The 288,358-nt window shown below is 39.7% G+C and overlaps 5 protein-coding genes across 10 annotated transcripts; 3 read left to right on the forward strand and 2 right to left on the reverse strand.

Moving 5' to 3' along the window:
- Window positions 1-12,577: 12,577 nt before the first annotated feature.
- Window positions 12,578-124,154, forward strand: ANO3 (anoctamin 3). Of its 3 annotated transcripts, none has more exons than XM_058806914.1 (27): window positions 12,578-12,813; window positions 52,062-52,274; window positions 53,165-53,236; window positions 60,550-60,686; window positions 71,872-72,024; window positions 73,693-73,793; window positions 77,443-77,487; window positions 82,714-82,845; window positions 84,154-84,260; window positions 85,678-85,733; window positions 89,138-89,259; window positions 90,413-90,547; window positions 94,770-94,866; window positions 95,738-95,798; window positions 107,022-107,104; window positions 108,019-108,159; window positions 108,501-108,665; window positions 109,685-109,721; window positions 111,749-111,860; window positions 113,429-113,486; window positions 114,937-115,034; window positions 116,497-116,642; window positions 116,750-116,902; window positions 117,537-117,684; window positions 118,868-118,948; window positions 119,804-119,909; window positions 120,685-124,154. In XM_058806914.1, exons 1-27 carry the CDS (start codon window positions 12,636-12,638, stop codon window positions 120,865-120,867), a joined length of 3,120 nt encoding a protein of 1,039 aa, XP_058662897.1. In that variant the 5' UTR covers window positions 12,578-12,635; the 3' UTR covers window positions 120,868-124,154. The 3 variants fall into 3 exon arrangements, with proteins under 3 accessions (XP_058662897.1, XP_058662899.1, XP_058662898.1); XM_058806916.1 differs by lacking the exon at window positions 12,578-12,813 and adding an exon at window positions 33,802-33,903; XM_058806915.1 differs by lacking the exon at window positions 12,578-12,813 and adding an exon at window positions 35,266-35,338.
- A 5,961-nt stretch (window positions 124,155-130,115) lies between these two features.
- Window positions 130,116-145,703, reverse strand: SLC5A12 (solute carrier family 5 member 12). Its single transcript, XM_058807176.1, has 15 exons — window positions 145,272-145,703; window positions 143,194-143,259; window positions 142,077-142,128; window positions 140,750-140,817; window positions 139,617-139,771; window positions 138,264-138,404; window positions 136,725-136,854; window positions 136,302-136,390; window positions 135,332-135,444; window positions 134,193-134,260; window positions 133,752-133,838; window positions 132,971-133,149; window positions 132,647-132,750; window positions 132,278-132,399; window positions 130,116-131,107 (listed from the first exon to the last, which is right to left on the reverse strand). Exons 1-15 carry the CDS (start codon window positions 145,626-145,628, stop codon window positions 130,949-130,951), a joined length of 1,890 nt encoding a protein of 629 aa, XP_058663159.1. The 5' UTR covers window positions 145,629-145,703; the 3' UTR covers window positions 130,116-130,948.
- Window positions 145,704-196,800: 51,097 nt separating this feature from the next.
- On the forward strand, window positions 196,801-202,337 carry FIBIN (fin bud initiation factor homolog). Its single transcript, XM_058807240.1, has one exon. It carries the CDS (start codon window positions 196,892-196,894, stop codon window positions 197,516-197,518), a length of 627 nt encoding a protein of 208 aa, XP_058663223.1. The 5' UTR covers window positions 196,801-196,891; the 3' UTR covers window positions 197,519-202,337.
- A 4,124-nt stretch (window positions 202,338-206,461) lies between these two features.
- Window positions 206,462-228,747, forward strand: BBOX1 (gamma-butyrobetaine hydroxylase 1). 4 transcript variants are annotated; one of them, XM_058806425.1, is made up of 9 exons: window positions 206,462-206,688; window positions 208,346-208,460; window positions 215,881-216,079; window positions 219,453-219,558; window positions 220,449-220,645; window positions 221,343-221,509; window positions 222,649-222,735; window positions 227,183-227,289; window positions 228,540-228,747. In XM_058806425.1, exons 1-8 carry the CDS (start codon window positions 206,467-206,469, stop codon window positions 227,257-227,259), a joined length of 1,170 nt encoding a protein of 389 aa, XP_058662408.1. In that variant the 5' UTR covers window positions 206,462-206,466; the 3' UTR covers window positions 227,260-227,289; window positions 228,540-228,747. The 4 variants fall into 4 exon arrangements, with proteins under 4 accessions (XP_058662408.1, XP_058662409.1, XP_058662406.1 ...); XM_058806426.1 differs by lacking the exons at window positions 227,183-227,289; window positions 228,540-228,747 and adding an exon at window positions 223,633-224,149; XM_058806423.1 differs by lacking the exons at window positions 227,183-227,289; window positions 228,540-228,747 and having other exon boundaries at window positions 222,649-223,608.
- Window positions 228,100-284,761, reverse strand: LOC131558733 (bifunctional heparan sulfate N-deacetylase/N-sulfotransferase 4-like). Its single transcript, XM_058806723.1, is given in 14 exon segments — window positions 228,100-228,219; window positions 229,026-229,128; window positions 231,871-231,980; window positions 233,497-233,667; window positions 234,583-234,757; window positions 235,619-235,742; window positions 235,844-235,940; window positions 236,831-236,948; window positions 236,950-236,990; window positions 255,332-255,460; window positions 256,369-256,554; window positions 262,361-262,515; window positions 264,577-264,664; window positions 283,781-284,761. Coding segments are annotated over 14 exon segments (2,598 nt in total).
- Window positions 284,762-288,358: the final 3,597 nt, after the last annotated feature.

The raw sequence follows: 288,358 nt of genomic DNA on the forward strand, positions 1-288,358 counted from the left end.
GGCAGGCACATGCAGGAGCGGAGGGCAGGGGGCTCTGCCACCATTCAGCATTTTAGGGATAACTAAATGTGTGAACAGAGGATGCTCTGTGACATCCCCTGCTAACATCTGTGCACATCTGCATGCTGTGCATATGAACATAGATCTTGTCACCTCCTGCAAGAGCCCAGTGGTGGCAAAGATCTGGAAACACAAGTTAGTGGAAAAACATTTTAAAATGTTCTTTGGTTTCTTGTTTACGTGATGGAACAAGCAGGAGGAAGCTGCAAACAGGCAGCCCTTCATTCTGCTCCCCAAATTGTTGGGATGCTGCCAGCCCATTGCATTTCTTGTGGCTTGCCTTTGTGCTTGCTTCACTCTGTTTTCTAGCTGTTGTCATGAAGTAGGCACAGAAATCCATGAAAACCAGAACTTGCTGTTGCTAAAAAGATAAATGGTCAGAGTGAGAGGAAGGGGTGCCGCCTTTGACATCTGTGTTGGCAGCACATTTTATTTATTTATTCCTGGTGTCTGTAGGAGGGCTTGAAGTGCAGGACTGCTGAGACTGAGGTACCTCAGCAAAAGAGAGATTCATGGCAAAGATTCTGGGAGTCTGCTCTGACATTTTGCCTTTTAGGCGAGCTGTACCTCTGCCATGGACTCCTGAGCTGCAGCTTCCCCCTTCCTGACAAGCTGATTTTTCCTACAGACTTTCTGCAAGGGCATATAATGCAAATGGCTTTGAAATGAAAGGTGGTGGATATAGCTCTGATATTTGTAAGAATTCTTTACCCAGAGGGTGCTGAGGCCCTGGCACAGGCTGCCCAGAGAAGCTGTGGCTGCCCCTGGATCCTGAAAGTGTCCAAGGCCGGGCTGGATGGGGCTCTGAGCAGCCTGGGACGGTGGAAGGCGTTCCTAGCCATGGCAGGGGTGATTGCAACAAAGCTCTTCCAATTCAAACCCTTTTAGGATTGTAATTAAGGTGCTGCAGGCAGGAAAAAAGCTCATTCCAGGTGATTGGGGAGCAACAGACAGTTCTACCAATGCACAGAAACCAGGCACAGGCAGGGCAGAGGAAAGTTGTGACGGGGAGGGCTGAGCTGCTGTTAAGCGTGTAGGCCAGAATTATTCCAAATAATTATTATAGTTTCTATAATCACAAAACTCTCTTCAAAGCCCAATAGTAACACATTACCATGCATTTTTAATCTGGGGAGTGCTGTAACTTCTAGGAAAAAGCATAACTGTGACAATTTTCAGTAAGTGTTTCTTGATGAGGCTATACCTGAGTGATTTTACTTTCCCTGAATTATCTTGTCCAGGATAGGACATGGCTAAACATGTATAAAGGTGTGTATATTTTGTTTGTTAATAGAGTATTGTGTGACTGGTCTGCATTTTTGTTGATTTTTACTTAATAGGACATAGCTGTAATCAGAATTATTATGAAGAATAGCACTGATATTTGCTGCCCTCTAGCACATGTTGAATTTTCAGGTGATTGGAGGAGAAATTTTCTGTATTATCCTGTTTCAGTGTCTGAAGCCAGACCAATTTTTGAGACAGGAAGCTCAAGCTGTTTTTAGAAAGAGGGCACAGTGTACAGAGGAATGACAATATTTTGTTGAAATCAGAAATGACAGCATTTAAAATCTTGTATAGGTAAAAATTCCAGGGTGTTATGGCTTAGAGGGTGCAGTGGTGCTGGTAGGTTGACAGTCAGACTTGATCTTAAAGGACTTTTCCAACCTTGGTGATTCTAAAATTCAGTGTTCTGGAGTAAGGCCCTTGAGCTCAAGCCCTGAATTAAGCCTGAGTGTTAAAAACTGAAGCTAAGCAAAGCTCATGCATGTTGTTCTGGTTTGTACTTGATCAGGATTCAAAAGGCAGCAAGTGATACAGCACAAGGGAACAAGATAATTTTTGAAGCTGAGGATGTTGAAATTGGTTCAATTTCCTCTTCCAGTTATACAAGTGTTGGTGACTAACTTGGTGCTTTGAAAGGGTGGGAGTGGAGGCAGATGAAGAGAGATTTTTTTGCAAGATCAGGATCATCCTTTGCCCCATAGGAGTGGGCAGATGTCAGAGCTGAAGGATTCCTATCCTGATCATATTAAGTTATTGGACTTTTCATTATTAAATAATACTTTAGAAGAAAGACTTTGCAGCAACTGTTCTTTTTTTCTGCCTGCAGGGTTACATTTTTGCAAAATAACATTTTGCAGTGTTGTGATGAGAGCATTATGGATGCTGCCAACAGCAGAGAGAGCACAGGATGGTGAAACAGAAACAAATTCACCTGGGGTCAGCCCTGTGCCTTGTTGTGTGAACCACTCTCAGTTCCCTGTGTTCATCTTCCCTTTTGTGGTTGGAACAGAGAAGAAAAAATAATTCAGCATTCTTGATGGAAGATAATAAAAAAACCTCAAACAACATGAATAGAAGTATCCCTGCCCGCGGTTAGAAACATCCACTTAACTGACTTCCATGCAAAGGAAGTGTCCCCTCTGTTTGTGGGGCCTGGAAGAGGTGGTGATGCAGGTTTTGAATCTGCCCCTTTCCTCTCGGTGTGAGTGCTCTCTGCTGGTGCTCAGTGACTCTGGGCTCTGGCCAGCCGGTTGCTGGCACAAGGGGACCTGCAGGAAGTAGCACAGAGGAGCAGCATCCCTTGCCAAAGTCAGCTGCTGTAGCAGTTCATCCTCTGCCCATTCTGTCCTGTCTCCTGCAGGAGTTCCCTTTATTTTCGTGTTGGATATGTTATTTTCTCTGTAGTCTGGCTGCCACATCTCACTTTGTTGTCAAAACTGGTTTTTTTTTTTTTTTTTTCAAAAAACTGCCCATTTCAGGTGATTATTTATCCAGTAGAGAATGGCAAATTGCACAGTTTTGGTGTTTTTTACCTCTTGATTTGGCCACTTGTGCCAAGATCTTTGGTAGCTTCTGCTGCAGGAGGCCTGTGAGGATGGGCACACAAGGGTATCTGTACTCCTAGGAGGGGTGAGAGAGGAAACTCCTGTGCATAGTTCTTGTATGTCTCCTCTCTGCACTCCAATGAAACTCTTTGATTAAGTAAAGGTCTGTTCATGAAGAAAATCTGGTCTGAGTTGCTGCCAGCTGCAGAAGAACTTTCAGCTACAAGGGGATCAGGATTTTCCTCCCCTGGTTTTTCCTTTCCTGGTGTCACAGTTGCACAGCCTGTTAAAAATATTTCCCAGTAAACTTCTCTATTAATTCCTGGGAAAACCTGAATATACTTACTTTGGAGTGAAGGTGGCATGTCTGCAGTTTGATTTTGTCTTGTTTCTCAGATATTTAGGCTGGATTGAGGGTAGCATGTGTACTTTTGCACAGCATTGATGGTTTGCAGTGAGTTTTAGCTCAGCTCATAGCAGCAACAGCTACTGAACATCCTGAGTGCCTGTGCATGTAATTTGGGGAATTAGGCAGGGGGCTGTTACCCAGCAAAGCTGCCAAAGCTTCCCTGAGTTTATTGATATTTCACGGGGCCTTTATCTACACAAAATCACTATTTCTTGTCAGTAGGGCTACTGGTGGCAATAATGCCCTGCATATTTGGATCTAAATGAAGGGCTCTGATATCTTTGTCAGCAGCAACATAATCTGTGTGTTTGGTTAGTAGTTATAATAGTTATTTGTAGTCCTATTTGTAGGACTACAAGTGCTCAGTTTGTACAAGGATTATCGGAGTGTAACTGATGGCCATAGTAATAGTAATAATAATAATAATAATAACTATTACTATTACTATTACTATTATTATTAGAGTTAAGTGCTGGATGCAGAGCTGAGCAGGCTGACAACACCTCTGTAAGAAACTTCTTGTTGAATTTGTGTGGCCAGTATATTCTAAATAAAAATTTGTGACCTGGTGCTTTCAGGTCAGCCTGAGTAACTCCATGTTTAAAGAGGTTCAGAACAGAAAATCAACCCATGCACCTCCCCTTTTTGAGGTGGAAAGGTGGTAGGAGATAGAAGGAATGTCTGCAGCCATTGAAACTGCCTGCTTAATTGGTTTTGATCATATAAGCTCATGAAGTTCAATTGTGACCTTTTTTAAGCTTATTCCAAATGTAAAGGAGTTTCTGGCATCTGAAGCAAGTCCATGAAGTTGTAAAATCCCGGCCCTGTCAATGGAGATCTTCTGAACTGCCAATGAAGGAGCAGTATGCACCGTGTGAGATGAGACTATGAGCTGTTTAACTCCAAATGCAGGAGCAATGTGCACCCTGTAAAATGAGATTCTGAGCTGTTTGCTGCAGGCCATGTGCAGGTTCAGAGGGTCAGACATGGCCACAGCCTCTCCTGTTGTTTTTGGGCTCTCGTGTGTTGTGGTTGCTTGATCACGTGGATTTTGGTTTCAGTTCTTTTTCCATGGCTCTGGGTTTTGAGAACAGACCCATTTCAAGAAAAATCCAACAAGTTGTAAAGTTCACAAAGGCTGAGAGCAGTGATTGCTTTTAGACTGGAGTAATTGAAAGGACTGGGATTGTTTAATGTAAATATAGTGTGTCCAAGTTATGGGTAAAGGAAAGAGCAGAGCTTGGGTGTTGGTGGTTGGGTAAAAGAGCCACAAAGAAAACAGAGGCATGCAGGGTCATACCAGCCCTTAGTAACTTCCTTACTTAGACCAGCTGTTGCTAAACTACTCAGAATTTAGAGGCAAACAAAACCAAAGGAGGAGAAATGGTGCTCTTGTTTAAGTGAAGTCCAGGAATTAGTTGGATAAATAATGTGAGGAATGGAAGAGGCATTCCCTTCTGCTGGAGGTGCTGACCCTTTGCCAGCTGTGGCTCTGAATTTAAACTGGTGTTTTCCTTGTTTCTGTGGTTTTCACTGTAAGAAACTTTTCCTATCATCTTTCCACTCAGCAAATGTGGGCACCCTTTGTTTAAAGAGTGCCTGGGGATAGAGCAAAAATTTCAAGGACTTAATTTCAAATGTATAAGGCTGTCAAATACTGGTGGTGCTGAAAGGAGAGTGTCTCCTTTGTTTCACAGTACTGAAAATTTGCCTAGGGGCTCATAGGTGGCCATCCAAATAACATGCTAAGATTTTCAAAATCAGAAACTGCTCAATACTTGAGAAAATTTCTTTATCTTGAACTCATTCCTAAAAATGTTTTTGAAAATAGGACGAAATGCCAGAATGAAAGTACATTTTGCGTAGCTGTGGATTGGTAGAAGCTCAGGCTGCTGATGCAGAAATACAAAAGGCAAGGGAGACCTGAGGCAATGTGTGCTGAAGTCACAGAGAATGGTGTTACATAATGCACATGGATGCAGTTGCTCAAGGAACTGTGGGTGTGGAGGCCTGAAACCCTGGTTTGATTAAATCCCTGGCAGGATTTAATCAAACTTTTCAGATTCTGCAAATAAACAGCTCAACACCAGTTTGATGCTGCAGTCCCAGCACTTATGGCTGGTTTGGGTTTGGACCTCACAGAGCTGCGCCTCAAGGTCAATGGAAGACTGAAATATACTCAGTGAGGAGGTAAAAATCAGACTTTGGGAGGGTCCCTCTCCACTGTCTCCTGCATGTCCTTGGCTACCTGTTCCTCATGCAATAGGAAAGGTGTGCTGCTCACTTTGTTACTCTCTTGGTGCAACTGATTTTGTTTAAATACACACGAAAATACAAAGGGCTGGAATTTGGCCATATTTTTTCACAAAACTTGCCTCTTTTGTCATTGTTAATCTAATTCAAATTAAAATTTGATTAAAGAATGCATTAATTTGGTGAGGTGGATTTATCATACTTGCAGGAGTTTGGATATGTGATGATTGATGTTTACAATGCAAATAACATAAGTTTTTTAAGACATCTCACTTCTTTAGTATTTTTTCTGCGCACTAATCTTAAAATTTCTAGGGTACAATTAAACATAATGCACTTCTGCTCCAGAGAAAAGCACAACAGAGATAATGTGATACATCTCCTGTTACAGCTCTGCTTCTCTCATTAGAGTACAGATTGAAAAAAGAGATAAAAACATTGATGTTCTGGTGGAATACAGGCCCATTCCTACTTTCTTTTTACCCAGCTTGGATGTGTTCCTTTGCAATTGTCAGTTCTGTTCCTTGCTGGAACGTGTCATCGCCAGGGGGTGACATCACTACTGAGTTTGTGCAAGTCAGAAGCACTGACTTCACCTTCAGCACTTATTTCCCTGAGCTGTTCCCAGTGTGGAGCAGGCCCTGAGCAGTGCTGCCCAAATGAGCCAAAATGCACCACGGGGGCATGGCCGGTGTTTGGGTGGTGCTGATGAGCTTGACAGTGAAGCAAGGGATTACCACTGAAAACATCCTCTGGCCTTGATTTCTAGGTCTGCCAACAGAAACAGGAATGTAGTTTCCATTGGGCTTGGGGTTGTTTGGTTTCTTGTTTTGGTTGGTTTTTGGATGTATTTCTGCACAGGGTTGCCTTGCTCAGCAAGGACTCAGTTGACCGATTTAACCAAGACCCCATTAAAATGGATTTCACTCTGCCCTGGGTCACCTTGTCACTGGAGTTTAAGTTCAGGAGAAGCACAGAGGAAATATTTTGGGGTGTGACTGGAGTTTCAGAAGTGCAGGAAAAGCACAGTGTCGCAGACATCTTTTCATTAAAAATCCTTTCTTAGGATTTTTCCTCCTGAGAAGCTGAGAGGCCTCAGGAACAAAATGTAAACATTGATTATCTGCTGCTGTGGGATGCAACAGGTGCAACTGTGATTGGTCTCATGTGGTTGTTTCTAATTAATGGCCAGTCACAGCCCAGCTGGCTCAGACAGAGAGTCTGAGGCAGCTGCCTTTGTTAGCATTCTTTCTTTTCTATTCTTAGCTTAGCTAGCCTTCTGAGATGAAACTTTTTCTTCTATTCCTTTTAGTGTAGTTTAAATGCACTATATATCATAAAATAATAAATCAAGCCTTCTGAACATGAAGTCATTCTTATCTCTTCCCTCACCTGAAAACCCCTGTGAACACCATCACAGTACAGAGGAAATATTTGGAGTTTCAGAAGTGCAGGAGAAGCACAGAGGAAATATTTTGGTGTGTGCTTTGAGTACACCAGCCAGCACTGGTGTGTGCAGGACCAAGGACCAGATGAGCTGGGAAGGGACTGGAACCTCCTTGTTAGTGGCAGGAAACCTGCTATTATCAGTCAAAACCAAAATACAGGTGTCCAGAGAACAGGGAGGTAAAAGCAGCAGCACACTCATTAAAAAGCATCCACCCTCTGCTTGTTTCCTGCTTTTAAGTGTGGAAGTGTGAAGGTCCTTTCTCTTGTTTTCTCCAGTGTATTTTGCTAACTCAAGCAGATGCTAAATTATTTTTTCCTATATTTTGCTACACTTTACCTTCAGAAATTCCACCAAAAATCAAACACAAAAAGACCAAAGGAGAAGCTAAATACCAGCTTTCTTCAATTTCTGGAAGAAAATGTGCCTGTGTAATGAGTTTCCTTAAAGTGAAGGCAACTCTTATTTCCTTAGTATATATCTGCAATGGATGGAGAAGAGGATTACAGAGCTGTCTGTGGCTACAAGTGTCCAGAATGGAAAAAAAATGAACAGAATAAAACACAGAGATCCACCAAACTGAGAATTTGTCCCTTTTTAAATTTGGTTGAGGCATGAGGTTGTTTTGCTGGAGTTTTTACTTTTGCCTCAGTAAGGCAGTGAAATTATTCAGGAATAAGTGTTGTTCACAGCTGCACAGCACCAGCTCTCACAGTGCAGCTCGTTTACCTTAGGGAATGTGGAATTTAGATCATCAATAGATATTTGCAGCTCTGATTTCCTTCAAGACACTGGTTGTAGGTATTACTCTAGAGACAATGTTTAAAATATTTCAGTAGTGGGGATTTTAAAGATCAATTTCAGGAGGATGGAAAGCAAAATTGGTTGTAGGTATTGCTATAGAGACAACGTTTGAAGTATTTCATAGTGAGGATTTTAAAGATCAGTTTTGTTGTAGATATTCAATCTCTGTCTAAAGATTTGGGGTTTTAAGTACATAAGGTAGTAGCTACTTGAAGATTTAGTGGGAGATGTTCTGCAGCTAAAATCATCTTTTCATTTGTGTTCAGATAATGAGAGAAATATCCTTTTTTCTTGGCGCAAAAGAGCTATTAATAAGGCTAAATAGAATTGACCAGATTATGACTTAAATCTCAACTTCTGGTGTCTTGGCAATCCTCGGTTAAAGGGATCCAGCAGGCACCAGAGCACCTCAGAGCAGCCTTCGCCTGCCTCAGGAACAGGCAGTGTCAGTGTTTGGAACAATTCCCTTCATTTCTGTGGTTGTGCTGCAGGGCTGTGCAGGTTGGGCACAGCCAGGGTTTGTCCCAGGGTCCACCAGGCTGTCAGGGAGCCTCTCCGGGGGCTCTGGCACGGCAGGAGCCGCAGCAGTGCCCCTGCCCAGCCCGGTGCCCTCCCTGCCGCACCCGAGCCCTCCGGGCTGCTGGAGGAGCCGTCACGGCAATGGCCCTGCTGTGTCATCCCTTTGTTTTGTGTGAACCGCGGGCTGTGTCTGCTCACAATTCCCCTGACAAAGCGAGTGAAAATGCACTGAGATGGAATTGTCGCCAAGAAAGACTCAGCTCGCTGAGGCTCCTGCTATTATGGACTTGGGGTCAAGAAAAAAAGAAGTCCTTTGACATTCCAATTTTTATACTTTGTTCCATTCCACTGCTGAAACGCTGCTTTCACTTGAATGAAGGAGGTGAAAATCGAATGGGAACATTTCAGAAGGATGGAAAGCAAAACTGCTCTCCCCAGCCACTCTGGTCTGCTGCACACACGCTCTTCCCTCCAGATTTCAGCTCCTTTTGTGGTGAGAAAAAATGTTTGTGCTGTTAAATGCTGCCAGGTCAGGAAAACTGTTTCCCTTGCTGCTGCCCCGTGACTGTGCAGCCTTGTTGGAGCGTGGCTGGTGCTGGGATGGCAGCCAGCACTGAGGAACTCGGAGGGGCTCTGAGCTGCCTTTGTCTGGCTGCCCTCAATGTGCCACTGTTTGCCAGGATACTTGCCCACTCCATGCTAACTGGGGGGATAATTGCTCATGTCCAGTGTAAACAGGAAACAATATGCTTCATTTATCTTTGCTAGCCATCTAGTTCCCTTCTGTCAGCCTGCTAGGAATGGCTGGTAATTATTTCCTGCCAGAGAATATGGGGTGATAAGTTAACATTAGGGGCGTGGCATCTAAACCCAATCTCCTTTATTATTCAGGTGAAATCTCTGGTTTTCACCTGATTGAAAGGCTGAGAGAAGTGGTTTTTTTCCTCCTGTATTAGAGAAGGCTCTGGGGTGACCTAATTGCAGCCTCCCAGTACCTGAAGGAGCCTGCAGGAAAGGTGGGATGTTTTGAAGGGCATGAAGTGACAGAACAAGGGTGGGGAGCTTCCACCTGAGAGAGAACAGCTTTAGGTGAGATATAAGGGAGGAATTCTTTACTCAGAGGGTGCTGAGGCACTAGATCAGGTTGCCCAGAGAATTTGAGGATGTCCCATCAATGGAAGTGTTGAAGGCCAGGTTTGGATGGAGCTCTGAGCAACCTGATCTGGTGAAAGGACGTCGGTGCATGGCAGGGGTGTTGGAACTGGGTGATTTTTATGGCTCCCTTCCAACCCAGGCTATTCTAGGATTTTATGATTACTCCAAAGTAGATCACGTCCTATATCTACAGCTGTTCAGCTGGTTTTTCTAACTTGGAAACAAATAGTTACAGAAATTCATACTTTAAAAAGGCTTTTCTCAGTTCTTATGGGAGTTCTGCAACTGTGAAAAGGTAAAGTGTAATTTTTTTTTTTTTACACTCAGTAGTAATACAGCTCACTGTAAAAAAAAAATCTTAGTGTTACTACAGCAAATTCTTGATGGTTTAATAAACATTTTAAACCAGTCACTTGACTGATTATGGTTATAGTTGAAAAGTGTCTCATACTTAGTGAAAAATCATGGGTTTATTTTCTTCTCTTTTAACCCTTGAAGTTTAGGAGCAGTTTTCCTTTGCATTCTCACATTGGCTGTCAGCATGAGGGAGACTGTTTCCTCCAGTGTCACTGTGCTGGTGAGCACATCAACCTGTGACTCAAAACAACAACTGACTCAACAGCTACTGTGTGCAAACTGCTTTAATAGTGGTGAAAACTCAGACTGGCAAGTCAGAACAGCGCCAGTTTTTGTTTCCAAGGGGTGAGAAGCGCAGGACTGTGTGAGTTACCTGTGCAGTGTGACATTGCCCTGGTGTGAGGGGATGCAGGGGCACTGCCTGGTGCCTTTCCTGCTGCCCCATGACACCTCCTGTGTTTCCAAGGCTTGCCAAACTCCAGGTGTCCCTGCTGGAAGTTCAAGTGGTGCCTCAGGTGCTGAATGAGAGCATCTCCCCCCTGAGCAGCAGCAGAGCCTTGCACACCCTGCTTTGGGTTCCTGTCATGTGTACAAGTTCCCTGACACTCTTTATCCAGCTCTCCTCCTCCAGCTTTTGTGCTGGGTGGAGCTGAGCCCGTGGCAGGAACATTCCCTGTGCAGCCCAAGGTGGGGGGGATTTAATTTGCCTGCATTTCCTACTCAGGTTAATGGAAAAGGTATGTCAAAATTAGCTGGAAAAAATATTCCTACCTTTCTGTTTTTCTCCCTTTGTTCTTCTTCTATCTCTCTTCTCAATGAACACAGCATCAAATGAGTTTAAAGGTTTTCTGTGTTTAGTGGGATGAAGTCTGTGCTCTGATAAGTGATGTTGTGTTGTATTTACTCTTTTGACAAAAATGTTCCTTAATTTTCTATAGTTTGCCAGTAAAATTTTGTGGAGCTTTTTGAGAATATTTGGGTGAAATTTTCTCCTTTGCACCCACCCAGAGTAAAACACCCTTGGTTTAGCCCTGCGTCTGAGTGACCTGGGTGTGACACAGTCGCAGACTGCTCTTGACTGATTTACATATTCAGAGTTTAAACAGCAGCATGGTAATGGGAGAAAAAAAAATGCAGTCCCATTGACATTAATGTTACTGGAAGAAACACAAACCCTTCAGACAAAGGTTTGTACAGGAAGTGAAATTGCTTCCATGTCCAGGAAAAGTTACAAGAATCCAGCAAAAGCTAAGCTAAAGTTCTTGGGACACTGAATATTGAAGAAATTATCCAGCCTCTGGGCATTTGAGGTGCTCTGCCTTTAGAGGATTAAGCTGCTTCTTTTTTTACTGGTTTTACTACATTGGACTCATTTATGTAACACATCCATGTAAAATACATGTTTTAAATTTTTATGAGCAGGAAAGAGCAACTTAAGCTATGGATTTTTTGGAATAAATTTTTTTGAATAAACAGATAGGGCTGTTACCTCCTGTAAAATTTCTGAAAAACTTGGCAGCCAACATTTTCATTTGGGGAACTTTCTTTCAGAAGACAAAGCAAGATTAGTTCAGCCAGCATAAATTACACAAGTAGACTTTACATATTTAAGAGAGACTGGAATGGAGGGCTATTTTAAAAAAAGATGCAATGTTTTTTGTCTGATATTTTTGCCTTTTCCCTTTTTGGTGTAAGCCACGCTGGGTTTGCCTCCCAAAAACCACACTTGTTTTTCCTGTTATATAACCCTTTCTAAAGTTTTGTTTAGTGTTGTGACACTTGCATCAAGCTTTTCCTGCCCCTGATGTGCATTATTTGAAGGGAAATGAAAGCAAAACTGTCACATATTTCTGGTCTCCTTGGAAAGCTTCCCCTCTGACTGATTTTTACAGTCCCATTTCCATGTTTTTCTACTTATTAGTATTAGCCTTTTTACCTCAGTTGGGTTCCTAGCTGCAATCATGTCCCATTATCTCATAGAAATTCCCTTAACCTAAATATTTAAAGAAGTATCCCACTGGTAAACAGATGTATTCATTTCTTCAGAGTGCTCAGACTCTGCTGGCACAGGTTAGAAAGTGATTGATCATTTTCACGCCTTGAGTTGTGTTGAGATTTAGTTGCATTTAAGGAAACAAAAGTAATAATTATAAAGTTTGAAAGATTAAACCACTTTCCTTAATATTTGCTTAGAAAGACACATTTTTATGATCAAGGCTCTAAAATAATAAGCAGAGTAAGTGTGATGCATTTCTTACTCATTTTCAAGGAATTACAGAGCTTTTGGTAATTAATCCTCCTACTCACAAGCTATACAATGACTTGTGGCACAGGTGCCAGCATGGGCTGGGCTGGGATGCACTCACTCCCACTGGTGTTGGCCCCTCCCAGGAACAAAATCAGAGTTGGACTCTCAAAGTTAGGAAGTCCCCAATTAGCAGGCATACAAATGTCTCTGCTTACCCTTGCTGTGTTTCTGGCAGCTATTCATAACATGGTTCTCACTGCAAGGACAGAAGAAGTTTTTAATGTGGTTGTTTTCCATTTTCAGAAGTGAGCTGCAGTGTTTATCAGATGCTCCAGAGATGGAAGAACAGCTTAATGGAAATAGAGTTTAGAGTTTCTCTGTCATTGAATTAACACCACCAAAAAAAAAAGAACCTGAACTTTCTGCACTGTTACAGTCTGGTTTTTTGTGTTCTTTTCTTTATGATAGGAATTGGTTTTGGACTGCAAGTCTGAGCAAGCTGAACTAAAACTCACTTCTCCTTTTATTCAGGTTTTGTTTTTTTTAATTGGAATGTCTACTGAAGCTATCAAAATGTCAGCTGTTACAATTGAACTGGATAAGATTTCGTCAGATGAGACTGAGAGCAAAAGAGATTCCAAGCCAGACTTGAAGCAAGGCAAATCCAGTCAATCATGTGTTGATCATCATCATGGATTTCAACTTCACTGCTCACGTTCTGCACCAGCTGGTAAGGATACATTTCTATTATTTATTTCCTCAAATCTGTGTCTATTTATTCATGTGATGTGGCAATTAAACTTACAGTTGTAAGACCCAACAAGGAAAAATAGGAATTGATGCTGTCATGCAAGCATTATAGGAATTAACTTTTAGTTCAGCTAAAGGGCGGGAACAAATGATCGTTTAAAAAGAATCTGTGTCTCCTGAACTCTCTAGAACGTGGCAGGGGTATTCCAGGAGCCTGTAACCTTGGCATTACAGATGGATGAACTTTCCATGGGAGATGATACAACTTTTGTGTGAGTAATAGCAGCCTGAGCTGCTGCTCTGAGAGGAGACTTGGCCAAGTGTGTCTGTAAGCTGTGCTCTCTAGTGCCCAGCACTGTGGCTCCTTGACTGCTTTTTTCCTTTTTTTTTATTGTCATATGTAAAGAGGGAAATGCATTTTGCTTGTTTTTGTATTGGACAGGTGTTATGTACAGGTGTTATACTCACAAAAATGTCAATTTTATGAGCATTGTGAAACTTAAATTCTTCCAAAAATTTATAGACATGAAAAATACAGACTGTAGCTGCCTTGGATTATCTAATATAACCAAGGGGACACATCTGTAGTTAATTAATGGAATCTCAGTTAATTTATATTTATTATTTAATAATAAACACATCTTCTTTAGTATTGGATAGCTCTTCACATGGGAAACCCCTTCTGAGAATAGCTACTCTGATTTCTCTTTGACTATGTATGCATTATGGCTTTCACAACTCCCAAAGAGTAATTTTACTTTCATCATGTTTTCCCTTGCCCAGAACAAAACACAGACTTGGCAAGTGGAGAATATCTGAGTATTGACACTTGATATCCTGTAGTAGGACAACTGAAGTGCAGTGCAAGTCTGCACCTTTCAGATTGGGTGAAGTAGGTGAAGATATGAATCAAATAAATCAAAATTATATTTTCAACTTTGCAACACGTGTTTGGAACATTTTCTAGTTATAAATTCAGTTCTTACACATTAAAATGGTCAAATGGTTGGGATCTTTGCTTTGCAGGAAAAGCAGATGGTTTGTGCTTTCCCTAATAGAAATTTTCTAATTTCTCTTTCTCTAAAGCTTTCAGTAACTTTTGTAAAACAGAATTTTCATACTCGATGCACTTCTGAAATTTTCTGTTCCATGACAGCAGGGTTTGTATGGTCAGGAATTGTAAGGTCTGTCTGCTCCTCTGGGATCCTATTGCATAATTTTCAAAATACCTTTCCTACCCCTACAAGCGTCACTAAAGAACTTGTGTGTGTGCTGGGTGACTTGCTGAGCCATATTCCTTAAATGAAAAAGTAACCTTTTTCATCTTGTTGATAAAGAATTAAATGAACTTCCAGTACAAGCAACATAGTGTTGTTCAGAATTCTGCAAAGAAGGTAATAAATAAAGACACTTCCTCATTTGATTCTTCCATTCAGGAAAAAATAATATTTTCTTTTAAAAAGAATTTTTAAAGGAATTTTAAAGGATAAACAGTTGGAAACACTGGTTAATATTCCTGAAGCGGAATAACAAACATCTAATCAGAGTGCTAATAAACATCTCTGACAAATGTTTTGTCTGAGTATGGAGATTTTTTTGGATTATATTTTTGCATTGTGAGCAGAATCAAATGAATACTGATGCATTGTCTTAGTGTTTTGGGGTGTTATAAATGATCACTTGAAGGAAATTCCATCTCATTTTTTTACTTTGTAAAGTTTTCCTTGATATATTTATTTTACCTGTCTTTAGACAAGCCTTTTGTGGTTTCTAGTGTGGTGCTATGTTGGTTGAAGTCTGAATGGAGAAGTGTAAACAAGTCCCATTTGCCTTCCACATGTCTTTTCCTAAAAGTTACTAAAAGGAATTCTTTCCTAAAAAGAAGTTCTTAAAATGAACTTCTGCTTGCTCAGCCATGGCTATTGATAAAATTAAGGAGCTCTTGGTTATACTAAAATGATGGACCCTATTTCTTTCAGTAGACTATTTACCAACAATGCTGTTTGTCAGGCAGAAAAAAATTCAAACTATAGTGATTGACAGAAATTTTTCTCTTAGAATTAAGATTTGGGTTGGTGTGGTTTGTTTGTTTGCATTTGTTTCAAATGGTAATATAAAAACCTCCAGGGAATCGACATCCTACATCTGAGTGCTGCCCTGAGGTTTGGCTTCTCTGCCTCAGGGGACTGCATTTCCACAGCTGCAGCCTTGGGAATCTCTATATTTAGTGGCAATGCACTTTAGATTTTAAACTGGTTTTTTTTTGAAAATAATTTTTCAAGGACTCACGTAAAGTTGTTCATATCACCAGGAAATGCTATGAAAACATGAAGTACTCAGTGTTAACCTACAGAAAAGCAGTGACAGAGAACATCTCCTTGTCCTTCTGTTCAATTTGCTGTTCACAATATTGTTTCCTTTGAGAGGTTATAGTTTAAAATTTATTATGCAGTGTTTGTCATATAATTCTTTTGGTATATAAAGCAGAGGATTCAATATAGAGAGATTTCACTTAAAAAAGCTTTCCATGTAGTGCTGATGTGTTGCTACTTTTAAACATAAGACTTAGAAAAAGTGAACGCTGACAAAGTGGTACCCTGAAATACACTCTGATGTTCAGGAAATGTTGCTGTGACAGAAAAATATTAACCATATTTTTATTTTGTTTTATCTTCAATTCTGATGCAGGTACCAATCCAGAGGGGGGGGGTTTTTGGTGATCTGCACGTACATCAAAATACACTGCAGATTAATAACAGAAGAAGAAAAATAACTAAAGTATGGATAAGTTCTGAGTACAGAGTAAAGAATTTTTTTTTTCCATGTAGAGCCTTATTGAAATCTTTAGGTGAACAGATCAGAGACTTCCATGGTGTTTAGATTACCTGGAGTCTCTCTGGGTGGGAGCCTGAATGGAGCAGTGACACTTTAGACATGGCAGATAATGTGAGGTTGGGAGGGATTGACATCTTAGAGATGTTGAGCAATCTTTAAAAAATCAAGCCCATCTTGATTTCTAAGATATTTACTCTGCAAAGAAGAGTCTTTAATACAATATATAACATGAATGAAAGAGTCACAGCCACAACACTTTGTCTGTAATGGAAAACAGGCTGTTCCTAATATAGAAATACAGAACCATTTCTCTGTTGTACTGCTGAGAGTAGAATTTCCTCCAAAACCTGGTCTATTTGCTCTTCAGACTTCTCACAGCCAACAAAGCTTATCTGAATATTGCAGATGTAAATATTTGTGCAGATTTAAACCCTATTATCCCTGATATTTGCTTTTCCACTTCATCTCTTGTTAGTCTGGAAGAGACTGAAAACACTTGACCTAAATCTTCATTGGCCAAGTCAGAGTGCAGCACTTGAGCTGTCCTGAAATTAGAAATGCAGGAAACCACATGGGTTTGACTCTGTGACTTTTACTGGAATGGTACAAGGCTAGAAGAACACCTACTGGGTTTTGCCTTTAATGTGATTCTTTCACTGATGAGCTTTTTGGGGCATCTCCTATCGTGAATGCAAGTGAAGAGAAAGGGGGAGGAAGAGAATATTAGCTCATACAGGGATGGAGTAAAGATGTACCATGAGCTCCAACTGGAAGCTCTATCACTCTTTGGCACTGCCCTCTGTACTAGAATTTCATTAATAATACACAAAATGAGCCTATATCTAAAGAATAATTCAGAAGTAGCAGAGAGGCCTAACACACTGAGGCATTCACCTCTTCCCCAGGAGTCACGACTTGTGTCCTTACAGGGTGTGGATAAATGGAAACTAAACTGAGCACAAAAATTTAACTTTCCCCAGAGGCATAATTTATCTTCTTCATTTGCTTCATTTACATGTACTTCCTTCGTTTAATGGGCTATTTTCTTTCAGTGGAGAATGGGGCTTTCAGTGGAGAATGGGGCTTTCAGCAGACTCCAAGAAAAGGCACTAATGACTCGTAATAGTGGATTTTGTTTCCCAAATTATCTCAGTAGCAATAGAAGTATGTCTATGTAAAGGGTATGCTGACCTCGCAGATCAAACTTGCCTTGATGTGAAATGTGAGGTCAATAGCTGCAAAACAGATGAGTGCAGGTTTGGTAGCAACAGTGGAAAAATGGGAGCCAGAGTGAAGCCGGAGAACTCTTCCTGTAGCAAAGTGTGTCTTACACTTGCAAAGCCTGAATACAACAGTGAAATACTTGGTTTTATCTCTGTGCTTAAGTCCTTTTTACTTGAACAATGAGCATAAATTGATGAGCAGGTCTCCAGTGTGTTGGAAGATGCCAAATGACTCAGTGTAGATGGGGAGATCACTTAGGAATTTCAGGTTTCTTACAAGTTAAGTCTTGAGTTATGTGTCTATATGCAACTGTAACAATGTGTTTTTAAAAGCCGAGTCTGAAGCCTGTGAGCATCATAACTAGAATGGACTGATGGTCTTGAATCAAGAACTTTGGTAAGTAAAGGGGGCTCCTATGGTGATGCAGAATACAGTTGTATTTCATGTTTGAACACTGAATTAACTGTAAATGCTGATGGCTCTAGACAATATGCAGTCAGGAAACAAATGATGTCACTTAGTACACTGTATATAAGCTACTTCTTGCAGTGTTAGAGACCCCAAATATGGGTTGTTTCATTATTACACTACCAAAAATGGATAGAAACTCTGGCAAACTTTATAAACCCTTGTGATATTTGTACCAGCATTGTAATATTATCTATGTTAATCTGATTAAAAAACCCAAAATAATAAGCAAAGAAAAAAACCTTATTTTTATTTTTCTTCCTGAAAACACAAGTTTAGTAAAATTTAGAAAGGATGTCATGGGAGAGAGAGAGAATTATATGGAATTATCTGTGCAGGAGCTGAATGTTATAAATTGAAAGTTCTGAGTGGTACTGGAAGACTCGAGTGTCTTTTTCCAAAAGTATATGGTGAGAAAGGATTTGGCTGCTTATTAACCTCAGTCCTAAAGTGTGCTGTTTTGCTGGTAAAAGAAATTGGGAATGGTATCTTCAGGAATTATGTATCTATATATGCAAAAGTATTTGTAGTCATTTAGATCTCTCTCATTTTGTGCTCCTGCCTTTGTGGGGGAAGAGGGAGGGCACGTTGGAGTCACTCAGATCCAAATACATCTATTCCTTGTGGCAGGACAGCTATGTCAAAACTATCTGGCTGTATAGTTTTTGGAATAGGTAGCCTCAGGCTTCTGTTTTGAAGATTTGACTATTTAGGATTGTTATTTCTAAAATGCATATATTCTTTTGTGTATGAAAAGAAAACAGATAACACTTAAAAATAGCACTCTAAATTACATGGTGTATCATAAATCTTTTAAAAAAGCAATAGTCCTTGTTCTGCTGCTATACTTTCTTTATACTTTATACTTTTTGTGTTTTAATGCAACAGGCTTTCTGTAAACTCAGATTGTAGTCAGATGCCAATATTATTTTCTTAAGGTGCTGTTAATAAAAAAGGTAGTTAATTCTTTACCAAATTTGATTCAAAAGCACTTAATGATGTATGTTGAAGATGAACTGTTTGTCCTACCTGTTTACTGAAATACATGCTAATTTCTACAGTGCCTTCTTGAATATCTTGGAAAAACTTTTTTTTCTGAGACTTCCTTGTAGAAAATAAATTCTCTTGTTAGCAAAGTCTTCTTCTGGTAGGTACATTAACTCTTCTTTTCCTTCATTTGTTTTTCTCCCATTATTTTCCTGACCTAATAAGGAATAACAGGCCAGTGATAATGGGCACGGCGCTGGGACCATGAGTAGGAGGGTAAAACTGATTTTTGCTTTCTCTACCTAGGCATTGAGAAAGAACTAAATATAAGAAATTTATGAAATCACTAAATTGATTTGAGTCAGCCCGCATTTAAGATTATTCTCATCTTATTTTGGTACACCTTTGCCTTTTATATTCTAAAGGTTTTGATTTTGACACTCAAAGAACATCCAAAGAAAACACCCTTGTAGAAGTATTAGTTTACTCAATCCTTCCTTCACCCAAAAAACATTTTGCTGAACCTGACTAAGTGAACTAATGAATTATTTAACTGAGCCACCATCAAAAGCTCATGTTTCCATACTCTATGTTCCTCCTGCCTGATTCTCTTTTGCCCAAGGTCTGCATGGACCTTCCAGGATCCTGGCTAGGGGAAGCTCTGTTAGTGTGGCTTTAAAGAGAAAATTACTAATGAATAGATGTTCTTGCCCTGTCAGCTTTGGCAAGGCAAAATGCCTTTTTTATAAACTCGCTTTGACAGAATAAAGACTGGATTTAATAAAGCCAGTCTTTCAGAAAGGCAGTTCCTGGAGTGTATCAGTCAAAGTGCAATTATATTGACCTGTGTGCTTCTTAGAAATGTCTGTCTTGAAAAATCCATGAACTCTGTTTTATGGGAGAAAACTCTGGAAGTTTTCACCCATAAAATAAAAAACAAGGGAAATAGAATATGAATTTGCTAGGATGGTTGGCTTTCCTGCTCTTCAAGACTCTATAGAACACCTAGTATGAGTTGCCAATTGCTGCTGCTCACTTCAATTGACTAAAAGTTCTGCCAAAACTAGACAGAAATTGGAGTAATTCAATACTCCAGTTAGGAATAACGGAGACTCTATGTTTATGCACTCTTTTTATTTTTCTTAACAAAAACCTTTGGAGAACATAAATCTTCTCAATTAAGCTGAATGACATCTTATTATTTTTGAGAGTGATTTCACCTTGTCCTCTGGGTAATTTAACTAAATGACGCAACTAATGCTCAGGGGTTTCACCTTTTTTCTTCATTTCTGGAAGAATGCAGTTTGTACATAGTTTTCACACAGGATATGACTGGCCTCTTCACTTACCTCAGGAAGGAAATTGTGAGGGCCATTCAAACAAGTACAAATAGTTTTTCTTAATTTATTTATAGACATCTTGTCATCTTCAAAATTCACAGAGTTTAATACAACACAGTTTTGGCATGTTTTCTTTCTGTTAATAGTATTTGTTACAGTAGAATTAAATGTGGTGCCTATTACTTTTATTTTTATAAAATTTTGTTTTCTGCTGTTCTAATTTCCATATGCTTTCCTTCTGAACTCCTTTGCTGTGCTGGGAAAAGCAAAGCACAGATAATGGGGAGGTCTGGGAAGGAACTGTTATCTTCTTCTGCCCTTCATAACCCAAAGGAATTCCTATACTCAGGTCAAAATCACTTTTTTGATATCCTGTGGTGGCAACAATCAATATCCACTATTTCAGAGGGGAGGAAAACAGGAAAGCATCTTGGTCCCGTTTCCAGGTTTTCTATCTTCAAAGATATCCTACCACTTGTTCCAAATTAGCAGCACTGAAGCACTGCAAGGGTTATGGCTCTCGGCTTGGGGAAAATGCAGAGTTCAGTCACTTGAGGCAGATGCTCCCACACCACTGCCCTCACCTAGTTCCAGCCTGGGGTGAAGGGTGTGAAATGAATCTGAGAGGAAAAAAAGACTGTCTAGAACTGATCATCTTATGATTATCCCTCAAAACACTAATAATTAACACAAGGAATTTGGCTCATAATCTTGTTTTCCCATTTTGTTGCCAGTGTTGATCCCTTTCTTTCTGCATATCTCATTTTTTTTCAAAGTTTAACAAGGTCTGTTGCTCTCATTTTTCCTTGCAACAAGAAAATATTATCATCTTCCTTTTGTTTTACTCATTATAAAGCTCTTGAAACAATCTTTCTCTCTCCTCAACTTGCTAAATTTTTCCTGGCCTTTGCACAAAAGTGACTTGCCTCATCTGCCCATCAACATTTTTGGTTTAATCTCATTTGGGAATTTCACTTCACATTACATGGTGTTTGGTCTTTGTTTGTTTGGTGTTTGTTTCTTTGTGGTTTTGGTTGTTTTTGTTTGGTTTGGGGTTTTTAAAGTCAGTTTTCTCATTCCTTTCCACTTTTGAAGTGATAATTATTTGTAAGCATAATATATTTTAAACATGCATCTTTGGTTTCTTCCTTACAACCAGCAGTTTACCTTTTGGTTGCCTTCAGTACCTTAACATTAATTTCATTGCTTTTTTAGTACTCTGACTTATTTCTCATTTTGAAACTGCAACTTTTTCTTGTGGTGCCAAATAGACAAGTTTCCACAGAAACTATAAGGCTTTGTGCTAATTTGAGCTAGAAAACAAGGGACCTTAAGTTTCGACTTCCTTGTTTACTCTTCAGCCTTTCCCATTTGGCCCCTTTCATGGTGTTTCAAGGCTACCAATAAGCTCAATGTTTGTTACTATTTTCACAATTAAAAGAGGAAGAACATAATTGTGGAGGCACTGTATTGAGTTTGCAATCATCTGTCAATGTTTGTCATTTTGCAATTCCTTTTAGACCATCTTGATATCTTAAATGTTTAGGTCTTGTACTTCTTGCAGTAGGTACTGATAAATTACAAGCTGCCTTTTCACTGAACATATAATTTTGGTTACTAGAATCAGAGGCAGAGTAATTGACAGTGTTTAGGAGGGTGTACATGTGGTATTTTCAGGGTCCCCTGGACAAAGGGAGGAAAATGATGAATCTGACTCCATGTTCTTAGAAGGCTAATTTATTATTTTATGATATTATATAAAAGAATACTATACTAAAACTATACTAACAAATAGAGAAAGGATACTTACAGAAGGCTGAAGGATAATAATGAAAAACTTGTGACTTTCTCCTCAGAGTCTGACACAGCTTGACAGTGATTGGTCATTAAGTTAAAACAATTCACATGAAACCAATCAAACAACCACTTCTTGGATAAACCAACTCCAAACATTCCAAAGCAGCAAAACACAGGAGAAGCAAATGAGATAATACTGTTTTCCTTTTTCTCTGAGGCTTCTCAGCTTCCCAGGAGAAGAATCCTGGGCAAGGGAATTTTTCAGAAAATGTGACAGTGACACATACAAATATTTACAAGGGTTGCTTGTAAAATTTCTACTAATCAAAAACTCAGATGTGACCAGTATTGAGACTAGAGTTTACAGTATTTTCTTAACACAGAAATCGTAGTCTTACAGTTGCACTATAGATGAAGTCATAGAGGTGGTCCCTGTCTCAACTTTTGCTCCAAGTCTTACTTCTAAATAAAGCAAACGTTTTAATTTTTTCTTTTTGTTGTTGTTTAACCTCTGCAGGCAACTAAGCACCATGCAGCCATTCGCTCACTCCCCCACCAGTGGGATGGGGGAGAAAAGCCAGAGGATGCAAATGAGAAAATTCAAGGGTTGAGATAAAGACAATTTAATAAGCAAAGCAAAAGCAGTGAATGCAAGAAAAGCAAAAAAAGGAATTCATTCCCCGCTTCCCATGGGCAGGTGGTCAGCCATCTCTTGGAAATTAGGGCTGCATCAAATGTAATCATCACTCCAAATGTTCCCCATTTCTTCCTCTCCCTGCTTTATATACTGGGCGCCATGTGGTGTGGGATGTCTCTGGGTCATTTGGGGTGAGCTGCCCTCACTGTCTGCCATCCCAGCTCCTTGTGTGCCCCCAGCCTACTCTGCTGGGGCAGAGGGAGCAGCAGAAAAGTCATTTACACTCGTTGAGCACTGCTCAGCAGTAATGAAAACATCTCCATGTTATCAGTCCTCTTTTCAGAGCAAATCCAAAACACAGTTCCACAGTAAGCAACACACTTAGAAAACTGTAGTGAACTTACTCAGGAAGAATGTAGAATTTTGCCCTGGCTGAACTTGGCAGGTCCACGTGGAATTTTTAGGACAAAATCTGGAGAATGGTGGAAAAGCTACGGTCTGTTGATGGTGAGGAAACCCATCTCCAACACTGAAAACATGATCCAACATTTTCTTTAAAGCTATGATCCTGACAGGTACATGTGGACTCTGGAATCAATCACTAGAAATAGATTAGCATTGTGTTACTTAGATAATTAAATATATTCAGGTAATTTTTTCTGTTTGCTTTTTTAGTAGTTGGAATCCCTCTTTGAATTACTTTGTCAGAAATTACTGTGTTAACATGGTGGTCCTAAGAACTTTGCCTCTGTTCTTATCGTGCAATCTTTCTGCAGAACATAAAATTGATTGTTAGGCATAGCTTCATGGCAAATTTATTTTTGTCTTGTGCATTCTCCCATCAATAACCTTTCTGACTCCCTTTCTACTTAACTACCATGATGGGGGATTTGTGCCTGGATGTGTGACTGTACAGATCGATAGGTAAAATGTGCTTTGGGTTTTTTTGCATCCATGTTCACAGAATTATTGATTCACTTCTTTGTATGAATGTTGCAAGAAACAAAAGCTCAGCCTGTGCTTCCTTGAAATCTTTGGACTATGTGATATCCAAGCCAAGCAGAACCTAATAGAGGTGGGTTTTTCTGGGCTAATAAATGAACAAGTTCTAGACTTAGCAAGGTGAGTGCAGGCCACAGTTCTGGTATTCCTTCACTACATGGTGATTTAAGTCAGTGTTAAACTTGATGGTGGCTTATAAGGACATGGCAAAAGATAGAATCTTGTCTGCAATTCTTTGCTGGCTGAAATTTTTCTGGGGCTGAGGAGTTTGTTTTCTAAAAGGAGAAAGAAGTGCTTTATTAAGTAACTGATTTATTGCAATAATTGGTTTCCTGGTTCATGTAACTTGATTAAATAATCAATTGATAAAATGTTATCTTTTACCTTTTATGCTATCTTTTGTCTTTTGAATGTTGTCTTAGAGGCAAGAATGGTATTTTCAGGTGCCCAGTCATCAAGAGGGCTCAGTTCTATTGTTCAGAACAAGTTTCAATTTTGAAACTTGGCCTTTAGGTTACACTTAAGTATACAGCTCTAGAACTTTTCATATTCCATTTGTTACATGAAAGCAAATTCCACTGTTCTTTTCTGTGCAACAGTCTTCCTATATAAAAGCTATAATTCCACAAATATCTTTGCAACTAAATTGAACTGCACACAAGTGTGTCTCATGAAGCATTAGGCAGGTATTTTCAAAATTTTAATGGCATTTGAGAACTTCTGGTGGTGCATGATTGATTTTCTTGATTGAAAACTAAATTGTCTTTGGAAATATTTTCAGTGTCAGAAAAGCATTTTTCATTATTTTTACTAACACAAACTTTTTTTCCTGTCCAGTAAGGCACAAGGCAGTTAAAGCTTCTTCTTTTGCATTTAAGTTCTATGCCTTTAAGCTCTGTATTTACTTCATATAGGGTGAATTATGATGTATTTCTGCTTGCTGCTGTATAGTTTTGGTGTTTGGTTTTTTTTCTTAATAGAGTTCAATTTTTGAAAGAGGAGTTAGGTTGAAGGCTGTTAGTTTATTTACAGACTACCTTGAGATTGTTCTTTTGGCTTTCTCCCTTCTCTTGCTTTGGAAACATGAAAGTGGCATAAGAAAGGCTGGCTGAATGACACTCCAGCTAGTGCTGTAGTCCTTATCCCAGCAGAGACCTTGAGCAGATGTCACCAACTATTTTCAGGTTTCTGGAGTCAACGGGGTAGTATCCTAAAGGAACAAATGGTGGAACTAGTTGAAAAAGTGTCTTCCTCAAGATCTTCCTGGCCCAGATGCCAGAATGGAACAAAGAATTGTTCTTGCTGGAGTGTAGCTTGACTTGGCTTGATAGATGTCATATTTCAAAGAGCAGGCATGTCAACACTTGATGAAATGCTGTCTCTGCTTTTCAATAAACAGAAACTCCTCTGTGTTTAGCTCTTGAAGGGAAGAATTGAATACAATTAACAGTTTATATAATATGTTAACCCCATGTTAGCCTTTCAAACCTGAGGTTACAAACTGTCTAGAAAATTCCTCAGAAAAATTACATGCTTTCTTTCACAGCATGTAGAAGGCACAGATAATTTCATGAGGGCACTGTTTTCTTCTTGCCTGCTGGGAGCCTGAGCTTACAAACCAACTTTTGCTGTGTTGGGGACCTTGCCTGTCCAAGCCACTGTCCCAGTGTCACTTGGTGCTCCAGCAGCGCTGTGTCCCAAGGAGAAAGTCCTCTGCTGGGCTGGAACTTCCCTTCTGGGGACGTATGCTACCTCTTGGTGGCCTAAGAATACTAGGGGTGAAAAGATGGTTTGCTACAAACAATGCTGAAATGCATTTAAAACCTTCAATGGATTTTAGATGAGACTCAACATACGTGTGTTATGCAGCAGGGAATGACTGATGGTGGAATGGAAAGCATTAAAGGAATCCCCTGCCATCTGGTATTGTTGATAGTTTGCTGGCATGATGACTTTCAGATTCAAAGGCAACTTGTAACGTGTTGCCTTTGAAAAGATGTGTAAATATTTCTCTCTGCCATTATCATTAAAAGCTGTAAATATGTTTGGGAGGAAGAGTACAACTAAGATGAGTTATGTGCAGAGAAAAAAAATTGTCCAAATCTACTACAAAATAACCTGTAGCTGTTGTCTCCTAACAATTACATCTTTTACAGTTTTTTGCTGACAATACTTGGTGTCTAGTACTTGTTTAACACTATTTTACAAATGAGATCACAGGAACTTCAGTTTATATTATTACACTTTCAGCAAGTGCTGTTCTGAGTTAATAATAATGTCTGTAGTGTCTCTGGCTAAACCAAACATAGCTGTTTACACCACGGAGCAATGGCGTGTAAGAGATGGGGTTTCATAATCCATGGTGAAGATCTTCTGGTTTTGATTGTGTGAACCATTATGATGATTTTGCTAATTAATCCCAAATTAACAGGAAGATGTCTGCTTCAGATAGAAAACATATTTCTGAATTCCAGCTTTATGACCTTGCTGGCCTTTTGTCTCAATCTGCAGGTGCTCCTGGAGGCCTGGGGCTGGCATGGGGTGATGCTGCTCCCATGGGTCCCAGGTCTCTGGTCTTGAACTAGCAAGTGGGCTCCAGTTCACCTCAAAGCAGCTGAAAGATGACTGCTGCAGCTCCTTGGAGCCAGAGAGGGGAAAAGCTTTTTTGTGGTCTGACACTGGCCAGACACCAGGCACGACGGAAGCCGCTCGCTCACGCGCCCCTGCCACAGCTGGGCAGAGGAGAGAAAATTGAACAAAGGGCCCATGAGTTGAGATAAGGACCTGAAGAAAACACTCCAGGGGCAAAACAGGCTCCTCTTAGCGGTACAAAGTGAATTTATTACTAACAAAATCAGAGCGGGATAATGACAAAAACTCTTTATGTACCCTTCATTTATCTATTTATCTATTTATCTATTTATCTATTTATCTATTTATCTATTTATCTATTTATCTATTTATCTATTTATATATTTACATATGTATATATGTATATATGTATACATACATATTGATTCCCAACCTATTTTCTTAAGCATTTAGCTTCTTTTTCATGCTTTTTGATGTTTAATGTCCTATAGTTTCCACTCTTTTTTCTTACCCTTTGTAAACTACAGCCTGTGTATTTGGATCTTACTCAATTCTTCAGCCTTAAAAGATATAACTAGCTTGCATGTCATGAGTGCATAATCAACTTTTGCTTGTAACTACAATTGATATTCATGTAGCTTAATTTTAGTTTCCTCTCCAAATGTGTCTTTCTTTTAGTAGATACTCACAGGAAAAATGGCTTTGGAGAGATGCAAAGGAGGTTTTTGCGAAGATATTGCAGAAACTTGGAAATTGGAAGTTAACTTCCTTTCTAGATCTTCCAGCACCACATATGGTATCAATCCAGCCAAAATTTTTTCTGTGAGCAGGCTTACCCAGATCAACCCCAGCCCTACCAGTGGGCATCCTCTTGTCTGTTTGGCTGCTGGAGCCTTGGCCTCACAGAATGCTGACTCAACTCCTCAGCTGAGTGTAACTCACACTGAGCACGGCTCCTCGGGAAAATTTCTTCATGCCTTTGGCACGTACATATCAACACTTTGGCTTTAGCAAAGCAGCTGGGCGGGTCCTGGCCAAGAATTGAAGGGTGTAGAAGTTGCCATAGCTGTCTGTGACAGTGGCAGTGCTATGTCTTATACAGAGTAGACTAAACCTCTCGAATTCCAGGTGTCTCCTATCTACCAGATGTTTCTTTTCCTTCTCCTATAGAAGTTATTCTGGGAGCCACTGCTTTGTATAAATTATTAAATGTTTATCACAGCAATGATTTTCAGTCAGCTGGAATGACATGACATCAAATACCTTCCCTGTGGTCACATAAATATTCAATTGGAGTGAAATGGGCTTTGGGAGAGCAGAGATTTGAATTATTTCTTATACTTTCCAGAACCTTCACCATGAATCTTTGGTACTGGTAGAGGCAGTTCCATTAACAACCAAGGAAAAGGGGAGGAGAACCTAGGGCTGAATGCCCAGGTTTGGGTAGGGTGCAGACAGATAAATCCAAGGCCAGGAAGGCTCAGAAAGGAAACGTTTGAGGTTTTTTTTTTAAATTTTAATATACCTAACATCTTATCTCTCCCTTACCCCACTGATTGTTAAAACAGGGCCTTGTTGATCCCTAGAGGACAAAATTCATGGATAAAAACAGTATGCAGTTTTTAATTTGTTCTTTGCAGTTACTTGTAACTGGATTATTTTCTAGTTTCAACAGCTTCTGTTAAAACAAAAGGAAAAAAGCTGGAGTAGCTCCTGCCAGCCATTGCCTTCTGCAAGCAATAGTCTGCTTCCTAGCTATTGTAAAATCTACATCCAAATTATTGTTACACTACCTCTGTGGCATCTCTGCTGTTCTCTCTATCCAGGCCTGTAAGGGAGACTACATTAATGCACTTCATGGGTACTTCAAGTCTCTTACCTCTTCTGAGAATAAATCTATCTCTGTGCATAAGAGGCTCTAGGTGCCAGGCTGATACAGCTCCACAAGCACAGAGTTAGTGTGAGCAATCCCCTGGGAAGGAGGAAGAGCAGTACCTGTGAGCTGTTCAGTGAGCATTCAAATTTTTTTTATTTTTATCAGTTCATTCTTGAGTATTCTTACAGTGAAAGAAATACCCCATGGCATAAATAACTCAGATAAATAATTAACCGATTTATCTGAAATAAATACAAAGCTCTGCAGGCAGTTGCAGCATGATTTCTTTTCCTGATGCCTCTCCCAAAATCTGCTTCTCAAAGCATCAACATCAAACTGACAAGTGCCTCATATTCAAACAGTTATTGCACAGAGCTATCAGCGAGCATTTTCCTCCCACCATCCTTGAGCACTGTTTCACACATTTTATTTCTCCAGAACTGACAGAATGACAGAAATACAAGACAGAAAAAGGTTCAACCATCTAAGGCCACATTCCTTGTTTACCTCAGGTTCTCACCTGCTGCTCTGTTCTGCAAACACAGGCTCCTTTTTGCAGCATAAATGCTTTCCCCATCGTGTCTCCTTTCCTGCAGAACAGTTCCTCAGGATCAAGATGAAATAATATTGTTTATTGTAATTTTTAATATTTTAATACTATAAATAATATGTGTTATTCAATTTTTTCCTGCCAGACACCACCAGGGAAGAGGTCTGGGTACATAATACTTGTAGCAATAGGGATTATTGTCTTTTTTTGTATGTCTTTGTGTACATTCGTAACAGGACAGTCTGTTTACAGAGAGTATGATAGGTTTTTTCTTTAGAGATATGGAGAAAAAAAAGAAGTGACGGCAGAGCTACATAGGTTTTAAAGGAACAGTGAAAAACTTTAACACTGTGTAACTGTCAAGCTAGATTAGTTCTCTAAGGGTTATTCAGCCTTTGCAACATTTTGCTCTGAACATGAATATACTTTGTATGGTTTTATAAGTAAGTTTTCTTTTTTTTTCTCTCCTTGTGCATTGAATTTTTCCATGAGCCATCAGCAAATAGGAAATGGATTTATATCCATTATAAATAATAAGATCTAAGAGGTTCTCTACACAGAACTAGCTTGAAGGTGAGGAAAGACTTGGCTGTCAAAACTGCAGTAAGCAGCAATAGAGGGTTAATCTCTAAACCAAAGAACTGAATACCCAGGAGACCAGATCTTCTTAGAGACAAGACAAGAGATTTTTCCTAAATCTAGGAAGAAATGCCTAAATGGCAGATTTTTTTAAAAAACTGTAAATTTAGACTTTGCAGCTAAGGACTATGTCTTGTTTCTAAAAGTATCTAGTACTGTAATTCTTGAAGCTTCTTGTACTAAGAACATGATACTCAAGAAACAATGGGCACATTTGCAGAATAGGTCTACACTGTGAAAACAAATTAGATGAGGGATAGTTTCATCACTGACAGTGATTTTTAATACTCTAGCTGATTATTTTCTTCCTTACTTGAAAAATGAGGCTGTGATTCAGAAATATATTACAGCAGTTTGATAGCTGGTACTGCAGTTAGAGGAGAATAATCTTTCTTGCTGCTTGCTTCAGATAAAACACAAAATAAGAAAACTGAGCTGCGTAATAGAAGAGAAAAATATCACAATATAGAAGTTTTCCTACCTGAAAAATGTGGATAGGTACATAAATTGGATGCTGCTATTAAAATTCAGTTTTTCCTCTACACCTTTTAATGTTTCTTGACATTAGTATTTTCTTTATAATCTCTTTGCATTATGATATAAGGGTTTTTAGCAATGGACAATTCACTCATGTTTTCACTTCTATATAGGTATGTTGCAAGGATTCCAGTGTATACCAGGCATAAGAATGAGGAACTCTTTACAATTCTAGTTTAGTGTTTGACCCAAATATTTAACAACAAAATTGAGTTTCTTTGCTGAGGAAAATGAAATTTTACAAAAAATATGGACTGTAAAGTTTGTTTCTTTGGTTCTCTTTCATGTTGCCTTGATAAATCAATCTCATACTGCAAAAGTAACTCCATTCAGGGAGATGATCAGGATGCAAACACAAATGTATAAAAGTAAACTACAAGCTTTAAAGTAGGCATGCAATTGCAGTGAGCTGCAGAATTGAATCCCAAACACTTTATATCAGTCAGAAAACACAACTCCATGGATATAACAAAATTCTATCTATACCAGGAGAAAATGTCTCTTAAATTACCATAGAAATGAAATATTAAAATATGGAAATCAGTGAGATTTCAAGAGTTTCTGTCTTAGCAACACAAGGTAAAATCATTATCGATATGTTGTTCAGTTTTTTAATTAATCTACTACATACTTTAGCAAGTCTGCTTTTTAAACCTTCTCCATAGTGACTGACAGCTTCATGAGAGAATAATTGTGTTACTCTCTACGGCAAAATTCTCACTGTTTTCAGTAAGATCAAAAAATCTGAGAACAACATTACTGTAAATATTTGAACAAGATGATTTTTGCATTGCAGAACATTAAGTAGTATGGAACTGCTCTTCTTGAGAGGTGGACTCAACAATTCTGTAAACACTGATTTTTCATACTATTTAAATGTATTAGATAAAAATTGATAGCAAAATAAGTAAATTTGGGTGCTGCTGTAAATATTTAATGCTCTTATTCAAACATTTTATGCTAAAGAATCACCCTGTCTCAAAACCTTTCCTGCAAATTTATAAGAAACTGTACTCCACAAGAATTTTAGAAATTAATATGTTTGAGAAAGGACATTTAATATCATCTTCCTATTTTGTCCTTTGAAAACTGCATAAGCATATAGTCAACAAAATCTTTCACTGTCGATACGAAAAGAAACCCTTTCGGATTTATTTTAATTACAATTTGAAATTGTGTGTCTACTTCCTATTTTGAATTGATCTGGCTCCAACTCCCTTGAATTTTATTTTTATTACATCCTTTATTATAGCCCTTGCAGATCCAACCTCCTGTTCTGCAGCTTTACCATTGCCATCACCAGACTGGGTCAGACACAGCTTTGTCAAGGCATAATTTGAAAACCATCAAGGACAGGTATTTCACCTCTTTTTGGGTTACAAGCTCTGATGATGTATCACCAATGCTAAAAACTCGTTAGTAGGGCTCAGTCTGAGCCTCCCATGCCATGATGTGTGGCTTTTGTCACCAAGCAGATCATTTAGGACTATAAAGGGTTTATTACTGTATCCTTTGCAAGTGTTTCCCAGTAGTGGTAGGCTCCTGAAACTCCTTAGTTTATTTTTCATATTAAATTAGCCTAGTTTATTCAACTTCTCACAGTTTATTTACTGTAGATCCCTGACCTTCTTTGTAAGTTTTCTGTTTCGGCTGTTTAGGCTGTTTAGGCTTGTAAGTTTTCTGTGCTGTTTAGGTGGCCTGGAAAGGCCCAGGGATGGCCTTGAAGAGCCGACGCTTCAAAGGACGAGGAGAGACTTCTGATCTTGTCTTGGTCTCGGTGTTTATTAATTGTTTATCTAAAAGATTTTCTTTCAGCCCGACAGAGGTCTGCACAGCAAGCCAGCCATGGGCACACTCCACAAGCCCCCGGGCGGTCACTTATCTTTATACCCGAAGTTACGTGTACAATATTTATAATTTTTCCCCAATACCTTCTACCCTTATTAACCGGTGCACTTTTAGTAATAACCAATCCCAAAGTGCCACCATCACCACAGAAGATGGAGGCCAAGAAGAAGAAGAAGAAGAACAGGACACGCCCCAATTCCTCCATCTTACTTCTTTAGACCTCCCTGTACCAAAATCCTAAACCCTGTGTCTTACACTCTAATTAACTTATCCCTTCACCATTCACCCAGTGAATTCCTCCCAGTCCTCATACACGTGTCGTCTCCTGTGTAGGATCAAAATCCTGCCACCAGACACTTCTGGCAACATTCCAGGACTCCCGAGCCCCCCAAGGGTGGTCTCGGCCACTCTGCACCTCCATCCTGAGGTGCTGAGATCCCACACTTCTTGAGTAGCATTTTATGGATCTTTTCCAATTTTTTAACACCTTTCCTGAACTGAGTGGGCTTCAAGTGGGAAAGCTAGACACAAAATTGCAGGTACAGCTACAGTCAGGCCAAGTAAAGGGGATTAATGCCAATTTCATCTCCTGGCTCCATGTCTCCTAAGGTTTCTTTATTTATGATGCAAGTGCACAGCTGGCTGGTGTTCAAGGTAGTGCTTCCCATAAAGTTCAGGTCCTTTCTGCTAGATCTGCTGCTCAGCATGAATTATGTATGGGGATTTCTCAGGGGCAGGATTTTGCACTTGCTGAACCTCCTGAGTTTCTTTGGAGTAAGTTCCATTTTCTTTCTGGGCAATACTTAACAGTGGCTATAGTCAACTTTTGAGGTGGCTGTATTTCTTAAGGAAATATTTGGCATAAGACACAACACAGGTGAATTAGGCTTTAATTTAGGGTTCTGTTTCCTCTGACTTTCTGAAAAGCACTGTGAAAGTACAAAAATTAATTTAAAGCATCTCTTTCTCATAGCCCGTTCTTGTGGCAAAACAACTCAGTCCTCCTGTTCTCATAATTTCAAAGTTTTGCAGATCTCAAATAATACAGATTTTCATAAGGCTAGATGTATTATGATGAAGCAAGACCAAATCTTAGTCTTTGTCAGAAGATATAAGGAAATATCTCATGAAAAATGATGTCTATCACAGAGAATTAATCTCACTGTCAAAACTAAAAACCTAAAACTTAGTTAAAAAATTCAATGTGACCAACCTTAAGCTTTTAAGTCGTGATTTTGGTTCTGTTGATTGTCAAGGTAGAAGATTTTAATCTAGTTCTGTTTGATCCTGATCTCTCCATCTTTCATTGGTTTTAGAAATGATTTATTAAAGCTTACTAAGAGATAAATGTAAGACATAGCATAATAGAACTAAATATTTTATTAGACAGTGCTTATGAGGGTAGATTTTTATTTCAATGGCCTTCAAAGCCAATGTAGCCAATGCATATGAAGCCTAAGGATGTATGCATTTCTTACATATCTTAGCCATCAATTCTTAATTGTTCTGTTATCTGCACCCTAAAAAGATCTTCAAACTCTCCTTACTTACCAAAGAACTATGTTTCAAGATCCTCATATGATCATATTTTACAATTATTAAGTTAACTCAGTTGACACTGTGAAGGATTTAATTTAAAAATTAATTACCTTTGTAGAGGTAGTTTTTCTTCTCTTTTGCAGACCTTAGCTACAAATGCCTTATCTGTAGTTTGATGCATACATACCACCTACTGTTAGAAATAGAGCTTTATAATGTGTATAATTTATAATTTTCTAGTCTCAGCATGTAATCCAGTACAGGATTTCTGAGCACTGCCTTACCCTGGCTTCCTCTTCCCATCGTTTTGTGTGTTATGTCAGTGAAATCTATTTGAAATCTACTAGTGTCAGTGAAATCTGCTTGGATTCAGGAGTTCTGTAAGTCCTTGTGGAGGATTGTGGACCAGAAATTAGAAAGATGGCACTGAGTACCAGGCAGCTGACAGCCTCTTTTCCAAGACTGAGTATGATAATCTCTTTCTTCTTTAATTTTACTTGTGAGCCCCTCTCCTTCCCCTCAGCATTTTGTAATTACTATCATTGGAGAGCCAGCAATGGCCCTCTTTTATTTTGTGCTGCTAAGAGAAGGAGCACAATGCACACTGTTCTTCTACTTTGTAGGCAAGTCAAAAGGTGTTGGCCAAGGTTTCCCAAAGAATAGATCTGTCCTGGAACCTGGCAAAGGTTTAGACCCTTACAGTGCAAGAACTACCTTTGCTTGTTACAGGTTGCACATGTTTATTAAGTTTATAGGTTTTATTACACTCTCTTTTTGTTTTTTCTGGCTGACCTTCAGGGAATAGATTTGGTTTTAATCTCCATGAGTCCACTCTGATGTCTACGTTAAAACTTGAAAGTAAACAACAAAGATTTTATTCTACCTCTTTTTTTAGCTTGCTTTTAGTTTGCCAGAATTTGTTGATCAGCAAGTCAGCTGGCTGACTTACTCTGCCATGCAACATTTATAGTGCTGTATCTCAGCAGGAAAAAGCTGTTCTGAGGAGCTTTTCTAAAATTGCATGAGTGCAGAGGAATGCCTCATCTGTTACCTTCACTGTGCAGACTGCCACTGGAGACCAAAAAATGAGTAAGATCCATACTATAGCACTATAGCTTCTGCATCTTTTCCTAAACTAACAACAAACCTTCTGCAAATGGTGCAGAGCAGCCTGAAATGTGGTCAGCTATCCTGAGGAGGTAAGTTTATTTTTTCCCCTTATGGATGTGTCAGCTGCATGTTATGTAAGAGCAATATCTGTTGTACTCTAAAAAAAGTGCTGGGGAATACCTCACCAGTTAGGATGCAATTTTTGTCTGCCTTTCTACATGCATGGATGTATTGGTTTACATATGGTTGTTTAATATGTTTTCATAGTGGAAAACCATTCTTACACACACACTAAAAAGTGTGTATCCATCTTGTTTGCTTAACTACACCCATATAGACAAAGTAGTACAATTTATAGTACAGACTGTAGTATGGGGTAGCATTTATGTAATTTTTTTGGCACATTGTACATGACAAGCCCCAGTCAGCTATGGGGAAGTTCTGCCTTTACTGTCAGAGGAAATCTGACTGGACACAAATGGAGCCACAGACTTTGAAGGAATACTGTAGTAACCTGTGCTAGTTAGGTGATTGAATTGACTTCTAATGAGTAAATGATATTTGTACCCCTAAATGGAGAAGAGGATATAGATACTCCTAGATGCAGGCTACAATATTTGACTGAATTAATTTAGGAGGACCAAACCCTCCAGAATATTGTGGTAGAAAAAAAAAAATTGAAAAGAAATCCAAAGCATTCTACAGGGATTGAAGGATACTATCATAAAATTTATTCAGAATCCAGAGAGAAAAATGTGACCAGAGAGCAACAAGGAAAGAAATAAAACCCTTTTTAGTTTGAATCTTCTGTTGTCTAGAATGAGCTACTGGCACACACTGTAGAGAAAGGGGAGATTATGATACAAATAGGATAGAAATGGGCCACATCAGGCTTGAGTTTGTAATTTAGTATCTTGTAAAAAATTATCTGCAGTAAGGTTGAGACTCTAAGTTTTATAAAATACATAGAAATAAAAAAAGCTGTGATGCAACTTAGGGACGCAGTGTGAGGACGGGGATGGAAGCGATGTAACACCAGCTTAACTCACAACGTTGAGATTCAAACGCAGCCGTTACCGCGTAAAGCCGATGCAATTTTTACTTCGCTGCCCTTCACCTCAATAGGAACACCTGATGTTTTCTAAAAAGGGAGACCGAGGGCACAGCCAGGCAATAGGGATAACGGGGCTGCGGCCAGCGCTCCTCCTCAGCGGGGTGCGCACAGCCTTTCCCAGCGATTCCCGCCGGCACCATTCCCGGCCCGGGCTGCGGGCGGAGGCGCAGCCCCGGCTCCGCGCCCGCCCCTCGCCCCCCGGGCCCGGCGTGACCGCCTCCCCCGCGGCCGCTGCCGCCGCCATTCCCCGGGCCCTTCGTTCCCCCGGCCTCCGCTGCGCGCCGGGCCGGGCCGCGCCGCTGGGTGCCCGCCCCCCGCCGCCGCAGCCGGCGGGCTGGCAGCTGGGAGGCTGCGCTCCGCCGGCATGGTTCACCACTCGGGCTCCATCCAGTCCTTTCGGCAGCAGAAAGGTCAGTACGAGCCCTGCCGAGCGCACCCATCGGGAGGCCACCGCACCTGCCTGCCCTGCGGGGGAGGGGACGCGGGGAGGGCAGCCTCAGGGGGGGCAGCCTGAGGGATGCCAGCCTCAGGGGGGACAGTCTGAGTGATGCCAGCCACAGAGGGGGCAGCCTGAGGGATGCCAGCCTCAGGGGGACAGTCTGAGTGATGCCAGCCACAGAGGGGGCAGCCTCAGGGTGGGCAGTCTGAAGGATGTCAGCCTCAGGGGAGGGCATCTTCAGAGAGGGCAGCCTGAGGGGGGACGCGCAGGTCTGGCCGCGGAGTCCGTGCGGGATCGCCCGCGGGTGCCGGCGCGTTCTGTGTGTGTGCCCGCTCCCTGCCCGGGGTGCCGGCATGCGGCCGTGCCCGCTCCCTGCCCGGCGTGCCGGCATGCGGCCGTGCCCGCTCCCTGCCCGGCGTGCCTGCATGCGGCCGTGCCCGCTCCTGCTCTGGAGGCGCACCGGCGCTCTCGGAGGCTTTGCTGGGCGTCAATGCGGCTGCGGCGGGGCCGAGCCCGGAGCTGTCCGCGCCCCGGGGCTGGGGGCCGAAGGGCCCGGCCCGGCCCCGCCCAAGCGTTCCCAAGCGAAGGGCGGTGCTGCTTTGGTTCTCACCGTACAGGTGAGTCTAAAGATGCCTACATGCGTGATACGGACAGTCGTTCAGCCTCCAGAGTTCGCTGCGGTTGTTAGTAGGTTTGTTTTTAGGTTTTAGTCTTCGTGTCATCCTGTTACCCAAGTACAAAAGCAGAGGAAGAATATTAATTGTAATTGTGAGCAGGGATCTGGTGTTTTAGGTGCAGATACAACTTAGGTTCGGTCTGTGTATTGAGTTGGTTTTTTTTGTCTGGGATTTAATTGCCAAACAGAAGCTCTTTGCTGGTCAGCAAATATAAAGGTGAATTTCCGGTTTTGATTACCATCACCATAAAACCTGTATTGTGTACATGTTAGGAAAAAGGTAATTCTCTCAATGAACTTCTAAAATTTATTTCTTTATCACGGAACCAATATTTTTCTATATTTTGTGGATCAGATGAACCAAGATTTCTCTCACTTTGTTCTCTTTCAGTTATTGACAGACTTTTTTTTTTGTTGTTCTTATAGTGCAGTATGGTGTAAATTATGATAGGAAGTGGTATTCATTATACATAAATCATGAGGTCACTTATTGGATTTTGCCTCATTCAAGTTCTTCTCTTTGACTGGTTAGTTGAAAATAAATAATTCAAAGTGCTTTTTCCATTCTGATAATCACATAATAAATTTACTTCCTTGCAGTAGAGGTTTTGCATTTAATGCCAGTCTTGTGTGCAGTAATGAGTGGTGCTGTCTCAGATTGTAAAAACTCTAGTTTAGTCAGGCTCAAAGGTAATTGATTAGTATAAAAATGTATTTTTTCAACTGTCAAGTCAACATTTACAAAAGCATTAGAAGACTTGAAGCCACAGTGTTAGTTCTTTTTCATAAGACAGCATTTCTTACATTGCAGCAATGATTAGCAAGCTCCAGAATCGTTGTCAAGGCTCTTCAGAAAAAATGCAGCTGTTCTGTAATAATCTTTAAAAAACCCCAAACCCAACTTTCATTTGTCAGATTATACCCTTTGCTGACCCAGAGATGGGGCAGCTGAGAGGCATTTAAAAAATGTTTATTCCATTTTCAGTCTCACATGAAGGGTGAGAATACAGCTGTTATAATTGACACCATCACAATTAGAAGTGCAACTGTTTCCTAATTACAAGACATTTTAAGTGTTTCTTGGCCTGTCAGCTTTAGCCACTCCATGCTGTAGATGCCTTAAAGCCACTTATCTAAACTACCCCTTGTGGGTCCCACTACAGTGCATCTTTCATCTTTCAGTTCTATTTCTCCAAAGTATCCAGTCTTATTTGGCACGGCCATCCTTTGAAACTTGTTTTGTGTTCAATTTCTCTCTCAACAATGTCTGTCGACTTCAACTATGTTCAGGTTCTTTGACTTGTGATTTATGAAACTCTGTGTTTGCACAAGTCAAAAAACTTGGTAAAAACTAAGTGAGTTTTGGCAGTTACTTTTTGATAAGATTATTGTTCTCATCTCCTCATTCCCCCAAAATCCTGATTGAGGTACCTTGCCAGTCATCAGGCTTTGGAGATGAGATGATGCTTTTATGGAGCTGGGTAACCTGTACAGCATTGACTAACATGACCGTGGCTTTCCCAAAGTTCTCAAATGCAGTGTGCTTTGTACAAAATGTACCTGAGTTCAGCCTGCTTTTCTCAGCCTAAAGCTTTTAGGAATGGGGAAGGATAACATGAAAACTTGAGCAAAAGGCTATAGCAAAACTAAGCAAACATAAATGGTAATCAAGAATTCATCATCTTACCATGAGGTACTGAGAAGAAGCTGAGCATCTGGTACTCTGAAGTTCATGGACACTGATCTCAGCAGCAAAAAAAGTTGTCTTTTTCCTTTTCATTTAGTATTTTTTATCAGTCTTTATTTAAAATTTAATATTTTGCTTATTGTAATTTCTGGCTTATTGTTGCTGAGATTTTGGCTAAATGCATTGTTTGTTTTCCAGGTGCTCACTAAATTGTGCCCTAAATTCCCTTTCTTTACAGAATCGGGGGTAATCTTCCTGAAATGGCCAAATGCCCATCACAGCTGTGCCTTGTATGCTTCACTGCATTAAGACTAAGCTTCATTTTGGGGGGGGGGGGGCATTGAAAGGACATAATTTTTATGTGGATTCTCAGTCATATAGGAAAAATACACATCAGCAAGTCTCATAGATCCTGAAAACAAATAGAAGATAATTTTAAACTTTTCAGAAACAGAACTTACCTATTGCTAGGTAACATAATATTCAAACTCAATTGCTAAAGCGAACTAACTTTTAAAATGGGACACAGAATGTGGTAAAGAGCATTTTTTTTTCTTTTACTTACTCTGAGCACTTTGTTCTAGCTGAGAAGTGATTTCAGTACCAAAGCTGTTTTTACAAGGTTTGGAGGAAAAAGATTAAGTTCTCCAGTCTCGTGGGTATCTAGGAGCCTTCAACTGGAAGGAGAAAATAAAGAAAGAATGAAATTACATCGTGAGGATTTGTTACTGTTTAGAATTTAGGTATTGTTTTTCTTTGATTTAGCTTTCCCTTCTTGACAAAGTGAGGAGGTGTTCAGAGTAGGAGGCTGCTGCCATCTTTTTGTCTTGCTCTTTGTTCAAATTGTGTATGCAGAGTGAAACCCTCAGTTTCAAAACCTGCAGCAGAACTCAGTGTAGTGTTATAAAAAGACACAGAAAGGGTTGAAAAAAATAATCTCATTCTTCTTCACCCCCGCAATTCTTGTTCTTCTACTTGTATCCAAAGATAATGTCTGTGGAGAAGAGCAGTGTCCTAGAGGTAGACTAATCTGTGTCTCTACACAGCAGTGTGTTAGATCTGTTTAGCCATCTGTATAGTATTTTCTGGCTATTTTTAACCTCTGCTTTGGCGGAAACTGGTTTTTCTGAAATTATTTTCCTCAGTAATATTCTCAGATAAAAATCATATAAGTGATATAGACCTTGATATTTCTTACTTTTTCAAAAGGTGATGCAACCTATGGCCTCTGAGGAATTATGTCAGAGGAAAGGGAAAGAAATTTTTATTATTTACTGGTTTCTTCCCAACCATCCTTTACAAAAGAATAATGTTCTTCCTTAAAGATTAATATACAGGTAATATATACTGTACCTTACTGTATATACTTCTTTATATACAGGTTTGTTTAAAACTAGTAAGTAATTAATAGTTATTCATAAAGGAGAAATCAGTTAATGATGACAAGAGCAAAGATAATCTCTACTGTAATTTGTAGTTTCATAATTCCAGGGAAAGATAGCTAGTTAGGAATCATAATCTTTTACATGCAGGACATAAAAACATGCTGCAGCCTTAGGGCAGATTTTTGTGGATTCCATAATAGGTGTGGGACAGGTACCAAGCAATTGTTTGTTTTATTAGGGGACTTTACTGAAAACTTGAGTTCTTCAGAAGGAAAGGCAACATGATTTGCAGTGGGCTCTTGTAACAGATACCTGGTGGTAGAGTTTGAATAAATCTGTGTTTAAGGTGTAGGTCAAGGCAATTGCTATGCTTAAAATTTTAAATGTCTAGGACTTTTATCCAAATACGCAGACTACACTTTCCTGGATACTTTGCTGGGTGCTTTTACTGAATAGTGTTGTTTTTTTAATACCTCTATCAAAGCTTTTTAATGAAGGAGTTCAATGCTGGGAAGAAGAAAAGATGTTTTGTGCTTTAGAATGGAGTTGCTTTCATCTTGGTGTATGAGATTTAAGAACGTGGAGTGCAGATTGAAATCTGGTGGCTTCGCAGGTGTCTGGTCAAGGAGTTCAATGTTTCCTGGTTCAATGAGGCAGGAAGAAGTTAATCAATGTCAATACTCATTAAGTCTTTGAGGGCACTGATTTAGCCTCTCAAGGGATTTACCTTGGAGTAGCTTGAATTGAGACTCCTGAAGAAATCAGGGATCTTCATAGAAGATGTGTATTTAGACACATTCCAATTCTTATCTCTACCAAATATTTTGTTTCATTTTTTATATTGCCACTTGAAGTTGTAGTGTGATTTAGAGGGATTGAGGATGGAGAATCTTGAATAGCTCTGCCTTCACTGGGAGGCTTGTTGCTTCATTGGCTTTTTTGTTAAATCACTTGGAGCTACTTTGAGAAGCACTGTTGTTGTGGAGTAAAGCTTTCCCTTATGGTTCCTTTACTCAGATTTTAAGCTCTTAGTGATCTGCATTTTTTATAAAACAGCATGTGAAACTGACTTTCATTTCTTGTGAAATTTCAATGAGAATTTGTAAACATCACATTTTATATTTTATATATTATATTATAATTTTACATTTATATATTATATTATTACCAGAATTTTACATTTTATATATTGTATTATTACCAGAATTTTCAGTATTCAGGAACTTGGCCTTGTGATAAAGAATCCCATGGAGGCTTATCCAAGGATGTTTGGTGCTTCTGTGGCATAAGTAAACCTAGTGAACTTAATAATTTGAAGAGACTGCTGAAATTACTAGAAGATGGAATTCTGTCACACAAAAATTTACGATAGACTGCGACCCTTTGCCACTGTTGTTCAGAACAGAAAGGCCAAGTTTTCATGTCAGTGTGAATGAAGCAAGTTTTTGGCCTCAGCTCTTCAGTTTTCATTCCAAGGAGCACTAACACACACAGAAAATTTCAGTGCCATACTCATGTTGACTCTGAAAGCTGAGAGCAATGCAGCTATTAGTACAATCCCTTAAAACAATACTATATTTAAACAGTGTTACTTAAAATGTTTTCTCAGGGCACTGAAAAGTAAGGTCCAATGTTTAATAAGGCTATATTTGCTCTTACTTCTTTTGCCTGATACAACTACTCAGCCTAGGATCCACTCCATCTTCTTCACTCAAACACCTTTGAAGGGCCCATGTCTTTTTATTCCAGATTATACTGTTGTGGCTTGTAACTTGAAAAAATATAGAGGTTTTTGAAAACAGTCACTAAACATGACATATTAAACCTTATATTATGCAGATGTATGAGTGCTGTAGAAAAAAGTAACTTTTTTTTCACGGAATGGATATTTGAAATGAGAAACTAAAGGATATCAGAAAATTTTGGGATGTTGCATAACTCTCTCTAGCTAAAGAAGATGATGCTGCTGTGGTTAGATTAACTTCTTACAATCTGTTTTAAGTATAGCTTGATATAGTTGTATCTGTGGACAAACCTTGTACCTATTCCACAGCTTTTCAAAATTTCCTGAGTAAGGACCTGTGAAAATAGCAACCCTAGCCACCACTCATTTTCTTTAGAACTCTCATCAGTTATATTTCACTGGGTATACCACAAAGTTGCAAGTTCCTGATCTGCTTCCATATTTTGCTTTATTTATTCTGCTTTTGGTCATTTTTGAAATCTTCTAAATGAGTATAAATGAAACAGCCCTTTCACTTTGTATTCTGTTGTAGTAGCATTTTGAACATATCAGTTTTTGTTTCAAAATCAAGACTAGTCAGCATGTTTTATGATCAGAGGTATTTTGAAGTTCCAGTAACTGTGAGAAATTAAAACACTGTCTTAGCTAACAGTACCAAGAGCCTTGCATTACAGCTAATGCAGATGGCTAAGCAGTAACTGGGAAAGTAATGGAAAAAACCCCAGCCATCCATATTTTAGACATAGCATGATAGCAGAAAGTGGATGTGCTAAATTCACAAGTTTGCTGAGCAACATGAAGATTACTTGTTTTCTGCTTTGGCCTGTCTAAACTGAAGAGTGTGTTTGTGTTGTCTTGAGTCGAACGTGCAATCACATTTGCGGAAAGCATTGTATATATTATACATATATATGTATATATATTACTCAGATTACAAATCTTTACCACTCTTGTTCTGGAGCTAGGTCAGCTCTATATATTCTACAGATAAGTTACAGTAGATTATTTATTAGAGACAGGTGAACTCAAAACCAAGCTGCAGTGTACAGCAATATGTTTTAACAACTCTGAGCTACAATGAATGCAAATTCATCACTGTTTTCTCAGAAAGAGAGTCTGAGTCTGCCTCAATTTCGATTATCATTTGTCTCGTGAGGGCTTTTAGCCGGTGCAGTTACTTAAGGGAGGAATTGTTCATTTTTCTGACTGGTGAGGTCACAGTTTAATTCTCAGTATATTTGAGTATTTAAGTGAGGTTTTGAAGAAACAGAAACATTAGGTTTTCCCTTTGGGTCCTGTCTAATATTCATACATCAGGCAAATTGCCTTACTATTATGTAACTGTTTGCTCTGCTTAAAGGTAGGATCTTGTGAGTGGGAAAAAAGATACTGTGAAATCCTGCTGAGTTAAAATCCATCAGCAACTCAGGAGAAGGAAGTGTGCTTTGAAGAGTATCTGCAGAAATCCCTTTTGAGCAACAAATTGCCACTGTTCATAGGGTTTTCATTGATTTGATTAGTAACAGCATAGGACAAAGTGTTTGTTTGTTGCATCTTGTCTGTTGCTGTTACTGGATTCCTGTGTGGCACCCTGTCACACACATATTTTCTGAAAAATCCTTTCACTAGGATGTTTTCTCCTGAGAAGCTGGGAAGCTTCAGCTTCTCCATGTTTTACTACTTTGGAATGTGATTTGGAGAATTGTTTACCCAGCATGTGAATTGTTTTTACTTGATGACCAATGACAGCCAGCTGTGTCGAGGCTGTGAGCAGTCACAAGATTTTATTCATTCTTGTCCAGGCTTCTGATGCCTCCTTTCTCTTTCTTTAGTATAGTTTTTAGGAAATAATTTTCTTTTAATATAGTATAATATCATAAAATAATCAGCCTTCTCAAACATGGAGTCCAGATTGTCATCTCTTCCCTTGTCGGGGTTGCCTACAAATTCCACAGCACCCCAGCACAAGAAGGATGCACGAACGAAGGAATTCAGAGCTCGCTCAAATCTACATTGAAAAATTTTTAAGTACATCACAGTTGCACAAGAATTGTAGCCAGTCACGTATGCTCCAGAGAGCTCCTATGGTGATGGCAAGCTCTGGAGTTAAAATATGTTTGAGATGTCACATTCTATTCTCTGCCTGTCTGCTTCAGTAGAATTACTCTTGCTCAAAAATTTCCGTACTCCTTACTGTTTGTTTAGTAGCTTTATCAATAATATGCCTTTATAATCTAGATGATCTCTAACTTATGTAATATTTGTATTCTCTTATCTTTCTGGCTCATTAAACGAATGGAGTTAGTGCTTTTAATGAATTAGTTTTCCTGAAGCATTAGGGTTGTTTTGTTTTTTAGGTTTTGTTTGTTTATTTGTTTGGGTTTTGCTGTTGTTTGTTTTTGTTTGGTTTTTTTTTTTTTGGAGAAGTCTCTTTTTCATTATGGGCTATTTTGTTGTCTGGTTTAAAGGACAGGTGTCTGCTAAGGAAGGTGAGAACTCCCTTGGAATGGAAACCTTTCCCTCCAAACTATTATAACTTTGAAATTACAGGGTTTTCAAGCAAAGGTATGGGGAAAGGAATAACAGTTCTTTATTGCATATTTATGTGTAACAAGACAAACAACCCTGGCAGCAACACCAACCAGAACCCCAGGCAAACACCTTTTAGGATATTACTTTGAATTAAATATAATGTGTTGGTAGAGACTAAACAAAACTTTCTATTCTTTTGTAGTGTTGGAAGGGAGCATCTACAACTTTTTATTACTTTATATTGTAGGAAATCTCAAAATAAACCTGAGATTGACTTGTATTCAAGCTCAGTCATAAAAAAAAAAAATTTGAAATATGCATTCATAAATGCTTGTACTTTAATGGAAGGAGTTTCTTTAGAGAGAAAAATGATTTTTTAGTGTCATGGCGACAGTGATCTGTTTGTCAGTTTGACTGGGCGTTTTCCCTCTTGGTTGCAGCTTGTAGTTGTTTGTTCAGTTTTGGCATGTTGGTTCTGGAGTGTTGTCTTAGGGGTCTACTAGTGCCATCATCCAGTTCATGCATAGTCTATTAGACATTATAATTTCATACCTGTGGCCATCATAGGTATTTGCTATCAGTCTTTTCTGCCCAAGCAGAAGGAATTCAAATTTCTGGCAGCCTGGAATGGAAAGAAGGCAAAGCAAGGCACCAAGTAATGGATTAAACTGGTTTTTCAGTATTTTTCCCTTTAACAAGGGAAAAAATAGAGAAATGCTTTCAAAACAACTACCCCTTTAATTTTGAAAAGCATTTATACCAGTGCTAAGCTCTGACACTTTCAAATTTCCTTTTCAAATTTTTTGTTTAGAAGACTAATTCTGTGAGCATTAATATTAAAAAAGAAATTATAACAGCTGAATTTAAATCAGAAGCTTTGTCCAGAACATTTCATAGATTTCCTCAAGAATGTCCTCTGAGCATATACCTTCATGAAAAGTACATTTTGTTGGACTTTTAGTTTACTTTAGCCTCTTTTATCTTCATTAAGGTATTTTCCTCTATTTCTTTTCTCTCTCCATTTGAATTACACTGTTTTCCAGAGGTGAAGGGCTGGAGGGGAGAGGGGCAACACAATTTTCTTGCTGCTATTGTCATTATTTTTTACTGATTGTTAGGTGATTATTGAATACAGTTTCCACTAGAAATGTGTATTAATGTGGTTTTGGCTGTTTTGCTTTTATCAGGAAAACTAATCCATGATGTCAGGGGTTTAGGACAAAAATGGAGACAGAGGAGTTCTGTAACTTTGAATAAAGGGAGAGGCATCTAAGTTGCTCTCCTTTCCCTCTGTAATTTCTATTTTAAGGTGGTTGAGTTATGTTCAGAGTGGCCTGGATGTGCAGATAAGTTGTTTGTTAGACTCTGCTGGTAAAGTGCTGCTGCACCAGCTGCTTTTCCTGTTCCATGCCCTCTGGCGTCTGAACCATGTTTGTAACCCTCCATTGCCCAGCCTTCGGTATGTTGAGGTGTCCTGTACAGAGCTGGAAGGGGCTGGAAAATAAACTTTGGAAGTGTTATGAAGCAGACATTCTTTATCAGTGCAGGACATGTTAGAAGGCTGTCTCCTTCAATCCAATGTGTGTGACAAGACTTCACCACTAGGTATTTATCCATCATAATCATGCACATTCATTACAATGTGCTTCCTACCTAATACATAAACATCACTTTCCTACAACTGATTTGCATGCATCTTCCTCCTACTGGAGGTCCTTATATGGCCCTGGAGGGTCCTCTCAAGGTGGTTGTATTCACTGAATGCTTTGATATTACAGGCAACCTTTCCTTGAACTTTTTCTTTGGGCATGTGCTGTTGCTCCGTGTTACATAACTTTTCCCAAACCCCCCTGTAGTTCTCTTTATTTCTTCTCCCCTGGCTCCAGCTATGTTTATCATCCTGTGCACGTGCCTTTGCATCCTTTTATCTTTTTTGCGCAGAAATTTTGAAGCTCTGATCGGCAACTTCAGGGGGACTGAAAATTTATATTCTCCATGTTATTTACCAGGAGCACCCCAAAGCTGGATGCTGTTTGAGATGTGGCTGCAGGAGAGTCAACTAGAGAGGAGTAATCTCTTCCCTTGACCTCCTAGCTTCACACATGTCAAAGTAGCTCAAGAAAGAATCAGCTTTTGTTTCTGCAAGGGTTTCACTGCTGACACAACTGGGAGTCAACCTGTTGAGAAGTGCAGTGCCAGTTATTACAGCAAATAGCCAGTGCCACGAATTTCTAAATGAAATTGTTTTATTGGTTTCACCAGCAAAGTGAGGAGGCAGCTGTTCAAAAGAAGTATGCATGGCTTTGTCAGTTGGCGTGAACATGGATGGTTTTGCCGCTGGAGAGGTTTACAGTTTGTTCTGACAAGCAAAAACTTGTAAATACTGAATAGGCGACAGGTCATCATCAAACTTTGGTCTCAAGGCTCCAAATACCAAATGTCTGCTAATTTAGAATTCTGGCTGTTATTAGAAGATCTTACAGGCACAGATGACTTAAAGAAGGGCAGATCACCTGCTGTAGATGAGCTGTGCTGTTTTAATTTACTTTTAACCCAACACACTAAATTAATTGGGCCTAAAAAGCTGCCAGCAATAAAAGCACTATTATCAAGTCATGTGTCCTACTAGTAGCAAAACAAAGAGAATAAATCCTTACCCTTCCTAAAGCAACCTTTCAAAGGTTGGTCACTAGGCCCACACACTCTGCTTGGTGTTTAGGGTGGGCTTTTTAGTCAGGTTTTACTGTTCTGAGTTGTGCTTCAGGAAATTTTGAAAAAAGTTAATAGGTATATGAGTCTTCATGTTAAATGAAATGAGTTAATTGCAAATTACAATTTTTGCAGTCTCTTTAGTGCCAGCTGTTTTTAATATTATATTCACTTTTATTTTACATCCTTAAAAACTGAAAGTATTTACTTTTTCCCCCTTGTATGCATTAACATATATAGACATAGTTTTCAAATTCTGAAATGGAAGAAGTAATTTTAAAAAAGTCAATAATCACTTCCAGGAAAACTTTTTGTGGATTTAACTTAGACTCTGATTTTTGTGTTGAATATGTTTCCTTTGTATTTAATTCCACAGAATTTATTATAATGTTAATAATTTTATGGACTGTGCTCTGAGAAAGTGAGGCAAGTTTTGCAGTGCTAGAGAAAGTGTCTTTTAATTGCTGCCATAACTAGAAAAGTCAGATAAGCTTCTTAGCATGTAAGAACTATTTGCAAATCTGAAATGAATGCTGCAAATTTCAAATGTAAATTAATAAGTTGGTATGAGATTAACAACATCTGTTAAACACAATTCCCTGTCTTTTCTTTCAGATTATCTAATTGATTTAACTGAATTTTAATTAATCAGGGTCATCTTGGTATTTCATAACTCTTACTGAAGTGTTTGAATGTGCTTGATAGGTTCAGTAGGATGCTTCATTTGTAAAAGATGAGATCAATCTGAATGCATTTATGATGGGGGTGTGTGTTCAGTGAAGGGAATTGTCAGGAAAGACCTTTTGTCACTCCTAATTTCTTGTGTGAATATGCATGTATTAAGACATGTGTCCTGCAGGATGCATTGTACTGCAGCCTCTCATGAACCTGTTGCAAATTAAATCTTTTTCCACCAAAGATCAGAGATTGGTGGATGTTCCATGTTTTTATGAAAGGAGACACAGTGTATATTTTTAAAAGTGACAAAATAAAGGTTGAAATGTAGTTGCATCTAGTTATGAAACAGAGCGATAAGAATTATGTTCTATATGAGCAATTCTGTAACTTAATGAAGTTATAGAACGTTAATGAAATGCATTATGCATGCAAAAAAAAAATCTTCCAGTTATGTATTTCAATATATTCCAATATTGAAATCTTAGTCAGGTGCAGAGATGAACATAGAAGAGTTACTTAGTTCTGTACATTTTGCTTAATTGTGTTTGTTGAAAGGATATCATTTTCTCTTTAAATAATAAGCTTTGAAAGAGCACAGGTAACTTTTTTTTCAGGTATTTAACCTTTAGAGTTTTTAAGTACTTAAGTTATAATCTCAACTTTTTCCCTGTAATTTAGGAAAACTGTAAAATTACAGATTTTTTAAATAGCTTTGTACACCTCCACACCATTGAGCTGCCTACGTGGGCCTAATCTTCAAGTAGCTGAGTTGAGTTTGGTACAAAGGTCGCTGAAGGAGGTGAAAAAAAAGCTGTCTTTTTAACAAGCTTTCCATTGTATCCTGCTCCTTCCTCCACGCAGCCTTTGTCACATGCTGCCTCTCAGCAGTCACTTAAAGCTACCAGGAAACTGCACTGCAGTTCAAACACGAAAAAAATGCTCAGCTCTTCAGGATTGAGAGCTCTAAGGATGTGCAGAGGAGTTCTCAGGTGAGCAGTAGTTGTACAGCCACGAGCTGCCAAAATCAGTGTGACTTTCATACATGGCTATGGGCAACAAAATCGCATCTCACTTTGTTTGTGGGAGCAAATAAATGTGTGAGAACAAAACCTGGCTGTTCTAGGGCAAACTGGCAGCTGGGGTTAAGGAGCATCCTCTGTTCTTCTGGGCATCCTAACTCATCAGTTCTTCTGGGTCTCACATCAGCATCCCCTGTGCCTCTTCCTCAGCCTTGTCTGTAACCTCAGATGTGAAGTCATCCCAATCTGTGTCTCACCCAAACGCGTTTAGGAGAGAAATGGACCGTAGCTCTGCTTCTAGACTGTGTTACTTTGCTTTGATTTTGGTACTAGTTGACTTTATGGGGCAAAGGAATCAATTTTAAAGCTTCCATTTTAAAAAGCTTGGGAGTTATATTGGAGTTTCACAGTGAAAAGTAGACCAGTTAAATAAGGAAATTTCAAGATACTGGTCTTAGGATTCTGAGCTTGCTTCATCATGTGAAGCTTTAGAACAGTCTAAGTTTTTATCTTGGTCCAGATGGAGCTACAATCTATGTGATGGAACATAAACACAGTGTGTTTTGCTGTATTTGAAGGAATTGCTGTTCCTTGTTTTCTTCAAAGTCATTCCCACACAACAAAAGTAGTGTTGCTCATACTGAATAGAGGATACCAACATCTCTGGTTGAGAAAAACTGAAGATTTATATGGCTGAGGCTCCTTAGGATAGCTTGTTTGTTCAGTAAACATTTGTAACCATCTGGTGTGCTGTGTTTTTCAGTAATGAAATGACTGTGAAAAAAATATAAACTTTTAAATTAGTGAAATTAATAATTAGGAGAAATAAATATTTTAATGAGATACTTGATTGGTGTTGTCAGTAGTAATGCCAGAGGTTATGATCCCTTTCAGGCTTCAGATGCTTGAAACCGTATAGGGAGTGTTTTGAAAGTAGTAGTAAAATGCATGCACCTTTTTCTGCAGAAGTTTTTCAAGACTTAAAAATATAACTTAAGCATTCAAATAACCCTGTGACAGGGAAAAGAATATCCCCTGCAAAAAATATCTTCTGGCACAAATTCCATTTTTTATTCAGTTTTACTGCAGCACTTTCCCCATAGAAATACTGTAAGCCTTAGCCAGGTCATTATCCTGAGTACCTTCTGCCTACCTGCAATTCTCCACTGAAGTTTTGCTAGCATCAGGTTTTATATTTTTTGAATATAATCAACCTTACTGGAATTGAATAATAGGACCAAGGGCTTGGCAGTTGTTATAAACTAGGTCTGTCTCTGTAAATGAAATCTGGGGATAGGGTTGGAGGGGAGGGAGGTGGATTAGGGGTGTTTTTTCAGATCAAACTGGGAATATATAGAGCAGTATTGGTTGACTGAAAATGCAGTGACCAAAATAAGTGACTCTGTTTTCTGTCAGGAGATCAGTGCCTAAGTGTTGTTCAGGGCAAGGCCTCAAGCAGCACAGCACACATGATGTGTACCTCATTAGCTGGCCAAAAGCTGGTGTTATGATTTGGCTTCTATAGAAGCTACTTCTTTTTGATGCTAAGATTTGTGCTGGATTAAATGGGGGATAGTTACTGGGCTGCTCTTTATGAGGCTAGCACTGATCCAGCCTTGCTTACAGCATTGAGTTAACAATTAATAGGGACTAGCTGCCAAACTCTCCTCATGTAAAATAAGGAGCAAATGAAAGATCAGTTCTTTTCTTAACAGTACGAAAATTATCATCTGAGTTTGTATTTCACAGAATGAGGCATAGCAAAATTTTTCTTTATGTTTCTAGTGGCCAAAACCTGAAGGCCTCTGAGAGTTTGCTTTATTTAGAGTCTTTCTAGATTGGCATAATATTGAGCATGCAATTAAATTGTGCATACTCACTTTAAAACCAGAAAAGCTTCTCATATTCTAGCTCCATCTTTCCTGCCTGACCTATCAGAAAGCTGTGAGTAGTTCAGCTCTCTGTTGGCTCTACAGCTGTAGTACAGCTCTCTTTTCTGGCTTTGAGCCACGTAGAGATTTGCCTCTGTAACAGGAATCCCCAGCATCCCCTTGGAAAGAAGACTTTCCAAGGCAGAAGTGCTAAAAAAAAAAGGGCAGCATCTAATTAAACCATATATTATTTACCTTTTTTGCCTACATGAGGAATTTCTACACTCATGTTATAATTGTTCCCATGCTCATGCTAGCTGCCAGAGGAATATTATGTAGGAAAAGAAGGAATAAATGAAATTGTTGTAGAAAAACAAGTCTGTTGGGCTTTTTCTGCTAAGTGTATATATGTCTACTATTGCAGATGAAAAGATCCCTGAACAAGCAAGGACTTTCTAGCTGGAAACTATATCGTCTAGAAAACTGCTCTGTGGAAAAGAGAGGAAGGAATGAAAATAATTTCAGTAACTCAATTTAGTGATCCAATTCATTATGTCAGCCACATGTTATTCATGCTGGGTAAGCATTTCCATGCAGCAGCAAGTGCCATCAAAACTAGCATATCACAGAACTGGACTCTGGCACAGTAGCAGAGTATGAATTAACTTTTCCAAATTTTAAGGTAGTTCATACCAATAACATAAGAGCAAATCTGCTGTGAGATTACTTTGCTGTGATTCACTTTCTTCAAGCAGAAGCAGCATGATATTAAGGAATCCATTTGAAATGACACCGGGAAATATAGAGTAAGAGAGAGCAAAAGGGGAGATTTTCTTTTCAATTGAGGCATTATGTAATAAAATAATTGCATTCTGTTTTTTTATATGTATCACTTAAATTTGGGCTAAAATTGAATGTCAGTATGTGTTATTTGCATTATCACAAATTTCTTTGGTAACAGTGATTCATCTCGCCACACATAGTGACTCCAGAGTAGATGAAAGAACCATTTCTCTTTGGCAACTCTAATAATTATGCAGTGGGGTCCATACTTACAGGCAGCCTATCCCTGCTTAGGAAATTTATCACTGAAGCCATCCAGAACAATTACAAAGTGTATGTCTTTATATATTATTCTATATTACCCATTGCTGTGTCTAACTGCTGCAGATTTTTGTCTAATAAATGTCCATTTAGGAAGAACTATAACAGAGACTCTCTGGAAACCTTTCAGGTAGCACAAGACGTGTGGCATTGCTCTGCTATGAACAAGGCACTGTCAAGGCCCAGTGCCCAGTGTTCTCTGTTGGCACACAGCAGCCTTTTTATTAAGAGGCAGAGTTCTTTCTGCACATACTTATTTAAAGACTTATGCTATCTTCTGAGGCAACAGAAGCTTACCTGTTTATAAAGTAAATTGTTCTGTTGAGCAGAGAAACAGTACAGTGAAAGAAACTAGCTACACTAGTGGACTTTGGTTTTGCTCTGTGTTGAATTAACTTTTACAAGGATTGTGTGTGTCATTGCTCTGTATTGAATCAGGAGGTGTATAATACTGAGTTTTTCTTCCATGTAAACTTAGGAAAGCTACTTAATTTCTAGGTCTCTCAGAAACAACTCTAAAAGAGACAAATCATTGTCACAGCTGCTTTGTTCTAACTGACCCTGGAATAGTTGGGGTCTTTTTTGCTACATTTGTTTGTTGTTCTATGTCACAGACATATTTTATGAAAAATCCTTTCACTAGGATTTTTTCTCCTGAGAAGCTGGGAAGCTTCAGCTTCTCCATGTTTTGCTACTTTGGAATGTGATTTGGAGAATTGTTTACCCAGCATGTGAATTGTTTTTACTTGATGACCAATGATGGCCAGCTGTGTTGAGGCCGTGAGCAATCACAAGACTTTATTATTCATTCCATTCTAGCTTCTGGTGTATGCTTTCTCTTTCTTTAGTATAGTTCTAATATATCATTTTCTTTTAATATAATACAATATCATAAAATAATAAATCAGCCTTCTGAAACGTGGAGTCAAGATTCTAATCTCTTCCCTCATCCTGGGGACCCTCAAACACCACCGCAGTTCTACAGTATTTTTTCACAAAGGTTACCCAACAGATCAAAGGATTAAGAACATTAATTTATTTCCATAATGGTGAAGGGGAAATTTTTGTAGCTTTGAAAGGAAAATGTAAATAATTTACAGAATGGGATAGTATTAGCATCTGTATTTTAGTTCATTACATTGTTTTTTTAATAACTTCAAACCTTTTAGCACAGCATTTTTGTTTAGTTGAGGAGTGGCTTATTAAGTGGATTCATAATTAGCCATCTTTCTTTGTCATGGTCCAATATGCTAGAGCTTATTATGTTATTTTCCTTTTGGCTATTTCAGGTATGAATACAAGCAAGAGCGAGACAGTGAAAGAGCACCCATTAAAACCCTCTAGAAGATCTATGCCATGCCTTGCCCAGAGCCAAACACATCCTCAGAGCCTGAGCAAGCATTCATCATTTCTGCAGCCAAACCGTGTGCAGCCACAGCTCCAGCCCCAGCCTTTGAGTGCAGGGACGTCAGCAGCTGCAGTGGATGTCGTGTCAGAACGAGGTAGGACGTTTTTCCCTTTCAGGAGTTTGCTCCAGCTCTGATAAACTGATTTATTTAGATATCTATGGTTTGTTGAAGAAATGTTTTTGCAGAAAACACCTACACATATTACATTAACAGGTTCTTAAGTGAATCTTTATAATGTTTGAAGTGAGTTTTAAACTAATTTTTATTTTTGTCAATGATGACATTATTTCCTTCTCACTGGTAATAAGACAAGAAAGTCTTGCTCATTTATGCTGGAGAAAAGTAGGAAAGTTTTTGTAGTCTGTCCTAGAGGAGAAAGAAGGAATAAATATTAGGCTTCAGGCAAAAAATGTCTTTATATATGAACATGTAGAAGGAGATGCATTCATTCACAAACAGTAGAATCAGGGAAGAGCTGTATGGAAAGAATGAAAATGAATGGAGAAAATCCTTCCAAATTTTAGCTCGTGTGGGATAAGGAACTACTTTTATTTTAGGATTTCTAATTTAACAGATACACATGCCTTATCGGAGGAACTAGTATAGTTGGAATCCCAGTCACTGTGTGTCACCTGTTACCAACTCTTGCCATCCTCTATTGCCAGATGTGTGTGAAGTTTTGTAGAATAAATTAACTCATCTGGTAGTAGCTTTTGATAAGTCTGTCTTTATTGTTGATGGACACTAGGCATTAATTATTGTTCTTGTGAGTTATTTTATTGAGTTAAACTTCTCTTAGTAATAGAAAGTCTTCATTAAAGTGATCTTACTCTTTTTTCTATTGATAGAAAGTGCTCTTCAAAATTTCAGTCCAAAGTGTTTTATTTGAGTTACTGACGACTTTGAAAAGTGTTTTTTACAGTAAAGATTTTTTACGTAGAAAATACATGTCAATGCTGATACAGTTATTGCATTTATTTCAGCTAAAGTGGTGGAGACTTTGGAAAGCAACTTGCTTAAACTGTCTAATACAGAATATGGTGATCCATTTTCAGGTAAGTTGTTGTCTGAACTGAAACAATGAAAAATTACTGATTCTTTGAATAATCTCACAGTATTTAAGTGTGGAAAGGCCATACTTACCCTGAACTTCCATTTTTTTTGAAAGGGGAGACTAAGTGTGATTAAAGAAATGTGTCTGTCATAAATTTCCTGATACTGTCTCACCTTTTAGACTAAAAGCAGGGACTGAAGAGAGAGAAGTGTCATATATTGAATATATCCTTTTCCTATAACAATTCTTCATAAAATAATAATAATTTTGAACAAATGTACTTGAAATTCCTTTAAAGTTGCTATTATTCACTTGTTTTTCCTATATAGTCATGTCATTCACTATTATTGTGGCTGCAGTTCTTTTGTTGGGCTTTTTTTGATATTTTGTGTATTTGCTTTGGACATTTACATACAAAAAGTGTTAAAATTTGGGAAGCAAAAAAAAGGTAATGGAGATAATAGCCATAATTTTAATGCTTTGCTACTATTTTGATATTGTAATTAAGTCAGAGTAAGTAGGGAAAAAGTTATTCTTAGAATTATCTTGTAACTGCAAATTGAATCTGTAAATACACACATGGGTAGTAATTTACAAGTTCCAGGATGAGGTAGTTGCCATCTATTTTACCCATACAGACACAAAGATATTTCTGCACCTTGCACAACTACTAGGAAAGATATTTTTACTCACAGTTGATGAACATCAAACTAGAAATCAGATATTCATGCTGAATGAAAGATATCAAGATATCTGCTTTCAGAAAGCTAGGTCTGCTCACCTCTCACATAATTTGGCATTGAATTTTCTTGATCCCTAAAATATATGATAGATAAGAGGGCTCCTCAAGGTTTCCTGGGTAGGTAACTACTGGATATAGTGAAATTGATATTTCTTCAAAACCAGATATTCCAAAATCATGGCGCAGAACGAGAATTTGGCATGAAGATTATATAAGAAAATCAAGTCTTAGTAAGGTTCCAGTTAAAGCTGCTGCCCTTTCCTGGGGTAATTGGTTGGCAAGCATGGCTACTAGGAGATTTTACTGTTATAATTTCCTTCTTTTCTTTTTTTTTTTTTTTAATACCCTGCTCTATTTGTAATATCTTGCTCTATTTTATTATGTATGTGAATTGCTTACACATACACTTGCTGATATTATTGTGTATTTATATATGTCAGCAGTAATTCTTTCTCACAATAAACGTTGCTGGTTTTCAGTCCCATTACTTAGTTTTAACCTGAAAAGATACATGGAGGGCTCAGCAACTCAGGAGAAGATAGATTGATTCCTTTTACTTCAAAATTGTGTTAAATTTTGGTGTGCATGTTTCTTCTCTTCTGGCTACAGCTATGCTCGTGGAAGAAAAAGTATTTAAATAGTTGCCCTTTACTAACTTGATTTATGAATTTGCTCATGTTGAGTCAATCCCAAATTACATGAGTGAAATCTGTTAAGTTATTCACAGTTATAGAAGTTATAGAAATGTAACTGATTAGGTTAGTCAGTTATAAACAAGCAAGAAAACAGTATTAAAAACATTACTGCCAGAGGTCAGTAATAAGAATTGCCTTATTTTTATATTAGCACTATCTGTTAGATTCATGAAGAGAAATAAGGGACAGTTAAAAGGTGCATGTAACAAAATGGCCTGTATACCTTCAAAATACAGTTTGTTGATCCTTAATTATTGTGTTTATGTGGGTAAGAATTTGTCTCCAAGTCTAAAATTTTCAGTTTAATCCTGAGTCTGGATGTAGATAGGGAGGGGATGTAAAAAATAAACCTGAAAAAGGAATATTGCATCTTCAGCTTTGATCCCCAGATAGGTTAAAACAATGCTTTTGTAGGTACTCTGGCAGTTTCATGGAGTTTGAAAAGAAGGCTGTTTAATGGGTATCATCATCTTAGTGAATATTTTCAAACTGCTCCCCTGAGAACATGAAAGAAAGCGGAATTAAGTGAATGTGGTGAATTTTTAATTAGGCAGTGTTGTAGAAATGTAGGCCAAATGGCTTTCTCCTCTTCCTGAGCTGTTTGTAGACAAAATTATCTTGAGCGAAGATTAACTGGCATCAAATAAAGAACTTCAGTGGAAAGCTTCACTTTTATTTCAGTTGGCTATAGCTGAGGCTGTCAGACAAGCTTAGTTAATGATCTTAATAGATTTATGAAGTAAAAAGTCAATGTATTACACCTTTGTTAATTACACATAAATAAATGGGATAAACGGGATCAAGGACATTATGGATTTGTGTAATTTTTCCTCTGCCAGTTTTAGGTAGTCAGTAGTGTTTTTAGTTTGAGGAAGTGGTACATTCAATCCAAGTGATAAATATTGAGCTTCTCTAATGTATATCGTGAACTTTGAGGTTTCAGGCATAATGCAATGCCCCTCTTTCTGACTCACTCAATCCCCTCCCACTTCTGGTGGGAGACACAGAAGGTGGAGAGTACTGGGTTGAAATAAGAACAAAAGTAACATTCAGTAGCAAGTAAAACATCACAAACTAATTTATTCTTTTTTTAATTCTGTTTTTTTTCCCCCCTTAGATTAATTATGAGGATTTGTGCATAATAACTCATCTTTCTTAGCAGGACATGAAAGCTTTCCTAGATAATTAACAATTTTGCTGTGACAGATACCTTGTATTCTGAATTTATCATGAATCCAATTACTACAGAGTTTATATATAAAAACCAATGTATTTATATGCTATGCTGCAATACAGTGAACTGACAAATGAAAAGCTGGACCAAAATTAACAATCCAACAAAGAATCATAATAACTGAATGATAAAAACTACTTTTCAATGCTCAATTATTGAGGTGTTTGTAAGTCAATTTTGTGATGTTATGATAAATTGAAATGGGCATATAATATATATATAACCTGTGCAGTACATACCATGTTTATATAAAAAGAGGGACTGAAAGATCACAGAAGATATGATTCCAGGAAACCAGGTTCAGTTTCTGCTTCAAGAGAAATGTGGTGTTTCCATTATGCCTTCTAGAATAATTTTATCCTAAGTTTGTGGTCAGTGCCTACATAAATGAGGGTGTCACGTCTGTTGTGGTTGTGTAGTGAGGTGGCTGACAAGCTGCATGAGAACAGTTTGTCCTATACCCAGAGCTGTCACGCTCCCGTACTGGAGCTGGTTCATGCCTGGAGAGCTGGCAGTATGGATGAAGAAATTATGTAATCTGTTCAGTGCTCATGGGAACATAATAAGGATTAGTCTTTGGACTTAATATGCAGTCCAAAATATTGATGTGCTTTAGGCATTTAATCTGTCTCTAGCAGTTTTATGCACCATTTTAACTCATCTAAAGAGCAATAATATATGACTGACTCCCTTTTAAAAAAATTAGAAATATTCTGTGTAACAGTTACCACTGTCTGAAAGTTCCTAAAAAGTTGTACATTGAGGAAGGTCTTTGTCTGTTGTGTGTAGGCACAGGGTGTGTGGTGATTGGGAGTGGGGCTGTGGCTGATCCCCAGTTGTCTCCAGCTGTGCAGGACAGGTGAATGCTGTTGAAGGTGAGGAGCCAGGGGGTGCCCAGGGGTGCTGAGCAATCACACAGGGAGCAGAGGGCACACAGGGGCAGGGCATCAACATGAGTGGTATAAAAGGTTGGGCTGAAGAGCAACAAGCAGCAGGTGCTTGAAGCTTCCTTTGGTGTAGGTTGTGGCTCCAGAGTTTTTCTGGTAGTTATGGTTTTCCATATCTAAATATACATACACAGGTAGGTGAAAACATTTCTATGTTATCTGTATAAGATAGTGTTCCAGGTGCACAGCAAAATAAAATAAGACCTAAATCTATCACAATGTCATTTATCTAGGTGTCTAGTGATGTTCTTCTTCATGATTTTCCTAGGATTTAAATTAGGACAAAAGGGGATTATTTACTTGACCAATAATCTCTTTCTTACTAAAGCTTTGCAAAGCCTATCCTCAAATGTGTAAAGGCTCAAAGGATTGAGTAGAGTTGTTGTATCAAAGTTTATGAAACAGAAACTATTTAGAAATATTTATATTAATTTTTCTTTCCATCATTATGCCACTTTTCAATTGAAAAACATTTGCTACCAGACACTACTGGGTATATATAAAATATATCGCTGGATTGCAGGATACACAGAAATCAGAACAACTGCTTTTTATCTCCTGTGATAAAATTGAAATGCAGTTTTGGCCCTTCAGAAAAGTATGATAGTAAGAAAGGTAGCCAAGCAGTTAAGACCCAAAAAGATTCAAAATGTGAACTTAGTTATGTATTTCTAAACTAAATGCTTCTGCATTACTGTGTAAAGGATTTCCAGAAATGAAATTGTCTTCAATGTTTTATCATGTAAGTGACCTTATAGGGCAAATCTTACTGTCATGTGTTAAGTGTTGCCAAATTATGTGTCAGGAAGCGTTGATTAGTTTTTGTGATTGTTGGGGGTTTAAGTTTCTTTCCTTTTGCTCCTTTTTACTTATAAAATTGACTTATAGAATTTTTTCCCATAAATTGCTAGGACACATTAGCAACTGAGTACTTGGGAAAACCAAAGAAATGGCCAAGCCTCAGGGGAGGAGAGCATGTGTTTGCACTTGTCTTGTCCCAGAATTTCTCTCTGATGGGGGGAGATAGCGCAGGAGTTGGGCAGGTAAAGGACAGGGCTGGGGTGGCTGCTCGGGAGGCAATTGGCTGCTCCTGAGCCCAGCCCAGACCTGCTTCTGCTGCCCTGGGGTGAGCCTCTGATTGTGAGAACTGCCCCTGAACATGGTCTTTGAGATGTAAGACTTGGTAAAAAGATGGATGTTAAAGTCTTTCTGCTGTTAGTAGGTACTCTGGAAACTCACACAGAGAGGTCATGTAAAGGGTCACGCAGGTTGTGTTTGCGTCGGTGAGACCCTTGTCGCTGGGAAGCTGTGGTGGGTCTGTGTGAGCAGTGCAGCTTCAGGGCTGGCTTCTCTGAGAAGCTGCTGGAAGCTTCACCTGTGTCTGGTGGAGCCAATGGCAGCAGCTCCAAGGCAGGCCTGCTGCTTGGCAAGGCTGAGCTCATCAGTGGCTGTGGAAGTGCCTTTGGAGTAACAGATCTGAGAAGGGAGAAAAAAATACACAAGGGCAACTTCAGCTGGAACAGAGATTCTCTTGCAGCCCCTGGTGAAAACCATGGTGAGGCAGGCTGTGCCCCTGGAGCCTGTAGAGGTCCATGGTGGAGCAGGGACCAGCAGCTTACAGCCTCAAGAGGCTTGTTCAGAGCTAAATAATATTCCCCTTTTTACTGTATTCATAGCATTGCATAGTGGGAGAGTACTTTTATGTATAAAATAAGTCATCAACTGCTGAAAGATAGAATAGGAAGTATCTTTGGATTTTAGAAAACATTTCTTTATAAATTCACTTAATTTTAAAGGCTGTTTGGGGTTTTTGTTTTGCTAAAACAAATTTTGACTACATTTCAGGCAAAATAGCAGACGTCTCTAGGTGAAAGATTTTTTTTATAGAAGGGAGATGCTGCAATTTGAAATATGTGTCCTTGAAAGCATAAAAATGTTTAGCAGGTGAAATGCATTGAGCACAGAGGGAGAACTTATTCATAACTTCAAATTACTTAAATTTAAAAAGTTGCAAAAGTTTTGCAAATGTATTTTGTTTTTTAGTACTAGGTGTACTCATAATGTCTAATCCTCTAAAACTTCCCTCATTGAAATAGACTTTTTAATATAAGTATAGTCTTTCTTTCAGCTTAAATGACCTAGTTTAGGTTTCATAGGCCTGCCTCTTCATTTTACTGGCTCCTAAAACTAAGAGCTCAAACCTAGGCATAAGTCAAATATGCAGAGTTGCTAAGTACTGTTTCCTACCTGAAGCCTTCTTTTAACTATGTTCATTTTTGTTGAGCAGAGAGTAAGTTGTATATGAAGTTACATCATTGTTTAAAATAAATAAAACTCCTGAATTATGCACATTGACAATAAAAATGAGCTGGTTTGTACATTAAGAAATCCCACCACGGATTTACCATGGTTAATATCAGTATTAGAAATTATCAAGGGTACATTTTGTATAATCATTATGTAGAGACTAAATTGAGGAAAAAATAGCGCTCAGTAAATGTTCTGGTTTTAAATATTTTAATATGTGAAATGTTTAGGGTGCGTGAGATAATTGTGGTTGTTTTTCTTAATTTCTATAGTACTTAGTGTAGAGAATTTAACTGAACAACTTAATGAAAAATACTTAAATGTTTCAGATGAACATTTATGAATTTAAAATCCATGAAATTCAAGATCGTGGTTCCCACAGCAACCACGACTTTTTTCTTGGCTTCTATTTAGGGTTTCAAAATACTGAGCTAAATGCTGTTCCTAGTCCACCTGACTTTTCCCATGTTGATGTGAAAGCTGAGATGGGAACTTAGGATTTGTGGGTAAATTTTTTGTCTGAATATGTTTCTTTTTCCGATTTGGCCAAGATAAAATTGCGTGGCAATGATTATTCCGTCTTTTTAATCTTTAATATATTTTTTCAAATCTAGCCATATTCTAACATGAATTTAAACTTTACAGTCCAGCACTGCACAGGCATTGCCCTTCATTTTACTTCTTCTTGGTGTATAGGGCAAGAATTGCCATGATTTTTGATGGACAATATGGGTGATCTCTGAGGGAGGTACTCAGTTTCCTGCAGCTCTGTTATGGTACTCAGCTAAGTTTTCGTAAAAACTTCAGCTGAGCAATTAAAACCAAATCCAGTGAGAAAGCGAACATTTTCTCCATGAAGATCTCCTACCTCCTACCACCATCCTTGAACAAGGTACACCTATTAAAATGTGTTCTGAGGAACTTAGTGCAATATCTGACTGCAAATTTTCAAATGGAATATCTGCATGTGTGTAGGGGAACTGGCATTTCAGTTGTTTGTTTAGATTTAAAACATGAGATGTTCCTCTGGTCTGCAGGCTGTGCTGCCTGTTTGGTGAAACATCCTGAGCCTCAACAACTGTGACTCAAACAGTTGAATATTCATATTACTTTGTTTTTTAGAACTACTGTAAAGGACATTATGGACTTTTTTATTTGAAGGCTAATAAAAAAACCATTTCTCCTGGCCTTCTACTAAAAATAGCAGTCACATCCAATTTAAGATGAACATTGTAACATTTCACGTATAAAGCTTTAACAGGAAAATAAGTGCATTATTAAAATGTGTACACATAAAATGAATATTCAACTGTGGCTGTAATAATGCTGTTTGTTTCTATCCATTATAATCTAAAATGAGCCCATTGTTTTCTTCTGATTTTCCTTCAGATGTAGGCAAGGAAAAAGATACATACACAGATGATTCAGAACATGGGAATTATGATGCTCGTACAGATCAGTCATTGCTTATTCAAAATAAGCTCACCAGGCAGAAAACAGAACCTCGAACTAAATCTTCTTTAAAGGTAATGGACACAAAATTCTATTAAATTGTATCAGCTGTCAGAATGTGCTTAAATATTTTTAAAATGCGATTTCTAAAGCAACATATGTTGCAGCCTAAGTAAATAGGCGTCTCATGGTAAGAAATTTAGGTGGCTCCCAAATTGTTGAAAATGATGAAACTTGTAAAATAATTTTAGTTAATGGTTTTAAATAACTTTTAATTATTTTTTTTAATTAATCATAAGCAGTCTGCTAAGTCTTAAATCACTTTTAGTTAGCATTTAGCAAAATTGTCATGAGTTGCTATTATGGGAACACAACTGCATAAAATTACTGAAATTAGTTTTGTTAAACTGAAATTATTTTTGTTAAACTGAACTTGATATGCTTCAATGAAGAAAGCCTGGGAGAAGAAAGATGTATTGTTGAAATTGGATACAAGGGGTGCAGAATTTTTGGATCACAAGGTCATTTTGCAGAAACCAGAACATAAAGAAGAGACTAAGTATGTGAGCTGGAGGAAAGAGGTATTAAAAATATGGGCTAATTAGGATGTTCCAAGAGAACTAAATAAGCAATTGAGGATAGAATATTAATGAAAAAGAATGATGCAATTTAGAACTAATGAACACAAATTTCTTTGTTTGCTAAAAATGTATAAATAGGTTAAAAAGTTTTCTACAAATTTTTATTTGGAGGCTGGAATTTTGCCTTGCTTGCTAACATTAAGAAGACAGTGTTAGAGTATTTTATTCAGCCTGATGATTTTGGAAGGTGTTAGTAACAATATTATAGTTTGAGTGACAGAATCAGTGAATGGAATTCTCTGTACTAAAATCAAGCAAAATTATATAAAATCAAAGATTCTTATGTGTTTTATTGACTCACCTAAGAGGTAGTAGCCTTCTTTCAATAAATTTATATTGCACAGAATTCAGGATATAGGATTCTGAACATGGAGTGGAATTCATGTTGTCTGGAAGGTCTCAGAAATTCTGAGAGTGTAGAAAAAGTATGTTCATGTAGCAAATGGTCAGTCAAGTGTGATCTAGATAGAGTATAAGATCCTTCTTCTAAGCAGCATCAAAATGATATCTAGACCCATTAAAAGAGAGATAAAACTCACTTATGTGTAGGTGAGTGTAGGAGTGTTGTCAGAAACCTCAACTGGAAGGCAGTTGAGTTTTCAAGCACTGGAAAAGCCATCTCATCAGATAAATCTGGCATGCTATCTTGCTTAGTAATTGCATAATTATACTATTCATCACAATGCATTTTCTCCAGCACTTAATCCACTATAATGTCAAAGAATTATGATGGATTTTCTGTTCACAAAATGTGTATTTTTTTAGTCATACTTTCAAGTAGGAGACCCTTAATTCTCCTTTCCATTAAGCCTAACTGCTTGCATATATATGACAAATGACTTAACCTCAAGAAGTTCTGAATAATTTCTTCGTCACACTGTGGAAATAGTGAATTCTGCAGCACGGGGTTTTTTTTACTGTAACATCAGTAATCCTGTATTACAAATCTCTAGTAATGCTTGAATTACTGTAAGCTTCTCTGCTGCATTCACAGCACATGTGCTGTTCTCTTCAGGAGACCATTCCAGAGTTGTTTCATGGATGGTACCTGTGGCACTTTGTGGTTTTGGCATTGAATTCATTTTTTTCAAGTCCTACAACAGCTCTAATGCTTATCACACTCATCATCATTACTGCAGTATTCTGGAACACAGGTAGATGTGTCCTCATTTCATAGGATGCTTTTAGAAAGATCTTCTATAATAGTAGCTATGTAATAATTTTTAAATAGGCTTACAGGAAATTGTATTTACAGACTGGGAATCTGTGACATGACAATGAAACTTAAGAGATTATATATTAAATCCGTATGTCATATATGTAACCTTTTCTGGTTACATTTTAATCTAAACTGTTGCAATGAGAACTTCTTGTATCCAAAGATTTTCTTTGTCTGTTTCTGCAAAAGTGGCTGAACAAAGACAAATAATAATAGATGTTCTTGTTTGATTTTGTTGATTAAACAGACAAAGCCTTTTATGTCAATTGTGGCTGAAAAGGCAGAAAAGCAATGTGGAGTCTGTAGAATTTAGATCCTGTTACTGAGCACTAAATAGTTTTAATAATAGGTAAGGCTGCTGCCAAAACAATCTAGTAACAGATGCTGTACTGTCTGTCTACTAACAGGGATTTCACTGCGCTAAAGCAAAATACTTTTTTTTCTACTTCCATGTGAAATAGAGAATAATTACTAGTTGCATTTTTTCCAAGCCCTGCATTCAGGATGGCTATGAAGTTCATAATCAGCCAGTAAGCTAACTTTCTTTCAGAGTTTAAAGAGGAGCTTTATATTTGTATTAAGTTTAAACAAAAATACACTTTTTATATTACAGTCTTTGTATGTACCGAACTACTGAGCAAACTAGTTCAGAGTTCAAAAACAGTCTTCTCACAGTGCCTCTGGCTTTTAACTTTGACAAATTCTTTTATCACAACAACCACTCTGGAAACTTCCTTCTCCATTTAGAAGGAATGTTTCTGCAAATGAGGTGGTTTGGTTTAACCCTAGCTGGGTTAAATGCAAAATTTAAAACACAGCCCTGTACCAGTTACTGTGAAGTAAATGAACTCTAGCCCAGCAAAAAGCCACACCTGAAGCAACCAGGATTCTCCTTCCCTTCATCTTTGCCTGCTTCCACAGGAAAAAGGCAAGGGGAATTTAGATTAGTCTTAGAAAGGAATTTAGTCTTAGAAAAAAGTTTTGCCTTTGGATTATTATAGGAGTCTTTGTGGCAATTAGTTTAAAAAGCCTTGGGGAAATTTCTTCCCCAAATTGATATAAAACTAGCAAAAGAGGGCTTCTAATTCTTTCTGAGACTGCTGAAAACACAGAATACTGCAGTACAGCTTTACAGCTGGTAAGTACTCTCACATATTTGAAGTGTAAACTGATCTGTCACAATAAAAAGGTCTCCTCAGTCTGACCAGATAATGAGAATGTGAAACACTGCATTGACCAGGAGTACAAGGATAAAAACATATTCTTCTTCTCTACTTTTTAATGTTTCTAAAATTTTTGCTTGTTTTAGAAGTGTTGTTGTATTCTTGAGAGATTATGGGGGAAATTGCAAAAAAATTTATCTGCAATTACTACTTGGTGCCATTATCTTTCTCAGCAATAACTTGGCTGGATACTACAGCAGTAGTGAATGTGTCTTGCTGACATGATGAAACCCAATACACTTTTTTTTTTTCCAGAAATTGTTTAGTTTTCAGCTTACATGCGTGATACCTCCATAAATCTGATTCTTGTTATTACATTTTAAAGCTTTGAAAAATCAGAGAATTTTCTTAGAGCAACCAGATGCCACTGTATTCATCTACTGTTCTTGCTTGCATGATTATGAATTATAACTGATAGTTTCCTATAGTGTGGGTTGGTATATTTCAGAATCCACAGATTTCATACTGAAAAATTGTGAGTCGCTCAGACCCATGAAAAAGCTGTCATCATTATCCATCTCTGCCAGCTTCTCATCACCAGCTGCTCTTGAAATTGCACAGAAAGTACCACTTTATGTATGTGGTTCTGCCAAGGGGTCTCACAAGGAAAAATGAGGCCAACAAGTGTCTATTGAGCAAAAACGAGTAGTATCTGCTTTGCAAGGGAAATGTAGAAAATGAGAAGGCCCCTGGGTGAAAGGCTGATAGTTGAAATGCTCTAGTTTCCTTAGGAAAGGGAAGCAGGCTAAAACAGACTTTGAGTGGAAGGCAATGTTTTCCTAGAGAAGTGGCAAAATCAGTAGCAGCCAATTCTTTACCTATTGCTATTGCATGTATAGTAGCAAGATAAGAATATTTGAGAAATTGCTCTTCCATTTCCTTTCATTCACTAGATCACTGTTACTCTCTTTGATCCTGTAAATATTTTATCTAGGTAATGCATTTTGCTGTCTGGGAAGGTAAAGAAATAATTTTTGGAACAAGGTTTGCATTATTATCTCTTGGATTCAGGAACTATGAAGAAATGCTACCTATACAATGGCCCAATTTACTGCCTTTTTCTGGTAGTCCAAAAATGCAGTCTAATAACACGGAAGTGAATAAAGCCTAAAAGCAATGATAACAGATAAAATCCTTATCCCACAATGGAAGGATGTGGTAAAGTGCAACAAAAGTTGACTTCATGCTTGTGCTTTTAGTGCTTGGCTCTCATTTCCTGTGAGGTTTTATTAAAGAAAAAAAGCCAAAAAAGCTCAGAAAATATTTCAGGAAATTCGGGGTAAATGGCAAGTCATTTCAACTTATATACAAAGATGTTCGAAAAAAAATATGTAAAGAAGAATTTTCAGTGGTTATGTTAGTATGCTTCTTAAGACATCCCTATTAGACCTCAAGAGCAAATTAGAAGAGGTTTAATATAAAAAAGCCTCCTCCTGTCTCCAAACATCCTCCATTGCTGCTCCCTCATATGGTAATATTGAAAAGACTTCCTTTAAAAATTTTGCATATCACCTAACCCACTCCTTTCCTGAAGTCAGATATGTTTTTCATAATATATACAAATGCATTTTTCATGCTTACTCTACAAGTCTGAGTAGACTATAAATGGAAAAAAAAATCGTCTGTGAGGAAGCTGAAGTAATTGCTAAATTAGTAAATCCTAAAAGGTTAAAATGCAGTTTAATTAGGAAGGTCAGATATTTCTGGAAGTCTTTGTCTCCACAGAAAAAGCTTTGTTCTGCCCAGCAGTGTAATCTCACAGAAATGCAATAGTGTGGGTAATTATGGAAGCCTGTCATGTTGTCTTTGATGCCCAGTGTAGTTTGGATGTCTTTGCATATGCAAATATGTCCCAAATTTTCTTGGTTATTTGCACAAGAAGAACGCTAAAACAATATACATTTGAAATCATCAATCTGTTTTTGAAATTAAGTAATTGGAAGGATGATTCTAGTAAATCTGGTTATGGTTTATCCATTCCTACAAACACAAAATGATGAAGTCTAACTTAGATGTGTGCTTTGAAAATTTCACATAAAGCATGCCTTAGATTATTCTTAATCAGAGTATGTTTTTAGAATGTAAAAAATGGGTCTTGTACTATTTAAAAACACTTCACAGCTAATTCCAAGTAACTTAAGAAGTCTAAAACTTATTGAAGTCCCAGCTTTGATTTTTAAACATCCTGAAATAAAGCAAGCATTATTTAGGTATCCTACTTTTGTTCATGGGAATATCCACTGTAGTTAGAATCACAGATGTGTTTATTTCCAGAAAATACTTAAGGTGTAAGACGAACCATAAGCTGTGGATGTGGACACTCACCACTTAAATGGTGGCATCCTTTGGTGTGAGTATTACTGTAGATGTTAATGCCAAGATCATGGTAACAGAGTTTGGGAGAATTAGTAACCTAAACAAATGGGATGTTTTTCATTAATCTTCCATTAATCTTCCAACCTATTAGCATCATATGAAGATCAAGATCATCAATATATTATATTGGAAGAAAGTTTTCTTTTATTACAGAGAACCATTCTTCTCAGAGATAGAACAGAAAAGCTGTTCATGTAGATGTTTCAGTTTCAGGTAGTTGCCATGCTGAAGAAGTGAACAGATCAGACTTGACCTCTGTCAGAATTCCAGCCCTAGTTCTTCAAGTTGTTTCCATGGCTGCTTTTTCTTACTTCATTATATAAAAGCCCTGAATTAATCCATTATTATCTCTGAAAGTTGTCTTAAAAGCATGAAGAAGTACAGAAAACTGCTTTTCCTTGACATCCCTCTAGAAACCAGTATGGTTTTGCATTTTAAGTGTCTTTCTGCTCTTCTTACTGTGTTCCTAGCTGATTTTACTTACAAGTGTAGACAGCAATAGTGAATATGCATGTATACGTATCTGTGTGTTTGAGAGTGTATGTATATACATATATACACACTAATACACATAAATATATGTACATATATGATAATCCATACTGGCCTTTTTGGGCTCTAAGATACCATATGAATGTATAAAACATCTCTTTTTTTGTGCTTTTTGCAAAAAAACAAATTTGTCCTGAATTCAGAACAAGGAATAGCAAGCAGTTGTCCCAGAAATGAGCTGTGGACATCCTTGTGAGAGATCTTGTGGGTTTTTAAAGATTATATGGGTTTGAGGGCTGCTGGATGATGTTCTAGAAAGTTACTGAATACGTAGAAATCAGAGCTGACACTGGCTGAACTCTGAGCATGTGGTAGAGGGAAGTAATTAATTACAATTTCTTAGTTACATGCTCTATCCTAGTACCTTTAATGTATAAACAAATTAGAGCCTTTCATAGTGGTTTGAATGTACTTGTATTTTGCTGTTGCACAGTTCAAGCTGCAAATACTTGAACAAGTGAATGGGAATTTTCTTAAAATCCATTAAAATGTAAACACCTATTTTGTCAGGCCTTAAGCCTTGCTGTTATGTTATTTTTGGAGAGAGTTGTCAGTGGTGGACTGAAGGTGAAACAAATGGCTACAACATGTATGTTGAACCTATGTGTGGTTCTCATTAACATCTGAATTCACCTAAGTAGAGTATATTATTCACTATCTTAAACTTTTTACCAGTATAAGGTGGAAAACAAAGAAAATATACCACTAAATTAGGATACAGTGACTGTATGAATCTAAAATTTGCTCCTGTTTTGAGAATGGTTTCAACTGCCTCTTTAGAAATATTTGTTTCTGTGTTTGGGGTGAAAAAATGATAAAAGTTTAATTTACACATCAGAGCAGCAGTGAGACAAATGAAGTTGAAAGAGTTACAATTACTGTGAAATGTGCTACTTAAATTAACTGGGGAGAGAAAGATCCAGTAAAGCAGATGTTCCCACTTTGTGAAAAGGGCATTTCTAATTAATTAGAATCTGAAAAATAGTTTATTGAGAAATCCCTCCATGTTGGAGGGATGTCCCTCCAAGGAAGTTCTTTTTATACATTTGAATGAAAATACAAACTTTTTATTTTATAGCTTTGCTAAATATTTGCATTGTGCTTCCACCTTTTTTTTCTTTTTGATTGAGCCAAAACTCCTTTTTCTAGGCTAAATTGATTGATGTGTTTTGCCTTGTGTAAACTTCAGTTGAATGATAGTGGCACTATTTTGAATTTTACACTTTCAGACTTCAAAGCAGCTTGTCATGTGATTTGTTATACTAACCACAAACTATGAAGCAATCAAAAATCTTGATACATAATAAAACCAAGAAACTGCAGCATCTATGGTATCAAAGCCTCTGATGCAAGCCAGTGTATTATGATTCTGCATAATGGACAAGCTTGAGTCAAGTGGTGCCTCACAGTTGAAGTTCTTCTATTTAAAGACTTTGAAAGAACAAGGGTAGGTTAAATTGTTGAGTTTACTATCTGAACTATATTGCAATACTCTAAAAGGAGTTTTTCCAAACAAACAAGTTTTCATATGTGTGTAAATGTAAGAAAGCTTAACAGATGGATACTGTTTCAGAAAATCTGGAGGAGTAAGGTGATGGAGAGGATGAAGGAATTTTGATTAGTCCTTTTATACTCATTTTTCAGGTGAAACAGGAAATCTTAGAGATTAAGGTCTTTACACAAAATATTTCTTCTGATGCTTTTCTCCTTTTCTGATCCTTTTCTCTCTTTAAAAAGGTGAAAGAATGAATTAATGTATTGGTCTAAACCAGCAGATAAATAATAAATTATCTGTGCTTGAATGCCCACTGCACTAACAGCTGATTCCTTCTGCTAGGTATAGATAATATACTCTGACTTAGATGTTTAATTGAAATTACTGCTGCCTGTTGCCCTTTTGTGTTATGGAGCTCCTTCAGATCAACTGAAAAGACCCAACTAAATCATCCATACAAATCAACCATATAAATTCTTTTACTAGTACTTAATTACTTAAGTAATTTTTATATTACTGCTAATATAGGTGGTCAACATTGGTTTTTTTTGAATAGGACAAAAGTGAAACTAATGGTGCCAGTAGCATTAAAGTGAATCAGTCATGAAATCAGTGTTATGTAGGCCAGGTTCACTGCATGAATGTGGTAAGTGGCTTCACTATTGCACTTCTAAACCCCCTGTGGGGGGTGTTCTCTGAAAGTGGTCTGGTTTAAACTGGGATAGAAGATTTCTTTCTACTGTCTTCACTGCTCATTATGTCTTTAACATTGACCCCAAATAATTCTGTTTGATGTTAATGAATACGAGGTCATATTTGGATACTGTCATTAATCTGAGAAACAAAGCATGTTTTTCTAAGACTGAAGAAAATCAGATGTTTCAGAAATGAGGAAAGAAAGACTAGAAGTAATAACCTAAAGAAAGGCAGTAGAAATGTATTACAAAAGGTGGGTGTAATTTGCAGCATGTCTGTACAGAAATTGCATGAGCAGAAAGTGTTTTGGAGAAGTTCCAGATGTCCCCTTTGGGGGAGTTTTGGCCAGGCTTTTTGTATCTTATTGTGCCTGCTTCATTAACTGTAAAAGCAGCCCTGGTCTGGTTTTGTAAAATACTTGCGCAGGAATCCTTCAGTGTTCAAGAGTAGAGTCATTGTTCATGTCTTGAACCTGAAACAGTTTGTGTTTTAAAAACTTGCATATTCAAACTTGCACTTTTGAACCTTCAGTCTACTACCTCACCCTCAAACCTCTGGGTCTTATGGATTTAGATCATTAAATCTATAACATTATAAAAAATAATGGTTTTGCTACCATTCCCATTCAGAATTCTTAGAAGGGGTGGCAGACCCTATATTCACTAACACTAACAGTCTTGGTTGACACTCTTTGCTACCTTAATTTGGACTTCAGATATTATTTATCTGAATATGAAGAAAGATATTGAGGTGTTGGAGTGTGTTCCAAGAGGGATCCAGGGTGCTAGTCTTACATGGAGTGGTTGAGGCAGCTGGAAGTATTAGTCTGGAGAAAAGGAGGCTCAGGCTGGGTGTTACTGCTCTCTACAAGTACCTGAAAGGAGGTTTAGCCATGTGGGACTCAGTCTCTTTCAATAACAAGTGACAGGACAAGATAAAACATCCTCAAGTTAAATCAGGATGTGTTTAAATCTGCTGTTAGGGCAAATTTCTTCACTGGAAGGGTGGTCAAGCATTGGAACAAGGCTGCACAGGGAAGTGGAATCACCATCCCTGGAGGTACTTAAAAGGTGTATGATGTGACCCTTGGGGACATGGTGTAGTGTTGGGTTAATGCTTGGACTCAATGATCTTAGAGCTGAAATTGAAGCTTAATGTACTTAAATAATGTTCTCTGGTGCACTCCTTTGTAGCGGTAGATTGTCTGAGACAGACTGTTGTTGTTTTTTATTTTGGGAGTTAAAAAAGCAAAGACAGAGAAAGAATCTTGTTAGAATGCTTTAGGTTTTGCAGACTGAGGAGTTCTCAGAAGCACTAAATGTGTAGAAAGCTGGCAGTGAGAGATGTGGGTGTAAAAAAAACATTTCACATAGAAACAAGTGAGCTGGTATCCAATATATATAATGCTGATATCATGCACATGGTTCTAGTTTTGAATAGAGAATGTCCCTGTGGGGTATAACTGACTATTGTAAATTTCATATCCAAATAATCCCAATAGGATTAATTCCTAGGACCAGCATCATCCCATTGTTCAGAAGATGCAGCATTCATAAACATTTGGACCCATTTACGATGGGTGTAATGCATACTTCTTGAAACCAGCATTCTTCTGGATGGTTCATGTCTAAATAAGTGCTGCATTCTCCAGAGGATGATGATAGTTTCTCAGTTTTCCTTTTCAGATTTTAAAGTTTTCAGGACCTGGGGGTGCTGCTCAGCAGCTGACTGAATATGTGTGCCCAGTTGGCCAAGAAGGCCAATGGCACCTGGCCTGTATCAGAAATAGAGCAGGGCTGTAGTTGTCCCTCTGCTCTCTGCATGGGTGAGGGCACACATTGAGTATTGCATCCAGTTCTGGGCCCCTCATTGCAAGAGAGACATTGAGGTGCTGGAGTCAATTAATTAATTAAGTCCACTGTCCAGAGATAGGCAGTGGAGCTGGTGAGGGGTCCAGAGAGACTAAGGCTTACGAGGCACTCCTCGTAAGAGGAGTGGCACGCCTCATAAGGTGGGGATACAGGAGTTGTTCAGTCACAAGAGAAGCTTCGGAGGAGTCATCCTCTCTAAAGCTACCTGAAATGAGATTGTAGCAAGATGGAGATCAACCTCTTCTACCAGTCAACAGGACAAGAGGAAATGAGCTTAAATTGTACAAGGAGATACTCAGATGGGACATCAAGAGCAATTTTTTCACTGCATGAATGGTTAAGCATTGGAAGAGGCTGCCCTGGGAGGTGGCAGGGTCACCATCTGTGGAGGTGTTCAAGACATGACTGGATGAGGCACCTAGTTCTGTGATTTAGTCGTCACAAGGTGGTGTTTGGTTTGACTCAATGATCTTGGAGGTCCATCCTAACCTAATAATTCTATCATTCTGTAGTCTGTCACCAGTTGGTTTGGTCTCTGTTCTGAAGCATGCAAATCACAGAATGCAAAAATAGCTCTGCAGCAGCATGTAAAGCAGGGTTTTCCATATCAAGGTCAGGTAATTCCTTATGTTTGCAAGCATGGTGGGAAGGAACTAGTCAAGATTGAAACATGGCTAACATGGCATTGAAAAAGCACTTCAACTAGACTGTCCGTGCAAACATTCCGATCAATAACATTCTTTTTAAATTTTTTAGATTTATTTCTGCCTTGGAGAAAATATAGGTATGTTTGTTTTATAAAATTTGCACAGGTACAAAGCTGAGAAAATTGCTTTAATTGACTTATTTATTTTTTTCTTTTTAATTTCCAATTGAAAGTAGGGATAAACAAAAGTTCATATCAATACACACCACTCAAGAATTTTAAGGTTTTTGCTTAACTGAAATAACTGGAATATGGGCTCTGCAAAGCTATTTTATTTTGTTTTGTTCTAATTAATTTGAAATCCTGAGGAACTGATGCATATCACTTTTTTGTTCTTCTGAACTTCTTGCATATTCATCATCCTTTAGATATGTGGCTGTTTCCACGGTTTAGGAAGTGCTATGTTATATACAATTCACAATGGAGCTCTTCATCTTTATAGATGCCATATTTAGAGTATGTTTCTTTTATGTTTGCTAGAGTGATGCCATGGCATCATCAGGACTCTTCTTCAAAGATGGCAAAAAGCGCATTGATTACATCTTGGTCTACAAGAAATCAAGCCCACAGGTAGAGAAAAGAAGCACATTTGAGAAGAATTTGAGAGCAGAAGGGCTTATGTTAGAACGGGAGGTGAGTTCTGTAGCTTATGTGGCATAAAAAAAGCCCTTTATTGTACCATCCTACTTTACTGAACTGATAAAAGATTCCAGACAAAATTACAAGCCTTTCCAGGCAGTTCTCATCATCTGCTTAACTGTATTAAACTAATAAGAAGAATAGTTTGATAGTGTGTATTTTAAAATGATTTGGAGATACATGCTTGTACACAGAAGTGTCATGCAGTACAGGGGGAAAAGTTCCAGCTTCTCATGCTTGCAGAACAGAAGCAGCTTCAGTAACTCATGTTGTTGCTTTAATACATATCCTCTATGTCTTTCAGCAGAATGCCTGATGTTAAATGTCTCACTGTTTCTCAAGGGGTTAAGGTTGTCACTATTCTGGTTAATCTGTGGCTAGTAATAGTAGTATTAATAAAAAATGAAAGAAAATGAGCCAGGGAAACATTGCCTTGCATTTTTGCTGTCTCATGAATGACCTGCAGAACAGGTATATATTTACTCTATTCTGATGTAAGCTCCTATTGTTCATGTGTCTTTTGTCTTGATTTTTCATCTCAGTAGAATTGTAATACGTGTTCTGGGTTTAAGCAATGAGCTTGCAAGATATAGCTCACAATATAGCATGTTAAATATTCATAAATAGCTAGCCTGACTAAAATTTGGTTTTAAGACTTTTAAGAATTGTTACAGTATGGTAATAAAAATAGCTGATTTTGTTCCAGTTTTAATATATAGAGCTTTTGTCAGTTCAGAATTTCTGACATTCAGAAACAAATGGTTTTATAAGTTCTGAATTATTTTGTTTTCCGCAAGCATTGTATTTTATCCACAACTTTCAAGAAAGTAAAATATTTGAGGTAGTACTATGGAACTGTGATATGATTTATGGAACGGGTAGGTAAAATTGGCAACATTTTAAGTTTAACTGCATTTTCTTTTACCTTTACTTACCAAACCTTACAAAGTCAGGCTTTTGGAGGCTTTAATCGGACACAATTCAACTATCAAAATATCTAGTTATAGAATCTCAAGCAAATACATCTGGGAAGAGTGTGGGGAACTGAAGTGTTGACAAGAGAAGGTGAATATAGAAATCTGTAAGGCTGAAACTAATTTTTTTTTATGTATAAATAAATTAATGATGAAAAACATTTGTGTAGAGTACACATTGTAAATTAAACATCCCAGTTCATACACATTTAAAAATTCCCAGCAGGTAACTCAATTGCTCAACCATTCCCTTGAGTTACCATTTTTGCAACCTGGAGCCTTCTCTCATCTGTTCTCATGCCTCTAGCACTGACCACACTTCTCCTTTAATGGGAGACACAGAATGGTCTTCAATCTACTTATCTAAGGTGATTTTTTTGAGATTTAAAATTAATTCCATGTTAAATTTATTCCATGTAAAAAGGTGCTGCATAAAGTCTTTACTTAAGTTCATGACCACAGATCTTTCCCTACAGATGCCTTTTGTCCCACTTGTCTACACATGCTACAGAGTCTGTAAGCGAGAAAGGTTACCTATTTTCCTTTGTCTAGAAGAGCATTTATTTTCAGAGTTGCATGCCCAATTCAGGCCTAAAATCAGAATTTGACCCGGTAGAATGCTTCTGGAAGGGTGATTGCTGTAGGTTTAAATTATTAATATGTATTTGCATGTTACTGCTCTTTGCAGCCAGCTGTTACCAACAGTGATATCATGTTTGTGAAAATTCACTGTCCGTGGGAGACATTGTGCAAATATGCAGAAAGAATGAACATCAGGATGCCTTTCAGGTATTGTGGAAAATATTTTAAGAAACCTATGATTTAGTGCTTAATATTGAAAGTTCGTCACTTACTCAAGTCTTAAAGTGCAGTCTTTACTGCTCTGTAGCCAGGAGTGCTCATATTTATTTTAGTGATGGGATAGGGAGAGAGGAGAAACAAATAAGAAGTCCTGTTCTTTCCTCATTTTTACACAATACTATGTGTTACTTGTTTTCAAACTTGCCTTTTACATCAGATTGAGCATATGTCTTTTAGAAAACAGTAGTTCACGCATTGTTTTGGATGTTCTTGGCAGAGTTTCAGATATTCTTCATCTGAGCTTGAGTGTCCTCCATGATTTTAGGGTTTTTCTGGAGTCTTCTTGAAAGGCAGGTGAAATGACAGAAAGTGTCTTCCATGTCTCCAATATAATACATATTGTCACAATTTGAGTAAACTGAGGTCCAGTAACTTTCTTTAGGCAGAATAATGGCCTGAACTGACTTCCTTGTCTGAATGCAAAACAAGTTCTATCGTATTAACAAATTAATATTTGTTATTAATTTGTGGGACAGGTTAATATTTTCTGCCACAATACTTAAGTCTTTAAAGGAGAAAATGTGCCTTTTCAAATTGATTAATAATGCTCTTGGAGAAGAGCATATTGTGTGCATGAGTTCAAGTGGTAACCAGGTGCCAAAGTTGTGTGAGCCATGGAAAATGCCCTTGCCAAACGCTCAGTCTTTTATGCTGTGACACTGTGGTCTCCTGCATTGGTCCTAAGACAGAAACAGTCATTGTGAATCATCGTTGCTCAAATCTTGCTCCACATACCCACTTCTGTAGTGAATTTTCACTTCATCCCATTAAGCCTTCAAAGGCCTTTCCATAAAAAATGTTTTAGTAATAGTCATCTTCCGTATGTTTAAAAATATTATTATAGTGCTATTTGAGTTTATCTAGTTCAAAAAATACTTGCCAGTATATTAAGTATAGAAGTGTTTATATATGGGCATACAGACATAAATAATCAAAATTGCAATTAAAAATTATTTCTTCCTCCTTTTGATACCTTACTTCACAAAATTGTGTTTTAGCAATGGGTTTGAATTCTTCATAATTTTAGTTACTTCATAGATCTATAGTGCTCTCAGGACACAAAAGGCTGGCTTTTGCAATCCTGATTTATTTGGAAGACATTCTAAATCATGTTTGTTTGTTATATTATTAATGCTGTGTAAATATATTCTCTTAGTGTTTCCCCCAAAGGGTCTCTGTTGCTTTGGCTTCTTTTTATCCAATTAATTTCAGTAAACCAAAAGTAAATGAAATACTAAATTTTCCAATTTCACCTTTTTGGTAGTTTTGCTGTACAATGAAATACATACATTTGGGAAGATATTTTTCCACCTCTACCTCCATAATAGAACTGTGAGAAATAGTAAATTGGTCAACATTTTTGTTATCTTTAAAAAGATTTTAATAGGTATTTAAATGAAATTGCAGTCTAGAACTTGTGTGACTATTTTAGTATATTTCTTGAATTTCTTTACCTTTTCAAGCAGAAAACTCGACACAATTCTGTTGCAAACACAAGCTGGATGTAGCAGAATAGAGGAATGGTCTGCCCTGCTTTGCCAGCAGCCTTTCCAACGTGTCCCCTACAGGAGATGAGCAGTTTTTCATGATACCTTCCTTCTCTGTAGAAGGCTGTGCTTTAGAAACTTGCTGAGACACAGTTCAAGTCTTCATCTTTGTTCATATCTGCCCAGATGGCTTTTTCATGGATGCAGAAATATAAACCTGCACTCCTGTAACAACATCCTGTGACCACACATTTTATAATTTAATTACGTATTCTGTTAAGAACAATTGTGTTTGAAGTGTTGAACTTGCTTTTTTAAATGAAATTATTCCTACCTGGATGGTGTGTATTGTTTCTCTGAGGTAACCATTCAATGGACAAAGGAACCTCAAATGCTGCAATTCTCCCACAATTAGTGATTACTCAGTGAACTAGAGCATCTTCCTCCCAAAAAGTTTTAGGTCATCCTTAGGTAGATTTAAGTAAGCCTAAGGGGAAAAGAGAGTTGGACTTGATGATCTTTATGCATCCCTTCTTACTTGAGATATTCTGTAATTCTAAAAAGCAAATTATTTCTCATTTATCTGTTTCATCAGTGTTTTCTGACTGGTTCTAGTACAAAGTTAAAGATGACAGATAACCTTCCCTGCAATACTTTAATGCAGTATACCTATTTGTTCTTGCACAGTCTTGCAAAATTTTGACTTTTAGTTATGGTCACTAAAATATGCCATATGTCAATATCATATATGAATAACACATGAAGAATTCAATTCAAACTTTTTAGTTTCATTTTGCTCAACCCAGGAATCTAAACAAAATCAACAGAATTATTATCACACAGGTTACTTCTCTCTGTTTCTGAAAAGTAAAAATACATTTGAGATTCACCCGCACCCCAGAACTGTTTTAGCACGGTATTATACCAAAATGTGTTGACAGATATATAATATGTATCATATATGTAATATAGATGGAATCTCATTGTGTCAATTGCAGAATGAAATTTTTCTGAAATTTCAATAGACAGTGTGTAGTGATCATTACTGTCTTGTATATATGGCTGACTTTGCCATGCTGCTTTATTTGGAAGCATATGTACATGGTTTCAAACAGGGTTTGTGTAAGCATCAAAGCTAGGTCATGACTGAGTTATGATTTTTTAACTGTCATGGGTATTTTTGTTAAGTATATGGTCTGTCAGTAGAAATAAAACTATATCTGTTTCTAGAATTGAGGCAAAGCTTTAATTTTGTCTACAAGTATCTTGCAATTCATAATTATTATTGTTTGTAGTTAATAAGTTATTTGTAACAGCTGAACTCCATCTGGGCAAAACAGCTAAGGGTAATTAAGGGTTTTGTTAAAAAAAAAGTCTGAAAACCCTTTAATACCTTTCATTGCTTCATTTACAATGCTGCCTAGCAGTACCAAGTGTCAGGCTGCCAACAGTCTGCAGATTGGTAGGTACATAATTTTTAGGTGGCCACATATTTTCCAGGCAAGGAGTCTTTCACCCTCTTTTTAAGGTATTAATTTCAGTGGATCTTCAATGTAAGTAATGTAATTTTATGAATCTCACGTGCTGCCCAGGTGTGCAGTTGCAGATCTTCCTAACTCCTGAGGAATCTGCAATATCAAGGCTCTTTTTGTGGTTGAAATGTGGCGTGAAATTAAAGGAGGAGGCCAAACAAAAAGCCTGAAACTAGGTGTGGGATATATAAACTATGTAGCAAATATGTCTCCATTTGGTTTCAAAATAACTGTTCTGAGAAGACTCTACTGGGAATTTCTGGTCTTGTTTCTCTAATTGGCAAAGGGTGGGGAGAAAAGAACTGTTAAGTGGCTTATTGATCAGTAATCGTTTTTGTCAGTAGCTACAAATCTGTTATTTTAGAACAAACTTGAAAAATGTGAAACTATGTTATTGTAATGACTTCTTCTATTTCACTTGCCTTTTTAAAGTTTTTTCATGTTTTTGTCTATGAAAATGGATGTTTTAAAATGTATAACATTCTTTTGTAACATGTATGTCCCTTTCAACTATGTCCTACTTGATTAATCTCAGCTGATTTTTTGCTGTTCTTTCAGGAAAAAATGTTATTACACTGACTGGAGGAGCAAAACCATGGGCAGGTTGGTGGGTGATGTGTAGCTTCTAATTTTGTCAGATAGTGACCCTGCTAAAGAAAACCCATTCGCAGTTGTAAATTTATCCGTGACACTTGGAAAATTAGATTATTTTCCTGAAAACTCAAAATATGTCAGCTCAAAGTGCTAAAATATTCATCTGCAACAAGGTGCAGTTCTTTAAAGCTTTGCCAGTTGTCGTTTTAGAAATGTAAAAATGTTTATGCTAGGGAAACAAACAAAAAAGAGACCTTATCTTTGCAGTAAGGATTTAATACTGCATCTACCTCTGCCCTTATATCTGCTGACACCAAGGCATACCTCTTTAGCATGAAGGATGCTTTTGAGTGTGTGCCTCAGATTCTGGCAGTCAGCTACTTCCTTAGATATGCAAACATACTTTTTCTCCTGTCGTCGTGATCAGGAACAAATTAATGCTGCATGGTGAAGGCTGCTTTGAATTTTTGTTTGCTAGCTGAGAGAGTAACTTGCAAAACTCACTTTTAGCTAGCTGATGCTACTTGTGGTGTTTTTGTCAGCCAGAAGAAGGGTACAAGAGCCTGTAGGGGCAGGGGAAAGGAGCCTGGGAGTGCTAGGAAATGAGAATGGGGGACACTGAGCTGTAGTTACTCCCTATCCCTTTAGTCAGACATAATTATGTCTTGTAAATCCTAATCCCCAGCAGAAAAGATACCTGACAGTATTTCACATGAGGGAATTCTCCTGAAAGAGTTCCCCATCATAGGTTTTCTTGGGATGGATCTTGAGATCACTTTAGGTTCTCCTATTGTCACTTTAGATGGTAAAGCGCTCTCATTTCTCTGGAGCAATTTAGGGAGTCTCATGATAACAATTTCCAAGACGATCAGCTAACAACAGCAGAATGTTGAATGGTAAAGTGAGAAAACTTTAAACATATGAGCTGATAATATATGTTGAAGTAAACCAATTTATAACATAGATTTACAACTGCGTTTTGTCCTCTTCCCAGTTCGCATGCTTGCTCCATTTTAGCATGCGTTATGAAAAGTCTAAGTGAAATGCTTGCAATAAAAGGCAGAATCAACAAGCTTTACTTCAAAATTGTCTTGTTTTGTCTATAATCCATCTGGTGGGTCCCGGATATTACATAAATTTTGTTTTCCTTATTTAGAAGGACAAATGTCTGAAAGATGCAACTGAAATTGCACAGTACCTGCGAATTGAGTAATGAGTAATTTCCATGCCAGACTGATTTTGTATTGAGATAAATGCTTTTACTTGTGATTTACTTTGTGAGAATTTGGGTATAAATATTTTTATGTGTATATTTTCTGGCACTTTATAAAATTCAGTGCAAATAGGAATTGTGTGAAACAAAAATATAGAAAGAAGCTATATTTAAAGTTGAAAGCTGACTCTAAAATTGCTGACATACACATCACATGCATACTTCTACAACTGTCATTGTTACCTTGCATCTTGCAACTTTTCAAACTTTTCAAATTACTGCTTCCCTGTAGTTTATTTAATCTCTTGTTAAAATTTCTATGTTAAATAGAGTTTATATGAGCTACATGAAGAAGTATATTAAAATTCTTGTATACCAAAATATTAAGCTTATAAAGTTTCTATGATTTAAGACTACAAAGTATTCTAGTATAATTCTAGTATATTAGACCTGCTGTAGCCTGTACACTTCTTTAACTTTATTGACACGGTTATATGATAGATAGATATGTATCTATAAATGTTCTTTAAAAGATCTGCAAAAGATTATTAGGTGCATTAATGAAAGGACAAGAAAAATGTAATACTTAATTTCTTTTATGTGGTATCTAGGTGGTCTGTTTATTTACACACCTTTAAAAAGCCCTTAACATTGTATTTAATTCTAAGAAGCTTGTTTTCTGTCCATTGAATCACACTATAGAAATAAATCTGTCATATTCATTATGAGCAATATTTGGAAAGCCTTGCTCTTCTCAAAAGAAAGAAATATACCTATAAATAGGGTTGGTATCAAAAATTGTCTGAGCTCTCAGATTGAAGACTGAATAATCTAGTAAGACTGTCTTGTAATTGCCACATTGGACCTGCTGATTTTATGCTGGTAAAGGATGGCATCAAGGAAAAGAAAATGAAAATATAGTTGTCTTATATGCAGTTGCACTCTACCCACTGAAATGTTAAAATCACTTATTACTTCTAAAAATAGAGAACCAAAAATGACTTTGTTCAGCGCCTGACCTGCAGTTAGTTTGCTTTGCAAAAGGACTTAAAATCTTTGGGGTTTCAGTCTGCACACTGAAGTGAAATTGTTGATATCATTCCAGTAAACAAAGGTATGATAATTTTCTTTTTTTAGTGATGATTGTGTCTGTATGTTGAATCTGTCAACACTGACGTGTTTCCTATTACATGGAAACACACTGAGCCCAGGTAACTTGGTGGCACGTAGCTGGCACTTGTGGCCAGTCTCAAGAGACACAAACATCAAGCAAACTGCTTGGTGATTGTTGCTGTCAAAGCTGCCTAACGTGATTGGTGAAGCTGCTTAATTCTGGTATCTCATTCCATGAGTTTGATCAGATAATGCTAAAATTATCCATATACTGTGTTCCTTTGCATTGTAGTCTGTTGAGTAAACATAATCTGCAAGGATTTTTGGGTGAGCTTTTCTGCAAAAAAAGACTAACCAATCAAATAACTCAGATGTGTAAAACTGAGAATGAGAGTCGAGAAAAGCTGAAATTACAAGTGTCTTCATAAAATATTAAATTGGATAGCTAAGAATGAAATGCGCATGCATTTCAAGAGTGCTGTTCCTTGGTTTGAGGTGTTCCTGTAGCACCAGCTGGAGTGGTTTTGGTAAAAGCATACATGAAGCAGTATCTCATAACATTGCAGCACCATTCCACTGGGATATTTTTTATCTCCTTGCCTGAGCTACTGCCTTCCCCAGAGCAGTTCTCTCTGCTTTTACTGTAGCTAAATAGGCTACATTGAACAGATTAAGTCAGGAATCTGTTTAAACTGCTGCTTTAAACCTAGAAAGCCACTCTGAGTAAAAATGCTAATACTTAGTCCTATGATTTAGGCAAAAATTTTGTGTTTAAAGGCAAGCTCTATGAAAACTCAGTTTCTTCTTCAACAGTAAAATGACCTAAAAATGGCTCTCTTGTATCATCTTTATACATTTCTCAGTTGCAATATTCTATGCTATCTACCTATGCTATCTAATACTAAAGGCATTACATTTTTTCTCAGAAGAGAAACTGCAACTGTAATGGGGACACAAGCATTAATTTATTCCAATGCTGCTTTTCATGTTAAAAGAAGCAGTCATGAATTTTAAACAAGAGCTGTCTTTTTTAACATTATATTTATCAACTTTTTTTTAGATTTTTTTATGGGAGAAGTGATCAAGACTTCTCCCATAACCAATTTTAAAGCACGTTCATAATGAAAAAATCTGAAACTAGATGCATTGTTTTTCTTCCTGATGCATCTGTGTATTTTCCTCATTAAAAAAAAATTCTGGATTTCGACTAAGAAGCCAGCAAGTGTATAACAGAAAAAAGGGTTCAAGAGAATAAAGGGGAAACTGTGTTTATATAAACTGTATTAAGAGAGCTTCTGCTGGAACTAATAAAGATAATCAACTCACTAAGGTATTATTAAGGAGACACTTAAGGAATCCACCAGCCTCTGTACTGTGTTCTGTGTTCCAATATCATGAACATATTATGTTCTTTGGCTTACAGTGGTTGGTGTTGAACACAAGTGGTGTCCCTCAAGTGCAGTATCAGCTACAACACAGTGTGCACCAATAGCTTGCAATATATAGCAAGAAGAAAATTTTGAGAATTTTAAATGTAACTGTAAAATCCTTCTCTTACATTTGGCTGAAATTTCTATCTGATACTGTGTGAAATAGGGGTTTTCTGTTTTTGTTGATAATAAGAAGTACATTTTCATAAGGGTTACTTTGTTGCATGAGAGCAATTTACCACATCATCACTTATTAGTCTATACTAGGAACATTATGAAAATAGGTGCGTTCACATTATGAAATACTATTAACATTATGAAATGTAACTTTTTATTATGGGCATTATGAAATGTGTAGCTGTGCTGCTTCTTAGCACAGGCAATGAAGTATTCACCTCAAAGAAAAGAATTTGTTGCTTAGCTTTACACTTCTTGTGGATGTAAAATATGTATGCTTTATATATCATGCATACATATTCATTGAGTAGAACCCGAATTCCACCGAAAAAAATACTATTTGGGGAATGTTTTTCTCAAATTTAGGCTTTTTCTGAATCTCTGATGTGCTTATTGTGTCATGATATAGCACATTTAATTTGAGATCTACTCCTTAAATAACCATGTTGCATTGCAATTGAATATGAAAAGATATAGGTCAGCAAGGAGGACAAAATTGAATTTGCTCACTTAAAAAATTAACTGCACTTGACTGCATTTACACATGTATGAATGATGTCCTGAGACATCATTTGGGCAACGTGCAGTTAGAGAAAAAAAACATTTATGTTGCTAGTATGTAATTTAATTGAAGATACAGCATTAATGTTCTGTTTGTATTTTGTAGTATCCATTTTTAAGAATCTGGAGGAAGCCATATTTAGGAGTTTTCTTGTCTAAATACTGCATAACTATTTTAGTGTAACATGTCCTTTATTTTATTTGATATTTAGGTATACTGTTGTATATTTCATAAGGCAATATCAGCTCTTGGATTTTTAAGAAAATTTTGCAGGAATTGCAATCGGAAAACCATAATCAGATCCTTAGCACTCTCAAATATACTTAAAAAATTTATTAATTTTAATGTCCACGTTGCCAGGCAAGAGAGTGGGGAGGAGTTTAACTTGCTTTGTTCAGTGCAGCTGGTTATGTTCTTGGCTAAAGCATAAGCACCTACAGTTCTGCCAGATGAACTACTTTGGAAAATTAATTTCTGCACTCAATACCACAGTCCCATTTTGAGCCGTAAGCTCACTAATTTTAGGATGAGTTTTACTCAAGTAAAGTGTTCAAGATGGATTGCAAACGAATATTGTTCATTTTGCTTTTTGACTCTTTCTTTTCTTTTGTTTACTTAATGTGGAAGTTTCCTGCTTTCATTTAATTTCATTTCTAGTACGATGTCAATAAATATGCAGTGCTGGTGATAGAAATGACGAGGAAATGAGAGCGTGTGAATCTGACTTCTTCTTGTCTCAGTTTGCAGAGGAACATTAGAGAGCTGAAAAGCTGGTTGCCCAGAAATCCCATGAAGCTGGATAAGGAGGCCCTGCCTGATCTGGAGGAGACAGATTGCTACACAGCCCCCTTCAGCCGCGCGCGCATCCACCAGTGAGTGCTGGGGTGGGCAGGCAGCGCCGCGCACCACAAGGGTTTCTGTCCCTCACTTCTGAGCAAGGGCCAGAGAGGGAGCTGCTGACAGATGGTCACTGGCAGTACCAAGTATCATATTTGATTTTATTCTCTTCAAGTGAAAATCTGCTCTTTGCTACTTGCTATTTGATGGTCACTCAGTAACATCATCTGAAATTTGATGGAAAGATGAATGTTTCCATTTTAGTTTAGAAGATGTTTGGTTTTTTGTTCCCTTACATTACAAAATGCAAATACTTGCTCAAGTTTTCTGTGCTTATTATTTACTTTATGTAGGCAAAAACCAGTTGAGATTTGGAACACCAGAAGCAAGCTAAGACCAGTGATAATTTTCTTTTTCTTTCTTACCAGATCTGCATTTAAAAAGATCTATTGCCTCTGAAAATACAAATATATATACAGTGAAACTATGTGTTCAAATCAGCATGTTGATAATGCTATATTTAAAATGTGACATAAATTTTTTTCAGTACCTAAAAAGTTAGGTTTTAAAATTTTGTTTCTTAATTTTAAAGTTATTTTGTGATAACTGTTTTAGAAGATAAAAGTTAATTTAAAATAGAAGTGTGAATTAGGATAAACAGGATTTTTCCACTCAGTAAAGAACCTAAATGGTAGTGAACTGACTTTACCCCAGAAAAACAGAGTAATTTCATTATAGACTCAATTTTTTTTTTCCCAGTAATTTACCGTACTGCACTGGATCAATCCCCTGGTTCTGGTGTTTTTTTCTCAATCAGCTCAGCTGATGTAATGAATTGTAGTAGCAACTTTTGGCACAGCTGAGCAGGAAGAAGCCCCTGCATGTCAGATTTCCCGCATCCAGAATGGAGCCATCTGGCCAAGGCTGCTTTACTTGGCTCCATCCTGGGATCCTCTAAGGGAAAATGGTTGTGGAGTTGCTTTGCAAGTCTCCAGTGTGTGGATTTGGTTTTTTTTTAATAGTAATTTTGGTGGTTCCAGTGCACAGACAACTGTCAACTCATAAGTAATTTGAATTTAAGGCTACCACTGTTACTGAAGATCTTTATTTAATTAATTATATCCAGAACAGAAATTAACTAGATAGTAGGATATTTTTGGTTTAATTTGTGATAAGGATAACTTCATTGGACCTGCTGTAACAATGTATAACCTTATGTTTAAGGAATGTGAACCTCCACTAAATCATTGTAAAAAAAAAAAAACCAAACAAAAACACTTGAACAGCTATGTTTCAACGTGTGTGCATTGTTATGAATGTTAAGACATTCATTATTTTAATAGTTTTACGATAAACAACAAAGACAGCTTCTTCAGCAATTCCACAAGAAGTAGAATTGTGCATCATGTGCTACAGAGAACTAAGTATGAAGATGGAAAATCCAAAATGGGTGAGTATGCTACATTTTTTACCTAACCCAAAGCTATAAAATTGTTCATCTTTAATTGTCTGGAAAAATACCATTTGAATAAACTCAATTAATTTTTTTCCTATTCTTGAAATCTTTCCTTTCACACAGTAACAGAATTGAAACAATGTCCCATCATTTTGTACCTAAATATTTCAGTGAAAATTTGCAATATTTTTCACTTAATTACTCATTCATTAAAACAAAATGGAGATATTATTGTAATTTTACATTATTGAGAGCCACAGTAAGGGTTACATCTACCTCAGAAAGCTGAAAATGTTTTCAAGGACTGATCTTAGTATTCAGCTATTGTCCATCAGTTTCAGTCCAGTAGAATCAATGTGTGCCACACTTGATTTATTTAAGATGTCTGTATAGCTCAGAGACAGCTGATCTAAGACTGAATTTGCTTTATATCAACACTCATAATACAGAAGTCAAACTACCCATTTAGAAGGTCAAACTACCCATTTTCATTTTCAATGACCAGGGAATGTATGCATGATTTTCTATATTTTCTGCAGGAATTCAATTAAAGATTTAATATGCAGAGGCTTGGGTGATTCCAGTTACAGAAAACTCTTTCTTGAGTTTCTGAACAAAAATGGTAGTAAGAAAAACAGGTAGAATAAATGTTCATACCTAGCACCTTTGAAGTTGATGATGGGAAATTTCATTATAAGATTAGTTTAGTATAATTTGTATATTTTAAGAGACCAATCTGTGTTCCACCATATGTACCTGTTTCTTGGGGAAACTTTTGGCTACAGATTTGCTCTTAAAGGCTATTGAAACTTTTTTTTGTACCTATCAATGGTTATTTATTTTTTTCAAGTTTTGTAATGTGCTGTGCTAGTACAACAAATCTGGGCTTAGGAAGACTCTAGGAACTGATCCAAAATGCAGTAGTCAGTCTGGTACAAAGCACTGCTCTGATAGGAAATTTTCAGCTGGCTTATATTTAAAAATACCAGGGTTTAGCTGGTAGCTAAATAGATACCTAATAGCTTTTAACCCTGCAGGAGTTTCACTGCCTCAAGGATTGTCTATCCATACCACTCTATCAGATCATCTGGTCACCCATAAAATCTGAATTATATGCCCTGAGGAATACAGTGTGAATGTAACTATTTTCTCACAATCAATTTGGTACAAGCACTCAGCCCTGAGGGAAAGTTTTCAGGCTTTGGTGCTTTGGCAAGTTGCTCTTTAGTTTGACGGAGCCAGAAATCTGAAAGCACCAGCAGTACCTGCTGAAGTAGTTGGTGGGGTTATTGATTGTCATCTTCTGCAGCATTCTTATCATTTAACACTAAGTTACATTCTCCAAATGTGACTTGAAAAATGTGTATGAAAAATTTATATCAGAGCTAAAGCTTTTTTGTTTTTTTTTTAGGTATTAATAGGTTACTAAATAATGGCACATATGAAGCAGCATTTCCACCACATGAGGTAACCTGGTTAATTTGATTTTTAGTTTCATATTTAGATTAAAGCTTCCACTAGTGGTTTGGGATCCTACTTTAATTCTGTCCTGCAAACTTTTCATTTCATATTGTAATTTTTCGATGCTTTTTTTATTTATAGCTTTTACTTTGATATTGGCTTTTAAAATTTTCCAAATTTTGGATGATTTGGATATTATAATAACATCCTGGAACATTTTCTGGTTTGACTAGGATATTATAACTATTTTCTGGTTTTTATGAACTCTACATTTCCTGTTGAGTTCTTAAGGAGAGTATCAGTTGTTCCAAATTGTTCCAATTAGTTGTATTAAATTATTTTTACTTGCCACCTACAAAAGGATTTGTTTTTCTAATAGCTTGTCCACTTGATCACAGTTAGGGAGACTGCATAATTATTTCCTGTTTACTATTTTCAGAATACTTCTGGGTAATTTCTAATACACACTGAGACTGTTCTTTAGAGATGGTTCTCAAAAAGACTATTCAGGCTGTTGAAGGATCTGGATTTGGTTTTTATTGTTTTACTCATGTTTCCCTGTGAAGTGTCTGCAGATGTTCATTGGGGAAGTCTTCATAGTAAGAAAAAACCAGAGGAGTTGTGAATTCTCAGGATCTTTCCCCCTCAGGGAAATCCCCAGGGCTCTCCCCTGGAGAGACTTACCATAGAGTCTCTCTACACCTGGGCAGAGGGAAAGGACCTCCCCATGGAGTCTTGCACAACACTGATCCATCCCAGTTCCCATCCCCATTTGTCCCAACTTCCCCTGGTTTCTCCTTTCCCTGTTTCCTCAGTGGCTGGGCTACCCCTGTGACCAGCCCCTTCTTCCCTTGGCAGCACCCCCATAGGCGCCCCCTTAATAGCCTTGTGCAGAGAACCTGATTGGTCTTTTGTCCCTGGTTCCTCTTCGGTGTGCTAAAATGAACCTTGCTGGAACTGACCCTACAGAAGGCCCTCCTGCCTCTCTTGGCTGGGCCAGCTGTGGTGAGTGTGGGGTGTGGACTTGGCTGCCTTGCCTGAATGCGCCCCAAGCAGCTCTGCCACAGGAGATGCTCACTGGGCAATGAGATAGAGGTAGCACCAACCACCATCTAAACCCCACACTGCTACACTTGACAGTGCTTTTTCCTCTAGTTCAAAACTCTACTGAAGACTGGAAACCCACAAAATGAACTAAAAACCTGTGTTTGACTTAAGAGGGTTTTGAGAAAGCTCTCTTATGCTTAAAAGAAGAAGCAAATCACACGTTTCAGTCCTTGAAATGCTCTCAGGTGTCACAGACATATTTTCTCAAAAATCCTTTCGCTAGGATCTTTTCTCCTGAGAAGCTGGGAAGCTTCAGCTTCTCCATGTTTTGCTACTTTGGAATGTGATTTGGAGAATTGTTTACCCAGCATGTGAATTGTTTTTACTTGATGACCAGTAGCAACCAGCTTTGTTAAGGCTGTGAGCAATCACAAGATTTTATTATTCATTCCTGCCTTGGTAACCTTCTGAGGTCTCCTCTCTCTTTCTTTAGTATAGTTTTAATATATAATTTTCTTTTAATATCTTTAATAAAATAATAAAGCCTTCTGAAACATGGAGTCAAGATTCACATCTCTTCCCTTGTTGGGGTTGTCTGCAAATTCCACACTCATGAACATGGCGGTTGCAGCTCTGAACTCTGGGTGTTTCAGCTGAATATTGTGACTTGGTTTCATATTTCAAAGGCTTTACAAATGGCTGGGAGTATTTTTTAAATTATTAAATACTTTAGCTTTAATAATTAATTACTAGGAAGTCAGAGAAGGAGTATTTTAGATAATGTAACATCATTGTTAATGCTTCAGCTGTGCTTTACTGACTTCAGGGAAAAGCTGGCTCTACTACCATAAAAACCTGTGAAGCTTTCTCTGGCATCAAAGCTGTGCTGTCATATCCATTTTACGTGTTCCTTTGTTATGGCATAAGCTACTGTTTCCACATCTCAGTTAAAATTAGTGAAATCATAGTTTAAAGCCACTCTTACCTTAATTGCCCCTTGTCTGATGCTAAGGACTACTGGTGGAACACTCAATTTATTTTTTTTCCTTTTCCACATGAACAAATAAGAGTGAAAATTCAATCCCAGTGGGAATGCTGAGTTTACTCTTTTATGTATAACAGTGCAGAAAGAATCAGGAAAAAAAATTAAAACATGTAATTCTGGGTAATACTTTGCAGTTATTTATCCAGCCTGCTGTGAGAATAAGTTGATGTGCTCTTCCTGGGTGTTCCTAAATTCTGCAAAGGTCGCACTCAGTGTTGGCATCTTTGGTATGCTGCTGTCCTGACACTAAAGAGAAAGGAGTAGACTTGGACTTTTTGCTGTGTTTAGCTTTGGTTGTAACTCATTCTTAAGTCAGAGGGTCAGCAGATTGCAACAAGTTGATGATGTTCTTTGAACTTTGAGGAGTGCTCAAGATTTCAAATACCTGATGAAATCTAAATTGCTTAGTTACCTGCATCTGACAGGGTCAAGAATCTACCTGATCACTAACTGAGTTGGGTGCTGGAGAACTCTGCTCTCCTCACAAGAGAATTACTTGGCTCACTTGCAGTCAACAGCTGATGAAATATTTACTTTTCCACTGCTGAGTGATGGAAGTTTTTGGGGAAAAAGTTCAAGTAAGGTATATGTCCTGCTTCAGAATTGGATCAAAATTACAAATGCAAGACATTCTGCTCAAGATGATTCTAGCAGATGTGTGTGGTACCTTTTGACTGCCAAGCATGAGGCTGTTCTTTTAGTCTGTTAGGTGGTCTACAAATGTCAGACACGGCCTGGAAGGACACCTTTTGGATCAGACTGACTCTGTTTTGCTTTTAATGCCTTGAGAGTCCTATGTAGCTTCAAAATAATGCCAATTCTGTTTCCTTCATCTTAGAAAGTATGTACCACAGAAAGAATATACTTTTCTATACTTCAACAGTAGTGAAAGAAAGTGATAAAAAATGTCTGGGAGAAGAAAGCAGACATACTAGAAATGTTAAAAAATTTTATAGAAGAAATAAAAATATACCACAAGCATTTCTTGAAATATTTAAATAGGTAAAGCATACAAGTAGGATCTATTAGCGAAATAAAAACAGAGCTGAGTACTTCTTTAAAGTTGTATTAATATGTTTCAGTCATTAATTATTAGAGAAACTGACCATTTCAGAAGTGTATGTAACCCTGCCTCTTATGTCAGACTTGCCTTTCTTAGCTCCTGATGACATGTTCCAGATGTGCCCAGAATAAGAGACCTATTTATTAAATATAAGGAACATTTCTATTAAAATTATAATCAGAAATACCTAAGAAACGTATACATTTTCCATAGTGCCTAGTAATGTACTTACATGTCTTTGTGGTTTTTTTGCAGGGAAGCCACAAAAGCAGGCATCCCATCAAAACACACGGAGCACAGAATCACAGACACCTCTTGTATGAGCGCTGGGCACGGTGGGGAATGTGGTACAAATACCAACCTCTTGATTTAATCAGGTATGAGTACTTTGAAGATTTTCTCTGGTACAAAAAGCCTGGCAACAGTGTGCTAACTATATTCATAAATTCCTTGTGCTTTCCTATAACATTTATATATTCCCTATTATTAGGTAAGGCTGGAGTTCTTGAAGTTGCTTATTTTGGATGGTCTTTTGTAGGTTAATTTCAAATGAGTCTTCTTAAAGAACATGTAGTTCCAACTGCTCAAGATGTGCAGTGTGAAACTTAAAATACAAACCCATAATGTGGTCTGCTGATCAGAGACACTTGCCCCTTGTGAGAGCACCTTTGAAAGCGGACTCTTACCCACATGGACAGTCAGAGTTACCAGATGCAGAGGACTTAAAATGCAACCGAATTTTAACTTTTCCATGTGGATTTAAATAACTCTTATTTTACGTATTAGACTTAGTGTCATAGGTTACCAAATGTAAAATAGAGAAATACATATAATTTAAGTTAAATAATGATGATGTTTGGGTTTCACAGTTTCCCCCTCTGACATTGCATACCAGTAATTCATTTTCCTTGCTGTAAGTTTTTATTCCTGATCTGAGTCATAACTTGTTATTGGTGGAGCTAAGCATGTGCCATGGGGCAATTTTATGCTGTTTCATCCTTGATTGACTTTCTGATCACTGCTATTTCATCTGTTCTGGCAATTGAAACCCAAGTTTTGAAGAATTGAAGTTGTCTTCAGCTTGTGTTTTCAGAGCATTGTTTTCACTAATATAGTTGGAAATATGTGATATTATCTATGTATGATTATCTATCATAAATGATTTTAAATTGAATACTTAAGTCATACTAACTTACCTTATCCCTTTCCAGATTTTTTCTATCTGTGTACATGCATTTGTCTGTCTATCCTATGTTTAATAATGTTGCTCCTTGTCCATCTACTTAGTCATTGCAAGAACATCACAATTACAGAGGCACTGCAGCTATCTTGTTCTCATAAATCTGCAGTTAGTGTCACTAAAATATTATGCTAGCCTGAAAAAAAACTGTTTGGCAAAGTGATAATTTTACCAGAAACTTGTAATGATAGTTCCTTGTTAGAATTATTCTGCTACTGTGAAAGTAGAGATAGAGAGAAGTCATCAGAAAATTTAGTTTTAAACAATATATGTGTTTCCTTTTCATGTAGGCGATACTTTGGTGAAAAAATTGGACTGTATTTTGCCTGGCTGGGATGGTATACTGGAATGCTTATTCCTGCTGCCCTGGTTGGGCTCTTTGTTTTCCTCTATGGATTATTTACAATGGATTCCAGCCAAGTAAGGTAAAATTCTATTTAATAATATGTAACAGCCTGTTGCTAATTAAGAACAGTCTGGCACATCTTAGATTGATGTACCTTTAAATGTTTTGCAGTTATGGTAATAATGTAAGAATAACCAAAATAGAGTACTGGGGCTTTGAGTCAAGTATTTGCACATAGTACATTTGTTTTGCATCAAGTAAAATGTGTACTGCTGGCAGTGGCCATTCTTATCACTGCATTGCAGTGATTCCCACTAAGGAAAAACAGACCAGTCTGTAAGGACCAATGCTCATGTTGCTGATACTGCAGTAGTTGTTGATCTAATTAAGGCTAATGGGTGAAAAACCAGCCATATTCCCTCATTACCTCCATCTTCCTATAACTTCCAGAGTGTAGTACAGTTACTAAACTTCAAATTTGACCTATGTCTTTTTTTCCTTCTTCATTAATAGTGGCAAACTTGGACTCTAACAAAATTCTTATCTGTATCAATGTAACTTGCAGCCAGGAGACTCAGCTTCAGGGAGATTGCAACCACATAAAATGAACCAAGTTTCAAGTTTCTCACTTTTGTGATTTTGCTCTGGGAAGGGTTCTGTGTCAGTTTTGATATTGTGATGAGGGTGCTCAAGTGCTGACTGTACTTCTGGGAACTCTCTGAGGATCCACTGTACTGCAAAGTATTCCATTAGCTGTTATCAGACAGTATCAGTATCTGTTCTCACCATTGCAGCTGTTGCTCCAAGCAGTTTGGGTGCTTAGGCTGTATGTATACTTGGAGTCAGATTTCATAAAAAATACTGTTTGTCTGGCTTTGAGCAAGACCATATTCAAGTTTTATCTGAGGAGTTTTCTTTAACTTCTATTTCACAGTGAGTTATTATATTCTACAGTGCTCTAATGAACACTTTTTTTTAAGCTTGCTTTGTACAGCAAACTCCTTAGAAACTGTACTAATTCAAACCACATCAAATACAGTTAAATGCAATGAACTTAACAGCCAGGAAATTATGCTATCTTTAAGATACTGTATTATGATTGTTTTTCATCATAAATGCCTTCAAAATGCAGTGGTTGTAAAGTTGAGGATCAGCCTATTCTTAGAGCACAGGGACCACAGCTGTTGAACTGTCAGTCTTGTATTTGTCACATGTACAATGACACAGTACCAACAAAGGGGGAACAAGGGGCCATAATCTACTATTGTCAAGGTATAGCTTAGTATTTCTTCCTTGTGGAAGAGAAAGGTGTGTCATTGGCAACTCCCCGAGAGAAAGAACAAAATTTCTAATAATTTCATTCTTTCAAACTGTAAGCTATTACGTGTTTTTATACCATAGAATAATAGAATATCCTGGATTTGAAGGGATTCACAAGGATCATTGAAGTTCATCTCCTGGGGCTGCATAGGACTGCCCCAACAATCCCACCATGTGCCTGAGATCATTGTTTACATTCTTTTTTTAACTCTGCCAATCTTGGTACTGTGACCACTTTCCTGGGGAATCTGTTCCAGTTCCCAGCTGCCCTGTGATTGAAAAACCTTTTTCTAACATCTAACCTACAGCTCCTTTGACACAGCTTCATGTGTTTGCTCTGGTCCTGTCACTGGTCACCAGAAGGAGAGGAAGCTGTTAGATTCCAGCTGTTAGACTGCTGTGAGATCTCCCCTCAGTCTCCTATTTACCAGGCTGAATGAGCCAAGTGATTTCAGCTGCTCCTCATATGGCTTCCCCTCTAGGCCTTTCACCATCTTTGTGGCCCTCTTTGGAGACTGTCTTAAGAGCTTTCTATCTTTGTTGTATTGTGGCTCCCAAAACTGCACACCATATTCAAGGTGAGGCTGCGCCAGCACAGAATAGAACAGGCAATCACCTCCTGTGTGTCATATGCTTCTCCCAGGAAGACTTGCAGGTACGACTCATTTTTAACAGAAAAATGCAGCTATCTTCCTTGCTGAAGGTTGCAGGTGTTGTAAATGAGCACAGAGGTAGGCTGGCTTTTGAGGGTTTCTGTCCTCAGTTTTTTCCTTTGGCTGCTGTTTAGTAGCTGCAGAGAAAACACAGACAAAGAACATATGAGTGTGTTCCTGTGGGGCTGGTTCTATTGGGTCTCATCCTGAGGCACCTCAGTGTTGTGCTGTGCTACACAGAGTGCCAGTGTGCCCCAGGCCTCTGTGTGAAAAACAAGAGACTCAAAGTTAGGTAAACCCTCATATAAGCTCTGTATGCCTGCAAGGGTAGGTGAATATTAATTTATTTATTATAGCTATCATTAGCCAGTGTTAATTTCGCAATGCTGTCAGAGCATGGGTTATGGCAGAAGTCCTAACCAGGTGCTCTGTGGCAGCCCCACATCTATAATCTGGATGTGTTAATTCTGTGGAGAAGGTGCTACCTGCCTTTGGTTGTGTGAATGTGTGCAGTCCTTCTGGTCAGTCATGGCACGGCACTGTCCTGTCAGTGCATTGCTACAACTTTGTTAGTAAGAGCAGCTGTGAAATGTGTGACTCACGTTGATTATGCCTGGCTGATAAAATATATGTAGACGTTTTCTATATCACCTTGTGCACTTACGCATTTCTAAAGGCCACTGATAACAGATATTGTTGCCATGTCCTTGCCGGATTTTTTTTTACTTAGCCTGGAAGGTGTAAGTAAGGATTAGACAGGAACTTTGTACCTAGAGCAGACAGGTGTCATCCATTAGCAGGTAGATGGACTTGCACACCTGTTCTTATTCTTGCTGTAGTCTGAGATTGAGAGATTATTTACCTGGTGTTTCTGCATTCTTCTAAAGAAAATTCTAGATAAGCATCTGTAAGAGTATTAAAATCTATCATTTGATTTTAAGCACTTCAGCTGCCGCCATACACAAATGCAGTGTTCAACAGCAATCTGGCAGAAACAGAACTGGATATGTTATCTTAAAAAATGTAAACATAGGAAACCCAGTGGAAATTAGAAATTGAAACACAATTTTGGGGCATTATGGCAATGTCAGAACTGGCGCGTTGCCCCAGATTCAATATTTTCTGCTGATCACTGTTTCGTGTGAAACAGGTTTATTATGCCTGTTAAGAGGAATCCATCGCTGTTAGAATGTGTTGATTTAAGTATGATAAATTCCATCACAAAGCCCTACTTTTTATCTGTCTTATGTACTACAAAAATTGAATTTAAGAGATGATCAAATCAGTTTTGCAGAAGGATACTTTCTTCACTGATGTGCCTTCACCCCTCAGGTGCAGGAAGCTGCCATCAGCCCACCTCTAGTGGCTGCAAGCAGGAAACTATAATTTTCTTTTTTTTTTCCCAGATATCCAGCATAGTTTCAATAGAGAAGTAGTAAGCAAATACAGGAGTATGTACTGCCATAGAACCAAACCATGCCAGCCATAGGTTTTGTGCAGCAGTAATTTGAGGATGATGCAGAATGATGTCACACCTAAGAATTAGTTTGTCTTATGACTTGTCCAAGTGCCTGCCTCTGCTCCATGCTCAGGGTCTGCTAGCAGTTGGCTATATATATATATATATATACATATATATACACGTATGAAAACATTATATAAATATATACTACATGTAAGATATATATATATATGTATGTATCAGCCTATGTCAGGAGCCCATCTCAGCTCAGCACAGGGCCATGAGTCTTTGCCCTCTGTGTATAAGAAGATTGTCTCTGTAGCTCCTCTCTCTGGCTGCCATGGGCAAGTTGGAAATGGAGAAGAAGGAAGGGTACCACCAAAAGGGAGCAAATATCCCCCTCTCATACTGACTTTTGCCTCTTGTCATAGTGTCTTTCTTCTTTGCTCAATTACATACAAATGATGCCATTTGACTGAGATCAATGTAGATGTACCAGTGTTGTCTATCCTCTGAATGTTTGGTATCTTATAGTAACTTAGAAAAATAGGCTGTAAATGCATTTGAAGGGTATTGAGCAATTTTTTGTTTTTCTGTTTGAGATATTTGGGAGAGAATTTGCTAGTGTGAGAAGTGTAACATGATGCCTAGAAATGTTGTATGCTACTCTATGGCCCATAGTGTTCAGGTTCCTGATTTGGGATTAGAATTTCCAAGCCAAATATTCACTTTTAATTTATTTTATTTGCTCAGCTTTGTGGTGCACGCACTGTTGACAAACAGAGAATATAAATGGTGTAACTCAGAAAACCTTGTGAATGCTAGAAGTGTTTTTATAACCTTTATTTTCCTCTCTCATACTAAAGCAAAGAGATCTGTGAGGCAAATGAAACCATTATGTGCCCTATGTGTGAACGCAATTGCACACTACAAAAACTCAACGAAAGCTGCATATATGCCAAGGTAATTATTGTGTTATTGCAATCAGGATGATTGTGGTTGTAAAATAGCTGCCCTTGTTTCTGCCAAGTTTCCTAAAAATCATGTTGTTTCTCTACAGATGTTGTTTTCAGCCTTTGCAGTGCATCTTTCTAATAAGGGAGTGCTCTAAAGTGATCTGGGGTTTTTCTAAAATTCCTTTCTGTGAGAATTTCCTTATAAATAAATTAATATTGTTTTCATCAACTTATTAATTCCTCTGTGAGGACTTAATTATTAAACTTTTTGTAAGATTTTTCTTACTCTTCTCTGTAACTATCTTGTTACTCTGTTTCCTTTGCTTACTTTCTATTTGAATTTTTGCTCCTGCTTTGGTCTGTCAAACTAATGTGAAGATTTTATACAATTAAATATTTTGCTGCAAGAATCTATTCTTCAAACTTAAATAATCGCACCAGAAATTGCAAAATACCTAGGTAGAACAACAAAATGGAATCAAGAGACAGTAAGTATGTAGATGGAGAAAAGTGAAGAGGTTTTTTAGCTTATAAAAACCTTAAAATAGAAATGGTTGAGATTAAGTTTGACCTACCATATGACAAGAATTCTGGATGAAATTTTAGTCTGTCTGGACATGGACAAAACAGCTCAGTGTCTGTGAAACAAAATGACGGGTGATGCGTGAAATAATAGTCTGGAACAGCAGATTTCAAATTACACTGGCAGTCACAGTGTGACATTGACAAACCTTGGTAGAAGAAACATGCTAGTAGGACTAGTTACGAGAAAGCTTAGCTTTTGGTTTCTGATGCCAGTTATGTACTCTGGGACTATTTGGGGCAAAAGATGAGATGGCACGATTATGTTTTCCTGATGTGTTCATTTTTTTATTCAGGTTACACATTTGTTTGATAACGGAGGGACTGTCTTCTTTGCAATTTTCATGGCAATTTGGGGTAAGTACATTTTTTCCTGGTTTGTTTTTGTTTTGTTTGTTTGTTTGTTTTTGCTCACCTGACCTTTTTATATGATTACTTGACAAAGGAGATTATAGCTCTGGATAAAAGTTAAAGAAGGATTATTATTTTGTCCCATAAACTAATTTTTTTTTCATTTTCATTAACTTAGATTTCCATGCTAGTAATGGCTAACACCTTTTATGTAAATGTATGTATATAAACGCTTAATGTAATGATTTTCTTTAGGGTCTTAAATGTCTTTCAGCCTGAATTTTATATTATTTAGGACAAAGTCCTTTTAGAGGAAAACATGTGGGTTGTGTTACTGATCTTGCACCAATATCAAAAACACATCTTGTAGAGGATTCTTACGGAATAAATGAGAATGGTTTTATGGAAACTAATTAGAGGAAGGTATGGGAAATGTGTGAGGGTAAGTGCTTACTGCAGTTAAGGTGTTTCCATTGAAATTCTCAGTCTGAATCTCTTGGTATGTTCCCACTGCCATTGCACACATTGTGTTGTGCAGCACAAAGCCAAGCAGGGGTGCATCCACAGAGGACACTGCTGAGCAGGAGTTACAAAAACAGTCCTGACTCTCAGTGTAATAGTACCATAAAAGACAGATTTAATGGGCCCAGCATTAAATCCTCAGTAGAATTAGCTTTCACTGCAGCTAAGAGGATTTTGCTGCTGGGAAATAGGGAAGAGGACAGAACCAGAGATAATTGGTTCTACCAATGAACATGTTTGTCTGTGTAAACACTGAGAAAATAGCCCTCGTTCACATACACAGAGCTGTCTGCATTCAAGCCAGAGTTTCACAGTTTTGAATGAAATGGTAGACAACATCTTTATTTATGTAATGTGTATGAATAAGTATTAATGACTCTAACTTAAAGTAAGAACAAATGTCACAGATTTTGGAGGCTGGCATGGTAAAAGCAAGTAACAATGTACAAACAACAGCAAAACATCAAATAGTTACATGGAGAACAGAAGCACATCCTCATACGTGCAAAAATTATGATTGGGTTGTTAAAAATTAACTTGCTATAACTAACAGGCACACTTTGATTAATTTCCTCACTCATGCTTCTTCATTTACTGCTAATCTTGCTATTACTGTCTTCCAATTATTAATTATTACTTGGTAAAATTCCTAAAATACAGTGCATTTAATTATATAGTTAGCAGTGCAGACAACAGAGATAGCTTCTTAGCATCTCTTCATCTCTAAGTTCTCCTTCAAGAGAGCTCCTTCCATTTTCATCTGAGGCCAAGATTCAAGTGTGACGAGGAATTTGCTTGTATGACACTGCTTTACCACAGGGAAGATGGTATTATATGGGCTAAGGAATGTGAAAGCTGACCATTACATATTTCTTCATTTCAAGCATCAGACTGATATTCTCGTGTAATATAGGTGAATCTGTCTCAGGTTTTCAGTCTGCTACCAAACATGCTGCATGCTATGTGCTGCATACTATGTACTACCAAACATCCTGCATATGTTAGTAATCAGGTCCTGGCACTGATGGGACATAATGCTGTTTTTATGACTGAACTCAAAAAAAGACGCAAAAATGCATATATGGGCTGAAATCTTTGATATTTAAAATAAATACCTGTTTTGCTCATATTCGGTTTGACTGACATAGTTTCTCTCTGGGGTGTATGTGCATGTAATTTACTCACATATTGAATAAAACCTCATGGCATCATTCACAGACAGTGAGATAATTCCATTCCATCAGTGTGATCTACAGTCTCCACACTAATTAAAGTGTTTTAGCAGAGCATAATAACCAGGACATATCCCTCATGGGTAGTTTTCTCTGCACTTTATTTTGTTTATTCTGTGCCTTTACAATTGTTTCTTTTACATATTCTTTCTTTCTATTTAGACACGTCTGGTAATTGCAAGCAGATCAGCTATGCAATTATTTGCTTTATGTTGCCATAATTTTACTCTTTAGCTGGGCAGAACTGGACCATGCTTTTTGGGATACCTATATATGTAGGTATAGGATATATATATCCTTTCCTCTCTTGTTAAGTATTTCTTCTATCTAATCTGTTTAGGGCAAATTTGTTAAAGAATCTGCAAAGGAGGGCCCCTCCAGAAAGAAAAACCCACACGGCCCCTCCCCCCCCCCAAACTGGTTTGGGAAAAAATTCCTTGGAGAGAGGGGGAAAGAACCTGTTTATTTGACTGGCCCAGCACCCCTCCAGCACACAAAATGAACAATACCCAATGACACCGCTCTGAGAAAGATGACAAAATCAGAAAGTCTCCTTAGGGGTGGTTGCTCTGTTCTCAGTCCCTCCGGTGCTGGGGCAGCTGCTGCAGCCGAACCTTCGGTGTTCCCGGGTCCCAGTCTGGAGCAGGTTCGAGATGGTCACAGAAACAGTCCAGGAGAAACAGTCCAGGAAGGAGTGTGGACTGTTTAGCTAGAACTAGCTAATAAGCAGAAGCAAAAGCGAGAGCAGAAGCAAGAGCAGAAAAGCAAGCAAGCAAAGCAGCAAGCTGAAAGCAAGAAGTGAAAAACAGCCCTATGTACTGCCTGTCTCTGTGTCCCTGATAAGAGAAACCCAAGCAAAACTTCCACTCTTCAGAGCCAGTCTTAAAGGCACAGAACAGATGAATGGGGATACAAGCATCATAACGTCACCCCAGGACAACTGATATGTTTTAAATGATTTCTACAGATCTAGCCTGCAATTCAGACAACAGATCTGTTTGACAGAGGAATAGAAGCTTGTCATCTTTTTTCCCCTTGATAGTGATAGTAAATCAGTGTCATCTAGTCAAAGGTTAGATGTAGCTCATTTTACTCAGTAATTCCATTCTCCCCAGCAAACCTCAAGTAATCCAAATTAAATAATCCAAGTAAACCTAATCAATCTTGGCATATTCACTGAAGAAGGTACAGATGTAAATCTGAGAAAATAATGACCTGAGTAATTTTTCAGATAGAAATTATATTAGGATGGAATAGTTTCACTTCAGTAATGGCTGTAAGGTAACAATGGCCAGCATGTTCTGGAAAAAATGAAAGGGATGTAGATAACAGGCAGGAATATAATCTGAAGCAAGCATTGCAATGAGGGGTGGGATGGTGTGATGTCAGCAGTTGGAATGCCATCAGATGGGCACCCTGCATTGTCTTCCTCTGTCTTGTCTGCTGTGAGGCAGCTCTGCCTCTTCTCATATGGTTCAAGGGAGTTGTCTTAGTGAAGAACTGAGGGAATAACATAATAATTTCTTTTATATATGGCTTGAAAGATTTGAATCACTGTCTGCTGGGTACCTCATAGTTTAATTCAGCACTCCCTCACATGTAAGTCCAGTTAACAGCTTTCTGACATAGGGGAGACGAAGAGATTAATGCCCTGATGCACTATTTTTGAAGATAACTCATGTCCTTCTAGCAACACCCATTCAGCACTCCCATGGGTGGTCAGCTTTCAAAGCTGCTTCCTAATCTGATGTTCTGGCAGCTTTCAGCTCTTGCTTTTAAGCTGGAAAGGGCATATTGCCAAAATTTATTTTGATTTTATTTTCTATGAGAAAAAAGGTGTGTTTGGCCTCTCAATAATTGTTTAAATATTTAAAAATAAGGACCAGAAACATGATACAGATGTTTGGACTGTGATTGCACTTCAGTACGCATACTCACAGAGAAGACAAAAGCAGTCATGTTTTTAAACCTCTTAAAAATATTTTTACTTCTGAAAACAGATGCAGCTTCATCCCTAATTTTGTAACTGACATTGGATGACTAAAGAGTTTAGATTTTCTTCAGTTTGGGAGAGCTTTTTGAGCTATAGTTTTAAATTTGCCCACAATTCTTTGAACATGTTCACTGATACTAGATACTATTTTCCTGATGTTTCAGAGCTTAAAGAAAGAACTTGTAAGGAGGAGATACAGAGTTAAGAGACATATTGGTTAAGCTAAAATTTTTAAATAATAAATTAATGTCAGTTGAAAGCTAGTTTGGCTGGAGTCAATGATATCCTAATAATTCAGTAAGACGACAATTTAAGCAGCCCTGTGCAGAAATAAGGAACACTTATGCAAAACACTGTTGGGATTCATAAAATTAGAGGTTTTTGAGAAAGTGGTTAAAAAGGCAGGCTTCAGACAGCAGACTTGTGAACATTGCTAATACAGCGAAAAGTTTTCTAAGCAGTATAGCAGACGTGAGAAATAGCACAATAGACTTTTGTAATGTGTCTTCATAGGTTGCAACAAGGTTATTTAATGTATACCTTTAGAAGGTTAGTATGAATGAGTCTCTGTGCTTTGTCTCTCATGAACGAGCCATTGTGTTAGAAAATAAGTCTTTATTGTGTTAACTACTATTACATGTGTTTCATATGATTGGATAGAATTTTTGTCAATATGTTTTGCTCTGTGTGATTGGCTGAAACCTAGGCTAAGATAGCTTTATGCTATGATGTAATGTAACACCCCCTTTGCATTCCCTTTGGATCAGAGAGCTGTTAACATAATCTGTCTCCATTGTCCTAACAATGTGCTGAGACCGATGTGCTGAATAAATAGCTCATGTCACTGGTCCGGATTGCCCCGTCTCCGTTCGTGTCTGTATATAGCTGCCGCGGCAAACGCTTGTGCTGTTCCTTACCTGGGTCACTCCTTGTCTCAGCATAGGAAGTTTTCTGTGGGAAATAGGAATTTTCTGGGGGAAAATGACTCAGGCCTCTTTGTAGCACATATAAAATATCCAACCAGCCCAATTAATACAGATCCCAAAATGCTCCTGCAGAGATGCCAGCTATTACTTCTTCTTTGTTGTTTTTTTCTCTGAGAAAAAGAAGCAAAAATTAAGCAGTTGAACGGGAATAATAAATCTATAAAACCAGTGAGTGAGACTTTCAGCAAGGGTCTGAAACACTTTGCAAACTATAAGTAAACCAGCCTATCTGCAGAAACTGTCTGCCTTTGTAAATGAAAACAGACATCTCCATCCTTGAAGTCTGGAGGAATAAAGGGGATTTAGGAAAAATAAAAAAGCCGCTAAATGAGTTTTTAATCAAATACAAAGGTTTCAGGATTAATTACGGAATCACAACTATTTTTTAATTAAACAAAAACCAGTAATCATTCTTTGAATGCAATTATTTGTAAGCATTTAAGACAGCAGTTAAAATTGCAGCCTCTGAATTTCAGTTTCTATGTGTGCAAAGTTAAAAATTCAGTAATGCTTCATGCACCTGTTTAATTAGCAGAATAAATGCATTTCTTCAAGATTTTCCCTCAAATTTCATAAAACCTTTCTTCAAGATACTCAGTTTTTCTTGGAAATGAACGTGCTCTCCAACTCTCATTCCTTTTCAATTGATGTTAGCTAAAAATCAGGTGCCTTGTAATTATTAGCTAGATATTAACTATGATGGGAAACATGAAAGTCTGATGATCCTTCAGTTCTTAGTACAAACTGTACTTTCAGTCCTGTGTTAAAAGCTTGAAAGCTAATTAATGCAAAAAATTACTGTGCCTTTCTAATCTTTTCTTTTTCTGAAGACCTGATTCAGAATAGCAGAAAAGTGCAATGACAATTTTATGTTCCATTGTTTTCCCACGCATACTTAACTTGGTAATTAAACGCACAATGAGTAATTCCTTTGGAACTTTGTTTATAAGAAGTCATCTTTGGTCACAAAAATTTCTGAACTTTAATAAGTTGATGTGCTGTATATTTTACATCTAATTTATACACATCTGCTTTGAAGATCCGTTCCAGTGAAAATAGACAATACCTATTTTCACTAGGTTCTCCCACTCTGGAAGCGTTAATTAATTAAAGTATAAATAATTTGAAAGTACATGTTTTATTTTGGGTGAGCTTTAGTTTTAGTCTGTACTAGATAAGTTGTAAGTTCACATGTCTTATAAAGCCTCCGGTTCGATTTAAAAAAAGGTTTTATTTCAGCATTATAATTTTATTAAACCACTTGGATTTTAGTTAGATCCTTACCTTCATTGGCATCTTTTGGTGATGCAGTAGGAGGGTGGCTGGAATTATGATTTATCTTTGTTGTCTGCTGAATAGAGTTGAAATTTGGGGTAGGATTGTTCTGCTTCACCATGGGTGATGTGAGAATGATACTGATGGGGGAATAACATGGTGGGTTTGACTGAAGAGTTATCACTGGAAGCACTAAAGCCCCAGGGGTGGTATGGATGACTGTGGAATAACTTGGTGTCACTGTGGAAGGAGATGTAGCTCAGCACTTTGTTCACTTCAGAAAAGTCACCTGTTGTTCCAAATGTTGCTAAAGACATTCTGTGGATATTTGTAGCTGAGTTATTCCATTTTTTTGACACATTTGAAGAGAAGGTGGTGCTATCAGAGGGCCTCAGGGATCTGCTTTTTGCTCTGCTGATAATTTCTGTTCTTTTCACTACATTCTCTTTGACATTGGCAGCTGCTGGTAGAGCATGACTTGTGGTCAGAGGACTTACTGTGGTAGTCATATGAAGAACAAATCTCTGTGAAGTTAGTTGCACTGGAGACTGATGTTTTTTTGTAATGGAGCTATTTCCTTTACTTGTTTCTTTTACTTCTTCAGCCTCAGTATTGCTTCAGTTCCATTGCAGTCTTACAATGCAGAAGAATGAGAGTCATTCCACAGGAGAGTTGCAGGGTGTTGGGTTCAAAGTTTATTTTATAGAGAACCTGCAAGAAATTCACTTTTTAAAATAGTTTTATTTAACCAAACCAAGTTACTCACTGAAGACCCAAATAAGTTGGTAAAATAAGTTATGCAATAGAAATCTCACTGATTTATCACATGTTGATGCTGGAAACGTTATGTCCCTAAGTGTTAATGACATAAGAATCACCTAAATTAATATTGATGATCAATAAAATTGATCTCATCTTGATCAATATCAATTGCAATATTGATCTCAGTGTGCTGGTGGAGATGTTGTAGGATAGCTCACGTGGCTGGAATGTTGTCATGGAGGGCTACACACTGCTTAGGATAGACAGGACCAGGAAGAACATGGCGACAGAGTTGCCCTGTGTGAGGCAAGACTTGGAATGTATTCAGCTCTGACTTGGGGTAGGAGTAAGTCGAGAACTTATGAGTCAGAACAAAGGGGATTACTCATAAGGGTGACACTGTTGTGGGTGTTTGCTACAGGCCAGCTGATCAGGAATAAAAAGTGGATGAGGTTTTCTGTAGACAGCTTGAAGCAGCCTCAAAGTCACAGCACTGGTTCTTGTGAGGGACTTTACCTACCTTGACATCTGCTGGAGAAGCAACACAGCACAAACGGTCCAGGAGACTCCTGGAAAGCATTAATTACAACTTTCTGAAACAGGTAGTAGAGGATTCTCCAAGGAGGGGCATGTGCTTGACCTCATACTAAGAAACAGGGAAGTCTTGTTGGAAGTGTGAAGGTTGGGAGCCACCTTGGCTGCAGGGATCATGTGATTGTGGAGGTCAGTACTGGATAAAGAGGACACAAGGCAGCAAGTAAAATTGCAACCATGGTATTCAGGTGAGCTCACATTACCCTCTTTAGGGACCTCTTGGAAAAATCCCATGGGAATTGGCTCTGCAGGGAAGAGGGGTCTAAGAGGGCTGGTTGATGTTCAAGGACCACTTTCTCCAGGCTCAAGAATGATGAATTCCATTGATAAAGGAATCAGGCAAAGCAGTCAAAAGACCTGTGTGAATGAATGAAGAATACCTCTCAAACATGAGCAGGAAATACCAATACAGGAGATTGAAGCAGGGTCAGGTCACTTGGCATGCATATAGAGAGGTGATCAGAGGAAGTAGAATTGAAACAAGGAAGGCCAAGGCCCATCTGGAATTAAATCTGGACAAGGATGTGAAGGACAACAAGAAAGGCTTATACAAAGGCTTATCCATAACAAAAGGAAAACTAAGGATCACGTGGCCCATTACTAAGTGGAGGGAGGCCCTTGTAGCTGAAGACACAGAAGAGGCAGAGCTACTGAGCATCTTCTTTGCATTGGTCTTCCCTGACATGACCAGCCCCAGGAATCTCTGTCCCAGCTGCCCAGGGTAAAAGAAGGTCGGGTTCCTTGCTCAAGCACGACTGGGTGAGAGAACCCTTAGACAAACTTGACATCCACAAGTACATGGGCCTTGACAAGATGCATCCATGAGTGCTGAAAGAGTTGGCAGACACCAAAGCTAGGCTGTTTGCAAACGTCTTTGAGAGGTCTTGGTGATCAGGACAGGTTCCCAAATGCTGAAAGGAAGCAAATGTCATCCGAATCTTCAAGTGAAAGAAGGAGGACCCAGGAAACTGCTTAACAATCAGCCTCACCTCAATCCCAGAGAACTGCAATCATTGGCAGAGGGTCTGGCTGTAGGCCTGTCACTGCTGGTGTACCCCAAGGTTCAATACTGGTCCCAGTATTGTGTAACTTACTCATCAATGACTTGGACCAAGGTGCAGATGCCCCCTCAGCATGTTTGCTGATGACACTAAGATGGGAGAAATGGCCCCAGAGTGCTGTGCATCCCTTCAGAGGGACCTCAGCAGGCTGGAGAGATGGACAGAGAACTGTGTCAAATTCAACAGAGGGAAATGCAGGGTCTTGCACCTTGGGAGGAACAAGCCCATGCACCAGTACAGGCTGACCTGCTGGGCAGCAGCTGTGTGGAAAAGGAGCAGGGGGTCCTGGTGGATGATAAATTGTCCGTGGGCCAGCAGCATGCCCTGTGGGCAGTGAGGCCAGTGGGGTCCTGGGGTGCATTAGGGAGAACAGCAGGTTGAGGTGGGTGATCCTGCCCCTCTGCTCAGCCCTCGTGAGGCACATCTGGAGTGAGTGCCTGGTGAGGCACATCTGGAGCGCCTGCTGAGGCGCATCTGGAGCTCTGTGTCCTGCTCTGGCCTCCTCATGTCAAGAAAGACAAGGAGCTCCTGGAGTTGTTGAAAGGCTGAGGGAGCTGGGCCTGTTCATCCTTGAGGAGAGATGACAGAGGGGATCTCATCAATATATCTGGGTATCTGAAAGGGAGGGTGTTAAGAGTCTGCTTAGTGCCAAACAGTAGGACAAGATGCAATGAGCAGAAATTAATGCACAGTAATTTTCACCTGAATGTGAGGAAGGACTTCTCTCCTGCTTGCTCTGAAAGAGGCTGCTCAGAGAGGCTGTGGAGCCTCCCTCCTTGAAGATATTCAAGAACTGCCTGTTCTTGAATATCTCAGTCAGCATATGGCAGGCATGTGCCATATGCTCTTGGATGACCCTCCTTGAGCAGGGAGGTTAGATCAGATGATCCACTCCCTTCCAGTCTTACCCATTTCACATTTCATGATTCTGGAACAAAAGCTTCATTTCGTAAGAAAATGCCATGTTTCTATAAACAGACCTCATACTCAGAAGAGAATAAATCAAAACCACAATGATAATTCAAATCCATGTTGCTATGGAGTGAGGTCATGAAACATATATGGATGGTGTTCTCAAGGCAATGTTTTCTGGGCAGATAGCAATTCTAAGAGCATGCCAAAGATTTCTGCTGCCTTGTGAAGAATTAGAATTTTTACAATTAACGTGGAAAGTTGATGGATAATATTTTGTGGCCTTGAGCAGTGAGTGTCATGTGAACGCTGCCAGGAGCAAATTGAAAACTAAATCAGTCCAGAAGTTATGAATGAGGCTGAATTTGTGTGCAAAGTTGTTTTGCAGTACAAAACTGGAAACTGTGTATTAAGCATTAATTTTTCAAATGTTAGATGGAGAAGAATGAGAAAACCTCACCTTGAAGTCACATGATTGTGGTAGGTCTGCTGTTCAGCATATGTTTTTCAGTGAGGTTTTGGTGAGGCGTACTTTTTCTATTTATGAAGCAGATTGGGATGATCCACTTTTTAACTCCCACACATGAGCTCTCATATGACAGCACAGTAAATTCTATCATTAGTTATTCTTCAGCATCATTAATTATTTGGCTATCCATGTATGTGGGTATTTCACCACCTGAATGAAGGAGATTTATACCTGAAAAAAGTAGCTTATTTCTTTTGTCTGCAAGCCTTGCCTACTTTCTTATGCTTTTTCCTATGAGTGATTTTTTAGAGGGTTTGTGTTTTGTTGTTTTTCTTTTTTTTTAAATTTTATTTTAGATTTTTTGGTTTTGTTTCGGGCAGGGGCCAGAGAGAATAAGGGCTGGTTCTATTAACTTGTTCATTTGGGTTTTTTTATTGAGTGTGTATTATTCCCAGCTTAGGTTCTTTGTATGCAACACTGTTAGGAGCAATGTGAAGAGTATATATTATATAAATTATACATAATTATGTAGATATTGGTATAATATATAACTAATTATGATAACTAATTATGTATCAAGTATGTATAGAAACCCAAAAAGATATTAAGCATAGTACAGGAATATAGATAAAGGTAGGAATATGTTACCCTCCTGTTTATTTTGAGTTAGAAATCCTTCTTTTGAGCAGTTGGCTTTCTAGAAGGAAGCAAATTTTCCTACTTCCTATTTGAATTCATTGTTTTTCAAAGAACAGTTGGACAATTCTGTGTTTTGTCAGGAGTCACACCCTAAGCAAGGTTACCTCTCCTCAGTGGCAGACAACAGTGTTTTGGAAAGTTGGAGTTAATTATTAGGTGTAATTATCTTATCCAAACCCCTAAGTGTATGGAAAATCTGATTATGGTCTCATACCTAAGAATTATTAGAAATAACTCTCTAAAGAATTATTCTGGTAGCAAGACTGCTACAGTATAATACTGTATATACAGTATTATATACAGTATATATGCAGTTCTGGTATAGCTGGGAAAGAAGTGAGGTTCTTATTTGAACTGAATAGAAGGAGATAGCTCTTGGCTCCTTATTAATAGTGTATGTGTTTCCTTGTTTCTTCAAGAGAAGATTGTACGTGTTGAATAAAATGAAAAGCAAAATGATGAATTTAAAGGGATGACAGTGTCTCATGTTGTCAGGTGCCTATTTCTGTACAGCTACTGCAGACAGCAAAAATATGTTTCTTAGATAAACATTGTTAAGTACTGTTTTAAATTTAACAGGGATTATCCTGAAGCTACTTAGAGTTTTCAGATTCTATGAGGGAAACTGTCAGAAAGTGGCTAATGATATGTTACATTGCTGATTTTCTTAAGATGTGCATGGCCCTTTCCCCTCCTGTAGCTAAAGTACAGTTGTTTTCCACAGCAACAGTCTTTCTGGAGTTTTGGAAAAGACGGAGAGCTGTATTGACTTATGATTGGGACCTCATAGACTGGGAAGATGAAGAGGTAAGGAGAAATAGAAGTTTACATGTAAACCATGCTATCAGCATGGTTAAAGTCTCAGTATCAATCCATATTGTATGTTAGTCATCTGAGTTTGTCATTCAGATCATATTTGTATTTATAGCACTAGTTGCAGAATACAAAGGTATGCTTGAGATTGTACAAGGATACTTTGCTTTTTGCAACTAATGTTATAATTCCAAATATAATTGTACATTTATTAAAAATATCCTTGGAAAAACTGAGTGCAAATACTTCCTGTATTTGTATTTGTAATACTGTACAAATACAGAGGACAGTAGCTGCTTCTGATGTCAGTACAGATGCCTTTCAGTTCCATGGTTCTTGTTCTGGAAATTCTTGATCCTGCATAAAAATAAGACCAAGACAAGCAACAAGACAGAAACTAGATTTAGTATCCTTGGAGAGGCATAGCCTATCCTTGAACATTCTGTTATCGGCATCAGCAATAATAATTTATTTTATTCTATAAATTACTAGTCAGCATAGCTGTAGTTTACCTGTATTGGTGATTTAATTGCAGTTTAAGTCTATAGACTTCACTTGTTTTGCAGCTTTCTGTGGATGGGTAGATAGAAGCTGGTGGCTATTTTTAATAAATGCTCTCATAACACAAACGATACCATTCTAAGTGGCCCTAATTTATAGTTTTGTTACCAATTTTTGCAGACAATCCTAGTGTGTAAGTCAGCAATATGATTCTTTTTAACACCCTCACATAGTGGGGAAGGCTCCTGTGGTTTCTCTTCTTTGGATTTTCAAAAGAGCAAATTATTTAGGTATTTGAGTTGCAGCATTATGAAAAATGATCCTTATCAGTATAATGTTCTACATGCATGTCTGATCCTTGAAAGAAATTAGTAATACAACAAATGGAATCCACCTTGTCATTCCAGGAAGAGCTGCGTCCCCAGTTTGAAGCTAAATATTCCCAAGTGGAAAGAGTAAATCCCATCACAGGAAAACCCGAACCTTTTCAGCCTTTCCCTGATAAGCTCAGTCGACTGATGGTGTCTGTCTCAGGAATATTCTTCATGGTGATGTTTCATAATATTAGAACTGTTGTATTGTAATTCATCTTACTCTGATGTAAATAGTAACTCAGCATGAGTGCATTCATTAAGATTAGTGGATTTACGTAACATAGGCAAAACTGCTTGTCTGTCTTACTGCTTTGTTTCCCAAGATGGAGTATAATTATATTGGAAAAGAACAGTAAAGAAATGCTGTAACTCATCTTAGTTTTTTGTTCTCTCAAATTCTACTCTCCAAAACAAATATTAGTCTTTAAAACACTTGTTTTATTATTTCAGCGGATATAATTTCAGATGTGATTCCTTTTGTTCTAATACCTCTGCTCATAAATACATATCTGTAGATTTCACTGGTCCTTACTGCAGTGTTTGCAGTTGTGGTGTATCGACTGGTAGCCATGGAGCAATTTGCTTCTTTCAAGTGGTATTTCATCAAGAAGTATTGGCAGTTTGCAACATCTGGCACTGGAGTCTGTATCAATTTTATGATCATCATGTCACTCAATGTTGTAAGTCTTCTGTTCTTTTAAAACAACAATTAATTTAAAAGACTAATTTTTAAAAGCTTACTGAGTTACCCATGTGTTAGATATATACATGTTCATGCTTTTTCAGGTAGCAGTATCTGAAGCTAGTATTGCAGTGGATTTTTCTCCTCTGATACAATGTTTGTTAATGTTTTTATCTAAATCCTCCTTGATTTGTCACTGCACATCTTCGCTTGTGTCACCAAGTTACAAGGGTATAGATTGCTACTTTTTACATTTGTACTTTTTTAATATTAACCTTTTGCAGTAGATCTCTAATTTGAGATGTAGTTCTAATTTGAACTACATTATTTTCTTGACTGAGAATTTGGTTTCTGAGTTGTTTTTGATTAATGACTTCTTATTAAAATGCAGCTGTGATATCAGTGTTGCACAGTCCTGGAATCACTGTGATATGTGATTTTGGTATTAGTTTTTTTCTGTCATGTAACAGCACAGGTTTAATCATTTGCTCTTATAGCATTACACGAACAGAAACTCTGTTATTTCAGCTGCTTTATTATTCATCATCTTTTTGTCCCCATGCAAGTACAAACAGATAAAAAGGAATAATAACCCAGCAAACATTGGCTTTTAGTTCTCTTAAGGAATTGCACTCGCTGCAATAAGAAATACTTCTTCCGATCAGTTATTTATGTTATTATGTATGATCACTCCACATCATAAAATGTATATTCAAGTGAACAAGCAAAGCTATCCAAAATAACTTGCTATTTGTAGTGTACTGTCGGAAATGTATTTCGGAGTCGGCAACTGCCTGGGGCTAAATGACATTTAAAATAAAAACTTGAGATGGTCAATAGATAGAGAGAAAAGTTTTCGGTACAAGGCTGATATCCTCAGCAAAGGAAAACGGAACTATGTTACCTTGATGCCATAGAGCAAGAGAATACCATGCTTTGATGCTTGTTTTCAGAGTGGATTTGTCATCACTACAGCCAGGATGTCCTGTACTTACACCATTTCATTTCTTTTTTTAGGTGTATGAAAAAGTTGCCTATCTCCTGACAGATTTAGGTATGTAGGTCTTTACTAATGGTGTGGTTCTTGATGGCTGTGGCATATACCTTTATAGTATACTTCTTTATTTGACTTTAAAGAAGTGTTTTGAAAACTTGATCTGTGAAGTACATTTCTGGCATTTCCTTAAGCAAGTGAGAAATATCACAGAAAGAAAATACATTAGTATTTCAGTGAGGAAATAAAATAAAACTAATGAATTTGTTCTTCTACTTTTAATGTTTCGTGGTATACATTGAAAAATAGTAATCTTATTTTGAAGCAAAAGTCAAAACTTATTCTTTCTTAGCATGCTGAAGAGTTTTTTCTATTATCCCCAAGTTCTTGGTTTATTTTTTATTAAGTTTTAATTTGATCTTTCAGATGGAAAAAAATGGGTTAAGATAAAATTAAGTTGTCCCAGATAAAAATGTCGAGTCATGAATTTTATAGTAGCTCCAATTCGGTAGCATTAAAATTTTATATTGAAGCCTATAGTCATGATTCAATCACAGACATAAAGCTTTCTAGCTTATAGAAAACATGAAAACAAAGATAGAATTTAAGATCTCTGGCTGTGTCAATGTGTTACTATTTAGTGTTTCATTTTACATGCTCACTTTTACCTCATGTCAAAATATGCAAGTAATTTTGTCTTGGTTAAATGCCAGCTGGCTCTGGCTGCTTAAATTCCACAGCCCCCTCTTTTGGTTAAAGTATTAAACGAGGTGCTCAAAGGTTTATAGTGCTTCACTTAAGAAGCAGTAGAACAGGCTAGAAAAATTCAGAATTTATCACCAACTTACTTGAATTCTTAAAATATTTTAAAGTATTCTTTCATATCAAAAATATTTCTATTCCTTTTAAAGTATTTTGTATTGTTACAGGTCACAGAATGGGAAAGAAAATAATTGTTTAAGTGTTTAAGCAGTTTTTTCCCAAAATACATGAAAAAATTTTTTTCAAAAAAGATTTCTTGAATGAAATATAAAGGAGCATTAGGTGTTTCAGATAGGTCACTCATTCTTCTTGCTAAGTGTTTTACATCAGAAAAGCACACCCTTCTGGAGACAACTGTCTCTGTGTAAAGCTAGTAGTATCCTGTATATTTCTATCCAAATTTAGTCATCAGTAGACCAGGGTAGTTAAGTAGAACAAATTTTAACTGACAAATCCAGGAAGTTTTAACTTACAACTCATATGCTTTTACAACTCATGTGCTTTAAAATTTTTACCAATGTACTATATTCCAACTTTGATATGTCTATCAAAGATGGATTTTGTAAAAATTAATTTGTAAACATTATGACCAAATTCTAATTCAGACATAAATAATCTTAAGGAAAGATATCCAAGGCAGTGCAGACCCACACAGAGCACTTGTAGCCCTACTACACCTTTCTACATTTCTTTCCAAAAGAAGCCAAGAGAGAGCCTCTGTCCTTTCCTTGCTGAATTATAAACTGTTTGGCACTCCTCAAGCTTTATGAAAGGGAACTCCTAAGGATGAAGTAAAGGTTTTACAGAAGTATTTAGAGGGTGAGGAGCTTGGATGAGAAATCAGCTAGCTTTTAGGTGACTCTTTCACCTCTGCTCCCTGGGCAGCTCTACTGATTCCAAGTGCTTTCAAATTTTTGGGGGGGGTTGGGTTGTTTTGGGTTTTGTTTGTTTTGGGGTTTGGTTGGGTTTTGTGGGGATTTTTTGTGATGAGTTTTTTTCTTTGAATCAAGATATCTTTAATCTTAAGATAAAAAATTCACACTGGTTTCCAGTTTTTTTCATGGAAGTGAAACAGGTATCCTCCCATAGTATTTTGATTTATGCTGGGGGTTTATGATTATGACCAAGGGGTTCCTATCTTCTGCTTCCACACAGAAACAACGTAGTCTAAGCTGGGGCAATGAAAAGAAATCAATGGCACCATGATGGGGCACCATGATTTAAAACCATCACTTGTTTTGTTAATATTGATTGATTTGTGAGCAAACTTATGCATAACTCAATTTCATTTTTGTTTTTATAATGTATTTTGTGTCTTTCTGAAGAGCACCCTAGAACAGAATCTGAGTGGGAAAACAGCTTTGCCTTGAAAATGTTCCTCTTCCAGTTTGTCAACTTGAACAGCTCCATCTTCTACATCGCCTTTTTTCTTGGCAGGTAAGTTATGTTTGCCATACGCACTTAAAAGAAAACTTGCACAGAACTCAAAATTTTCAATAATTTTATAGATTTGAAGAAAATACAGGGACAGTATGAACTGTAAGGTTTAGGTATGAGTTGGTTTCTGGGCATAATTAAAACACTATTTCTAAATGTATGGAAGGGTTGGACCATTGTAATGTTTATTCATGAAACTGGAGAGTAAAAATTCTACTTTTTATTGGAATGTACATTACTTTCTTACTAAATAAGAAGGCAGAACTTTTGAAAATGCAGTAACTTCCTAGATGTGGATCTGTATTTAGCCCTGTGTTAATAGGCTTGATTAATATTTTCTTGTTTATTCTGCTTGAGTTACATTTCCAATAATGCATTTCTGTAAATATTAAATATTGTCTGGCAAAAGTTATACAAGAGCAGGAAGAAAAAATTCTGGCTCTAATTTTTATGTGTATCGCTAGGTTAGAGCATGAGATACAGCACAGATGTAACCTTGCTTCATTTTCAGTTCAATTTTGTAATGATCACACATACCATTCCTGCAGAACCTACAGAACATTTCAGGGTATCTTCTATAAAGTTTTACAGTATAATTTCAGTTCAGGATTGTATTACAGCGCCTGAGTGGGTCACAGCTGGTGAGAGAGAGACGGTGAATCTTGTATCTTGATCAGAAGGCTGATTTATTAAGATATTATATATAGTACATTATTACTATACTAATAGAATATAGAGAGAGGTTTGCAGAGCAGCTAGGCTAGGCTAAGAATAGATAGCAAGGAATCTACAACAAAGCTGTGGCCAAGGACTCAGTCCCCTGGCTTGCACTTTGTGATTGGCCCTTAATTATAAACATAGAACATGAGCCAATCAGGAAACTCCTGTTACATTCCACAGCATCTGATAATAATTGTTTACCTGGTCTTCTGAGGCCTCTGGCCTCCAGAAGACACAGAAATCCGAAAGAAAGGATTTCTGTGAAGAAATGTCTGCGATAGGATTGTTTGGAAAAAAACTAACAAAAACAAAAAGCAAAGAAACACAAAAAGCCTAGTAAAGACTGTTGGTGAGAATCTGTTTGCTGCATTCAGTGGGGTATTCACCATACAATACCAAAATTTCCGTGTGTATTGCTCTCTCCTGTACCTAACAGAACCAGGCATGGGTTTCTTTCTCTCTTTTATAACTTTCATTGAGGTCATCAAGAGCTGGGATTTGCTTTACAAATCAAGTGTACACTTCATATGGGCAAGCAGATCCCTGTGCTGCAGTTAATTCCCATTAGTTGTAGTGGCTGGCTTGACTTCTTAGAAGTAGATTAGAGTTTGAATAGCTAACATCTAAAATCTCTGAAGCTAGGATTTTTATTCAGGACATAATAAAAGTTTAGGATTGTTTGCAAAATGATAGTCTTTGCATTCTGAAACTTCCATATCCTACACCAGATTTAAGCCTGTGTGATTTATTCTGTTGGTATTTCCTGAATTCAGTGGATGTTGTGAAACAACTACTGATACAGGGTGTTTCTGGAATGTCCACTGAGAAACAGAAATCTTATTTTCCAGATTTGCAGGCCGCCCAGGAAAGTACAACAAGCTTTTTAACAGATGGAGGCTGGAAGAGGTAAACAATCTTGTTTTCTGCTCCTGTGATATTTCCATGAGTAAAAAGGCGGTGGCTGAAGCCCAGTTTAAAGTATTTATTATTCCAAGCGCAGCAAATATTAAACTCTAGTTTATAGCAAAGGATAGGATCCAGGAGATGGATTTTTCCTTCTGTGTTCTCCAGTGTGCTGAGTGACTGTGCCTGAGGCACACGAGTTCTTTCTGTCTGTCTTAGGGAAAAGCCATCAATAATAGACCCTTACCTCACATGCACTGTGACTCCTGTGAGATTGGAATCTCCTGGTATTTGGGATTTTTGGATAGAGGACATAAATGTAAAGCCATCAGCTTTTTAATCAACTTGCTTAATTTCTCTCAGCACAGAAAAAAAAATGGATCTATTGGAATGGGCCCAGAGATGGGGCCACAAAACGAATCAGAGGGCTGGAGCAGCTCTCCTATGAAGGCAGGCTGAGTTGGAGATACTCAGCTTGGAGCAGAGAATGCTCCAAGGAGACATTACTACTGCCTTTCAGTACTTAAAGGTGCTTCAAGGAAAGAAGGTGACAAATTTTTAGTAGGGGCTGTTGAGACAGGGCAAGGATTAATGATTTTAAACTAAGAGAGGCTAGGTTTAGACTAGGTGTAAGGAAAGGTTTTTAAAATATGATGATGAAGATGATGATGAAACACTGGGACAGGTTATCTAGAGGGGTGATGGATGTCTTATCCCTGAAAACATTCAAAGTCAAGTTGGATGGGACTCCTTTAGTTGAAAATGGCCACACTTACTGCAGAAGTTTGGACTAGATCACCTTAAGGGATCCTTTCCAACCCAAAATAATCTATAATTTTATAGAGTTCTAGAGGAAGATGAATAGTATTTTCAAAATTTAACTAGACTGTTAGAATTGCAACTTACCAGCATGCTTAAGTTTCTTCTTTTCTCTGAAAATCAAACTACTTCTACTGCAGCTTGGTAGCCAAAGAGTAAAATATTATAACTTTGTAGTCAATTAATTGAAAAATAGTTCTGTAATTACTTAACATTTTAACATGGCAGTACACACACAAGGATAGATATATATATAGATAACATACCAGTACCAGAAATTCTGCTAATGAAGTCTTTCTTTAGAATTAGATTATTGCAGATGAAATATTGCTCCATTTTTTTGAAATGAGTAAGTACTTATTGGTCTAAGTGAAACAGTCTCTATCATTTATCATAAATCTAGCACACATACCTTTAAATTAGCCAATATGATCTAATATCTAACAATATGTCTGAAGGTTGTTCAGCTGAAGTCTGTTAATTTTTATTTTATTAACATTTCTTTTAATATTTCTGCAGATGGCAAATAATGTTTTTAAACACACATACTTAATATTTTTTATTTACACTCTGAACAAATAAAAATAAATTAATTCTCTGATTTTAGCTGTTGATCTCTTCCACTTTATTTCAGTGTCATCCTAGTGGCTGCTTGATAGATCTGTGCTTACAAATGGGAGTTATTATGGTTTTAAAACAAATGTGGAACAACTTCATGGAACTAGGCTATCCGTAAGTTCAGATGCTAAAGTTCATTTTAAAAACAGTAAATCCATGTTAGCCTGATTCAGTGCTGGGGAGAAGCGGTTTTATGTTTGGAGAATGTTTTCACTCATTCCACCTCAGATATTGTCACTTTATTCCGAAGGAAAGCATTGTCTTCCACTCTGAGATAAAGATTCTCAGGGTATATTAAGCATCTCAGTTGTTTATTAGGATTTCATTTTCCATAATACAGAGATGTTCAGCCTCTGAAATGACTAATGAGCTAGGAGTCTTACACTTCTCTTGAAACGGTAAGAATATGTTTGCTGTATAATATTGATCATCAAATATTGATCAAATTAAAGTCTCAACCTTGAAAATATGTTAGAAAGGATTTTGCTCACAACATGAAATTTGCAATTGTTCTGCACATAAGGGACAGTGTACTGTATGTTGTGGAATGAGGATTTTTGAAATTAAGAAACCTACTTTAACTGCCAGGCTTCCTGTCTTCTCAGCCAAGCAGGATGTTAACCTTGTCTAAAATTTATTTTAGAACATGCTTATGTTCTGTTACGGAAATAAATGTTTTGTTTTGACAAAACCATTGTTTGCAACATAGGCAACTGTTTATCTTTCAAACAAACAAAAACTGCTCTTTCAGTAATGAGAGGGATCAAGAGCCAAACACTAAATTAGCTTGAGAGAAAAAAGAGCAGCCTTTTTATGAAAACACTTACAAGAAAGTTATTTCCCATCCTTAGTCTCTCTTCCATATTATCTAGAAACAAATAGAATCTTTTAGTTAGCCCATGTGTCAGTACTAGATAATATTTTTCATTTAAATAACATTTTAATTCATGAGCCTACTATCTCCATAATATTTATGACTACTTTGTGAAAAGATTTGCATAGCTTTATGAAGAATAGTCTTAAATATTTCCACATACAGCAACACCTCTTTAAATGCTTTTTCCTGCTTTATAAAGATAAGTATTCTATAGAACATCCAGACTTTTACGTTTGTTCAAAAATATATGTATTCTACTATTCAGTGTGTTTTACTATGGTATTTTTACTGGGTTCCACTGACGTGGTTTGTCTTTTACAGGATTGAAATAAAGCATTATTTATTTTTTAGTGCTCTTGCTATGCATGATTTTTTAATTTTTTTTTTATTTAGTCATTCAGGTAAATCCTACCAAAATAAAAGAAGTCCATGCGAGCATGTTCCATATTCTGAAAAGCTTATTTATACAATGCAAAACATGCTACATTAAAGACAATTAAAATAATAATGCGGAATTATGAGATCTTCTTTAAGTTCTTTGCATTATATCTAAGAGGATATTGTAAAATTTTCTATAAAGTATTTAAGTAATCATTCAGATGCTGTTCAAAACAGGGCTGTTTATTTCAGAACAGTACAAGAACATATTTTAGATCTGTGAGCAGATACAGTCATTAATACTCTCTTTATCTAATAAAGTTTATTACAGAATTGGTGGTCACGACGCAAAATGAAGAGAAGAGGGCAATCAATGGAGAATAAAATTTCTCTACCTCAATGGGAAAAAGACTGGAATCTGCAACCTATGAATCTCCATGGTTTAATGGACGAATATTTAGAGATGGGTGAGCAAATCTGGGAGGTGTTGGTTTTCTTCAGAAGGTAGAACTATGTTGCACGTTATAAGATTTTTTTGAATTTCCAATTTCTAACCACAGAAATGCCTGTCTAGTTTTACAGTTTGGGTTTACCACCATCTTTGTGGCTGCCTTCCCCCTGGCACCTCTCCTAGCACTGCTCAACAACATCATAGAAATCAGATTAGATGCATACAAGTTTGTCACTCAGTGGCGAAGACCCATGCCTGCAAGAGCAACAGATATAGGTGAGAAAACCCAGTGACTGCCACTGCCATCTCTTTGGGTTTTCCTCTTGAGAACAGCTCCACCCCTGAAGTATTTCATGTGTCAGGATGGTGACATAACCAACAGATTTCAGTGACAGCTTTCCTTTTTGGCAACAAAGAAATAGTTGGTTGATTTGCATAGAGGATTCCTCAAGTTTGTTTCCCATTTACAATAAGGAATTGTTATAATTTGAATATTGGAAACAGGCTAAAATTATTTCAGGCTTCTGATTTGTGGAACTCTAGGTCTAAAATAAATTGAATTTAGAAGTTAAATAAAAGGACTGAATTAACTTTTAACTTAAAATTGAATTAAATAAGAAATCTCTTTCCGGAACTTCCTATTTGGCCTTCATAACAACTTGTTATGGCTTTGTTGCTTGGCTTATCTTCTCAGCAGGGTGTGCCCTGTTTTAAGATTTCATTTGGGTGGCATGGGTGGTGGCTGCAATGTGGGGACATGGCTTCATCTAATTAGTTTTTCTGTCTCATAACTCATTCTCTACAAGAAAGGAAAACTGAATGACTAATAATGACTTTATTATCACTGATATGACTCAATATGACTATAAAAAAAACCTGACTATTTTGTTGAAATTTCTCTTGTTTCTAGGTATTTGGTATGGAATTCTGGAAGGAATTGGAGTTCTGGCTGTCATCACCAATGCCTTTGTTATTGCCATTACTTCTGATTACATTCCACGTTTTGTCTATGCATACAAATATGGTCCCTGTACAGATCAAGGGTACAGACAAGAAAAGTAATTAGGATATTCTTTATATATACATGTATTTTTGAGTGGAACACAATTTACTGCTGTATTTCTATGATAACATATATCAGATATATTTCTTTACACCTGTGCAAACCTTCCCAGATCTAAAGAGTAAGTCCAAAGAGTTTGCAGAGTAGCTCTGTATAGAAGTGGAAAACCATCTCTTCCCTCCTGAATGCAAACAAAAAAGTCTGTACATTGTATCAGTTCTCAGATCTTTTCTAGATAAGCTTTTCCTCTTCTCTGCAGTAGGTCTATGCTGTCTTCTCCAGTGCATTCCCAAATACGCATATATGCTCCCAAAAATAGTGATTTACTCTTCCTGAGCTGTCACAGGAAAAGAGAGTTTAAGGGTAAACATAGTGAGATGGGATAGGAAGAAAAGAGACACTATCAGAAAAATGTTAGTGCTTGATGCACCCTACCCGTTTAAGAGAGAACTGTGTAGTTCTTTTGTCAGTAGTGGTTTGAGGTATTACAGCAAACCAGAAGATCCAGGATTGTAAAAGGATTCCTCATGCATCTCTTCTTATATCTTCTTTGACTTTCAAATGCGCTTTAGTTGTTACAAGATAGATTTAAAGAAGACAGGATATCTTTCATGTCTGTGTGCTTTTCAAGCAACAGCAAAAATTCACTCCAACAGTCATAAATCAATATATTTATATAATTTCTGTAATTAATAGTAATACATTTTTGCCTTTAATGTAAGTGTTTGGTATATATACACTGTTCATGTTACTGTTGATGAAAACTCATAAAACCTGTTATTTTTTGTATATGCTGCATTATTGGTGGCCAAGTCTGCAAGGGTGTTAAATTATTCTGCTCTCTGTCTTTCTATCCATCTTTCAAAGATCAGTAATTTTAGAAAACAGTTAAAAGCATTGTAGCAACAATTTTTGTTTATATCTCCCAGCAGGTAAGAAGCAAAACCATAAGAAGTGCTGAAAATAGACGTAAACAGTGCTATAGCTGAAACAGTTGTTAGTCCTTTTTTTCCAGTAAAATTTGCTTCTCTGCATGAATTTCAGAATTGCTTTTGTCCTGATAAGCAAGTAAAGTATTATGCTCACAGTATCTGATAGCAGAATATGTTTACATACAGGATGTTTATTGTATAACCACTTTATGAAGAAAGTGCTGCCCATATGGCTTTTTCTTTCAGATGCTTAAAAGGATATGTCAACAGCAGCTTGTCAGTATTTGATTTGAGTGAACTTGGGATGGGATACTCAGGATATTGTCGGTACGTTTCCTTGCTCTCACTTTTTGCAATACAGGCATGGACATTAATGCAGACAGTAAATTAACAGTGCTGAAATTGCTGGCATTCCTTTTTTGCCCTTAAAAGCATTGGAGTTCATGTTTGTTCAACATGGAGTCCTTGGGTACAAAGAGTGTGTGGTAAGATACACTGCTAACATACTGGAAATTTGTGTTTTAAGTTTTTGTAGGACTCCTGCAAGCCATTATCTTTCATGTCTCTATGAATTATTTAATATAATTGTTTTACCAGCTGCCAAGAAGGGTAAAAATCCTCATTTCAATTTTGTTAAGCATTCTCAAGTCAATAAATTTAAAATACACAATTAAAATTTTTGTTACCTCTCTAAACCAGATTGAGATTACAATTCTTGCAAACAATTATGCAAGATGAATATAAGAAATACAGCATAAAAATTAAATAGGACATGAGCACACTTCTGTTTTCTGACTTAGGTTTGCAGTAAGCATTAGCTTAAATTAGGATCATATTTCATTTATGCAAACTTTGTCTGGAGACTCTCAAAGGCTTGTAAGCAAAGACAAGAACCAATTTAGAATCAATACACTTAACACTCCAGCTTTTTAACAATAAAAGAAACTGTTTGCTCTGGATTTTTAGAAGCAAAAAGTACTGTCTCATAAACAGCTTTATTTAACAGCCTGTATTCTGGACAGCTCTCCCTTTCAGTTTAACTCCTCTTGCAGTCTGCTTTCACTTCAGTTTCTCTCCTTTTAGCCAGATCTGGGATGAACCAGAGAGCCCTTGGCCATGTCAAAAGTTTTAGTTGCTCAAGAGAGCACAGAGTAACTCACTGGTTTTCTCTTTGCTCTGCAGGTACAGAGACTACAGAGCCCCACCATGGAGTTCGACTCCGTATGAATTCACTTTGCAGTTTTGGCATGTCCTGGCAGCACGGCTGGCCTTCATCATAGTATTTGAGGTTAGTTGTGGAAGGGAGCAAGCCCTTTCTACCTTTTATAGGTCTGAGTTGATTCTTTATAGTTGTCCTATAAGTAAATTGTCATTTTAATCAATTGTTTGTTCATTACAGTCAAGACAGAGGAAAAAAAATTGTGTTCCCCAAACTGTTGACTATCAGCTACTTCAAACAGAACTGACAGAGCATGCACTTGCTGTAGAACTCCTCTAAAATCATATTTCCTTGACAGTCATCTTATCCATCATGTTGGTTCCCTGCCCAATCGTTCCTATTTTATTGAAAAAGAAGAAATGCAAGTTTCGTGTATATTAGGTACAGTTATTACAAGATAGAATGTGTGTCAGGAAGATGATACATGATTCTAGGTTAATATAAAAGTTGAAACATGTATACTAAGTTTGAAGTACATATTGCATACTCCCTAGGACTCTAATCACCTATTTCCTTGATAAGCCCTGAACAAAGACTGCTTGTAGGTAGTGTTGGCATTTGTTGATCAAACTAGCATATCCTGTAGTCACATCTTCATTTAAGTCACCAACTCTACTCTTTGTTTTCCTTCTTAGAAAACTTCAGCATTTGCCCATTTCTTTTAGATGACTCATTTACTCCCATAGGAGTGTTTTTATTAAGAAAAAAACCCAAAGGAGTTGCCTTGCAGTCACAAATTGAATCTCAGTTCCAGTTTTGCCACAGACTTTTAGGCTCTAAACCGTAGTCCTACAAAGGAATACTTATTGATATGTTAAGCAATTATTTTTGTTTTTCTTTTCAGCATCTTGTTTTTGGAATAAAGTCTTTCATTGCCTACCTAATTCCAGACATACCCAAAGACTTGTGTGACAGAATGAGAAGAGAGAAATACTTAGTCCAGGAAATGATGTATGAGGCTGAACTGGAACATTTGCAAAGAGAAAGGAAAAAGAATGGGAAACAGTATCACCATGAATGGCCTTAGTCACTACAATGCTACAGCAAAACCACTTTGGAATTGGAGAGAGAAGTTGCAAAATGAAGTTCAGTCTGGCATCCGTGTGAGATTTGGTGGTGGTGTATTTATGTTCTTGCTAGGCAGTGCAATTGCATACTTTGGTGGGCACCGAGAAATGGATGTTTCCAGTGATGTCAATGAAAAGCCTTACCTGTAACTGGTCTGTGATGAGCTCCAATGATAATTGGCATTCAGAAATGTGCAGAGTAAAAATCTGAGCACTGTTTAAAAAAAAGGCAATGGGTTTTCATGCTGTTTATGAAGATACTATCAGCATGATGAAAACAGAAAATTACCTGTGAACCTATAGAGTAAGGGCATGACTAAAACCAACTTACGTGATATCCACTACTTCTACAGCTTCTGATTGCTCAGCTCCATCTCTAATGCCTCTGAAGAAAAGAGCAATTGTTGCCTTTGTGGCCATGACTTGATCTTTAAGGCTTACTGTTTTGTCAGGTTTGTCCTAGTCTCTTGTTGAGATTGTGGATGTGGTCCTACCCTAAAAAAGGGGTCTGTGGCTGCTAAATATATACTATGCAGTTTAAGATTTGCACATTAGTGTCATTAGTGTAATTAATTTATACATCTAGTTGAAAACCAAAAAGTCCAAATTCAGAAAGAAAACAGCAGTACCAGGAGAAGGTAATTTTCTATTTGAAAATTACACAGCTGTTGAGTTGTCCTTGCACTTTTCTGTGTGAAAGGCCATCTCCACATGCTTCCAGCATGAAAGAACTGTCATTTTCATGCTGTGTTACTGTTCCTCTTGATCTGCCTGGGCAATGATTCCATGACTTCAGAGAGTGCTGACTTGAAATACTCCCATGCAGTGCAAATTACTTTTTCTTCAAATACAATTACATCTTTATAGTATGCAAGCTTCTGCCAATATATATGAGGCACACAGTATAGCATTGTGGCTTGCTTTTTCAGGGAAGGAGAAGAAGAGGAATTTGTAACAAGGTTCTTCTTGTAATAGTAAATGTTGCAGTAATGTACACTTCTTTTATTGGCCTAAATATGTCATAACATTGGAGCTGGATACAGGCAAATATGTATACAGATTGTATATAAATGCATACACACACGGTATTTACTATTATTATTAGTAGTAGTATGCCTTCTTACACTTGGGGTGGATTTTTTGATAAAATCACTAAAAAAGTAGGTGTTCATTGAAGAATCAAATTTCAATTTTTATGTGCAAACAGCATACTGCAGTGTTGCTTGTGGTTAATGGTCACATTTTGGTGATGAAATTGTCTGTTACTAGCATTTCATAATACAGGAAAAGCGCTTAATGTTTTTAACAAATTTAAGGGATACCTTGAAGGGAAGGGAATGGATAAACAGAGTTACAGTTGTTCTGTTTCTCTCCTACAGTTTTAAATAATGCTTTTCTGTATTGGATGAGAAAAATCTAAAAAACAAAGAGTCAGCAAAGCACAATAGCTACAAAGTCTACAAATTTTGACATTATTTTTAGGGATAAAGCTACAGCAAAATCACTGCTGGCAGATATCAAAAGACCTGAATTTTTGCTATTTACATTAATCTTGTGTAATTAAAAAGTGTGATTTTAGTATTCACTTGCATTTATTAGCACAATAATTTTATTTTATTTCACTGAAATTAATTTCAAGAGTCAAGAGCCCATCAAAGTAGGTAAATAGGATCTGTTGTATCCAGAGAGCCTAACATCAGACTTTCAAGTTCTTCAGTTGTTTCACCACATTCATGAGCTTTCTTGATTAATTTCAGCTCTGTTACCAGACAAGGTACTTGTAGGAGTATCTATAGTACGGCATAAAAGGAGGAAGAAAATTTGAAGATCTGGCCCAATCAGGTATATTACCCATTCATTCTGTGATAAAGGGCGGATGGAACGCAGCTTGCCATATTTTGGAAAGGCTGTTTTGTTCCTTCATCTTCTGGGTTGTGCATTAAATTCCTCAGAAGTCATTATCAGAAAAAATTACTGCACTCTCTTCAGTGCTAATACAGTCACGAGGTTTGATTTAATTTATTGTTTCTTTGTCTCATTCTGTGGACTGTCAAGCACTGTTTGACAGCAGTAACCGTGTTTCACAGTTTTTATTTGTGTGCCAGCTTGTGATAATATTTGAATGCTACAGAAGGCCACAAATGAGCTCATTGTAATATCTTCTCTAAAAACAAAATGTCTTGGCTGGCCCAAGTTATAAAGATTCAGAGTAAAATCAGGCAAAAATCAGAAACATTATTTTATACTTTTTTGGCTTTGCTATTGATATTGGCATGTGTCAATACATACCAAGGCAAATTCCAAAACCACATTAAACAATCTTTTTGTATTTGAGATTTACATTTATATATATTATGAATTTTTTTCAACACTGGGATATAAGAGCGTATGAAAGGCAAGTATGTAGATCTGACATGGTGCATTTTATGCCCTGGGAAAGGACAAGAAGTTTGGAGAAACACTCTGTATGTCCTTTACTTTTGGAGGACATCAACTGTCTAGCCATTTGCTTAAGCAGAGAAACCTTTTTGCTGGACTTTGCTCAGTATGCTGTTTTCATTGACTGCACGTTATTTTCCTAAATAATAAGGCACACACTGTCCTCAGGAATAATGTATTTTTTGAATGGTGAATGATCTTTTAATATTTTAAATATTGTCTTTTCAAACAAATGACTAATATGACTAGACTGTGCATGCAGGCTGCATTTGTGAAATTTGACAAAGCTTTAGAACCTCAGTTTGTGCAAAAATGCTTTAGATCATTGCAGGTCTGATCTATGGAAAGTTTGCTCTATGCATGCGCCCTTAGAGAGACTGCATGAGCAACTGGATTTTTTTATATATGAAGTATTTGTTCAAAATGTGTTAATTATTCTTAACCAAATTCTGCATCTTGATTCAGACAAAAAATATTTCTATTTCAGGAATGGCACAAAGTTCAGATACATGAGATGCACCTCATTTCTTACAACTTTTTATTCTTAATTTGTGCCTAATGTATGAGATATGAATTTTGATGAATAAAAAAAGGAAGATAAGAATTCTATTTTATTGCCCATCCTAATGAGAGGTTCCCCTAAGTTTGTCTCTGCAATCAGGGAGGCATTAAGAGTATTCACAACTGAGTGCTAAGGCTTGCCTGAGTGTTGAACTCAACTCCCACAGCACACTGACTGAGAATCCTTCTTTGGATATTTGGAAACAAGGCAAACCTCATGATGAGTTCAGTAAAGCCTTGGAAACTGTCACCCATGGTGTTCTCCTGGAGAAGGTGGCAGCAGGTGCACTCTTAGCTGGGTTAAAGCTGGATGGCCATGCCCAGAGTGTGGCAGTGAAAGCTGTTTATCCAGCTGGCAGCTGGTCAGGAGTGTGGTTCCCCAGGGGAACCGCCAGTTCTGTTTAATGTCCTTATCAATGATCCGGACAGGGGATCAAGGGCATCCTCAGTGAGTTTGCAGCCAATCCTAAGTTGGGTGGGACTGTTGAAGGCTCTGCAGAGGGACCTGGACAGGCTGGATCCATGGGCCCAGCTCAGTGGAGTGCTCAGTGTGGCCAAGTCTTGTCCCTGGATCACAAGAACCCATTGCAGTGCTGCAGGCTGGGGGCAGAGTGGCAAAGGAGCTGGGGGTGCTGGCCAGGAGCAGCTGAGCGTGAGCCAGCTGTGCCCAGGTGGGCACAAAGACCAATGGCATCCTGGCCTGTGTCAGAAACAGGGTGGGAGCAGGAGCTGATTGTCTCCTGCACCTGGCACTGGTGAGGCCATGCATTGAGACTTGTGTCCAGTTCTGGCCTCTCAGTTCCAGGCAGACACTGAGGTGCTGGAGCATGTCCAGAGAAGGGCAGTGAAGCTGCTGGGGCATCTGGAAAGATTAAGTCATAGGAAGGATTGGTTGAAGGAGCTGTGGTTGTTTAGTTAGATGAGGAGGCTCAGAGGAGTACTATCACTCTCCACAACTAGGTGGAAAGAGATTGTAGCAGGTGTGGGAATCAGCCTCTTCTACCAGGCAGCTAGGGACAAGACAAGGGAACATAACCTCAGGCTGCACACAGTGAGGTGCAGGTTGGATATAAAGAAGAATTTTTTCATTGAGGGTATTGAAACAGGTTGTCCTGGGAGGTGGTGGGGTCATCATCTTTGGGTGTGTTCAAGAAATGACTGCACATGGCACTTAGTGTTGTGATTTATTTTTCATGGTGATACTTGGTCAAAGATTGGACCTGATAATTTTGGTGATGTTTTCCAGCATTAATGATTCTGTTTTTTCCTGTTTTCATTCAAGGATTTGAGAAAATGGTGACAGGGCTAAAATTTCAATAGTGATTAAGTGAGCTTTTTTTTCCTTAGATGCTTCTTTGGAAGTACATATCTTCACTAGTATGAAATACATATCAGCTGTGGCCTTTTCCAACAACAGCTTGTCATAAATTGTGTTCTGAGCACAGTTAGGCTCATTTGTGTCCTGTGGAAAGCTCAAAAGGAAAATATCTAGACAAACTGGTACATAAAGGTTAGTAGATAAATACCTTAATGGAAAAATTAATAAATTTCCAGAAGTTTCCTTCACAAAAAGTTCTACAGAAGGAAAAATACTAGCTTCAGAGCAAGTATTAATATGAGGAAAGGCAAGAGTTTTGGGGATGTTTTATTCTTAATGTGCCATTAAGATGATCAGTCTAATCATATATGTAATGCACATCCTTGCTGTGGCTTCCTTCACTGCAGAATCCAACTGGGAGTGTTGCCAGAGAGAATTTCTGGAGCTATGGAGTCTGTTGGAGTTACCTGCCAAGTCCTACATGGCACTGTGGGACTTAGCAAGCTTTTGCATTATGTAACAATTTATTTGGAGGCAAATTAGCATAGTTAGCCTGTAAATGTCACCAATTTTCATTAAAACTATTATAAACTAGATTTTTTTTTTATATACTGGGTAGTAGCCTTATCAATAAAGCTCATTTTATAGAAACAGCTACTTATGAATGCGATAAAGTTGATGGAAAATAAAAAAAACCCCACATTTTCTATTTCGTTTCTATTAAGAAAATGGACAGAGAAGAAAATAGTGGTGTCAGTAATCACTTACAATGCAGTAGTACTTCCAGAAGCATTATATTGTTTTGGAATCCTCATAAAGTGCTGATGTTGCTTGTTTGGGGGCAAAGTTTGAAACAAATATAAGGGCAGCATTTTGTAATAATTATTTGATGTTAAGACTGATTCTAGAATTCAAATAGAATTCCTCTTCTAGACAGACCTGTTACTTGCTTCCAATGCATACTTTGTCTGACTAAGATGCATACAATGACACTTTCTGGAAGTGTTGTAGTGAATTCTAACCTATATTCCTGTAGTAGAAAATCTAGTAGCTTCAAAAATTCCTGGAGTCCTTTCATACTCAACCTCACACTTGCAAAACACACGTTCTTCTGAGGTCAAATTCAGAGCCAGCATGTGGAGGGTGAGAATAAGCACCAGGCAGCAAAGGGCTCCTGTTCACCCCAGCTAGTTTTGCTCCAGAATTGCAACCGGCTCTGAAAAATAAGGGTTTGAGAATGGGAAGCATGAGGACAGGCCTCCTGATATTTTTTTTTTTCTCCTTTCGCTCATTCTTTACTTATCCTCAGTGTTTTATTGAACACTGCCAGCTGGGTGACAGTCTCATTTCCAGGGCAATTCTGTAAAAGCAGATTTTTTTTTTTACAGGCTCTTTTTGGATGTCCCTGACTGAAATGCCAAAGCAGAAAGTGCGCAACAGTCTTTTTACAAATCAGTTTGCCTTGGTGGGATGAAGCAGTGTGAGGAAGTATGGGGCACCTCTCCCTGTGCTGTGCCTGTCCTTTTAGTCACTTCCCCAAGCACCACAGTCTTTTCCCATTATGTCTCTTCCTACACATGCACTTACATCCTAAATACCCTTCTTTGGATATTTGGAAGCAGGGCAACCCTCATGATGACTTCAGTAAATCCTTGGAAACTGTCACAGTCGTATAATTTTTAAATTTCTACCATGAATTCCTTTTGACAATTTTTATCTGATATTGCCATTGCAAACATATTTACTAGAAATTTGGATTGTCACAAGCTTGGCATCGCCATAATACCACATTACCACAGCAGCACAAAGTTCTAATGGCACAACAAGGAACAGTAGGGAAAGCACTGCACTGCTCCGTGGTATAAAGGAACTTTTTAAATCCAGGACTGGGATGTATTCTTGAAATGTAATGGTGTATTCCCTCTGCACTGCACTCAGAATGGTCTTGTGTGAGTTCTGCTGGCTCATTCTGTCTTCTTGATACAAGCGCTGTATTGCTGGCTGTTCTCTGGAGTTTGCATTCTTACTTACATGAGCTACTTATTCAGATGCAACAGGGGGAGAAATTAGAATTAAACCTAGTGGAGTCTAAAGCTGGTGAGATTTTAACCACTAAGAACATGATGATTTCTCTGTTAATTAAAAAAAAAAAAAAACAAACAGATCACATTTTCTTTTCTTGTTCTATTTAATTGACTTGGAGTTTCGTATTGAAAAATCTTCCAAACTGTTGGCTATAATTTTTACCTAGAGTAGTATCACTGAAATTTCAGTTCTTTGAAATAATCTCATGTAAAATCCAACTGAATAAGATACTTCAATCATATTTTTTACTCTGATAGTCCTGGCTAACTTGCAATATCATGATCATAACAGATTTCTTAAAATGTGTATATATTTGAAATTTATGTAATGTTTAAATACAACTTGATTTCTAAGTAAGCAGTAAGAACAAAATTTCAGCTATTTTTTCTACTCATAAATCTACACTTTGTAAGTAATATTTGAAACAATTTTACAGTATCAGAGAGCATTTTTGGAGAAATCTACTTTTCTGTGCAACAGCTGTAAGTTCCTCCAGCATGTCAGCTTTCAGTTTATTTTGTGTTTTAAGATTGCTTTTACAAGCAGCTGTGTACCCCAGAAATTAAAGAATTCACTGAGGAAAAAGTTGTAAATCTGATTAACTATTGTAAGACACTTTTGGCATCAATTTGTCTTTGGGATGCTGTTTACTTTATCAAGGTTTACATTTACAAATGCAACTACTTGCTGTATCATGCACATTTGATTATTACTTTTTTTTTTCAGTAATAAACTTGGATATCTTTGAAAAAGGCTGTGAGCTTTATTATTCCAAATAGTCAAAGATAATTAAAAGAATTGTATACTTGAAAAGTGAGTGCTCATGAGCATTCAAACCGTAGTCTTGTAAGAAAGTAATTTCAGGGTCATACTTGGCTTAGGAATTCATAACAATTAAATAGTCAATTATTTTGGCCTCAAGGCACAGCTAGACTGAGTTTTCAAATTTTCAGTCATTTATGTTATACTGCTTTGACTAGTGACTAACAATTTCTTAAATGTAATCTCTTCTAGGATTTATCTGTGCTTAGTTTCATAATCTCATTTTTTCAACCAAAGTGGACAGGCCAGATCTGCCTCTGAAAGGATCAATGGCTCAGGAAGTGGAGAGTAAATTTTTTAGTATTTCTTTAGGGATTGGTTAATTATAAGGTATTAAGTTGTTTTTTTAATACTTAATTTTTATAAATTTAGATATTTTAGGATTTAAAAAAATATGATCGATATTACGTTTTTGTTAAAAGAGTTTTATTATATTAATAATTTTTGTAGTCTAAATATTAATATAAAGTTTAAGATTTGTAGTTTTTGTAGGTTGAATAGGGAATGTTTGGTATAAATAATAGGTTTTTTGTGTAGTTTATGTTTGTGTGTTTGCTTTTTCGTTTGTGGAATTGTTGGTGTGAGTTTGAGTGGGATATGGTTTTATGTTTTTTGTGGGCATTTATTTGGGTTTTGTATTTGTGGAAATATAATTTTTATTTTAACTTATTTGTGGAAATTATGTTTTAATTTTTGTTTTAGGGGTTTTGATTAAAATTGGATGATTTTTTAAAATTTCATTTCTGCATTATTTGAAAAGTGTTTTAAAATTGGAGGATTAGATTTTGTCAATGAGTTATTAAAAAAATTAAGGATATATAAAGTTTTGTGTAATTTTATGTGAGGTGTTGTTTTGGTTATTTTTTTGTTGTTGTTGCTTTAAAATGTGTTTTAGAGTGTGGTGTGTTTTTTTAATAATTTTTTTATTCATAGGGGATTCGGGAATTTTAAAAGTGTGGTGAATATTATAGTTTATTAAAAATGTGGTTAAATTTTGAGTTGTGTATGTGAGGTTATTGTCTGGTTTTTTGGGGGGTAAATAATGAAGGAAATGTTTGTAGAAAGTGTTGGTAATTATGATTGGGTTTTTTTTTTGTGTGTCGAAGTAAAAATTGTATTTGAAAAAGTATTAATAGACACATGAATGCTTTTAAATTTCATAAAAGATGGGTATTTGGTAATATTTGTTTGTTATAGTTGTAAAGTTTATAATTTTTGAGGGTTAACAGTTTTTGTAGAAACAGGAAGTTCTAGAAGTTGATAGTTAAAGTAAGTAGTAATAATGGTTTTTGTTTGGTTTTTGGAAATGTGAAATATTTGTATAAGTGTTTGTGTATTTTGATGAAAAAAATACAATTTTTTTTTTTTTTTTTTTTGTTTGAAAATGTAAGGTGTGTGCCCATGAGATACAAATGGTCCAGTAGCATTTACTGAGTTTCCCTCTTCACCTTGCTGGCAATCCCAGGTGTGGCAGCAGGAAGGGAGAGCATGCTCCATGAGACAGCAAGCAGCTGCCTTGCAGCCAGACTCAGCTGGAAGCTTTGATGAGATGATAAGAGCACTGTAAAAGGGATTAACACAAGTATTGAGGATTAACACAAATAGTGACTTGGTTCTCAGTTTCTTGACAAACTGTTCCATGCAAGCAAGGGAGTGTCATTTACAGGCTCCTATTTCTGTTTTCTGATTAAAATCCTGGGACCACTTCCAGGGGTAGAGCATGAACCCAGACAGGTCAAGTGACTTCAAGGACCAGATTGACATACATCTGCATCATAAAGATGGTCACTGCTAAAGCAAAAGCAACAGAGGGGCTCTTCAAAGAAATACAAGCTAAATGTCTCAGGTGAGTCTGTGAGTTGTCTTTGATATTTTCATTCAGTCTGTTTCACTCAATTGTGAATTTTGTTTTAAAACAAATATGTTTATTGAAAAACTATATCCAGAAGTTAGTCAAGGTGAGAGGTGATCTGTTGGCTTTATTTTCAACCAGCAAGTTTTCAAGGAAATGTGTTTGACTGGAATAGAGCACTGAATGTGCTCTGCTTCCAAGACAGTGTACCAGACAGATTATTTTGCCTAATTATGTGTCTTTTTTTCAAAATTCAGCATGAATTATCAATTAGGAGGCATGATCATCATTAAATGTTGGTTTATTTCCTTTATTGCTAAAAAGTGGACCCTTTTGAGGTGAAAACTAACACAGATAAAGAACTATCCTGGATTCAAAGTAAAATTTATTACTCCATCCTATAGCTTTTACAATGAGAAGCTATAAAGAAAACTTGAATTCCCCAGAGGGAGCAAACACAGTTATCTTGGTGACTGAAAGACCATTCTGGTCTGTACAGAGTTCCTGTGAGGAGACTCTTTGTGATGCTTGGGTGTAGGCTCAGTCTGACCTCTCTTCTTTCCCTCCATCAGAGGGCAGCTCACAGACTCACCTTAGTGAGATACCCCATAAACTTCTCCAAAGTCTTAATTTACCTCAAGTTCACCTTTGCACACTCCCTTCAATGATGAGTTCCTGAATAGAGCATGTGATGCAGATGTATTGCAGCTGTGTCTGAGTGGGAGCTTCCACAACAAAATTCATGAAACATTTCTTCTGAAATAGCAGTGCTTCCAAAACTTGATTGTCCCATCATTGCCCAGGTCTGCCAAGAGATTGGGGAATAAAAATCTGACCTTTATTGCTATTGAGAGCAGCTGTTCCCTCTTGGTCACCTACAAGCTGGTAAGTGCAGTAAAAGAAGGTATTAATTTCTGAAGCTGAAGAACTAAAGTTTGATTAAATGTCCCTTGTCCTTAAGCTTCTAGAGGCGAGTTTCTCTGCTTATATTTGTATATGAATTCTCCTCGGAATTGTAACCACAGATCTGGTAGTTATTTTCTTTATTGGTATTGTTCTTGAAGGTGTTATCTGTTCTGGTTTTATTTGCAGCAGCTTCAGGCAGTTTTTTCTCAAAGTCCATCTGAAAAAAGAAAGAAAATACCCTTGTAGTCTGAAGCCTGTATTCACTGCTTTTTTCCTTTGATGAAAGAAAAATTATGGAAACAGTGCAGAAGAAAAAAATGTTCATTCTGTATGCCTTTTTAATGGGCTACAAAGCGTTGGGACACCTGGAGAATAGCTGGCCCTGTTGATGTGGAGGAGGAGGAGGTGGGAAGGAGCAGGTCAGATGCTGGTGAGTGCAGCACTGCCTGGTTGTTGCTCTCTGGTGCTGCTCTGGAGGGCAGAAGCCTCAGGGGCTATGGTGGTGGGGATGACAGCAGCAAGAGAGCTTCATGAGAGTGTCGGTTCTAAAGTCCTTTTCCCTGAGCCTGGTGGAAAGCAATAGCTTGGCGAACTGTCTAGAGTGTAAAGTGCAGTTTTGTCCTAGCAGGGAGAGGGAGGTCAGACCCTGTTTTGATGCCTTAGGTTTTAGCTTTTATGTTTTCCAGATTTTGTTCTGCTTTAGTGTGTAGTTCTGAGCTTCATATTAAGTGTTGGTGAGCTCACTTCACAGAGCAGCTGTACAAAACAGTTCCTTTTCTACCATGGGGCCAAGGACAAATGATCCAAATCTCAGCCCAAGAGCACAAACAACAAGGACTGAAGAGCGAAAAACAAGCAGGATGGGACTGCATGGGCTAAAGCTGGAATGGGACAATTAACTCCAATATGCAAATGGAGCAGAACTTAAAAAAGTGAGACCCCCATGAGTGGTCATGCATTTTGGTTCCTCTTGGGTGCAGCCCTGGCTGGGCTCTTGTGCTGCCCAAGGTAGATCCATGGAGGAGATGCTTTGAATAAATCCCTGCTTTATTCTTTAGCTCTGTCCAGCCTCTGTTCTAGATCAGCTTCCTGGCTTTCCTGAGGGCTCTTTGTTTTCTGAGGGCATGAGTCCCCATATTTGATGAAAATGGGAACAATGGGAAAAAAATCTTAGGGAACAATATGCAACTTAATACTGACCAGGGTTTAGCTGATTTCATTTCCAGTCTCTGCTGCTTATGCAGCATCCCTTGCAGAAGTTCAAGAGCGGCTGTTGAAGGCTGGTTATTTCTCTGCTCAGCCCATGCCCTCACGTGGGCACATGCTCTCATATGTTCCTGTGGCTCCTGGGCCACAATAGGGCTGAGCTGATAGGCTCAGCACTCACCTCCAGGCTGTCGTGCTGCACACCACACCAGAGAAATACTTTGAGTCTTTTGGACCAAAAGCAAAACAGGTCGCAGACTGGCTTAATTAACACTGGTGGGATGTCTTCTCCTTTACTAGGTCCTGCAAAAAGAAAATAGTAATAAGTGAGTCTATGGATAGCTGGCTATGAGCCTTGGGAGCCTCAGACCACAGACCATGAGGTGGGGGAGCAGGATCAGAGCCCACTGCCTACTTCTGAGTCTGTGTCCCAAGTCACCCACTAGACTTTTAAAAGGCTTTTTTTAACAGCTGAGTCAGCTTATGCAAAGGTATGATTATTTATATATGTCTGTATATATATATTTCTATGTATGTTTAGAACACCAACCTGTTATAAAGCTTATCAACAGCCCAGTGATGGCACAGCCCACACAGCCAATGGCACTGAAGTACAGGTAAGAGAGGGAGTACCAGGTGTCTGCCAGCAGAGGCCTGTGAAGAGGTGACAGAAACAGCTAGTGATGAGCATCAGTTAAGTTTGAGTTGTTGCCTGACTGAGCCAGCACAGTGCAGGTGAAGCTGCAGCTGGTGTGACGTCTGGCACCAGTCTGCACTTCCAGCCTGCCCTGTCAGTACTGCCTGCACCCCAGCTGCAGGCTGGGGGGCACACTTGGCAAAGCATAGGCTTAAATGGTAACAATAGGAAAAATACCTCTCTGGAGCCAGCGTGGGAGCTGCTGTTAGCAGTGCCTCGGTGCTGTTAGCCAGGGTGCAGTTGAGCGTAGACAGTTGCAGAGGGATGGACTTTGTTGGTGGTGCAGGGTAAATGAAAGAGCCAGTGCCAGCCCAAAAAGCCAGGCTGATCCCAGCTAAGAGGCCTCCAAGAGCACCCTTGGAAAGTATGGAAAGATACTGTTAAAAGATGGTATGTGCAAAGTGCTTTTCTGTGAATGTGAAATAGCCAGGAGTAGGTAATGATGGGTTATGGTGTAAATAAATTCTGTTCTCTCTCAACTAAGCTATAAAACATGGTGTTTTAGTGCTCTCTGTTTGTAAAAGTTAAAGCAGAAGTGTGCTTAAAGCTGTGATACAGATTTTAGTTTTACCTCTGCTAGCCTTGATAGGAATCCTGATGGGACAATATGGAATGAGCTCATGATGTGTTTTGAGTGAAAGAATGAAGGCAAAGCTTTTGAAATCACTCTGTGCATCCCAAAGCTGGGGCAAGTATTGAATAATTTTTTCTTCTTAATGAAACTCAGAAAAAAAAAATTAAGAAATCCTTCATGTGAATCTAATCACCAGTTATTCCACAGCTGGATAGACATAAATTCAGCAGGATAAATTTAGGCAGGGAAAAGGCACATATAAATAGATCTTAGATCCTCAGGCATTAAATCTGAAAAGCAGTTCAAGGACCTAAACAATTTTCAAAATTGGGTTTTAACCAAAAAACAACTTGATCTTTCAGATCAGGATTTTTGTTTACTTACCTTCCAGTTAGCACAGGGAAACACAATTCCCAGAGTAAATAATCCCAGCATGGGTCCCCCACACATCCCATGGATGGAGAGGGAAGCCTGTGGGTGCAGAGAAGAAAGAGGAGTTCAGGGCAGCAGCTGAGGGGAAGCATGCCCAGTTCTGATTTTGATCTGTAGTTTTCTCTGGGAAAATGGTGATGGAGAAGGGATAGGTAGTGATTTCAGGACACAGTTAAAGAGAGAATTGTGCTCAGTATTGTTTCCTAGCAGTGAATCAATAGTGAAGGAGTTAGAGGACTTTTTTTTTCCCTTACTTATTCCTCTCAGCAAAATGTCCACAGAAATGGTTTGGGTAATCTAGTAGCCATCAGAGCTGGCAGCATTATTTGCTCAGTTCATTATATTTTGTGTTCATTCCTATTCCATTAATTGCATTTCTGAAGCAAGAAATACCTGCACGACTCCTCCCAGCAGCGATGCTGCTGCAGCCATGGAAGTGCACAGGACACCGTACAATACACCTGGAAAAGGTAAGGTAGGGAGGCTCTCAGTGCTGGTTAAGGTGGGGATGGCTTCTAGCTCAGTAGTGTCTGAGGTGACCAGCCAGCAGAGGGGAATTGTCACTTATTGAGTGTTTAGAATAGACCATTACACACCCGTAAGTGGCTTGTATGAAGCCTTGTTGGGTTTTTGGTGGATTGATATTTCTTACAAAGTAGAACAATAGCAATGAAATTAATTTAGAAGTTATGCCTCATATAGGAATGTTTCTGTTGCCTTGAAGTATCACTTCTAAAATAATCTAATAAATGAGTTGAGAAATGATAAAACAGCATGGCTTTTTTCCCTTGACACAAGTTTTAACTTTATGGTAGGTGAAACTCTGTATGCAGCAGCCTTGAGTAAAGCCAGCCAAAACTTCTGTGCTAGATAACCTTGGTTTCAGATATAAAAATGATCTTTCTAGGTCCAGAGTGAAAAAACTAAGTAGTAAGTGGAAAAACAAGAAGGGAGAAGACTAGAAGCAGTTACAGAGATAGAAAATAGATGAGTTTGGTGCTTTCATTATATTTATGAATTTTAATAGAATTCTTATGGTATTATCATGGTATTCATAAAAGGGTTATGATGTTACTGCAATAATTGTAACAAATGTCATAAAAATTTAAATAATGTTGGATGTTTGATATGTTGATGATGTTTAGTGGTTTTGTTTTGTTTTGCTTTTATGCTTTGTTCTCTGAAAAGCTGAATAACCTGCTTATGCGATACTCTGAATAGAAGTTATCTACTGTATTACTCTAAATAAATACTACTATAGAGTAATATGGTAATAACTACATTAACATTCATTCTGTGTTACGAAGAGTGTTTTCCAATACTTTCAGTAGACCAGATTTTTCCAAGGATTTTGAGTGGGAGTTGTTCATGCTAGTCTCTGTTTGTTCCTCTGCCCTATGGTGCTGATGATGCTACCAAGGCCTCAGCTGATGTTCACCTGGGGGGTTTATAAAGTGTTGCGTTTTTGAGGGAGTCTCTCTGTGCCAGTGCCCTTTGCTGCTAAAGAAAGGGGTCTCATCTGGAGTACCCACACAAGCCTTTGCTGATCCATGTGCTCATCTTCTCAGAGATGTTTGGGAAACCTTTCTTGACCAAGTCTTCAAAGGTAACAGTTGCTAAAGCATTGATGCTGGCAGCTACCGTGCTGTAGAAAGGGAGAAGAATGGTAAGTAAATAGGAAGCAATATAATCTGGAATCAAGTTGTATTTATATAGAAATGCTTCCTCTTTTTCAGCACTAATGCTCTCCAAGAACTGTATGATTCACAGTATTTTTCATATATGCTACTTTAACTGGGGAGGTTCCTGCTGCTTCTGCAATTGCTGGGGGCTCTGCTTCATGCTGGCATGGAACAAGATAAAAACACATCCTAAGTGACCCTTCCTTTTACAAGTTTGCAAAGACTTCAAGTATAGACATGTTCCAGAATTAAAACCCTACTCCCTCACAAATTGAAGGATGTGCAGTAACCACTACTGCCACCCTGGTCCTCCATGAATGGCCCAACTCTTTTAGCTGGGTGAGTGCGCCTGGTTTTGGTGAATACAGTTCAGATAGACTTAGTGAAAATGTTTATACCCCTGACTATGATACTGTGGCAGTTACCTTAAGTAAACACAGTTTCACCATGAGCAGCTCCCAAGAGTATTTTGGGAAGTTAAACTCAGTTTTTCTACACTTTCTTTGTATTGGTAACATTATTCTAAAATGTATTTGGGATAAAAAGATACTGGAGATGTGGAGTTAGACTTATCATAAACATAATCATAGAATAATTTAGGTTGGACAAGATCCCTAAGGTCACAGAGTCCAACTGTTTACCCAGCACAGTCAAGTCCACCACTAAGCCATGTCCCTAAGTGCCACATCCACGTGTCTTTCAAATATCTCCAGGGATGTAACATAATTAAACAAAGTCTTAGGGTTTCATATTTTGACCTCATTCTGGATCCTCAAGAAATTACCATAAACAGCTAAAATGTCAATTCAGATTCACAAACCTTAGTGTTCCACTGAATGCACAGGCAACAAACAGTCCTGGGACTCCTGGCATCGAAGAAAAAATGTCCATAACAAAGTATGGCATGAGCTAGCATAGAAGGAGCACACAAGCAACACAAGAAATTAATTAAGGTAATGGAAGCAAAGTATTTTATGTTTATTAGCATGTTGCTAAATTCTGATGTTGTCCCAAATAACATGGTTTCAGATTTTGAGCGAAGGGAATATCTTTTGGGGAAAATACTCAACTGAACTAATACTGCAGGAGTGCCAGAATAGATATTATTGTAGCTCTGATCTGGCACCCACCTTAGTCCCTGAGTGCTGGAAGGACATAGAGCATTGCATAAAATTAAACTGTTCTGATATGTGCTATATCTGAGCCCAAAGCAGCTCCTAAATATTGTAATGGACATCTGTACCTGATCAGGAGCTGAAATGAAAGCAGCTGTCCAAGGGTCACAACTCTTGTAATGAGAGTACATCACCAATCCACAAAATACTGCACACACGAGGACTGTCCAAAGTCCCAATAGATTCAGGTAAAGTGCTCTAGAGGAAAAGAGGGAAACTGTTTAATGGAAGATAAACTAAAAAGTTGTTATAAGATACTTATTCTGAAGTTTTTTGGGAGATCTCTTAATTTCAATTGGTTATATAATTCAAACTGGCTGTATAATTCAAAGCAAGATGAAAAATAAAAAAAAAGGAAAGCACACCATCTCTGTGCTATAGGGCAAGGATAAAGTTTCCAAGCAACTCCATAGAGCTGGGAGAGTCAAGTAACCTCAATGCAGAATGGGCTGCACTGAGGGCTGGGTCTGTAATGCCTGTCCCTTGTAAGAACAGATTTTTGCCTGTTGGGAGATGCTGATGCTGCTCTCCCTTTAGAGCACACAGAATATTGTTTCCAATGTTACTGTAACAGTCGGTAGTACAGTAACAGTCAGTGGCTTTTTAACAGGACAGTAACAGTCCTGGTGGCTTTTCTCCGTTCCATGAATGGATGTGGGTGACAGCCTCTGCTGGGGAGGTTGTATGGCTGTGGGTCAGCAATCCTGCAGGTTCTGAGAGCTGCCAGGATTTACAGAGCTCACATCCTGTTTGGACACACCTTGCACAAGATCTATTGCTAAGGCCAGTTCAGAGTGTGCTGCCAGGAAACAAAGGTTAACACAACTTGTTACTGGTGATGTTCTCCCTGGTGTGACTTCTAAATGCTTTTCAGACACTGAATTATGTACAGGATGAACTCGTATAGACAGTCATGACCTTCAGAGAAATTAATGGCTTTACAGTCAGCAAAAAAGCTAACTGTTTTAAAAAGGAAAAAAATTAATACCTTTATTCTTTAGCTGCATGTGCAGGCAATTGGCCCTAGGTGTGTGAAAAAAAATCTGATTGTTTAGTAAAATATGTCTAGCTATGAATATATTACTGCTGAAGTTGAGGCAGGTAGCAAGCTGGAGACCTGCGTATCTATATTGTGAAGATTCATTTTGTTCTTCATTGATTCTGATTATTCTGACACTGCAGAATTTTAAGAAATTAAGATTTACTTTTATTTAGGTAATACCTTGTACTGTAGTGCTCCACTAAATCAATAACAACTTTTAATCCTGTATAACATAAACACAGTTCCAATAGATACATTTTTACAATGAGATTGTAGATAGCGCAACTTCGGTGTTGGCGTCTTTGCCATACTCTCCTTCTGAGGATTAGTTTGTCAGCCTGATCACAAATTGATAAGCTGCAAGAGATGGATTTCACTTTTTCCTCTGCATATACTTAAGTAATTTTGAACCAGAGGTAGTAAGTCTGTCAGAGCAAAATTAGCTTACTACCACCTAATGGCATCCCAATATTTATTTATCATATAAATATATTTTTTCAGTATAGCTGACAGACTGTGTAATTCTTGATTGATTGCAGGAATAGGTTGACAAGAGGTAGCTTACAGTTTAGCATGCCTTTCTGATTTGCAGGAAATGCATCTCTGTATTGTGGACTGATTGACTCCATAGAGCCCTAGCCAGGTAAATGTTCCCCCAATAACTATTGTCCAGAAGGTATGTCGTCTCAAAGGATCAACATCAAAGCTAGAAGAAAGAAAGAAAGAAGCAATTAATTTTTTTTATTTAAACATATTTTTTTTTCAGCAAGAGGTAGGTGATTTTTTCAGAACTATCTGGTGTGTCCTACCACCTGAATCAAAATTCTGCATTGGTAATACGGTTTTCCAGAACAGACGACATCGGATGTGTTCAGGTTTGGAAGGTTTTATACTTTTATATTGGAACACATTGTTTTCAAGACAGGATAAACAAATATCATTCAGACCTAGTCAGAGGATCACTTAATTCAGATTAATTAAATTTATAATGGTGCTTATGCTCAGGCATCTGACCTGTGTCATGCTGTAGCAGACCTACAAGCCATCCTGCCTGGGACCCCATCTTCTCTAAGGAGCAAGGTTGTTTACCAAACTCTAAAAAAATCCAGCAGAGTTTTAGTAATAATTTTTAATAATTATTAATAATTTTATTTATAATTAATAATAATTATAACTGCCTTTACAAGAAATTGCTTCAGCTGCTGTGTTATCTAACAAAATTCTGCTACTCTGCAAATCTAACTTGTACAAGTATATTTTTCTGTCTCGAATGTGTAGTCTTTGCAGTTCTTCTTATCTTGGTTGGGACAGCAGGTAACATTTGACCTTGCTGCTGGATTCTGTCACTGACTTGCCTTGGTTAACCAACAAATGCCCCAAACAACCAAATGAAGATCAGATTTCTATCCCAGTGCACTGGTGCACTATTGCCTGCTGCTGTGGTAAGTGCAAGTAAAACAGTGTCTGTTTTATGAATAGAAAATGAAAGATATATACAATTAGCCACTGAGATTAGTCCAGTTGACTAGAACATGGTGCTAATGGCATCAAGGTTTCATGTTTGATCCCTTTATGGGCCATTTACTTAAGAGCTGGACTTGTTGATCCTTGTGGATCCCTTCCAACTCTATTCTGTGTATGACATTGGAAGGAATAATTAGGCTGCATTTGTAGCTACACATGGAAAAATGGCAAATCTCCCCTTCAGTTCAGCAGACCTTTGATTTTTTCAAAGAGTAAAGCTTTCCTGAAGGTCAAATGCACTGCCAGTAGCTGAAGAGATGAGGAATGGACTTCTCTGAGTCACCAGAGTTATTTAATAGCAAGTCTGTGTATTTTTGACTTACTGAGGGAATGGTTTCTAAACATTAAATATGTTTAGAACACAGAGGAATGGTTTGCATCATTTGTTTCTTACTCAAATATGTTTAGCCGAGATCCTTCATGGGCATCTTCCCAGACTTTGGTCACTCCACCGTTCAGACTAGTGCCTCGAATCAGAACCGCCACGAAGCCAGCCACCATAACAACCATTTGAAATGCATCTGTCCAGACAACAGCTTTTAATCCTCCCTAGAACAAAGAGAAACTGTACACCCCCAGTCTTCTTTACTGTTGCTCAAGTACTGAAAAATGTAGCAAGACTCCTTATTTTGACAGCTTCTGATCTGTATGTGCAGCACCCAGCAAATCAGGGCTCTGTATTCTACCACAAAGTGTGTATTTTTGCAGGTCAGAAAATTTCACAGCCTAAATAGTTTGTTCACAGGCACAGAAGAATATTTGACTTTCAGTTAAAAGCTTTTTTACTGCCTCCTTTATATGCATTTGAAGAACATATGATAGTGCGGAACTTAGGGAGTTTTGGCCTGTTCCTACATCCCATAGGACTCCATATGTTCTCAGAGCCCACAATTAGCACAACACAGAAAAACATCTCCAGACAATTTGCCATTCAGCTTCTTCCATAGATTTCTTATTTGATCAAATCAGTACTAGAGCACATAATAAGTGTTTTCAAGAGGAGTGTAGCAGTATATTGAAAAAAAAAATCATTAGTGGCAATGAGAATGGTAATTATTTGTGTCTTGAGCCACAGGGCTCTGCTGCTTTGCTGCAAATATCTATACAAGATATTTGGTTTGGAATTTTGAGTCTCACGTTGCTTCCACTCAAAAGTAAAGCTCTCTGACCTTTATTATCCTTCCTAGGTTTTAGTGCTTTGTTCTTGAACACAATTTTCATTGCAGTGTTTTCCAGCTTATAATTTGTAAAATATAAGAATCATCTTCTCAAAAGAAGACAAGGGAAGCTTATTGCCTCCTTATCTGGATTCTGTCTCAAGATATCTGGTTTAAACATGGAGACATACAGCAGAGGATTAGAGAGGTTTTTTTTTTCCACCAAATAGATTTCCTTATAACACAGAATGTGGAAGAAATTTATCTGTGTTCTTCGCAGGAGCCATCTTTTTCTGATAGTGTGTAATGTTTAAAGGATGGTCGAATTAGCCGTCTGTGTTCCAAGTATTCAGTTACGCCTGTTACATACCAGAGTGCAGTAGAAAGTGCAGACAATTCCTGTTGCAGCTACAGAGCCCCAGAGATCAAATCCAGTGACTGTGAAACCAATGAAAACAAAATTGGGAGTGAAATGGGTGTGAGTCATCTGGAAGGTAGCAGAAGAGCTGTAATCCTTTAGCTTTAGAAGGATAGGAGCAATTACTAACTTCAATCTTTCGTGTCTATTAGGAGCTTTGCTGGATTGTTCAAGTTTTGTAGAACTTCTGGATACTGTTTTTCATTGTTGTTTTCTTTTGAATTGAAATTAACTAACTTTCAAGCAAAAGTAAGAATACTTGCATAAAGCAAAAATGTCATTCTGACAGGACAGAGCTTTATAAGCAATGCTTCACTTCTGTTCTTAGTCCAGACCTCATCTTGAGAAACCAAGTTCTTCAAAGATTCCCAAAAATCCTAAGATGAAAAAACATCCAACCCCTAAGTAATTCCATTACCTGCATCTAAGAATGATTTAATGCTAAAATGAACTTCATTAAAACAAATTTTTGTGTTCATTTTGCTTCGTAAAGTTTCTTTACACAAAATGCACACATTTTGTTCTGGCTGATACTGAAATCTCACCCACCAGCCATAACCTGTGAGGGCAAAACCTATTTGTAAAGGTTCTCTTATTAGCAAAGTTAGTGTGGTGTGATAATGAATGAGAACTTTCACATGGAATTCAGCTGCATGATAGAGGAAGAAAATTTGGTGCTGTGTGAGTCTGAATGCAACTCAGATAATGAACAAAGAAAAGACATTTACAATCTCTTCCCAGTCAATTTTGGTAAAATCAGGTTTTGGGCCACAATGATTCCTTGTGCCCTATGACAGCAAAATTACAAATCTCACCTATGGTGATGGCTTTATGCCTAATTTTCAAATATTAATTGAAGAAGTCTAGGGGCAGACAGATGAACAGCATTCATCTCTGGCTGCAGGAAAAGGAGCTATTCCCAAGGAAACCTGAACACAAGAGACAGGAACGGGGCCAATCAAAGTACATAGTATGGTTTTGGATCATCAGCTTGTACTGTGGACTTTGTCAGGATGTTGGGAAATTGTTTGCTTCAGGTCTCTTCAGACGGTAATGAGTGGGAAGGAGAGCAGAAGAGCAACTACGAGGTTCCTGCTAATTTTGGGTGTGAGAGGAGCTAGGGGAGTCAGATGTGGAGCTACGAGGTGAAGGCAAAAACCTTCTTATAGCACCTTTGAGCAGGGTTGGGTTTTTATCTATTTTTGTTACTTCTTTTACTGAAGCAATCCCTCTGGTGTGGTTATTTGGGGTAGCAGTGTAGTGCAGCATAAGAACTCACCTTGGTTGAGTGCCAGTGATGGAGCATAGACCACTATTCCTGTGTAAAGGATCTGAAGGAAAAAAATTATGTGTTTGAATGCTCAGTGATAGAACTTGTAGTTAGAGTAGGGCTGTGAGCAAAATAGCAGATCTAGGGTTTCTTTTGATAAGCTTGTATTGTACTATGGCTTTCTGTTTCAGCCCTTAAAAATTAAAATGTCGTGTTTAGTTCTTTTCTGAGGGAAGAACCATTATCTGTCTTTGTATTACCTATTTCTCTACTGCTAAGACAAGTACATGACAAAATATCCTCATGAAATAGAAAAAGGATATCTCCAGAAAACACAAATAGTGATACAGATATAAAGTTGCATTGATATTAGAAATTAAATTTTCATTTTTCCATTCAATCCCTTTCAAAGTAACTGGCTCAATACCTTTTATGTCTAAGATCTGAGAGAGCTGACGGAGAAACTAAGCATCAAAGTCACTAAGCATTCAGATCTGTTGCCAAATGTTTGGGAATAATTAAAATGGAATTAATGCAGAAGAAAATGTCTCCTAATCTCCCATTAAAACCTATCTTTCCATTAAATACACAAATAATGTAACCTTTCAAGATGGTGACAGCAGTGACCATCATGGGACCGCAGCTAGCAGGGCATCTGCCCTACAAGGATACCTTGTAAAGCAGTTTTCAAATAGTACACTTCACCTCAGTGTCATAAATGGGTAACTAAACATACCCAGTGAAGCTTGACCAGCTTCTCAAGAAAGGCAGAATCCACTTGTTTGGGAAGAGAGAGGCTTCCAATGAACATAATGTGACCAAGAATGTGCTGTGAGAGTACAGCCCAACATGTGTTAAATACAGCTAAAGAGTGTTAAAGACAACTAAGGAGTGTTAAAGACAACTAAAATGGCATTCTTAATACTAAACAGGAAGGGTTAGGGCAGTTAGACAGTTAAAAATACAATCTGACTTTCTTTTTAGCATTCATAGTTCAGGTGAAAAAACTAAGAAAAAAGACTACTCATTAAAACATCTCATTATAAAAAGTGTGGTGTATGGGACTAGGCTGTGAAAATCAATGGTGAGTGAAAGTAGCATAAAAAAAGAGTCAATGTTGTCTTACCGTCTGGAGGATGTAAATCAGTGTTGCAGCAAGACGGACAATCTTGTTAAATCTTAACTCCAAATACTAGGAAAAAAAAAGCGTAATGTCAGTAAAGTGCACATGTAGCATCTGTGACACAGCTGTTACCTTCTGTTTGCCCCAAGTGACACCTTACTGTGCTTACCAGTAAACTTCCTGGCAGCTGGCCCTGCTGCTGTGAGCAGCTAATGAGGAGAGCAAGATTGTCATTAGACAGAATGATAATTAGATTTAAGAAATCAATCTCCTCATCTGAACCAGGGGAAGATCTATATTGGGTTGCAGTAATCAATACCTTCTTTGCACCAGGAATAACTGGAAGATCCCAAGAACTACAAAGAAATTCTAACTTCAAATGAAGGTATATTCCAGCTCTACAATGAGGAAACTTGAGCTCGTCTCTAGCAGAAATAGCATCGACTCCAGTAGTGCCAAAAGTGGAGGTGGAGCAGATGGTGAAACAGCAGCATGGAGTTTGCTAGTGCAGGAGCTGAGCTGGCTTTCCCCCTTTTTCTGTGTTAGCCTAAAGCCAAATCTGCACATCACCAATATGGAGAGGCGCGAAGGGGGATCTTAGGGACTTCCAGGTTCAAGGATGTGGAGAGGTGTTGCCACCTTCAAAAGAACTGCAGAGGTGAGTGGATCTCTAGACCCAAAGGCCCAGGTTTTAAGGCTGAATCACCACCTGGGGTCTTTGCAGAGTCTCTCTGCCCCATGGCAGCCCCCATGCAGGGAGGCTCTTTTTGGGCCACAGTCCCATGTGCCCCCCAGACACCAGGCTGGAGGCCTGTACATGTTTTCTCATGTTCATGGCCTGTACATGTTTTCTCTCTTTACAAGTCTCTAGGCTGTGCACTTCCTACTGCCAAAATATATTTTTCTTTTCCATTTTTCTCATGCTGATCTTGTGTTTCTTGCATAATAAACCCCACAGTCTGCCATATAAATGCATGGCTAATTTATGTAACTTGATCTATTTCTAAAAATAATTTGTGAAGCCAACAGTCATCTTTGCAGCATGCTTGAAGGGTCTCTCCATCTACAATGACCCTTTTGCTGGTTCATATGACAAAAATAATTAATTCTCTAACATTGTATCAAAACCAGCTAGAAAATGCAACTACTTGCAGCAATGGTCAATTTTGCTCTTCACAGACCTGAAAGTATTTCCAAATACCCAGGCAGATCTGTTTGGCCAAATTTCCTTCCTTGGATTTGGGCTCAGTGAGCACAAGCAGCTTTTCTGTTACCAGAAGGTTCCGTGTGAAAGAATCCAGCTTTGTCATCCAATTCATGCCTAGTTGAAACTGCCCACAGTGGAGCAACCAAACTTGCAGGAGCTGATTGAAGTGAGTAAGAGGCCATCCCAAATGATCAGTAGCTGTCCCGTGGATGTGCTATTTATAAGGACCGCTACTGAACTTTGATATGAAGGAAAAAATGTGTTCCAGAGAAAATGCCAGGCAAAAAACTCTACAAAATTCAGAAGTCATTGATTTCTTTTCCTAGAGAATGCTTGAATTTATTCTCCAGCCCTGACTGGTTTTTCTTCTTCTTTCTTTTTTATTTTTTTGAACAAACCTGCCACCTTCTTTCTCTTCTTCCCACTGCAGCTACTTAGATATAGTAACTTGGTCAAATTTACCATATCTAGACTAAGTTTGAATTGGATAGTATTGAATGTTGTTCTTAAAGTCTGTCTCTCTAAACCAGAGCAGAATACTAAAAGACCAGAAACATTTGGATACGCTTAAATATTTTCCAGCTGTAATTTAACTTGATGCTGTGCATAAACCCTTATCCAGTCTGTGCTATATGTGCATAAAAGGAGCTCTGACCCTTGGACTAGGATTTCAGCTTATGCCATATAAATAGCTAGTTTAAATAAGTAAATTAAATTTAAATGCAAATTATTTCTAAAAATAATTAGTATATCAATATATTTGTTCTGTAAAACACTGCAGAAAGCTTTCTGTTGAAGATTTTTCTCTAAAAAAATATATTCATGATAATTAGTTATGCTAGAATAATGCCTTTATTTTACGATTTCTACTTACCTCATAAGTGCTTGTGATGCCAGATCTATAAAAAACAGGTAGAAAAAGTTCAGAAGTAAAAATGATGACAAGTGTGTATGAAAGAAAGAAGAGCACAAAGGATGCCCCATAGCGATAAACTTCGGAGGGTGTCCCCAGGACCGTCACTGCTGACATGAAGCTTGATGTAAGAGAAAAAGCTATGGGTCCACATGTCATCTGCCTACCGCCCACCAAAAATTCCTTTGACGTTTTCTTTTTCCTCTCTTTAACTGCAAAAAAGACTCCAATGCTGGCAGAGACTAAAAATAGGGCTGCAAAAACAATATAGTCCCAAGTCACAAATTTTTTAACTTCTGGAGCTACAAAGTTTGGCATTGCCAAACCAATTTACCAATTGGTATAATTGATATACCAATTGTATAATTCTCTGATGGAAGAGTCTGTTTTACTGTGTCTGCTGCTCTGACCAGATTGACTCTGTTGACAGCAACGATGAATCTTATCTGTAGCTCAGCAATGACAAAAAATAAACTGGAAGAGTGTTCAGCCAGAACACCTTTTCTAATCCAGTTCTGTTCTAGGGAGTTAAAAAAAAGGTAGCTAAGGATGAGTTAAGGAGGAATACACTTAAACCCAAGTACTGTGGGTGCTTCTGCCAGGCAAGCTGAAATAAAGGAGTTAGCTGTGAAATCTGTAGTACAATTCCTTTTTATCTGTATTGTGTAAGTTTAAGGTTAAACATTAGCCTGGCACATTGACATGATCCAACTCTTTTCTAATGTCTCAGCATTTTTAAATAATGAAATGAGAGCAATAGAGGGGGGGAAAAAGGAGAGAAAAAGGAAGGGAAGCTCAGTGTACAAACCTGTAATCAGTAGTGAGTTCATTTTCAGAGAAGCAGTTTCCTCATATAGTTAAAAACTAATCTTGAATGCCAGCAATAGGCTTTGCAGCTGTCCTTTGAGATGCTAAGTGTGCTCCTGGGTAGAATTCTCTGGAACTTACCATGGCCATAAGAAACTAAAGTGTTTAATGGTTAAAACTAATTATGGTGCTCCACCCCCACCTTCTGGAGTTCAGCCTTGGTGTGTTTGGAAACCCAATGGGCCTCCAGATGTGTAGTTTGTGCTTAGGGTGAGTTTCAGTTAGAAACTAAGTTTTAACTGACTTCTGCCAAAGACAATATAGCTTCTGTGGGTTCATGTGAGAAATTGCTTATTTTGTTTATCCATATAAAATTTTGTTGGACTTACAGGACTACAGAATCATAGAAAAACAGACTGAACTGCAACATTTATCTTAACTATGTCTTTGGCATAATTTTGTAAATTCAATTATTAGGTTTTCCTTTTGTGTTTGTGTTTTAAATAATTGAACATTCATTTTATCCTCATTAATGCAATAACAATACATTTTCCAAAGAAGCAGGAAATTACTTGTCATCCTGAAGGATGAACTTTTACAGAGAGGTAGTGTGTGCAGTCACAACCCTGAAGGAAGAGTGGAGAGTGTATTGTGAGGAAAATTTTAAAAAAGAAATTATGTAACCTGGAAGAGCTTTAAATAGCAGAAGTCCTTTTCTTCAGCCTTGTCTTGGTGAGGGATGGATCCTTACATCTCTCTGTTAAGTCATTGGTAAATAGAGGTGGTTTTGCTATGTCAGTAGCAACTTAGTGTGTGACCAGACCTGAAGTCTTGCCTGTTCCCATCCATTGCTCAGGAGAAGAACTTCTTCTGCCCATGTGTGCAGTAGAGATTGTGCAATTTTATAGTTGATTTTGGTGAGACTGAGTGTGAAGGGGGAAGTTGAAATTCCCCTTTTGTTGCCAAATATGAGCTGAAAAAGACAAATAAAAACCGCAAACCAAAGGTACTTCTTTAAAGGTACTGCTGCATACAGACAAAACATTTTTAGTCCATGTAAGTTAAAAATATGGAGTGCAGGTTTGGGACCCATGACCCCAAATGTGTGAAAGCCAGGATATGGATGTAGCAGTTGCCATGGCACACCACTGTCTAACCTGTGGCCTGTGGGTGGTGAGATGGAGGGGCCAGAGGAGACAGCAGTGAACCACGTTCCGTGGTGTGGATTAGAGTCAGTACAGGTAACAAGCTGAGAGTTTTCACACAACTCTATCCCAGTATGCAACCATCGCTAGTTAATATTTCTCTTTTGTTCAGACCAAATGCCTTAGAGTGTTGCACTCTCAAAAAAATAGCCAAGCATTCCTCTGCTTTTAAGAGGGTGAATTTTTTGCCTTTCCTCCCCCAGCTTTTTGCTTTTCTCCTTATAAGTGTGGATATGGATTTGAATATTTTCTGCATGTTTTATTTCATACCTAGAGGGTCTTATTAATAAATGTCTCTGGCAATGGTAAGACCTATGCCATTACAACATGGAGTTTCTGGGGTCAACCTCCAGGTCTGGCAGGAGGCTAATTTAATGGGGTTTGCATGCAGTTTGTAGGGCCAACCAGGAAAATCACAGATTGATCTAGCCTGAGCACAGGGACATAAAGTGAATTCACAAAAAGATGCAAAACCCTCAAACTTGAGGGTATTTCTTCTTAAATTTGAGCTGCTGAACATGTGTTATCTAAATAAGACCTCATCAGTTTTACAGTGTTGAGAGGGCAGAGAACTCAACATTGAGTTCTGCACTGGGGAAACTGATTCTAAAGCCTGGGATAAAAATTGAAAATATAAAGCAAATGAAAAAATAATCATCTGAGTCAGAAGGTTTTTCTCCTAGTCATGTTACCAAAGAAACTGTAAGTGGAAGATCCCTTTAATATCCATTCTAGGAAAATAAGTGTAGTGTAAAAATTCCTATTGGCATAAATATAAGTCTGCAGAAATTTTTTTTAAATTACAATGTTTTTTCCAGCAGAAAAGTGAGGATTTTTTGAATGATAGTATTTTACACAATGTAGGAAAAAACTGATGGAATAACAAACTGAAAATCGAGCTAGAAATGTAAATTTGTGTATTTATCATGCCATAGTCTTCTGACACATTTTCAGCATCCTCTCATGGGGTTGTTCAGAATAACCATTTTGGCTAAATCTCATACAGAAAAAATAATATAACTTAGAAATACAATTTCTGGAGAAAAAGGTATTTTTAAATAGTATGGAAACATTTGTTATTCTGTCATGATGTTATACTTTATATGGAAATAATTGGTATTTTTACTTCCCTGAAATAATAAGATTATTTTAAGTTTATTTATGCAAACTCTTGTGAAACTAATTTTTAGCCAGGGTAACCCAAGGAAGAACCTTCACTTTTTGAAGGTTCAATACCTCTTTCAATATCTGACCAAGAATCTGACAAGAAATTCCAAACTGAGTGTTTCATTTTTCCTCTCCAGGCTGTATGTATCTGAGGTTCTATGTCAGGCGCCATTTCAACATGTGAAAAAAGCACTTGAGGATAGCAAAGTTTAGGATGTGACTAATGAGCTGCAGCCTGACTTGCTGCAGTCAGGCAGGAAAACTTGCAAGGAATGCTCTCTTCCTCCATGAGCTGCTATCTCGTTTTGCCCCTGTCTATGGGGAGCATAAGCCTTTTGAGGGGGAGAGGAGACACAGCTGGGTGTATGGATATATATATCATTGCATCTTTCAGTTTGGGATCAGGGAAAAGACAAACCTTTATTCAGCATTCTAGTGGCTTGAGAGTTGAGCACTTGTGAGACACACCTGCCTTATCCTAAAATGCAGTTATATATACTTTTTTAATATTTATATTATTAAAATAATTTATCCTAAAATGCAGAAAAGTGATGCTGTATGTGCACACTGTGCAAATTTACAAGCAGTTCCCTAGGAGGAAGCTGAAGACACCTCTGCCTAATGCTCTCACCACCACAGCTACATTGCCCTTTTTTCTTGTCCTTTTTTCTTCTTTTTCTCCTTACAATGAGAGCTTTCAGCTTGGAGTAAATGCCAGTTTGAGAGGATGGAAGTCATTCCTGTCTGAGGCCAGAATAGAATCATGTAGTCTGAGGCTCAGTGATCAGATCATGAACATTTTTTTCTGGCTTCAGCTGAGTTAATCTGCTAGATTTGTCATGTGTAACAGATCCAGGACCTGACCCTTGATCCAAGACTGACTGGTCACTAGTACTGAGAAAAAGAAAAGTGGGTTTTGAATTCCTAAATTACTTACTATTTTTTCATCTTCTGCACTTATTTTGATGCTGACATCTAGTACTTGAGTCTGAGATGTGTCCACTGTTATAAACAGGTCATTCTGTGACATAGGATCAAGTCACATGTAAATTTGATGTCCCTTTGTTGATATCCATTTGTTGGTGCTTAGGTCTATACATAGAAAATACACTTGATTTAACTTACAAAATTAAGATCTCACAGGTTGTGTACCTTGCATAGTATTCATAAACAGCAACAGCCTATAAATATTATTACAAAAAAATAAACATTACATGTATTTCTATAAGGAAAGGATTTCTAACACCTAGGTCAGAAAGTTTCTCTGTTTAATATATTGCTTTCCACTAGAAATCATTTAAAGTGCAACTGTCAGTTAAATAAATACCTGTGCAGTACTGAAGGATTTTTTTTCCTTCTAAAAATGCAAATAATAGAATAAAATATGTGAATAGTGTATTTTGCTTAAAAACCCAACTATTTTGCTGTATCCTAATATACAACTAAATTATTTTCATATTCCTTTTCACTATTTTTCAATAGCAAGCTGTGAAAAATTCATAGAAATAGGTACTGGAGGATTTAAGTCACATTTGATTGGATAGGCAAAAAAGAAGTGCTAACTAGTTTATTGAGAAAAAGTAAATTTCTTGAGCAAAAGAAGTGCACTGAAAACTGTGTCTTTCAGAAAGAAGTTAAACTTAAGGGTTATTATCTTTCCTTGACAGTGGACTTTGGTTTTTCTTAAGAGACTCTTCTTTAATGATTACTCTTTCCTCAGAAAGTTTGCTCATTTATCTATAAAAAGATGATTATAGTCCAGTAGTATGAGGAACTGGAGGTATTGCTTAGAGTTTCAAAATAGATCATTCTCTGGGGACACAGAGTCCTCCCTGTGGGATTGTTCTTCCCTGGAAGTGCCAGGTCACATCAGGGCACCTGGTGGCCTCTGTGGCGAGTGATCAGGACCCATCCAGTCCTGCTTCCCTCTACTTTCATTGTAGGATGCAAAGTTTGTGGAGCTGCTTGCAAACACAATTGTTCACTTTGTGAGCATTTTTCAGGAGAAAAATGCATGGTTTACACTGAGAATTGGATTTTCTTCTACAAAGACAGCTAGAAAGTTGGATGGGAAGAAAAATCTGAAACACTGGATTTTCAATAGTCATATTATTAAGAAAAAAACCAAACCAGCTTAAAATCATATATCAGTTATCATTTATCCCTCCACAACTGCAGTGGTGTCTTGTATTTGTTGGGTTCCCCAGAGAGAGGAAGGAATGATGAATGAGTCCATGTTCTTAGAAGGCTAATTTATTATTTTATGATATTCTATTATATTAAAGAATACTATACTAAACTATACTAAAGAATACAGAAAGGATACAAACAGAAGGCTCAAAAGATAATAATGAAAACTTGTGATTCCTTCCAGAGTCCTGACACAGCTTAACTGTGATTGGTCCTTAAGTTAAAACAATTAACATAAAACTAATGAATCAACCACCTGTTGGATAAACAATCTCCAACCACATTCCAAAGCAGCAAAACACAGGGAGAAGCAAATGAGATAATGTTTTCCTTTTTCTCTGAGGCTTGTCAGCTTCCCAGGAGAAGAATCTTGGGCAAGGAGATTTTTCCAGAAAATATGACGGTGACAGTGGTGGAGGGTCCCTCTGTGGCTGCAGTTTCCCAAGGCCCTGAGCCATCCTCACATCTTCCCAGCTGCCTCTTCCCAGCAGTGGGAAGGAAAGTGGGATACAGGAAAGTAGTTTGCCGCTCATCTGCCCAGGGAGTATCTTCCTCTGAAGCCTATAAACTGTCACCAGTGGGCAGACATCAGTGCAGAGCAAGGATGAGACAATCACATGCTGGCACTGTGGCTGGGGAGTGTTCCAAAACAGGATGGGACATTTCCCAGTCCCACCTTTCAGGGAGTATTTGCCACAGTGTCTATGTGGAAAAGAGAGACAACCAAATGAATAATTTTCTAGAAATGGCACAGATATGATGTAGAAAGATGTTTCTATCCAAAAATCACCCAAAATCAATCAATCATTGGCTAATGCAGTTGGATCACAAGCTGGATAGCCCAAGCGACAGAGCTCATAACAGACCAGAGTGGGTGAAGGTGTGGAAACAGCTGGTGCAGATCTGCTGGTGAAACAGAGCAGGCTGGGAAGGCTGCTGTGCTCTTGGTGTGGACACCAAGGAGGTAAGGCAGTTGCAATTGGTAAGGAAAGAGGGAGTTGAGATATCACTGCAGGTGATTTAAGAATAAAGAAGCAGAACATGCTTTAGGAGAATGAAAAAGTAATGTGCGCTTCATTATTCCTGTGCTGTTCAAAGCTTCAGAAACCAAAGTCATCTGATTTGGTCTTCAGTTGTTAATAAGTTATAGACATTCCACCTTAACCCTGCAACGAAGCATTTGGGAACAGTCAGGCAGCAATCCTAGGGACAGACAGATAATATGTACTTCACAGGATTGCAGCTGAGGTCTGAAGGTCTGTGCTGTTCATGAGCAGCTTTAATGAGCATCCCTGCCCACAGCAGAGCTGAGGATCACAAACATCCCCTCACCTTTGTGATACCCTGCTAAGCATAAAGGAGAAACTCAGGCACTCCCTGAGGAGTGAAGATGTTTAACACCAAAGAGGCATGACATCTTCCCCCAGATAAGATGGTTCATGCACTCTAGTGTACTTGTCTTATAAAAAGTGTGTTTTCCCACATCACAGAAAATCCAAATTAAAGGGATACCTTCTTTAGTAGGACTTGGAGATTAATCATCTTTAATCATTATTGGCTTATTTTGTCACATTCACTTTTCATTCTTAGTGTACTTCAGAAGGATCTCGTAATCCTGTTTTGCCTACATAATTTCAGTTTCCTTGTGTACTTACATCCTTATCTTTGTATAGATTAGAGTGCAATATTATTACACAGCAAAAAGTTTTTTGTATTTTTCTGCAGAGAATAGCTTCTCTTGAACTTTATTATATAGCTTGTTATCATTAAATTCCCTCAATTATATCTTATTTTTTTCCCCTAGCTTAAAATGAATAAAGTTTAAAAATAAAGATCTAGTCATAGTTAAAATAATCCATCAAAATAAGTGAATAAATAGGATTTTGCTTACAACTGCATGATATATTTGGCTTGAAAGAATCAAGTGGAAGAGCTTCTGTTAGTCATGTTGGTTTTGTCTGAGATTTCACATTTTTCCTTGTATAACAAAATACTTTGGTGTGGTTCTCTGTTCAAGCTGCAGGGAATTTAGTGTTATTTTTATGCAGTGTGAGTCATTCATCCATTTGGAAAATTGATTCTGGGTACACATGTTGAACTGTTATGGAAAGCTGATCCCTGAAATCATACATATAAAAGAAAAATATTATGATAGTAAAATGCTATTTAGGAATGGCATTAATTACACATCAAAATTAAGGATATTGCAAAGGAGCATCCATTCAGCAATAAATTCTAAACCAAGATTTTTGCTGTATGTGATGGCCTATGGTGGAAAACTGCACTTTTGATGTACTATATATTGTTGAGGAGAGATGAATTTTTGTCCTGACAGAACACGTGAAGCTCTTTAAACACATCTCTCTAAGATGAAAAGATTTTATTTTATTTTATTTTATTTTATTTTATTTTATTTTATTTTATTTTATTTTATTTTACTTTAATATGAATGTAAGTGTACATGTAAACAGGCCATCTCTCTATTTAATGTTTATTCAATGCTGCCTTGGTGGAATGAAAACTCAGAAGTGAAACAAATATTGCCTGTCCCCTGCAGGCTTGAGAATAGATCAATTATTTTGCTTCTGCTTTAGATTCCTTTTAAATCTGTGACAGGGCAACTGAAAAATTCATGGTAAATCGCTTGCTGTTGATAATCAACATCAGAGTGAAAGAATTTTTGACATGAAAATGAAAGGAATTGTTTTTCAGCATTTGGCTTTTGCAACTGATCATCTTCCTTTGCCTTCTTGTATGAAACACACCCAGTGCAGAGTAGTAGCTTGCTGAATTTTTGGATAATGTTTTTACTACTGTATGGGGTTTCCCCCATTTGCATTAAATCTGGTGGTTTTTTGGCTAGGGGATTTTCTGCTTTGGCTTTTTGTTGGATGTTTTTGAATTAGCGTATATATCTTTGGTGTTGTTTTGCCCTGTAACATCTGTGGAACATTAACTTTTGCTTTCTGGTTAGAGGAGAGAAGGGAAAAGTGAAAGGCAGCAGTCTTTTTTTAGATTTAATTTTTGAGCAGGCTTTGTCTGCGGGTGAAGACTTGGAAGTGGGACCTCTGATGGGATGCCTAGCTCCTGCCAGCTGGCTGCACAGGTCTGGGTTAGTAATTCAAGTTCTCATTTTCTTTTTCCATAGGAAAGAAAAATAAAAAAGATCAGATGCTGAACTGGAGCTGTTGGAAATGACTTGGCTAATCAGCTTTTTAAGAGGTAGCCAAAGGTTGCTGCAGGGGGAAACCTTTTGGGATCCCCCTCACAAATGCAGAAATATTCAAGTTGCCTTTCCTCAGCTCCACCAGTATAACTTTACAGGCATTTGTAGTTCTGACCTAAATGCTCTTTACGGGCTGTAATCTTTGATTTATAACTAGGACAAGTTGTAGGACACTTTGCTTTCACAATGTTATCTAACCTGGTAGTTTAATGATGCTAACACAAAGGACCCCTGTTGGGGAGGATGAAACAAGAAAGCCTTATAAATATTACTGCCTGGCAAAAGATTTTGAGAATATAGAAACTATAAGTGAGATTGAAATGAAAGCAACCTTTGAGATGCCTTAGTTGCTGAAAAACAATGATGTGACCAGCTGAATGTAATCCCCCCTGGAGGAAAGAATTCCCTCTGCAAGCAGGCAGGCCTAAGAGTGAGAGCAGGCCCTGCAGCTTGGTAGATGGGGCCCAAAGAATAAAATTTAAGGTTTAAAATGTAAACATAGTATGGTGATGTAGTGATTCTTATAGGTTGTATGGAAATGTTATAGGATATGCATGCTGTAGTAGATTAGTTAATGAGAATCTGAATATTCAACACTGAAGATGATTTATTGTATTGTAACAGGAACTTCGGTCTCTTTTCGCGCTCTCTTATCTCTTCTCGCTCTCTCTCCTTTTGTCCCGCGCTCCTCTTCGCGCCCTTTTCTCTCTTTGTCTTCTCCTCTGCACTTCTTCACCCCCTCCTTTTACATGCTCTCCGCTCTTAAACCTTTGCCTTTAACTCTCTTACACTTTAAGCCTCTCTTCTCTCGGGGCTGCTCCGAGCTGTGGCTGGCAGCTCGCAGCAGGGCCCTGCACCCACGCCCTCTGAAACAAACTGCAAGTTATAAGACTTAGCTTCAAAGAGATCTCGTCTCCGTCTGTCCAAACTGTGCGACCCCCAGCAACTCCTACAGACCCCTCTCTGGACTACTTCTCCTGACTACTGGCGTGTACATTAAATATTTGTGAATTCATTTTGCAATATGCATAGTTCTTTATCATTTTTCTTCCTAAGACATGATGACTAGGCGCAGCTCCATGACCCAGAAACAGCTGAGAACTGACAAGTCTGGAGAAGAAATGAGATAGAAATGAACTAGAAATAGTAATAAAGAATTTGGAACACAACTGTATATAAGGCTTGGACTAATACTGTTTTGAAAAGAAGTGGTTTGGAAGGAGTCCGTTTTTTCTCTTTGGAACTATGAGTGAAATTTGTAGTACAGGGTTTGATCTGCTTTTATATTGATGAAGGCATAGGCAGTGTGATTAAACATCTTGTTTACAAATGAGCAGTAGCAAAAATCATAGGAAGAGTAACATTCCTGCTCTTTACTTTTTTAGAAGTTGACTAATTTTGAAAAAAAGACATAAGGATTGTACATAATTTAGTGAGTAAACACCTTTATAATTGGGGTAAAGCTCCTAGACCAACACAATTTAGTTTGTGTTCAAGTGAATATTATTTCTGGGTTTTGTGTGGGTTTAGATGGTGTGAAAATAATAGTTAAATAGAGAATACTGAACTCAAAACCACATCAAGCTTTGATATTGGTTCCTCTGTTTCTTGGAATAATTCAAGGTAGGCATAAGTTGAATGGCAAATTTAGCAACTTCCCACATTGTTAAGGAGAATGAATCAGCATTAAGAAAATACCTCTTTGTTATTTTTTAGAAGGTTCACAATCTACTTGGCACATAGTATAATTTTACTGATGGATATTATATATTTCTTTTTATGTTGTATTTTTATTTATATAGTAATATATATTATTCAATATTAAATTATGACATTATATATTATCATATATTAAATTATACTATATTTGTATTATATACAACTTAGTATAATTATATTTATTTCCTTGCCCAAAGTCCAATATAATTCTTACCCTCCATGTTTTTAACTCCCTAATCTTGCTTATACAGGTGTGGCAACTATCTCAGTAGGACAGTTCTGCACAAAGAAAGCTGAAAGAGATGGGGCTTGGATTTTTTCCAAGAATGGAGTGAACAAAGCTGTCCTCATATTAAATTATTATTAATAATTACTACAAAATATATAATAGTAATTAATATTTAAATATTAAAGTAAATCCTAAGATAATGTCAAATAAAACATGCTTTTGATGCTTAGTGAAAGATTCGATGTGCTTGTTGCTGTTCTGTATAAAGTTTCCCAGAAGAGGACAGGTGCTGCTCCCACCTCTTCATGCACTCTATTGGGCAGAAATTAGAATATGGCAGTGGATTGCTTTCCTTAAAGGGAATCAGCTGTCTAGATTTACCTTGTAATGATGTTAAATGAAAGAAAAATTATTTCCAAGGACAACCTTAGATAATGTTCAGAGGAAATAAAAACCAGCATATATTAATTTTCTATAGCATCACAGTTTGAAAAAATGAGGAACATGTTATCCGCAAGATAACTCAAAAATTAGATCCTGCTGCCTAACTCATAAACCTCTTTACATGAAATGTCACCCAATCTCATCAATTCCTCACAGTTGTAGTTCAACTGCTGTTTTAATTGAAATCCTGTGTAAGTCAGTAGGAAATATTTGGGAAACAATTGCTTTGTAATTGCATGGACTGGTGTGCAATTCTACTCAGTGCCACAATACCTGTCCTGATAACTTGCTTTGATTCATAAAAAAAATGGTATTTTAATTAATTACATGGTCTTCTCTATATAAGTAACTTTAAAATTGAGAGTTTCTGTCGCTTTTTGCTGAATGAATAGCGAAAAAGCCCGTGGCATTACCCACAAGAGCAAGTTGACAGTGGTATCACTATGCTTTGAAGAAGATTTTGCTGAAATACATTCACAGAAATGCATACTTTTCTCATGCTCAATGTAGCACATCTGCTATATATTAATTTTTGGTATTTTTTGTAGACTAATGTGGTATGTTTAATTTTTCAGTGGATGAAAACTCCTGGTACTAAATCTTGTATTAATGAAGAAAATCAAACCCTTATGGAAGTCCTTGGGGTAAATGAAGAAGGTTCTGCATCTTACAACATTGTCTTTATTCTCCTACTCCTTCATCTCCTGCTTGTCCCCTCTTTTCTTTGCCTTTGTAAGAGTTGTAAATGCTCTGGGAAAGAGGAGTAGTGCTATTACTCACAGGAGAAAGGCTTCACTCCTGCCTATAACTGCACAGTCACATTCAAGGGCAATCTGAAAGCCATAGCATGGTTTGGCTTGGAAGGGACCTCAAAGATCACCTGCCGTGGGCAGGGACACCTCCCATGACAGGAGGTTTCTCACAGCCCCAGCCAGCCTGGTCTTGGACACTTCCAGGGACAGGGCACGCACAGCCTCTCTGGGCTAAAGTATTTCCATGTGAGAGCATGCACTTATGTGAATATATAATGCAAAGCCATTTGTAAGGCAAAAAAGAAGGTGGATCAAGACAAGAGCAGGGATCTGAGAGGTACAATAAATACAAGGTAGGGTATGGTGACAAATAGGCTGGCCAGGTGCTTAAGGAGTTTAGATATTGCTGGGTCTTGATCTATGTGGTTTTGTTTTTTAATTTTGGGAGGTTACTAAGTTTTAGAGCAGTTTTGCTAAAAAATGAATGGATATGATCTACACTTTATGAAACTATTTTCTATACCTTTCACTGGGCTTATTTTACATCATTGCTGCTGCTTTAAAACTGGTATTACAGATGGTGTTGTCAGAGTCATCATAAATAAATAAAGGTGTGAAGTGTGTGTATGTGTGTGTAAGATGCCCTGCCAGGCAGGTTGCAAAATGGGAGGTGAGAGAGTGGAGGACAGAAGGAGAAAGTAGAGGTATTTTGTTATACTTTGCTGCAGGCAATGTCTATTATTAATGTAGTTGCCTGTGAAATCTTCAGTAAAAGCTTTTGAAAAAAATGTTCACGTGTGGCTATTTATGTCTTTATCAGGTACAGCAACATAAATCCATTTTTCTGTTCTCTTCTCTAAGAGCTCCTTGGACAGACAAAATAACCCAGCAGGAAATAAGACACCGTGCTAAAAAATTGTCTGCCTTCTACAGTTCTCCATCTGGAAAATACATCAGGTAGAAAGAAAAACAGTAAATCAGGAGCAGTGGGGACTTAAAAAATGTAGTTCATGTTAACTTAGTTAGAGGTGACTTCAGAATGAGAATGATTTATTTTTATTTTTATTTTTTTTTTAGCTCCCATCAGCCCACTCCTCATCTGGAAAACAAAAATTCAAAAGAAATGGGGAAAAAATACTGACACAGAGCTGGATGATCTTAGTGTGGGGATCATATAATCTGGTTTTTCAATTACATGGAACCTTTGAGTGTGTGTGTTGATGTAGGAATGAGTATTTTCCTTAGGTTTAGAAGCAGATCACTTTTTCAGTACTCCAGTTACTTGTGTTACTATTCTCAATCTGCCTGAGTCTTGTGGATGGGAGCTGGAGTTTCCTTCTGCACACTAGGACTTTGATTCTCCAGCTGTAGTAGATAAGCAAATCCCAATTAGATTGGTGAAGATTTATTGATGTCTTTTTGTGGGGGGAGATTTGGGTTTCTGCTTGTTACAAGTGCTTAAAGAAGGGTTGAAGATCAGACTTCATAGGCAAGGATGACTAAAGAGATTATTTGATTATTTTATTTTCCTTATGTACAGATGTAAATTTCTTTTTAGTAGTAAACTTTAATTCTTGTTTGTTCAAAAGGTAGTTGAACAGCCCCTCTTTACGGCTGTCATATTAACGAAGCCTGGGAGAAGCCTCTGTGTTCTTTTAGAGGAGGAGATGAAGCAAACTGCTGTGTTCCCTCAAGAGGGATTGGAAATGTCATCTGCGTCTCTGCAGTGCAGATTTAATTGAAATTGGTATTGCAGAGTAGAAGATGTTGCGGTTTGACACTGGCCAAACACCAGGCACCGCGCTCACACACCCCTGCCACAGCTGGGCAGAGGAGAGAAAATTGAACAAAGGGCCCATGAGTTGAGATAAGGACCTGAAGAAAACACTCCAGGGGCAAAACAGGCTCCTCTTAGAGGTACAAAGTGAATTTATTACTAACAAAATCAGAGTGGGATAATGAGAATTAAAATAAGCCCTTCAAAACAATTTTCCCCAACCCTTCCCTCCTTCCCACCAACAGCACAGGGAGACAGGAGGTGAGGTTTTGGTCAGTTCATCACCCAAGGTTTTCTTCTGCTTGGCTCAGGGATAGAAGCTGTTTCCCTGTGAGACCATGGGTCTCTCCCAGGAGAGACAGTTCTCCACAAACCTCACTGACATGGTTTCAGTCTCACCAGCAGCAGTCCTCCCAAAACTGCTGCGATGTGAATTCCCTGCAGGGGCACACAGCCCTCCAAAAACTGCTGTGGTGTGGGTCACTGCTCCATGGGGTGCATTCCTCCAAGGACAGGCTGCTCCAGCCTGGCAGCAGGGCTCCTTCTCCACTTAGTCTCCCATTGGATCACAGCCTCCTCTAGTACCCAGCTGCTCTGGTGTGGGCACCTCTGCCATGGGCTGTGGGTGGATCTCTGCATCCCCATGGATCCCATGTGCTTGGGGTGGATCTCTGCATCTCCCGTGGATCCCATGGGCTGTGGATCTCTGCATCCCCTGTGGATCCCCACAGCCTGGGGGTGGATCTCTGCATCCCCATGGATCCCACGGGCTGTGGGTAGATCTCTGCATCCCCTGCAGAACTCTTCCGAGAATTCTTCTTTCAGACCCATCCTGTGAGTTTACTTGTTTGAAAAATGTGGATGTACATATTATGTATAGGATGGATCTCTCTCAGCACAGATCTGTACATGTATTTTTATTTAATAGTTCTGGAATTTGTTTGGGGTTTCTGTTGTTGTTGGTTTTTCTTTTGTTTTGCTTGGCTTAGTTTTGCTTTGTTTTGTTTGGGTTTTTTTTTTGGTACATTAGCAACTGTTTTAAGACCACAGCTTAATCAGTTAGGTATTTTTAAACTCCTAACTGAAAAAGTTAGATTTTTATATGGCTTCAAATTTTGCACCCTAAGCAGCTAATTTTTTGGATATGCCAGTGCAGGGTTTGGCATGTGGAAGATAGAGACTGGAAAGAAAAGGGTGGGTTTGCTGTTAAATGGATGGTACTGAAATGAACAAATAATAGTATCCATTGTAAGCCCTCAATCCACTCCCTCAAGGAGGCTTTTGAAAGGGTTTACAATAGTTCTTGTACCTCTGGGTAGGACACATGGGAGAAATACCAATACCAGATATTCTCAAGAGGTCAAAACAACTTTACTGGCAAACTTTAGAAAGTCGGGAAGCTTTAGTAAAATATTTAGTACAACATCCAGTCAATGTAAAACACTTCTTAGAGCATTAACTTGGCCTATTTGACTTTGCAAATATCAAACTCACTCAGTGTTATTTTACTCAGAGTTCCAAGAAGAGGGAATTAGAAGAAAAAGAAAGAGGGTGTAGGCACAGAGTGTGTGGTGGTTGGGAGTGGGGCTGTGGCTGATCCCCAGTTGTCTCCAGCTGTGCAGGACAGGTGAATGCTGTTGAAGGTGAGGAGCCAGGGGGTGCCCAGGGGTGCTGAGCAATCACACAGGGAGCAGAGGGCACACAGGGGCAGGGCATCAACAGGAGGGCATACAAGGCTGGGCTGAGGGACAAAGATGAGCAGATACTTGCAGCCTTCTGAAGTGACGTGAGGTTATTCTGCATTGACAAACACTGGAAGTCTTCTGAGGAGGTGTGGTGTTACTCTGTATGGGCGGGTGCCTGAAGCCTTCTGAAGAGGTAAGGTGTTATTTTTATGGGTTGAAGCTTTCTGATACTGCATGGTGATATTTTGTGTATTGGGGCTGTCTCCACTGTGACTTCTGCTGTGATATATGCTGTGACAAGAGGGGAAGACAAGAGGGAAAAGATACAGAAAAGCATATAGTGGTATTCAGATAGCAACTCCAAGATGAAGGTAGGGTCAAGAGAAATGCTTTGTCTTGAGTACCCCTTTGGCCTTCCTGTGCCTTTCCCCCCGGGAAGACTTGAGGTAATTTGGCCACTGGAGAGCTGGGTTAGGGCAGAGTAGAGCATTGCCCCCAGCCCTGGAGCCTCTGTCCCTGCCTGGCAGTGCTGCCAATCACAGGCACAGCAGTGGCATCACCTGACCTGCCCCCTGTCCCCCAACATGATCCGAAAATGTCTTTCCAGTTAACCTTTTCAGTCTCTGCCAATCCATGCAGCATCATGCTTTTCTATGTTTTCTTCTCATTAAGAAACCATAGCTTGTGAGGCAAGTGAAACAATAACTGTGCTGGTTATTGGGAGACTCCCAGTAGAAGCAAAGAGCTTTGTTTCTTAATTTTGTGCCATGGCTTGCATTGTGAACAAAGTGAAGCCTGTTCCAAGTCCAGGAAACTTAAATGGTTGTCAGGTGGTGCAAATGCTGTGTCAGAGCTGGAGAAGGGGGTTTTTTGTTCTGTTTTGATTTTTTTTTTTCATGTAGAAATCCAGTGATTTCTGAAGCCCACTGGGCATGAGAACCTCTCATCTTTGCCGTATAGCACTGTGTATGGCGTTGCTGTTGCCTTCTTTTCTGTAACAGCCCTACAAATTTGCTCTGCGAATGTGAATGAGCTAGGTAAGAATGTTTCACTTGAGTTCATACATAAAGATAATTCCATGTCAATGCGGTATAAAACAAAATCTACAAGAACACCTCTGCTTTAGATCTAGTCAGGGGAGGAAAAAAGGCATTTATTATGGAATGAATCATCTCAATGCAATATGTAAAAGATAGCAGAAGATACAGGAGTATCCAAACACAAAATATACTATGTAAAACTTATTACCCACAACTAGGTTAAACAGGCTTGACTCATGTGTCTTAGTAAAGCTACTTTAATAAAAATTTATGATCAGCTCAAGTTAACTGCATAACAACTATCTTATCTTTTCCCACTTTTATGCTTTTATTTCTCTCATTGTTGCACCTTATTTTTGTACACTATATGCTTCAGGCTTCTGGAAGAACTTTTATTGGGATCTGATAAAACCTTAAAATTGGCTTTCATATTCATTAAGGACATATTCTGCTCAGACTATTTGAATGAAGGAAAAGACATGCTCAGTGGAAGGGCTGCCTGAAGGGGAACATTTGGCTAATATCCTCATAGTACTTTATTACATTTTGTTTATGATTAGGAGTTTTGATGTGGAATTCAGAACACTTGAGGACCTTCTCAAGTTACACCATACCTCACTGATATTTTGAATTTTCATAGCTTTCACCTCAATGTGAAGGTTTAATCGTCTGCCCCACAGGGATGCTGCCATATGCCTATGTCTCTTTAGTGGTTTGCAGAGAGTTTTGAAATCTGCAAAATTCATCTTTTATTTAAATGTATGATTTAGCAGTCTGTTATGACAATGAAAACAATATATTATGTGTGTGCAGGGAATGTGAAATAAGGTTTCAAATCATGGTTCAGTCTTAGGGTTTTGGCTACCTGAGTACTGTCTGAGCTTATTTTACTTTTCTATTAAAAATTTGATGGTTTTCTTTCAAAGAACTTAGCATGTTAAAAGGGTTTACTGATTTTTCAAAGAGGTAAGGTAATGTATTTACACAGGGGGCTTGGAGGGGCATCATAACAATGGGAACATGTGTGAAATGCAATCTTGTGCATCTGGAAGTTTTTTCAATATAGATGCACTAACTGTTGTTACAAAATACTGTGCAAGAAAACCTTGAAGGGATTGTCCAAAATTTTCTGGCAAATCATTTCATGCAAAGATGTTGTCCTGCTAATGCTTTGGTAGACAGATTGCTCACACCAAAGCATATTTGAGAGATTTCTTGAGGGAGTGAAATAACATGGAAGAAAAGTAAATGCCAGGAAAAATGAACTCTTCTTGAAATGCTATACACTGGAGTGCTGTATTCCATTATGTAAACCTGCATTTTCACAGCCCACTGGAGCTAACTAGCCAGGCAGCTGAATGGGTGGTTTGTCTTTGGCTTGTGTGCAGCTCAAGCATCCAGCCTGTCCTGCTGGTTTGTGCCAAGTGGAACAGGTTTTGCCTTGGGCTGTGCTTTGCTGTAGTTACCCTCAGCAGCACACTGGGATGGTGAGTGCAGTTTGTCACTGCAGCAATTCCCCCCACCAGCACAGATTACCTGGGATTCTGATGGCAGTGAGCACCAATAAAACATAATTTAATTGAAGTGTTAGCTGTTTCCTAATTTGTACATAAAAATGCTCATGAAGTCACTACTGAGAACATGTTTGCCCTGTGGGTTACTTGTAGCCATGATATTTTCTGAAAAATCCTTTCCTTAGGATTTTTTCTCCTGAGAAGCTGAGAGGCCTCAGAAACAAAATGTAAATAATGGTTATCTGCTGCTGTGGAATGCAACAGGTGCATCTGTGATTGGTCTCATGTGGTTGTTTCTAACTAATGGCCAATCACAGTCAGCTGGCTCGGACACTCTGCCCGAGACACAAGCTTTTGTTATCATTCTTGCTTTTCTACTCTTAGCTAGCCTTCTAATGAAATCCTTTCTTCTATTCTTTTAGTATAGTTTTAATATGATATATAACATAAAATAATAAATCAAGCCTTCTGAAACATGGAGTCAGATCCTCGTCTCTTCCCTCATCCTTGGACCCCTGTGAACACCGTCACAGTTATTCTTACAAACATTTGGATTTAAGCAACATATAAAGAGTGTAAAATATTATATATAAGCTCTACAGGGTAATCTCATTTTGAGTAATCCAGGCAGAAACTGTCCTTTGTGGCTGCCTGTGAGGCTGCTGCATGCAGAGGTCAGCAGTGAGGGGGCTGACATGGCAAGTTACCTCCTGTCATAAAGTGCAAGGGTGCACATTAAGTGCTTTTCCACATTTTTCCACACCTGTATTGGAATGTCTTCACCTAAGGCAAATTGTTTCCACATACATCTATGTCAGGTTTATGTTGATTCAGCCAGAGAAGTTTAGTTAATAAATTTTAGAATATGTAGGGGAAAGGTAATACCTATCATATCTGGAAACAATTAATGTTTTAAGAGATGTGAGTCTGGAGTTACCTTACTGTTTTCTTATTAAAAATGACCTAGCAGTTAAGTTAAAAAACGTCCATCTTGTTGTAAATATTTTAATTAATTGTATTTATTAGGAGCTGAAATTTACTTCAACCTTTCTTATTCTTTTACTTTTAACAGCACTGTTCATAAATGTGGTAAAAATTCCACAGATTAGATTTTTATTCCCCCTCTCCCTGCTCCCACAAGGGTGGATTTCCCTTCTTCCCTTTATGAGGAGTTTAGAACCAGATATTTTCCCCTTCTGCTTACCAAGGGATTAATAATATAAAACTTGGCAAGGAAATTGCTGTCTGCGTACCAGAATGAACATTACTTGATGTAACCCAGATATAACATTTTCTTCTGCAAGCTGAAATTTTTGAAGCATAAGGAACATAGGAATGGTTTAGTGGCTTGTGCAAATAAAGAGAAAGCAACTTTAACTTGTAGGTATGAAGGAGAGAGTTTGCTCTGCTTTGGAAAGAACACTAAGGAAATAGGATTTAAAAATAGCTCCAGTCTGGGGGAAAGAAAAATACACTTAAAAGAATATGAAATTTCAGGGTGGAGTTTTTTTTGGTTGGTTTTGATTTGGTTCTTTTTGGTTGGTTGTTTTTGTTGTCTGGGTTTGGTTTTTTTTTTTTTTTCTGAAACCATCCAAGTTTTTATTTATTCTGGACTGGCAGGATTCAAATATTGATGGCTGCCAGGTCTTTCTAAATGAACATGAAGTTGGCAGATTGGCACTGTGCAGGCGCTAAAAGCACAGCAGAAGCAGCCATGATCTAGAAGGAGCTGCTGCATTCCTTGTTTATAAATACCTTTGGAAGAGGACCGGGGGGGCAGCTCTCCCCATGCTTTATATCAAAAAGTTCTCAGTGTAAAGTGAGGTCAGAGCAGGAGCCTGAGTTTTGTCACCTTGTGTTTCTCTGAAAATGCAGTCCTAAAGTGGAACCCTTAGCTTCCTTCCTATGCTGTTCAAAAGAAACATGGTTTTGTAGCCACAAATGCTTCCTCAGATGGGGTATGCAAGAGGATTGCCTACTATAATATTTTTAATCTGAACTTTGGCATTTTTCCCTGTATATACTACATCTTCTTTCTGTTTTTTTTTTCATTCACACCCTTTCTTGTCTATACAGCAATGAAGGATATGGTTATTTAAATTTGATGCAAGCAGCTCAGTCTCTGGTCTAGATATTGTTCATTTGTACAAGCCAATATCTGCAAAATATCTCTATCTGTCCTTATAGTGGGATAAAAATGGCTCAGATCCTCAGCTTTGGATACGTACTGACTTTTGATTTTTTTGGTGCATTCGTTAAGATTCTCATGGCACCACTTCTAAAGCTTGTCCAGGTCCCTCTGGACAGCTTTCTGTCCTTCAGGTGTGTCACACAGTGCTGGAGTGGTGGATATAAACTACTGTACCCTGCACTTGTGATCTCCAGAGTCTGGTGTTAAATGTGTGTGTATATATGTATAATTGCTAAAAATCCTGAGTTGTGGTAGACAGTGGTCTGTTGCTGTAGGCAATTTTAACCATTTATAAGAAAAACTCTATATCTGAAAATGTCTTGAACAGGGCATGAAGAGGAGATATTTTTTTATTAACCTCTCCAGGCTGTTTCTAGAACTTATTTGAAATACTAGCTTTTGGTGGTTTGTTTTTTAAATTAAAGACATCAGTGTTGCTTTTGGAATTTTGCTAAACTTCCTCCAAATGCTTATAATTGCAAATTCAGCTAAGTGTTTTAACACATTCCCATGTATATTTTTAATACCATTTTAACCAGTGTTTCAGTTGGGCCCCACGTATTCTTCATGCAATTACTGTTCTTAAGCACCATGGAGTCATACGTATTCTTGACCCATTTTCTCCTGACTATCCCTCACCAAAAGGGAGTGCTCCCCACTTTAGACAACACTGAGCTGAATGCTAATGTTTACATCCACAGCATGAAGGAGGAGCAAAGAAAACATTTCTAGCAGCATGGGGGCATCTCAGTGTCAGAGGGACTGCTCTTTGTGAAACTAAACCTGCATCTGTCTTTGTGATGTGTTCAAAGTTTTCACAGAAGGGTATACCTGAAAAGTTAAGCAGAAAGACTATTTTTGCCCATATGCAACTGAAGCCATTACATCTCATCTTCTTTTGAGCAGAGTTCTTTCCTCCTGAACCGTTTGCCTCTGTTTAATATCACTGTTTTCTTTCTTCGGCACTTATGCTTGGTGCTTCATTTGTTCATTTTTGTTATTATTTGCAAGAGCAGCCTCCTAAACACACATATTTTATCATCATCATAATAAAAAAAAAAATTATATACATTTCCACAACTTAAACCTGCTGCATTTAATGCTAATTTTTCATTCTTCCTTTGTTTAGGTTTTTGTTGGCATTTTGCATGCTCAGGCTTTTTTTGCAAGTATCATAATAAACTATCTTTGCCCCCAGGGGAGGGGCAGCTGCCTGAAAGTTATTTGGCAATAGCTGTGGATATATGGCTCCAATTTAAAATCTCTTTTTCACACTTCAGTTATATTTCTTTAAACAATACAGCAGAAATGCAAGGATTTGTAGTCAGCTTTGATATGATGTTTGGCTGTTGCTGCCAAATTAATGTTGGTAGCCTTTGAATCGCGTCAGTGACTGTGGCTATAACACAAATCTACAAGATCTTCCATGGCAGGAAGAAAGAAAGGCATGCTGGCTAAAAGTCTTGTGTTATTTTGAAATGGCATTTTTGTTTAGTTATTTTTAAGGTAATGAATAAAGAAACTTTTCAGTAGTGGTAAAATTTTCAGCACCAACTATACTGAAATCAAGGGTAATGTCTTAGACTATTCATGCAAAGATCTGGTATCATGTTTTACCAAGACTGAGGTGTTTGTGTCATTAGAAAAAATACAATTGCATAACAGAAGGATAATAGCATATATAAATTTGCTTATAAATTTGAAAATTGGTCCTTGTTCGTAATTACAACCATTCCTCAGGCATAAAACTCCACTTGCTCCTTCATACTGAAATGGCTTTGCAGGCTGAGGTTTTTGATATAGTGATGCAGAGTTTGTGAAAAATAACTAAAATAAATAAAAATTAATTTCCTTTTCCTTTGGTAAATCATCTTCTATTACTTTTTCATGAGGTCATGTACATACAAAAGGTATTTTTAATGGAATGACAAATATGGGGCTTCATCACATGTACCATGACAACTTTCCCAGCTTGTATCAGGCATTGAGGGTGATCAGAGCTTTACAGCTGTAGGTGTACGTGGAACAAAAACTTGCTTTTTGGCAGAATTCTTGTATCATTTGAAAGAAACCTAACTGGCGTCAGAGCAGATGCTCATTTGTTTGCAAACATAAACACTTGATTATTTTCTCCTAGAAAAAAAAAAAAAAGGTGTTTGTTAGGTCCTTCCTACCCAAGCATAGAAATGAGCTGAAAGGAAGGACACTGCAGACCAGTGGATGAATTCCTTTAGTGATTTAATGAGCTTTGAATTGGATCCTGTGATAATCAAAATGCAAATAGCAGCACATCTTTTGAGATACTTACTGTTTGATAAAAAAGTTGCAGACTCCAATTTAGTCTAAAACTTGGTTGGATAATTTGATCATTTTTCAGATCTATATGTTAGGGTTTTTTGTAAAAGTCTTTTAGACTTTTACAAAAAAGAGGTTTATATTAAATTTGCTGTGTCTATATTAGCAAGTAATATGATGCAACAGATGAGCAGACTGAGGCGGCCAGAGCAAAAGCCTCTAGACCTACATCATCACTAAAATGCAACCTAAAATGCAATGGGTACAACCACGACAGAATCCTGTGGATCCTCTTTACAAACACATGAAAAAGTGTTTATTTATTTCAGAAGCCCTTATACTGTCCCTTTTTTATTTGGTAGAGCACTCTTCACAAATAAAAGGTGCCAAGTAAATTTATATTAATGTTTTATTATTTAAAAAGAAACTGAGAATCTTGAAGCTGGAACCAAATTTCTTTTAGGATGAAAGTTTCAAGTCTTGAGCCTTACATGAAACTGTCCTTATAACAAAAAGCATTGGTAATGAGAGAGATGTCCCCAGAACATACATGTATCCATTTGCTCTGAGCTCCCTTTTACTTGGAACAAAGGCAACAGAAAAGCAAATCAGGATTTTTTGAAGACTAACTGAAAACCTCTATTACTCTCTACTTCTTCATGCTTACCCTCACATTCATATTTCTTCTTAAAATCTCTGATACTGATACTTTTATGTAGATAGTATTTGCCTCCCCACTGAAAATTTTTTTCCTTCTTTGCATCAATCTGTTAAAAATTACCACCAATTACATCTCCCTTCTTGCTAGGCTCCCTACATGTGCCAACTGCTCCTTTACTAATATGTAAATTTAAACTTCTTATTTTCCTGCCAGCTTAATATGACTGGATTCCGCCCTCAAGACCTTCTGTAATTTTCCGGTTTTTGTCATTACCTTAAGTATAATATAAATACCCAAGCCAGCTCTTGACTTCCAGTTTTTGGGGGCTGTAGCAGTTAGCTTTGGATGTGTTTGTTTGGCATGCAGAAGACTTTAAGATGCTGTTTTATGGCATATTAATTCCAAAGGGTTGGCAAAATTGGGCATCATCACCTCCACATATCAGTGTTGTACAGAGTGGTACTGCAGTCCCTGAAAACACAGCATGCTCTATTTTTATTATTTGTAGTTTGCCATCCTTAGAGTCTTCCATGGCAGGGAAAGGACAGGCCTTTGTCTTCTTTTGAAGCCTTCACTTAAAAGAACTTTTTTCCCATGACAGCCTCAGACAGGAGGAGGAATGTTCTCTGTAAAACCCAGCAGTTGCCCAAGAAGCTGCCACCACACAGCAGTAATGAGAGTTATTAAAGTTCAGAACATCAGAAGTGAGTGCTTCCAGTTGCAGAATATGACAGTCCTGGCTCATTGCCACCAGCCTGTGCTCAAGCTGTTTCCATTTTTGCTAACCAGCAAAAGAATAACAGGATGTTTATTCCTCTTTTTTTTTTCTTTTTTTTTTTACTTTTTTTTAGCAAGTCCTGCCTATAGGGCTGCATTGAGATTAAGTGCATCATTTTACTTTTTATTCTATAGCTTGCAGGAAAGGGATCTGCTAATAAAAGATGGGAAGGAAGAAAGGACTGAGCAGTTCAGTGTTCACATGGATTAAAGGTTTACTTTGGCAAAGCTCACAAGCACAACATGTACTTGCATCACAGGTGTTTTCCCAAAGCATCTCAGCTGCCTAGACAAGATGTCATGGCAGCAACTCGTGTGTGCTCTTTACTGCTGGAGCAGGGCAAACATTTTGCTAAACCACAGAACAGCTCATGGAAAAAACCCCAAAAATACCCATGATGCTGTACTCTCAATTGTTCTCAATTACGTAAGTGATTCTTGCGGCCAGGGTTATTCAGATTTAGGCTGTCAGACTTCATTCTGTCACCACAGAAAATGTAATCCTATAGCTCAAGGCAGAGAGAGGAGATCCACAGTGTGCTCTGAGCTTTGAGCAAATTGCTTTTCCCTTGCAGGGTGGTGGCTACGCTCCTGCCTCTCTTGTCTTTTTCAGATAGATCTGCTGGTAGCATGGCCTTCTGGGGAGGGGACTTTTTTTGGCCTGCTCTTGGAAAGCACTCATATGGTCTGGGTCTGGCTGACCCCTGCAAGAGCAATCATAAATAGAAAGATTAGTCAACAATGTGTAAAAGTGAGTACAGTGTGGTAACTGTTGTTGAGGTCTGTCATGCACAAAATCTTTGAATGCAAATTTGTATGGAAATTTGAATTATCCTGGGAATACTATCTATAATCCCTAAAGTAATTATAAATGTACTGAGGTAGTGGAATGTAATGAAGTCTCTATATTTTCACTGAAACCAGCACTTTTTAATATGGTTCTTGCTCTGGAACCTGGAATCAGAGTCACTCTTCTCTGCTGTTGGATTGAGCTATTGGTAGATACCTGACACATTAATGATTTTTTTTCTGCATCTATTCCAGAAATTACACCTATAGACAGTACATGCTTCTGTGAGGAGCATGAGAGTTTTGTTTCTGCATGAGAGTTTCTTCTATGAGAGTTTTGTTTGATTAGTGTTGGTGAACTGGTTTAATGATGCTGGTACAGTTTATCAATTATTTGCAACTTGTAATCTAATGTAATCTAAAGCAGTCCTGCATGAGTAGCGAGACAGCTATTTTCTGTGAAATTTTCACTGCTTTCCTATTTTAATTAATAGGAGTTTCCTGACAAGTGAGAGATAGTTTGGGACATAACCTTTTATGAAACAATGCAGGAAGTCACAAAAATGGCTAATAACCAAGACTGAGAGACAGAATGTTTTTGTAGAAAGTCATATTTTAAAGTGTTTGGAACATTTATATGTGTTTTTGTTATGTTGTGATCCCCAAAGAGTATATTAGGCAATGGGAAATTAATTACTATCACCATCCTTACTCTTTAGGATATGTTTGTGTCCAACAAACTTACCCAAACCCTATAGAGAGCAACTTTAACCCGCACAGTCATAGCAATTTGGACAGGGAGTGGTGGGAAGTTGCTTGTATTTGATGAGAGGTTCAGTTTGCTCCACGGAATTCCATTCTTGTAGAATACAAACTCTTCCAGCAGCTGTGTGTCCCATCCTGTACTAGGTCACAGAGACCTTCGTCAGAGATGTACTCAGGGATCTCTCAGCACAGGGGTGCTGGGATGAATCTAATCATGCTCTGTGGTTGCTGTAAAAAGTAAATGGAAGTTTGACTTGTTTGCCTTTATAAACTTAGAAATTTGTATAATTAATTAGGCCTTTAAACTGCAAAGATATGTGAAATTTTACCCTGTGAAGTTGCCCTACTGCCTTCAGAAAATTATTGTCATTAGAAAAGATGATAGAAGTGCACATAGTTGTGTTATTAGAAGCTTCTGCCCTTAATGAATAATGTACGGCAGCCCTGTAGCGGTGTAAAATTTCATGTTGTGACATGTTTAGTGCATTACAGATAACATATCATTTCAGTGTCAAGGGAAAACAGTGATTTGATATTAGTTTCAGCCCTTTAAATTCTGACTTGCAACTTAAAGAAATGAATTTTTCTAAGAATATAAGAATAAATGAGAGACTGGAAATTGCTTCACTTACATGTTGCAGTAATGCAGTAATGTTTTGTATGTTTGTGGGGAATTACAACTTTGTGCCATAGCTCCTTTATTTGAGCAGCAATTCAACAACAGTGTTCAAAGTGCTGTTTGTGCAAGATGAGTTTGAAGAAGGGTAGATTAAAAAAAAAGGGATTTGTAGGGCTGACCAGGCAGTACAACTTTGCCTTGAAATTTGAAGATAAAAAGAAAGGAGGACATATAAGCACATTCCACTTTTCAGTGACAAAAGCTCCTGTGGCAGGAAACTGAATTTAATTCTCCTGCAACATAATGGAGTGTCAGTCAGCCACCTAGCTAATAGGAGGGCAAGGCAGCTGTGGGAGCTCTTCTCATAAGACATGAAGCAAGTGAAGAGCTGGCAGTGGAAGGACTATGATCAGCCATCAGCTTATCTGCTGCTGAGGAAATATCCTCTGTGCTTTGGCATCTTGCCCCTGAGGTTGCTGGCCAAATGTGAGATGATTTCCCATTAGGATGAGGCTGCCTGCCAGATGGATAAGCCCCTACAAACTGAGCTCAGACTTTCTGACGTCTCCCACTTCTGCTTTCACATATCTAAGAGCTGTGGCTGGGACCTTGTCAGGGGATCCATTAATGGGAAGGGAACATAGATAGTGTAACTGGTACTCTGGGAGAAACGTGCAGTGTCTGAATGTCCACTTGGACTCCTGCACTGGATTGCAACACAGGTCATGCAGTATCTGCAAGGCCTTCTGTACTCTTGGGGACTTGATCCCAAATGAATTGCTGTGTAATCTGCAAGAGTATTGAAGCCTTGAAGTATTGTTTTGAAGCCTGGAAGTATTGTATTGAAGTCTTGCCTATCCTACTCAATATAAGGAACAATAGCTTATTCTTAAGGAGTGTTAATACAGTGTCATGCATGCGCATACACGTGTATAAACATATACATGCATATGGAATTTGGGGGATTGCTTTAAGTTTCCCAAGTGTTTGTTTATCTCAGCTTTGAAAGCAAGTAGAAGGTGAAAATAAAATCAATCTCCTTCCCTTCTAAAGAAAGTACTTTGTAATCACACACATAAAGACACCTTTTATTTTTTAAAGCTATATCCTGTTTGAAATGAGCATGAAAACCACCTGCAAAATACTAATCTTCTCTTTCCAGGAGAAGAGTTGACACTTCTGGGATTTCAGCCTGTGATCAGGCTATTATAAACCTGAGGCTTAAATTGCAAAGCCACTAGTATGCTTTGATCTGCTGTGAAGCTGTACCATCCTGATGGATGACTAGTAGCTTGCAATGAGGCTTAATATGATACAATTTTTTCTAACATCAGGTGGCATCCCTTCTACATTATTGTATGAAATACAACAGAAGTACCCCAGAGGTTCTCACTTTTGGTGTCCTTCTATCTTGAGAGAAAGGAGGGGCAGATTTGAGGAGCTGGGCTGTTGAGGAGTTGTTCTCCCCTCCCTTGGAAAGGGCTGGAGAGGGGACAGTCTTGTTCACGAGGCTAGGGCTGACATCACTTGTGTGACAGCTCTGAGGCTGTCACTGTTGTCTTACAGATGCTCCTGCCTCTTCTGGCACTGGTCTGTCCACTGAGGGACAACAGGTTGAGACCAGGATTAAAGCCCCATCCCTTTGCTTCTGGCTGATTGGATCACTGGCACTCTCAGTGCAATTTAACCACTTTGGTGCTTGAGACTCAGTTTTATCTTGAGCTGCAAGTTTTCACAGTTTGTGTGCAATTAACTTGTTTGAAAACAAGAATTCCCAAGCGAAACTAATTTTAATAGAAAGTACATTTGGAGTGGGCATTGTTATTTCTGTGCATCCAGGCTCTGAGGCTGTTCCATCGGCATGAGTGATAAATCCTTTCTAAAGGCTAACAAAAATTCAAGGCTCTGTGGGCCACACACAAAAATATGATCTCACATTTTCTGAAGTAGAGTCTTTTTTCATTTTACTTCGGTGGTTGTATCTTACAAGTTTGTAGAATAACCAAAAACTTCCTTATTTCTGCAAACTGTTTCCAAGTTTGGAGGCAGGTCAAGAAAGGAAGGAATTCCATTTTCTGTGACATCCAAAGATATCTGGAAGTCTGTGTTTATATGAATATCTGTTGTCTCTCTAAATACAATTTTTACCTTTTCTATCAAAAAACTTGTAAGTCCAGAATGGTACCTTGGCAAGACCCCAGGGAGGACTTAACAGTAAAAGAGGGTCAGTGGAAAAGAGAAATTTGCTAATAGTGCAGCCCTTGTGTTTAGCTGGTGCTGCACCAAGAGGGAAGAAATCTCCTTCTGTCTCTGAGTGCAGCCCGTGGGACAAGCTGTGGGGCCACAGGGAGACTGCCTTCCTCTTGAGCCAAAGGAATATATATCATTGAAGCAAAGGAAAAGAAAGAATCCTCTTGTTTCAAACTACCTGCACTGCCCCAAAAGAGGAAGGTTTTATGGCTTGCCAAGAGGTATAAACTTTCACCTGAATAGGGAAATTGCATGGATTTGTCTAGTAAGGGAGAAGTTGCTGGAGGGTGGGTGGCTGCAGTAGAGGAAGAACTCTGTTCCTGCATGCCACACAGCAGTACAGTGGAGTTTATCACTTGAAATAATCTGTACTACAAGCTTTTGTCTTGAGATTTCAAAAAGGGTCTCTACTAATGTAACCGCATTGAACTAATCTGTGTTATGTTATCTTGAGCTGTGGCTGAATCTGACCCCAGTGTGTTTTGCTTCCAAGTAGGAAAGGCTAGGAATGACTAAGTACACAAGAATTCTTGTGAGTTATATTTAAAATCAAAGATTCTGCTTCTACATAGCAACTTACATGCCTTGTTTTGCAGACATATGGCTCATCCTTCATGTGTCGTATCATGAAAAACATGGCTTGTAATTCTGCTGTGAAGCAATATGTTTGTGACTATAAATAAAAAATTATATGATTTCTGGTTTTTAATAAAGTAATTGTGAGCTATCAGAATATTTTCCATTTAGGGATGGCTACAGGATGATGTTTTGCATTATATATATGCATATATATATATAACTGTATGTGGACATGTACATATATATAAGTACATAGCATTCTCAGACATCAAGATGCAGGTGGCTCTTTCTGAATCCCAAGAGCAGAATGTGTGTCTTGAAAAGCAGATTTGAGGAGGAGATGACTGGTACCTAGGCTTTGTAAGGCTGGAAAACTGCACCAGCAGTACAATAAGTTGGAAAAGAAATATCCATAAGGAGCAAGTTCTTTAAACCATGGCAAAAGCTCTGTAGCCTTCTTAGTGACATGGATTTTCCACATGCCACCCTGAAGCTGAAATGAGGATGGCTAATGAAACTAATCCTGTTTTCCTGGAAAAGCCTGTTCCAGGGCCACTCAATGCTGCTGATACTGGTGTCAGAAGATCATGAAATAGGAAATAGCTGTTTGAGAGCTTAATGAAGTCTCACATGCTGCAGAAGGGCTGCTTTGGAGGCTGTTATGACCCACTGGAATGGGGCATGATCTTTGTTCTAGGTCCTCCTCATGCTGAACGTATTATGATATTATGTGTCAAAGAACATAATAATGATATTATTATGATATTATGTGTCAAAGAACTCTGATGCTTCTATTATATATCTGCTTTAGATTCAGCAACCAGACCACTATTTAGACACATAAGGCATTGGTTATCAACCCCTTAAGTTTTAACACTTCTTAAAAGGAGTGGCTAATACACTCTTACTTTTTACATTACATTTTAATAAGCTCTCAAATCCCACAATTCAAAGCTGCTGGCTAAGAGGCCACACTACAGCAGTTCTCAAAGGTGCTGGCATAAGCCACAACACTGCTTTTCAAAGGTACTGGAACAAACCCAACACACTTCCACAAGCTCCTCTAGCAACAAACTTCAGGATGGAGACTGGGGTAGGATATGATAGCTGTTCTTTCCACAGGCAAAGCAAGGAAGGATAGAAATAAAGACAGAAGAGAGAGAAAGAGAACAATGAATATCACCAGTCCTTAGATACTACACTGGTCCTGCCACATGGATGGTCCAGAGCTGGGGTAATAGTCAAAGATAAAGGGAAGAAAAAGAGCACAAGGGGGCCTGATCCACTTCCTTTTACAGTTACCTTGGTGTATACCTCTGATGCAAACTAGATTTTTCCTGCTGTTTGTTTGCCCGCGTGCAGACAGCCCCTTTGAGCCTTTCTCCAGGAAGCAAGTAGAGGGACAGTGGACTGAGCAGGAGTCCCAAGGGGTGTGGAGCAGGATGTTGATTCAGAACAGGTCTGCACCCCTCCCTGGGACCCTCTTTTGCAATCACACCTTTCCTGTCCTAACAGAACATTTGAAACAAAGCATGTTTGTGTCTGGTCCTTCACGGAGGCTGAAAGGATGCTAAGACACAGTGAGCAAAAAAGGGTTAATAGGGCTCAGAGCTCCTGAGCCTGTCAAAAGACAGCAGAAATCCCACAGGAAAGGTATCTGCTGTATCTCGGCATCCTGCGCCACTCAAGAAACCCCAGAGGAGCTTCAGAGATTTGGCAAAAAGTGTTGATAAAATGCAGCAAGGCACATTAGGATTGGAATGCAGTGCTTGGCTCTGGAGATGGGGAAAGGAGTCACAGTAAATATATCTTCAGACACACATTGCCTCTCTTTGTCTAATGATTCAAGCAGTCACTACCCTGGAAGTGGAACATGATCTCAGCATCGTGTAAGTTACCTTTCTCCTTTTCTTTTGGGTGAAACAACAAATAGAAAGTGGTTCTGCTGCTCGATTAACAAAAAGTGTTGCAGCCCTTGAAAATGAGCTTCAATGTGAGCTACTGATTCTGGTACTGTGGGAGTTACAGGAGGATCCTAAAAAGGTAGGCACCAACAGGACCTAAATTCTGTTTCCAAGGGTCACAACTCAGAGAATTAAATGCAATATGTCCCTCTGAATGAACTACTGAAAAACGTGTCAAGACCAAGCTCTAAGGCTGAATTTGATGTCCTTTTCAACCATATTTTAGATAAAATTCTTTGTTTATTTTGGTCATCAAACATTGTCTCCACACTGTTTAAGTGGGCCCAAGGTGAAATCAAGGCACACAAAATCTCAGACTAAAGCAAATCCAGTAGTAGTAGTTCTGTTACTTTTTAAAAAGTCAATCAGTTTAATTCTTTTTCTCCAAAATGGCCAAAATCTACAGGTGAAATGACATTAGAATTTAGACTTGCATTATCATTCATATTTTATTTTAAAATCAAATTTTAAAGACTCTTTTAAATCTGTTTGGTTTGGGCAATACAGTTAAAACTGTCTGTGCAGAATTGCCTGAAACAAATTGCCATCTGACATTCCATATATTCAGGTTCAATTAAATTGTTTCAACAGCCATTGCAAGAAATCAAAAGGAAGCTAAGAAATGGCAAAGAATTCTTCTAGCACTGAGAAATAGCTTGACAAATAACATTTCATTGCAAATTTAAAATACCAACAAAAGCATAAAACCAGACCAATAAAAAGAAAGATGATTTTGTTATAATTTCAGTGGATAGTTTTTAACAAATTTGTGATTGGTTCCTGTCAGTTTGTAGTAAGAAGTGAGCTGGTATTAGAATCATGGCTTGAGTGATCAAACAAGGACTGGAAAAATTCTTTGGCAGAGATCCATCTACACAGGAACTTGGCCTGCATGCAGAGAAAATACACTGCAGATGTATAAATTACACAGGCTTGGAATAGTGCTGGTCAAAACCATCCATACTGGAGTCATGTGGGAAAGAAGATCTAGACACCATAGATTACTTTGCTTCAACTAAAATCATGCAAACTAGAAATTAGCTAAAACCACATTTGCACAAATACACATAGAGAAGTTTCTAACCAGCTGTGTTAACTAGATGTTCAAGCAGAACAAGAAAAGAAATTCAGCCAGTTGAATTCATTGGTAAAGCTTGCATACAATTTTAGTTATAGTTACATAGTTTTTTAAACAACCAATTAAGTAAGCTTACCAGAGAGGCAAAATCAGTCCACATTTTATTACAGAAAGTAACTTGCAGCCAAATTTGCAGTAACTTGCAGGTTAATTGTTGCAGTCCTACATTTTCATTGCTGCAAACAAACTTTATCAAAAGAGAATCCAGATTCCTAATTATCAGCACACATGGCCAAATCAAAACAATGTAATTTATTTGATAATTTTAACCAAGGACAGGGCTTTTTTTCCTGAGGAGAAAAACTCAGAGTAGAAAAGGAGCAATGCAGGATTGTTCAATCATTCTTGGCAAAGATATGGAACTCTGTCTAGTGCTACTATTCTTTTGGGAAGGCACGAGAAATTGGGGGACTGCTGTTGATATGGGTTTATGTAATATATAAGGCTGTATTACATATAAATTCCTAATATATTATCACTTTATTTCTGAGATTTGGATTTAACTTCTCTAGCTGCATCCCTTTTGGTGATTGTGGATAGAGTCTGGCCACTGCAGATAGTCAGGACACAAGTGCTTTTTGGTCCTACGTGCTCAGTCCCAAGCAGAGTACAGATTCCAAAGGTCTAAAGATATTGCCAAGGAAAAAAACTGCTCAGGTGATGACATGGACAAGAGAGTGAGCACTACTAAATCTTCTCAAAACTCCTGCAAGGTCTTTCTGTGGTCTGTGTTCACCCAGAAAAACACTTACCTGGGCAGTCAGAAGCTGGCTTGTGTTTGAATATTGTCAGAGAACTTTTTATGGACAGTGAGGCTGAAGCAGCTTGGTCAGCTGCCAGTGTGCAACTGCTGTAGATGGGAGTTGTGCCAGCTTTAGCTGCATTACAAGATAGCTATTTAGGAAGTTTACTACTTCTCCAGGTCCCATCTGTGTGCTTCCTTCTAAGTCAAGCCATCTCCGCCTACCCTCAGAATGCAGGCATGACAAAGAATACGTGTGTGACACTCAGAGATTCCTTCAGGGTCTCACCTCTTGCCACCAGTGGTGATGCTGCTTACTGCTGCTTCTCCTCTTCTCTAAGCCTCCCTTGTCACGTCCTTCTTTCCCAGGCAGCACTTTTTGTGTGTCAGTTCAATTATTTCGACAGCCATTGTGTGCCATCCCCAGCTGAGCCCCCCAAGCTATCCCTGCAAGCCCTTTCTGCTCTGGGACCTGTCACCCAGCAAGGGATTCACAGCCAACTACTAAGCTGCAGCATCTTCTGAATACATAAAACATCTTCTGTGGTATCTTTGTAATCACACTCTTCATGCTTTTCAGAAGCTTTGACTGTAAAATACAGTGGAGCAGGTATTTTCTTTTTGGCCATTTTCCAGCTAAACTGCCTTCCACAAATAGAAATATAACTGTTTACTTGTCTACATGACTTTTTAATTGAGAGGTTTTACTAACCACCATAACGGATGTACCAAATAAATTTTGACCAAAAGTTTGGGAAGAACTACAGTAATGCCCGTTTTGAGTGGACAATGAATATGCAAGGGGAAAAAAGATGGAAGTAGGTATGTATATATAAGGCATGGCATGGTCTTTCAGAAGGCATCGGAGAAACATTCCTTCGGTATTTCCCTATATTTAAAAACCAAAAACACCCAGCTACAACAGGATTTTTCTGAAAAGGAGTGACTTATCTCCCTGTACTGTTACTGAAAGTAAGAACTGGCATCAGTTAAATTAGACATTGTATATATGTGGTATAGATACCTCAGCTGTGATAATGTATGCTGAGGCTGAGGTTTTCCTGAAAAGTTGGCCAAGAAACAAAGTACACTTAAGGAATACGGATAGTGTTTTACTAGGGAAATGCCTAAAATAGTGTGAATCTTTAGTGTAGAATCCTTAAATGAAATGTTTGTTCAACTGGAAATGAAACATTCATGTGAAGGTTTTTTATAGAAGATGCTGACTGTTTTCAATTGAAGACTGAAGCCAGTTGAGGTCTGAGAAGCTAACTTACACAGTATTTTGAAGTGCTTAGTGCAAGAAATCTTAGAGTTGGTTTTATAAGTGAGTAAATTTTCAAGATTAAGTTCAGGTCTCCAAGTCAAGCAGCTGGAAAATAAAAAGGACACAACTGGCAGATACCCTTTTCTGGTTGGTTTTCCAGCCAGCTGTAACTCACCTCCCCTTCCAGTCCCCTCCTGCCCCTCCTGTGTGTGCCAGTCCATGTGGCACTATCCCACCCAGTAGTGCCACAGCATTCAGCAATTTTAACCACTACCATTCATCCCTAGTCTATAGGGATGAATGGCAGTGGTTAAAATTGCTGAATGTCTTTAGTCTATATCCGAATGCCTTTAGTCTATATCAGAAAATCATCAATGTACTTTAAAGTATTAAAGACATATATCAGTCTAGCTAAGTGAGTCAATAAAGACCTAGCTCCCCACTGGTTTTTCCATGTGCCTTGGGACAGCTGCTTTCCTGATGAGCAGCCACTGTGTGTCTTCCTGAGTTGTTGAATTGCGCTGGTTAGTTCCTGGGCTTTTCTCTACTCATCCAAATGAATTCAGCAAACACTCGGCCTCAGTGTCCATCCCTGAGCCCTTTTGCTCACAGAAAGCAGCACCGTGTTCTGAGGGTCAGCCACTGCACACAATTACTTCCACGATTTGCTCAAACCTAATTTCTGAGTTCTATCAGTCCTTGGCCTGTGGTGATTTACTGGGAGGATATTTAAGAACTCTTTTTCTTTGATGGCTCATTTCCCTCCATTTTATGTCTATTTGCTGTATGTATGTGGACATATATAGTCATTTAGCCTAAATCGTTCTCATATGTTCCTATGAGCTCATAGTGCATTTATAGAAAGTAACTATATTGCTTCTCAGGCTTTATTTTCATAGCCTTAATGCAATGTCTTCCAGTCTGTGTCATAAGACAGATATTTCTTGCTTTGTGTTGGCTTTTTTTTTAAATTTGAAATTATCTTGCTCAAACGTGAAATTTCTGCTAGCACACTGCAAAGTACATTAGTCCAACTAATACTTATTTATTTCTATCCCAAATATCTTGGTTGAAATAGAATGGACTCCTTTCAGATTCTTCCACAGCTGTAATAGTGATTTACTTATCCTGTGATCAATTAATATCCAAAGATTTTTCTCCTCTTCTGCCTTTAATTTGTTAGTTCCAAACTCAAGACAGAAATTCTTGCTCTTAGTTCCAGAGCACATATTTTTGCCAAATTTTATCCTGATTCTGCTTGCAAGTTGTAAATTCTTCTTTATCCTCCTTATATTAATTATGTCTTCTTGTTTTAGGGCACCATCATATTTAGTTAGTATCCTCTGGCTCTCTGTGGCAAAATCACTTATGAAAATATTAAATTATGTTGGTTCCAAGAACAGCTCTGTAAGAACTCAATAAGCTGTCTTGTTGAAGATGGGTATTTGTATTTTACTACAATAGAAGCACCTGGTGTTCCACCTTAGCAACACTTAAGCATTTCTGGAAAGAGAGGACTTATCTTGGATTATGTAATGCTTGCTGATTACTTTACAAGTAAGACTTTTCCCTTAAAATCATTAATAAGTATTTTCTTACAATAACAAATTACAAAATCATAGTGTGGGGGGTTTGAGCAATTTGACTCTTTTGGAACCATAAAGCAAGATTGACATCAGTCATTAAGAAAAACATTATTTGTAGTGGAAATCTGCCATTCTTGTAAATTAGTTTAGATCCTGCATTTTTCCAGCTCTGTTTAGTGCATGTAAGGGGCTTGTCACAATCATTAAAAATTCACTCTTAATAATTTCATTTGGTTTGAATTTCAGGATTTATGTCAGTTGAAATGTTTAACTTAGCTTAAAATATAAGGAGGAGGATTTAATGAGAATTTAATCTGCTTTCTGGACAATGAAAGTGTGTTCTTTTTCCCCTTTTCATACTGAACTAAAATGCACAGTAAAAGGAAACAGTTTTAACATGTCTTTCTTCACACAGTTTTAAGTTAGCAGTCACCTAACTTATTAGGTGTCACATAAATGAATTTTGCAATAACTGAACTGCATCATCTTATGAGAGAGTGGGAGCAGATGATGCTCATCAATGATGTATATTTTGTCTTTATAGACAATTAATAAATCACAAGAAAATAAGGGGTTCTCTTTAGTTTATATCAGAAAATCATCAATGTACTTTAAAATATTAAAGATATTTGTCAGTCTAGCTGAGTCAATAAAAACCTAGCTCAAAACTGAATTATTATGCCTACCTTCGAAGAAAACAGTAATATGTGAGCTACATATTTTGGCTGTTTCTAAAGGATGAATTCTTCTTAGCAATATTTTTGTTCCAATTCACTATATTCACTATTTAAATCTTGGCTATTATTTTGTTTTCTGGCAAGTCACTATAATGTTTGCATGAACTGTGTCATGTAAATTCAAAGATCTTGTCATGTGAAAGAGGAGATTTTCTCAAACCCTTTGTGTTTGATTAGTCTGTCAGTGCCTTGGGTCAGCTGAGACCCTTGTGCACAACCAAATATGTTAGACTCCAGTTTTGGGGGCCCTTCACTAAAAAGTCTGGGGAGTCAGAGGGCAGTTCAGGGTCACACGGAGACAGAAGGACCTCCTCCCAAGTCTCCACACCTTTAATTGGTTTGTGGTGCCTCAGGGAAGATTCAGGGTAAGAGACACCCCCTCCCAGGTCTCCACAGTCAACTATGTTATCCACTGCTGGCAACTGGTAGCCCCCTTGAAGGACTCACATGTGACAATTTATGGAACACGCATTATTAATATAACAGAAAACTGTTAAGGTTTTAAGATTGAAGGTGATAGTATCTGGCTGAAAAAAAATCTATTCAAAGCAATATACTAGCAAGATCTAATTACTAAAAAGCCTAGCCTGAGCTAAGTGATCTGCACACAGACTGCAGTTCTTACCCCACAGGTGTCCCTGTGGTGGAGGAGATATGTTCTGTCTGTCAGCTGATGCCAGAACCATCAATTGAGTCTTCCCTATCTTCTGCACTTTTTAATCTTACTACTTTGATACTAATTTTTGTGCTTTGGTACACCTTGAGTTACCAGTGGTATATCACGTTCCATGCGGGGTGGTCGTGCCTTGGAGGTGGGAAACATCTGCATTGCATCTGAAGTAACCTTTGGGAATGGGGACGGATGTCTGTGATCTCACCATGGCCGCTGGTTCAACAGCAAGAAATCTTCTTCCTCCCTTATTTGACACGTGCTATGTGACTAATCAGGTACCAGGTATCACCTAGCATCCCCTTTTGCAAGAATTTTGGCAGAGCCTGAGCTTGGTGTTTCCACTTCACTCCACCCTCTATTTAGGCCCCCTCAGCATGCACTGTGTGTGAGAAGTTGGGCCTGCTGACCACATTCCATCCTGGGAGTAGCCACAGCAATTTCTCCCTGGAATTTTAAATATTGTTATAACTGTGTCTGTAACTTTCCACCTTGCTCCATCCTCCATTTTCATCTCCCCTCAGCAATGCTGTCTGGTATTTTTGTAACTTTTTTTTCCTTTAATTTTACCCCTGCTCTGTAAAATGGTAACTAACAACTAATGGTAACATTGCTTTGATGGTAACTAACAACCATTACTGTAACATATTTAGGATTTTCAAATAGTCATTACTGGCACCAAAAGATATCTTTGTAATCCACAACATCTTTGTATTACATTTTCTCCAACTTGTTAGATATTAGGAGGAAATTTTTTGCTGTGAGGATGGGATCCACTGGAATGAGTTTCCCAGAGAAGCTGTGGCTGCCACATCCCTGGAAGTGTTCAAGGCAGGTTGGATGGGGCTCTGGTCTAGTGGAAGGTGTCGTGCCCATGGCAGGGCAGTTGGAACTAGATGATCTTTATGGTCCCTTCCAAACCAAACCATTCTGTGGTTCTAAGATTTATAGTGTTCCAAATATTATTAGAACAGTATTAATCAAAGAATGAAATGCAGTGTAGCAGTCTTATTGTAGAGATGGAAAAATACTTGATAGTTGAGTGATTTGATCTGGCTGCTGTACTTAGTTTAAGTGACACTTCAATTTTTACATGTTTTAAGATAAAGGACTCTTGTCTTTTAGTCTCCACTGGTTGCATTAAGAAAATTAACAAAGGAAAAGTGGCCCAATCAGAAATTGGAAATATCAGAAATTCATAAGCAAAATGTTCCAGGTATTTTATGGAATATCACAGTAGACCTAAACTAGGGATAAAAATGTTCCATTAATTCTGGGAACTAAGTAAAAACCAATTTACCTTTGAGGGATGATCTATTAGTAAATTTAGACAGTTTCTTACTATGATTGAGGATTTCATAAAATATTTCCTGCGAAATTCTTCATAAAACATTTTGAAGTGTCATTCTTTGACAGCTTTATCCTGCAAAAGCCGGCATGCAGTCAGGTAATGGAAAGGATTACACACATCAGCCACCACAGCAGCCAGGGACTATCCTCAGGGATCCAAAATTCCCTTCTGAAGGTCCCTGAGACACCAGGTTTCAAGCTTCCAGGAAATTGTTTTCCTCAAAGTCTACCTTGAGTGAAATCAAACTAAATTCAACTCTCTTTTTAGCCAAGTGGCTCTTTCAGACACTCAGATGAGTAGTCATTCTTAAACCTGCTGCTAATGAGTCGTGTTTGTCTGCAGTGTCTGGACTTCACCTGGGAATAATTGCCATAGCATTGGGAAACTGCTCTTATGGGGAGCCACAAATCCCTGTCTTGGGTTCAGTGAAAACATGTTGAAGATGAGGCACTCCAATGAAGCATTTCAGGTCCAATTTCTTTTCTATATTTTTGTCTGATTCTGTTCCTGTGTTACATTTGTGTTTGAATTCTGAATCTAGTATAGCACAATGTTATTCTTTACTTGAATTCCACTTACATCATAGAGTGGCTCGGGTTAGAAAGAACATTTATAGGTTACAGCATATGAAAACGAGACTCACAAGCTGAGAGCAAAATGAACCAGTTTATTGCAGAGTTAAGGCAGTATTTACACACAGAGTGAGAATCTTTGTTCAGTCCTTTGAACACAACTGGCTGCAGGCCTGTAATGAATCCATTGGCCTGACTGTTAGTTTCCTCAAGGTTTGCAGGCTTTGAAGAAAGAGGATGCCTTTCCTGCTCTCAGATAGCGTGTAATCTACTTTCTCTCATGCTTCCCAGGAATTTTCTGCAGTGCCAGGCTTTGCTATTTCTTTTCACTTCCCCCTTTTCTTTTTAAAGGAGTAATAGTTAAGGCTAAGGTAACCATTACTTGTTTTTGCGTGCTTTTAACAGCTCGATTATTTTAAAAAGGACAAGACAGAAGATTAAAAACAATATTATTGCTAGACAACTCAGTCCAATGAAAACCCAAACTCATAAATTTATCCCAGAAAACAAATTTTTTTGATTTAACCAAGAGAGATCGTTTTTCAGATCTGTCAACACCTTTTGTTCCTGCAGAGTTTGTAAAGTTGTGAGTTGATCTTTTAATTGAGTGTGAAGTGGTTGTATATTCTGTTGTAAGGCCTTATCAAGGGCCCCTTGGAGGTGGTTTTTAACTGTCTCCCAATTGTGTTCCATGTCATTCCATGGAAGGGGAGCGACACATAAGGGATTATGGATATCTTTCCAATCACAGTGCAGGGATAGATGAGTTTTTTGGGCCTCAACTCTCTTGCCTACTCTCATAAGAGCACTTTCCAAGGCATCTAATACGGCTGTTATTTCTTTATCAATGTTTTCTTGTCTTTGTAACTGCTTTGTGATATTAGTTAATTTGTCCCACAGTGTGAGAAGTTTGAATGGAATGAGTTAAGGCAGTGACAGCCACAGAGGCTGTGGTTAATATTATTGCAACACAAACAATAGCAAAGATTAACCAACCCAGAAATTTGCAAACTTATTTGGATTTCCTCTTGTACTAGTTGAGCCAATTGTGAGAGACCATCCTGTCCTTCCCAAGACTGAGTCGGATTTACAGGTACCCAAATTTTAAATCATCTTTTAAATAGAAGAAGGACAGAATAGTTACACATATCTCCATAGATTATGCATGAGTTGAAAACAAAAGAATCAGCAGATAAAAAACCAAACCATTTCTATATTCTATCAAGAAATCATTAACTAAAGCAAAAACATACAGGTATGCAGTACAAGTCATTAGTAATTGTTCCTCTTGCAGTGTTGAAGTAGCAATTGTAGCATTCTTATCTAATTTTACTTGGTATATCCTATTGCCATAAGCAGGCAACAACATTTTCCACAACTGTTTGCGCACACGGGACTGATTATTACCTCAATAATATTGAATTAATGATCTGGCTATCCCACCACCATGCCAAGCAATACTGTGGTTTGCCTTTTGGAATGGGGGAATGGTTGTATTGGTCCCATTGTCTTTCAAGATACCATGTGGTCCCCAATCAATTACCCTCCCATACTATAAGAACTGCTGTTGTGGCTGCTGTCCTGTGCATGATGTCCATTCCAAATGCCCTATATTGGAGATGGGTGCAAAATGACATTTGGGGAAATGGGGTGGAGGGCATCCACAGGTTAGTTGGAGGCAGACAGAATGGCTGGCGATGTAGTAGAGGTCAATTTTCTTGCATTGTCTGAGTGTGCATATATCAAATGCAATTGCACAGAAAAGTTAGCACAAGGTAAAGGTCAAGAGGCATTTGTTTGATTCCATGTTAAGCAGATAGGCGGTAAATCAGTAACAAAAGTAGTGTTAATACTCTATGTATCCTGACCCAGGGGAGGAAGCCAAGTTCCTCCTGTCCATTCTGTTCCATTGGTGCTGATGGGAGGCTCTGGATCTCACCAGGTCAGAGGCTGAAACAGAACAGCAGAGGTTAAATGATGTGGGTCCAGCAGATTGTCCCTTCTGCCATTTGATGGCAGCACAGCAGTAGAAAGACAAAGAGGTTCATTGTTGTCATCCTTGGCTGGGTTTGATCTATCTTGCTGGAAGCCAGTACGGTCCTGAAGGTAAAGAATCACACCCATAGCCTCTTCCCCAGGCTCACAGTGGAATTGGACCTTTCCATTGATCACTGTGACATCCTTGTGTGTAACTTCTGAGTGAACTCCTTCTCAATCAGCGGTCTGCCCCAGAACCTTTTATGTGCAGTTAAGCCATCTCTACTGGAGAGATTCAAAAAATTTAAAACATAGGTTGCTTTGTCAGGCTGCTCTTGAGGGAGCATGCCTATTAGATGCTCCCTCTTTTGTTTTTGTAGCATGTTTCTTCATGTGAAATGTGTCCTTTAGACTATTGCTTGTCCTGTTGTGGAATGGGTAATACCTGTGATGTGTTTGATACCCCAAGCATGGAAGAATTATTGTGTTTTAAGAGATGTATGGGGCCCATTGTCTGCTTTTATCTGTTGAAGGACACCCATTGTGCCGAAGGCATGGAGCCAATGTCAGGTGGCACCTCTTGATTTCTCACCCTTGTGTGCTGTTGCTGCTATGAATCCGGAAAAGGTATCAATAGAAACAGGGACACATTTATAAGTCCCAAAGCTCAATATGTGTGTTACATCTGTTTGCCAAATGTCATTAGGTTTCAACCCTTGTGGGTTTGTACCTAATATTTCTGGCAAAGGAGGAGTCTGCTGACATTGTGAGCAACTATTTAGTACATCCCATGCCTGTGGCAAAGTTAAATCGAATTGTTTTGCCAGTGCTTGGGCATTTTGATGGTAAAAGTCATGAGAATGTTTTGCCTGCCCTAACTTTTGTGGTATAGTAACTGTCATTTACATAAAAGTAACTCTCTGAAAAAGATCTGTTGCTTTCTGCAAATGCTGAGGAGTGCTTAGACGTAGAATCAATGTGGTCTTGCACTTAGGGAAATTTGGCCTTTCTGCCTGGGATGGTTTTGGCTAAGGGTGTGTTCTTGCTGCCTTTTGTTTTTAAGAAACAAACGGGTTGTTATTTATTGCTGAGTGAAATGGCAAGCACTATTAATATTGTAGTGCTGACAAAGAAAGCTTTTTCCCAGTTTGCTGTTCTTTTTTTCTCTTTCTGTGGAAATTCCTGTTCTTTCCATAAACAGATACAAACAGACTAAACATTTCCTGCAAAATATGGCAGTGAGGACAAAGTAGCACTAGTAGGGTTATCTTCCTGATAAAAAGACATATTTTTTGTATGTCTGCACTGTCAAAGCACAAAATTTCACTGAGACAAGAAGTTTTGTGTGAGGGTGTTTGTCTGGAGCCAATTTTGAGTTGTTCTGTATAAAGAGGAAAGATATTCAGGTGCAAACTGCTGAAGTAGAAGGTTTTTTTTACTCCTGTCTTCCCAGCTAGACCACATGATGCCATTTTTTTGTGCTGAGAGTCGCAGATACAAACCTCTTTTGTGTATATGACTGGCTGTGATGCTGACATGCACTGCCCTGCCCAGGGAGCCAAAGCCCTGTAGGAGATGGGGAGGCTCTTTGGTGGCCTGGATAAGATCAAGGGATATGCACACACCAAAATTGCTAGAATTTGTTAAGCCTAAGAATAAATCAGAGTTTGAGGATTTATATAGTTGAAGGCTCTCTGAGCCTCCTGATATTCAGCAGACTCACACTATCCTCAGCATTCCAAACACTGCATACCAGATCTCGAGGCAAAACTGACTTTATGTCCCTGAAACAGCTGACCTTAGAAGCAAAAATGCTCTGCAATCCCTGGCTAGTGGAAGCTGCCACCACTGAGAGACAGGCTGGGAAAACTGAACATGAGCATTCCTCAGTGCATTTAGAAAAATTATATGACCTCAACCTGATACTTTTTGTTCATTTGATTTGTGCTGAATCTTTACTGAAGCTCTGTCCTTTGTAGTTGAGGATTTAAACACAGGATTATGTTGCCTAGAGGGTTTTTTCTTCCCTGATATGTAAAGTATGACAAGTAGTCCAGTCTTTACTTCTTCCATTTATCCCTGCTTTGTATCCCAGCAGCACTGTCATAGTGAAAATGCCAGCATCTACTAGATCTGGTCAAGTATAGGTGTGACAATAACTGCAAAAAAAAAAAAAAAAAAAAAAAGAAAGGAAATACTTGTCTTACTAAAACCTTGTATGTCTATAGGGAATTTTATTATGCAGCTAGAGTGCTACAGCTTTATTTCCTGGTGTCATGACCCACTTGATAGGGGGCATGATGTTCATTATAAATTCTTGTCAGGTTGAACAAACACACCAGTCCATGTGTCAGGGAATCTTCTGCTTTACTGTAGAATTGTTTTAATTCTGGCAGCTAGCCCACTACTTGCTCTCAAAAGCCTTGGCTCATAAGCCCTTAATTTTTACAACACATTTCAACAAGATCCCAACTCCCACAAACGAACTTCTGAATAAAATCATGGGTATAATATGATAGGTAGACTTTAAGACAAAGCAAGACAGGAGAGAAATAAATGCAGAGGAGAGAGAAAGGAGAAAAAAGATCACCAGGTCTTAGATCCTGTGTTGGTCCTGCTGCATGGGTGGTCCAGATCTGAGGTAGTGAGACAAAGAGAAAGGGAGGAAAAACAGAGGGGGACTGATCTTCTTCCTTTTATAGTTAACTTGCTGCATGCCTCTCATGAAAACTGGATTTTTCATGCCATTTGGTCCGCACCAGCCATTTCAAGCCCTCCAGGAACTGAGTTGGCACGGGGAAAGTTGATGCAGATGCAATGAGCATAAGCCTGAAGGCAGAAAAAAAGTTGGATCAGCACAGTGCTGCCACTACTCTGGAGGGGACTTCTTATCCAATCACAACTTTCCAGTCAGAACTGTCAGTCAGAATGTTGGAGAAAAAATGTTCTTACATGCTCATCCCTGATCCTCCACATCTGGTCACATGAGCCTGAAGCTGTGGTACAATAATTCAAAACATTGATTGGATGTAAGAAGCATAAGAAATAATCATTTGAGGAAATACAATAGTTTAAACTAAAGCTTAAACAAGATAGAGTAAGTAATAGTTTCCTGAAGAAAAAACCTCAAAGCAAACAAACAAAACAAAATAATCAAACCCAAGTGTACTGGAAAAAATCCAAGAAAGTCCCTTCCTCACATCATGCCACTGATGCTACGTGGAGTGAGTCGTGCTGATCACACAGCTAGTTTGAATTGGAAACCCCAATTGCCCAGGAATCTTGGAATTCATCACAAAGTGGCCTGAAGGTGAAAACTTTGGACTTTTGTCATCAAAGGAAGAAGAGAAGGTGACATGTGCTGGGGGTGCCCCAACATCTAATCAGCTGCCAGAATCCAAATAGCGGTGCACTCTCTTCACTGGTCGTTGCTGACATACTGTAGGAACACATTAGAAATAGAAAACTTCTATATGGAGACCTACACAGTGAGTGCCAGAAGCTTTCAAGGGACAAGGTGGATCAAGCCAGGTTGCAGATCTGAAGGTACAGCTGGTTTTGGACATTACTGAAGAAAGGAAATGGCCAGCACTTTACCTCTGCGCTGACCTGTGGACGGTAGAAAATGCTCTATGATGTTGTCTCCCACAGAAAACAGTCATCCACAAACTTCTCCAGTGTGAGTCCATGCCACAGGCAACAGTTCTCCACAAACTGCTGCAATGTGGGTCACTATTCCATGCAGGCAGGCTGGGCTAAATGACCTTTAAACGTCCCCTCCAACCCAAACTACAGTGTGACAGAGAGCATTTAACCACAGAGGTTTACTCTGGGCTTCTCCAGTGGAGAGGGTGGGCTGTCCTGTCTTGCCTTTCAGATACTACTTCTTTTTGAATATACCCTCTTAATTTTAATTTCAAACAGTTGTCACAGCATCACTTTGATTTTGCTGAACCTTCTTAGGGCTCTGAATAGGAAATTGTTTAAATGGCTCCAAAGCTGCTTACTGTGAAACTGAAGCATTCTGTTACTAAAGGGAATCTACTTTTCTGTGTGCTTCTGCGTGTTTGGGAGACCCTTTTGCATATTGACACTCAGGCATCACCTATCTAATCTTATGGGAAACCCTTCCAAATTTGTCAAGGTACTACAGCACTGCTGCCTCAGACTTTTCAGCACCCAGAAAAGACACAAAAAGCTTGCACAGCTGGCACAATCTCTGGGAGCATGAACAACAGTGGGATTAAAAAACCTGAACAAACTTATATTTGAGCCCAAACATCACGTTCAGAGGCTGTGAGTGACACCCAGTGGGGCTTTCTCATCCAAGGCAACCAAGCTGGAGGAGCTGTAATATTTCCTAAGCCTAAACTAGCCCCCGGACTTTAAAGCTGGCCATAGGTCTTTGCTTTTTGACCATAAATGTGGAAGCAGGCAGGTCATATTCCTGCAGCTCTGAGAAGCATCCCATACACTGTGGTTCAGAGTCAGGGCAAACAACCATGCTGGGGCTCCAGGTTGAGCTGCAGAGGCAAATCTCACCAGCATCTATTGAAGGATCTGCAAAGCCACGAGGAAATAACCTTGAATGCCAATTCCTAAGCTACGCCATTCCAAATAAAAGTCATAAATTGTAGTAGGAGGTAGAAATTCCATATAGACATTCTGCTCCAGCCTCAAGCATGGGAGAATAACACACTGTTCAGGCTGCTGAATGAGTGCTCTGTGTGCACTGAGTCATTAAAATCCTGTGGAATAGTCAACCATGGCTGCACAAAAATAAATATACAGCTGACTGTAAGTAATTCCTTCACCTGCTTTTTCTAGTAGAAATTTATAAAAATGTTTGGTAAAGGGAATGTTGTTTTTTTGTGGTTTTTTTTTTTTTTTTTAAACACAGAGATTTTGGTATATTTGAATTGAAACCATATGTCTGGGTTTATGCTGCTCACATACAATGTCTGACTAGTTTTAAGTTTTATACCCTGTTAAAAACAACTAAATAAAAATCTGAGTGAATGTGTTAGGATACCAAAAGGACATTTTTCAACTCCTAAAAAATAGATCTGTGAATACAAGTGAATTTTACTATAGAAGCATGGGGTAGGGGTTATTCTTTTTATGCTACAATTGGAAAGATATGGCGGAGAGGAGATTAAACTAGTTAAATCATATGTATTTTTTTACATTTTCCATCTCATCTTACTTTTATCTGCACAGAGGATACTATTACATATATTTGAGTTTTACCTCAGGCAGGAAGGCTAATCCTCTGTGGAGACATGTTTAATAAAACTACATGCATTTGGTTATCCTAAACAGGTAGGCTCCCCCTTTAAATTCATGAGCGAAGACTTTAAAAGATTAGTGAGGAGAGGAAATTTGATGAATAACCAGTATAAACATGTCAGGATCTAGCTTTTATTCAGAAATTCATGCATGATCTTATATATTAAGATTACGTATAAATCAGAAAATACTATCCTTGCAAGGCTGGTAAAACTGGAAATTCTTTAGTGTGTTTAAATTGTTGGGGATTTGACCTGAAAAACAGACCTGGTGAAATCCAGCTTTCAGAAAATTTATGTCCTCAAGACCTTGCCTCAAATGAATACATTAGATCACAGATCTACAAAACCTGAGAAACTGTATAAATGGATTAATCCCATTGGAGATGACATCAGCATTTCCTCACCAGACTCTTCTAAATTTCTTCCAAGGCTTTTATTTAAATTCTTTACTACCTTTACCTGAGAAGGACGTGTCAGATTGTAAGCTTTCCCTACTTTGTGAGACAGGGAGAGAAGGAAAAAGAAACTTTAGGGGTTTTAAAATCTTATTTTACTCCTAACAGGTTAGATGGAAGGAGAAAGTATCTTTTATGAATAATTAGTGAACTATGTTTCTGTAACAACTGCAAAGTATGTGCTTCCACATGCAGTGTTTTCATGCTTACAGAGAACATTAAAAATAACACAGAAAGGATTGAAAATCAAACCATCATGTTAAAAGCATGATATGCTGTCTCTGTAACAAGCCACATTTACAGTAATTGGAAAATTTCTCCATGTGCTGGCCAGCAATGATGTTTTTTAAGTGTTTTCATTTCCAGTGAGGAAGTGTTATTATTTCCACTTCAGGAACCTTGCCGAAGAGATGCTAGCAATATCCCTCTTGGGGTTCAGGGCTTTTCATCAACAGGCAGAAACTCCACTACTAAAATACCAGTACATGTTTATCCTGCTTCAACTCTCTTTTAACCTTTTCCCTTCTTAGGAAGCATCCAGATGCATTGCTTCACTTTATAAAAGCAAACTGAGCACAGCCTCAGTTTTCTGCTTTAAGGAAATGATATTTCCATAAAGTAAACCAGCACCCACTACAGAGAAGGGCTTTGGTAAAATCTTTTTCCATATTTTTTTGCTGAGGCCAAGGTCATTTTGGTGTTGGCTAAAACTGAAGTAGGTTCAATATTAATTGCAAACTCTTCTGAGACAAACAGCCTGACAGACCTTTTCCATTAGTTGTATTCACATTCAGCCTCATACCAAATCTGTCTATAGCTACTTGTGTTTTTTTAATTTGGTTTTCTGTAATGTTTATCCAAGACAGGCCAGTGCTAATGGACTCAAAGGATTCTGTGCCCAGATATAGATGTGGTTTCAGCCTGACGCTTATGAAGGAGAAAAGGGTTATCATGACCAGGTAGCTTAAACCAGCTAACATTAAAGTTGTTTTGTCTACAAATTTGTTTTTGAGTTATCTGTTGGTCAGCTGTTCCAATTCTGAATTAAATATGCCTTTTTGAGAAATTCAAAATGTTTTCAAATTCAAATTTCAGTGAAACCTCAGACATTCTTCTGGTCCTGGAATACTCAGTATGGTTTGTGCTTCAGCATACTGATTCTGAATTTCTGCTGTATTGCAAAGTTATACTGAATGAATACTAAATGCCTTATAAAAGCTTCATTTCCCAAACCTTTTTTTCACTTTATAGAATTTCTGGTATGTTCTTATGGCAATTTTCCTACAAAAACTCCTGGCATTACTCCTTCGTAGACTATTTCACACCTCCCCCTCACTTGATGCCATTTGAGTATTTAGCATTGCACCCTCCAATTAGAAATTACATACATATACTTTTTAGTCCTGTTTTAAAACAAGGTTTCTTTATGTAAAGGCATAGTACTGTTCATAGCAGGAAAACAGAAGCCAGTAGTCAGAAAACATTTATACTCTGAAGCCTGTGGGGCCTTTAGGACCATATAACATATTTCTCTTCTCTGAATAAACAGCCATTTACAGCTGAAATATTCTGATGTTGCAACGTTTACCATGATCTACAACAGAAATAGCAACTACATGTGAGCCAAAAACCAAAGATGAAGCATAGCTTGCAGAAGAAATTGTATACAACTGAAATCACCTGAAATCCAGTGCTGAGCTGTGCATTTGCCATCTGTTTATATAGGCAATTTCTGGGCTGGAGGCTGATTTTGGTGCTGCATAAGCAGGTTATGCAGAGTAAATTCTGCAGTTCTTTATGTTATTCTAAACTTTGTTTAAAATGTTGTTCAGTGGAAAAACAGTGGCTTTACCACAGCAGAGTATATAATGCCAAGTATTTGTAAGACAACAGTACCAGTATGCTGCTTTATTTTTTGCTTCCTGTACTTTTTCCTCATTTATACAGAAGGAACTTTTAAATGCTTGAGCAGGCATGGAGGATAAAATACTGAAATCAAGCAGTCTTTTGACAATGCCAGGATTTAAATGAGTGCCTTCATGGGAGGGTGCCACAAGGAAGATCTGTTTCTTGGATGCATCCCAAAAGCTCCCCATATATCTGATGTCATGCAGCAATCCCTATGGACTCCTAGCAGAAAATGCAACATCCAACAGGTAAGCCCTTGCTCATTTCCCCGGTTCTCTGCATCCCAGGTTTCTTGTACTTCTGGTCAATTTCCTTCTGTCTTCCTTCAGTTTTATTGTCCTCTAAACTTCCAGCTATTGCCAGAAATTACTTTACAAAGTTCTACACCGACTGATTTTTTTTTTTGTTTTTCCTTCAGCCTTTGCTGTGGTATGCCTGCTGCTGTTAACTGTGATGAAGATTTCAGACCCTTCAACTGAAGTCTTCATAGAGAAAGGTAATTGTTACTTTCAGTACATGTCTTTCAGAAAAAAAATACCTGATTTTCATTTGTACCATTTCATGGTTTCGTGGACAGCTTAAGGGTATTCATATTAGATTATATCATTGCAGTCTTGAGACTTTTGTCCTTTAGGTGTGATTTTAGAATGGATGGTGGCTACTCATTCACAGTCTTGTTCTGTCAGTGTGAGTCTTCATCTTTTCCACCATTTGATGATGTTAAAACTTAGTATTCTGTTCCTTTGTAATCCTGACCCATAATAGGTATTGCCTTATATCAGGCTGTTGTGTATCTTTCATCAAGTTCCAGTTTTTCCAAACCTATGCCCACTGAGTAACTAAGACTGCAGATCTCCTTAATTGCAGAATTGCAGACTTCCTTAAAAAATAGACATTCCAAGTCTGCCTTCCATTGGGGTGAGACTATTTGGATATAAAATTTAAATTAAACCTGGATAATGTGAGCCCGATTGAAAACAGCAGTGGCAGGCAGCAGCTGTAGCTGGGAAGAGCATATACTCAGTCTCTAAATGTACAAAGAGACGACATAGTCACTAAAGCTAGGGGTTTTTTACTCTCTGTGGCACTGCTGAAAGCATAACCATGCTGACAAAGCCATAGCTGGGTGATTTACAGTCCAGTACTTCCATGAGGAGACATCAAAATGGAAGTCCACTAGAACCCAAGTATGAGCCAAACCAGCTGGCTGTCAGTTATACCAGCCTGGGTGGAAATGGATGGAGACTATGTACCATGATCAGCAAAGAACAGGAATGCAAACAAAACATTAGGTGAAACAAGAGCACCCTGGGAATAGAAATTGTTTCAAGGAGCCTGTGTTGGCCAACAGAGACCAAGGACAAATACCAAACAGCCTCAACTGAATAAGCTTTAAACATTTTATAGAAAGCTGAAGGACTTAGTCTAATCCAACTTATTTATGTGAGTGTTTTGTGAACTTAATTACAAATTTAAAATGTTTCCAAATGAGTGGAGTGCTTCTGTTACAATAGCTTGTCTAGCTGGGCTTCGCACCAGCTGCCTAGACACTGAAAATATTTCTCATCTTGAGGTGTTTGTGATTTCAAAGGACTCCAGAACTTGCAGAGACTACCTTAAATCAATTAAGTAGATGAAGGCTTCAGTTATTGCTCTTGCTGTCTCTGGTTATTTTTTGTTGGTTGTCTGACTGGTTGGTTTATTTTTTGCCTTTGTCTCTTGGTGTAAATCTTATGACCATCTGAGCTTATGTGAAGTGCTGCAGTAGGCTCCGAAGTCAATACCCAGGCACACTGATATCACAGGTTACCATGGAGTATTTATTAAAGGCCACACAGAGATGAAAGCTTGCTCTCAGTAACTTTGTGTCTTACATTAAAGGGCCTGGCCTTGCAGTTAAGTTTATCCCTGAGCTCCCAAGAACCTACCAGACACATGGGAATAGATGCCTTGCCTCAAGGAACAGTCAGCAAAGAAGGGAGCAGCTTGTGGAGCTCAGTACACTTGAAATTAAGATGAGGAGCTGGTCTCTACAGCTGTTATTTGCTTCACATGTGCCCAGAGACAGGATAGCTTGTGGTTACAGAAGAAGCTGATGTGAGGGAAGGGGATCAAGACAGCGTTTGAATTATAGGTGTCTAAAATGAATGGCAGCATAAGAAATTGTAGACCCAAAGGCCCCTGAGCCCCATAAGCCTTTAATCTACAATGCCCAGAATAATAGTGAAAAAAAGCTGGTCTGGCTTATTTTCCCAACTAAATTAACTGTAAGCACCATAGTTATTTACAACATGCAGAAAGTGTCAAGATGACAGTTAAAGTACTTACTTTATAGAGGCAACATAAATATTGTTGCATGTAAATCTCTCCCAATCCAGACTGCAGGATTTGGTATAATCTTTGTTAGGTGGTGATTTTTTTTCCATGAAAGAGGAGAAATTATATGAAAGGAGTTGGTAACTTTACAGACCCTTTCTTTTCGTGATCCCACCTTGATTTAACAACTCAAAAATGATAAAGACAGATTTCTAAAAGTCACGCGCACAGTTCAGCTGTGCCACAATTCTGCTACTAGATTCACCCAAAATACTGTTTAATGAAAACAAACGCTTCTTACAAAGTCAGCCCCATAAGATGCACTGTAATGGGGTTTTACTTAAACACATTAGACATCTTGTTTAAGAGCATATTTGTGTTTCATTTTCCCATCTTACCCTATCAAGCTTTATTGTTTTACAGTTTCTACTTGATCCTGCATCTTTTTCCCATCCAAGTTTTTTATCAATGACCAACTATGTGCCTGAGCAACTTGGAGAAGTTCTTCTGTCGCAAGTCGTGCATTTGAGACGCTGCATAGGTCAGGCTGTCAGCAAAGCCGTCGTTTCTAACGGGAAGAAGAGTGGAGGTCAGGTTTACGGAGTTTTCTGTTGAGAGCCGAGCAGTGTACGCGTCTCGCTCCCTCCCCGCCCGTGCGGCAGCCCCGGGGGCGGTGCTCGCGGGCCCTGCGGCCGCTGCCCGGGGCGGGGGTGGCCCGGGCCTGTCGGGCTCGGCGCGGGGCCGCTTCCCCCTCGGCGGGGCCGCGGCTCTTAAGGGCGGCGCGGTGAGGCCGGCCCCAGAGCGCCGCCAGCCCTCCGGCCGCGCTGCCGTGCTCGGCCCGCATTGCAGCCCAGGCGAGGCCGGCAGCGGCGGGGCGGGGAGCCCCATGCGGCACGGGCGGCCCTAGGCTGCGCGCCGGCCGCAGCATGCCGCTCCCTGTGCGCTTGGCGTGGCTGCTGGGGCTCTGCAGCCTCTGCCGCGGGTACTTCGAGGGGCCACTGTACCCCGAGATGTCCAACGGGAGCCTGCACCACTACTTCGTCCCTGATGGGGACTACGAGGAGAACGACGACCCCGAGCGGTGCCAGCTGCTGTTCCGGGTGAGCGAGCAGCGGCGGTGCGGCGCGGCGGCGGCGCCGGGCGGCGGGCTCACCCTGCGCGAGGAGCTGACGGTGCTGGGCCGGCAGGTGGAGGACGCGGGCCGGGTGCTGGAGGGCATCGGCAGGAGCATCTCCTACGACCTGGACGGGGAGGAGAGCTACGGCGCCTACCTGCGCCGCGAGTCCGCCCAGATCAGCGACGCCTACTCCAGCTCGGACCGCTCGCTGAGCGAGCTGGAGGGCAAATTCCGGCAGGGCCAGGAGCAGGGCGGCCGGGAGGAGTCCCGCCTGGGCGACAGCTTCCTGGGGCTGCTGCTGCACGCCCGCGCCCTGCTCCGCGAGACCCGCCACGTCTCCAGCGGGCTGCGCGACAAGTACGACCTGCTGGCGCTGACGGTGCGCAGCCACGGCGCCCGCCTCAGCCGCCTCAAGAACGACTATCTCCGCGTCTGAGCTCCCCTCGGCCGCCTCAAGAACGACTGTCTCCGCGTCTGAGCTCCCCTCGGCCGCCTCAAGAACGACTGTCTCCGCGTCTGAGCTCCCCTCGGCCGCCTCAAGAACGACTGTCTCCGCGTCTGAGCCTCCCCGTTGCTGGGGTCACCGCCGTCCCGACCGCCCGTCCCCCGCAATGCACGGCCCTGGCGCCCGCCTGGAAGGAGCACCTCCTTGGACAAACCCTAGAATTATGAAGCTCGGAAAAGACCTCCGAGTTCATCAAGTCCAATCTTTGACTGAATACCACCACGCCTCCTAAACCACAAGTGCCGCATTTGCTCGTTTTTGAACGCTTCCAGGGATAGTAACAGAAAATACATTCTTCTTCATGGAAAAAAAAAGCCTTATTTATTTTACCTTCCAAACAAATAGCACAATTGTATAAACCAGGAGGTTCGAGGTATGTTTAAGTTAATGTCCGAGGTATGTTTAAGTTAATATCCCATATTCAAAAAAGCTACCTTCTGTTATATCATTCACCTTTGGTTGCTATTGAAGTAAGCTCTCTCATGTCTGATTCCCTTTTTTGTTTTTTGTATCACCTGCCCTGCTGTGGCTCACCTGCCCTAAGTGTAGTTGAAGTGAGGTGCTGGCCAGCTCCTTCCAGACTCCTGTGTAGCAAATTCTTAAATTGCTTTTGTTGTTAGTCCTTCAGGGTGACACCTCTGGCCCTCTGTTAAGTTCCTTTCTAATGCTATGTATTATATGCTCCTTACATGTTGTTCCACTATGTAAAGCTGTGATTTTCATTTGTGTTTGGAAAGATGGGAACTATTCTGGCAGGATTGGTATTTCCAGGCTTGCTTATCTGTGACTCTAAGCTATCATAACCCTGAGAAGCAGCCAAAAAGGCTTATGTCAGATCCTGAGAATGCTGGTAGAGATTTTTATAGCAAAAAGAATGAGCCCTAGCACTGGTTAGAGTTTTGGATCCCAGATTTGAGAGCCAGGAGCGTGTTTCTAAAGCTGACTAAAAGGTTTTGTCTGTGCAAACACATTGAATTTTCTTGTTGGTGCCTTTTTACTTTTGCTAGCTAAGTTATTAATATAACTTCGTGGTCTTAGACAATAGCAAAAGTGTCTGGTAGGAAGGAGGGTGGGGTTTTTAGACTCGTTGCTGTTTAACTGACAATTTTGGGTAATGTGTCTATTAGGTTACAGATACTGCAGGCAGAATACCTGTTGGGATGAAAAGAGTTTATGGGTTGTTGTAATAAATATTTGAAAACAATGTTAAAGTACATTTCTGTTATTAGTTTCAGAGACTCTCTTGATTTTAAAACATTCTGTTGGATGTGTCTTTTCAGCAAAACATTGGAAGTTTGTAGCCCTTGCCAAGTGAAATAACTTGCTTTTTAGTAAAAACAAATAAAAATGTACAGACCCATGAAGTAATCAAGTTTCATTAAAAGCAACAATACAAAAGGCCTTGTGGGCCAGACTTCTTTGAGTTTTTAAGCCTTTTTAAGCACCCATGGAAGAGAAGCTGATGTACTTCTGAGGTCTGTTCCTGTTAACCCTGCTCCCTTTTAGTTATACTTCAGTCTGCAAGCCATTCAGTGGGTAAGTTACTCAGCATTGCAGTGGCTCAACATAAGTCAGCTTGGACTAGAGTGCTGAAGGCACCAGGGAAGTCTCATGAAGGTAGGTGCTTACAGAACCAGACAGCTCTTTTTGCTGAAGGCAGTGAAATGTAGTCTACTGGCAAGATACTTTACATGTCATTTTGCATTTTTAAGTCCTCAGGATCTTTAAAGATTTGCTGGGAAAAAAAACCAAAAAACCATTTTATTGGTTGACTCTGGTGGAACCACTCAATGTTATTTTTCTGTTCTCAAGTTAGAAACTATATGACAAGTTCTAGCTCTTAAAAATTCATTTATCGGTGATACTTCCCTTGCCACTAGAGATGGATGGCACAACAGAAGAGTGAGCCAAGTCACTGAGTCTTGTGTGCTCACTCTCTTAGCAAAACATAAGAGCATTTCTGGGCTGGACCAAGCTCCAGAAGTGCTGACACCAGTCTCCCCCAAAGATGTCATGCAGTTCCATTTGTGCCCAGAGGCTTCTTAAGGGAAGTTTAAGTCTGTGTTTTACCCACTTTGAGTCATTTGTTATAACATGAAGTAAATAAACATCAGCGTTTGTTGTAACATCAAACTGTTTGTTACAACATCAGTAAATAAACAAAAATGGCATGACAGTGCTATTTTTTAGGCATATGAGAGCAGTATTCAAATCCTAATAAAAAGCAGTAGTAGCATAATACCGCTTCTTGAATATTCTTTAAGCAGCTTGACTGTTCTGTTTGCAGTAGCAAATGTTTGGTCAAGCTGAAACTATTCCAATGTGTGCAGCATACCAAAAGAGTAAATGTTTGCAGAATGCTTACTTTGCAAAGCAGGAGATGTGTGGGTATTTACAGAATAACTCATTCGACCCAATGCCCTGTAAATTGTCATCTAATGAAACAAGACTGTGGTACTTTATAGTCCACACTATAGTCCACACTATTTCATATCATATATGAATACTTGACATTCTTTTATGTTTCAGTAAAACATAAACATTTTTCTATTTTAAATATGGCAGAATTCTGATTTTATTTAAGTAGCATTGATTTCAGAAGGCTTTAAATGGTCCTTTCTAGGACCATGAAGATATCTGAGTCTGGTCTATGTATAAGTTTAATACAAATGGTCCATCTTATGTGGATTTGAAGAAGCCAATACAAAAATCTTTTGGGAAATTTAAATCTACTAGAGTTTGATTTACATAATTTTGGCTGACCAAAGCAAATATGTACATTAAATATATCATTTTTTGAGTCAGAGCTGATATATTAAATGCTTTTCATAGAGCTGCCTGCAAGAACTGAGTGCTTAGTGATATTCAACAGTTTAAAGTTTTAAATTCAATTTTTTTCTTTAAAAACTATGAAAACTATATTGCAATACTCTTTGCAATCTTATAAATGTCTTGCTTTTGCTTTTTATCTAATAAAACTTATTTGTTTGGGAGGTATGAAGATGCCCTGGATCTGGATCTTCATGCAGCCTATTTTAAATAGTAAAGGCCCTTTTATCATTGAAAATGTGGTAATTACCTTTAAGCAGAGAGCTTTAAAAGGATGATTGTAGCAGCAGTAATCCCCATTATGTTCTTATGTTAAAATATTATATTGGTACTAGATTTTTTCTTTTTCAGAATGCAGAAGTTCGAGCTAAAATTGAGGTGACAGCTGGGCTTTTTTGTAGTTTTCTAAAGATTTTCAAAACATGTATTATTTCTGAATTTATTAAAGAGTTGATGGTGCTGAAGAGCAAATGCCTTTTCTGGGGAAAAAAAGTGCTGCAGCTGGAACAATCATAGAGAGCTCACTTAATATTTAAGTTTTTCATCAAGGGGAGCAGGCTGCCCAGAGAAGGTGTGGATGCTCCATCCATGAAAGTTCTCAAGGCCAGGCTAGGAGGAGCTCTGAGCAGCCTGGTCTGGTAGAGGCTGTCTCTGCCCATGGCAAATGGATTGGAATGAGATGATCTTTAAGGCCCCTTCCAACTCAAAGTGTTCTATGATCAGAGTCAGAGCGAGGCACTAAGGGACCCACCTGCACTTCTCTCCAGGTAGCTCACTTTTGAAGGCAGTGCTCTGATGTGGGCATTCTCACATCTACTGATACACACAGAACAGGAGAAGCTCAGAGCATGCACAAAACCATTAACAAAAGCTTGAGAAAGAAATTGTGTTGCCTTGGGCCAAGTGAATGGTTGGGGATTCGGAGGGGAGTGTGCAAGCTGGATTTCAAAACTGCGATGTTCAGTTTCACAGGTTGGCTTACCCGGGACCATCATCACAAAGAGAAGTTAAGGGAAACTTCCAAAACCTCAGTAAGCCTTTAAAAAAACCTTATGTGTGCCAAGCTGGGATGTATGAATTGTCTGAAGCTAAATTGTTGCTCCTATAGGTTGCCATGTACTCAGATGCAGATTGGCAAGATGTAAACCTCATAAGCAAAAAATATACCTGGCTTAGTCACTAGAAACAACCTTGTGAGCTACAGAGCTCTGGTCATAATCTTGTCTAGGAAATGTGTATTTTGTGGAGAAATTCTTTGGATGTGTCTATTACTGTTGGTGTGACTGTTTGTTTAGATGGCCTTCATGTTGCTTTACCAGTTTCTAGCTCATGCTTCTTGAATATCAATTTTGTGACTATTAAAGAAATTTTCAGGTAACGCTGAAGTGTTGTGAGTGAAGTGCATTTCACAGCCACTATTCCTGAAGTACGCCTGTGGATTCAAAATCTGTAATTTTTAAAATGTCTTTTAAAATGTATTTTTACTTGCAGTTCATTGGGGCAATTGTTTTTTCATTACCTAGATCTTTTTTTGGTGAGCCATTAGCAAAACATAGTTCAATTTGTGGGTCTGCATTTCATTCCTATAATATGTGAAACTGGCAAAAAAACTGTGCTTCTTTAAAAAGCTGTTATTAGAACATATGTGTAAAAAAAAAAAAAGACTAAAACTGCCTGTTTTATTTTCTTCATTGAGTTGTCATCCTGCCTACAGGATCAATTTATCACTGGAAAAGCCAGAATTTAATGACTACGTCTGTAACAAGGAAAACATATGGTCTCCATAACCATTACATTTTTAATGATGTGGCTTGGACAGAGCCATTCCTCCTTGAAAACTACCTTACCTTGGGAGGTACTGCTGGCAGTCTCCAGCATGCCATTAACATTCTTTCATAAGAAAAGACAATGCCAAGAGTATCATGTTTTCTCAGATGACAACCTTACTGTGACTGCAGACGCTCCTTATAGGTGCTTAGAAACTGTTTAGTAGTCATTGTTTGTGTCTAAACTCTCTTGGAGGGTCAGGGAGGAAAGTCATTGGGGTGGGTTGGCTTAGGAAAGAGATTCATTATCCAGTGAAGTGGATAATGTGAATATTGTTAAGAGTGTGATGACAAAAAAAGATATATACTTGCGTGATATTTTCCATACATTTTTCCACTCTGCAATTTTTTCCCTGTGACAGGGAAACCATCGAGTAGTTTTAGTGTTATAATAGAAATTTACTATTATTAATGCTAATAGTTTGGTATTATATATTTGGTATATAGCGTAAATACTATTATGTACACTAAAAATTTGGATATACTCCAAACTGCAAGATGGTTTTTTTCTGTGTACTTGTTATCTCTTCTTAGTTTTGTGTTAGGTTTTAATCCACGAAAATCAGTTCAGTTGACTTTTAGTTTCTCAGCTGGATTTATCTAAGACCTTTTTATGCCTTTTTTGGGGTAATGATTAAGAATTATTTCTTTTACACTTTCTGTGTGGACAGTTTTTTGGTTAATGAAGAGCAGTTAAGTTTTCTTAGTAGCAGACTTTGTCCTTTCTTAATTGATATTGTTTTGTTTCTAATTTACTGTAATTTATCTGAGATTTGTATTAAAGTAATGCACTTTTTACTCAGGATTCAAACAGAGGTACAACAAAATGCAAGCTAATTCATAATTCATAACTGGATCTGCATATAAATTAGGATGCTATTAAATTTGTGACTTTAAATAAAATTTCACATCCTCTAATTTCAGAAGAGTAACCCTAGAAAAAAGAGCGAATGAACAAGAGGCCATCTTCATCTAATCTACCAGATGTAGATTACATCTGGTGTTTAAAAGCCCAGGTTCTTTTGTTCTTTCCACACACCACCACCACTCCCTCTCCCTCCCAGGAGGCTGAAGTGGTTTTCAGGCAGTGTCTCCACTGCAGAGCTGTGCAGCCATGAAGGAAGGTGGGTACACAGGGCTCTGTGCCTTCACGGGGCATATTTGCTGTTGGCTTGTGAGGTAACAGCATCAGACAAATGTTTTTGTGCAGACACTGGCACATGTGGGCACAGAGTTTGTGGTGATTGGGAGTGGAGCTGTGGCTGATTCCCAGTGGCTTCAGCTGTGCAGGACAGGTGAGCAGCACTGAGAGCAATGAGCCCTGGAGTGCCAGGTGTGCCGACCAGCCATACAGGGAACAGAGGGCACACAGGTGCAATGCATGTAAGATGAAGAATATAAAAGGCTGGATTAAAGAACTAGATGGGCAGATGTCTGCAGCCTTCTGAAAAGGTATGGTGTGGCAGTGGGGGTTTCTGAAAAGGTGTGGTGTGGCAGTGGGGGTTTGAAGATGTTTAGTCTCTCCCTGCCTGTTGCGGGGGCCAAGGAATCAGCCAGCAAAGGAGTGGTTGCTCTCCCCTGGAGAGCCAAGCCTTGAATGAGGCACACCTCAGTTAGGGTGAGGAACCCTTCCCACCCATGATCCTTCGCAGTTCTATGTTAATTGTTGTACCTCATTGGTTTTTCCCTTGTCACTCCTTCAAGTTACGTGTATTCCATTCATTACTAGTTTCTCCCTGCTCTCCAGTTCCCTATATAAACCCCTATTTTTCCCTGTGAAACTGGAGCTGCTGCCCCTGGCTCCCTTCACAGAGGGCCCTACTCTAATAAAGGTCTCCACTCTGTGGAACCTGCCACACAGTGCTCGAGTCTCTTTTCTCTTGTCACCACCGCTGGGCTGAGAGCTGAGAGTCACTCTGCTGCTGGGATTGTGAAGACCCAAGGTCCTGTGTAGCCTAGTTCTAAACTGCAGCAAAGGAAAAATATTCTGCAGTTTAGAACTAGGCTACACAGGACCCTTATATTCTGGTCCTGTGTAGCCTAGTTCTAAACTGCAGCAAAGGAAAAACCATCTGATAACTCCAGTAGGCCTTTGTGAGTCAAAATACTGAAGCCCAGGACATTTTTTTGTGCACAAATTCAGCTGGCAAGACTTCGGTCCTGGTAGCATCAATATGTTGCCCTGTGAGCTTAAGAGCAAAACAAGAAGATACTTAATAAATATGCAATATTTGACATTGATAAAGTCATTAAAATACATATGTAATGACTTATTGATCCAGGGAGCGTCCCCTGAATTTTTCTGAATATTCAAAAACATTAGACCAGAGCTTTTCTAATTCTAGCATCTGTACACCATCGTTCTGCAGGAAAGTATGCAGCTGGCTTTAAATAAAAGAGTATATCCATAGAAAGGCTGTGAAAGGAGAGAGGAACTCTCACAGAACCCTGTTGCTAAAGTCATGTTTACAAAGCTTTTCCTTGCAGGGAGGTGGATTCCATGTTTTCTATTCCACAGTATCCACAGCAGGAGTTCTGGTGTATGTACTTTCATACTTTGGATTTTGAACATGGTTAGTAGCAGCTCTGGCTTTTGGTTTGTGGAATTGGTTTTGAGGTGTCTTTCTGTGAGAGACTGAAACATTATGGCTAAGGGCTCAAGCATTTTTATGAAGGAATTTGCCCTTTATGGCAAAACTGCACAATGAAACTGTAACCACCAAAGCCCACCCCATCCTGAATGTGCCTTCTGACTGGAACTGAGAGTTCAGCTGCCTAAGGGGACATGAGATAACAGTGACAGTACTCTCCAGTTACCTCAGGGCTAGGGAGAAGTAAACAAGGCAGGGGAAGAAAAGGTATCCAGAAGAAAGCCAGACCCAGCATCTGTCCTGAAAATGAGCTCTGGCTGTGTCCAGGGTGGGGGAGGCCACAGACTCACCTGTTGAGGCCAGGTTTGCCCTCCTCCCAACCAAGGGGAGAGGAGGTTTCAGGGCTGTTGCATCATCTCTGGTCAGAGGGCATGGCAACAAAAGACAGCCAAGATGACAGATCATCAAATGGAAGGGATTTTTGAATAGATATGTCTGACTATATCCTCTGTCAGTAACATATTGTGAAAAATGCCTATTTTATGATTGGCTTTTTGCAAATATTGAAATGAATATTATATGTGTTATGTTAGAAGGTTATGCTGAATTAATTTTCTTAAGTAATGCGTTAAATATGGTTTTAGGTTATAACATAATGTTAAAATAGAAACTATGTATGTGGGATATTTTTTTAAAGACAGGAATGAGGTACTTGCACCAGATAGCAGCCACAGGACACCTAAATCTTTCAGAGAAAGAGAATTTATTGCTCCATTATCAGAATACATGAACTTCTTCCTGCCTCGCTCAGCCCTGAAGACGCCATTAAGATTAGGAGGAAAAATTTGACCCTGACCAGAGAGAATCCTGTGTTTGAATGGAATTTATGCATCTTGTATGGTGTATGAATTTGCAACAGGCTGTTGCTTTTAAGGGTTAATCCTCTGTTAACGGGTGTCCATTTTTAGGTTTATTGTGCCCAGAAAAAGGTACATGGATGTCCATAACTATTTGTTTCTATTGTCTCATGTCGTCCTAATCCAAATTGTCCAAATAATTATTACTCTAATTATATTGCTATTTTTATAACCATTTTATTGTTATTAAACTGTTAACATTTTTTAAAAAAAAATTAAAAACATGTCTTTTTAAAAACTTTTTTTTTAATTGCGTTTTTCACAATATAATGAATATTCCCGTAGTCTAGGTAGTTGGAAGGGAAGGGGGAATCGTTGTAACACTGTCCTTGTGCTGTTCTTGCTTCTTCAGTAATAAGCTGCTCTTGGTGGCGCTTTAGGATCTCCGTGACTGAGTTCCCTCTGATGTTTTTGCTATAGGACCCAAAAGGTAGAACCCAATATACAATACAATACAATACTTTTTATAACACTACCATATGCTTCTCCACCACCAGCTGTTGAAAATACAGACATTTCTCATGCATTTAATCGCACTTACACTTTTCCCTCTCTTTATTCTTTAAGTAAACGACTTGAAACTCTGAAAAACAAATGGCAACTGGTTTCAGGAGCTCCATGACTTCCCTCTGACGTCTCCCTGTGACGTTTTGGCTACAGAGTCCAGAGAGCGGAGGAGGCGGCAGCGCCGCGGAGCGCAGTCCCGGCGTCTGAGCATGAGCGCGGCCGTGCGGACGGTGCGGGCTGCGGGCGGGGGCCGCTCGGTGTGCGTGCAGTGGGAGGACGGGAGCGAGAGCAGCTACCCGAGCGTGTGGCTGCGGGACAGCTGCCAGTGCCCGCTCTGCTTCCTGCCCTCCGCCGGGGCGCGCAGGCTGCGCCTCGAGGACCTGGATGTGGACATCGTGGCCAAGCAGGTTGCTCTGGCAGGTAGCAAAAAGGTATTTGAAGCAAGCCGTCGTTCACCTTCTCGTGAAAGTTGTCTAACGATGCTTATTAATTTAAATTCGAGACAATGGCAAGTCGCGCTCTGATGACAGTTTGCTTGTTTGCACGCCTTAGCAGGTATTTGCAAAGCTTTCAGGAAGAATCGCATTTTGGGGAATTCGGATCTTTCCACCTTCATGTGAAACTTCACTGTATGGATTTTATGCAGAGGCTGCATAAACTCAAGCTTCAACTTTTATAATATAGTAATGCTTTTCAAAATTCTGCCATATCCTTCTTCATCACTAGTTGTTGAAAATTCAGACATTTCTTGCACATTTAATCACACTTACACTTCTTCCTCTCTTAATTTTTTAAGTAAATGGCTTGAAAATATGAAAAAATAATGGTAAGACGATGAATGACTTTAATCTATAACAAAAATATCAGCTTTATTAGGAAACTTTCGATGCAAAATAACCTTTATCTTGAGTGAACGCTTGATCCAAAGTTAAAGCCAATAATCAGAATTGGACTAATGTCTGTATCCCTGTCTACTTATCTACATTAACATTTCTTCCTGCAAAATAGGTTATCAGACAAGAGAGGAGAGGAGCTGCCCTCCTTATGAATGTCAACCTTTCCTGACATATAAAATCCTAGCATATGATTTAGATTTTTGTAATGTTTTATTAAAAACAGTTCGTGGCTCCTTTGGCAAACTGATTTCCTCGGTTTTATACTTAAAGATATTTTAAACATATTGGAAATGCAGCAGTCAGCCCTGTGTCAGATGTGGCAGCCTTGCTGCAGGGGCAGTTTGCAGAGGCTGGCTCATGTGTGAGTAGCTCAGCCACAGAATAAGGGTCCCTGGTGAGGAATTCTGGACTCCCAAGTTGATTGTACACAAAATTAATGCCATGTAAATTCAGTATTTGATCAGGCAAATTAGGAATTGTCTGCTTCCACTTAAATTCAGAAACTGATAAAAGCACAGCATTAATACTAAAATGATACTGACAGTGTTTTACCATCATGTGAATGAGCAGAGTCATGTGAATTGGGAATTGATACCTATTCATCCACCTTAAAAATTCAGCTAGGGGTCTGTGCTGGACTGATCTCTTTCAGTTCATGACAAGCAAAGCCATATGCTTTCTATCCATGTTTTTTTTCAAGAGTTTGAAAAACTCAACACTTTATAAAAATTTATTTGATAGAGGGAAGACTTCAAAAGTAGGAGGTGGACTTCTCGAAAAAGGTCCTTGTCTGTCTTGTTCTTTTTCTTTTCTCACGACCTGTCAGTGTTTTGCAAGAAATTTTTGCTCTTCTGAGCTGGGTTGAGGTGCTCTCCCCAGTGATACGTGCCAGTTTTTACAATTCCCTTCTTTCTGTTAAGCGCAGCGCCCACAGTGGAAACAGTCCACACAAACCAGCAAATTAGGTCATGGGTTGAAATGAAAATTAACATTTATAAGAAGTAGCAGAATGTGAATGGTGTTTCATTTGGGTTTTCATTACTTGTTTGCTATCATGCTTCAGGAAAAGTTTAACTCTGATATTATTGATCTAAGTATTACAACTTCTGCTGTTTCTAAGGAATTTTGTTGTTCTAGATGATGTTTTTCAAATATTTTTTTTCCTAATTCACCTTTTCCTTTGTGTTGAAAGATCTCTATTACATGGCCTGATGAACACACAAGTGAATATGAAGCTGAGTGGTTGAAAAAACGATGCTTCTCTGAAGAAGCCAGAGCTGAAATGCGAGTAGATTTATTTTTGCCAGGTAGGAATTAAATCCATGTCTGCCATGCTTGTGACAAATGCAAGGGGTTTGACACTGACAGTCCTGGTTGAGGTGCCTGTGTGAGGACCAGGTCTACCCAGCTGAAGCTGTGGGAACAGCCCTTGGTGCCCAGTGCCAGGCTGTGCATGTGTGACAGGGACCTGTGGTTATCTTTTCCCTCTTCTACCTTCTATACCTGGGAGAAATGCAACTACTTGGGCTGTACTTACTTTCCTAAAAGCCTTCTGTTTCCAGAAAGTGTTAGTAGGTCTCATAAATGAGCCATGGACCACTAGTGGTCTGTGGCTATGCAAGTGTCTGAGTGCTGTTTAAAATATTTAAATTTTTTCTAAATTTTTCTAAAAAGAAAGTTTATTTGGAACTGCAAGGGAGTTACAACTGAAATATTTTTTCCCCTTTTTCATGGCCTTCTTGTTAAAAAGTAACTGTGTAGCCTGGCAGTGTGTAGTGCTGAAGTTCAGGTTGTGTTTGCTTTGCTTCCCGTGCGTGTTTTAGTGGTAGACTGTCTTTTGATCACAAAGTATTTTGTTCAACTGTCTTTGTGACATTTACCCTGTACAGATCACTTACCCTTTAAAGTGGATAATTATAGAGCCACGAGGTTTGGCATGATGCATTTCATCAGTCAGAAATTTGACAGCATTTCAGACTGAGCATGGAGGTGTGAAAGCTTGGAGGATGCCTGCGATTGCTCTTGACGGTGTTCCTGCGAGATCTGCTCTTGCAGAAAGCTGTGTTCAGTGTTAATACAGTATCTGTTAAAATAGGACATTACTGGTTTAAAAGATAAGAAATATCTCCATTCATTTCAATGGATGTGTAATAAACTCTTCATAGTTCAGAATGGATCTATTTCCCCTGATAATATAAATGTTTCTATCTACTTTACTTTTGGCAAAAATAAACGGTTGTGTTTAGTATTTTGAAGAGTTTTGCATGCTTCCAGAGTGAATATGGTGAAGATGCAGACCTCATTCAGGGAAACTAGACTTGATTTTTCAGATGGCAAGAACTTTTATTTGTGAAAATGAATGCCCTATGAAAGCTAGCAGGATGTTTCGTAGTCTTCAAGAGGATCGATGTAAATTGCTTTAATTAGTACCCATGCAAAATAATCTAGATCTCAGGTTGTGTTCATTGGCAAAGGTATTAATTACTGAGATTTCAATATTTCAGATGTAATGCTACATTTTTTACCTATTATGAAGTCTTAACTGACTGTGATTTGCCTTCACATGCATGCATTTGCGCAGTGGTTACCTTTGGCATCTAAATACAGTGCATGTTTTGGAAGCCAGTTCTCTGCTCTGCTACTGCTCCTCTCCATTAGAGCCATCCAGGTTAAAATATACACCAAAGATCTGTTTCATTCTTTGGGCAATGCTTTTTCAGATTCTGTTTCACATGGTTGGTCTGAAGAAATTGTGTATAAATGTTACACCAATTAACTGGCTTTATTTTAGTGGTGTCATTAATCTTCCTCATGCTCTCAGACAATGATAATAATGAGCTCCCTAGCTCATTATGATTGACACCTTCTTGCAGTTTTCCCCAGGTTTCAGTTGCAAAAAAAGGCTGCAAGTTTGCTTGCTGGCTGTTTAAGATCTGTTTTTCATTGTATATTTTGGTAAGTTTAGCACACACTTCCTTGTGGTGATGCACACTGCAAATCACATGCCCTTAAGCAGCTAACCATAGCCCAGGAGTATAATGTTACAGACAGTGCTATGAAATGCCAGCCCTGCATGCTGCTTCAACAAAGAGAAATGCAAGCTTGCCAGACTGCTGTAGTTAAAGGTTAACCTTCCTTCACTGCTGACATTCAGACCTGTGGCTGGTTTTTTGTGGTTTTTTTTCTTTTGCAAGGGGTTATTTGCTTTTAGTGCTGCTTTTTTAAAAAAAATATTTTTCCATCATGGTTTCTGATTCCAGAAACATAGATGTCAGACATTGTGTCAAGCCCAAAAAGAAGAGTAGGTCAGATTTTCAGTGCATGATGAAGTGACTATAAATAGCTTTATGGCAGTATGTCAAGATTTCTCTTTTAAAACATTGCCAGAATCCTATCCATGCAATATGCAAAATCAAAATCTGCTATTTGTGTATATCAAGGCTCATTTCAGCCCCACTTACAAGATGCTCCCAAAAGAACAGCCAAAGAGCCATATTCTACTTCTAGAGCTGTGGTGTCTCAAAGATACTCTTTTTTCTTTCTGTTTACTGGAGTTCTACACAGCAGATGTCACAGGAATGATTTACCATGTCTGTAATTCAGATGCTGGGGTTAGTAGAGGGTGCTTGTGAGAGACACAGAGTAAGCCAGTATCCAGTATCTAACTCCATTGTGTTTGCTGAGGCTCATTTTCCAACATGCTGGTATTCCAACAATAGGATGGGGCTGGGGGGTTCGGGAGGTGGGGGTGGAAATTAGATAACATCACAATCATATTTTCATGTTGGGTGAAAGAGAAGATTCTGCAGAGCTAGTCTGTAGTGGTACCTAATATTTTTAATATTAAATTAGGTTAATGTTTAAACAGCAATTTAAAGGTTTCAAATTATGATAATTCTTTAAAATGTGATAATATGGTACTGAATGTTTACATCCAGCTCCATAAAAGTTTGAATCAGGGTGCTAACAGTATCAATGCTGTTTTCAGTTTCTCTGCTAGGTCCTGAGAGATGATAATTTTAGGAGGATGAAGTTAAAAGTAGTTTTTTTACTTTAAAAGTTTGGTCATTTGAATTTATCCTGCAGTAATAACTAATAAGGGCTTAATGACAAGTTAGGCTGCCATATACATAACTTATGATACAGCAAAAATACACTTGGCTTTCAACAAACATTAAAATACATGCTGTAGGCAAAATAATTTTAGATGAAGTAATTTACTCTAGTGGTGTCTAGACTTTCTTTTATTACTCCAGAAAATCTGATCAGCATTGTCCCAAGTTGTGTAGTAAATGCTGGATAATTCCAAGTGTTGATGCATGCACACCATCTGCAGGTATTGAACAAAGGGCATCTTCTCATTTTATGCAAACTCTAATGTAGTTAGGACTAACCTGGTATGATCAAGAAATGGGATTTTTGTTTTTCCTTTCTTCCCTCCCCCCAAATTATTGTTCTGAAATTATTGAAAGAGGCAATAATTCTTTCAAAAGATTTTCATTCTTCCCGTTTTGAAAAGCACATCGATCTGGGGATTTAGTAGTCATAATATAAATTATCAATAAAGATACAAAATTATTTTATAAGACTTGTTTTTATCCTGTATGAGTTGTTCAGTTACATTTGCAGAGGGACCTGGGCAGATTGGATAGATGGGCTGAATCCAGCAAGGTGAGGTTCATCCAAACCACAACAACCCCTACAGCACTACAGGCTAGGGACAGAGTGACAGGACAACAGCCAGGCAGAAATGGACCTGGGAATGCTGACTTGTGGCAGACTGAATGTGAGCCAGCAGTGTGCCCAGGTGGCTCCTGGCCTGGATCAGGAATGGTGTGTCCAGCAGGAGCAGGGAGGTCACTGTTCCCCTGTTGGGCAGCACCTGGAGTGCTGTGTCCAATTTTGGGCCCTCACTTCAGGAAGGACGTTGAGATGTTGGAGCATGTCCAGAGAAGCGCAGCAAGGCTGGAGACGGGTTGGAACACAAGTCCTGTGAGGAGCAGCTCAGCTGTGTAGCCTGGAGAAAAAGGGGCTCAGGGGTGACCCCATCACTCCCCACAGCTCCCTGAAAGGAGGTTGGCCCAGTGAGGGTCGGGCTCTGCTCCCAGACAACCAGCCACAGAACAAGAGCACACAGACTAAAGATGCACCAGGAAGGTTCAGGCTGGACATCAGGAAGAATTTCTTCACAGAAAGGGAGATTGGGCATTGGGATGGGTGGCCCAGGGAGGTGGTGGAGTCACTGTGCTGGAGATGTCTAAGAAAGGCTGGATGTGGCACTCGGTGCCCTGGTTTAGTTGACAAGGTGGTGCCAGGTCATGGGGTGGACTTGATGATCACAAAAGTCTTTCCCAACCTAGCTGACTGTGATTTGCAAACATAAAGATTTTTAATTTGGCAACTGCAGCTGTGCTGTGCAAGTGAGACCTAAGGCTGTCCAGACACTAATGACTCACCCTTATCTTTCTTACCCCTTCTGCTTTCAGAGCATATGTTCTACTACTTCTACTGTAGTACAATGGAAACTGTATTTACTGCCTTAGCAGGGGGAAGAAATTGTTCTATGATGACATGATAAAACAATAAAGTGCTTGATTGGGATCCACAAGGAAATACTGCCAAAGAGTACAGTCCCTGTGCAGTCCAGTGCAGCTCCTTGATAGATTTTCAGGCTGAAGAGATTTTGTGAATAAAAATGGGTAGAAAGTTCCTGTTGTTTGGTATGTGGAAGAATAACATGCCATGGGGAGCATACAGTTTTCTAAGACTTTCAGGAAGTCTTTTTAAAAAACACTTTTAAGTGGAAGAACCTGCATACCACAAGATCTTTTTTCCATTCTCTTTTGCTTTCCTGTCCCTTTTCCAATTAATTATGGACCTGGTAATCTGTCAAATTGTAAATATTGGACAACATAGAGCATTTTCTTCTGGAGCCAAGGTGTAAATACTGCTTCTTTTAGCATAGATCTATGACTTGTCTTTCACCTATTGCTGTTGTGCTCACCTGACTATGATGCTCTCTGGGACCAGTAAGGAGAATTCCTTCACTGTTTTTCATACAAATATGAATTGTTTAAAAGCTGTTCATGTGTATACCATAAGTGTGAGAAATTAGACCTCAGAACTATTGCAGCTACTAGAAGGATCAAAATTGGCACTAATGTATTTAAATTAAGCTCTAAGAGCTCTTTGAAAAACCCCACAATTACTAATATGTAAAGCATAAAGATTAAAAAGTCTGCTGGAGATCCTGTGCTAAAATTAATCATTTTCTTTGGGATAATTAGTATTAAATGGTGTGGTCACATTCATATTACCACTTGGAGCTATATGCAATGTTCCAACCTCATGGTGTCATTATGGAGTACATTGGCAAATGTGAAGAGGAAAAGGCTGCTCCTGCAGTAGCTCAAAGGCCAAGCTCTTGACTGCATCAGCATGTCAGGAGGGGCTGGAAACTTGGAGCCTTTCTTCTCTGAAATTTGAGGTGGATTTACATGCATTTGTGTACCAGCTTGCACCTTTAAAAAGAAAGACAAACCTAAAGCATTAAGGGTGCTGGCTACACTTGTCACTGGAAGGGAATTTATATAACAAAAGTGACGCTTTGGGGAAAAGAGTCTATGGCTTTGCACGGCAGGATTGAACTGTATTTAATCTCTAGTTTTTTGTTTTGTTGGTGTTTGGCAACTATTTTTGTTTGTTGTTGTTTTTAAAATGCAAAGTGGTGAAGCATTAAAGAAAAAAAAAAGCTCTTCAGTTTTAGTAGCTGTTTTAGGAGTATCAGTGTAGAGTTCAGTTTTGTTGACACTTTGCAATTTCCACCTTTAGCAGTACCATAGAGGTTAAATATCTCTTCAGTCAGCAGGCATATTATGGTTACAGTACTATTCCCAAATACATTTCAGAGTCTTGCAAAGGCTAAATTCCCAGAAAAATTATTTCTCTTCAAGTTAAGTGATATGAGAAGCATTTTGAATTTAGCTTTTACCTCCCTTTGGCTCCACAGCTTGAATCTGAGGCCAGAGGACAGGCACCAGCGCTGCAGGTCTGCTTGGGTGGAGGATGGAGGGTGGTGGTTCCACAGGGCAGCTGTAGGGGTTGGCAGGTTTGTCATGCCAAAGTCCAAGGCAATCCCAGCCTGCTATGCTGAGCATGTGCTGTTCTGCAGTGCTGTGACAAAGCACAGGTCTGTAACAAAAGCCAAACCCACTGGAAAACCCAACACCACAGGCCATGCTCTGCTCCAGAAGGATCATCCCATATCAGGTGAAACTTCTAGCAAGAGCAATTGGGAACTTGAACAAGAGCACACTACAGTCCATGTACCCTTGGAAGCCTAGGACTCCTGGAGCTGCAGTTCAATTCTAGGTGCATGTATTTATTTTCCAAAGTGAAGAAAATATGTTGATATAGTCCTTGAAATTCTACTTCTTGTTTCTGGAAAATTAGGAAAATATTTATTAGCAAGTCAGTAAGAAAACTAGGATGGAAAAGATGAAACTTAAAATGTTCTATTAGTTTTCACATAGTTATTCACCTGCTCTGTCTTTCAAAGGATATTCTTATACAACATACTTAAGTCTATTTAAATTTCTTAGCTTCTAATAAAGTGAAAATATTCATACTTTATTTTTTCACCATCCTTCAAACTTTCTGTGAAAAGATCTATATTAAGTTAAACACAGTGGATCAGTGAGTAACTGACCATGGAGTGGTATCAAAAAGGAATTTAATGATGTGAGATTATATGTCTCCTGAAGATTTGCATTTTTTTATTTCGCAGACCTGTGTTACAAAATTGAACAGCTTGTTGAATCATACTACTGCTGCTTCTTTGAAAATCAGGTAGACCATAAAAGATGGTCTTTGTGGATAGCTTATTCCTGGCCATGTGTGTTCTGATTCTTGGACCATCTCTAAGTAGCCTTAGCCAGATGAAAGAAGAACACTACTGGTTAAAAAATATTTTAACTCTGTAGTGTCTGAGTTAATTTTTTTTTTAAGAGCATATTGTATTTTGTGCTTCCTACCTATATCTAGAAAGAGGTAAAAAAAGAAGCCCAAACCTGATCTTCGCATTTGTTTGAACTATAGGATGTCCTTCAGTCACGAGGTAAAATTACCCAAAGTTCTCAATTCTGAAAGCTCCTTGGAATTTGTAGTTTTTATTTGTCCTGTCCACGAAGAGACGTTGGAATAAATGGAGATACAGGCATTTTATAAGTCATGCCACCTGCATAATTTTACAAATGTTTATGTGGTCTCATTTTTTAGTGTGTGATCTCTGTGATTGATGATTGGGCAAGTTATCTGAATATTAGCTAAAACACCAAGTAAGGTAGTTATGATTTAAACAAAACAATTATTCTAGATAAAATCTTTTCATGCTTTATAATACACTCTTCTAAGAATAGCAGCTTCAGATTAAATATATAATAGCAAGGAAAAACAATTATGTCTTTACTGTAAGAATAAAAGCCCTGATTCAATATTTTAGAGAATGCTTGACTTAAACCAGTAATGTTTCAAGTTTTGCAAAAAACTAGAATCAATGCTAACTTTAAGCAAAACAAAAAAAGTAAGAATGAGCATCTTTGTCCTTTTTACCCATTCCTGTGCACTATCTTTGAATGTGTGTGTATGTTTGTGCATACAAGCCAGTAAATGGAAGAGTTTTGATACTAAAACAGCTAAGAACTTGTTTCTCTATTTCTTCCCTTTCAGAACATCAGTACTGGGGCTCAGACCTTCAACTTCCCAAAATACCTTTTGAAGAGATCATGTACAATGATGAAAGTGCATACAGGTGGTTGTGCACCCTAAAGAAGGTAGGAATTGTTCTACTGACAGGAGCTGCTACAGGGCAGGGAGAATTGATTAGACTTGGCCACAGGATTGGGTTCCTGCGTCTCACATTTTATGGGTGAGTTTGTTTTATAAAATCTTTGTTTTGCCAGTGTTGTAATCACCTCTAATGCTCTTAGTCTAAGCTTGTTATATTTCTTTTGAGGATTTATATGCTAAAGCAAAGTGTATGTTTTTTTCTCTATATTTTAGAAAATTTGGCATCAAGTTCATATACTTTAAAAGATAATTGCTCTGCTGTTACAGGTAGGGTATGTAGAGAAGAGCAGAAATAACACTAACTGCAAAGAGAAGGAAAATGCTGTTGAATATAGGGTAACAGTGAGACAGACTTACTTATCTATGCCATGAAATCCCTAATTCAGTCCTGTTCTGAACAGAGGAAGTTATCTGTTCTGAAACTTTTATTTAGTCTGATTTTGAGTTATGGCTATAGGTAAGACTTAGATGATGGTATCATGGCCTACCTCACCAAGAAAATGGGCTGAGTACCCATTTTCCTGCTTTCAACAGAGCCTGCTCTGGAAAGCCATAGCCAATCCCAACAAGCAGAGTTCAGCTTGAAGGCGCACAAGGAGGCACTTGGAAATTATCTTTTTGATGCCAGGAACTGGCAAACTGAAGCTCTACCTCTGCAAGCACCTACTAAATGAGCAGACAAACCATGGTGGCAACTCAGATCTTGCTGAGCTGAATCAGTAACCTCTATCTAACTAAGAAAAAGTGTTTGTAGCTAGTACTTACCATAATTTTCCTCTCCAAAACAGAAGTTCAGTTCTTGCTGGCTTCCAGTCCTGGGGTGGCTTTCACAACTGTAATAAAGTAATAACTTTGGGTCATTATTTCCCTGGTGTTTTACTGGGAGCCAAATACATGGCCTACAAAATATGAGAAATAAAAGGATAAACTTGGAGTTGGCAAGCCTGCCAAATTAAACATTACCGCAACAGAACCCTGAATTTTAAACTGTAATGTAACAGCAATGAATACAATTCTAACACATGAAAGAAAAAAGCCTTTCTTTGTGTCTAGATGTCTGCTTGGTGTGACCTCCCTAAAATGTCATTACTGTAAAAAGTGGAAACATTCTCTATATCAGCCATATAACAGCACCAAGAGTTTCCACTTTTTAAATTAACTTTTTTCTTTCCATTATGGAGACCCAACTGCATTAATGAAGTCTCCAGTCATACTGCTATTTGTTTCTCCAACTTCTCACCTTGTGAGACCTTGTGTTCCTCCTCTGTTCTGAAGCCTTGTCCAGTGCTTGGTGTGGTGTGAAGTCCTCCTTTCAGGGCTCCAGCACTGCCATGGAAACAGCCAATCCATCAGTGTCACCTGGAGGTCCTCAGCAGCAAGAGAAGGACACGTGTCCCAAATCTCATATGTATAAGACATACACTTTTAATGAAGTGTAAGATCAAATTATTCAAATGTGTCTTCAGTTCCTAGTGCTGCACTTTGGCAGGACTAAGGAGGTGACAGTCAGCCTGGTTTTCTACTGATGAAGGCTGAACCCATGTTGCTATCTAATGCAAAAAAATTGCTACACCTGCTTGGTGCCAATCTTCCTACTCTATCAAACAGCCTGAACAATGGGCTTTGAAATCTGACCCTAATTATTAAACCACAAACCATTCCAACCCACTTTGCTCTCCTTAAGGTCCCAGAGTCCTCTAACATAACCTTACTACCTGTCCCCCCAACATGGCCAAGATGCTTCGGCTCAGATGAGACTTAGACAAAGTGAGGTTGATTTTTCCCTATTCAATGCTGAGCTCCCCATTAGCCTCTTTGACTTCAAGTCAGTAATTTGGGTTTTACCAAAGCTCACTGTGTGGAAGGAAAGCTCCTGGAGAGCAGCTTCCCTTGCAAATCCTGACAATACTAAAGCAATGTCTGCTTTTACAAAAGCTTCTGATGATTCTATAAAATGTTACCACTCCAGCAATTTTATATATTTTATCTAAATAAGACGGTGTTAAATTGTTTTAGAACCATCAAGTGACACCAAAGCTTATGAATTTAAAGATGGAGCAAATCTAGCTGCCTTCAGCACTAATTGCAGGAATTATAAAAAGGGGCTATTTTTTGGCTGTCAGACTGTGGAAATGTGGTTGAAATTGTCACACTTGAGTACTGAGGTCATGTGATAATGAATATGTGCTGTTACTCAAGTAATGTACTGATGAATATGTGCCATACCAAATAATAAAAACTATTTCTCCTAGTCAGTTAAACACATTTGCAAATACTCAAGAGGGTTTTCCCTCTGGAAATTGTAGAAATCTAATTTTAGCATTTTTCATAATTTCTATACTAAATAGCACTCCTAGAACAAAAGTATTTATATACTACATATAAATAATTTTATCTGCATGATCTTTAACCTATTTTCTTTTTAAACTGTTATTAAGAAGTAAAAGTAGGCACACACCATCTGGAACATATTTTGTCTATAGTATTCCACAAGGGAAAATGAATTTCACAATTTCTTTTTGGTCACTGATGTGCGTGCAATTATATCATCTCTGTATGGTAAATTACACTTTTCCAGACAAACATCTGGATCTATAACATGCATCTGCTGAGGATTGTCTTCCATCACATGAGCTTTGTATAAACAAAACCTGTGGTTCTAGGTCTCAAATTCTCCTGCATGGTGTGTCACTCAAAACACATTTTGTCTGTGCAGCAACATGAGGCATTCATGTCATTGTCATATAGCTGTGACTTACTTTTTTCACTGCAATTGTCAGAAAATTTTTACTGAATTGTGCCATATTCCAAGAGATGAACTATATAATAAAATAAACAGAGCTAGTTCTCAAAAAGGATGTCATAGAAAGGGAGGAAGTTTCAAAGTCTTTCATCAAGATATTTTTCTCCAGAAGCAAATTTTCAGCTTACGGGAAAGATCCCCCTGTAAAGGATATTCTATATTTTCTAAGATTATGAAGCCTTAAAAATAACTTCTGGGGAAAATTACATGGCCTTTACAAGTTCTGCATTTCATTGATAATGTGCTCCATGTGGCAAAGGGAAAGTGAAAGGTTGATAAAAAGAAATGGGCCAGCTTCTACTCACTTATTTCTGAAGCATCATTACTAGGATGATTTCTACTGGCAGAAGCCTCTTGGTTAGTGTCTTCAGCTGGCCTTTTCCACCACTGGAAAGCCATCCCTCTTCCAGGTACTGCCCTGAAGCCAGATGTCCCTTGACACACTGAAGTTTTATCTAGGACTGCTGAAATAAGCCTCTGTTGGGGTGGAGGGACACTGCTAAATCTTTATTTCCTTATAATGTTACAATATTTTCATGTCCAAAGATGAAGTGACTGTTGTGCTGTGATTTCACAGTTTCAATGTGTACTGTCTGGCATGCAGGCTGGATGTTCTAATGTGTTTTCTCTTTTCCCTTTCATTATAAAGACCAACTTGGCAAGTGCAAGACAAAGCAGATGCTAACAATGTAGCATACACAACTGAGAGACTCTGTTTTCACACTGATTACCCTGCTCTGCAGCATCCACCTGGGGTAAATTGAGTTTACTGGCTTTTTCATTCCACAAAAGGAGAAAGGGAAATGTTCTTGTAGTGTGAAAAATGGTTGGTGATCAGTGGCTCTGAATTTTGTCTTAAAAGAGCAATGTAAATATATCGATATATTATACTGCAAATGCCGATCTATATACACATGGCATACAATTTATATGGTATGATATAAATTCAGCATGTCTCCCATATATCCCATAATTTTAAAATTAAATTCACAAAGTATTGAAAATATTGCCATATGAGAAAACTTTCAGGTCCTTTATATGCTGTGAGTACTGCTCTCATTATTTCACAAAAGTTAGTGTCTAAATGCTACAGTCAGGTTGTGACATTTTAGGACTCATCTCTTCAGCTCAGGAGGGTAACAGAGAAAGAATGAAGATTAAGATGGTATATTCTGTTTTCTGTGAATTGGTAAAAGATAAATACTTTTTTGCCCTTTCATAACAGACAAAAAATCAGGGCCCTTCTGTAAAACTGGACAGCCACAGAAAAGATGTTTTCACCCCGTTCCTGTCATATCAAACTGTAATCCACATAACTCACATCATTCCAGAGAACTGGAAAGTAGTAGGAAGAGAAAGAGGGACTCAAAGGAAAGAAGCAAGACCTCTGCCACTGACTCACAGGTTGCAAGCATTAGAGGATATCCCAATGGGATGGATTTATGAACACGCTATTTTAATTTTCTGCCTTTGTGATACTGGTGGCAGAGTGTTGTGAGCTGCAGTAAATGAGAGCTCAGTCTGTCACTGGGAAAAAAACCAAACAACCAGAATAAAAGAACCACAGATGTGAGAGAACTGATACTAATAAACTGTTAAATATGCAAGCCAATTATTTTTTTAAAGAGCTGTTAATTCCTTCCAGGTTCAGTTTCTTCATTGTATAAAGCAAACAGCTGCAGGAGGTGAAAGTGAAGTTGTAGATGGATTTCATGTATGCAACAAGCTGAAGAAACAAAATCCTGAGGCATATCAGATCCTGTCCTCTACTGCTGTAGACTATACTGATGTTGGGGTGGATTACTGTGATTTTGCTGTGCACAGTAAACAAAGGATTATAGAGTGAGTAGTTTCAACAACACCTAAAAAGAAAATCCCTGTTGTCATCTGGTGGATGATGTGTTGGTAAGAGAAGGTCTGCTCCTGCCACCTTGTGGGAAAACACTGGTTTAACTTGGTCTGTAGTTCTCGGTTTGGGTGGTTTTTTTGGTTGATTGGTTGGGATCTTTAGTCTGTTTTTTTGGGGAAATGTGTGACTTGTACTGTGCATTGTGCCACTTAGTTGGTTTTGCCACACACAGACAAGAAGTGGTGGTAATTAGAGTTACTCTAATTACCGGTGAGCAAACAGCCAAATGCCAGCCAATGTACATGTATATGTCATGCTAAGGAGAGGTCATCATTTGAAACATTTAGGTTAAGAACTATATACTATCAGAAGATGAAATGTAAATGTTCATATTCTTTCCTGATTAAAAAAAAAAGTTGATTATTTATTTTAAAAAGTCTACAATTAAAGAGTGTATAATATAGATCTTTGAGCAAATTAAGTGTCCACACGTTTTCCTGGTTATCCCTTTTCCTAGTTAGTCTTAATTAGCAAAATCCAATCCAATATCAATCTGAATTTTACTATAGAAACATACTGATATTCCAGCAGGAGAATTCAGTTATTGTTTAATCATCTTGAACTGTTTCAGTAAAAACAGAATACATTCTTTTTTCTTTTCCTTTTTTTCCCCTTTTCTTTGTTTTATAGCACAGATTCTAGAGGTCAAGCAATTCGCATCAATTTTAACAATGCAACAAGAGACACAGTGTTTGATATACCAGCTGAAAAAGTGAGGCCATTTTATGCAGCTCTAAAGGAATTTAATGATTTATTGAACAGCGCAGAACACAAGTTTATTTTCAAGATGAAACCAGGTCAGTAAGTTCCTTCTCCTTACAACAATTTTTCACATGTTTTTCCTGACAATCAAAATACTTGAACACTGCTAGCACTAGTACTGGGAGGAACTTCAAGTCTTTCAATCATCTATTTTATTTCATACTGCTTTCTTGCATTCATCTCGTAGATTTCTTTTGCCATTGTTACACTATAAAGAAGAAAAAAGTGGCAGGGGAGAATAGTCTACCTATAGATTAGTCAAATGTATCTCTAAACTAAATACAAAACAGCATTTTATGCTACATAGGATATTAGAAATTGATGTTTCAATAGCACCATAGATTGGCAGTCCTATGTGTAATGTCTTGTGTGGCCTTAATCTCTGTTCTTTCATTCCTCAGCATTAGAATAAATACATGAATCTCTCAAGAGATATTACGAAAGTAAATTCATCTTTGTATCTGACTGCCTCATATACTATGGTACTTGTGTCTAAAATGTCTGTGAGGAAATTAATCTCTCTCCTTTGGAAACACACAATAAAATAATATGTAAGATCACATTAATGGAAAAACAAAGTGCCTTACATTACATTAGTGGCATCCATTTTGTTGATTAATGCAAATGGTGGTATGGGGAATGAGGAGAAGATAAAAAAGACTATGAGTTTATTTGATTCAAGATTTACCATAATGGAGACACACAAGGAAGAAAAATTAAATCGGTATTCTAGCATTATTTATGCAATTTCCTAACTCTGTGTTTTGACTTTGTTATCATGAAATTCTCTTAACAGGGACAGCATATATGTGTATAGTACAGCTAGTACTAGACTGGTCAAATAAAATGTATTCTAATGGTTTTCACACATTTTATTTATTTCACCCCTATGGATTTGCATTCTCCTCAGGGCTTGATTTTCTCAGTATGCACTCCTCTAGCAGCCTGCTTTTTAACTCCTCATTATACAAGAAATGAAAGAGGTCTCAAAAGGGAACTGGCCTCTCTGGTTGAGAAAGTTAAAATTACTGTGTTGTTGCTGTGCATCTCCAGCTGGGCTACTTAAAATTATTGCTCACTAACTGTTGATATGAATCTGCCTCTGTGTCTTTTGAAGGAATCAACTCTAACATTCCAACTACTGACCTTTGTCTTTGGTGCAATCTCTTTACAGGAGACGTACTGACATTTGATAACTGGCGTGTGCTCCACGGCCGCCAAGGCTACCCATCCTGTCCAGAAGTGACACGTCACCTGGAAGGTGCCTATGCAGACTGGGATGTAGTATTGTCAAGGCTCCAGCTCCTTAGGGAAAGGGTCCTGAAGAGGTCTAGGCAATGAAAGGTGATGCTTCCCTGGGAGATCTGCAGTTTTTCTCTGTGGAAGCAGGGAGCAGAAGTTAGCCAAGGCAGAAATTCAATTGGGACTGAAATTTGCAGGTGAATGAATAAATGCTGATGATGAGAAGTAGCCCCAAGGAGTGTGGATGAGTAGGAAAGCACAAAGGGGAAGCAGGCTACAGCACTTCCTTGTAGGAAGGCAGAAACCCCAAAATCTAAGACACAAAACTTTCTCCTAAAAGAAAAAAGTACCCAAAAGGTGATTTTGTGCCTTTTTTTCTTTTTTAGATCAGATTGCTTATGAAATATTAAATGCTTCATGTTGCAGAACAATTTCTCTTTGCTTACTTGGTGTGATTACACAAAGCTCTGCAGGAAGATGTGCTGCAGCTACAATGTCATTGAATAACATTTTCTGTTGGTGGGTCTATTCTCTCCGTCACCAGAATATTTAATTGCCGCTGATGCTGATGGGAATTGAGAGCCTTTGGAGGGCGTGCAGATTTAATGTGGAGATGATTCCCCAGCTAAGGCAAACACAGTGAAACACTCACAGAGAGTTAAAGAAAAACTGTAAATAAATATCTGCCTCAGAGCAAGTTCTGAAAAAACTCATCTCCTCCAACATCCAGCTCTTCCTTGTAGCTCAGCTCCTCCTCTGAAGGGAAGCTAAATTACCAACAGGGGATGTGTGTTACAGATAAGTTCTGCAAGGCAGCAGAACATCCACCAGACTCTGAGAAGTGGCAAGTACAAAGTCAATTGAATGGCATGCAGTTATCTCCCAAATTATAAACCACACTTTTCCACCCCCACAGCATTTTATGGAATTGCAATTCAGATTGAGAAATCCCACTCCACCCGCTGCTGACCTTCTCCTGGCTGAAAATAACCTCTGAGAAAACCCCAGGATGACTCCAACTGCCAGCCCATAAACCCCCCTGACCTTCTGTGATGGAGACAGATTTGTGTATTAACGTGTCACATTCCCAGTCCCAGAGAAATAGGAGCACTATAAAACTGGCCCAGGTCTGGTTAGAGGGAGCTGCAGCAGGACAAACAGCTTTGCAAACCCAAAGTGGCAGATCTGGCTTTATTGAGATGTTTTAAATGTTTTTCTCCACACCCAGCAGCTGCAGCTGACTGAAATGCAAATATCAATCTGGTTTCCTGGGAAGTCTTTAATTCCTCATGAGCAGAAATAGGAGTATAAATTATATGCAGGATTCATTTCTGCCATTCTATAAATCAGTTGCTGACTGGGATTTGGACATTTACAGGCCTGAAAAAGAGCTCTCCTTCTCCTTCTCCTTCTCCTTCTCCTTCTCCTTCTCCTTCTCCTTCTCCTTCTCCTTCTCCTTCTCCTTCTCCTTCTCCTTCTCCTTCTCCTTCTCTTCTCCTTCTCCTCTCTCCATGGACATAGGAAAAGCTCTTTACACAAACAGATCACCTCACAAGTTAGTTCAGGTTTCCAGGTTCTAGGAGGAAATAGTCTGATTCATGAATTTTCTGGAAGTAGTAAAATTTTTCAAGAATTCTGCTGTTCTTTTATTAAATAAGACTGAGGCAGGAAATTTGCCTGGACCTGGAAAGCCTGATGGAAAGCCAGCTGATTTTTAGGGCCTACAAGTATAGGGGCCCACAAGTTTGGGGTTTTTTGTTTTCCTGGGTTTTTTAACAGATTTAGACTCCTAAAATACTTTGGAAATTTAGCTACCTTTGAAAATTTGTCTACAAGCACCAGGCAGACCTGGAAAAAAGGGCAAAACTTGTGGTGAGATATCTGTAATGTCATTTCTAATTTGCTCAATGATAGAAGCTCTAGGGAGGTGCAATTAGGTATTCTGGAAGGTTTGTAGAACGAATCCTCGACTCTGCTATGATTTAACCTCATTCTGACACAGATCAGTAAAACAAATGAATATTTTATAATAAAAAATAGAAGCATTACGAGATTTTAGGGAGAGAAAAAAAGCTATCTCATACTTCTGAGTGCACAGTTTGAGGAATTTGCAGTAGCTGGAATCAGGGCCTTTCAAGATTCCTCAAACGGAGCAGAAGAAAATTATTTTTAATTAGGGCAAGAGCTTGCTTGGGGCTGCGTGTCCCTCTCCTGTGGGGTGCAGGGAGGCCAAACTTAGGGAGGGCAGGCCCAGATTTTGGCTCAGGGAATGGGAAGGAGGGTTTAAGGGAAGAAGCAAAGCTCTGTCTGTAATACACCATCAGAAATGTTTATTCTGTGGCAGTGAGAAGAACCCATAATCAGCTGTGAGCACATCAATTATTTAAAATAATTCCAGCAAGTACAGCCCTTGACCTCCCTCACCATCCCCACCCCCCCAATAAAAATACTTTGAGTGATCAAAATTTATTTTCATTCCTTCTGCTTCAACACCAAGTATTTGTTCAACTGGATTTGCTGTCGTCATGTAGGAGGAGAAAGAAAAATTTAAGTAAAAAGAGCTTGGGCAAGACAGTGAAATTTTTCCTCAGCTCTATCAACAGGATGTCCTTTGCTCTGAAATACTGCAGAAATCATAGAAGTCTTATAAAAGTTATCCAGTCACTGGAGCACTGAACACTTCAGAATCTGTGTCGCCTGCAAATCCTGATTTCTTTTTGGCAGCTTTTCTAGGTAGGAGAGTGATGGAGGAATCGAGTCCGTGGGCAGGTCCACACCTTTGCAGTCACACTAAAAGGATGAACTGGAACACAAAAAGAGAAATAAAGACAGTGTAAGAAATGTTGTCTGACAGGGAAATTCCTGTCCCATGAACACGGAGTTATGTAGAAGAAACCCCAAACTTAGCCTTAGTTCAGTACAATCAAATCAGCCATTGGTCACTGCTGATTTACGTCCCTGCTTGACACAGATGTCGCACACTCACATTCCTGTTAGAAACATCAATTTTAAGCCTATTATGAACATAATTTGTTACTGATGGGAGCTACATGAGTGGTTGATGTCTCCCTTTTGGGTGGCCCAGCAGAGGGGAAAGGAGCACCCCACCCCCTGGCTGTTCAGGGGATGAAAGATCCCCCATCTCCCTGCCTCATGTGGGGAGGGGGAGAACGAAGAGGAGCAAACACTCAGCTCCTGGTTCTGTATTCAGGGCACATCCCCACTGCCTCATGATCACATCAGAGAGCCTGGACCCATCAGCGCTTTCATTACACAACCTCTTCCTCCCCCAGGAATTTCTAATTCCGCCATTTTAATTTGTTTGGGGGACTCTTGGCAGCCTGCTCCCCTGTCAGAGAGGAAATTTGGTTTATTAGACAACATCTCGGAGCAGTTAATCCTGCAACTTTATTTTAGACCTTGAGAGGTCAATGCATAATTTAGAGGGGTTTGGATTCCGTTCTGATTGCTTCTTGCTCAAAGACAACCTCAGTTATAGGAGCTCAGCTTTCCCAAAGCTCTGCTTTCATCATCAGCTCTGCTGCCAGGGGCCCTGACTCCCCTCCCTGCCCCACAGGGTCACATCCTGGAATTCTCATTTCCAGGGCAATGGGAGCAAACTGCAGCTGCAGTTCCCCTGCAGCACTGTGAAACTCTGAATTAAAGCCTACAGCACAGGAATCCCGTGGCTTACAGACAGAAAGAAGGACCAGCACAGTCTTTCCCAGCCACAGCCCTCTTGCCTTCAATAATTGTTGCATTTTTGCTGCGTTTGTTTTGCTGGTCTGTAAGAATCCCAACAATGATGTGGTCAGTGACATAAAAAGGCATAAAAAAGCAAAGGAGATCATTTCCAGGCAGTTCACAAAGGCTCCTCTGTCACACGGTGGTGCAGAGAAATTCTGTGCTGGTAGGTCCTGTTACAAGTGGAGGGAGTGAACCTGGAAATAATGTTATTTCATCTTTATGACACATAAAGAAGTCAATTCAAATGTCAGTTCTCAATGGAACATGAGATCTCTCGGAAATGTGAGGCCCATTCAAACCTAAAAAATACGAGTGAGGTATAAAAATATCTGGTGGATTTTCAGGACATGGTGCCATTACAGAGCTGAGAGCTGGAGAGATGGACTTCTTTCTAAACAAAAAGTTAAGAACAAGAAATAATTTTCTGGATTCTCTAGTGTTTGTCTCATTTCCTTGAAAAGCTCCTGAAACCAGTGTCATGTTTATTCAGCTTTTAATCAAGAGTGAGGCAGTCCTCTTCTAATTAAAGCTGAGCCAGTTTTAATGCATTTTAACAGCTATAATTCTATCAAATGCTCCATTTAGATACTCTTCTCTGAGCAAGCCTTACTTACCCAGAGCTCTCATTATTCCAGTCATCTGTGGTATTGCCAGTGCTCTAAGATAAGGGATTGTGGGTTTCTATGTTACATACAAATACATGTGTTTACCACTTCCAGGTCTGAGGAATGACCTCCATCCAGGACAAGTAAGGAGTGTCTGCCCTGCCTTGCTGACCTTGCCCCCACAGCTCTGAGAACCAAGCACAGTTCATGTCACATTTCTGGTAAACCACCCTTTCATTTCCCTGTGGGCACAAAAAGCAGGTATTTAAAAGTGAGTGTGTGTCTGATCTAAAGATACACAAGGCAGATATTCAGGAGTGAAGATATGTATGTCATACATGTTTGTGTGATATACAGGGGCTGTGTTTGTCCTTTCAACTCCATAAAAGTCTACAGGAAGGGTTTGTGCTCCAGCACACTGTTTGTGTCCAGAACACGGAAAAAGGTAATTAAAGGTACTTTTCTGCACCAGTTTGCAGACCGAGACCCTAAATGACTCACGCAGTGTCTGAGGTTTCAAAAGCACAGCGCTGCTCAGCAGACAGAAGCTCAGCCGTCAATAGCAGGCCGCAGGCAGTGCCCGCTGCGCGGCCTGCTGGGAACATGAAGGGATTTGCAAACAAAGCGGGAAAAGCCCAGCGCATGACCAACCTCCCAGTCCAGCGAGAGACGTTCCCATCCTCTGCCCGTGTCCGGACAGACTGCAGTTTGTCCGTGCGGTGTCCGTCCGTCCCACGCAGAGTTCGTGGTGCCCCCTGAGGGGAGGAGCGAGGCTCGGCGCGGCCCCGGCCGGAGTGCAGGAGGAGCGGCCGGGAGCCGCCCGAGGGGCTCGGTGCCGCTCCGCCGGCAGCGCGGCCATTCCAACACTTGTCGGGCTTGGGTTTGGGGCTTTTTATGTATTCTCCTGTGGTTTGTCTGGATTCGCTGGGAAGGGCGCGGTCCGTGAGGTCCTGTCCTGACGATGCCGAGTGAGCCGGAGGAGCGGGAGGGTGCGGGCGGGCAGGGATGCGCCGGGCCGGGCGCCCCCGGTGCTACGTGACCTTCTGCAGCTCCTGCCGCAGCCACGAGGGCAGCGGCTGGCCCAGCCTGTGCAGCAGCTTGGACAGCTCCACGTTGTGCTCGCGGTAGTAGCTCGACAGAAACGCTCGGGACTGAGAGGGCGGAGAAAGAAACCAAGATCAGGTTAAAGGAGACCCCCCCTGTAATGGGTTAAAACTTTAAGTTTTTTCATCAAAGCTGACAAAGTAATTCCAGTAAGACTGTTGCAACATCTCTAGTTTGTTTAAGTAAATTTCCAGACTTTAAAAGATAAGGAAGATGAAACCAAAAGACAATAGGTTTCACAAACATTTGTTTATCTGTTTAGTAAACTGTTAATATGGGTGGGGGGTTTGCTATGATTGACAACACAGTATCTGCTCAGTAAACCTAAGATTCCAAGAACTCAGCAGATTGAACCTAAAAATTCCAGGAATCAGACAAAGGAAAATTACCAACCTTCATCTTCAGATCCCGGGAGGTGGACTATGACCACCTAAACACAAAAGAAGAATACGCAGAGTACTGCACATCAGCCCGGAAGAAGGACTGTATAAGAACTCCACAGAAAACCAGAAGAGTGCGGCAGTGTCAGAGCGGAGACTCTCCTGTCGTCCAGCGTGCCCGGGGCGCTGACTTTGCCTATTATCGCTTGCTCTATCAATTAATAAATTTCATGTTATTTGGACTTATTAGTCAGTGATTCATTCCCCACCGCAACTAACCTATAACACCCCCCACAAATTGGCTCTCACAGGGGGAACTCAATGCACTCTCTTCCAAAGCTCGAGTTTCTGATTTTTAAAAACATCAATCCATTGAAAATACAACAAAGGGGGGAAAGTAATCAGTGTGTTTATTTAAGGTCAGTATTAAAACTGACCTTTTTTGCTCCCATAAATTTCCGAACAGCCCTTACCTCTTGGTCCATTGTTGGGTATTTCCGACCTTTGCTTTTCCCCAGGCACTTTGTTTTCCCTCCTTCCAATAACTGGCACCAGAAGCCTTTCTGAGGGTCAAACCTGTGGAGGATCATATATTTTAAAAGACCTTGCTACAGAAACATTTCCTGGCTACTGAGACATCAGTGTTAGTCCAAAATTAATGCTGCACGCATCTCCCTGGATGACTGGAATTCTGAGGACAGAGGGGGCAACCTGTATAAACTCTGGGGATTCATTTTTTCCCACAAATCTGCCTTGGAAGTGTCTAAAGGCAGGAAGTTTTTCCCACTACCTGCACTGGGTAACTTTTGTTGTCCTTGTCCAGCCCACAGGGTGATGTGCAGGTCTCCTGAGGAAGCGCTGCTTGGGTGCTGATGATTTAACCTTCCTGAGGAAGAAGCTGGCTGCTCCCTGTCACTGCATCTCAATACCATTTTCCTTCCTAGGGTGGCATTGTAGCATAAATACTGTCTTAGCAGCCTTATCTGAGCCATGCCATTTGATTGTGGAGTCTGAAATGCAGAGATAGAAGGGGTTTGGATGAGGGCTTGGAAACGGGTTCACTGAGGAACGAACGGCACCATGTGGCGTCGGGTTTGGAATTTACTGCTCTGGGACTGGAAGCAGCCATAAAACATCCAAACACTGCTCATTCCTGCTGCTCAGCAGATGTTTGAGAGGGATGAAAGATAATTGGCTGGAGCACAGAGTTAATTAGTTACACACCACCTTTCTGCCCCTGCCCTGTCCCTACGATACAGATGCAGAAGTGAGTGAATTTCAGGAGAAGGGTGAACCTTCTCCATGGGTTTTTTCTTGCCCAACCTATTAATGCAGCCTGACCTTTGTTTCCTAAATTGTCTCTACAGCTGTATCAATTAAAAACAAATAAATCATTGATTAAATGGGTATATTGATGATAGATTCATTTCTGCTTTGGCCTTTCCCATATGCTCCCTGCATGGTGAAGTGCTTTAGCTGCCTTGCATTGATTTCCCAAGAGGAGCAGCAACATCATGTGCTGGGTAAAAGGGAAACTGCAAAACTATGCCCCAAACAATCCTTCTGCCTCAGAAGCAGCTTATTGAACATTATGATGTGCAAATTTGGGAAGGGGAAAAGAGGGTGAGACAGTTCAGGCTGAATTCAACCCTCTGTGTTCAGAAATCACAGAACTCTCAGGACTTCTGTGAATGTAATTGGGCACAGTGGAGGTATTTATTTAAAAATAGTGATAGCCCTAAGGCTGAAGCTACAGGGGAGCGTTTTAGAGCTGTCAGCAGCAAGCCTTGGAGGCCTGGTTATCTTCCTTTCCCTGCAGAGGAAGCCTTGGGGAGAGGCAGGGTTCTGGGAAGGCACTACCTGATGCCAGAGGCAGGGAATGCCTGGGAGGGCAGAGCCAAGCAATGCCACCATGAGGATCTCTCTCTCACTCTGACAGAATGTAGCAGCCCTCCAAGGGAGAACACTTTCCTAAGCACACTCCTCTCATCCTGTCTTTTCCTCCAGCCCTGCCTCTGTGCCCCTCCGCTCCCCTCCCATGGCTCCCTTCTGCCTGGCTTGATTTCCCTCTCCTGCAGGACTTTAACACAATTACTCAGGGTGATGGACTTGTTGCCCAGTGCTGTTCACAGGCCTGGCTCCTTAGGCTGCTTCCTGACACCTTTAGGAATGTGTGCTGTGCAGTGGTTAGACAGTAATGACTAGGAACAATCCTAGGCAATTTTTTCCCCTTTGACAAGCCCTGCCAGAAAGCAGGTACACACTTTAATGCATTTTCCCCTTCCATCCCAAATCCATGCAGAAGTGAGGGCTTCCACAGCACATTTGCATTCTTGATGCCTCTAAAGAGGGAGTGCATAATTTTATGGATCTGTTTACAATCCATTTTTCCTGTCCAAACCAGTATGAGAGGCCAAATTTCTTCCTGCTGTGCGACTCCATGACTTTAATTTAGTTCCAGCAAGGAAGATGTATGTCTGTGGGTGTGGATTTTAAAAACCCAGCAGAAGGCACTGCAGATGTGCAGTTGTGAGTTGTTCAAGCATCAATAGCTCAGCTCTGTGATCAGACTCCTCCTCCCCTCCACCCTCTTTAGAAACTAGTGACTTAAAAAATTGCATTCTGAAATCCAAAATTCTTTCTCTAGAAAAAGGTTTTGGCAGAGCAACTTCCTTAAGCACTGAAGTCTTACTTTGAACCTGTGATATAAATAAGCTGAACCCTGCCAGGAGAGGAAACATTAAATGGAAATTGCAAGCAGAGAGGAGCAGTGTGGGGCAGCTGCAAAGTCTGTGGTTGTGTTTCCCTCAGCACCAGCCTGCAGGGAAGGTGAAGCAGAGGCTGTGCTGCTTCCCACTCCATGTGCTGGCTCAGGGGCTTGGAAAAGCAGTGCCAGGCTTCCCAGGCCACAAATATCCCAGGGCTGGGGCTGTAAGAGATGATGCTCCTCACACAGGGAGGCTCAGGGCAAAAGCTTCTTACAATTTTCTGCTGGACTACGAGGGGAGAGGGGAATTCAGCCCACTCCCTCCCCTGCAGGAGTGTCAGCTGTACATGGAAATGCAGACAGGAAAATGGGATTGGGGAATGAGCGCTTCTCACCCAGCCTCTGCCATCAGGCTCCTTTGGAATGGTGAAGGCAAACTTTCCACACCTGACACTGCAGGCTTCAGCTTCTGGACACTGATGGGAAAGAACCCCAGGCTTCTCCAAGTTATTGTTGTCCTTATGTGTTTGTAATTAGTAATGCAGGGATCCTGGTGGGAGGGCATGTGCCCTGGGACCCCACAGGGCAGATAAGAAAGGGAATACACTCACGTTAGGGCTTCAGAGTAATTGTAGTGAGGAGAGACTCCCAGAAACTTCTGCACTTCATCCATCACAGTAGCAGGGTCACTTCTCAGCTGCTGTCCACAAATAATGAGCAACTGCAGGGGTAAATATGGCACTGATTTGAAAACAGGACTAAGGGTAACCAAAAAATGGCATTATTTCACTTCTGTGACAACCTGGATTTAAATTAGCTTTAAATGACTTTGTACAGTGCAAAAAGCATTCATGTGGATGAACCCCTTTTTAGGTTTGCTTTTTACCTTGTTGAGTTGGATTTGCATAGGTGGGCACCTTGTAACTCTGTGTGTGCACACTAAGGGTAACCAAAAAATGGCATTATTTCACTTATGTGACAACCTGGATTTAAATTAGCTTTAAATGACTTTGTACAGTGCAAAAAGCATTCATGTGGATGAACCCCTTTTTAGGTTTGCTTTTTACCTTGTTGAGTTGGATTTGCATAGGTGGGCACCTTGTAACTCTGTGTGTGCACCTTGTTCAAATGCAGGAGTTAAACCTCCCAAGCCAAATCTGACACTCAGATAACTCTGAGAAAAGAGATAAGGAAAGGATGTAAAATATTGTTGAGGTTTACGATGTGTCTGTTGGAAGTCCTGAGGAGAGAAGGCAGCAGCTCCAGGTGAGGGCAGAGGAGGAGCCCAGGGAACAGGGCATGGGATGCTCAGCACCCTCTGCACGCTCAGAGTTTGCCAGGACATCCCCCTCTCCTCTGGAGGAATAAGCTGGGATGAGGTGGGCAAGGAGGAGATGTGGCCTGTTTACTCCCAGGGCAATGCTGCCCTTGCTGCCAGCTCAGCAGCTCTGGGCAGGACTCCTCCCCATTTATCAAAGAGTACAAAGGGCAGAGGAAAGAAAGAAGTAAATGACTGAGATTTCCATTTCCTCCCTTTTTGTGGAAATGGGATTGACCTGCTTCTCCTCTCTTTAGTACAGCTGAGGCTGGATAAAAAGAAAAATCAGGATTGCAAGAAGACAGAGCTTCTAATTCTTTTTGTTGTTTGGTTTGGTTTTTTTTTTCCCCAGGTCCCTGACAAAGTAGGCAATGCTCAGCTCTGCCTCCTTTCAGTACATTCTGTCCCACCCAGGGCAGACTGGGGATCCTTGCTGATGACAGAGCCTTTTCCAGCTTTGCCTGACAGGAGGCACAGACATGAACTGCCATGTGGCCATGTCCTTGGATAAGGAGTGCCCATGCACGTGCTTTGCAGTACTAAAATGTTTGCTTTAGGTTATTTTATTATTTTATTATTATTAGGTTATTTTTACTTCAACAATGGAGGTATTCTTTAGATCTATGCCTTTAGGTAAATTTTTCACGGTGAAGTTATAAAAGACAATGCAATAAAATATCTGAAGGAAGAGGGGCAAAAGAAGGAATCTGTGCTCCAGCTCTAAGAAAGGCCAATTCCATCTGAGGATCAAAGACATGTGAAGCTTTCTATGATGGGGACTGACTAGGGAGCAGGATGAAATTTATATTTCTTAAAAGCCCTGGCACAAGGTGTGACGCCGCGGCTTTCCCGGGGCGTAGGAGCCTCGGGACAGCTTCGGGCCGTGCCAAGGGCGGCCGAGCCGGGCGGGCTCCCTTACCTGGGCGGGCGGGAAGTGCGAGAGCCGCCTGTGGATGCGCAGCGCGTACCAGCCGGGCTCCAGGCAGCGCCGCTGCAGCGCCCGCAGCTCCGGCGGCGCCCGGGGCCCGCCCGCGATCACCTCGTAGAAATCGAACCTCAGGGCGGCGGGGTCCTCGTGGGAGCGCTGGTGCTGCGGGGACGCAGGGAAGGAAATACGTGTAACGGTATGGATGCTGCAGATGAAACCTGAATTCTTAAAAATCTTTAAAATCACTGTTTCACTGCTTTGCCTCGGCAGCTGGAAAGCTGCCAGTGAGACATGACCCGGTACAAGCTGCAGCCCCTGGCCGTGCTTTGCTCCTTGCAGAACTTGCTGGCAGGATCAGAAATGATGTATTTCATGCTGTCCCAGGATTGTTAATCCCAGGTTATTTTAACACTGCATTTAGTGTTTCCTTTATGTGTTTGCCCACGCCATTTTACCAAGCATGATTATATATTTCCCTAAAAATAGAATTTTTAAGTAGTGCAGATTTTGTTATGGAAGGGTGTGGGCTCAGTAAAAGGCAAAGAAGAGCATCCTGGAGTTTCCTGGGGAAAACAACAGGCTTGCTTTTGTTTCCAAGCAGAGAAAAAAGCCAGTGTCTCTAATCACAGCCCTTTTTACCTCCTTGGAAACTTCAGGAGACGCTGGGTGCATCTGAGCACGGTTGCAGGCTGCTGAGCACACGCTGGGGGGAGGGGAGTGGGGCCAGACCTCAGCATCAGGAGCTCTGATTCCCTGGCTGGGCCATGCTCCTCTTCCCTGTGCATGTCCCTGGGCATGGAGCCCTGCTCTCCCTCTGTGCCCTGTCAGCTGTAATTGAGACTGAACTGTTTGATCCCAGCTGGTGGCAGCTCTGTGCTGGGAACTTCCATCATTCCCAACACCAGTGTCACAGGTGCCAGCTGCACAAGGTGGCATCCGGCACCCTCCTGCTTCCACGGGGTGCCAAGGCTGTGCCACAACTCCTATTATTGCCCAAGGACACAGGTTCCCACTGATGCCACCACCATCCCCTGGCAGTGGCCCCACTGTGCATTCCTGGGGCACAGAATTCCATACTTGGTACCAGGAGTAGGCGCGGTCCGACGGGTCAATGAGGATGGTGATGATCTTGGCCTTGGGGATGAGGGAAGCAGCTCTCCTGGGAGCTTCCTCAGAGTGGAAATAGTTGGCACTTTTCTCAAACAGGAGGTCGGTGGTGGTGTTGGAAGGAGTGGGGAAGAATTCCATGTACCTTGGAAGGGAAGAGACTTGTCAGAATGAGCAGCAGCACAACAGGGTCATGGCCCCATGCTTCCCATATCATGGTGGGTGACAAGGTGAATTTTCAGACATAATTCTCAAGAAGCAAAATTGAATTTTTCAGCTCAGCCCAGACTGAAGTAATGGGAATGCATCTTGGCTCTTAGGTGGTGCTGGTAATAGCTAAAGCCCTCATGAAGTCTGGTAATTAGGTTTTTCCTGTGATGGATGGGATTTTTGCTAATAACTTCAGTGTCAAAGGAATATCTTTCACCAGTTTGGAGTGAGTTCAGTTTTAGCTGCAGAAAAAAATTGGGAAAAGCTTCAAAATGTCAACATTTAATGTCAACATTTAAATGTCAAACTGTGTAATGTTAACATTGTTGAAGTACTTCATTTTGGGACTGACACATTTTTGCTTTTGGACGCTTTCAGAATTACAGGATTTGAATTTTGGCTTTGAATGGTCTTTTCCATTTAAAATTGATTGGATGGATCCTTGTGAAGAGATAAACAGAACCTCACTTCATGAAAAGCCACTTTGGAAGGAACAGAGTGTAAGTCAGTGCAGCTACAGCTATGACAAGACAGAGATGTTACTCAGGACAGAACTGCCTCTTGCATTCATTTGTGTGAAAACTCAGAAAATCCTTACTGTAATATCTAAACAAAATTAGGGGCTTGATTAAATGCCCCATCATTACCAATTAGATTCTCTTTCCATCTAATAATAATTCCCAGCATAACAAATTCATCCAGTAATTAAGGGGATGTCACACGCGCTCCTGGAATTGTTCCACTGTGATTTTCCATGCATTAAGAATGAACACCTCGATTTTGTCATTCTCCTTACCAGTCAATTTCCTTGTGGTAGTTGTTGCCATTGAAGAATTGAACTTCCTCAAAAGTTTTTGGGCTGGGGAGATTGCTGATAATGGAAGGGTGCATCAGAAGGAATAAATAAAGGGCTGTTGTACCTATGACAATGAAAAGAGGTGCCATTAGGAAATATTAAAAAAATTAAAAAAGGACCTTTGACTCTATAGAAACTTTTAAAAGCTCTCCTTGTGCTCCTTACCTGTTTTCTGGGGTCCTATCACCAGGAATTTGGGCAGGTGGTCACAAGTTTTGTCTCTGGACCAAATATCCCTGTGTCTCTCATCGTCACACGGGTTCTGAAGGACAAAAGGTGGTGGCGCCCATCACACTGGGAATCTGAAACCTCTGCAGGGTCTGAGTGTTCTGCACTAATGCCAGAGCCCTACACTGAGCAGCAACACCCCACAGTGTGTGTACAGTGGTTTTGAATGACTGAGGACAAGGTTCAGTCATTAGCAGAAAAGAAAAAGAAGGGGGAAAAAAAATTGGAACATTGATTTAATCAAATTTCCATTTGAGGTTCAGATGGAAGCCTCTGGATGGCTTTGAGGCATTACTTTTTGAGCTGTCAGAGTGGTTCTGGATGCATGGGGCTTAGTGCCAATTTTAATTTACGTGAGAATGCAAAAGGGAAGGACAAAATAGAAATGTGGGATATTATTCATCTCCTTATCTTTCTCCTACCTATGAATGCAAAATAAAAACCTGTGAACAAAAGGCCCTGCAGAAGAGGTTGGGACTGGCTGCTCTTCAAAGCAGTTACCATACAGATGCTGCTTTTGCAGAGGTAACAGAGGATACACTTTGCTGGTGAATAAAATTAACTAAATATGATGGAGAAAATAATCAGCTGAACAGAATTGCTGCAGCCCAGTGAAAATATTGTAGATTTATACTTCCTTTGTAGCTGGGCCAAAAATTATAGGGGAAATTTTCTGCACCTTTTTGCAAGTGTAAGCCCTAAATAACTGCACAGGTTTCCTTGGTGCCCTCCTGGATTTAACCCTGTGTAACCTACAAGCTCAGTGTGGCTCACAGTATTCCAGGTAGAAGAGGCAGGTACAGGTAACCATTAGATGACAGTGTTGAACTCACATTCCCACGCTCGAAAAAGGCTTTTTAGAAGAAAAGTTGCTCGTTCCAACGAGGGGATTGCAGCAGGAGGAGGGAAAGGAGGTGCCTTTACCTGCCACAGGGGGTCAGTCTGCTCGGGGAAGAGCTGGAGGTACTTCTGGGCCAGCTGCACGGGGGGCAGCGTCTGCAGCCTCAGGTTCGTGGAGCTCCTGACAAAGCTGGCGAGGTTGGCCCAGGCGGTCGTTGGACAGGTGGGTCATGAAAATGCTGATCTGGGGGCAAGAGGAGCCTTTCAGGCGTGGCACACCACAAATCCAATTTGCTGTCCCCCCCTGGTGCTGGCTGGTGTGCCTAGAATAGCCTGGATGTAAGTAAGGGAATAAATTCTGACACAAACACTCCCAGGCTTTGTGAAAGATGGTATCTCAGCTAAGTATCTCTGTCTTCATTTTCTCCTTAAAGCTGATATAACTTCCTGTTATCAGCCTTTATGTGGCCACTGCCTTGTAGATCTCGTGATTTATTTCAGAGGAATAAAGAGAGTTTATAAGAATAAAGTGACAAATGTATTTCCCAGCATTTTCTTTCCACGAGGTGATTAAACACAGTTTTGTGGCTGTTTTACCTGTAGATTGTAATTTTTTACTTTTATGAAGATGGCACCAAACTGAATGTTGTCCCTTGGCTGTTTTAGTCAGTGCAGTGGCCTGAGCTGGGATGGACTGACAGTGAAATGGGATCACAGCTGCAGGCAGATTTGGGGGACTGAAGCAACCTCATTCTGAAGAAATGAGCTGTCAGCAGTGGGGACCTGGCAACAGTGGGGACACCTGGTTCCCAGTAAATGGTTTGCTCTGCACAGAGATAATTGTGTCCAGGTGAGCCTCGTCTGAGATGATTAGGAACGGGAGAAGTTTATAAAGTCACGTGCAGGACAGTGGCTGTGCTTTCTTCTTTTGGAAGCTGCTACAGGAGTCATGTTTAGGTCAGTGCATTTTGAGTTTGTAAATTCAAAATGAATGGAATTGATGTGCTGGAGGGTTTCTGGGTGTGTTTTGAGCGATGCCTTGCCCAACCCAGGCCTGAGGGACAGTGTTTATGCAGCACTCCTTTGGAGCCTGGGCTGTGGGTCAGATATGCTTGAGATAGGCTCTGAAATACCTCTGTGTGTGTCTCAGGAGGGTTTTTAGCAGTGATCCACCTGCAGAAAAGCTTTCCCTCCTGCAGGTTTCTGCTCTGCTGTCCCAGGCTTGTCCCTAGTCCATCAGGGCATGAGAAGCCACCAGCTTCCCAATCTCACCCTCTTGCTGTGCCAAGGTGGTGCTTCTTTAAGCACCAGCCCCCCGTGCTTGGAAATGTGTCCATCAGTTCGTTAAATTATTAACAAGGAGCTTTTTGTGCTCCTCCAAGGGGGAGACAGATGGAGCTTAGGAGAAAGTGTCCCTCATGGCTCCTCTGCAGTGGGATGGCATTCTGCACACTTTATGCCACAAAAGGTAATTTATTCTTCCCTTTTATTCTGCTCTGGGCCTGGGCTAGGCAGAGATTGGAAGATGTACAAGTTGTTTTTTTCTGTGGATTGATTTGGTGGATTCCAGTTCTCGTGCGTTTTATGACCCCAAGTGTTTGACATAAACAGAGTGACTCTTAAAATTGCCCTGAACTTGGTGCATGTCCCTAAGTACTACCCCAGTAACCATAAGGAAGGTAATAAATCATCCTCTTCTCACAAAATAAACCCCAGCCAATGCAAACAGATCCTTGCTAGTTCAACTCCCACAAATGTGCAAAGTTCTTCCTGTAAACTGTTTTAAAGTGCTGAAAAGGAAAACATTTGTAGGGAATGTTGCTGGAGAATATCACCTTGTTTCTGGAGCATTTGTTTGATGAGTGCTAAATGACATTTAATGTTATTGCACCAAATGAAGTATGCAAGTAAATCTGTGTGCTCCTTGTGCTTTGTTTACACTTGAAAATGGATGAGATTGTTTTCAATGTTAAAATGTACTTGTAGGAGAAGAGTATTAGCTTATTCTAGGAGTTTCATTTTGCTGCAAACCAATTTAAAAGATCCAGTTAATCGCTCTTCATGGAGTCAAAAGATCTTGGACACTCTTTTGACTTCTTTTGCTCCAGTGGTCTTTTTGGAAGTGAAAAAGCCCCAGATATGATGCATTATTCATGGAGTAAAATGGGATTTAATTCTTTGCTGTCTACCTCCAAATCACTGGGGATGAAAGGTGATGGGTTTTAACTGCTCACTTTAGAGCATGGATGATTGCAGATTGTTTGCAAACTAATGGCAGGACCATCGCACCTTCTCACTGTGTGCTTTTTGTCTCTAGGGCTATTTCACATCACTTACATCTAGAATTTAGATATACAGTGTTTTCTCTATATGGAATCTTGTTTTCTCTATATGGAATGTTTGTATATGCAGGCTTGTGTTATAGAAAATGAAACCTACAGTAGTTAGTAGAGAGAAGCAAAGGGCTTTAAAAAAAAGCTATTTGAATAGAAACCAGTGGCTTGAAACTGTATTCTCTACTCAGAGTTTGCGTGCTTGCTCTGGATGCACTGCCCTATTAATTCAGAATAAAGCGCTTTTTTCCTTCTGTAACTGCCAGACTTAGCACAGCTTTACCTAAAAGCACTTGGTTTTGGACAAAGATTAGCCACCTGCCTCTGGAGGGCACAGCTGGAGTGCATCACAATCTCAAGGATGGCAATTCTGTGTTGGGAATAAAAGATTGGCTGATTCCTTTCTGTTGCTATCTGAAACTCTCCCTACCCATCAATCAAGCACTTGCAATGAAAAAATCCATTAGGAAACTTAGGTATAAATGTGTTCCACCTCATCTTCTCAGCCACTCCACAATTAAATAGGATCAATGTTCCCCTTTAGGTCCTTTCCTCCTGCTGCTTGGCCCATTGCTGGAAAGCCCAGGAGCCAGAGTTGGGTGTCATGTGGGAATTCCACTGTTCTGGGAGGAAATGGATGTTTAGTGTCTTTAGCTTTTTTTAAATAAGGTTTGCCAGAAGGGAGGAATTAATGTGTGGATTCTTCTGCAGCTAGGGGGAGGCTGGGAGGGAGAGTTTTGTGTTGACAAAGCACTAATTTTAATAATGACAAATGGCTTCTCTAGAATTCAGCACTATTCATATTCATGACCCTTCTGCTGCTGAAGCAAAATCATTTATATGCCTGAAAATCACACTTTTTTTTTTTTTTTTTTTAGTTTTGCTCTCTTTCCACTCTGCATATCTGTTTATAATTTAATACTCTTGACAGGATAATCAAATATTTTCCAAATATAATATCTCTAAAGAAAGCAACAAAGTCAGTGTTTGGACAGAAATATTTTTGTCTTTGATTGAAGGGGAAACAAAAGCATGGAATGGCATTTTATTTCCTGTGCCCATATTCATTACTGTGTCTGCTCTCCACCTTGAGTGCTCCCAGGATGGGAGTTGGAAGCTGCTGTCCAGCAGTGGTGGGAAGTGGCCTTGGGACAGCTGTACAAATGCTGCAGAGCCTCTATGCTCTTTTAAAATTCCCTATTGGAAAAGCAAAATTGGTTCTCATTTACCCAGGAACGCTTTCTGCTTTTCCATTGTTTAGTTGGCAGGATTAAATGAATTCCTCAGTTTTGACAGAACAATCTTGTGCCTTGTTCCTTTCCTTCTGAGAATACAGTTGCTAGGTTTGATATTTTATTTTTTTTCCTGTTATCTCTCCAAGTTTTGCTTCTAAAGTAAAGGCTAAATCATGAGTACATTCCAACACAGCCACCGCTCCCCCGATCATATACATTTGTGACACCTCATGATGTGTGGGGTCCCAGATGAAGAAAACTGGTTGGGAGGTTCTAATCTATTAGTTATATATATTAGTTATATATTGGTTTTTTTCAAAGCCTGAAAGTAGAAAAAAGAGGGGTTTTAGTTTTTTTCCCCTCTCAGCGCATGCTTTGAGAGGCTGTGAAAAAAGTAACTACTGCTTCTGATGAATTTGTGCAATTGGTGTGTAGCTGGGTGAGGGTGGAAGATGAATGGAAGTTTTATGGCTGTTCATTTGTCACACTTGTGCAAGCGATCAGCAGCACAGCTAATTGTGGCCAAAACTGCTGCCAGTCACATCTGTGGGCCCCAGGAAGCCTTTGCAGAAGTCTACAGCAATTCAATTCTCTTGTTGTTTCCATTTTCTAGTGAAATTCATGATACAGGAATTTGTTTTCTTGCCATCTGTGTTTTCTCATTGAAAAGACTTCCCCAGACTATAAACTGTCTCTTAAAAAAGGAAATAAATCTACTCAGTTCAGACTTAAGTACAAACCCAAGTTCAAATTAAGGAAATGAAGCAGATTGCAGGGGTTTTGGATACTGTTGGTTTAGGTCAAGCTGAACATGAGGCAGAGCTGTGGAGGACAAGGGACATGCAGGCAAAAAGAAGCCCAAAGGATGATGACTTTGGATAAGTGCCTATAAATGACAGTTCGTCTGCCATTTCTCTTTAGACATGTGGTAAATGAAAATCTGCTTCTAACTGGGCTTGGAATGATGGGAGGAATGATGTCTCTTATCCCTGACATGACACTCTGTAATCTCCAGGCGGAGGAAGCAAACATTCCCTGGCATTCCCTATGGGCCCCAAATTACAGAACAAGTGTAAATCATTCTGTTTATTCTGAGCACTCCTATAAAAACTAAGAAAGAGTTTTCAACAGGATATTTTCTTTTGAACTGCAAAGAAATGCCTGGCAAGTTACTATAGGCTGGAGATGCAGGAAATTTATCATTTGTTTTTATAGCAGTTCTACTGTCATGTTGCTATCTTAGCAGTTTTCTGACTGCTCTGGGTGATAGAGTGTTCATAAATGACGATTAATTAATCCAGTTTGGTGGCCTACTCTGAGCAAACAAACCTCGGAGTTAATTTAATTCTCCACTCTTGGTTTCAGAGAAAAAAAAAGGCAGCAATTTCAGTTTACTAGAGGATATAATATTCTCAAATCAGCCACTTTCCAATTAATTTGAATGGCAAGCACAGTGAGGAAATTTAGTTCTTGGCCATTTACTTCTATTAAGGATTCATTTTCAATAATCAGAGAGTTCTGAGTCAGCTTGTTTTCACCTGGAAGACTTGCTTCTCTCACTTGAATAAATAATTGCATGTTGTGTGCATGTAGGTATCAGATTCTTTCCCTCTTTCCCCAGTACCCCCTTGTTGACATGCAGTCGTTGGCTGCTATTTCTGCCATCACCCAACTTGCTGGGAAGGAATTCTGGTGAAATATCAAAATGTGTGGAGTGGAGCAGCAGCTTTCATAAAGCAGGAAAATGTCATGAAAGAAGGAAAAGAGATGTGCTATCCTTGAAATGTTTTCCTGATCCTCCGGGTTTCAAGCTAATTAGTTTCTAAATGTGCTGCTGAAGGCTTGAGTTTCCATGGGAAAATATTTCCCTGTAGTAGCTCTGTGCAGCCATGTGGGATGAAAGGGGAAAAATAATGATTTACCACGGCGGGGGAAAAATATTCAGGACCATGAGGAAGGGTTGATTTGTGTGTTTATGAACATTAAGATAAATTCTGATGTAACTTGTTAACAAAACTCCCTTTTAATTTGGTGGAATGAACCTTTCCCTCTTGTCAGGTTGGAGAGGAACACGTGTGTCCCTGTGGGCTGCACCCTGATAACTGCAGCTCCACAAATATTGACATTTTTTATTGGGAGGTGGCCTGCCAGATGTTTTTCTGTCCCCAAAATGTGCTGAGATGTTCAGCTCACAGAGCCCTCAGCAGAACCGCACTGTGAATTACTTTTGGATTGCAGCACATTTCCTACAATGCCCAAGGTTATTTTTTATTCTTTCTATAACTATGCTCAGAGAAACAAAGCAAATAAAAAGAAAAACATTACCAGCACTCAAGATGTTCCATAATAACATTCCCAAATCTCTTGTGGAAGGTATAAATTAACCCCTCTCTGTATTTGCTTTTAATATGCCAAAGCAATAATGTGTGATTCTCCTGTCTCTGTGATGAGAGGGAGCAGGGAACAAGAATAAAGTCTTCCAAGTGTGGCACATGCAGGATGTGGAGAATGCAGATCCAACAGGCTGGGAATGAGCAAAAGCCCTTTAGTCATGGGGAGAGTTTAAAAATGGAAATGCCTTTAAGTGGCCCTCAGAATTAAAAGTGTCCCATGCCACTTCCCAGGGAGTTGGAATAATAATGTACATTATTATGGGCTGCCTGTAGCTTCTGCTGAGGGGAGTTCAAAGTTACCTTTCAATCACAGGTCTGATTTCGCTCTTGACAACCAAATTCCTGTGAATAAAAGCTACTCTTCCTGAAATTCATCTGCCATGTTTCACCTCTGCTTAAAGCTTCTTAGGGGTGTTTGATTGAAGTGGGAAGAGAAGCCTGAAGAGAACCCTTTTTCTGCTGCTTTTCCATTTTTAACCTGATCTGTCAGTTGCAAATATGTGATACTTTGGTGGCTTTATGGGCCAAATGCTGTGCAGGGTGTGCCTGACTCTACATCCTATGTGGTGAGGCAGGTGTAAACCTAGAATAGGGAGGGTTATGCATATAAAAATAGGGAGAAAAATTACTTGTGCCCATTTTGATGGTGGAACTATGGAAAGGAGTCAGTGGGAGATGGAGTAAAAACACCCTGTGAGAGGAAGGGGAAAGGAAGAGTCAGTCCTGATGAATTCCTGTGTAACAGGGAGAGAAAAAAGGGCGCTGCAGGAAAGGCGTGCCAGGATCCTGGGTTATCCAAAAGCTTTTCAAGATGAATGGGTAATGGGAAAACGTGTATCCCATTGGCAAATAAATCCAATTCACTGACTGCTCAACCAAGCCCGTGGGTGTTGCTGCTTCTCCTCAAAGCCCCATACACTCATTTTTGCTGTAGTGCTCGACTGAGGTGCCTTTTGTGCTGTCACTTGCTGGCTTAATAAAAAGCTCTCAGGTTTAAGGAGGTGTTTTTTAGGAGAAATGACTCTCTCTCTGTTGTTCGTGGAGGCAATAATATTTAGGGCTGTATTTATTAGCTTATCTTGGCTGTTAAATGTTTATGGCTGTTGTTTATGGCCTATGGAGCAGGGGAGGAAAGGAAAGAGCCATCAAACAGATAGTGGGAGACCTTGTGGATACTCAAGAGGTGATAAATAGAACAGCTTGTAAAAGCATTAAACATGTCAGGCTCTTCCCGGGAGACTGAATGAAGGGCAGGGTCAGAGAACCCACTCGGTTTTGAGTCTGACATTTGGATGTGGAAAATCTCCCTGAAAACTTCAGCACCAATGGAGCTCCCTAACTTTGCCTATGAGAAACCTGATTTTTTTTTTTTTTTTTTTTTTTCCCCTGCTGTTGAAAGCTTTAACGTTTTGGGGACTTTGTTACAAATGGGTTGCCTTTAATTCTGAGTTTTCACAGGTTACATTTGGAAGCAGAGAGGGATTTGCTCTGTTCATCCCATTTGCTCTCTCCACCTCCTGTTCTGTGTTTGGTCATGATAGCAGATGATGAGAGCCTGGGAAAATAGCACAGCTTCCACACCAAATTCCCTTTCCAAAAAAAAAAAAGCAGGCACCTTAAAGCAGGCTGGTTCTACTGCTCGTTTCTCTATGGAGTGTGGCAAAACCAGAAGTGCCTGGAGAATTGATGGGAAGAGGTTTAAAAGAAAACCAATGTGGCACAGCACTGGTGAAATAAACAGTGAGGGAGGGAGATTGTAAGAACATATTCTGTGAGAAGAAAAAGTTATTCTAAAGCACAATTAGCTAAGCAAATAACCAGCGGTAGAATTTTTAAAAGGCTGAAAATAACTGAAATGTTGAACTCCTTTGAAATGCCATAAGCTTTCTTTTTTCATCTTATATAACCCAATGAAGCAAATGTTAAAAAGATATCTCAAAGCACTGCAAAAAGTTGTAAAGAATTGAGAAGTTTAGGAAGAGAAAAAAATCACATGATGCTGTTCAACGTGGTTTTAAACAGAAAATAAATTTTTGCAAGTTTCAAGCTGACTTTGCCTCTGCTGCTGGAGCTGTGGGATGCTGCACACCTGCAGAAAACCTAAATATTTTTTTCATAATGCTGATCAGAACCAGAGAATTTTCTAGCATATTTACATAGCTGGGTAGTGTTACTTTCCCATTAAGGACATGGTGATTTTCTTTTAAGATGCTCTTTGATATTGCACTCCTGTCTTTGAAGATACATCATGAGCAGCAATGTACTTTTTGGAGTATTAATGTGTTTTCTTGGCTTAAGATCTACCTATACTTAATAGAAATACTTATGCTGTTACAAGAATCATAGTGTTGGGACAAGTTTTATTTTGCTATCAAAATAAGATTGGGCACAAAACCAGTTTTATAAAGCTTTTTTACATTTTGGTTGGTTGTAGCTTTAGATGTAATTTTTCCCTCTTCCCTTATTTCTAGTGAGTGTGGTGGTTTTGCTGCTCTCTTTTCACTGCTACTGTGCAAGTGCTGATGCTACAGCTTTTGGGAGGTCTGTCCTAATTAAGATTTAGTGACTGACTGGGTTTTGATGTTTGTCAAACCACATAGTAAAAAACATCAAAGATGATTATAACTTAACTCTGGTTGAACAGTCAGCTTTGGTCTGGCAAGGGAGATAAGAAACTTTAAACTGAAATTTTTCTTACTTGTATCAAATAGTAAAGCAAAAGTCCAAGAAGATAATATTTAATTTTCTGCCCCAAACTGTATTTGCATTTCTTATTTGTACATACATCTGAAGCTCCTTGTTATTGCTCTTAGCCTCCACATGAAGGAAACCCTTCAGAGGGGAGCTGGATTGATACCTTTGAAAGAGTTTGGCTATTTGGGTTTATTTCAAGGCCAGTCTGTTTGCTGAGCCTTCCCCACTAACTTCAATGAGCTTTGCTTTGAAGTGTTTATGCAAAGAGTAAGTACCCCAGACTGCAGACTTCAGCAGCCTGCTGCCTTAGCTGGATCCTGGAAAGGTCTGCCTGGGATTCTTGTAACCCTCATTAAAACTCCAAGGAAGCTGGTTTGATTTCTGTCTGTCTTGGTGGAATTTATCCCTCCTCTGCCTACTACTAAATCATCTCTGCCAGACATGACTCATCTTTAGGATTCATAAATTAGACAGTGAAAATATCTCTCTGAGCCACAGAGTATTTAGCAGAAGCCATTTTAAAATATTCCATCAGAAGATCCCCTTGACAATCTCTCTGCAAACTTTATTTCAATGCAGTGTCCCTTGGGCACTTTCTAATTTAATCATCTGTGTGATATTGCTTCATGGAAGCACAAACATTTTTGGTATTTGAGCTTAATAGGTATTTGTAATATATTTGCTGAAATTGCTAACCATGATCTGAGGAAGGGATGGAGTTTGTATATATCTTTTGAAAAACTGTTTAATCAAAAGTTGTTCATGGCAGTTTTTTCAAATACCACCATCAATATCTAGGGCGCTCTCAAGTTATTGGGACACAGATTGGCTGAGGAATTTGGGCTGTTCTAAGCATTGTTTGTGGGGTTAGGAGTTGTACATGCTCTGCTGCAGGCTGCTGCACTGCCCAAATCTGAGGAAATCTTCACCTCAGTGAGAAATGCACAGGTATTCATCCAAGGATGATAAAGCTCAGTGTGAATTCCAAGCTACAGTTCAGGAAAGCATGGGAAGAAAAGCCAGCCTGAGAGAACTGCAGGTAGCGGGGAGGCAGGATAAAGAAGAAGGATCTGTTTTATTCTCAAGTGAGGTGTCATGTGTATGGTATAGAAAAATTCCTGATAGATGTTGTGGTGTGCTGTAATGTCCCATTTTGGCCTTCCAGGTCACTTTCCCAGGTGTGCCTATACTCTCTCCCTTCCCCCTTACCCCCATGCTGAGTGAGTCCTGTCACTCAGACTTAGCATTCCAGCAAGGCATCGTGTGGTTGGTCAAGTTCAAAGGATGCCACTCAGGCCCAGGGGTCATTGGCCTGTCTGGGTGTCATCTTCCACTGGGCCCCTGCCCCTCTCACCTGGTTGGTGGCTCACCTGTACCTCCCCTCCCCCTGTCCCTGAGCTTAAAAAGGTCATCAGACCATGCGGTCGATATTCTGTTGGAGCAGTTGCTCACGTTCAGACCTCTGTAACCATGGAATAAACCTCTGGACATTAAACCCTCCAGCGGAATCCTCTCCTTTTTCTCTTCACCATCGCCTGAAGCTATTCCTCCTGAGGTGAACGGGGTTCCAACAAGCCTGGACTTGTTCAGTGCCCAGCTGCAACCACCAGCTAGCCAAGGTATCTCTGGGGTGACACGCCGCAGTTGCTGCCTTTGGCCCAGCAGCGAGGGTCAGACTGGCCCAGGCACAATCTAACTGGTAATATTGGGAGCCTTTTTTCCAATATTTGGCGTCCCTGGGTGGGCAAAGCGACTCTGCAGCCTGAGACGGACCGCATCACCTCGGAGAAGCTTCTTGCAGCCGTGCATCCAGCTGAAAGGGGCTTTCGTTGCAACGCCCTCAGCTAGAGACTTAGGGATTATTCCCAGAAGAAGTTTCGTGGACTGTTCGGCGCCTCTGGAAAGCCCAGCTCCTTTCTGATGAGCAGATTTTCCAGAGGAAGGACAGGAGAGCCTCTCTCGCCCACAGAGAGGTCCTGTTCCGGTGAAGAGACCTGCCTGTACCCAGCCAGCTACAGCTTCCATTTCGGGTGAGTATCTCTGCTCTCTTTAGGGCAAGAGCTCAAAAACAGACTCTGCCGTGAGTTCTGTTCCTTTTTGCATTTGCATTTTTGGCTGCGCAGCCCCACAGACGGGAATTCATTGATTTCTAGCTATTAGCTTTCTGCCGCGTGTTTTGCTGGCTTTTAGATTTTGCGCGGGAGCTCTCTGCCCTTCCTCTTGGCTCTGCAAGCTCAGCTCTCTCCACGTGGTCGAGAGATCTTTCTCTCTCTCTCTGTGCGGGGGAGGGGGGGCTCTCGGCTCTCTTGCCGCGGGGGATCCCTCTCTCCCTCTGTGTGGGGAAGGGGGGGTTCTCTGCACACGCGGCGCGGGGGGGGCCCCGGTTTCGGCTTGCCACGTGGCGTGGCTGCTCTCTCTGCTCCGCGGGGGGGGGCTGCATTCCACGGCGGGGGAGGCTTTGTTTCTGCCTCGGCTCGGCAGGGCGTGCCCTGCTGCTGCTGCCCGGGAATTTTAAAAGCAGTACATACAGCTGCATTGAGAAGCTTTTGTCGGCTCGTTATCCCTTTCCATCTGTGGTTTTTTTTTGAAATCGGTAGCTGACTTTGGCTTTGTTTTTGGTCAGGCGGGATTTAGTACTTTGCTTTTTACATCTAACATGGGTTTGAAACTCAGCATTGTACAAAAAGGAGTGTTTTATAATATTGTTAGCATTTTAAACAGTAGTAACGTGAAGTTTTCAAAGGGAAAATTGAAACAGTTTGTAAGATGGCTTTTCCTCCACTTCCCACAAATCTCCCCTGAAGAAATTCACAATATTCAATTCTGGGATAAAGTTGGAAATGAATTGATAACCTTAGGACAATCTGGCAATGCCCCCTCAGCTAAATTTGTGTTTTGGAGTTTACAAATTCATTCAGCATTGCTCAAACGAAAGGAAATGGAGAAAAAGCCAAATGTAAAGCCATGTACCTCTGCTCTCCCTGTTTCTCCCTCTCCTACCTCTAAAACCCCTAAACCTCTTTACCCAAAACTTGGTAAAATGCCTGAGTTGCCCTGTCCACAAGGCCCTGGCCAGGCTGCATGGAACCTTTCCCAATCCTCTGTGTCACCTCCTCTGAAACCCAGAGCACGTGTTAGCTTTCCAGAGAGCAGTGATGTCCAAAATGGCCCCCAGTCCCTAGGGGGTCCACAAGATGGTGGATGCCACGTGGCATCTTCTCAAACCTGGTCTTCTTCTTCCCAAAATCCTCTTAAGCATCCTGAAACTCCAGCCCCATCCCCCTCTCCTCCTGTTCCTCGTGATACCTTTCCCCCTCCCCCTCCCCTTCCTGCAGTACCCTCAGCTCCACCCCTCTACTCCTCCCAGGGGGCGTCTGCTGACGTGATGTCACCAGGTGTCCCCGCCCCCTGCCTGCCCCTTGACCCCGCCCCCTGTTCCCACGGTTTCCCCGCCTCCTACCGGCCCCCTGTCCCCGCCCCCTCCCCGGGTTCCCACGGTGGGGACACACCCACTGCCATCCCCCAAACCTGTGTCTGTGATCCCAATGCTTCTGTTTCAAGAGATACAGAGCAGGGAACAGCACATTCAATGCATAGTCCCATGTTGTCACTGGCTCCTGTTACCTTTCAGCCTGCAGCTCAGGGGGGAGCAGCTCCAACCGCTAATTGGAGTTCTTTTGGACGACAATTGATTAAAGAGATCTGTAAGTCTCATAAAGAATATGGTCCACACAGTCCATATTTCCGTGGCCTTTTAAATTCTGAATTGAGTAGGACTGTGGTGATTCCACATGATTTAAAACAGCTTTTTTCCTGTCTCATGACCTCCACGGAATTTAAAGTATGGGAAATAACATGGAAACAAATGCTGAATGATGCTCTCCCAGGCTTGCATTCTGATCCAAACACAGCCAAAGACAACAGTGGTAACCCTATCACCATTGAGCACCTCTGTGGTGAGGGCCAATGGTCTTCTCCCTCAATTCAAGCTACTGCAATTCCTGCAGAAACACTTGAGAAAGTAAAAGAAGCAGCTGAAAAAGCATTCTTTTCCCTACAACCTGAGGGGCTTTTTGAACCCTATAGTAAAATTAAACAGCTACCATCAGAGCCTTTTTTGAAATTTGTAGAAAGGTTAACTACAGCTATTGAAATACAAGTTAAAAAAGAGAATGCTAGGGAAGCAATTTTAGAAGAAATGGCATTTACAAATGCAAATAAACAGTGTCAAGCAGCAATCCTTAGCCTTCCTCTTCAACCGCCTCCTACGTTAAAGGACATGCTTCTAGTGTGTAACAGGAAAGTGCCTCTGATGAGTGTGGCTGAAGACACCAGACCAAGGCTGCTGCCAAGACCACCCCAGCGTGTCGCCGTTGCCAGCCCTGCGCCTTTTCCCTCAGCACAGCAGTACCCTGGGCAGCAGCGGAGACCAGCACTGGCTGACCCCACAAAACCATGCCTGCTTTGTAACAACCTAGGGCACTGGAGTAACCAGTGCCCCCTGAAAAGGGAATTTGATGAATTTAGAAATGGCAGGGGAGGAGAACTACAAGCCCTCCCTGGGGGTCAACAACAACAAAAAAACTGAAAAGGGAGCGCCGGCCTGCCAGGCGCACAGACACAAGAAGAGCAGGCCAAGGGAATAAGGGTAGCAAAACAAATCAAGCGCGCGATAATATTAATGTTTGTGTAAGTGAAGCAGGTGCTTCAAAGATTGTGTATGATTTAAGTGATCCTGTGTTAACCACGTCTTCTGTCAATGAGCCTTACAGGTTGCAGCTGACTGAGTCACTCCATCTGGAGGACACTGATTGGCATTTTGTGTCTGTAAATCCTGAACAGAAAGGTACTTGGAACTGGATTCATTGTAAGTACATCGTCATTGGGGACACCAAACACACACCACAAGAGATCGAAATTGCTCCAGGAATGACAACATCAGATCCTGAGCAATTTGTTCTCGGCCTGCATTGTTTCCACCCACCCCTGTTTCTTCCCAAGGGACAAATTGTTGCACAAGCTATCCCTGTGCCATCTTTACCTGAAAATATCAAAAAACAAGGGCCCACAGTCGCCCGAGTACAAGTTATTGGGAAAGACAAACCCAAATTATGGTGTAATGTCACTGGGGGTGGGGAGTCTAAACGCATTGAGATGCTTGTAGACACAGGTGCAGACTGCACAGTGATTCCAGTACAAGACTGGCCAGCACACTGGCCTTTGCAAAATGTTGCCGGTCACCTTCAAGGTGTAGGAGGTCTGCAATTGGCAAGAAAATCCAAAAGCATTATTCAATTTGAGGGACCAAACGGACAATTGGCAAATATCCGTCCATTTGTGTTAGATTATTCAGAACCTTTGTTAGGGAGAGATTTGATGGCCCAGTGGGGTGTCACAATTGATATTCCAGACTCTCCACAGCATATTTGTACAGCAGTCACTGAACAACAGCGCCCCACCCAAAAACTGAAGTGGAAAACAGACAAACCAGTTCAGGTGAAACAGTGGCCACTCAGTAAACAAAAAATAAAAGTGCTTGAAGAACTAGTGGAAGAGCAACTAAAAAAGGGCCACATTGTAGAGACCATGTCCCCATGGAACTCTCCAGTGTTTGTCATCCAAAAAGCTGACAAAAAGAGATGGCGGCTCCTCTGCGACCTCCGTCAAATTAATAATGTAATTGAAGATATGGGTTCTCCCCAACCTGGTATGCCATCCCCAACAATGCTTCCCCAAGATTGGAAATTAGCTGTTATTGATATTAAGGATTGTTTTTTCCAAATCCCCTTGCACCCTGACGATGCACCACGTTTTGCATTCTCAGTTCCTTCTATTAATATGGAATCCCCTATGAAAAGGTACCATTGGACCGTTCTTCCTCAGGGATTAAAGGTATCTCCAGCTATCTGCCAGTGGTATGTGTCTTCCCTGCTTTCCCCAGTACGTGCAGCCACAGAGAAGGCCATTATCTACCATTATATAGATGATATCCTTGTGTGTGCCCCCAATGATGATTTACTCACGCATGCGCTCGACCTAACGATCGATGCATTGATTGTTGCAGGGTTCGAGCTCCAGGAAAGGAAAATTCAAAAGATGCCACCTTGGAAGTATTTGGGCTTAGAAATTGGAAATAGGACCATTGTTCCTCAAAAACTAGAAATCAATCCAAGGATCAAGACCCTTGCGGATGTCCACAAGTTGTGTGGGTCTTTGAATTGGGTAAGACCATGGCTCGGTCTGACTAATGAAGACCTTGCCCCTCTTTTCAATTTATTGAAAGGGGGAGAGGACCCAGGTGCTCCTAGGTCTGTTACCCCAGAGGCACGGAAAGCTCTAGAAAAGGTTCAGATTGCAATGTCCACAAGACAGGCCAACCGATGCCGGCCTGACCTGCCATTCAAATTTATCATTCTAGGTAAGTTGCCACACCTCCATGGAATTATTTTCCAGTGGGAGGAAAAACAAACACCTAAGGCAAAGAACACACCAAAAAAGGATCGGGACCAGAGGGACCCTCTCTTGATCATAGAATGGGTTTTCCTCAGTCACAAAAGGTCCAAGAGACTGACAAAGCCTCAGGAGCTGGTAGCAGAACTGATCCGGAAAGCAAGGACCCGGATCAGGGAGTTAGCAGGATGTGATTTTAAGTGCATTCACATTCCAGTTGAGTTAAAATCAGGTCAAAATACTATGAAAATACTGGAACAATTGTTTCAAGAAAATGAAGTGTTGCAGTTTGCTCTTCGAACAAGATGTTCAATTTACCTTAAAATTGAGAAGTGCTTTAAGTAGGAGACCTTTAAAAAGGGCTCTGACTGTCTTTACAGATGCGTCTGGGAGGTCCCACAAGTCCGTTATGACTTGGAAGGATCCTCAAACCCAGCAGTGGGAGACAGACGTTGCTGAGGTGGAAGGTTCACCTCAGGTTGCTGAATTGGCTGCAGTTGTTAGGGCCTTTGAAAGGTTCTCAGAACCATTTAATCTGATTACAGACTCTGCATATGTGGCAGGAGTAGTATCCAGGGCAGATCAAGCAATACTGCAAGATGTGTCTAACATTGCACTTTTCGAATTGCTCTCAAAACTAGTAAAGTTAGTCACTCACCGAGAGCAACCTTTTTATGTGATGCATGTCAAGTCACACACTGACTTGCCAGGGTTTATCGCTGAAGGCAACAGAAGGGCAGATGCTCTTGCTGCACCTGCAGTGATGGCCACTCTCCCAAATGTTTTTGAACAGGCAAAAAATCAGCCACCAGCTTTTCCACCAAAATGCACCTGGCCTGGTTCGTCAGTTTAACATCACTCGAGAACAGGCCAAAGCGATTGTGGCCACGTGCCCGAATTGCCAACAACATGCACTCCCTACAGTGAGTACGGGAGCAAACCCAAGGGGACTGAACAGTTGTGAACTGTGGCAAACAGATGTGACACACATACAGTCTTTTGGACGGCAGAAATGTGTTCATGTTAGTGTAGATACCTTTTCTGGAGCGGTCTATGCTTCTGCCCACACAGGAGAATCATCTATTGATGCTGTTAAGCACCTCTTGCAGGCTTTTTCTTTCATGGGCATCCCCAAGGAGCTGAAAACTGATAATGGGCCTGCTTACAAATCCAAGGAATTCGGGAGCTTCCTGCAGCAATGGGGAGTAGAGCACAAGACTGGCATCCCCTACTCCCCTACAGGTCAAGCCATTGTAGAAAGAACTCACCGTGATATTAAAAGGGTCCTGGACCAGCAACAACAGGTTCTGAAGGTAGAACCTCCCCACATCCGGTTGTCCAGGGCGCTATTCACAATAAATTTTCTGAATTGTTCTTTTGACAGCCTGAACCCACCCATCCTACGCCACTTTGGGGGGAGCAATCATAGGTTAATTAAGGAAAAACCTCCAGTTTTAGTAAAGGACCCTGAGACTTGGAAAATGGTGGGACCCTACAAATTGGTTACTTGGGGACGTGGATATGCCTGTGTATCCACCCCCTCTGGTTTAAGGTGGGTTCCTTCCAAATTGGTAAAGCCCTATGTTCCCAAAGTCTCAGAGAAATCTACAGAAGCACCCCAGGTTGCTCATGCTGCCTGGAGAAGAAAACGCCGCACGTGTTCTCTGGAGGAAATTCCATTTAAACCTCCTATCTGGAATAGTTTATAATATATGTTTGTTTCAAGTTTTTGTACCAGTTTAGATCCCACTGTTCGTGTGTAGCCTCGAGACTCCATGAGACCGAGCCTGCTTCTTGTCCTACTCGTGATCATCCCACCTGTGACCTCCTGCATAGTTCCTCAGCCCAAACCACATATGGACAAAGGCTCTCGGACATCAAGAGAGAAACTGACAACTGGCTGAATGGACTGTTCAATGGCTGGGGAATCTCGGGCTGGTTGGGATCTATTCTGAAAACTGTGTTTTTACTGCTGTTTATTTTAGTTATTGTAGTTTTTAGCATTGTTTTTGGACTAAACAAACACAGTCCTCTTCTTTTTAAACAAAACTAGGGGGAGATGTTGTGGTGTGCTGTAATGTCCCATTTTGGCCTTCCAGGTCACTTTCCCAGGTGTGCCTATACTCTCTCCCTTCCCCCTTACCCCCATGCTGAGTGAGTCCTGTCACTCAGACTTAGCATTCCAGCAAGGCATCGTGTGGTTGGTCAAGTTCAAAGGATGCCACTCAGGCCCAGGGGTCATTGGCCTGTCTGGGTGTCATCTTCCACTGGGCCCCTGCCCCTCTCACCTGGTTGGTGGCTCACCTGTACCTCCCCTCCCCCTGTCCCTGAGCTTAAAAAGGTCATCAGACCATGCGGTCGATATTCTGTTGGAGCAGTTGCTCACGTTCAGACCTCTGTAACCATGGAATAAACCTCTGGACATTAAACCCTCCAGCGGAATCCTCTCCTTTTTCTCTTCACCATCGCCTGAAGCTATTCCTCCTGAGGTGAACGGGGTTCCAACAAGCCTGGACTTGTTCAGTGCCCAGCTGCAACCGCCAGCTAGCCAAGGTATCTCTGGGGTGACACGCCGCAGTTGCTGCCTTTGGCCCAGCAGCGAGGGTCAGACTGGCCCAGGCACAATCTAACTGGTAATATTGGGATCCTTTTTTCCAATAGAAAAGTTCCATTTCTCTAAGACCACTGAATCCCACTTGGACACCAACTTACTTACCCAGCCAAATGTTCACTCACCAGCATCTAACTGTATAGCACCAAAAATCTATTTGTAGGTGTCTAAATAAAAGTGACCTGGATTTGAGTCAGCTCTACCTGAAGTTGCTTTAGCTCTGCAGAGGAGTCAATGAGTACTGGAGTTTAAACTCACTGAAAATGAGGCCACCTGGAAAGACAGGGACATTCATCTTGTGCCTGGTGCAGCTTGTTTGGGTGCAATGGGAAGGAGGGAGGACAATGTCAAGAAAAAAGAATCAATACATGGGGGGGTTGGCTCTTTCGCTTGCTCCTTGCACCTCTAGGCCCCTGTCTTAAATGGTACCAGGCATTTTTTTAGCAGCTCAAAACCTGTTTTTAGGAGCTGGTGATGGAGGAATGGTATCAGGCCTGAGTCCTGGGGTTTCCATCGAGCTATATGAGGAGCGCCTGAGGAGCTAAGCTCATGAAAAAAAGAAAAAAAATGAACAAGATCAGTTTTTTCTACCCTCACAGGTTAGTTTCAGCTTCACACATGTCTCTCAGGGGGACCTGGCTTCAGGCTGGGAAACAATAAGGAGCTGGAATTAATGCATTTCCCAGGAAATTGTTGCAGGTACAGTTGTAGCTGGAAATTGGCAGAAGACACTTTTCTCCTTTGTTCTTAAACTGCTTGTTATATCTGAGCAAGTGGTCCTGGCTTTGATTTCCCAACCTGATCTCCTTCCCTTTCCCCCTCCTTCCTGCCAGCCAGCACATCCAAAAAGAGCACAAGAAGGTACCTACGGGGTTCAGGAGAATGGTGAGGAACAGTTCCCCTCCTCGGATACTTTTGTCCAGCTCCTGAGGACCACCAGGATATTCCTTGTAAAAAATAGTGTGAGTGAAAAGGCCACAGGTCTGTCGAGGGAGCACCTGGGAACAGAGGAACAGCAGCTTATTCAGGTATTGTAGTGCCATAATCAACCTGGGGAAGGACTTTGATTTCCCTTAATTCAATATTTTATATAGTTTTACTCAGTTAAAACAACAACCAAAACCTGCATTTGTAGAGCATTTGGGTACATGTGTAAAAATACTGCTGATCTTGAGTCTGTTCCAGCAGTAATTGGACTCTGCAGGAATTTGCTTTTGAGCCACTCCCTCTGCCTTGTTTAGGGGATCACAAATTGCACTTGGTATGCACAGGCAATATTCAGAGCAGCTTTTGGGACTTGAAACCATCCCTTGGAATATTTGTCAGTTCACTTTAGAACACCCAGCTTGGTAGGACAGGCCAAAGGGCTTGCTAAGTTTTCCTGTCCTCTGTGCACTTTTAAGTGCATGGGAGGAGACTTCTCTCCCCTGGGCGAGGGGTGTAAGACTCAGGCAGGTGTCCCAGTCCTGCCTCTGGGAATTTCAGGAGCAGAGCTGAAACTTCAGCTTTGCAGAAGTGCTGGAGGAGATTACTTACACCTGTTCATCTTCCCAGGTGATGGGTTTCTAATCCTTTCATGCATAAAGATGAAGCAGAGCTGGGAACAGAGGTCTTAGGCCATTTAATGATTTCACAGAGTGCAGCCACAACTCGGCTGGTAGCGATGGGGCCACGAGCACATTTAGTTTCTGAGGAATACTTCTACAGTTGCCTGAGTCTGTGTGACTTTTGTCCCCCTCTTTTAAACTGCCTAACAAATGCACTCTTTGGGCATCCTTACAGCTGCTGGATCCTGGGGAATTTTAAGGAATGTTAAGGATGCTGGCAGAGGCGAGGCCTCCAGTAAGAGCAGCCCCCTCTGGAGTCCCTGCAGTAGTATTGCTATGAACATGGAAATGCAGTGTACCATGATGCCATTGTGGATGAAGCCCCGTCTGTACCGTGCAGGTTTCAGGTGTGGGTACTCCTCTGTGCTGGTCACACGGATGTGCCACACCTTCTTCCAGGCCTCGTAGAGCTGCACGTGCACCGGGTACACCCCCGAGTGGTGCGGGGCCACCGCGTAGCCCATGCCCGTGGGGATGCCGTGCTCCTGCAGGGTAGGGCACCACAGGGATGGACACGTTAGGGACACACAGAACACCCTCCCACGTCATCATTCAAAGCTGTGTTCCTGCACGCTGTGGCACTGGAGAAGCTGCTGTCCCTAGACAGACTTTTACCTACTCTAGCACGAGCTGGAAGTAACTGGAATTACAGTTGGGTGACTGCAGTGAGGAAGGAGTAATCCTTCTGGATTATGTTCCATTGCTGTTGCATGGAATAGATTTGCCTCCTGATCCATTACATATTGCACATATTTTGCCTTGTTCTTTTTAAAGGTAATCTAGTGAACCACTGCTGCTTATTTACTCAGCTAGTAAACAGACGGAAAAAAATGTTGCAGTGACATATATGGGGTTTTGTTTCCTAGTTCTGGCATAGGAGAAAGATTCCTTCCTAGTTTTATAAGTAAATATTCCTCATATCTTCTGAATCTCCTGATTTTTTCCATGGTGTTAGAGTATAGCAAAAAATAGCTTGGACTACTTTTACATTTTATCAATATTTATATTTAGCTCAATTCCTCTATGGAAATATATGAGTGTTCATCATATAATCTATAGGTTATCTTGCAAATTTCCTCCAAAGACACAAATTCATCTTGCTCCCAGTACTACCAGACACGTCAGCCCTTTTCTACTCCTTTAAAACTGATCTGCAGAGAGAAATGGCTAAAATATGAGATGATTATTTTATGGGGGGTTTTTTGTCCTTCCTTTTGCCCACATTATCCATTGATTACTTTAATTCCAGGAACAGCAGGTTCTGCTGGGCATCCTCAAGTACTTAACAAAGAAAGGGTTTTGATTCATTGGCAAAAATGAGGTTAAATCTGTAGGGAACGCTAATTCCTACATTACATAATGCAACCACTTTAAATGATCCACTCCTTATAGTAAAGACCTCCGGTTACAGACCAATCCTGTAAAAGAGAAACCCAAACTCTCTATTTTGTCATTTACTGAGGACATAAAGTAATTTCAGTTTGTTAACGCTGTTACCTACTTGAGAGGCATGAGTCAGTTTAAGGGTGGAATGAGGGATAGCTCTATAATGACAGATGGTAAATCACCCTGTTCTCTATTTAAATTTTTTTTTTTTTTTGCCATGGACATGTAAAAAGGAAAAAGCTGTATCAAAAGATTTCTTTGAATCTGGCCATTTATTGCCATGCCTGGGAGGTCTGTGATGCTCAGACTGTGAAACTGTTAACCTGAATATCCTGTCTCAGCTTTCATGGACAAACCTTCACAAAATGTGGGGTAGGGAGTACACAGAAACCGAGATGTAAGGCAAATGTGTCCTGGGGTTGACAATGAACACTGCTCCGGATGACTTATCCCAAAGTAGGGATCTGGATGAATATGTGTAAGATCCTGTTTATCTCCTGGCTGTTTGATGCTGGAATTGCCATGGCAACAGAATGCTGAAATGGTGATCTGCCATTCACAAATCAAATCAGGCAGTTTTTCAGGAGTTCTCAACATAAAACACAAGTTAGTCTCTGAATAAAACCTGCTCACTGCATAGCTCATCACACAAATACATCCGATAGCCAATATGGAGTTAAGAAGAAACAACTATCAAATAATTCTGTTTTCTTTGGGCAGTTCTATTTGCAGTTTACCTGGGAAGATTAAATACTGTGTGTCCCCTTTTAATGATTTTCTGATTTTTTGTTATTAAACTTATTTTGGGAGTGAAAACTCATGTGTTAAAGGAGGTGTATACTGGGGTGTCAAGATATGAGAAATACTGAGTATTTTTCTTGTGTATTCTAAGGAGCAATTGCCTGATTTTTGCCTTGAGAATGTACATTGGGTTTTTTGTTTTCAAAATTTGTGCTTGTTGGTTTAGTTTGGAATGTAGGTATGATTTGCCATTGTTAGAGAAAATAAGAATGCTAACTTTTAATTTAATAAATTTTATGTCTACTGTAGGTCTTTGCACACAGTCAGTCAAGGTGCAGGTGTGAAGGCTTTTATTAGATGCAAAAGCTAAATTCAACCTCAGCTAAGTTTGCACAACCTTTTGGCTTTGTCTGATAGCAGGTGATGCAGCAAATGAGCATTTCAGAACAAAATAAGGTGAGGCAGAATAAATCTGATCCTGCTGCACAGGATGATTTTATCCTCTATTCACAGCCCATTTTTAGAGGCAGTGGGCAGCTCTCCTTCCCCACATGAAGTACAGATATTAATAATGGGCCAAATGAGGCTCTTTTCATCACATGTAGATGCTTTAGCCTTGACTGTGTGGTCACTGAGCCCTTCCATTGTTGGGATTTAATTGGTGTATTAAAAGCTCCTGCTGTACTTGTGGTTTGAGCAGCTCAAGAGGTGCAGGCAGAGGAAGTGCTAATGTGCATCTGCAGTTGGCTGTAAGCAGGAGGTGGGAGCCAAGGAGTGCTGCTAGACAGGTCCTCAATTGATTTGTTTAGTTCTACATCTTTGTTTCTCCTTCCTGTCAGCTCCCAGCTGCCTCGTGGAGCCAGTGACAGTTTTTGCCCTGTCTCTGCTGTGCTTTGGGCTTTGTACTCACAGATGAGCACAGAAGATAATCACTGAGCAAACAAACCAGGGATGGAATAAAGAGCTACAGGCTTTGGATTAGATACATTCTACTTGTTTTTGTCAGCTAAGGATGTACAAAGGGGGAGGAGGAATATCTTGTTATTGATGGCAGGGAAAGCTTGGTTTGTTTTATTTTTGGAATATATGCTATCAGAGATTTCCCCTTGAGTAATTTTTTTGCCTCTCTGTGTATCCATTGCATTGCCTATAAACAAGGAGAATAGTACTTGAGGAATTATCAGTTTGTAAAATTTAATCTGAGATTTTGTTCATTAATGTTTTTAATGGATTTTGGGATTCTCTGATAGAGAAAAACCCCAAACCACAAAACATGATCAACTCAAACCCAACTGATAATCAAAATAATTTTAATTTCCCACTTCCTTAGGTAGGCTCTGGAACACACCATCCATATTTTCATAAATAGGATGACATTGGGATAGCAAAGCTTTGGGTAGCCTGTAACTTTAGCACAGTTAAAACCTCTGCCTCTTGCTCCTCTGGGGCTGAAGATCTCATGCTTGATGAGAGATTTGGCTGTGAGGACTTTGGGAATGGGGCTATGCATGGTGCAGCTGTGGGGCCATCACTCAGGTACAATTGGATAAGGATTTTGCCAGGCAAATTTCCCCTGCTGCCTACCAGATCCAGAGCAATGGGACAATGACATTTATTGCAGGATGTGAGCAAGTTTCTTCCTCTCACCACGGAGGTAGTGGAAATGATAAATATCTCAGGGATGCATGGAACAATTTGGAGGGCTCTGGGTGAAGGCAGCCTCCTGGTTCACATGCAATGTGCGTGGAAGGGAATCCTTGAAGGCAGATGCACAGAGGTGTCCATATCTGCACTGAGATCAAGGCAATTAGATACCTAATTAGCAATTAGTTCTGTGTGTAAAAAGCTGTTTAGGTACCTGATTTCTATCTGTGTGCTGACAGGGCTATTTGAGGCAGGCTGCAATTGTAAGCTCCATTTTACAGAGCTTTGTTAGGAGGTGTGGATAAAGCCATGTGAAACAGAGCCAAGGCTTTTATCTACCAGCCAGAGGAGACAAAAGGTCACAATAAACAGAACTTTTGGGTGTTATTTGGCATCTTCAGCAACCTTGAGTATTGTTCTTGGATATAATGGTGTGCTCTCCCTTCCAGAAAACCTTGTTACCTCCTTAGCCATGTTTTAAAAAAGTGAACAAAGAAATAGCACCTTAGGTGAAGAATTAATGTGATCACACTTCCAAATAATTACTGCAGCTTTTCTTGCAGAAGCTGACACAAAGTGTCACCTGTATGTACAGCCAAAACAGGAGGTAGGGAGATATGGTCAATAAATGAGAAATGCAGGAGAAAATGGCACCAGCATCAAGCTGTGTTCTCCTGAGTATAATGTAGTGGACAACAGACAAAACACATGTAACATCAAGCAAATTTTCCAAGTATTGTTCCAGATGTCTAATTTAAATTTGGATCCACCTTGGACATCAGAGACTAATGGGAAGAGGTTTGCTTTAACTTGAAGGGCTTAGAGAAGTGCAGCTGCAGAACAGGGAATTTGTTTCTCATGATGCTGAGGATGAGACAGCCAGGGAGGAATGAAACCACTCTGAAGTCATGGCTGGGACCTCTCTGATAGCTATCAGGGAGGCTGTCATAGAGGGAAGATGAATTTCTCCCACAAGGGAGAATTTCAGAGGAAGCCTTTTGAAAAGAAATGTTCTCATAAGTAAATGGTACAGCTCATATAGATTCAAGATACAACCCCTGTTGAAATGTTAGCAGGAAATAAAAGTGTAATAACAGCAGCTTTTCACTGACATCAGCTCCTTATTTATAGGCACCCTAAGGAGTCTCTACCCTTCAGGACACAGGCTTTATCTTTCTGGAGTGGAAGTTACAAACAGATTCCATTACCAGCTCTGTTTTCAGGCCATGCTATAGATTTTACTCCCAAAGGTGGCTCGACCTGGGTGACTCCATGCTTCCTGAAAATACTAGAATTTCTCCAGAGGTTTAAAGATGAAGGGGTTGTGTATTTTTGAGATATGGATTATTTAAAAAATTACTCTTGCATTTCAAGTCTCAGCTCTGTTTGTGTCTCTGGGCCAGGCTACACCAAAGGCATGAACAGGCTGTGCCAGGAAGGCTGACAGGGAAGCAGGAGTGTAGAAAGCAAAGGAAGCCATCCTGCCAAGCAGGAGATGGGAAGGGAGGCAAGTCTGGCATAACAAGTAAACAGTTAAGCCATTTTAAATTAATTTTCTTTAAAGGTTGGTTGGAAAGTATTTCCATAAACAAGGGAATAAATTGCTTCCAACTGCTTGTTCAGGCATTTGCCTCTGCCTTTTTCCTGATGTGCCTTGGCTCATGTGAGGGTTGGGAGGCAGGGGCTTGGCCTTTGGAAGCTGGGAAGGGTTGGGGAACTGCTGTTCCCAAAGCAGCTGAGAAAGCCCCACTGTGTCCCTCAGGTCCTGTGAGCAGCTCTGGTTGCTTGGCATTTCTGTGCCTCACCAAAGACCACACAGTGTCTTTCCAAAGCCAGCATTTATGGATTTCAGGTTCTCTTTGCCATGTGCAATAAGCCAGCAGAATTATCCTGAAAAGGCTGTAAATAGTACAAGTACTGTGAGGTCTGGGCAAGGGGGAGGGTGGCTCATGGAAGTTCAGAGCACAAATGAGGAAAAGGGAAGCACAATTATCTGTCAATATCAGCAAGAGGTTAGCTGTATTCAATGACCTGCATTTTCCAAGCAGGTCATTTAAAAAGACACAGTGAAACCCAGAAGCTTCACTTGTCAGCATCAAGATTTGTCCCAAACCACACACCAGGTTTAGAGTTCACTGCAGCTTCCTCCCTGCCTTACTGAGTATTTTGCAGCAGAGTTTGCCAAGCTGATAACCTGTGTACAAAGTGCTGCCTAAAGCTGTTTAGGCCAGCTGCTGTCTGCTGTGTTTGCACTGATTCTGATCCCCATGGTCCTGCCAGGATATTGGGGCAGGGCTGCTCCCTCTGCAGAGAGCCTGTGTCAGTGGGAAAGGCCAAGACAAAATTCAGTTTTAGTCACAAACAGGCTGGGTTTGGGATGAGTTTCTAACCTCACTCATGCCTCTGTTTGCATGCCTGAGTAAATTATAGGTATTGTATAGACAAGCATGAAACCAGTGGGGAAGGCATGGCCACGGTAGTGAAGGCATCCCAGTAAATCTCTTGGGAACTCTTCCTCACCATTGCAAACTCTTTGTTGAGGATCATCTGCTCCACCAGGGAGGACTCGTTGTGGAAGTGGTGTGGCTGCATGTGACTCCACATGTGGGGAAGCCACCAGAATTCATCCACAGATCTCAGCAGCAGGTCATCACCCTCATCCTCCTCCTCAGTCCCTGCAGAGGGAAGAAAGGAACAAAAAAGTTACTAGAAAGCAAAAAAGGCCCATAATTGCTTTTTAAACACAGAAGAGTCTGCCAAAAACCCTGGTGTCCTTGGCTTGTCTCACTGTGTTCCTATTATGTTTACTAACTATGGGAATATTAAATATAAACAGTAGGACTTTCTTTTTAATATATAATGATCTTCAAAACCACCCCCTCCCCATTTTCTCTATTTACTTTATTTTAATGCCACACTATCTTTTTATCCCCATAACCTGGCAGATGGATTTAATATGACAAAACAGTGCCAGGAATATTAATGCTGTTTTCCAGGTCTTTTGAAAGCTGGACAAATGATGATGTTTGGTATTAAAGAAAAGGTATCAGTTATTTTTCATTTTGTCCCGATAATAATGTCACTGTTAAATACCAAGTACACTCCATAAAGGCAACATATGGATAAAAATGAAATCTTATCAAAGCTTCCCCTCTATCCTCCTTGTAACTACCCCTTTATTAGCCTTGGTTAATTGAAATCTGATCATTTCTGGTAAAGTGTGAAACAAGTTTTAAAATACAACTAGGTGGAAAGCATGAAGCTGTAATGGCAAAGGCTTCCAAATATTTCTTAGGGTTCAATATTAAATTTTGACCAGATTTAATCTTGAAGGAAACCCAATAAAACCTCCTGTGTTAGTGAAGGGATCTGCTTCAGGCAGAAGCGAGGATTTGTGGCTGTAACAAAGAAAACCTTCAATTTGAGAGAGGACACAATGCTGCTGCCACCATTTGCAGACACATCTGCCCTGCTTTTCCAGCCTGGAAAGGCACAGTGACATTCCAGTAACCTCACCTTCAAGCCACCCAACAATATTTGGTTTTTAGCACATTTCCTTTGTGTTCGTTGCAATTTGAATGCTTTCATTTTGTTTCAGTCTAAGAAATAATTGCCAAAATCAGTCCCCTGATGCAAACACAGAAATCCTGTCTTCTTACAGGCCCTTTAATGTTTTGCAAAACTCATTGGAAGCGAAAGCTCCATGGATGTCACTGTTTACTTGGCAGGAACATCCAGAGATCCCTGTTCAGTGCCTGCACTTCAGCTCTTGGCTTTTATTTTCCATTTCTGCCATGGTTTTTGAAGAATGCCACTACACAAGGAGAACAGTACTTTGAACCTTTCTCCCAGAGTCACTGAATCCCTTTGCTTCCCTCTTTGCAGCACTCTGCAAGTTCTAAGGAAGCTGCTCTCCTATGAAGGGAGTGCTGCAGGAAAAAGAAAACAACCTTGTTTACTGGAGAATTCCATACTGAAGAGAAAGGCCTGATGGCTGCTCCCTCTGTGCCCTGCATTTTGGGAGTGACTGGCTGGTTTTGGGGTTTGTGATTCACTTGCAGTCACTCAGGCATGGGCAAGTGAAGAAACTTAACCCAGGCCTTCAAAATGGGACAGAGCAGGGAGAAAATGGAGTTTGTGAGGCAGCTGTGGGTCTCTTTGATAAGCCCAAGTTAGGGATGGAGAGGAAACAAGAGGGTATTTGAAATACAAAAAGAACTAGAAGAAGAGATTGTAGATTTAGGTCAATTTAGTGCTTTATTAACTTGTGAAGTAGAGTGTGGTTCTTGAAAAAAACCTACTTTTCCCCATTATTTTTTTCGTACATTTAGATATGCACCTAATAAAACTTTGCACTTTTACTATAACAAAACCCAACCAAGATGAAGCATAATCCTTTCTGTTTTAAAGAAGAATAAATAGATGTTCCACCATTTCAGTGTCCAAAGGGGTAAAGACACACTATGGATGAACTGCTCAGGTACACAAGGATGCCCTTGGTGTTTTCCTGAAAGATGTGTGGTGGTAAATCTTAGTGTTATAAAGGAGGCAAAGTGGTTGCAGAGATCTCTATTTCCTCAGGAGACAGAGTAAGGTTTTTCAGGTGTGATAGGTATGATGAAATATAAAAGATTGGGAAAATGATGTCTCAGAGCCTCTGATTATTTAGAAAGGGAATGTTTAAAGGTAGATTTAAAATTCTGTCACCTATTTAACTGCATGAAGTTCCTTCTTACCTGTGTGGTAAAATTTTCCTGAAAATCCAAGGTTGAAGGTAAAATTTGCAACCTGAGTGCGCAGTAAATTTTGAGTCTCTAGTAAAGCCTGAAATAAATAAGAAATTAACACAGATTTAGAAAAATTAATATTATTTTGGGCTCATCGTTTTTTATAGGACTATTACAGAGAGCTTAATTTTTTCCATGAGAGTTTGATGGGCTAGAAAAGGTAGTTGGAGTGCCTGAGTGTCCAAGGAGGTGATGGTTCTGTGCCTTGGCCCAGGACATTTTCCCCTGGGGCACTGATCCATAGCAGGACTCAAACCCTGCCACTCAGAGGCAGCGATATACTGGCTCACTTCATTAGTGAAGCTTGATAAAATGTGCTTACACCACAAAATAAAATTAGGAATACTGCTCATCATCTAGGCATGAAGGTGTTGGGATTTGCTTACCCACAGGACCATTTTGGGCTGTGTCTGAATAGCAAATTCAGGCTTAAGTGTGAATGAGCAAATCTTCAGGTCTGGCCTGTGGTAGAAGCTGTGTCCATGTCATAAATGCATTTTTAATTTAATTAATGTTTATTTATATTCTCTCCTTCAAGCTAAGGTAAGTCCACTGGAAATGAAAGGAAGCAAAGGGTGCTGCTTATGGAAGAAATAGTCTTGGCCACTGGTCCAGTTTTTGTTCTGGATGTATTTCCAGCTCCTAGGGAAAGGGAGAAGATGATTAAACCTGTGTGAGCTTTACTTGATGTTTACTACTGGTTGTTAGCTCTGCACTGCTCCTGGAGCTGCTCCTTGCGCACAGATCTGCTTTGGGTCCCCAGCCCCTAGAATTTGGGGGTGCTGCATGTGAGATGGGGAGTGTATTTCTCTCCCTGTTGGCCTTGCCAATGCTGAATAGGTTATAAACTCTGTTTTCATCCATTTTCTGTGCCTCCATTATGTGGCCCTTGAGAACTTTTCCTATTATCTATTAATAACACTCCTATTGATTGGACCTTCATGTTCTTGCAGAGTTCAAAGATAAAATGATTGCAGTGGTTTACACCCTACCCCAGTCCAGCTAATGTCCTTCATTTGAAAAAATTACATTCTGTATGGTCATAATTTCCTTTAACTTCATAGGAAAATAGTTTTTTTATCTAATTTAAGCAAGGACCAGAAACCAGAAGTATCTCCAGTGTAGGATAAACCACAAAAGCAGGGTTTAAGCAGCTGAGGTGGGTGAGTGTAATACAACAGACTTCCAGGCAGGGTGCATCTGCCTTGAGTTTTTAAAATAGAAACATACTTAGGGTTGCAAGGAAGATGTAAAATTGAGATAGTGTTTATCAGCTGCAACAGTCACCAAGCAAATTCTTCTCCTTGCCAAAGGAAATAAAGCAATCTTAAGTCAGTAAATCTTGTGCTTTAGCAGTAAATATTAAGGTGGTTGTATGGTTTCCAGCCCATCTTGCCAGACATTTTGTAAGTTGATTATTTCAATCCTGTGACAATCTCACATGTGGGACTATATTTACATAATATATAACAAGTAAACATTCACTAAAATGCAAAACCTCAGAGACGAACACCACTGTTAGCTGAGACATTGAGGAAAATCCCCAGCTGGTAAAAATCCCCACTAAATTGACACCATTAAAGTCAGAAGCATAGAATCAGAGTCGTTATATTTTAGAAGATAATTTTCCAAGCTATCTAGAGCATTTTAGATATGTTGAGAAAGACTGATGGGCTGAGCAAAATCAATTGAATTTTCCTTAGAGGGAAGAACTTCTTGAGAAATTATCATCACTTAAGGTGCAGTAGGAGAAGGGGCAGGGAACAAACATCATTTCATCACCGGGGCTCCTCTCCTGCTCCGCTCACATCTCAGCAAGATGACAGAGCTGCAGGATAGGCTGGAGCCTCCCAGCCCAGCCTGGCCTCATTAAAAACACAGAGCGAGGATTAAGATGTGAATCCTGGAACCTGCAACGTGTCAAGCATTTTCCTCTGTCTAAAGGGCAAATCTGTCACTCAAACTGGCTTTGGCTTGGTCCTAAAGGCTTTTTTCTTGCCATTTCAATTTCCATATATACATATTAATTCATATAATAGGCAGCTCAATTTTGTTGTCATGACCACCCCTCTATTTAATGCTAAGAAGATATTGTCAGCTAAGGCAGTCCAAACTCATTTTGTCACTGCTTGTCTGTTTGGAGGAAGGCCACTCATGTCTTCCACACCCTTAATATGGAACAACTTTTTAGGTGATTAGGGTCTGCTTTCCCTATTTTTAATGAAAGAGTGGAGAAGCTGCATATCCCTGGCACCCAGGGCCAGAAACCTTCCTAGGATTTGCACAGGCTCCATGGGAGGCAGAAGGTATTTATTTGATTTGATTCTGAAGGCTCTGCAAGGTGGAGAAGGTCTATTGAATTTTAACAGCTGGAAAGCTGATCCCTTTCCAAGGCCAGGTGCCACACAGCTATTCCCCCTCTGCCTGCTGTCCCTGGCTTCACAGGCATCCCCCCTTCCCTGGGGGCTCAGTGATCTCCATCCCACCCCTGTCCCCACTGCATGCCTGTGGAAGTAAAACCAGCATTCCCTGTTGAACCACAGGTGGTTATTTTTGGACGGCTGAACAGATCATGCTTAGTGATTATCAATTTCCAGGGAAAGAGCCATGGAGCACACTGTGCAGGGACAAACAGGCACATCTCTATGCCTGGCTAAGCAAAGACAGGGCTTTTTTTAAGGTAAGCCCTTAATTGCCTGGAATCTCTCAAAACTCATGGATTTAACTTTATTAATTGATTCTTTGCTTTGTCAGCGAAGCTTCTCTCTGACAGTCACAAGGTACAGATTCTTCATTATATTGCATTCAGTAGTTTTTACATTAATCCATATGACTACCTTTTCTAAATTTGAAGTTGCTGTGTCTTTATTCTTCATAATTGGTGCATTTATTAGGAAGAAGTTGATATTTCCCTGCTATGTCCTTGTTAATTCTAACTCAATCCCTCATTTACATAATAAACTTTTTGGGGCGATTTCTGCAGGAACATTTCATGCCTAATAAGAAGTAATTTGCTTTCCTTCATTAAGTACATTAAGACTTCATGCCCCAGACATCATTGACTGTAAACATTTGATTCTGCTCAAATTTAATGCACCAAGGCATTTTGCCCTGCCATATTAGGTTTATTTATGTGCTATGTTCTGGATTGTTAGCTGCTAATGAGACTTTGGCTCTTATTGCTCTAAGGCCTGAACAGTAACCTCATTTTAATGAGTTCATTATTTGCTGCCTTCTGAGTGGAAGACAACAAATTTTCCTTTTAATTAAAGGTCAAAACACCTGTGGCTGAGGGAAGTGTAGAGGTTATCAAATCCTTAGAGAAGGCAAATGAATGACTTGGTGTGATTTTGATGCCAAGCATGGGCTGGCCAGACTGAGGTAGAAGGTGCCTCTCTGGGGAGCAAAACTCCAGATCTGAGTTAGGCGATAACAATGCTAAAATGCAGTACTGGATTTCTGAAGACATTGTTAAGGCAAAACAGAACTTGAAAATCAGCCAAAGTAATTAAAGAGGCTTTCCTCCCACCCAAAGGTCTGAGTGGATCAATAGAGCTGGTAAAGCACGAGCCCTTACTTGCATGGGCAGTGGTGTTTGGGGGGAGGGGGGCAGAAGCCACGTGGATTGAGCCAGCACGATGGAATTCCATCTTTTTACAGGGGAAAGTGAGGCAAATATTGGGGCTCCATGTTGGGGCTGTCTGTAGGGAGACAGATGTATGTGCAGCTGTGGGTTGGTGTGTGTGCAAGTGTGCAGACAGGGACTGGTGATCCCTGAAACTTCAGTTAAACCAAAAATGGATTCATTATGGGAATTGATGCACAGATCCTCGTCCTTTTTCTAGTATTCTATTAGCCAGTGTTGTTTGTTGTGCCCTTCATTCTGTTCCCACAGCAGGTAACAGCATTAGAGACAAGAAAGGCTCTTGGGAAAGAAAGGATCAGTGCCTGTGAGATCAGCTGGTGAAAACTTAGTCTAGTTTTGGAGGAAAAATCCTGAAAGTCTCTGAGATGTAGACATTGTTTAGCTTGAAAACTGCAGTTGTCAGAACATCTTTATGACACCTCTAAACATTATTTCTGCAAAGCAGAACCCAACTCCTGACACTCAGAGGTGTCTCAGGGACATTGCCAGAAACTGAGAGCATCAGAAAAAGCACAGGAGGGACACAAGGTCTGCAGGACTGAACATTTCCCCAGTGTGGAGCAGCCAGCCTGGCATTTCATTAGGGCTCCTGCTCATACATGTGCCCCTCCAGAGGCAATGCTGTGAATGTGAATTTTGGCAAGCAGCAAAACCTCCAGGTCTTGGAGGTCCATGGCAGGGTCTGTGTGGTTGGGGTGCTCTGGGGCATTCCACAAGGGAGAGCTGCCCAAGGAAACCCCATCCCAATTTACTGCAGAGCCTGCTGGTGAGGATGCTCAGTGGGTGGGGCAGGTGAGGAAGTTCTTCACTCAGTCTGGAAGGAGATCTAGGCAAGGAGGGGAAGTTGGATATCCCTGCTTTGCAGTGGATCTGTAATTTGCTGTCATCCTGAGTTATTTGACTTGCACAGACTGGTTTGAGGAAGTGCTTCTGGCACAGGAGGATGTGCCAGTGCCTGGCTTCCCAGGGGTGCTGGCCAAGGTTGCACTGTCCCATCACCTTCTGAGGGTATGACTGAGAGTCTTGTCAAAAATGGGCTCATTTGCCATTACTCAAAGTCATGATTCATTTGGGGACAGATCTTAGTGCTGGACAGTGATTGCACTGCTGCAGGTTTCTGCTCTGGTCTGTGTGTATAAAATATGGATATGCTCACCATATACACAATACTTTTTATTTATCTATACTGTGGGCAGAAAATATGTGCAAATATTTGCACATACGTAACTTTAACATTACCTCTGCTTTGAGCTGGGGCTTAGATTAGCTCACCTCCAGAAAATCCTTCCAACCAAAATTGTTTTTCACTTCCAGACAGTTTTCTCAGGCTTCTATGGTACATAGTTGTTATTAATACCAAGAACATGGTATTAATAACAATTTTTATTGCATTTATTCATTTTTGTCCCTAACATCTGTCCTCAGTGCTTGTGCAGCTACGTAGCCCTGAGGTTCATTCCCAAGCTGTTCTGTGCAGCACTTTGCTGCTGGTCTGTGCAAAGTTGGAGGGCTACAAAGTAATAGTTTTTACTCTAAATTTCCAGCTGAAATTTTTTGGAAGGAAAAAAGAGAAAGCAGAAAGTACTTCCAGCAATGTTTCTCTGCACTGCAGGCAGCTGCTGTGAGGATGTGATTTTTTGATTGCCTCTTCCTGCTCTTGCTCCCTCCCTGAAATCTATGCTAGGATAAAAAATCTGACTAAGCCTGCTGTGGTCTTGGCAATTTTCAAAGCTGGTGGAATTGGAATTGATAGGAATACCACAAAGCACTTAAAATCATAGTAATGACTGTAAGGAAGGTGTGAAATAACTAGCCACTGCTATTTTCTGACAGCAAAGCCGTCAGTAAAAAAGTGATGTCTAGCCTGACATTACTGATGGGGTCACTGCAAGACTGGGATTTTAAGTTCCTTATTTTCAGCTTTCAGATTGGAGCATAAATTTCTGTCATAAGGGGGACAATCAACTCAGCTGTGTCTGCACTTGTTAAAACTCAACTTGCTGAGGAATTTTTAAGCCCAGGGAAGCTGAGATGATGATTTCTGTGTGGTGAGGATTTTAGCCAACTTCCCATGCTTATAGCAGATAATACCAGAGTGTAGGAATTAGCAAGAATCCACATTATTGACTTAGTGGCTAGAGTTTGAAAGCAGTTTAGGGGTTGGTGTCAGTAAAATCTTTAATGGGATTTTGAAACCACTTGCTCTATACCCTATGCCAGTCCTGGCTGGAATAGCAGGGCCTGGATCAGAGGGAAACTGCCAAACCTCACAGACCTGGAGGCACGTCTCATCCAGTCCTTCCTGCAAATGGTGCCACTCCCAGTGCTGGCTGCAGAGCACTGGGCACAGCCAGGGCTTTGGCCCTGCCTTCCCTAGGGCTGGGACTGCATTTCCTGGTGCTTTTATTCCTGTGAAGCAGCCTGCTAATCCGTAGTGCCATATAAATAATTAACAGGGAGCTCTCAGCTGGGGCTGAACACAGCCAGCTCTGGCTGCAGATCTATTTTTCATTGTAGAGCTATTACTTGAACCTGTTCAGCATTTCCCTGGAGTTCGCTGCCTTTGTGTGAGGTCTGACAGAATAGGTGGGTTTCTTAGAAGCAAGAAACAGGTGATGATCTGCAAATATTTGTGTAGTATGTTTATTGGAAACAGGAAAAAAAATATTTTTATTTCTTGAATGGAATACCCACTTTATCAGATCCATGTCTGTGGCTGTGTTGTAACTCTGTCCTAAAGCCTAAAGTCAGAAAACTGTCAGGAGTCTACCTGCATTTAATTGGACCTAGAGGAGTGCATCTGTCCCAGTAGAGGTTCAGCCAGTTCCAGCTGAAGGAGATGAATGGGGGGATCCTGCAGTAAATTGACAACTCGCTGATGACTAAGTGGTGAATAACATCCCTGAGAACTCAGGAGGTGGCTCTTGATTCAGTATTAGAAGAGAGATGATGCTGAATGTGACACAGCCTGGCAGTGAGAGCACCTTGACCAGCTGCTCAAGTGTGGGTGCACAGACACATAAAAATATCCATGGCAATCATTCAGTCTCTTGTTAGAAAAAGGAATTCCTGGCCTTGTTAGAGCACCTAGCAGCAAAAAGCTCAAATGAAGAGCAAGGGGACAGTGTAACAGGGCAGAAAGTATGAATGGAAAATAGGGAGCATGAATAAGAAGCAGGGTTTATTTTAACAGGGCCACGCAGGTGAGTTAAGGCAATTGCTCCCATTCTGGGGAGGATCAAAGGCATTAGGCCTGGCTGGGAGTATCCACAGGAGCTGCTGCTGAAGCTGCAGGAGGAGGGAGTGGCTGCAGTGGCTCCCTGCCAGCAGTGATTGCTGCTGTGTGTCAGAAGAGAGAAGATTTACAGCCTGTTTGGGCCAGAGCTGAGGGTCTCCAGTATCAATCACTGCTGATGCTGAAGGATTTTCTAGGAATACTAACCAAATGTGCTGGCAAGTGCTGGGAGGGGAAAAGCCAGCCTGTGCCGAAGCTGAGAGCAGGAGCAATCTCCTGGGCTGTGGGGAGCTGCTGGCACAAGCCCAGGGCCGAGCAGGATCCCTCCCTGCAGGTCCATGCAGCAGGGATAGGAGCTGGTGGCACTTGGAGCAGAGCAGCAAAGGGGCTTAGAGATTATTTCTGATCAGTTCTGACTTTTGAGAAGCTTAAGCATTTCCAGCAAAAGAAATCTCTTGAAGAAAGGCTCTTCAGGCAGGAGAATCAGGAAAGGCAATCTGCCAGTGGGAGATCAAGGATTATTGGTCCAGTTTTTGAAACAACATGATCAGGAATGCTTGTTTTGATTTCAGTGGCTCTGCTTCCTGTGGCTGCAGTTCAGCCTGGCCAGCACAACAGCTCCATGAAATAAAGAAGAGATGCTCTATTTCCCCATATCCAATCTGCACAAGGCAGGTGGGGTTTGTCTCTCTAATTCCACTGTAGAGCCCCCAAGGAAGAGGCCCAAAAGGCAGGGACAGAGTCCTCATGTCAGCTCTGATCAATCACAAAATTAATCCCTAAAATAGAAATTGAATGGCAAAACTGTCTCAAGGTTTTTCAGGGACAGCATCAAGGTCTAAAGTAGTATGTTAATAAAAAATGGTTGTTGAGCCATTGTGGTCTTGTGGCAGGAAACTGTGCCGGTGTCAGTCACTGTGCTGCATGTCAGCCACATAAAACCCACACTGCTCATTAGTTAGCTCAGGTCACGACTAGGCCATGCCCCAAAGTCTCTCTCTCTCCTTGGCACAATACAAATATAGGGTAAAAGACAAGTAACAGCAACAACTACATGTTGGTTGAGTTGTATATTCTTTCTTTTTCTTGTGTTTTGGTGCTTCAGACTTGTTTTCTTAAGCAAAAAAAAAGAAAGAATTACAAATAAACTCTACAGTCTGTTACAGGTGGGTACTCAGTTGCTATGAATTATTTAAAGACTAGACTAATGGAGGCTACCTTATTTATCTTCTTTAATTTATGGACTTGGATCTACTAAGGTTTAATCAGAGTGGTTTTCTATTCCTTCACTGCCCTTGGAAATCATTCACTTGGATAACTTGTCACAGAAATCAAACTTCCTTCAAGTTCTCATCATGTACATTCATCTCAAAATTCTGAGCACCGACCAGCAGTGTCAAATCCCTGCCTTAAATTTACTGCTTAAAAACTACCTGCTGTATATGCTTTGTGGTGGGGAATTAAGGGTTTTTTTCTGCACACATTCAATCATAGAGGAGAGATTGGAGCAGGTGATACATCCTGAGCTGAGGTGTGTCCTTCAGGGCTCAGAATGGGCCTGTTGGCACAAGGATGGATCTGTCCTGTGGCATTAAAAGAGTGCCTCCACGTTTGGGGCTTTTCCCTGTGTGAGTCTGCCCATTGCTCACCCTCTCCATAAAAATCAGCAACCAGGGAAGTCTGGAGAACTGTTTTCCTTGGTTATTGTCAAACTTTGATTTTGCAGAATCTTGATGAGTAAGGGTGTGCTCTAAAAACCACTAGGATTAAGTGTTGTTTTTTAATATTTCTGAGATGCTTGATACTTGTCTGGCAGAGCTTAGCTTCTCTGACCTTCCTCCCTTCTTTGTGATGCTGCGTTCCATTATCCAGGGAGCTGGCTTCAGTGTTTTGATAACTAGAATTGGATGTTTCTGTGGAACAAAAAGGGAATTTCAAGGTAAATGTTCTTGCTTTGCACTGCATTTCTTTCACCAGAGATCAGAGTGCTTCTGCCACCCCCTGTTCCATCAGGTTCAGTGCAGAGAGAGCTAAAGCCTTTGTTGTCCTCCAGGATAGGTTTAAAATCCCTCCATGCCAGAAAATCCTTCCCAGCATGAAGACAGCATAGTGAGCTGTCCAGAGGAGGCGGCTGAAGATCCAAAGTTAAATGGCAATGCCCATCTTACATTTCCACTCAGTTCTCTTGAACAGAAACATGAAAGGCCAGTATGTTGTCCAACAAAATCAACCCAGACCACCAACTGAGGCTGGCACATTTGAAATGAACAATTGCAGAAGTTTCAGTAGGCTGCTTCTTCATAAAACTAGGTGATTTCAGGTAAAATTGAGAACAAAGCTCTTTAACAGTCAAAGGAAATGTTTCAGGTTCAAAAGTATCACCACACCTTTCCCATATGTGGGAAAATTACACTCAGAGCAAAACTGAAGTACTGCTGCTCCTCAGATCACTCTGGAATAGAACCTGGCAAAAAACTCAAACCTGCACCTTGAGAAATTCAAGTGGTCCAAGGTAATTGTGGAAAATGATGAAGTCTTTCAGTCCTTGCAGTAACTTCCTAGGAAGGAAACTTGTGCTAACAGGAAGCCCTTCTACATGGCTTTTCCAGCCTTTTTCCTTGTGTTCTGGAATGCTCTTCCCAGGGAGGTGGTACAATCACCATCCCTGGATGTGTTTAAAAAAAGACTGGACATGTCACTTGGTGCTGTAGTGCAGTTGAGGTGTTCAACCTCAATGAACCTATACCTAGGGCATAGGTTGGACTCTGATCTTAGAGGTCTCTTCCAACTTCATTATTCTATGATTCTGTGTGAGTGCCCACAGCCAGCCAGCTGCTCCCAAGCTCCCTAAGCACACCCTAGAGGAGCAGTATATCTTCCAAGAGTAATAATGGCTGATGGCAATAATGGCCCAGTGAAAAATCAGAAGGTGCCATCCTTTCCTAAGTCTCCTAACTGTTGGATCTCGTGGCTTTCCTCTGTTCTCACATCCAGGAGCACCCTGGTTGTCAGCCCTTGTGGTGATAGGTCTCCAGCACTTGGGAACAGGGAGGAGAGCTGATCTCACCAGCACATGGAATACTTGCATGGCATCGTCTTAAAAAAGACAATTCACATCATTTGAATAATGCCAAGAGTGCTGAACTGAGACAGAAAGGTTGGAGAGGAAGGTTTGGTTTTTGCTTAAAACAGATTGCTATTTCAGAGCCATTCATAGGGATTTTGGTGGCAGCCAGAAAAAGTGGCATTACTGAGGCAGTTAACTTTTAAATCTACCTGCTTTTGATCTTAATCATTAAAGGCAGCACTTTTCCCTCTAAATATTCCCATTGAAAACTCTGTAGCTACTTGAAGTGTAAAGTATGATTTCATGTAACACAGGATCATTAAACTGGGAAAAATATGTTCAGCAAACTATCAAGCTTTTAATTATAGTTGTTACACTAAATTCCACTCATTTCTGAAGTCAGAGATTCTATTACTCTCACAGCTGAAGGGTAATGCCATAATTTTATTTTATATGGGAATAGCTGTTTAGAAATGACAAATACTGAATTGCTGTGACAGGCTTTGCTTGGGTATTGCTCTGCTAGCCCAACAGGATTGTTTGGCCAGGTGTACATCCAAATCCTGGAAATAATTTGCAGCTGTAAGATGAGAAAGTGCTAAAAGCTGGGTGTTTTTTTCCATTGTGGAAATCCTTCCTTACACCTCAAGCTCTCCTTTGAGCTGTGCATTCCCCCTTGTTTGCCCCCTCTCTGCCCCGCTGGGGTTCAGCACACCCTATGTGTTAGGTCACCAGTGAAATGAATAATCCAGAATATTTCTGTGCATGCAATTTCAGCTGGCTTTGAGCAGTTGAAGAGCAGAAAGGTGGTTTTAGCCATCCTGCAGTGGGCTCTTTCCAGGCACAGGTTTCCTGCCCGAAATTCCCTCTGGTCTTTAACACTCACCTTGCAATATTTACAGCAGGGATGGTGGGTTTTGTTTCCTGATAATGTACTGGGGGCCTGTGCCCAGTTACAGCAGAAATAAGAGGGAAAGCATATGGGAAACCATATTCCCTTTCCTAATAACAAACACAGAGGAATTACACTTGATAATACCACAGACATGTTTGTTTATGATGCACATAAATCTTGGGATATGTTGCTAGGAAGAGACATGCAGAGCTTTTTCATTAAAGAATTCACATTCTGCAGATTAACCTATTTTTTAAATGTAATGCATTATTGTTGTTATTATTGTTGCTATTAACCATGCAGAGCATAGCCTCAACAGTTCACACTTGTCCCTGTAACTCCTAAAGTAATAAGATTATAGAGTATTTAATCTCTATTAATTATAGGTTCATGCAGATTAATGCTTATTTATGTATGTATATTCAGTTCCCAAACATTTGTGCTCATTTGTTGAAAAACCTACAGTAAATATTATTACAAAGGAGGTCTCCAGTCTTGTGGCCCTCAGGGATTAAATATTACTGGGAAATGGACAAAGCACTTTTCCCTTGTCCTGCTCTTCACCAGGCTGCTTTTCCCCAGGTACAACTTGCTGCCCTCTAAAAACAATTGGGTCTCCACCAAAAAAAGCACTTGTGCTATCAAGAATCACTGACAGCTTGAAGAGCCAATATTTCATCAGGTCTGGGCCAGGCAGGCAAATACAGTCTGCTGTCAAAAATGTGAATTCCATCATTTTTTAATACCATTTTTTACTTCAAGGGCTGATGTTTTGGGGTGAAAAACACACAGGTGCTGAAGCCAATGGATTTAATTGATTCTGATTCAATCCCAGCAGTTCAAGTGGAATATTGAGGCAGCTTTTAGGAATTGCCTCAGTTGTCAGTATTTTAGATTTAATGTGTAATGTAAAAGCTACGTTAATAATTCTGTCTCTTAAGTAAAATGAAGAGGCAGCAAAAACCTGAAATATCCATTTCCTTGAAATTCTTGTATTAAAGGAATGTCTCAGCAAATTGTGAATTACTTGCATTTTTTAATTTCTGGAAGATCAGCAATTCCAAGGCTACATTTAATTATGATCTTTGGATTTTTTTTTTAATATTCTTCAAACTGCCCCCTTTTCCTTTAGTCTGCCAGAACAGATGAGCTGGCAGAGCACAATTTTGTTTGAATCATATTCCAGTGAAACATTGTGCATTTCATAAATCAACATTTTGCCACAGAAAGCTGTTTCAGTGGAGCAATCCAGGTTGATCAAGTAACTGGAGTATAAACTGCATTTTCCTCTGCCTTGTCACTTTGCCATTTTAGAAGGATTTTCCACCCATCTATAAGGATAAATGGCTAAACAAGTAGGATGGAAGGAAAATTAAAATCCTAACCTCTCACTCTTTGAATATTTCCATACCTTTGTCAGAAAGTATTGGGAGGGTGGTATTAGCTTTAATAGATTTAGTTTGTGGGGTTTTTTAAAATAAATGTTAAAATTCCAATTAAATGATGGCATCAATTAAAAAATTGAACTCTGAGATAAGAGATTCATCCTTTTCTGATCAGAAGTGTCAAAAATAACAGGGATGTGATGTGCCAGAGAAGCTGAGTGTGTCCCACACCACAGATCCCACTTGTGTTTGGGTGTTGTCTGGATGGAAAATGGGAACAGCAGACTAAGAGAGTGCTGGTAATTCGCAGAAAGAACAGAAACATAGACAAGGGTAAGACTTACAAATACCTAGAGAAATTTTCATGGCTTGGTAAAGGACATGTAAAATTTGTGCTTCTGAAGGGGAAAAAATACTTGATCCATGGCTTTGTTTCCTAAAGAAAGCCATGAAGTGTTTTAACTAATACACTGCTTTGCACAAAATTCTTATTAGCTTGTCCTTTAATTTTCTGGTAAACACTGAAAATGAAATTCTTAATGGAATTGAATAAAAATGGTTTTGTTTTCTCCCTGACATTTCTGGAGAGAAATTGTGAACTAACTTAACTTAATATCTTAAGATATTATCTATAAAATGTGTGTGACTATTTAAGTTATAAATTACCGTATTTAACATTAGAAATTTTGTTGACACAAAATGACAAAGTTAAATTCCTAAATAGTCTTATATTAGAATTTCCCATGAGGTGAAAAAAACTCTGTAGTACTTTGTTGGGTTTTTTTTCTGCCTGGATGGAAAGAAGGCAGGTGGAGGTGTAGAACACTGGGAGTAAAAGCAGTAACTGAAAGGATCTTTGGCCATATTCACAGAAAAGACAAAGATTTTAAGACTTAATTTCTGTGAGCATATGTATGTAAAGTATAGGGGTGGATGGATATGGCTAAGGATTTGAAGCCAGACATAGTCAAATATTTGGTTTTATACTTCATTGTGACACAGAGGTTTGCAGAAAACTCCTGGTTAATTATTGCTAAGTAGTTAAGTCTCAAATTTCTCATTTTTTCTGGGAGATTTTCTCAGTTTCTCACCTGTTTGTCCATCCCTCCCTGTCCCCACCCTTTTCCTGGGCACTGCCACTTGCACATCATTTGAATAATGCCAAGAGTGCTAAATTGAGCTTTTGCTCCAAGTGTTCCTCATGCTTCCATTTGGATGACAAAGGCTTATTTAAAGTCACTTAAGTAACGCCACTGAAGGAGCTGCATTATGGATGGGCTCCTGCTAATGTGTTTATTGCTGCTTCAAGTGCTTTTAAGGCAATAATTATCACTGCTCTTGCAGTCTGCACTGCCTGGCCCTTCTACAAGGCCATTCCATCATTCCAGAGTGTTGTTTTCTGTGCAGGAAGCAGCTGCTAGGGCTCCTTTTTAACTAATATGTGTTGTTTTAAAGCTCAGGTTAATGCAGGTCTCTGGAGGGGTTGATATTAAGCAGATGAGTTTTTTGGCTCCTATGGATTCCTAAGTGAGGCTAAATTAAATAGAGTACCACGTGTATCCTGGAAATAGATTCCATTTTTCTATAACCTATGACTTCAGAATTAGTTTGGAGAAAGGATTCAAGAAATAAGTACAAATCCAGGAAATCAGTGCAAGTATAGAAGAGCAATGTGACACAAGTCAGCTTGTGAGCACCAGAAATGTGAGCACCAGAAATCTGAATTTGACCTGGAAGACCTGCCATTTCTATATTATAAAATGTATTGTGACATTTTTTAAATGTATTGTGACATTTTTTAAAACATCAAATTTTAAAATGCTTTTCAAAATGAAGTTCTCTTGAGTTCTTATAGCCAGAATGAAGGATGATTTCTCTCACTTTTTTTAAATAATTCATTTGTTGTTTTGTGCAGTGTTAGACTTTTTTCCTTGGGGGAAAAAACCCCAAACATCTGAGATTAATTCTGTGTTTAACAGAGATTATTCTGAGATGAATTGCTTGTACAAACAATACCAAATTGAACCCTACAGACCAAACACCAGTGTGTTCCCTGGGACAGAAGAATACCAAGTGAGTTTTCAAACATTGAGGAAAATCTTGCTAGGGACACAGTTGTTCAATAAATTCAAGAGGTAGAAAATTTGAGCCACCAGAATCTGTTTTCTGACAAGACTCTCTAAAACACTCTGAAGACCACCTAATTTTGAGTGGGAAGGTGGCAGATGAGAAAACTCCAAATCTATTAGAATTCAGGAGGGTCCTTGGATAGACAGTCAATCCATCAGGCTGCCAAGGAGAAGGATACGGGTTCTGCTGGTGCCAAGGGAATTGTGGTGTTTAACTACACTGCTACTGAAGTTGTGAATGAAAGAACAGGCCCTGTTGAAACAAAAGAAGAATGAAACATTCTGTCTGATGTGTATTGACAAGGCACTTGAGCGGTATTCAACACTCAAATTATTACAGAAAGAATTGGGTGATTCAAGAGACCTGAACAAGGAAAATATTAACTGTCATCTCTGATGAAGCAGAAGGGAGCAGGGACTCCCATTAAAAAAAAAAAAATTATTAAAATTTTCATGTAATGCCTCTCAGTTGCTTTTTGAATTCATTTTTAAGGACTTTAAGACTGTCCAAAAGTGGGAGCTGCAGACTCCACTTCATTGTGTCACTCTCAAGTGCTTCAGAAGGTGACAGAAGTGCCACCCAGGCTCAGTGACTAATGCTTGGCTTGCTCTGGGTTTCTGGGCTGAGCTTCTCCCTGGGCTGGCCATGGTTCCTTTACTGGAAGGGGCTTATTATGATTAAAAGGGTATCATGGTGACTGTTTTATCTCACGACTGACCATTCTGCCATACCTGGTGATGTGGCCCAGACATTTCCAGTAGTTCCACCTGAAAGCAGCTGTCTTTGCACAAAAACCAGGGATAATCATATGCTGGAGAGATGGAGAGGTTGAGCTCAGCTCCCTGCTGTTCCAGTACTCTTTAATTTGGAATTGCCAGGAAAGATGCAACTGCAACATGATTTTTGTCTTGAAAACACTAAAATGAGCCAGAAATCACAGGCTTTAAGTGTTCCAGGCATTTTAATGATGATCAAGGTCAAAAACAAAGTGCAGACTGTGGCAGTGAGGGGGTGTCAGAGACAAATTGTTATTTCCACTGAAGGAAGTGGAGCTCAGAGGGGGAAGGCAGCAGGAGAAGGCAGACAGGCTGCAGAGAGAAGGGTGGCCTGCAGTCAGCACTAACAGAAATGACATTCCCAAACATGGCTCCATCATTTACTGCAGCTGAGAAAGCCCCAGGATCCTCCCATCCCTATAGTGACAATTAGAGGGGTTACAGAAAAGGGAAATGGAGCTTTTAGGGAAGGGAGCTCTGGGATATGGTGGTGCTGGGACAGGCAATTTCTCCTCGATTATCTCGTCAGCTCCAGCTGGGAGAGTGGGATAAGAGAGGGGAGCAGGTGGTTCTAACTCCACCCAGAAGGAGGTTTGTTGCAGTCTAAATCCTGGGGCTGAGAGGAGGGTACCAAGTGAAAAGCTAAAGCTTTTTGTTTCATTTGGAGTAGGTTTTTGTTTGTTTTATTTATTGAGGGGTAAACGCCTTAGCTTGCACTGTGCTCTTGCAGGGCTTTTGAGTTAGCAATAGAGGGTGTATTTGTGAAAGGTGCTGGAAAACCCTGGTGGCTGCATGGAGCTCTTCCTGGGGGAGTAAATATTGTACTGGCTCATACTATGGCAACAGGAAAAATAGCAATACTTCAGCAAGCTCTTACTCCTTGTTTGGGAAATGCAGCCCTCTTAGTGCTCAGTTAAAAGCAAACTTTAAGGGTGAAAGCTTTGTGTTTTTTCTGTGTGGCTCTCCCAGAGACAGCATAAAAAGACTTTTCCGGGGGTTTTTTGCCAAATCACTGATGCCAGTGATACTGGACTCATGTGGCTGGGACCCAGTATCATTTACAAGAACACAAATTCACTGTTTCTGCAAATTAACTGAAGAATTCTTTTGCCTTTGAAAATCAAGCACTGAGATAATGTATTGGCAGGCAGGAAAGGGAGAAATTCATTTGCAGAGGCTCTCTAGGCTCATGATAGAACTCCACAAAGCTGGGAAAACCAGCTTTCTGTGGCTCTGCTGAGTTCCTGTTAATTACTTAGCCAGACATGACCTTGCACAACTTCTTCAACACCAGGGACTAGGAGATCTTCTGTGGTAAACAGAGCCCATAATAACCCTGTTCTCTAATCTCTGTTTCTGTAGCTGATGCCACCCTTTATAAAAGTGTGTGTGTGTCTATATATATGTTTATCTCCCTGAGGCACCTAACTGACAAATGGCTTTGTGAGGGAATAGGAACATTTGGGTTGCAGGAAGTCATTACACAGGCACAGGTTGACTTGTTTGATTACTGTTACATGCCAATATTGCTATCAAGGGACTGGCTGGGTATTAAAGCATTCCTGAGGGGTTTGGGTGGGCATGGCACCTTTAGAGAGCCTAGCAGAGAGTCCCTAAATCTCTGCTCTCTGTGAGCAGCCACAGCCCCTCCTCCCAAAGGCAGGGCAAGGCTTTGCCATCACTGAAATATCAGCCTCCTAAGTAGTTATTTCTGCCTCTCAAGCAAAGCTGCTGTGCCTTACAGGGTGAAGGCAGGTCTGCTGGTTCTTAATTTCCTCCTTCCCCAGTGACTTGGGAGATTGTTCTCTAACTGGCTGTAATTACCCTTTTCTGTAAACTAACCAAAGTGCACTCTGCTTTCAGTGTTATGCTCATTAACAGGATTCTCTTCTGTGGGTTAATGGATGCTGGGAATGTCCAGTCTGTAGGAGCAGACTGATTTGTGTAGCAAGTGTTTGTGAGTTACCCTGAGGAACAAATCTCTGCCGGTTTGAAATGAAATCCATAACGTTGAGGACAGAGTATCTGTGGGTGCTCAAGTTGCAGGGTGGATTTATGTGTGAAACATTCACCTAAAAATGGGAGAAAAACTTTTTATTGTCCCCAAAAGAGAGCTTGAGGGGAAGGTTCATTCTGAGCCTGTGCCTGCAGGAGATGTCTCCCTGTGGTTAGTGTTTGTGGTGTGATTACTTGTGTGAGGTGAGGAGGGGATTTATCCTATGAGTGGCACTTCTGGTGTTTTTGTGAGGAAGGTGGGCTGCTAATTTGGCATTGAGAAATGTGGGGAAAATGAAAGCTTCCCTTTGTACCCTGACTCAAACATAATGAATGAAAGAAGGCTCACCATGCATTGCTTGGAAAAAAAATGAAAAATGTCTGAATCCCAGGCAGATGTTTTTCCTTGTTATTGTTTAGTTATTCAGCAGCGTGGACTGGTTGGTTTTCAGATGGATAAAGGCAAGCAGCACATAAATATGATTCTGAATGCTTTTAACAGCATCCAGCTCTTACTGCAGCCCCTGGATGTGGAGTTTTCTGCCGTGTCTCCTATAACGAGCGCAGAAGTGTGGCTGCTGTGCCAAGCACAGCTGGAAAGGTTTGCCTGGCAATGTTGTTGACTGCTGGACAGTAATGGGCGTGACTTGGGTTTTTTCCTGCATAATGAGGTGATTCCAGTGAGAGCTAAGCTCTGAATCTCCAAGTGTCCCTGTGTGGACACTGCTCTGCTGGCAGTGGGGGCTCTTGGACTGCTGTGGGACAGTAACATTAAGGCTTCCTTAGCGCAGCAAACCACATCAGAAAGGTGCTCTCAAAAAGGTGCAGGCAGGAAGCTATTGCTGAAAAACTTGTTTCACAAGTGCCTTTGGAGTGAGTTTCCTCTTGTGTAGGAGCCCTTGCTCAGAGCATTTCCCCATGTATTTCCAGAGAGAAAGCACTTGATGCACAGTGCTCAGATCTCAAAGGCACCAGGCACTCCTTGGTGCTCAGAATCAGCCCTGATGAGCATTCATACACCTGATGTGGCTAATGGAATTGCCCCAACTGTTCTGATGTGCAAAATTGTTTCAATTGTTTGTGAGACTACTGCTCTTGCTGGGTGTTTGGCTACCCCAAAGGTCTGGAGAGGAGGCTGAGGAACATAGAAATTGTAGAAATGGAAATAAGGGTTTAGAAATGAAATAGAAATGTGCTTTTGAAAACAAAAGGTTTGCTTATTGTTCCTGAAAGCAGTGGGTATTTATAGGAAAAACCCTCCAGAATAAATGCTGGAGATTGTGATATTGCATGCTTAGGGATTCAATTAATCTCTATGATTCCCACATGTGGAAAATGACAAGAAATAACTGTCATGCTGTTGAGCTCTGTCTATTCTTTCCGAGCTGCACGCATCTTTGAGAATTACTCTGACCAAATTTAATGGTGTCCCTGGATACAACAAATCAGGAAAATAAGTGTAGAAGAGCCCCCAGTGAGTAGTCTGTGGGCCTTTCACTCTGTCAGATGGTTATGTCACTTGCTCAAGTGCATGATGTGCTTCCACCCTGTCACTGGTAACTTTAAATGCTTACCTGCTAGTCTGTAATGAGAATTATCCTGATAACTCTTAGGAGTCATGCTGGGGCTGTGACTTCTTCAGGCTCTTTTTTTCCTTTTGCTCTTTGTTTTTTTTAAATGCAGTGATGGCAACCGTCTTGTAGTGTTCTGGCTACTTGACAGCAATAGTGAGAGAAATAATACAGAACAGGCCTCTAGAAGATATTATGTATGTGCAACATATTATGTATGTGCAACATGTGTATGCCCCTACGTAGACACATCCATAAGTGCATCTCTGTATGTTTGTGGGAAAAATGCCTTTTCATCTCAGGCTGTGGTTTATGCATCTGCTGGCTGCACTTGTGCACTTCCAGCCCTTACCAGAAAAAAGGGCTGCTCAGCTTGTACAAGCTTTGCCTCCTTTTAAACTCCCATTAGCATGCACCTGTGTCTGGGATGGTATCCCCCAGTTCTTGCCTTACCTTCACATCGTTGATGTTCATCCTCGTCCCCTCCTTCCCCACGAAGATGTCGTCGATGTCCACCAGAATGTACCTCTCCAAGGAGAGCGTCAGCTTCTTCCCCGACAGGAAGGAGATGGCGTCGATGAAGATGAGCTTGTGGAGCCAGAAGGTCAGGTTGTTCCCAAAGAGGACTCTCTGGATGCCGTCGTGCAGGCCCAGGTCCTGGATGACGGTCGCATGGAGAGCGGCGTGGGGCAGCGAGGCCGGGGTGGGCCTGGCGGGCTGCAGCTCGCCCAGCAGCACGGGCTGGTAGGTGGAGTGGTTGAACTGGAACACCGTCCAGTCCTGGCCGGGCAGGAGGCCCTGCTCCAGCCTGGGCGCTTTGGTGATGCGCAGCAGGGGCGAGCGAGGGTTCACCACGCAGTCTCGCAGGGCCACGTTGTTGTACAGCTGCAAGGGCAGCCCTTTCAGCCTGCTGCTGGGGGAGCTGTTCTCGTTGGCTTTATGAAAACCAATTATGCTAGCACTGTATTCCACACAGTATTTTTCCAGAAGCTCTCTATTCCACGAGTCCATGGACACATACTTTAAAATATTCTCGTATATAATGATGGTGTACTTCCCTCTCCCCTTGTCTGTAAGAGGGGGAATGTCCCCCTTGGCTGGTGTAATGACCATGTGGTACTGAAACTTGCTGGACTCGAGGATGGCTACGATGTCTTGCCCCAGCTGGGAGTACTGGCTTTCCACGAACAGGAGCACAGTGGGATCAGTCCTAGAGGGATCAATTGGCTTAGGTGTTCTCAGCTCCGCAGACCTGTAGGGCAGAAGTTTGAGGTCCTCGCACTCTGCTTGCCCAGTGGTTTCCACGAGGGCCATTTCCTGCTTGTAGCCAGTGTAGAGGAAATAGGCGGAGATGACAGTACTTGCCAAGCAGAAGGTGGCCAGGAGAATGACCAGCATTCGGAAGCTTCTGTGGAGCTTCCCAATGAGATTCATCTTTGGCAGGGCTTCCAGTTCCTGCTGGACTTAGCACTCTTCCAGGTGCTCCTCCTAATGTGCCATGGGAATGAGGAGTTGCAGAAGTTCCCTTTCCGAGGTGTTCATGTGACCATTGCAGTGCATTTATGAGGCGTTCGGGGAGGCTGTAAGACTGCCGGAGCGGGAAGTCAAAGGATCGGGAAAGACAAATTGGAAGAGGTTTTCTCACAGAGCAGCAGCAGCCAATAATCAATGAAGAGGACTCTTAACATTATCTGCAACAAGAAGTAAAAGAAGAGTAAGTAAAACAAAATCCATAAAGCAATTAAAACCACACATTAATAAGGCCAGTGATTGATACTGGTAATGTGAGTAAAGAGGGAAGTTCTGAGTAGTTCAAGGAGCACTCAGTGTCACTTGCTTTCTTGGTGCATTAAGATAAACTGCATTAAACAACTCCCCCGTGTTCTTAGGATACAGAAATGAACTCTGAAGAAAACTAGTTGAGGATGTGCATCTCTTTATCTGCTTGTCTTATCTAAAATGTGTCGTTACTATTGCAGATGGAACAATGGAAGATTTTAGGGGCAACGTTTGGACCAAGTGAATATTTGTTAAATCTGGGACCATATTCTGCATCAAATTCAAACTGCATAAGGTATAAATTCTGTATTGGGTTGAAAAACTAATGTTACCAAAGTGAAAGATATGACAGGAGTTTGAGGAGAGATTTGTAGGGCTTTCTCTCCAGTTTCCATTCTGCACTTAGAGCAATCAGAGTTCCTGGTCTGGTTTAGGAACTATAAAGATTCTGTGGGGATTTTCCAAATGAAGAGCAGGCTGCTACTAATGTGGGGTACAACTGTGCTTGGCTCTGCCTCCCTCAGTGATCAGTGGGAGGTGCTGTGTAGAAGGAGAAGTACCTCAAGGAAGCTGTTTTAGTGCTGGGTGGACAAGTAGGTGGTGTGTGTGCTGGTCCATGGCACCTCTGGCTGAAGCCCTCAGCCTCTGGTCTGTTCCTGTATGCATCAAGGACAGGGTGCTTAAACCTCATTGCTCTGAAGCCCTTGTGCAATTCCTGGCAGTTCTGCCTAAGTTCATGAGAAATTGCCACTGGTAACAATAAACCCCATGATTCAGAGGCAGTTAAAGCTAACTAAATAAATAGCCTTTGCTGCTCTATGAATTTAAGCAGGAATTAACATCTTTGTGAATTATTGATATTGTTTGTTTATTGGAACAATGTGAGACAGTAAACAATGAACTGTTTTGGAACTGCTGGGAAGAAATGCTTTTTCCAGGCAGATCCTTCCCAGTTGATGTGTCCTCTTCCATTAACTCAGATTACATTTTTGACTTGCGTTCTGAAAACTATTCATTCATCTTAAGGTTTGCACCTAAAACTGGAAAATGCTTGTAAGAAGCATTTAGAAAGAAGGAGTTTGTTTTCTGAGACCATTTGTGACGCTGGTGGGTTGAAGCTCTTATCTGATTTACCTTCCTCATTTGGAAGTTTGGAAGGAGATATTGAGACCCCTGGATTCTGGGCTGTTCCAGTAGTGACCCTGCTCTGTCACATAACTGGCCAAGAGGGGAGTGAGGTAGGGACAGAAATAGGAAACCTTTTATGCATTTACTCATTTCTTATGTGTGAGAGAACAAATGTAAGAGGAATCACAGCTACCGTTAGGAACTTGAAGTCATCCTGATAATCTTAAGAGCATTTGCCCTGCTTTGGTGCTTCCCTTGTTCTACAATTGTCTGCCTGCTGCGATTTCACTTCTTATTAAACCTCCAATTAAGATTCCTTCAAAAGATAACACCGGATCAAGGGAAGCATCCTCTGCAAGATGGTGCTGGAGTTTGGGTGGCATTGAGGACTTTATCAGATCAGGACTCCTGCTTTCCGTGGGAGGGGCAGCCTCCAGGGCTGGGTCATGTGTCCCCCCAGCAAAGAGCTGACTGCAAAAAGCCTGTTCGGTCAGCACCAGACAGGCAGGTGACTGGGAAAGAATCTTGAACTCCCGCTCCCCGGGCTGTGCATCCTCGGCTTGCTTTGAGCACTAGAGGGCAATCGCTTCTTGCTTTTGCGAGGCAGCACCGGCTCTCCCCCCGCTTCGCAGCACACTGCCCTGCCTCCGGCCACGCTCCCGCCAGAAGGCGTCGCAAATCCCCAGGGCACGTAAAACACCTTAATTAAGACTCCGATGCTTAAAATTAAATAAAAGGCAGGAGTTCTGCTCGAAAAAATGTGCCGCTGCATCACCCTGGATGGTTTGCAAATGTTTCAGCCTCCACCTGTGGCCCAAGGGAATAGCTTGTGAGAAGACCTAAAATGGCACAGTTTTTCTTCAGTATTTGGCCCTGCTGGATCTCCTGGGTACTGGTATTGCAAGCTGTCAAAACAATCAACTTCACCAATATTATAGCTTGTGTTACTAAAACAGGAGAAGCCCCTGACTTTATACTAGTCAAAACAAAAGTATGGACTTCATCCCTAATTATTTCCTCCCAATAACACTGGTAAAATCCCATTGAGACAAAATATGAATAATCAGATTTCATATTAGCTACTATCTGTTGTATGTAGACGTTGTAATTAAGTGTGAGTATTCCCACTTATTGAGATGCATAATTACCTAAAATTGATAAAGAATTTAAACTTACATAAGGAAACCTGGCATTGGAGTGGACCTTTTTTAGTCTGCCCATTGTTTTTCAACTGCTCTGTTGAACTGATTATACTGTTCAATAAAAAAAAAAAAGGTGTGAAGTAATTAAAGGTTATGAAAATAAATCAGCTAAATTAGCCATTAGTGGAACTTTCTCCAAGGCATAATTGGAAGTTAAGTGCCATTTGTGCCTTTGAAACTCTCCTCCTTTAAGTTCAACAACTTTGCATTCACTCCAGAATTCAACTATCTTCGTAGAGTTCCTGTGCTAGATGTATTTGAGCAACATGAAAATAGGCCACATTTCATAATTAGTGTTACTTATGGAGCTTCTTGGTAACTGGTATTTGAGGTCCTGTGCTCCTGTGGTCACTGATGAGCACTCACTGACTCTTCAGAGAGGTAAAGGCCAAAGCTGAGCGCATTTGGTTGAGGAATCAAGGCTGCACTCATCCAGGGTTGGTCCTTCAGTAGATCTTGTCCATTGAGCTGATTTCCTCCATGTGGGGCCTTGGCCCAGCAAGAGCAGAACACTGCAGTAAAGCTCTGTTGTGATGTCAGACACATCTGCAGGGACTCTAATTTTTCTTTAATTCAGGCAGCTGAAGAAAAATGGAGGCTTAAAAATTGCTGCCTCCTTGCTAAATAACACTTCCTGCTTGCCTGCAGAAAGGCGTTTGATGGATGACTAAAGCGTGCTACTTCTGAAGATGATTGATTGGGAGATTAGGACTTGACTATTTAAACTGATGGCACGACAGCCAGGAGAAGCAGCCCCCTGGTAATGCCATGTGGTAGCTGTGCAGCAGGAATTCAGGCTGGCTCCTCATGGGCCAGCTCCCACGGGGACAGCTTCCCCCAGGGCTCGGTGCCTGAGCCAGCACACTTGGTGTGTGGGCTGGGGGAGCTCCTCTTGCCTCTGATCATGGTAGGCAGAGGATCT

Source organism: Ammospiza caudacuta, chromosome 6, assembly GCF_027887145.1.
Source record: "Ammospiza caudacuta isolate bAmmCau1 chromosome 6, bAmmCau1.pri, whole genome shotgun sequence".
NCBI classification, from domain to species: Eukaryota; Metazoa; Chordata; class Aves; order Passeriformes; family Passerellidae; genus Ammospiza; species Ammospiza caudacuta.

Coding starts and splice junctions, on each gene's coding strand:
- ANO3 (XM_058806914.1), top strand. CDS start 12,636: ATGTCTACTGAAGCTATCAAAATGTCAGCTGTTACAATTGAACTGGAT. Junction 107,105..108,018: donor TAGACTGGGAAGATGAAGAG/GTAAGGAGAAAT, acceptor TTGTCATTCCAG/GAAGAGCTGCGTCCCCAGTT. Junction 115,035..116,496: donor TTCATGGAACTAGGCTATCC/GTAAGTTCAGAT, acceptor TATCTAATAAAG/TTTATTACAGAATTGGTGGT.
- SLC5A12 (XM_058807176.1), bottom strand. CDS start 145,628: ATGCCAAACTTTGTAGCTCCAGAAGTTAAAAAATTTGTGACTTGGGAC. Junction 135,445..136,301: donor GCATTCAGTGGAACACTAAG/GTTTGTGAATCT, acceptor CCCTTTCTACAG/CACGGTAGCTGCCAGCATCA. Junction 133,839..134,192: donor TGCTGGGAGGAGTCGTGCAG/GTATTTCTTGCT, acceptor CTGCACCCACAG/GCTTCCCTCTCCATCCATGG.
- FIBIN (XM_058807240.1), top strand. CDS start 196,892: ATGCCGCTCCCTGTGCGCTTGGCGTGGCTGCTGGGGCTCTGCAGCCTC.
- BBOX1 (XM_058806423.1), top strand. CDS start 206,467: ATGAGCGCGGCCGTGCGGACGGTGCGGGCTGCGGGCGGGGGCCGCTCG. Junction 219,559..220,448: donor CTCTGCAGCATCCACCTGGG/GTAAATTGAGTT, acceptor AATTCCTTCCAG/GTTCAGTTTCTTCATTGTAT. Junction 220,646..221,342: donor AGTAAACAAAGGATTATAGA/GTGAGTAGTTTC, acceptor TTTGTTTTATAG/CACAGATTCTAGAGGTCAAG.